Source organism: Engraulis encrasicolus, chromosome 4 (genome assembly GCF_034702125.1).
Source record: "Engraulis encrasicolus isolate BLACKSEA-1 chromosome 4, IST_EnEncr_1.0, whole genome shotgun sequence".
NCBI classification, from domain to species: Eukaryota; Metazoa; Chordata; class Actinopteri; order Clupeiformes; family Engraulidae; genus Engraulis; species Engraulis encrasicolus.
Genome location: NC_085860.1, coordinates 12,145,723 through 12,388,222, shown reverse-complemented (window position 1 = coordinate 12,388,222; position 242,500 = coordinate 12,145,723). Strand labels below are relative to the sequence as shown.

Below are 242,500 nucleotides of genomic sequence, written 5' to 3'. Positions count from 1 at the left end.
TGACATCACTGACAACAGCATTATATTTCAATATCTTGCAAAAGCTCAATTGTAGAGTCTTTTTCTCGTTTGCAATTGTTATGGTGAATGAAAAACAGTCCCTCAAAAGTTGTTGTGGCTAGGCTGACAGCTGGGAAACTTTATCGTTTTCTCCACGGAGGAGGGGCCAGGAGGCGGGGCGAGGAGACAAGCGCAAGTGGAGGAGGCAAGGTCACATATTGGGATGCACTCAGCATCTGTTTCCAAGATGGCTGACAGGTCACATTTTGGTTTCACTTTTCCTTATCTGCAGTCCTGTTCAGCATAATGAAGATGTTTAGAATAAGAGTCACTGACACGGTGAGGGGTATAAAATAAAGGGTCCAAAACAACAACAACATCCCCCAAGAAGGGGATACTCTTCAGATGTTAAGACATAACAATGGAATTGTGTTTAACAGAGAATAAAATAATGTAGAAGTGGAGTTTTCAAAACCTCAAGTGGGGGCATCATCATCCACCCCTCTACAAATTGCTTGCCTGGTTAAGTCTGGAGGCTACCTATGTAATTTCTTGTAGGAAAGGTGTGGTTTACGATTACCCATGGGTGATCATTGGACGTTACAAATGAGTCTATTGACATTAGGGTGACCAGCTCTGTGACAGGAAAAAGGAGGACATATTTTAGGATGGGGGGTTTAGGGGTCCTCCCCCAAGAAAATGTGCGTTTCTTAGATGCAATTTTAATGCATTTTTGTCCGGCTTAATGCTGTGCCTTACGACGGACAAGGCACTGAAAAGACGGACGGTCCGTCCTGAAAACCGACGTCTGGCCACCCTACTTGGCAGATACATAGCCCATAGCCAATTGTGTCAGTTGTATTTACTTCAAACAATTTGCAGCACACTAGGGTGAACTCACGTATATCAGAGCTGATATTCTAGCCTATGACCTAGCCTTCTCTCTGCTAATGATGGAGAGCTGTGCATGCCACCCAGAATAGACCCATAATGATGATCTATTGTCCAATCCAATTTAGTCAGATCACTACGGCTTTCTCTCTGGTCCAATATTGATCCAGGCAGCTAATTGCACTGGGACCAGTGGACCGTTATCTTGCCAGTTAAATCCAAAGGAAATGACAGTTATGTTCATTAGATGGACAGTCTTGCCGCCACACATTTAATACAAATGCTATTTTCATAAATATTACATTCAGTGTTTAAAGGTACCGCACAAGCCAATGGCCAATGGCCTATAGAAGACATAACAAGCACACTTTCCGCCCAGATACAGACAAAACAACTAACAAACAAACAATAACGACAAAACAATGATGACAAATTCATAACAGCTTTCTGTTTATTAAGACATCATGAGTTCGCATTTAGTGACATTATGAATCTACACTTTTTTTTTTAAGACACCGTGTTACTTCTTGCTTCAGTTCCATTCCACATGGAACATGAGCAGTTCACAAAGCTCCCCACACGTCCTCAGGGGGTGGGGGCGAGGGGCGGGGTGTTTCAGAGTCATCCGTGTGAGAGCTGCAGTCCATTCGCTGGTGATATGTCTCAGAAGAAGAACATAAGGTCATTATGGCCACAGCAGAAAACAGGAGGCTCTTATCAGCCCGAGTATCCTGGGGAGAGGGATAGGAGGATAGGAGGGATGGGGGGTGTATCTGTGGCCATATGAGTCCAACAGGCAGGCAGTCCTCGGCATTCCATAGCTCCCACTCCGTCTCCAAAAAGCGCCTCCCAGGAACACATTTCCAGGCAACTGTCTACTTAACTAAACTGCGATACAGTCTCTACAATGTTTGTGTTTGGACTAGCCAAAGACGGTAGCCTGGGAAGCGGGAAAAAAAAAGCTTTAAAAAAAAAGGTGGGAATCTTTTTTGCTTTGTCTTTATCAAAACACAAGCACCATTTTTGGGAACAAGTCCAAACTGACAATGCTTTGGTCTACAGACAACAAATAGTGTCCAAAAAAAAAAAAGATAGCTACATTCCAAAGATGGCACACATCCCAACTGGGGACCTCAAGATAAATGGTGCCCTTGGAATGTTCTGGAAAAACAGTCATGAAGGCTACATGCAGTCCTGACTCAGACAAAAGTCATACATCCCCTCGTCTAGAGGACTGGAAACAAACCACTTTGTCTATACAGAGCCTGAGGTAAAAGCAATCTCCAGAGCTGAGGTCACTCTGCGCGATTGTGTAATGACAATTTACTGTACAGAGTTGAAATCACTTTGGACACAGGGTTGGTTGCCACACACTGCTGCACCCAGCAGGTCTGGTACATGAAGTCGTATCTCCCTACCTTGAAGTTTAATTTAAAAACCTAATACATTTAATGGGCTTTACAGGTCATCGAATGAGTCAATCTTTTTTTTTTTTTTTTTAATAGAAAACAGTGCGTGTTCCAAAGGTCACTGAAAAGGTCAACTGATCTCTCAGTTTTCCCAGTGTTCTGCAGAGTGCACACACCACAGAGAAACCAGGCACTTGAAAATCCTATGAATTCTACCAGAACAACAATTATTGTTCAGACTTTGGCTGCCAACAGTTTCTCTAAGTGGTTTAACATATACCCAATGAGCCTAACCCAATGGCCTAACACATGAAGGCAGGGGCTGCTCTTACTTACATCAAGTATTGTCAAATCAGTGTAGTGTTTGATAATGTATTTTAACCAGAGGAACACTGCGACTATTAGCAAAAAAAAAAAAAAAACCCTCACACAAAACAGTCAGACTTGCTTAGGCCTCCCTTCACACTAGCGCTACAGCCATCCTGTCCAGGAAAGCGGAGACAAGAGAAGGTCTGTTTGGTTTAACAATAAAAACACACCAGGACACATTGGTCTCTCCTGCTACAGGCACGTGGTAAGGCCACTAAATAAGAGAAAGAGAAAAAGGGTATTTCCGCGTATGCGCTATTCTTCCATAAAGCAGTGCGGATGCTAGGTCACAGTGCTGCTGGCTCTGAGAAGGGGGACTACCTCTTGAATGTCATGCCAACAAGACCTGATCTTGGGTGTTGACACCAGCCTAGCAAATACCACTGGAATTTATATTGAAAAAAAAAAACATTACATCTTTGTAACTCTTTTAAGACTCTTTGTAACAACTCTTAATGGTCGTGAGATACATTTGGAAGGCTTTCAATTGAAGACAGAAATACATACGGTACGTCGCTGGTGGCTTAAAATAATTAATACGTAATAAAAAAAGGTGTTGGCTGCAGAGTCAGCCAAGAAAGTGACTTTGTAAGTGCACAGGGCTGGCAAGACCAGCATTAGAGGCCAGCTGTTAAATTCCAAAACAGCTGTCAGTTGTAACAGACGCAGTCTTCTTTTATTCGAGGGAAGGTTAACACAATTTAACGTTGAATTCCCTGATATTTATGCCCCATGTTCAAAGCGATTGGCAGGAAAACAGATGGCTTTCAAAAGCAGGAATGTGGAGAAGGGTGAAATGGGGTGGGGTGGGGTGGGGTGGGATGGGGTGAGATGGGGGGGTGGGGTGGGGTGGAGAAGGGTGAGATGTTGGGGTGGGATAGGGTGAGATGGTGGGGTGGGGTGGGGTGGTGGGATAGGGTGAGATGGTGGGGTGGGGTGGAGAAGGGTGAGATGTTGGGGTGGGATAGGGTGAGATGGTGGGGTGGGGTGGGGTGGAGAAGGGTGGGATGTTGGGCTGGGGTGGAGTGGTGTAGGGTGGGGTGGAGCAGGGCCGGCCCTGGTCGAAAGGAGTATAGCTGAGGCATGGGGGCAGATAGATGCAGAGGGCTTGAGGGGTTGAGGGATCTCGAAGGAGTTAGAGCCTCCGCACATCGGTACAGACAGCACTGCGGAGCACTTTCGCTTCAGTCAATGTTCGATTACCCCCACACACAATTTCACCACAGCAGAGCATGGATAATAATCAAAGGGTAGTTCTGACAAAATAGAACTCGCCCCTAATCGCCAGCCGACATCTTCAGACACCGGCGCCGGTGCATGGGGTTGTATTGAAAACAATGGAATTGAACTTTGGAAGAGTAGTGCTCTGCACTTTGTTGGAGCCGATGTGCGAAGGCCCTTAGGAGCAAGGAGGAGCACAGTACAGACTGGAGCATGTGTAGGACCATGGGCATGGGGGCATGGGGGCATGGCTCAGCGCGTCGGGTGGGGTCTTAGAGAGCGTCGTACATGTGCAGGGTGCGCTCGAGCTGCTGCACCACGCGCTGGTAAAAGAGGATCTGCTGCTGCAGGTAGGCCTGCATCATGTCCTTGAAGTCCACCTCGCGCCGGCTGTGGAAGTGGCTCATCTCCGCCTGCAGGGCGAAGCCCACCGTGCGGCAGCGCTTACGCACGCCGTCCGCCTCGTCCTGGTCCATCTTGCCCTCGTCACTCATCCGCTGGCTCTCCTTCACCTTGGCGAACGCACCTGCAGATGAGGAGAGGGCAGGAGAGGAGAGGGCAGGAGAGGAGAGGGCAGGAGAGGAGAGGAGAGGGCAGGAGAGGAGAGGAGAGGGCAGGAGAGGAGAGGAGAGGAGAGGAGAGGAGAGGAGAGGAGAGGAGAGGAGAGGGCAGGAGAGGAGAGGAGAGGAGAGGAGAGGAGAGGAGAGGAGAGGAGAGAGGTGCCACCTCAGTCAGTATGTTTACTTGCATATCTAACAACTTAGAATAGGAACCTGCAGGAAGCCAATGTTTATAATGATGCACCTGGTCACCTAGAGGCAAAGCGAAGAGGGATACCACCTCAGTCAGTATGTTTTACATGCACATCTAACAACTTAGAAAGTAAAAATGGAATTCCAGTAGGTTCCCGTTTCTAAGTCAGCCAGGATCATTAAAACCACAACTTAGTTACCTTTAAAGCCTTCACTTTGGCAAAGGCAACTGAAGACACAGAGAAAAGGGATAACACTTCAGCAGTCAGTATGTTTCCATTCACATCTATACCGAGCTATTGGCAATAATCAAACTGGAGTTTGCATATGAAACAAGGTAAATCTCATTGATGCAATCCCAATCAGCTGGGGACATGGAGAAGAGGGATACCACTTTAGTCGGAATGTTTACATGCACATCTGTCGACCTGGTAAATTGTAAAAGGACAGCATTTTACATAGTCTTTCCACTCCTTCGAGCACTCAAAGCGCTTTACATTGCATGCCTCACATTCATTGCAAGCCTCATATTCAGTCATTCACTCTCACATTCACAGACCGGTACCACCTTGACAACAGGAGCAATTTCAGGCTAAGTATCTTGCTCAACGACACATCGATGGGGTCAGGCAGAGTGAGGCTGGAACCTGCAACCTCTACCACCTGAGCTACCACTGCTTAATAGAAACGGACTTTCGGCAGGTTCCTGTTGTAAGTCAGGCCCATTTTAACAGTAACTTTTACTTCAGCCGTTAGTATGTTCACACGTGCATATGTATTTATACCAAGCTATTAGCAATAACCAAGCAAAGTGTTGAACTGAAGTTTTTCGAGAAAGTTTGGATACACGACAAGAGAATTACACATTGTATTGATGCAGACACGTCTATGCCGAGCTTAAAACAGGGAATTGCGGGACGTCAGGTTTTTTGCTGAGTCAGGCCTATTTTAACTATACCCTTTGTGGAATACTTTCCTGAATGACAGAAAATAAACATACAATGAGTCATTGGCAATAACCGAACTAAGGGTGTACGACACTGGAATTAACGAAAATCCCACCTGCAGTCATGTATTCATTACATGACCATAGCACCGGACACTACCACACCTCATCTCCCAACATCTCAAGTCTCCAAATGTCACAGCCATTGTTGAAACGTGTGTTCAGCTTTGACCTGCGTCCATTATAATTTCTCCATCTGACTCACTCCCATCTGATTAAGGTCACTCAGTGCAAACAGCTATGCAAACAGCTTTTCATTTCTTGTTGGCATAGTAGGTATGACCTGCCTTACAATAACAGGAGGAACAACGCAGGACAATGAGGAGAAGAGATGGACACAAGAGCAGAAGCAGAAGCACTGCACAACTTCTGCAAACACTGCCTTGTGAAATACTCGTACAAGGCAAACACACACATGCTCACGCTCACGCACACACAATCAATTTTCCAGTGACACTTTTATGGACTTTAAGTACATGTTTTTTTTGATAATGATACAATTAAATGCCAAAACTTGCTAAGGCCTTTGAAGGATATTTACACAACTGTTTCAAGTCCTGCAAAATAAATGTACTTGAGAGAAAATTGCAATAAGCAGCAGGGGCTTATCTTTTATGGGTGACTGGCGCGTAATGTCTGAAGTTGTCGGATATGAAACCTGGGGATAAAACCTAAATCCTGTAATCTGTGTTTTCGCACACTGCATTTCTCTAAGTATCTGTACGCACAGCCACAGGATGGCTGTGCATGACTCTGCAGAAGAGATTGGTAGATGCCGTAAGGTCACAATGCATTCCATCACAATGTTGTGCGCGCTTGTCCACACACTGAGGAAACTGATAAGGCTCAATGCCTTCGCCATTAAACAAGTCCGTACAAGACTCAGATGTGCCTGGAATTATGAAAAACTAGCTGAAAATGCAAAACCTGCACATGAAGTGAGCAACGGGTAGCAGGTACTGTACATGCTAAAGCCTGTTGTACAAGAACAGTAAAGCTGCTTTGGTATTTACACAACATCTGGGAATGCAAGGGATGAAACTGAAGGCTTCATTCAGGAACAATAAGCTAAGCCTATATAGCGGTGACCTACATTTATGCATTGTAAACTTACTGTGCGAACGGTACATCATTTTGGAATGCAGTAACACATATGCTTCCATGAAACCATAAAAGAACACAGAAAGATCATCAGAACCATCTGTGGCAAAACCTCCTAAATGCGGCCTGCAAGCATGCACCATTCTTAGGCATAGCCTTAAAGCAGTCTGTGGTGGGATACAGGCCAGTGAAGGTCCAGCCAAGGAAGGGTACGCTAGCATGTAACACTGACCTATATTCATGCCTTACTTTCCGGAGGAGGAGGCGAGGCAAGCATGTTGCTGGATGCAGTGCACAGATCCACACACAGATACTCAACAATGTCAGCACAACAGGACATATTAAGTGTCTAGTGTTTGTTGTCTCAGCAACTACACCGCATTTCACATTATTACGCAAATGACATTTTTTGCCGTTTTCCTAAATAATCAATAGAAATGACAGTCGTCATAATTTTCAAGTAATCGGCCATTAGAGTACAATTCAAAAGTTTTTTAATGAACCTTCCAATGATAACGGTATTTTTTTAAATAACAAAAAACTTAAAATGCCCAAAATGCTCTGTTCCAAATTATTACGCAAAACAGTTTTGTAGTGTTGTAATACAAATTTCTTTCTTTTTTTTCCCATTTACATCAAAACAGTTGGCATTTGGTACCTTCTAAATTACATTTCGATGTTCAAAACTTGGTCATAAGCTGTAACTGGAATGCTGCGTTTAACATTGAAGTCAATGGCAGGGCATTGCATGGGAGTTATGGAAGCCTAGATATCCTTGATGCTTTGCTCTCAGCTGTTTTTGTTTGTTTGGTCTGGTGACCCACACTTCACTCTTCAATATACCCGTAGATTTCCATGCCACGTGTAGGTGCTTTGGAGGTGATGACATTCTAACTCACCAGACATAGCATCCCATTCATTTTCAATGGGGTTTTATGTCTGGTGCGTTAGAATGTCATCACCTCAAAAGCACCTAAACGTGGCATGGAAATCTACGGGTATATTGAAGAGTGAAGTGTGGGTCACCAGACCAAACAAACAAAAACAGCTGAGAGCAAAGCATCAAGGATATCTGGGCTTCCATAACTCCCATGCAATGCCCTACCATTGACTTCAATGTTAATCGCAGCATTCCAGTTACTAAGACAAAGAGCTTATCACCAAGTATTGAACATTGAAATGTAATTTAGAAGGTACCAAATTCCAACTGTTTTGAGGTAAATGGGAAAAAAAGAAAGAAATTTGGATTACAACACTACAAAACTATTTTGCGTAATAATGTGGAACAGAGCATTTAAAGTTTTTTATTATTTAAAAAAATACCGTTATCATTGGAAGGTTCATTCAAAAACTTTTAAATTGTACTCTAATGGCTGATGACTTGAAAATTATGACGACTGTCATTTGTATTGATTATTTGGGGAAACAGCGAAAAATGTCATTTGCATAATAATGTGGAATGCGGTGTATATTCAGCTGAAAAGACACTTTTTAGACTATTTGTTTTGAGTCACTTTGTTTTGAGCAGCTCATTTCATTCCAACATGATGAGGTTGAAGAGTGCAGAAGAATTTGTTTTGGGAATTCAGAGCAGTCAAAAATGTTCCCTGGATCAGAAGTGGGCCATCTGGGCTGTGTCTACAACATCAACACCACTCAGATAACCCCTACTCACACATGCAAATGGCAAATGAGGTTAAGAAGACATAATACAGGACAGAGGTAAAGAAGAGGTTGAATAGTCTGTATATTAATATTATTTTTGACATAAATATTTGGAGAAAGATGATGTATTTGCATTTACATAAACATATACATATACATATACATGTTCATATAATTTTTGCTTATTTATACACGTTATTGTTTGTATGCCGTGGTATACATACAGGATGTGAAGAATTATTAGGCAAACAAGGTGTTTTTGACAATATCATCCATTTTATGCATATTTTCCCATACCAACCTGTATGAACATGGAATCCTATTGGATTCAAGCATTTCAGGTAATGCACATTTGTATAATATGATATATACAGTGCCATGAGAAAGTTTGGGCACCCTTTGGGAAAATTATTACATCGGTTTATTTCTCGTTCAGTTTTTAAAGTACTTAACATAAACTATTTTATGAGGATTTAAACAAAAATGGGCATGTGCATAAATATGGGCACCACAAAGAAAGTATTCCATTAATATGAAGTAACGCTCACCTTTGCAACAAAAACTGGTTTTAATGACTTTGGAATCCCTTCGGTCACCAAGACAGATGTGATTGGTCTTTAAAATGTTATTTATCATAATAGCAGACTAGGCTTGTCCTAAGTTCTGTCTTGGAGAGTGGCAATATAGTGGGCTCTGAACAACTCTTTGCAGACTTCAAACAAAGATAATTCATTACTATGAATAACGAGAAGAGTACACAAAGTAAACTGGAAGTCTTGGACAATGTTTCTCCACAGCCAGAAATTGAAATCCATTTGAGTGGATAGCGTGAAAAGCCTCAGGAATGGTCTTCGTGAAAGGAAAATGTCGTTTGTTGAAAAATAGTTAAAAAGGCATAGGTAAAGGATGGTAAGAATGGTAACAGGCACACTAAAGAAGACCTCCATAGAACTACAAGACCATATCTGCTGATAGTGCAGACTTGGACATGGGTCTTTTTCTGTATACTTTTCACAAGGCAAAAGACCATTGGATGGGTGATGCATGGAAAGGCTTTCCTGTGTATCCATCAGAAATAAATTGTTAAACTTATGGAGAAAGCTTATCTGGACAAGCTAAAAGCATTTTGGGAAATCATACTGTGGTCAGATGAGACTGAGTTAGAGTTATTTGACCTTAACAATGGGAGGTGGACATGGCAAAAAATGCACACATAAATTCTATGACATCTGGCCTAAAGTATACCCTGCTATAGGTCTGTGTGGCTCGTATACACTGTACAACTTATTACAGTTGAGGGTCTCACTAATTCTTGTCAAATAGCAGATATTTCAAAAGAATGTCCAAGGCACAATATTAAAGCTGAGCAGAGTTTGGACTTTCCAGCAGGACACTGCACTGATCAAAATTCAACAATGAGTTAATGCAAAAGAACAAGTACAATGTCTCGAAATGGTCATACCAATCTTGAGATATCACCATCATTGAAAAAGAATGAATTTATTTGAACCAGGATGTCTAAAGAAGACAGATGAGTAACCTGACTGAAATGGAGGGGTTCTGGATAGAGTAATTGGCAATTAATGGTATACCTTCTTTGGGGTGCCCATATTTATGCACACGTCTATTTTTGTTTAAATCCACATAAAATTATTTATGTAACACCTTTTAAAATTCTTCCACAGCTGAAATGTTTCTCTTTCTCTTACCAGTCAAAAGTTTGGGGTCACCACACTTTCCTCCCACAATAGTTCTTTCTGACAGTTTAGCTTGTTTCTTTTTCATTTCAGTTCCGTTATAAAATCAGTGTATAGAGTTATTGTTCCCTGAAATTAATGCATGCAACAAATAAGCAATTTGATATTGGAAAAAGTAACTCTTGAATGGATATACGATGCATAAAATGGACCAAAATGTCTAACTAACTTTTGAGTAATCAAAGTGTACCTTTACTAATGTAGTGTCTAGTCAGGTGTACTAATCAAAGTGAGACCTTTGGCATTACTAATAGCCAGTTGCGGTTCTACAAATTCATTCCCGGGATGAGATGAGGTCCAGAATTGCCCAATGAGCTCTATGAGCCACATGCATGCAAAGGTTGATGTCTGCTCCTGTCGATCCATACAATGCCGGATGATATACATATCATTTGAAAAAGGAGAATCTACACTTTCCAATGATGTATGGCATTGGCTTGTACACTAAAACAGGTGGCAACTCAACAAATGTCATACACCTACCATTGGAAAAGGCAGACACTGAGCTTTCCAATAGCTCCATGCATTCTCTGATAAACCAAAGAAATGTCTGTAGAAAAATGGACTAAAACACGTATTTCTATGTAATAAATGGGTGAAAACGCTTGGTTAGATTTCACTCTTCTGTCCAGTTTAACCAATTTTATGGGTAAACAAACCTTTTTTCACCTGCGACTGTTCAGCACTTTCCATTATTCCATTTCAAGCTATTTAAAAAGATGTCTGCGACTTGAATTGCAAAAAAAATAACTGGAAATATGACCCCAAACTTTTGAACGGTAGTGTATGTTAAAATGAAGTTGCTACTTTAAAAGCTCAACGAGAAATAAACCGATGTCATGATTTTCCAAAAGGGTGCCCAAACGTTCTCATGGCACTGTAAGTATTAGGCAACTTTGTTTATATCTGGGGGAAAATGGGCCACAAAATAGATCTAACAACCATGATATGGTCAAAAAATTGTTTGCCTAATAATTGTTTGCTGAAATTTAAGTCTACGTGTTCTTTATAAAGTGAGACTGAAACCGCTATGCATTGTTGCAACAGTAAGTAGTTGTCTGGAAAATGGCCACTGGGGTTATATGAGAACACACACCCCTACCAAAGAATAAGCTATTGTAAGGCCCAAGATGCACTGGTGGCGGTGGTGCAAACTGGAATAGCACTAATGGACAACAGTTCTCACACTGACGTCTGCACCAAGCGCAGCACTGACCTGCACAACTCAGTTCAGCCCCTTGCATAGAGGTCCATAGAGGTCATCCCATCAACCTCTTCACACTCTCTTAATACTCTCACTAACCTTGTGACACACTCTCTCCCTCACACACACACACACACACACACACACACACACACACACACACACACACACACACACACACACACACACACACACACACACACACACACACACACACACACACGTCAAGTCAAGTCAATTTCTTGCCCCTTGTGAAAACGTCTCCCATGGCAACAGTCAAACCAAACCAAACTGAATCGTGCAGAAATGCCATGTGATCTGAAAAGCCTCAAGCTCACAGCTAACATTATTCCTAGCATTTACAGCCATGTTGTTCTGATTAACCATGACTGGGCGGAGGTTAAAATTCCAGAGACCATTCGCATAACATGTCATAAAAATGATCCGGCATGTTCCAATTCCCTTCTTCCGGCCTTCACTATCAAAACATACAGTACGTCTTGCTGAGCACGGATGAGTAGTAGACCTTCACTACACTACATATGATGGAGAAAAAATTATTTGAAATGAGCCATTGAACTGTTCTGGGAACATAACATGAGAAGCCTGCCTAAACCATTAAGACTGAGGAAGAAGGAGTAATACTATGGATATTCAAAAGACTTAAACATATCCACAATATGAGTAGACATAAGCAAGTAAGAGTAACATGACAAAGAAAGTCAAAGATTACTGAGATTCGCATATGTTGGGCTTAGGCATTACTAGTATGTAGAATGCCAGCCTACTTAGTAAGCAGGGTTCGTAGTACTATGGCACCACCATTTACATAACCTTTGAACCGGATCGGTTCACTGGGGGCCGCCCCAGATGGCACGAATGACCAATGACCATACAGTTGTCAATGACCATACAGTTGTTGACTTCTGGGATAGCGAAGTAACCATCGGTTGCCTACTGCAAACATGACTAGATATAGAGAGTCATACGGGAACTGTTCACCCTCTGCCGAAAGCCTACCTGGGTATTCACACGTACCACCACATAGTGGGCTTTATAGCATATTTGACTGCAGCAGACAGTGCGCGCTGCCTTTCACATTTCCCTATGAAGGTTTCACGATGAGTCCCACTGTTCCCTTTGGCCGGCTCCCAATTTCCATTCTTGTCTTTTCTAAGTAAAAACATACTGCTGCTGGGTGTTTATTACAGTTTGGATCGAAATCCAGAGCCAGATCACTCACAATCTACAGATGCAATTGGAAGCGGTCCGACTTAATACTTCCATTAACATTATTAATAAATCAATCCCATTACATGCAGACATATTGTTTTGAGCGGCTATCATTCCACATGTGCTTCACATTTTCCTGATATTTCATGGCTTTTGTGCCTTCACTAATGATAGGATAATGAGAGAGGGACAGGAAATTAGTAGGGAGAAAGACTCGGGGGAGGACAGGCAAATGACCCGGGCCGGAATCGAACCCAGGTCGCCGGCGTATTGGCCCAGTGCCCTACTTGTTAGGCCACATTAGGACCTGCTTCACGTTTTTTTCTTCACAGACTTTTGAAGGCCAGTGATGGGACAGGGTTTTAACCAAATTTCAAAAGGAGAGTAAACTCTGGCGGGATTTGATGATTGATAAGCAGAGACTCCATTGCCAAGGGCCAATCATAACGATCTGTACAGACTCCATTGCCAAGGGCCAATCATCACTATCGGCACAGAAGCCGGATGGAGAGGCTGCCTGCCAGAGGTTTTAAAGGCCTGGGATAGTTATAGCCTGCAATCAAGCAGAGGAACAGTCTTGCCAGCACAGAGAGAGAGAGAGAGAGAGAGAGAGAGAGAGAGAGAGAGAGAGAGAGAGAGAGAGAGAGAGAGAGAGAGAGAGAGGGGCAGAGACAGAGAGAGAGGCAGAGACAGAGCGAGAGAGAGAGAGAGAGACAGACAGACAGACAGACAGACAGACAGACAGACAGAGACAGAGACTCTCCTTTCGTGACCCGCTGAGACTGCAGTGAAACTCACAAACTCAGCAGTCTGGTCAGTCTATGCTCTAAATGTTTATTCTGACTCCAAAGATTTAAGTTTAAACAAAGCAAGACAAGGCAGGGAAGGAGGGAGTAACTTATCTCCCCATAGAGGTGACCATCTATCCAGCATTTCACTAGCCCTGTGAAACAGACTATAAATCTCAAGACAGCCCCAGCACTAGGACAACAAGACTGGGAATGTGGAGACATTCAGTTCTATAGCGAGGGAAAACACTTGTGCCCTTCGTCTACAGTTATCTAAGGGCAAATAAGAGGAGCAAACATTTACAGCCAGGCACTGAGCACAGCCAGACGAGAGGTCTTCAAGTTCTCCAAGCTGTTATGTAGTATCTAAGCCACACTCACTGTACTGCCATAGGTCATGCATCATTTGCCAATTTGCGGTAGTCCTTAAGCAACTGCTGGCAAAATATGAAAGCGGAAAGTAGAGGCTGCAACACAAACAATGATTAGATCAATTTGCTCAGCTTTACCATTTAGGCAGTGGCTAAAAGGTTTCAGCTTACATTCTGGAAAATTAATTTAGCATATGGGGATTAGTTACCAAACCAATCAAACCCCTTTTTTTCTATTGCAAAAACAAATTCCCTTAAGCCATTCCTCGACAAGGTACACTTTACAGAGGTGGAAAGTGGTCAGCACTTCCTGATCTACACCACTCACTGACCCACATCAGGTCTGTCCCTGGGGAGAAGGGCTTTAGTGAACCCAGGGCTGTTTCCACTGCAGAGCGAGGCTGATTATGTGCACTAGGCCAGTAGAGTTCAAACGTCACTGCTAATGGGAGAGTCTTCTTCTGGTGCTAGAGGGAGAGTCTTCTTCTGTTGCAGTTCCCATCGACCTGTGCACAGATGGCAAGGTCATTTGGCACCGGCCTGCTGTCATTTGGCACACACAGCCTTTGTTTTTGGTTGCAGGAAAAGCGAAAATACGTAGTCCTTTCGCATTTCCTGATTGCTCGCACACACACAAGTTTTAGTCCATTAGGGCATCCGGTCAGGACCACAAGTCATAAATCTTTTGTCAGATGCTCTGAATCTGAGTCACACAGAAGCTCAGATCACACCCGTATCTCACGCTCAGGCAGTCCAATATAGTGACAAACAGCTGCTTTGGCAACATGCAAGGACTTGTGTGCAAGGATTTACGTGAACTTCTCTGCACTCATCAACATGGCGTGCATGTTATCACTTGCAAATCAATAATCGGATTTCAGTCCTGTCAGGATTTCAGTCTAAACACATCTCAGTCTGATTATTCACTCTGACTAGAAACAGAAGTCATTCAACTTGGGAGCTCAGATTGAAATCAGATCTTAATGATAATAACTTGACATGTAAAATTCAGAAGTCATAATCTCCATAATCCCTAGCCCTTTTAATGCAGGGGTTCCCCTAACACTTTATAGTTAAGATGGCCACCTCCTTGACAACAAACACCTAACTTACCACCTTGACTACATCCCCTGAAAAGATAGGCCTAAATATTTGATGCTGTCATTGTAATTTCAGTAGTTGCTTTACAAATAATTGATAAGCCATTTATTTCTGTGTGGGCTCCATGAATATATTTCATATGAAGCTGCACAACACAGCCTTTCCCATCATGCCCGTTACAGGCCTCTGATACCGGCTAAACTCCCATCCACCTTGACTAGCAACTGAAACACTGAAGTGCATTAATTGAGTTTGTCTATACAGGCAACAACGCACAGATTGTCTGCCTACCAAATTATCTTACGTCGCCTCAAACCAGGAACTGTTACCAAATCCACCACATTGTCTGTTATTACCACACCATATAGTATGATTGAATTACACAGCTGCACTTCCCTAAAACCAAACAGTGCTACCGTACAACTAGACGGCCTAGCCCAGCTGCCAGGCTACGCTAGTTCCACTGACACAGCAAGTGACTTCTCTTTTCCACCACGGCACAGCACAGCACTCTCGCTGATGAGAGGCAGTCTGGGACACAGAGCTCTGCTTGGTTTCCGCAAGCGGAGTGATGCAGGGTTTGTGGTTACGACACCCCTGGCTCTTTAAAGCAGATAGAGCCTGGGCTGCATGGCATGATGGTGTAGCATAGCTGACGTCACTCTATTAAATGCGTTTCTTGGCACGCGCCAGAGGTAAATATGGCCGTAATACAATTAGTGGGCATGCCCTTTTAACAACAACTTTTCCCCGCATTCTCACTAAGATCCCTTCGTCACCACCCACCCACCCACACTCCCTCCTGCAACAGATGGCCTTTCACTTTGATAGAAAGACTGGCCAGACCACCGAGACCTTCCCACAGGCTGAGACCAGAACACAGAGAGAGAGAGAGAGGGAGGGGGGGGGAGAGGGGGAGAGAGGGGGGGTGGTATTGGACAGGCCCTGGATGGCAGACAGGCTTGCAACAGTATTTTTGATTTATTTCCAGACTCTCTCTCTCCGTTGCGTTCTTCCCCTGCCCTTCCTTTATTAGTCCCATATGCAGCCCACACCACACCCAGAAGGCTTTCAAGTGCTCCTCCATGACTTCACTTACACCTACATACAAACGCCGCACAGGAAAGGGAAATCAAACCAAATCAAAGGGATCTCCAAATCAGGCATAATTACTGCTTGTTAAATTGTGAGTACTGTAAGCAGTGTAATGATGAGTGTCTTCGTTACGTGTTGTGTTGACAAATGGTTTGTGGGCAAAGATGAAAATGAGTTCATCTTAAGCCAACATAAACAATAATTTTGTTATGACTATGAATTATTCTCTGGTTCAATATGGTTTCTCTAATATGAAAGGTATGTGAGAGTCTCACATACCGAACCAAGACAGATGAGGCCTAAACGACTTAAACTGACGATCGAAATCACGTCAAACCCCATTTATAAAGTGCTTACGACTACATGAAAGCCAGTACAGTATGTGCCTAGAACGTGTAGTGTCTCGGCATGTACGTAAATTGAAGGCTTGTCAAGAAAGGCATTCATTCCTCACTCTTTCCTTGGAGTGGTCCAACAGCCTGATCTCTGCATGGGAGAGAGAGAGAGAGACGTGTTCTCCTCCCCTTTAGGCCTGACACGGCCAACATGACACGACAGGAGAATGACGAAGTAGAAAATAATCAAGATGACATCTACTGTATGAAGACCATACCAACCAGAGGGAAAAAAGGAGAAGTTGAAGAGAATGGACTCAGATCTTTGGTGCAGAAGGCATAATCACTGCCTATCCAACTCAGTGTCTCCTGGAAAAACTCCAACTACATCATAACAACATTGTATGACTTCACCAAGAGTCTTGCATAACAAATTAAGCCTTGGTCATTGCCAATTTGGTAGCAACACATTTATAATAAAGGCTCTGTGTGCAAGGGTTAATGTCTGTCAAACGTGTCAAAAAAAATGTTTAACAAAAACATACACACACGTAGCAGATGGCTGATAGGAATTTGTTATCAGAATGTAAGAACTCATTTCTCTGCGACACACATGACAGAAACAGGGTGTGGCTGATGTTTAATCGAGATTGCTACATTTCAGACACCCATATTTACCCATGGGAAGTACGAAAGCACCTGTGCCTCACCCAAAAGAGAGAACCTGTTCAACTGCTACCTGATATGGGTCTGGTTAAAACGCTTTCACTCAGGTTGACAATCAGAGCAATCTCAGCTGTTGACTTGGCAAACAAGGCCGGACTTCTGAGACACAGAAAACAAAGTATCAGCTGTGCACTATTTACCTGATCAAATACAAACATGTAACAAATGCATACATGTCTCAATAGATGTGAGTGAATTCCCTAACATGCCATACATGTGCACCTAACAGTTATGCTCAAACTAAGTCCCCATCAAGACCACATGAGGAAATTCGATTAATTCTAGCTGAGGTTTTGGTTGCCATATCAGTATGCATGCAGACTACACAAGTAAAGGGAAGATCAAACACTGAATGGATACAAAGGTCTAGCTAGAGTGTACCTGTAGGTGCTAGACTCTAGCACAAGGACTTTTTTTTTAATTTTTGAGAGCACAGAGAGCACAGATGAAGGCAGAATATTTCTCTCTCTCAAAAAAAACCTCTTTTTTGCAAGACCCTGTGTCTTTTTCAGTGTGCGAACCTAACTTCCTTTTTGAACCCTTCTGTTAGGATCCACGCACCTGTTCATTTTACCTACATCTTGAGCGCAACAATATTCTTACTTCCAGTATGCACACTACACCTACCTGTATATCTACCATCTTAGCCTATGGCAACTAAAGTTCTTACCGCAGCAGGAATGGCACATGTCCTCAGTAACCTTTTCCTGGAAGCCGATACAGCCATTTCAAGCATGATGTCATTGGTGTCTACAGCACGGCCAAACTAAGCATCCAGGACCCCTAACAACATTACTTTAAGAAATGTGGATAACCATCTTATTATCTACTACAAGGGAGACAGCACTAATGCATTATGTACCAGTGCTTGCTCAATTGGCTCAAAGAATGTTTAGAACGGTCCTTTTCCATAAAGACACGCTTGATTTGAAGTAGGTGCCAAGACATGCTTTAGTTGCCGGCTGCAGCGGCTACAGGCCCAGTTTTCTCGTAAAACGGTCTGTCAGCATTACTGATGAACTTCAGGCGGCCTTAAAGATGCTGATTCCACGATTAGGGAGGATGTGCGTGATTCATACAGCACGGCCCTGAGCTTGTTAAGAGGCCTTCACTTCTTTCTTCCATTCATCAGTCCCCCCTGAGTTATCCTCCACTCTACTAAGCAGTTTTGGATAAACATTCCATGTACAGGGCAGAAATACAACCCCGGATGATGAGGGGTTGTGCTGTACAGCAATGGATATAAAAAAGAGTGTCAGAGCGAAACACAACTATCTAGTTGAAAGCGTAACTGGACTAGCAACATCAGTAGTTTTGCATGTTGAGGTCTACTTTGTTTATATGGTGTGTGGACCACACAAAGAGTAGCTGATGTATCTATCAGCTGATGGGGGACCTAATAAAATACCAAAAAAAAGCAACAGCCTGTGAAAACATTCAGGCAAACGGTTAGCTAATGGTTAGAGAGTTGGACTTGGGGGAAGCGGAAGGTTGTCGCTTCAAATCCCACGCAATCCCTGGCCAAAGTGGCATTGGGCAAGGGCAACTTAACCTCACATTGCTCCAGGCAATGCAACAGATACTGTGTACCTACAAAACTGCAAGTCGCGTCAGAGAAATGCGTCAGCTAAGTGTAATGCAATGGTTTTCAACCTATTTCAAGGTCAAAATGCACAGCACACATGTGAACACTGCACACAACGAAATTGCATTCATGCCTCACCCGTGCAAGGGGGCAGTCCCCAATGGCGCCCCAAGGGAGCAGTGCGGCGGGACGGTACCATGCTCAGGGTACCTCAGTCATGGAGGAAGATGGGGGAGAGCACTGGTTGATTACTCTCCCCACCAACCTGCTGGGTCGGGAGTCGAACCGGCAACCTTTGAGCTACAAGTCTGACACCCTAACCGCTTACCCATGACTGCCCCAATGGTATATGTTAACTAAAAATAAAACCCTATTGCCTTTATTCGTTCTATAATCTCCCACGGAACACCAGATGATCTCTCACGGCACACTAGTGTTCCCTGGCAGAGTGGTTGAAAAACAGTGGTGTAATGTAGTACAATGTCATATAATGTAAAAAGTTACCTTTCTGCAGATGGATGATGTCAGGGAAGTTGGAGAGCAGGCCCTGGTAGAGGGAGAGTTTGTCCAGCATGTGAAAGAGGTCATTTTTGGGCTGCTCCGCAAACATCTCCCCAATGTTTTCATAAGTGCGGCCTGTGTGAGAGATGGCATTGTTCAGAGCGTCCGAGCTGTGCGGCGGGTCCAGCATGAACGCCTGGCTGACGTTCTGGAATGCGTTGCCCAGCCTGTGGAATTCCTTGCGGAAGCCGCCGAGGTGCTTGCGCACCAGCTCCGAGGCCACGTGCGTGAGCTGCATGACGCTGTCGTCCATCTTCTTGGCGAAGGCCTTGAAGGTGTCCACACGCTCCTCCACGTCCTGCAGGTCCTGGTGCTCGTTGGGGATCTTCAGCGTCAGCATGAAGTGGGCGCCCACCATCTCGTCCTTCTCCGCCCGCCGCTTGCCCAGCTTCCACTGCTTGTCGTCGGCGCACATCAGGAAGTGCTCGAAGCCCTCGTACTGCGAGAGCACCGGGTGGCTGGTCATGTGGTCCATCCAGAGGATCAGCCGCCGCTTGCGCTTCTCGATGAAGTCCTCCTCGAAGCGGCCCGTGGCCTGCTTCTCGGGCAGGTGGGGCACGGAGATCACGGTGAACTTGTGCAGTAGCCTGTTGTACAGCCAGTCAAAGTGCTTGTAACGTCTGTACACGGGGCGGCTCGTGTGGCTGGGGGTCACCCTGTACGATATGTAGGTCTTGATGCCCTTGAACTTGGTCTGCTTGGTGGGATCCTCGATGGAGCAGTTGAAAGGCTGCGGGCTCTCCCGCCACTCCGGCCCCTTGGCGCTCATGTCTATGGAGTAAGACTCGGCTATCTTGGCCATCATGGGCACGTCGCCCAGCACAAAGGCCTCCACCCCCGAGCGCACGAAGCTGGAGAAGCGGTTGAGGTTCCTGCCCACCATACTGCCTTTCCTGGAGCTGGAGATGCTGTCCTGCCTCTCCATGTGCGGCTTGGAGCGGTAGTGGACGTTGGGGTTGTTGTACGGGCTCTGGTGAGCGTGGCCGTTGGCCCCCATGCCCCCTCGCCCCCCCGGGTGGTCCTCGTCCTCCACCACTGTGGAGCTGTCGTCCCAGTCATCCCAGTCGTCGTCATCGTCGTCATACTGGAAGGACGACATGGTGTTTGACCCCGAGTGGAAAAAGGAAGAGTCATTTCCAGGTGAGCCCGCCGGGCTGATGGAGCAGTCTGTCAGGTTAGAGTTAGAGCGCGGCCTAATGATCTCCACATACGAGGCAGGGAAAATGCCCCTTTGCCCTTTGCTGTTCTCCCCTTGCAACCAGCCGTCTATGGAGGTTTCGTCAAAGATCACCAGCTCCTCATTCTCCTCTATACTGATCTCCTCTTTATTCTCACTTTGGAAAGTGTATAAGGCCTTAGCTTTGAGTGACATAGTGGCTCTATAAGCTGGCAGAATAATAAAAACAATAACAACAATGGAATAGATAGTCTGTGCGAAGGTTGTTACCTTGGATGGGAAACGGCTTTCAACTCATTGCCAAACACAGGGTAAGCAGACTAGTGTCCTTTGGAAATGGTACAACATACACACAAAGGAAAGGGTTATAAAGCTTTTATGCTTTCAATTACGCAGTTGACGTCATCCAAGTTTTCATAAAAAATCTTGCGGAATGAAAGCAGCGGAGAAGACCTAACGACGGCTGTTTATAAACATGTTATGACAGAGCCGTGCTTTAAGCATGTGAATAATGGTCTAAAACAACGTATGAGAGCTATGCTTATGAATGACGCACGTTACATAAATTCTCAATTGTTTTCGTAGCCTACTAGAAAATACTGTGTCACAATTGCAGTGGTGTGCAGATGGCTACAAAGGAATCATTCCGCTAGGCTCCGAGTAGCCTATAACTTTGTAAAGGGATATTTCCAAACATCTCATGACTTTACCAATCAAAACAGTTTGTCCAGGACCACTGCCAATGCATCAAAAATCCAACTTCATCCCCGCATCTCTCTGACAAAGGGCGCACCGGCGGAATAAAAAAAAAGTTATTTCCAAGAAACAATTGAAAAGATGGAGACGACCACTGTAATCCCTTGGAGAGGCGTTATCGTTCCTTGGTGCAAGAAAAGCAATCCACCACAACCCAGCTCGTTAGACATCCCGATTTGAAATAACATCAAAACATTGTCGCAACCTTTAGTCCCAGAACAGAAACAAAGTGGCAGAGGAAGAAGAATAACATTTTGACTGTGCGGAGTAGCCTACGATGAGTAATGACTACATCCTAGTGCATGCTGGGCTTGATCCACATTCCTTCAGGAACTTGCTCCATTTTCAGAACAAAACAGGTTCGCAAGCATCCAGCCCCAGCATATTGCAAAGACAAATACAACGCGCAATACAACGCGCACTCTATTGTCTTCTCTGATGCCAAAGAAAAACCTTAAAAACACACGTTCCCTTCAATCGTTTTAGATTCTCTTGCTATCCTTCTCTGCAACAAAGTAACTCTTTCCATGACGTTAGGCAGAGACAATGAATTTAGGAAAGTTTTTTTCCTTTTATGCATTAAGGTGAATGGAAGGCAGCTCCACACCGCCTCCCCGTGGGAAGGAGTTTGTATGTCTTCATAATAGGGTTCCATAATCTTTCCAATAGCAAAATATTTCTGATATCTACAGTCAGAGCTTACCACGACATTGGAAAAAAACAATATATATAACGTGTGATTCAGTATGCCTAATTAAATAATTTCTGAAAGAATGAAATGATGGCTTTCCTCTATTTCTGTTAAGCATTTCCTCTAATTCCATGCATGCAGGTAAATAGCAAAATGTGCGGCTCATGCTCAAAACAAAAGGCAGTCCATCATTCCTAAAAAGAAAAAAAATACAATACAATTCAATTCAATAAATTGCCCATCCTAAATACCAAAATATAGCTGCAAGCAGCAATGCGGGGCCAAGCAGTAAACTTGCCAAAGTCGCCACGGCAACAGAAGGAACTGCAGCGCCCCCTTTGGCCCAAATCTCGCCAATGTTGGTGTGCATTCCTTGGAGGGGAGTGTGCTCACATGAACCAAGTTTATTCTGAATTTCTTAAAGGGCTGACAAATATAAGCTCACTTCCTGTTACCTGTTGGTGGCGCTAGAGAGTTTGAGCTGGGAATCTGGATTTTTTTGTGGGAGGTCATGGGATTGACTAGTATGTGTGCAAAAAATAGCTAAAAGAATCTGACAAACGGTTGCTGAGATATGACCTCACTTCCTGTTTTGCCACCTTTATGACAATTTTGATTGGCTGTCACCTCCAAACGATAAGAGGTATCAAAAATTCTTTGGATACCCTAATGCCTATCAGTCTGAAGATGATGTGTACCTTTTTGCTGGTCATTCTAACAAAAATTGTGTGACAAGTAGCATTTTATTGAATTTTACAAAATTCAAAATGGCGGAATTTCCCTTCTGCGTTTACATAACGTTATATAGTGCGTTGGATTCGGCGTGGCCCAAGGATTCTAGTGATCATAATATATTTTACATTGTGTACATGGTTTAAAAGCTACAGGCAAAAATGTAGCTAAAATTTTGACCTGTTGGTGGCGCTACAGAGTTTGAGCTGGGGGTCTGATTTTTTTTTCAGTAGGTCATAAGATGAACATCTATGTGTGTAAAAAATCCTAGCCGAAACCGACAAAGGGTTGCTGAGATATGACCTCACTTCCTGTTTTGCCACTTTTACAACAATTTTGATTGGCTGTCACGGCTAAACGATGAAAGATATCTAATATTTCTTGAGAACCCATACAAACCTCAGTACAGAGATACAATATACCGAATTTCGGGCGAAATGGTCAAAAATTGCGGGAAAAATAGCATTTTTATTGAATTTTACAAAATTCAAAATGGCGGGAAAACTATCCAGGCAGAAAATGACGTCATAGGGTGCATTGGATTCGTCTTGGCCCAAGGATTCCAGGGATACCAGGTTTATGAAAATTGATCCAGCGGTTCAAAAGTTACAAGCAGAAATGTACCTGGGACTTTCACCTGCTGGTGGCGCTAGAGTATTGGGGCTGGGGACCTATAACTCGCTGTGGATAATGTTGATGCTGCCTCAAATATGTGTGCCAATTTATAGCATTTTTCTATGTATGGTTCTATGGGCTACCATAGACTTACAGTGAATTTTACAAAATTCAAAATGGCCGAATTTTCCTTCTGCGTTGACATAACTTCATATAGTGCGTTGAATTCGGCTTGGCCCAAGGATTCTAGTGATAATAATATATTTTACATCGTGCATATGGTTTAAAAGCTACAGGCAAAAATGTAGCTAAAATTTTGACCTGCTGGTGGCGCTACAGAGTTTGAGCTGGGGATCTGATTTTTTTTGTGGTAGGTCATGGGATGGACTACTATGTGTGTACAAAATCCCTGCCCAATTCGACAAACGGTTGCTGAGATATGACCTCACTTCCTGTTTCGCCACGTTTACGACAATTTTGATTGGCTCTCACGGCTAAAAGATAAAAGATATCCAATATTCCTGAAGACCCCATGTGTAGCTCAGTCCAGAGATTCTATATACCGAATTTCGGCTGAATTGGTCAAAAATTGGCGAAAAAATAGCATTTTTATTGAATTTCACAAAATTCAAAATGGCGGGAAAACTATCCTGGCGGAAAATGACGTCATAGGGTGCGTTGGATTCGTCTTGGCCCAAGGATTCCAGGGATACCAGGTTTATGAAAATCGGCCCAGCGGTTCAAAAGTTACAAGCAGAAACGCACCTGCGACTTTGACCTGCTGGTGGCGCTAGAGCGTTGGGACTAGGGACCTATAAATCGCTGTGGGTAATGCTGAGACTGTCCCTAATGTGTGTGCCAATTTACAGCATTTTCCTACCTACGCTTCTATGGGCTGCCATAGACTTGCTAAGGGATAGGAATGGTGACTAGAGAATAAATATAGCTGCAAGCAGCAATGCGGGGCCAAGCAGTAAACTTGCCAAAGTCGCCACGGCAACAGAAGGAACTGCAGCGCCCCCTTTGTCCCAAATCTCGCCAATGTTGGTGTGCACGCCTTGGAGGGGAGTGTGGTCATGTGAACCAAGTTTAGTTTGAATCCCTTAGAGGGCCGAGATATGAGCTCACTTCCTGTTACCTGTTGGTGGCGCTAGAGAGTTTGAGCTGGGGATCTGGATTTTTTTTGGGAGGTCATGGGATTGACTAGTATGTGGGCAAAAAATAGCTAAAAGAATTTGACAAACGGTTGCTGAGATGTGGCCTCACTTCCTGTTTTGCCACTTTTACAACAATTTTGATTGGCTGTCACCTCCAAACGATAAGAGGTATCAAAAATTCTTTGGATATCCTAATGCCTATCAGTCTGAAGATGATGTGTACCTTTTTGCAGGTCATTCTGACAAAAATTGTGTGACAAGTAGCATTTTATTAAATTTTACAAAATTCATAATGGCGGAATTTCCCTTCTGCGTTGACATTACGTCATATAGTGCGTTGAATTCGGCTTGGCCCAAGGATTCTAGTGATAATATAATATTTTACATCGTGCATATGATTTAAAAGCTACAGGCAAAAATGTAGCTAAACATTTGACCTGTTGGTGGCACTACAGAGTTTGAGCTGGGAGTCTGAGTTTTTTTTTCAGAAGGTCATAGGATGGACATCTATGTGTGTACAAAATCCTAGCCGAAACCGACAAAGGGTTGCTGAGATATGACCTCACTTCCTGTTTCGCCACTTTTACAACAATTTTGATTGGCTGTCACAGCTAAACGATAAAAGAAATCCAATATTCCTTGAGACCCCGTATAAAGCTCAGTACAGAGATACGATATACCGAATTTCCGGCGAAATGGTAAAAAATTGTGGGAGAAGTAGCATTTTTATTTAATTTCACAAAATACAAAATGGCGGGAAAACTATCCAGGCAGAAAATGACGTCATAGGGCATAGGGCTGGGGACCTATAACTCGCTGTGGGCAATGTTGATGCTGCCTCAAATATGTGTGCCAATTTACAGCATTTTCCTATGTACGGTTCTATGGGCTGCAATAGACTTACAGTGAATTTTACAAAATTCAAAATGGCGGAATTTCCCTTCTGCGTTGACATAACGTCATATAGTGCGTTGGATTCGGCTTGGCCCAAGGATTCTAGTGATAATAATATATTTTACATCGTGCATATGGTTTAAAAGCTACAGGCAAAAATGTAGCTAAAATTTTGACCTGTTGGTGGCGCTACAGAGTATGAGTTGCGGGTCTGAATTTTTGTTCAGTAGGTCATGGGATGGACATCTATGTATGTACAAAATCCCAACCTAATTCGACAAACAGTTGCTGAGATATGACCTCACTTCCTGTTTCGCCACTTTTACGACAATTTTGATTGGCTGTCACGGCTAAACGATAGAAGATATCCAATATTCCTTGAGACCCCATGTGTAGCTCAGTCCAGAGATACTATATACCGAGTTTCGGGTGAATTGGTCAAAAATTGTGGGAGAAGTAGCATTTTTATTGAATTTCACAAAATTCAAAATGGCGGAAAAACTATCCTGGCGGAAAATGACGTCATAGGGTGCGTTGGATTCGTCTTGGCCCAAGGATTCCAGGGATAGTTTGAATCCGTTGAGGAGCTGCCGAGATATGAGCTCACTTCCTGTTACCTGTTGGTGGCGCTAGAGAGCTTGGGGTCTGGATTATTTTGTGGGAGGTCATGGGATGGACTAGAATGTGTGCAAAAAATCCTAACAGAAATTGACTAACGGTTGCTGAGATATGACCTCACTTCCTGTTTTGCCACCTTTATGACAATTTTGATTGGCTGTCACCGGCAAACGACAAGAGGTGTTCAATTCTTTCCACCCCCCCTCCTTCTCCCTCCCTCCCTCCCTTCTTCCCTCTCTGTCCCTCTCCCTCTCCCTCTCCCTCTCCCCCCTCCCTCTCCCTCTCCCTCTGTCTGTCTGTGTATGTCTGAGGGGGGGGGGGGGGGGGGTGCAGGGGCTGGGGCAGTGGGGCTTTGGTTGACACTTTAAAGCAATAGCAGAACTACGCACACACATAAGCTCTCGTGTGTCCCGACCCCCTGCCGAGAATGGTGTCAGTGAACGTGCGCAAGGGGAGCAGAGGGGACAGAGAGATGAGAAAAAATTCCTCCATTCTTTCCACAATTTTGAATGGCTGCTGTGAGCTGATAGTTTTTTCAATCGTTACGAAAATCCATACCTGGGTGCAACATGGTGTGAAGATGACCTGTGTACCAATATTTTGAAAATTGGGAGTACGGTTCAAAAGATACAGGCAAAAATGTAGCTAAAATTTTGACCTGCTGGTGGCGCTACAGAGTTTGAGCTGGGGATTTGATTTTTTTTGTGGTAGGTCATGGGATGGACTACTATGTGTGTACAAAATCCCTGCCCAATTCGACAAACGGTTGCTGAGATATGACCTCACTTCCTGTTTTGCCACTTTTACGACAATTTTGATTGGCTGTCACGGCTAAACGATAGAAGATATCCAATATTCCTTGAGACCCCATGTGTAGCTCAGTCCACAGATACCATATACCGGGTTTCGGGTGAATTGGTCAAAAATTGTGGGAGAAGTAGCATTTTTATTGAATTTCACAAAATTCAAAATGGCGGGAAAACTATCCTGGCGGAAAATGACGTCATAGGGTGCGTTGGATTCGTCTTGGCCCAAGGATTCCAGGGATACCAAGTTCATGAAAATTGGCCCAGCGGTTCAAGAGTTACAAGCAGAAATGTACCTGCAACTTTGACCTGCTGGTGGCGCTAGAGCGTTGGGGCTGGGGACCTATAAATTGCTGTGGGTAATGCTGACCTGGGCTCGAATATGTGTGCCAATTTTCAGCATTTTCCTACGTACGGCTCTATAGGCTGCCATAGACTTACAGTCGGAGAAGAATGGTGACTGAAGAATAAATATAGCTGCAAGCAGCAATGCGGGGCCAAGCAGTAAACTTGCCAGAGTCGCCACGGCAACAGAAGGAACTGCAGCGCCCCCTTTGGTCCAAATCTCGCCAATGTTGGTGTGCATTCCTTGGACGAGAGTGTGATCACGTAAACCAAGTTTAGTTTGAATCCGTTGAAGAGCTGCCGAGATATGAGCTCACTTCCTGTTACCTGTTGGTGGCGCTAGAGAGCTTGGGGTCTGGATTTTTTTGTGAGAGGTCATGGGATGGACTAGAATGTGTGCAAAAAATCCTAACAGAAATTGACTAACGGTTGCTGAGATATGACCTCACTTCCTGTTTTGCCACCTTTATGACAATTTTGATTGACTGTCACCGGCAAACGACAAGAGGTGTTCAAAATTCTTTCCTCTCCCCCCTCCTTCTCCCTCCCTCCTTCCCTTCTTCCCTCTCTGTCCCTCTCCCTCTCCCTCTCCCTCTCCCTCTCCCTCTGTCTGTCTGTGTGTGTGTGAGGGGGAGGGGGGGGGGGTTGCAGGGGCTGGGGCAGTGGGGCTTTGGTTGACACTAGACCCCCTGCCGAGAATGGTGTCAGTGAACGTGCGCAGGGGAGGGGAAGGGGACAGAGAGATGAGAAAAAATCCCTCCATTCTTTCCACAATTTTGAATGGCTGCTGTGAGCTGATAGTTTTTTCAATCGTTACGAAAATCCATACCTGGGTGCAACATAGTGTGAAGATGACCTGTGTACCAATATTTTGAAAATTGGGAGTACGGTTCAAAAGCTACAGGTAAAAATGTAGCTAAAAGTTTGACCTGCTGGTGGCGCTACAGAGTTTGAGCTGGGGATCTGATTTTCTTTGTGGTAGGTCTTGGGGTGGACCACTATGTGTGTACAAAATCCCAGCCTAGTTTGACAAACGGTTGCTGAGATATGACCTCACTTCCTGTTTCACCACTTTTACGACAATTTTGATTGGCTGTCACGGCTAAACGATTAAATGTATCGAATATTCCTGTAGACCCCATATTAAGCTCAGTCCAGAGATACTATATACCGAGTTTTGGGTGAATTGGTCAAAAATTGTGGGAGGAGTAGCATTTTTATTGAATTTCGCAAAATTCAAAATGGCGGGAAAACTATCCAGGCGGAAAATGACGTCATAGGGTATGTTGGATTCGTCTTGGCTCAAGGATTCCAGGGATACCAAGTTTTTGAAAATTGGTCCAGCGGTTCAAAAGTTACAAGCAGAAATGTACCTGCAACTTTGACCTGCTGGTGGCGCTATAGTGTTGGGGCTTGGGACCTATAAATCGCTGTGGGTGATACTGAGTCTGCCCCGAATGTGTGTGCCAATTTACAGCATTTTCCTACCTACGGTTCTATGGGCTGCCATAGACTTGCTAAGGAGAGGAAAGAGGTGACATAATAATAAATATAGCTGCAAGCAGCAATGCGGGGCCAAGCAGTAAACTTGCCAGAGCAGCCACGGCAACAGAAGGAACTGCAGCGCCCCCCTTGGTCCAAATCTCGCCAATGTTGGTGTGCATTCCTTGGACGAGAGTGTGATCACGTAAACCAAGTTTAGTTTGAATCCGTTGAAGAGTTGTCGAGATATGAGCTCACTTCCTGTTACCTGTTGGTGGCGCTAGAGAGCTTGGGGTCTGGATTTTTTTGTGGGAGGTCATGGGATGGACTAGAATGTGTGCAAAAAATCCTAACAGAAATTGACTAACGGTTGCTGAGATATGACCTCACTTCCTGTTTTGCCACCTTTATGACAATTTTGATTGGCTGTCACCGGCAAACAACAAGAGGTGTTCAAAATTCTTTCCTCTCCCCCCTCCCTCTCCCTCCCTCCCTCCCTTCTTCCCTCTCTGTCCCTCTCCCTCTCCCTCTACCTCTCCCTCTCCCCCCTCCCTCTCCCTCTCACTCTCCCTCTGTCTGTCTGTGTGTTTGTGAGGAGGGGGTGGGGGGTGGGGTGCAGGGGCTGGGGCAGTGGGGCTTGACCCCCTGCCGAGAATGGTGTCAGTGAACGTGCGCAAGGGGAGCAGAGGAGACAGAGAGATGAGAAAAAATCCCTCCATTCTTTCCACAATTTTGAATGGCTGCTGTGAGCTGATAGTTTTTTCAATCGTTACGAAAATCCATACCTGGGTGCAACATGGTGTGAGGATGACCTGTGTACCAATATTTTGAAAATTGGGAGTACAGTTCAAAAGCTACAGGCAAAAATGTAGCAAAAATTTTGACCTGCTGGTGGCGCTACAGAGTTTGAGCTGGGGATATGATTTTTGTTGTGGTAGGTCCTGGGATGGACTACTATGTGTGTACAAAAACCCAGCCTAGTTTGACAAACGGTTGCTGAGATATGACCTCACTTCCTGTTTCGCCACTTTTACGACAATTTTGATTGGCTGTCACGGCTAAACGATAAAAGTTATCCAATATTCCTTGAGACCCCATGTGTAGCTCAGTCCCGAGATACTATATACCGAGTTTCGGGTGAATTGGTCGAAAATTGTGGGAGTAGTAGCATTTTTATTGAATTTCATAAAATTCAAAATGGCGGAAAAACTATCCTGGCGGAAAATGACGTCATAGGGTGCGTTGGATTTGTCTTGGCCCAAGGATTCCAGTGATACCAAGTTTATGAAAATTGGCCAAGCGGTTCAAAAGTTACAAGCAGAAATGTACCTGCAACTTTGACCTGCTGGTGGCGCTAGAGTGTTGGGGCTTGGGACCTATAAATCGCTGTGGGTGATGCTGAGTCTGCCCCGAATGTGTGTGCCAATTTACAGCATTTTCCTACCTACGGTTCTATAGGCTGCCATAGACTTACAGTCGGAGAAGAATGGTGACTAGATAATAATAATAACAATGAAGAAAACCTACTAACTCTATAGGGGCCTTCGCCAGCTTCGCTGCTTGGCCCCTAAATATAGCTGCAAGCAGCAATGCGGGGCCAAGCAGTAAAGTTGCCAAAGTCGCCACGGCAACAGAAGGAACTGCAGCGCCCCCTTTGGACAAAATCTTGCCAATGTTGGTGTGCATTCCTTGGAGGGGAGTGTGCTCACATGAACCAAGTTTATTTTGAATCCCTTAAAGGGCAGCCGAGATATAAGCTCACTTCCTGTTACCTGTTGGTGGCGCTAGAGAGTTTGAGCTGGGAATCTGGATTTTTTTGTGGGAGGTCATGGGATTGACTAGTATGTGTGCAAAAAATAGCTAAAAGAATCTGACAAACGGTTGCTGAGATATGACCTCACTTCCTGTTTTACCACTTTTATGACAATTTTGATTGGCTGTCACCTCCAAACGATAAGAGGTATCAAAAATTCTTTGGACACCCTAATGCCTATCAGTCTGAAGATGATGTGTACCTTTTTGCAGGTCATTCTGACAAAAATTGTGTGAGAAGTAGCATTTTATTGAATTTTACAAAATTCAAAATGGCGGAATTTCCCTTCTGCGTTGACATAACGTCATATAGTGCGTTGGATTCGGCTTGGCCCAAGGATTCTAGTGATAATAATATATTTTACATCGTGCATATGGTTTAAAAGCTACAGGCAAAAATGTAGCTTAACTTTTGACCTGTTGGTGGCGCTACAGAGTTTGAGCTGGGGGTCTGAATTTTTTTGTGGTAGGTCATGGGATGGACTACTATGTTTGTACAAAATCCCAGCCTAATTCGACAAACGGTTGCTGAGATATGACCTCACTTCCTGTTTTGCCACTTTTACAACAATTTTGATTGGCTGTCACGGCTAAACGATAAAAGATATCCAATATTCCTTGAGACCCCATGTGTAGCTCAGTCCAGATATACTATATACCGAATTTCGGGTGAAATGGCTAAAAATTGTGGGAGAAGTAGCATTTTTATTTGATTTCACGAAATACAAAATGGCGGGACAACTATCCAGGCAGAAAATGACGTCATAGAGTGCGCTGGATTCGTCTTGGCCCAAGGATTCCAGGGATACCAAGTTTATGAAAATTGGCCCAGCGGTTCAAAAGTTACAATCAGAAATGTACCTGCAACTTTGACCTGCTGGTGGCGCTAGAGTATTGGGGCTGGGGACCTATAACTCGCTGTGGGTAATGTTGATGCTGCCTCAAATATGTGTGCCAATTTACAGCATTTTCCTATGTACGGTTCTATGGGCTGCCATAGACTTACAGTGAATTTCAGAAAATTCAAAATGGCGGAATTTCCCTTCTGCGTTGACATAACGTCATATAGTGCGTTGGATTCGGCTTGGCCCAAGGAGTCTAGTGATAATAATATATTTTACATCGTGCATATGGTTTAAAAGCTACAGGCAAAAATTTAGCTAAAATTTTGACCTGCTGGTGGCGCTACAGAGTTTGAGTTGGGGGTCTGAATTTGTTTTCATTAGGTCAGGGGATGGACATCTATGTGTGTACAAAATCCCAGCCTAATTCGACAAACGGTTGCTGAGATATGACCTCACTTCCTGTTTTGCCACTTTTACAACAATTTTGATTGGCTGTCACGACTAAACGATAACAGATATCAAATATTCCTTGAGACCCCGTATGAAGCTCGGTTCAGGGATACTATATACCGAATTTCGGGCAAAATGGTCAAAAATTGTGGGAGAAGTAGCATTTTTATTGAATTTCACAAAATTCAAAATGGCGGGAAAACTATCCTGGCGGAAAATGACGTCATAGTGTGCGTTGGATTCGTCTTGGCTCAAGGATTCCAGGGATACCAGGTTTTTGAAAATTGGCCCAGCAGTTCAGAAGTTACAAGCAGAAATGTACCTGCAACTTTGACCTGCTGGTGGCGCTAGAGTGTTGGGGCTGGGGACCTATAAATCGCTGTGGGTGATGCTGAGTCTGCCCCGAATGTGTGTGCCAATTTACAGCATTTTCCTACCTACGGTTCTATGGGCTGCCATAGACTTGCTAAGGAGAGGAAAGGTGACATAATAATAAGAAAACCAGCTAACACTATAGGGGCCTTCGCCAGCTTCGCTGCTTGGCCCCTAAATATAGCTGCAAGCAGCAATGCGGGGCCAAGCAGTAAACTTGCCCAAGTCGCCACTGCAACCAAATTGACTGCAGCGCCCCCTTTAGGCCAAATCTCACCAATGTTGGTGTGCAATCTTTGAAGGGGAAGGTGATCATGTGATCCAAGTTTAGTTTGAACAGAGACTGCAGAGACTGCAGGGGCTGGGGCAGTGGGGCTTTGGTTGACACTTTAAAGCAATAGCAGAACTACGCACACACATAAGCTCTCGTCTCTTGTGTGTCCAGGCCCCCTGCTGAGAATGGTGTCAGTGAACGTGCGCAGCCGGTGCCAGAGGGGACAGAGAGATGAGAAAAAATCCCTCCATTCTTTCCACAATTTTGAATGGTTGCTGTGAGCTGATAGTTTTTTCAATCGTTACGAAAATCCATACCTGGGTGCAACATGGTGTGAAGATGACCTGTGTACCAATATTTTGAAAATTGGGAGTAGGGTTCAAAAGATACAGGCAAAAATGTAGCTAAACTTTTGACCTGCTGGTGGCGCTACAGAGTTTGAGCTGGGGATCCGATTTTTGTTGTGGTAGGTCATGGGATGGACTACTATGTGTGTACAAAATCCCAGCCTAATTCGACAAACGGTTGCTGAGATATGACCTCACTTCCTGTTTTGCCACTTTTACGTCAATTTTGATTGGCTGTCACGGCTAAACGATAAAAGATATCCAATATTCATTAAGACCCCATGTGTAACTCAGTCCAGACATACTATATACCAAGTTTCGGGCAAATTGGTCAAAAATTGCGGGACAAGTAGCATTTTTATTGAATTTCGTAAATTTCAAAATGGCGGGAAAACTATCCTGGCGGAAAATGACGTCATAGGGTGCGTTGGATTCGTCTTGGCTCAAGGATTCCAGGGATACCAAGTTTATGAAAATTGGCCCAGCGGTTCAAAAGTTACAAGCAGAAATGTACCTGCAACTTTGACCTGCTGGTGGCGCTAGAGTGTTGGGGCTGGGGTCCTATAAATTGCTGTGGGTAATGCTGAGACTGGCCCGAATGTGTGTGCCGATTTACAGCATTTTCCTACCTACGGTTCTATGGGCTGCCATAGACTTGCTAAGGAGAGGAAAGAGGTGACATAATAATAAATATAGCTGCAAGCAGCAATGCGGGGCCAAGCAGTAAACTTGCCAGAGCCGCCACGGCAACAGAAGGAACTGCAGCGCCCCCTTTGGTCCAAATCTCGCCAATGTTGGTGTGCATTCCTTGGACGAGAGTGTGATCACGTAAACCAAGTTTAGTTTGAATCCGTTGAAGAGCTGCCGAGATATGAGCTCACTTCCTGTTACCTGTTGGTGGCGCTAGAGAGCTTGGGGTCTGGATTTTTTTGTGGGAGGTCATGGGATGGACTAGAATGTGTGCAAAAAATCCTAACAGAAATTGACTAACGGTTGCTGAGATATGACCTCACTTCCTGTTTTGCCACCTTTATGACAATTTTGATTGGCTGTCACCGGCAAACGACAAGAGGTGTTCAAAATTCTTTCCTCTCCCCCCTCCCTTCTTCCCTCTCTGTCCCTCTCCCTCTCCCTCTCCCTCTCCCTCTCCCTCTGTCTGTCTGTGTGTGTGTGAGGAGGGGGTGGGGGGTGGGGTGCAGGGGCTGGGGCAGTGGGGCTTGACCCCCTGCCGAGAATGGTGTCAGTGAACGTGCGCAAGGGGAGCAGAGGAGACAGAGAGATGAGAAAAAATCCCTCCATTCTTTCCACAATTTTGAATGGCTGCTGTGAGCTGATAGTTTTTTCAATCGTTACGAAAATCCATACCTGGGTGCAACATGGTGTGAGGATGACCTGTGTACCAATATTTTGAAAATTGGGAGTACGGTTCAAAAGATACAGGCAAAAATGTAGCAAAAATTTGACCTGCTGGTGGCGCTACAGAGTTTGAGCTGGGGATCTGATTTTTTTTGTGGTAGGTCATGGGATGGACTACTATGTGTGTACAAAATCCCAGCCTAATTCGACAAACGGTTGCTGAGATATGACCTCACTTCCTGTTTCGCCACTTTTACGACAATTTTGATTGGCTGTCACGGCTAAACGATAAAAGATATCCAATATTCCTTGAGACCCCATGTGTAGCTCAGTCCAGATATACTATATACCGAATTTCGGGTGAAATGGCTAAATATTGTGGGAGCAGTAGCATTTTTATATAATTTTACAAAATACAAAATGGCGGGACAAATATCCAGGCAGAAAATGAGGTCATAGAATGCGTTGGATTCGTCTTGGCCCAAGAATTCCAGGGATACCAAGTTTATGAAAATTGGCCCAGCGGTTCAAAAGTTACAATCAGAAATGTACCTGCAACTTTGACCTGCTGGTGGCGCTAGAGTATTGGGGCTGGGGACCTATAACTCGCTGTGGGTAATGTTGATGCTGCCTCAAATATGTGTGCCAATTTACAGCATTTTCCTATGTACGGTTCTATGGGCTGCCATAGACTTACAGTGAATTTCAGAAAATTCAAAATGGCGGAATTTCCCTTCTGCGTTGACATAACGTCATATAGTGCGTTGGATTTGGCTTGGCCCAAGGATTCTAGTGATAATAATATATTTTACATCGTGCATATGGTTTAAAAGCTACAGGCAAAAATGTAGCTAAAATTTTGACCTGCTGGTGGCGCTACAGAGTTTGAGTTGGGGGTCTGAATTTTTTTGTGGTAGGTCAGGGGATGGACATCTATGTGTGTACAAAATCCTAGCCGAAACCGTCAAAGGGTTGCTGAGATATGACCTCACTTCCTGTTTTGCCACTTTTAGAACAATTTCGATTGGCTGTCACGGCTAAACGATAACAGATATCAAATATTCCTTGAGACCCCATATGAAGCTTGGTTCAGGGATACTATATACCGAATTTCGAGCAAAATGGTCAAAAATTGTGGGAGAAGTAGCATTTTTATTGAATTTCACAAAATTCAAAATGGCGGGAAAACTATCCTGGCGGAAAATGACGTCATAGGGTGCGTTGGATTCGTCTTGGCCCAAGGATTCCAGGGATACCAAGTTTTTGAAAATTGGCCCAGCAGTTCAGAAGTTACAAGCAGAAATGTACCTGCAAATTTGACCTGCTGGTGGCGCTAGAGTGTTGGGGCTGGGGACCTATAAATCGCTGTGGGTGATGCTGAGTCTGCCCCGAATGTGTGTGCCAATTTACAGCATTTTCCTACCTACGGTTCTATGGGCTGCCATAGACTTGCTAAGGAGAGGAAAGGTGACATAATAATAAGAAAACCAGCTAACACTATAGGGGCCTTCGCCAGCTTCGCTGCTTGGCCCCTAATAAGAACACCAGCTAAAACAGTAGGGGCCTTCGCCAGCTTCGCTGCTTGGCCCCTAATAAGAACACCAGCTAAAACAGTAGGGGCCTTCGCCAGCTTCGCTGCTTGGCCCCTAATAATAATAGGAAGAAAACCAGCTAACTCTATAGGGGCCTTCGCCAGCTTCGCTGCTTGGCCCCTAATAATGAAGAAAACCTACTAACTCTATAGGGGCCTTCGCCAGCTTCGCTGCTTGGCCCCTAATAAGATTGAGCAGACTGTAAAACCATTCGACCACCAGATGGCGCACAAGGACCATTGTAAACATCCTACAACCATTGTAAACACCCCCTATTATTGCAAAATGGCTCAAATGTTGGCTACTTTCATACTCGTCTTTACACAAAAACGTAGAACACAGAGACGCAGCGCAAATGGATGATAATCTGCAGCATTGCTGTTTTCTAATTTCAGTGTCTGCAGAACAGTGGAGAAGCGCAACCACGTAATAAACTACATTTCCCACAATGCAACAGTCCATGTTGAGTAAGGGAGCCGCAATGACAATTACGTATCAGAGAAAGTGGTCTGTTGCTCAATATATTCACCGGGGCTATCCAAACTAGCAACGGCGGATGCTTTCTGTGAGTTTTAAGAGAAGACCGATCTTGAAATTGAGAAAACTGTTCAGTAGCATGATCTAAGAAAGAAACGTTGCAGTTGGCAGTTAGCATCGTATTGAGTTAACTCCAAAACAGTTAGCATAGAGTCACTTTTGGCGAGTCAAGTCATGTATTGGGCTGCACTTGGCACGCGGGTGTGCGTAAGGGCAGTTTGGCTAGGAACCAAAGAATTGTCTCGTGTAGGTTTTGCATTACCTCTCACGGGTCGTCGTTTGTCCGTCAAGGCGAGTCTTCACAATGACCTCGGCAAGCCATTGAAGCAATGGGAGTTTGAAGTTAGCCCTTTCAGCAAAGTTAACGTGAAGCTTCCATGCGACTTGTCCGTGCGCCCATTGGATCCGCATGCCTTCCCAGAAGCTGATCGCGCATTCATATCTGTGCAGGGTGTAAATGTCAACAGTGACATAAACTTGGATGACTTCAAAGTACAGTATTGTGCGGAAAGTGAAGAGCTACTTATCCACGGCGATGACATGACCAGCAATGTAACCGTGGAGCTGACGGCGCCAATTAAAAGCGGTGAGTGAGCAATTTGATAGTCTTCTTCATCAGTTGATGCTGCTGGTGGCAGGTGCCCCCATTATCTGATTGGTTACATTTGTTTCTCTCTGTGTGGACTAATGTATGAGAGGTGAAATAGCTGGGAAAATGAGAGGGGTGGCATAACTGGGTAAATGAGAGGGGAGGGTAAAAAAGTATGTATGTGAAGGAGAGGAGTGTAGCCTATGTATTAGGGTGTATATGGATAGATGTCCGGATGTCTGAGGATGTGTGTGTGTGTGTGTGTGTGTGTGTGTGTGTGTGTGTGTGTGTGTGTGTGTGTGTGTGTGTGTGTGTGTGTGTTTCCATGTGTGTAAATGGTGTCTACATTGTAAATGACATGTGGACCACAGATCTAACTAATGTCGTACCTGATGGAACTGCCTGCCTGATGTGAAAACAATTATCCCTACGGGACAATGAATAATCTAATCCAATCTAATCTAATTTAATCTGTATCTTCTGAAGACATTTATGTCACAGCCACCGGCGAGGGAAGCGTCAGCATCCAAAGGATGGAAAGTGATGTTTGCAAAGTCCAGACAGAAAAAGGAAACTGCACCTTGGCATCAATAAGGGTGTGTTTCCCACACAAGCACACTTTTATTTTATTATCGTCATTACTTTATTTTATTCTACTGGTCTGTTGAATGATGCAGGTTCTGTATGCAAGGATGGTGTGTTGTGCATAGTTGATGGGTGAGTGGCGAGTGACTAAAAGCAAGGGCATAGCTCTGTGAGAAGCTAAAATGTTTCATTCACTCACTGTTGATGTCATGCTCACTCATTTCACCTCCAGAGTCATTGTGTGGATGTCCAGGCCGCAGGAGGAAATGTCACAGGTCTCGGCACCATCCATGGCAATGTGACCATCTGCGGAAAAGAAGGGAGTGTAAGACCACTGACCTCTCAATACATGTCAATGACCTTCCAACAAACAAAATGCATACTCAAAAGTATCCTACCTGCCCTGGTGAACAATTTTTCATAAGACCTGTCAATTGTCACAGGAGGTGAACCTCAAGAAGATCCAGGGGTCTTACATGATAGTCTCCACAGACCAAGGGCAGCTGAAGGTCAAATCCATCTACGCAGAGTCCTCCCAAGTGTCCTCCTCAGCAGGAGAAATACAGCTAGGCCACATCCATGGTATGTTTGACTGTATAATATATAATTACAATAAACATCGTTAAACATCAACAAATAAATGTTAAACAACAATTGTAACATCTTAATTTCTAGCAGTCATCTTGATTTCTAGTCATCATGGAGTGCCTAGCAAACTTCAGTTTAGAATGTAGCTTTTAAACTTGTATGTTCTGTTTTCTGTCATGCACAGGTGATGCCATCGTAGAGACTGATTCTGGAAATGTGAATGTAGGTGAGTCGCAAAAAAACATTTGACGACTCTTCGCTATCTCTACTATAAAATATAACAGTTAACTTGACTGCACCCATCCATACAGCTGGTCAAAAACAAGGTGCTCGAATTGAGTTGTTTCACTTTGATCACAGTATTTGTGTTGGAGTGTGCATGTGTGCGTGGATGTAAGTGTGTGTGTGTGTATGTGAGAGTATGTGCCTATGTCTGACAGTATTTGTGTATGACTGTGCATGTATGGTGATTGATGTTCTTATAATGTGCTTGTGGTATACAAATTTCCCTTTGGGGACAGTAAAGGCTATGTATCTATTCATCACATTCATGTTTTACAGATACCTCAAATGGTGCTCTGAACATCATGACTGTCAGTGGGAATATTGATGCTTACGTTGGAGAGAAGGGCTCAGCCGATCTTGTAACTGAAACTGGTAAGAGACTAATAATTGTATTAATCAATTAATTAATTGTTATGAAGTGGTCCATTGCTAAATCATGGCATGAATAAAGCATAGCATACGCCACCAATGCAACAAAGTGGGATCAAGTCCGGTCTCCTAAATGTGTGCGACTTCCCCTTTGAACTCCAGTCATTATGCTAGTCTGTCTTCTAAAGGGGCATGGCTGCATAGGATGGCAGATTAGAACCAGAGCCATCTAATAACAGAGTTGCGCAAACCGGGGACCAGGAAGTCGGTTGGTGATGTGATTCGCGTAGATTAAAATGTTTCTTAACAGTAAACTTCTGTTCGTTGGAAACTAACACAGAACCATCACATACCAAACAAAGATTAAGTACAAACAAATTACATTACCTTTACCACGTTTTCTGTGTTCTACGGCCACCTCCTGGAACTAAGTAACTTCTAATAGAACTAAAGTCAATGGGGATTTCCATGTTAACGCTCCGTGAGGCTCCATGAGAGCCGCCATTGCTGTGGAAAGATTGGTCCATAGAGGTCTATGGGAGTGGCGTAACTCTGATATTAGATGGCTCTGATTAGAACCATTGTACGTCATGGATTCTGGAAGAAACTCCTTATGAACTGTGTATTCCTTATGTATCATCTAAGGCAGTGGTTCACAAACCGGGGGGAGACTCGGGACCATTGAGAGCATATAAGAATCACACAAAAAAAACACTTTGATCGGTTGAAGAGTAAAGGGAACTACTTTTTGAATGAAAAGGGTTCCGCTCTGGGTGACATTTCAAGGAGACACATGGCTTCAAGCCTGCCATAGAGATGAACCGGATTTGGCCCTTCTCTTCCAAGTTTAGGGACCCGCTTCCAGGGTTCGCCGTTGCTTCAAAGGCTTCGAGAATTTTGGCCTCTATTCTATTTACTCTCACTCGTCGGGACCCATAAAGGGGTCGCAAAGGCACTGCAGGGGAGTCACGGACAGAAGGGACTACTGTATTTGCATGAAACCTTCAATATACTGTATGCTTTTATTACCTTTCCATACCGGTACATTGTTAGTACCAATATTCACTTCAATGGGTAATAATGTTTTAACCTATTTCTGTGATTTACCGGTACATTAAAATTCAGCGATGTGCATGTCATCTCTGACCTCTACAGGATCTGTGTCAGTGCGGATTCCGGCCTCTATGAAGGCTGGGCTTCACCTGTCCGGTGTTGCGGTGAACATCAGTCCCGATGTCCCACTGCAAGATGCTCAACAAGACACGACTGACAGAGGAACAACTGTTATTGGTGAGTTAGGTGTGGCAATGGATGGCATCGTATGAAAACTGAAAATAAAGTCTCCCCCCAATCTCCTGTTTGTACCGTACATTACGTAAATTAAGAGAAACGAGAGCTTGGTGTGTGGACTTAATTTTCAGTTTTCATGTGACTTTGCTAGAAGTCCAAACGTGAGTCACACGTTTTATGGACAGTGGTACTACCAACAATACTTAAGAGGTCTGTGGAGTCGATGTTGAGTTGAAAATGTTTCTTCTCTCATAGGTAATCTGAATGGGGAGTCGACTGGCGGGCCGCGGCTTCAAACCAGCGTTGGAGAGCAGCGGATTACAGCCAGCGCTGGGAAAGGGACCATCAGCCTGAGAGCACAGAGCTGGTTTGAGACTCTGAAGCTTGGGATGTAAATATATCAAATAAGGAAACATTGGGTGTATTATTATTGTTATTATTATTATTATTGTTGTTGTTATTTATTTAAATGTAACTTCAGGCGTGATCGCGAACTTGTAATGCCACATGTTGTTCTGTCAGAGTTAGAATGCTCTGCCAAAGCCACTGAACGTTTCCCGTTTGCACGCACACCAATTCTTTTGTTATTTTTTTGCTAGTGACTTGTAAAAATGTACCTGGCCAGAATCATAATCTCCTTTTATTTTAAAGGGTGTTATTGTAAGAGTGTGTTGCCAAAATGGTGCTAGAAGCTAGTATCCATTAGTGATGTGCATTTTCACTTCAGTCCGAATCATTTTGTCTTCAGTCCGATTCAACAATTCATTGCAATGCATTACATTTCTACTGAAAGCAAGGCACATTTTTCATCAGTCATGAGGCAATACAAGGCAATATAATTTGAAGTTCATTTGCTCCAGAAATGCCCACAGAAGTATTTGAAACTTGAAATAATGCAGCAAAAAATATGCTGCGTCGATTATGACATTTGCCGAATTGATTATTGAATTGTCCTGCCCTGCATTGCGCTGCATTGCCAAATCGAATATTGTTGACACCACTAGTATCCATGTATGTATGTCACTGGCCAATGGGACCATGTACTGTAGGGTCCTGTGCTGTAAATGCGCCCGGACTTGAACATTTTGCACTCAGTCTTACACCCACACTTGAATATGTGAAGGAAGAATATACACTGCAATATGTCAATGTCGATGCTGATCTTCCTTGTGTACAGTGTAGTCTCTTATGCAAGGCTTGTTTAGTTTTCAATGGCTAATGACCTATAAGGAGGTAGTCTGGCTATTGGCAAACTATCACGAGCGAGATATAGTGTGGGGACTGAGTGGGGATGATGACGACTTGATAAAATTGCTGCAAATAGCCTTTATTTATTACAAAACTATATTACAATGTATCCATGCGGTCTATGTAAGAGCGAACAATACTTGTGTGTATATCATTGTAGGATTCCGATCAGTAAGATTGGCAATTATGCCATATTGAAAATATACACCATCTCTCAAAATATGTCACTTGTTAATGGATATATTCAAATAAATGTTTTTTTAAGTATTTTGTTTGTTTGTAGAGGAATTAAGTCATGGCGATTTAGTATAAAACCATATACAAAGCTGAAAGTGCTGTAATTGTCCATTCAGTGACCACGGGCAATGCAATGATCCATCCTGTAAACATCGATCTGCCTGCACAAAACTCTTTAGAAAAACCTACATCTGTTTAGCCGAATAGAAACAGGAGTCATGTTGGCAGAGGGCGGTTCTCATGTTGGCAGGGGGCGGTTGTTTCGACGACTGTCCTCGTTCTCGGTGTCCTTTTTCTTGGCTCTCTCTTTACTGGACTGCTGCCGTTGCTGCTGCTGCTCCTGTATCTGTGCTTGCAGTTCGGAGCCGTACCAGTAGGGGGCGTCGTCTCTGCTGTGCTCCCAGTGCCTCAGGCTGGGTTGCAGTCGCAATGCCAATCGCCTGTGAGACACAACAGTTCAGAAAATCTTGGGGCCCTTACAGCTAATAATGACATTATTATATTGGTCACCAGAAGTGACTGTCCCAGGCCTGCATAATAATTGCCATTGTCAATAAATTACGATTAAGGCGTAACTTGAAACTTGATTTATTATACTGCCCAGAATTTACTGCTCGATCCTTCAGATAGTACTCCAAACATTTCAGTACCAGTTTTGATCATACACATCATCATTGCCAAATATTACAAACCCCAACTCCATAGAAGTTGGGACACAAGGTAAATTGTGAATAATAACAAAATACTGCCATTTTCAAAACGTCTGATTCTTACATTAGATGGAGAACGGCACAAAGAAAACATATCAGCCATCAAAACTGACCAAAATTATTGTTTTGGGGGATATTCGTGAATATGTAAAAATAACACGTCTCAAAAGAGTTGGGACAGGGACAATATAAGGCAGCAAATGCCAAGGAAGACTAAAAACAAACCAAAATACAACACTTAACAGTTAAATACATTAACCGATGAGATGATTTTATATAAAAAAAAACATCTTGGACATGATTTCACCAGCTTAAATGGAGGGTGTATTCCTTCCTTGTCATATTTTTCAATGTTTTCCTTTCTGTAGTGCTGACAGTATGACAGCTCTTGACCAAAAGCCCGCCATTTTATCACCTGCTGGTCCTTATGATGGAGTTACATTAAACTATTAAAACACAGTAGAGAATGCAATTTGTCCTTACTATGTGGCAGTAATTGAAGATCTCCCTTCAAATACAATGCATGAGTGGCTTTTCATGCTGTTTAAAATCCATTTATATCATTCAGCACTGTATTTAACTCCACAGATGAGTGAGAACAACTTAACTAATGCACTACTGCACCCCATGCCATCATGGAGGCTGACTTTTGAAGTTAGCACTAACACAAGTTGGATGGTCCATTTTCACTGTAGCACAGGATGTGCAAGACTATATTGTTTTCAAAAAGAATTGACTTCTGCAACTTCTGCTGACAGTTTGCCATGTCTTCTGGGTCTATTTCAAGTGAGCTTGGGTGCATAGGAGAATGTTAAACCCCTCTATCATTTGCACACATGTAGCAAATAGAGTGAGACTACAGCGGACATATATTTCATGATGTCATGAACCTATACAATGATTTTAATGACAAAAATATGTCTTATATACACTCAATCATGGTAAACCAAAGGAAATTCAAAAATGTATGTAATAACTATGGTAATTATTCCCTCTGCATCTTTAATTGTGAGTGACTCAGCCTCTCTGTGATGGTCTTATACCTGGACACTCATATTGTCCATCAGTACAATTCATTTTGAAATGTTCTTCTTTGTTGTTTTATCTTATTTGGATGTTTAATACATCTCACTGATCCCCGTCCCAACTTATTTGAGACGTGTTGCGTTTATCAAATTAGAAATGAGTACATATGTCCCCCAAAACAATATTTCTTCTCGGTTTTAACACTTAATATGTTGTCATGTCACTATTCTCCATCTAATGAATGATTTGAATGTTTTGAAAATGATAGCATTTTTATTTTATCCACAGTTTACCAAACGTCCCAACTTCACCGCAGTTGGGGTTTGTACATGAAAGCAGTGAGGGCAAGAATAAGCACAATAGAGTAGAAGTAGAAGTATAGCAGACGTAGTTGCCAGACTGATGCATTTAATGAGAAAAAGGATGTGTGGGTTGCTTGGCAAATCTTACTTTGAGATCCCCCTGCAGTAGAGCATGGTGAGGGAATGGAGGCTCCGGCAGCCCTTGAGCAGCGTGCGAGGGGAGCGGTCGGTCAGGAGGACGCAGCCACTCACATCCAGCTCTCTAAGGTGGGGTGTGAAGAGAGCCAGGTAGTGGATGCCCACATCTGTTATCTGGGTGGACAGACAACTGTTTTAGTAGTACATAAGGGGCCTATACTAAAATACTGGTTCAGGAGTAAACCAGGTTAAGTTAAGAGGTAAATCATCTAATAGAAGAGCCTTGAGTCCAGGCTCCTCTATTAGATGATTTACCTCTTAACTTAACCTGGTTTACTCCTGCCTGAACCAGGTTCTTAGTATATGCCCCTGTTTTAATAATACATCATGACACCAATAGAAAAACTATGTGAAAGAACATAGATTACATTTCATTACTTTCCTCTGGATTCCAGCCTTCTGGTCCTATGTTATGTCTTAAGGCCTGACATCATCAATGAGATGTCAAAACCAGGGCTTCGAACCGGTTCAAGGAACGAAAACCGGAACGAACAGAATTTTACGCAATTTTATGAGGAACAGAAACGGAAACGAAAATGAAATGGTCTCCAACTGTTCCGGAACAGAAACGTTATTCTGAAATCCACCAAACCGGTTAATAACGGTTTATTTCGTTCTCTATATATTTTATAACATTTCACAAAAGCATACCCTGAAGCATACATTGAAGTGTTTGTGCTGTAGAGTTAAACAGGAAATTGGAGATATTTGTCAGCAACAGATAAGCTACACCATATCTACACCATGCAGGTTTAGGAATTATAGTGCGATCTCCATATGGATAAAACTTACAGCCAGGTAAGGAGTTTAGCACGTATCCAGAAATGTTTTTGAAAATAAATTATTCATAGGCTACAGTAAGTCTGTAGGCTATATGTGGGAGGGATAGCCCATCTGAATGTTTTTGGATACCGCCTGTGATTTAGCCTATTATTTTTGGGGATAGCCTAGAGTAGCTACGGTGTAAATCAAGGGCAAATACTAATGGGTACGCCTATTCTAGGTATAAGGTATAGTCCATAAAAATAGATTTGATAGGCCCGCAAAACGCTGCCGGAACGATAAGAACGAATGATATTTTGCGTTCCGAACCGGTTCAGGAACGATATTTTTGTGGCAGAAAAAATTCAAGAAAGAAAACGTTAAACAAAGGCCTACCTGAACCGTTCGGAACGGAACGATTGAAAAATAATTTCATTTTCAAGCCCTGGTCAAAACAATATGTTTTCAAAGAAAATTAAGTAAAAGTATGTTTACTTTGCTTACATCCTACCCAATTAAAATTGAAACAATGACCAATGTTAAAGTAACTTTATCTAAGTCGATGACAATGAGGAGAGGGGAAAAGATGTACGTTTGGCTGTTAATCCCCTGTGACTTTGAGGAGTGCTGTGCCTTCACAACAGGCGTACTGTACCTTGGGGCAGCCTGCCACGATGAGGCGGGCTAAAGGCTTGCAGTAGGAGGACAGTGATTTGATGGACACGTCCGAAAGCGACACGCAGTGAGATATGTCAATATCCTCCAGACGTCTGGCCTGCTTACTGAACTTCTGATGAAAAATGAGAGAGGGCAAGCAAACACTAAAGACAAAACACTGGAGTCAGACTGAGATGGCAACAATAAAATGAAAACTAGAAATGCACTCAGAGAGTGCAGACCTCCGCCAAGGAAGCTGTTTGATAGAACATCTGACTATGTTACACCCTCATTTTTTTCAAGTCTTTCTGAATTGTTTTTGTGGAGTTAGAAACTACTAAGTCAATATTCGCACTATCCTGCAATGGTGAAGAATCATTTTTCTGGATCTGCATCATGATACAGATCACCACCAAAATTAAATCTGTTACTTTGTTAATAATATTAATGACTTTTTGAGTTATTCGGCTGACTGACAGACAGACCAACGCGACTGAAAACAACCTCCTTGGTGGTGGTAAAAAAAAACAATCGTTCCCTAACAAAGAGTAAAAAATGTGATGTGATGTAAACACCTCGAGAGGCTTACCTCAATGCCAACATCTGTTATTCCAAGACATTCAGACATAGTGAGTTTCTGTAGGCAGTTAATTTCCCCCACTGCAGACAGTCCCTATGGGGCAATCAAAATAGACAAGTGTACAGGTGCCATGGTAATGTAATGTGATGTTTTGCCCAATGTCCATCATTAATGGTTTTCATAAATACAACACTGAGATTACTGACTGCATAGAGAAGTGACAAAAGGCCCAGCCGTGGCTCAATCGGCTGGGCATTGCACTGTTACACCGGCAGCCCGGGTCATTTGCCAAGCCTTTCCCATCTCTCTGTCTCTCTCCCACTCACCTCCTGTCACCACTTATACCTTCCTATCCAAATACAGGCAAAAATGCCCCTGAAAATATACTAAATTATTTAAAAGAAAAGAAGTGACAAAAGTTGCTTACTTTGTCTTGGATGTTGCAGCCAGAGATGTCCAGAGAGACTAGACTGCTGGAGTTCAGGAAGTCAAAACTGGAGATGCCCTCACAGTATGAAATATTCAGCCTTTGGAGTGCCTCATATCTATTATAGCGAACCATAATATCAAGTTCAAGTGTACTTTATTGTCAGAAATCTATGTAACAAGGTTAGCACAGAAGTTTGAATTTGCGTTTGACCAGTCTCCAATGTGCAGTTAAACTAAACATACTGTATAGATAAGACATAATAATCACAAACACACACACACACACACACACACTTTTTAGTGCCTCGTATCTACCAGGAGCTATAATACAGATATCATTATCACTGACAAGACACTTAGGGTGGACCTCAAACTAGTTCCTCTCATCTTTTCCAGGTGCTTGTGGCTTCTCCCCTCGGCGTTGCCATAGCTACCACCATGGAGAGTTTCTCCGCTGTCAACCTAGGCAGAGCAACTTTTCAGAGGCCTTTCCCCATTCAACAGCCTGATTCCAAATTACCCTTATTAAGTTGTGCGTTGCGTTAATAAAACTTCAATCATCAATGACGCAGAGCCTTGCATCACAAGGTCACAGGAAAGGACAGTAGGAAGTAGTTTGACATGCACCCTTTGGACCCTGAGTGAATGCTACTGTGAAGAGACTGATGCTGTGTGCACCTCTTGACAATCCTCACAGCCACGATGTCGTTGACACGGCAGTGGCTCACGTTGAGTTCCTGGAGCTTTGCAGCACACGACCCATCAGCCAAGTGGCGCAGCCCAGCATCGCTAACCCTACACCACACAAAGACAAACACAAAGACAAACACACGGCTCAGAGTAAAAACACAACACCAGTATATTAACCTGATAAACCAGACTAAATGTGAGAATAATTTTGGCCGCTGGCGGGTGAGGCTAGTTTACTAGGCAACCAGTAAATTATATTACATAGTTGTTACACCAGTTATTAAGCTGTACCTACTGAGGTAGTTGAAAAGACCTAAAATTGACACAGATTGGATTCAATCAGCTTAGAATTAGCTAAAAGTAAGACAGGTAATGTAGACTACAGAACCTGTAGACCAGGTTCTCTGTGAAGTCACCTGTGTTGGAAGGTTTGCAGTCAGAGGTTTCAAAACTAAACTAAAACAGATAAATAAATGCTACAGTCTGTAGCACGTATTTATTTATTTAGTTAGTTTAGTTTTGACACCTCTGCAAACAAAATCACAAAATCCCATGTCTTGTACTGTTCTAACTGATCTGAATCGGAAATAGGTTTTAGGGAGAGCAGATGCACACAGAACTGTAAATTTAACCTTACCTGGTATTTTCTGAGATGTCAAGGTAAGTGAGATTTTTCAGGGATGCAATGTATTTCATGCTGCCATCAGACATCAACAGGCAGTTAGCAGCATGCAGATGTCTTAAGTCTGGAGACCCTTTACAAATTGCTCTCCAGCCAAAGTCTGTTATATGCTTGTTGCCTGCGGAGATTAAACGTTGTGTGAAATATTGGGTAGGGGACTTGGTACCGTATGTACTTTTCGTCTAACATAAAGATTGAAATAAGATGTGTTGTATTTTTTTTTTTTAATAAAATTTAGTCAAGGCAAACAATAGTTAGTAGCCGATAACTGTCATTGCATGTTACTCTTAAAGATCTAAATTCAAACACATAGTCCTGCATGTAGACTTCAGATTGTAAGACAATGACCTTCTATTCGTAGTTGTTTGAGTGAGGCCCTCTGTGCAAGGGTTTCAAAGGCCGTGTCAGTAAGATGTGAAGCGTCCAGGAGGGAGATCGTCACCAGAGATTTACATTTTGCGGTCAGCTCCTGTCCAGACAGCAGTATCACATGGGTAACACTTTACAATAATGGAGGCATAAATAGCAATATAAAAACCTAGTAAATAATTAACTAATGATGAACAAAACATTTAAAAAAAAAATGAAATGTATGAGAAATGTTATGTTCTTTATATTTATCAAACATTTGTTTTTGTAAATGCATAACAAATACTTGTAGCATCTTGAACATATTATTTGTAGACATTTTATAAAGTATTAATAACACTTAGTAAATAATAATAATAAAAAATATGTATTCTGGCCTTCATAGTTACACACACAGTATGTGCAGTATGTTTCCTCCAACACGCCCATCACATTGTTTACAATGAGCATAGTTTGATAAGTACATCATCATGAATAGTGATAATGGTACCTGTAAGCACTTGTCTGTAAATGTTGGCATGTCGTCTAACACAATGTGCTGCAGTAGGCTACATCCAGCAGCTATGTGTCTGAACCCATTCACTGTTATCTGTAGAAGATAAAACAGACAATGCAATACATTTCTAACCTGCCTGTCGCCAGATCTGTGCAGATCACGTTAAAGTGAATTATGTTCTTGATGGAAAAAGGGCTTGTGTACTGACCTGGGAGCAGCCAGACAGGTCTAGATGAAGGAGCCCGAGGCAGCCTCTCTCTGTGGCCAAGAACTGCAAACCTTTGTCTGTAAACTTCCTACACTGGGCCAAACTCAAGTACTGCAAGTATACACAGCATCTACACAGCCATGTCATGGAAATAGGAGGAGAGTAGTAAACAAAAAGTTAAAGAAAGTATTGCGACATTACAATATAAACAATAGTATTTACTGTATGTAAGCTTTATACTACATGACATTACCTTGCAAGTACTTTTAGAGTGGCATTGGTGACAAGGGTGTATGACAAATTCAGATAGAGTAAGGACTGACAATTCTCAGTTATTGTTCGAACAGCATCATCCTGGATAGGGGAGAATGGTTTTGATAAGTTTGCTTGTGATTATATTTCAGTAGGAATGCAGTTTGATTTCTAATATATCACTGACATTTATGTTGGTACATTCACTCAAATTGAGGTCCTGAAGATTTCTGCATTCACCTGATGGATTAAAACGAAACAAAACAAAACAAAACATGAATGCAAAAAGTCTTTGGTTTTTGTGTGGTCTTATTTTTCAGCTCAAGCTTGAGAGAGGACAATAAACTCACTTATGCATTGGAAGACCGGCCACTCCATAGACAAACAACCACGCAGATTCAACTGGACCACAAAAGTCCGATATTTCTTCAGTATATTTTGCACATCATGGCTTTGAATCCAGTGCTTTTCACCTGATAAATTAATCTGACAACAGATACAATGACATGATGTAACAATATAGAAAATGAATAACACAATAATTATTTGGAGGGGAGGTGTAAAATGAGCACATTTCCAAAAATGGTTAACTATTCCTTTACAAATGTTACTGATAGGACATTATATTGATTTATCCCTCACCTTATTCCAGAGAGTATGCGTGTTACTGATGGCCATCCACGTGTCATTCACCTCTGCACATCTCAGCAAGTCACCTGACTCTAAATACTCAAAGATCTGTGGCACAACAAACACACACAAGGCTTTATTGGAACACATAGAGCCTTATTGGAACCATTCAACAACCCCAATGAACTCAAAGAGACAGTGCATGTTCATCAAAGCAATACATAATGTACTAGAGCAGTGGTTCCCAAACTGGAGGTAGGAACCCATAGAGGGGCATCAAATCCACAGGTTAACAGCTAACAGCTAATAGATGTATTTGCTGTCCTGTGGATTTCTAGCCATTTCTAGAAATGCTAGATTTTCCATGATAGTTTGTCCGCTAATATTGCTAGGAAGCCTGAGACTATGGTGGGTGAGGGGGTCGCGACTCGCAAAAATATTAAGTCCAAAGGGGGCGTCCACCTGAAAAAGTTTGGGAACCAGTGTACTAGAGTTAGGTAATGTAATGCAATGAAGTACTGAGAGTTAGACTTTACCTTTATTGACAACATGCTGGGCAACATTGAAATAATGTCTTTCTGGCAACAGAAATGAAAAATTAGGATTGACTTTTTAGCCGATAAAGATGACATTATCCAAAATCTCAACATCTCCAAATGGGTTACCTCTGAGAAGTCTGGTGGTTCTACTTTTCTTGTCTCCTGCACCACCAATCGCCAGGCCCTAAGCATGCGTCTACGCCGCATCTCCTCATACACGTTAAGGAGCTTTTTTGCTGCATCTTAATAAAATACAATAGTACAGCAGTGTCATTCATTGGCTGTATAAACAGAGCTGTACTTGTTGTACACTGCAATTTCACAGACTTAGTAATACACATGGATGGAATTACTGTTAGTCGTGCGCCTATTCACAATAAAATGCTCAAATGAATATAATGGAAAACAGAATAACACACCAAGTACAGTACAGTAAATGACACATTTTGACAATGGACAAATGCAGAGGGGAAAAAAGCCACTTACCCCGGTCTCTCTGCTTCTTCCATTGTAGCCACTTCAGCCACGCTACAAAACTATGACGCAGGAGTTTCTTGGCATAGTGCTTGTGGACCAGCTCCATCTTGCGTGGCTGTAATTTCTTCCATTTGCTCAACACTACAAACCCTTTCCAGGCCCTGCCCCTCCGACCCCCCAAAGTGCTCTCTAATTAATTGATGAGGAACAGCATGCAATTGCAAGCCACTACTAACAGTCCATGGGCACAACCAGGGCCGGACTAAGATGGCCTGGGGCCCCGGGGGTACAGGTTGCTGCGGGACCCCTGGAAGGCAAATTTTGCGACAAATTTACATAGACAGTGTCATAATTATGAGCTAGGAATTAAGGATAACATGTCTACCAACTGTACTCAACACGACAGATGAAATTTTCAATATTACATCTTGTCACAATTCTGCAATTTTTCACTTTTAGCCAATCAGGGGCCCCGTGGCTGTAGCCATTTCTGGCCTGTGCATTAATCCGGCCCTGGGCACAACAAAAGACTCTGTTATCTCCACCTATGCTATATTGGGCCATTCATTTAATAAGATGGATGTCACGCACCAGATCAAATGTACAAGTAAACAATGACCAGAGCGAAGAGGAGACTAAGCCCTACCACATGGTACACGGCACACAGCGCAGTTACACTGATGGCTGATGACTTAATACGTAGTCTTTTTAGCCCACAATTCTCCAGGGCCACTTGGAGGCTAATCACAGTTTACGTGGCATTAAGTGAAACATGCCAGTTACAGTTTAGTCAGTGTGACAGTAGGATAAGCAGTTGTAATACTACTCAAGGTAAAAAATTGTGTGATATGCAATGACTTTGCTGAATATTGTGAGGATGATTGATTAGACATCTGATGATGGTTTATTGTTGAGTTTATAGTTATCATTTATGTTATTATTAGGTCATCATCCGTGTGATGTCAGACAGAGATCAGCCTCAAACAGTTCTGTTTTTGTCAATGTCATATGTGACATGTTAAAAAAAACGTACCTGAAGCACATCTTCATCAGGTTTTTCTGATAGAAGTGACAGGCCTCTTCAAAAAACGAGAATTTCTACAGAACCAGACACATCAGAGATATATTTACTGTACAACATGTGAACTGGTTTCCCTCTAGGTAAAATATGACTTTGCCATAGCCTACCATAGCAACATACAGTACCCTAATGTCATCATTTGTGGCTCCAAAAATGTTGATCATGTCATGTAGGGGAGAGTGCTGGGGTAGGTCAGGCTTAGAGGCCAGTACTTCCACCTCCTTTTTCTAGGTCACCGAAAGATAGAAGAAATGGGTCAACCTCAGGAATCTCATTGCAAGATATGTAAGCATATTGTAGTGTATAATAGGCCTATATTGTGTATAAATATTGTGTATTAAGTGTATAAAATACTTTTTTAGTCCTGCAAAGTAAACTTTCTGTGATAATTATTTTGCTGTTGTGCATGAACATATATACTGTAGAAAAGGACTTATTCCAGAATGATGGGCTTGGGCTAAGTTGTGCCAAAGTACATAGGGGTAAGTCAGTGCAGACTTGTTAATTGGTCATATCACATGTACAATATAGAGAAATACTGTTTAATTGTAATGGTGCATTTTATTCTGCCATTTTAATGCTATGTGATATTGTCCATTTTAGACCAAAAAGAGGAATAGGCCCTACAGTACACTGTTGTGCGATCAACAAAAAATACCAGGGCTTGGACAAAGCAGTGCCGAAAGCAGAATGAAAAGAAAGAAAGTAATGTCAAAATCATGATGGACACATCTGAGAAGGTGGACCTGGGACCATTTCTGATATGAAATGATGTTTTATTTAAATAACCAATGTCATAACTTACCCCAACACATGTCCCAGCTAACTGCACAACTTAACCCTTACCTCTTTTTTTCCGAAAGCTATTAGGCCTACTGTATTTCAGATAAAAAGTGAATGTTCCTAGTGGTAGATCACACCCTGAAATACACAATGATATCTAGATATCTAGATTTGGGAAGGATTACTAGTATGGCTTCTTTTGTCACTTTAAGTAGCTAATAAAAACCTGCATGTCTTACCCCACTCTCCTCCAGATTTTCTTCAACTGGAGCATCGACTTCTGCCTCCTCAACATCCTCTGCTATGCAAGTGTTCCTGAGTTGAGAGAAGATGAACTGAATAGGTATTATGGTTTTCCTTCTGTGTCTTAATTGGCTCATCCTACATAGCCTACTTCCAGATGTATTTAATGGAATGACATTGAAAACAGTAGACTACTCATGTAATCAGGCATTGACTTTGGTTGGGATGAGTGGGTGTGTAGTCTAGGCATATAGAACTAGGCTGTTTGTTACTGTTACCCACCAGTCTTTGTACCTATCCCTGCTGCTTTGAATTGCCAAAAGCTTCTCCTCAATGAAAGTCAAGGAGTTCTCTGGACATGTGGTACACAGGCCACCTAAGAGAGCCTTTAAAAAGAGAAAGCAAAACAATTCAATCATCTCATCATCATCAACAACATCAATAACAACAACAACAACAACGGTAGCCTGTCGTATATCAAAATATTCCTGTTTGCACGCCCTAACATCACCTTAAATATTTGGGGCAGAGAATGCTTCTCAATGTACTCCCTGAAAGTGTCCTCTGAATTTTCCTCCGAAGCCATAAGTGAAGGGTTTTCTTCAGCTGGAATGACATTTAAAAAGCTTGGTAGGCCTTTTGTTTATTTACTCACATTCATCACCACAAAAATATGGTTGACACCTGTCAAAGCAAAAGCCAATGCGTTACTAAGTAACCAAAATATGCAGGTCAAATGAAAATTATTCAAGGAAATTAATTAGTAATCGTTCTACCAGTGGATCGATGGTGGCATTTTAGAAATACAAATACTACAGACTCTTTTGCTTGTATTGTGTTCTGATAGTATTATTTTTTAAATATTATATCTCATGTAGACGTTTACATATCTGCTGCTGCGTCTACTTTACGTGTGCCATGAAATCCCATGGAAAGGCTTTGGTTGGCCAGGCGCGCGTGATTCGTGAAGTTGACTAGCTACCATAGCAGCATGGGGCAATGATTTTAATTCAGAAGAGGTACATCTTCATGTTAAGAAGATCATTTTCAGGATGGGAGATGGGAGTGTCGTACCCAAATTGGGTAATATGAAAGCGGTATTGGGGATACTTGCAGGGGCAGGTGCCTCATATGGGTTATACAAACTTGTCCGTGGAATAGGAGGTAATGCAGAAAAGAAGAACAGGATGAAAATGGAAAGAAGTGGTGGCCTAGATATCAGAGCTACGGGGGATGCACGCCTGGAACCAGGGAGCTTAATGGCCAAAGTATCCGGATTTAATGTAGTTGGTGTGCCAAAGACTCCTTCTCAGGTCACCGCTGAGGCATCAAGTAAGATTTATTGTTCTCATAAGCTATAACTTAATAATGCTAGCAGCTAGCTATTTTTGCTAGCTTTGTTCAATAGAACGTAAACAAATCTGAAGTTCTCCAACTGTGCTTTGTCTCAAACATGAAAATATAAACCAACGGTACAATGAGTGAGGCGAGTCTTTTTCATCTGGTACGTTGTTGTCTTTCGAGCATTACGTTTATTAGGTTAATGATGGGCATAAGAGTCCAGTTGTCAGAATGTGAACCTGCCAAGCCAACTGACTCTCCTGTTGCCTACAACTGAAGTGTTTTGACTATGAATCAGGACCTTCACAAACATCTGTTCTGTAATGTTGATTCAAATGGTTTTAATGTTTGTTTTTTATTTAATGAACATGCATAACGGAAAAAGTAGTAGCCTACTCTAGTTGGTGAATCCAAGAATGAATTTTTGCAATATGATCATGTACCCGCTGCTGATTCTTTATTGGAAATGTTAATCATTCAACAGAAGACCTCATAACCAAGTCCCCTGATTGCTTGGAGCCGCGGCACATAGGGATGCTTCTGTCGCTTTTGCAGAGCAGCCCGAACTTTTCCGAGAGGTCCCAAGTCCTCATTACACTGGGGAACAGTGCAGCTTTCACAACAAACCAGGTACATGTATATACACTTTACTACAGTCTTTAAGCCCAAATAAGAGGACACACAATACAATATAAAAAATAGACAATAAAAGAACAAGAGAAGAAGGGAGGTGGGAACCAATGATGCATAAGCATGTACAAACATGCTATCATGTCATGACAGGCTTAAAAGGCAGCCATACCAGTGCTTCCACATATATGATTGATATCTGACAGAGCTCCATCTTGGGCTTGTGAGAATCCTTATAATACAGTTTTGAGACAGTAAAGTTGCTAACTAACTTAAAAAAGTAGCATTGATTCGATATTCCTCCAGACACTTGATTTAAACCACCAGCATGCCTGCACTACTCAACTGTTCATTTTCTTCCTGTTGCTGTTTCTATGTGGCCAGGACCTCATCCGTGAATTTGGAGGCCTTCATATTATTGCAGGATTTCTCACAGACACTTCAGCTGATGTTCGACTGCAGACATTAAATGCCATGAACAACCTGAGCATGAATATCAGAAATCAACAACAGCTGAAGGTATGTAATGTTGTGCGCCCGATTGACTTAAAGGACAGCTGTTTTGTACTTTGTTGTTTTGTTTGTCTCATCTTTGTTGTAGCCCCATAATGCACGCCGTACCACCAGTGGCACTGTGTAATAGTCATTGAAAGGTTAATTACCATGGTAACACTCAACAATGACATAACAGAGGGCCTTTTGTAATGCACTATGACTCGGTCATTGCCATTCTGGTAACGGCAAATTTATAACGGCGTGTTTTAACGGGTTAATGAACCCTGCTTTCTTGTTTTGTGTGTGTGCAGGTGTACATTCCTCGTGTTTTGGAGATGATCGAGATGTCTCCTGTCAACTCCGAGTTGCAGCTGGCTGCCCTGAGGTTCCTAACGAACATGTCAGTCACTGATGAACACCAACACCTGATGAGGCACTCTGTCAACCTGTTCCTGTCGCTACTTGTCGTCAGCAACGAGGTCACTCAGGTACAGTGCCAGTTGTTATTAGAGACTGCTAGGTTTCACGTTAGGAAACAGGACTCTGTTTCTCGACAGTGTCGTTGCTAACTACCGGTAGTTAGCATCTTAGTAAGTTGCCTATGGGAAATTCCATTGCAACCAAGTAAGTTGCTAACTACTTAGTTAGCAACGACACTGTTGAGAAACAGGGTCCAGGTGTCTCGTTAACAAACATTCGCGCTGTGAGGAGGGGCAAGATGCTAAGCAGCCAACCATGTGAGCTCATTCTTTGAGTGACAGCAGTTTCCAACAATCAGAGGTGGAAGACTGTTCAGCCAGGGGTGCGCAGTCGGGCTTGTTTACAAACGTGAAACACCCCCATCCCCCTGTTAACTTTTGAAGACCCAGTAGAGCATCTGTATTTTTGTCAACTTATTTGTTTTGTCTGTTAATAGCTCAGCAGCAGTTAATAGCTCAACAACTCATTACAGGACCTTGGATTCACCATTCATAATTAGATGAATCATCTGCATGATATGCTGCTGACACTTCTTTTTGCCTCTGTCTTCATTGCCCACAGGTTCAGGTGCTAAAAGTTCTGGTGAATTTATCGTCAAATCCAGATATGATTGAAGATATTGTTCAAGCACAGGTGAGGTGTGTGTGTGTGTGTGTGTGTGTGTGTGTGTGTGTGTGTGTGTGTGTGTGTGTGTGTGTGTGTGTGTGTGTGTGTGTGTGTGTGTGTGTGTCTAAAAATAGTAACCGTGTCTTTAAGTGTTAAGAACATAATTTGCACAAAAAGGCAAACATACTGTTTCATGTCATTGGGCCTGTTTATATGCACATCAATAAGCAGTTTATAATCAGGTTTTTGGAGTAACCGGTTTATTGAGGTTTTCATATAATAATAGGCTAATAGACCGATTTCTCAAGACATGTATACACCTTAAACAGGTTATTAAAGGTTAGTGTCACACACTTGAGTGGAACACATGCAACCAACATACTGCATGTAAACCGCAATAAACAGTTTACCCCAATAACCTGTTTATTCCAATAACCTGATTATTCTGGTAATGTAAACAGACTCACTGAGACAGACTTTTAGGTATGACATACAGACTTTTTTTGCACCATCTCTACGAAAACTCCTCTATTATTTTAGCCTGACTATGAAGTTTTATGACTGCCTGTAATGATCACAAGGAATTTTATTTCATTATACTGTGCGAAAGAACAACATTTCTAGATTATTTTTTTTATAGTTGTAGTATAGCTGTGTTTTTTTCTGCTACTGTGACGGTGGAGGCTTTGTGACAGCTGTTTGAGTCGTGTACTTAAAAATAGAAACATCTATTAGCGGGGTTCAAAACACACAACAGTTTGTTGTTTGTTTTGATGTTGTCACAGAGTATAGCACCACAGGGTACCAGTCATGCCTATTAGTTTTTTGTGGAAGAGAATGTGTGTGTGTGTGGACAATTGTTTTGATAGTGATAGGAAGAGGTTTTGCTGTTTCTTGTCTTTGTTAATTTGGTTAAAATTGACGTGAAAATATTGTACAAATGTCAAACAATTGTTTTGAGTTCTGTGCCAATTGCCTTCTGTGCAAACTAGTGAATTTAGCACATGCCATATCAGAGGGCTGAAAGGAATGTCCAATGTCCATCATGCCATATCCTGCATATTGCCCTCAACAGTATTAACAATTAAGTAATTGTTTGCATGGAAGGAGGGAATGGGTGAATGAGTTGTCTGGAAGGAGGGAATGGGTGAATGAGTTGTCTGTGTCTGCCCCGCTTCCTCCATCATAATGTGGCGTTGTGCTGCATCTGGCCAGGCCCCAGCCTCTGTGGTGCTGCTGTTATTAACTATTATTAATAGTAATATTTTATTTTTTAATTTTTAATTTGGGGATTAATAAATGATACTCTACTCTACTCTCCTCTTCTCTATGTGTCCAGGCCCCAGCCTCTGTGGTGCTGCTGTGTGACTGCTGCACCAGTGTGCCCATGCTGCTGTTATTAGATATTGTTTTATTATTTGTAATATTGTTTTTATTGTTAATAATATTATTATCATTATGTGTCTGCCTCTGTGGTGTTGCTGTGTGACTGCTGCACCAGTGTGCCGGTGCTCCTGTTCTTAGCTGTTGTGTTATTAGGGGCCAAGCAGCGAAGCTGGCGAAGGCCCCTATAGAGTTAGTAGGTTTTCTTCATTATTATTCTCTAGTCACCATTCCTATCCCTCTGCAAGTCTATGGCAGCCCATAGAACCGTACATAGGAAAATGCTGTAAATTGGCACACATATTTGAGGCAGCATCAACATTACCCACAGCGATTTATAGGTCCCCAGTCCCAACGCTCTAGCGCCACCAGCAGGTCAAAGTTGCAGGTGCATTTCTGCTTGTAACTTTTGAACCGCTGGGCCGATTTTCATAAACTTGGTATCCCTGGAATCCTTGGGCCAAGACGAATCCAAAGCACCCTATGACGTCATTTTCCGCCAGGATAGTTTTCCCGCCATTTTGAATTTTGTAAAATTCAATAAAAATGCTATTTTTTCAACAATGTTTGACCAATTCACCCGAAATTCGGTATATAGTATCTCTGGACTGAGCTACACATGGGGTCTTCAGGAATATTGGATATCTTTTATCGTTTAGCCGTGAGAGCCAATCAAAATTGTCGTAAACGTGGCAAAACAGGAAGTGAGGTCATATCTCAGCAACCGTTTGTCGAATTGGGCAGGGATTTTGTACACACATAGTAGTCTATCCCATGACCTACCACAAAAAAAAATCAGATCCCCAGCTCAAACTCTGTAGCGCCACCAGCAGGTCAAAATTTTAGCTACATTTTTGCCTGTAGCTTTTGAACCGTACTCCCAATTTTCAAAATATTGGTACACAGGTCATCTTCACACTATGCTGCACCCAGGTATGGATTTTCGTAACGATTGAAAAAACTATCAGCTCTCAGCAGCCATTCAAAATTGTGGAAAGAATGGAGGGATTTTTTTTCATCTCTCTGTCCCCTTTGCCAACGGCACCTGCGCACGTTCACTGACACCATTCTCGGCAGGGGGTCTCTGGACACACAAGAGACGAGAGCTTAGGTGTGTGCGTAGTCTGCTATTGCTCTAGTGTCAACCAAAGCCCCACTGCCCCAGCCCCTGCACATACCCCCCCACCCCCACCCCACACACACAGACAGAGGGAGAGGGAGAGCGAGAGGGAGGGGGAGAGGGAGAGAGAGGGAAGGAGGGAGAGAGAGAGAGAGAGAGAGAGAGAGAGACCATTGTTGTTCTCGGTTCCTCTGTCTCACACACACACACACACACACACACACACACACACACACACACACACACACACTTACTTCTATATACACCAATTCCTCAGACCAGTCTCTCAAAAGGCTGGCCAACATTACATTGCAGCCTATAGGATTCTTATGTTTAGGATTTCAAGGACATATCTATTTTCAGTAGGCTCCTGATTCTTTTCCATAATATTGTATGTCATATAAACAATTTTACTAAATAGAATGATCACAGAGGATTATAATTGCTGTCCAAAAAGCAAGCCTCTCAAGTATAGAAATGACTTGCTGATATTTTATAGACTAATTTGAGAGGGAATGGAAATGTGTTACTCAATATAAATCAAGGGCAGCACAGGCCCTGCCATGGCCAACAGGTAGGGCACTCGTCTATCATGCGGCTGACCCGGGTTTGATTCCCAGCCCAGGTCCTTTGCCTACCCTCCCCGTCTCTCTCCCCATTTTCCCCTCCAAGGAATGCACCCCAACATTGGCGAGATTTGGGCCAAAGGGGGTGCTGCAGTTCCTTCTGTTGCCATGGCGACTTTGGCAAGTTTACTGCTTGGCCCCGCATTTGCCAACCCTCCCCGTCTCTATCCCCATTTTTCCTGTCAACCTGTCACACTGTCCTGTCAAATAAAGACAACCCCCCCCCACACAAAAAAAAACAATCAAGGGCAGCACAATTGTATTTTCTTGCATTAGGAAGAAATTCAATATTATATGTGTAATAAAACAGATTACATACACGTTGTAAAAATTAAAGCAGTATTTACAGATTGAATGCAGTTATATGAAACTAGTTTTCCTGCCAATTTTGTCAGATTTTCACAAGACTTGGTACAGATGATCTCTGGACTACTGTGCAAAGACTCCTTAAAGGAATTTACATTTCGTACTGCTTGGCCATGACAGCCAATCAAACGTGTCTGAAAAGCTGCATAACAGGAAGTCAGCTTATATCTCGTCAGCTTATATCTCAGATTCAAACCAGAGGGGGTTCACTCACGGAACTAGCCACTAGTAGCCACAACTGTCTAACTCTAACCCAAAACCAAGTGAAAAATGAATTGGTGTCAATGGAGTTTTCTACTATTACAATGTTTGTCTCATTGTATAATGCTTTGCCCTGAAATATTAATATTCAGATCAAGGCTAGGAATAATAATGCCTCATTTAAGTATCGTCTCGTTTTTTTTGGCAACTAGATTATTATGTACTGGGTCACAGAGCTCAATTCATGAGGCCAAATCCATAAACATTAGCGGAATGCTAGCGAGTACAAGTCGAAATCTTCAGCCCTGCTGGAAAACCAAACACCTAAAAAAATTGTCAATACATACCTATATATAACACCACCCATAATTCTTACCAAGAATATTTTGTTGATGACATTTGTGACTGGAAATTGCAGTAGCAATTATTTTGCATTTAGCCTAACCCTATGGGCTCCCTTTTTCATTCCATACATTTTCGACTCCGTTTCCACTTGCCAGCGTTCGCCACCTAGTGGACACCCAGGAACTGCAAAGCTAACTGGCTACAATCGCAACCAATCAGACTGAAGATTCTCCTCTATTCTAATGTCTCTGTTCAAACTAAACTTGGTTCACATGATCACCTTCCCCTCCAAAGATTGCACACCAACATTGGTGAGATTTGGCCTAAAGGGGGCGCTGCAGTTAATTTTGTTGCAGTGGCAACTTGGGCAAGTTTACTGCTTGGCCCCGCATTGCTGCTTGCAGCTATATTTATTATTATTATTATTATTATTATTATTATTATTATTATTATTATTATTAATAATAATAATGATATTGTTTTTATTGTTAATATTATTATTATGTGTCCAGGCCCCAGCCTCTGTGGTGTTGCTGTGTGACTGCTGCACCAGTGTGCCGGTGCTCCTCTTATTAGCTATTGTTTTATTATTATTATTATTATTAATATTGTTTTTATTGTTAATATTATTATTATTATGTGTCCAGGCCCCAGCCTCTGTGGTGCTGCTGTGTGACTGCTGCACCAGTGTGCCGGTGCTCCTGCGCCTGCTGGCTTTCGTGGGTAACCTGCGGGCCTGGACCCCGTCTGCCCAGGTGGTGGAGGCCCTGCGCTGGAGGCCCGACTCGCTCTTCTGCGTGCTGCTGGACGAGTCCTCCCAGCTCCACCACCGCCTCCCCCTGCTCCTCCACCACCCCGACCCAGAAGTCAAGGCCCAGGTGGCCAGGACTCTCACATAGCCAGCCAGCTATACCCTCCCCCTGGGCCTGCTCATGGATCTGGAATACAGGGACATTCTCTCTCTCTCTCTCTCTCTCTCTCTCTCTCTCTCTCTCTCTCTCTCTCTCTCTCTCTCTCTCTCTCTCTCTCTTGTGTCTGTTGCGCCATCAGGTGTTAACCTCTTGTGCACCTAAAAAAATAACTGTCTCTCTTTCTGTCTTTCTTTCTCTCTTTCTGACTCTCTCACTCTCGCTATCTATCTATCTATCTATCTATCTGTCTGTCTCTCTCTCTCTCTCTCTCTCTCTCTCTCTCTCTCTCTCTCTCTCTCTCTCTCTCTCTCTCTCTCTGTCTGTCTATGCCTCCTCCACAGCCAGACTCTACAGTTGTTGGCTCCTCTCCTGTGCACTGTTATGTTGTCTTCTCAGCATTGTAATGGCAGGTGTTCAGCTCTGCAGTGTCTTCTTCTTCTTCTTCTTCTTCTTCTTCTTCTTCTTCTTCTTCTTCTTCTTCTTCTTCTTCTTCTTCTTCTTCTTCTTCTTCTTCTTCTTCTTCTTCTTCTTCTTCGTCTTCTTCTTCTTCTTCTTCTTCTTCTTCTTCTTCTTCTTCTTCGTGTCCTCTGAGCTCCCTATGAGCTCACAAACGTCGCCCACTGCCAAACCTTTTATAAATATAGAGGTGGATGGATTGGTGAATGTGTCTGTTGCACCATCAGGTTTTAACCTCTCGTGCACCTAAGAAAAGGCCTCACCCTCGTGCAGGTTGGCAGAGGGTTGAAGTTAGTTCTACAGAGAGGTTTTGTGAGACTTAACATTTCTTATTGCCTTTGTGACAGAAAATATGTCCTGCCACAGACAGTTTTGAAAGGGAATGTTTTTAAGGTTTGCATGCATGCCTTAGCATGGAGGAGTGGGTTTCCTACTGACTGGACTCTTCTAATATGTGTGCATCTGTGTTATTTTGTTAATAGTCTGCCAATGCTGCACAGCAACTCAAGCTTGTGAAGAGAAAATGCCAGCAAGTGTGACTGCCTCAGAAAAAACATCTCTGAAGCTTACAAGGGTTATGTTATTGAGGCTATGAGGGATATGAAGTTTTTTTAACTAAAAAAAAGAGAAAGAAAACCACTATTCAATGCCCAAACAAAAAATTTGGATTTCCTTAACTATTTTGCCTAATAAATCCCAACAGTGGCTTAAAACTATTAAGCCATTTTGGTATTTGAAGGAAGACATGCATTCCAGGCAGTCTGCTGTTCAGATCTAGTTTTACATCAAAATCGTCTGTCCAAAGACCCAACTACTCCTGCACAGTTTTGGAAAGAAAAGACACCTCCTAATGAATGGAAAACATGTTTTCTGGATATGTATTGCAATTTGAACCATGTACAGATGGAAGTACATTGTATACCTTTCTAAGCTTCTACTCCTTTTGTTATTATTTTTGGTAACATACAAAGATGGAAGACTCCAAATCTGATCAAGTCAGAGCTGCCATAATATTTATAGTACAATAGCCCAGCGAAATGAGGATTTCATTTACACTTCAACAGTTTTTGTGTAGTTAAAAAAGGCAAAGAAATGTAAACCTTTTTAAATAGAATTATTTATTGTAAGTTATGGTGTTTCACATCTGCACATTTGAATGTTTAGTATTTGTTTTAATCAAATAAACATACAGCTTTTACAATAATACAGAACCTGTCCGAGTCTGTTTTGGATCTTACAATGTTGTAACTATATAGTTAGATACACACAGATAAAATGTAAAGAAAACAATAGCCACGCAGGGCAATTTAATTTTTTTACAATTAAAGGACTATTGTTTTACAGTGTGTAGTAGACATTTGCATCATGTATGTATAGAATTAGTGACACCTGGTGGTGAATCAAAAAAAGGAAGAAATCCTGGAGAAATACAAGGTGTGTCAAGGTGTGCGGTGTTATTTGTGCACTTATCAGACCTGCTCTGATAATTAGGCAAAGAGAGGGCATTTTCCTGGTGGACCAACAGTCCTGTCCTAAAAGAGAAATGATGGTTCAGCAGCAATCGACTCGAATTGTCACGTGGGTCAGGGGTGGATGCAGTCGTTTTTTAATCCTCTTGGATTAAAACAACGGTGTTGTGTTGATGTGCAGCTCAGGCCGTCGAGCAGCGCTACAAAGCTATTTCAGTGAACTGCAGATAGCACCTCTAGGGGTTAAAGTTATGTTAAAGGTCTTTTGGTAGCTCATTTCAACAAAGCACCCCATATCAACAGAATACTGGCCCACAGTTTATACCTTCACAATTTAGAGGGGGGCCATCTTCACAATTTAGAGGGGGTCTACTGTATCTTGTAAACTTAGAGGGGGCCTATCTTCACAATTTAGAGGGGGTCTATCTTCACAATTTAAAGGGGGGCTATCTTCACAATTTAGAGGGGGTCTATCTTCACAATTTAGAGGGGACCCATCTTCACAACTTAGAGGGGGCCTATCTTCACAACTTAGAGGGGGCCTGTCTTCAATAGACAGTGGACTGATGGAATCAGGATATGGTATGAAGAATCTCACCACAGATACTGCAACATTCTTGCCTGGTTACCACCAGACCTAATCACAAGTGAGATGTGACAAGTCAGATCGGAACGATTGTGTAGAACTAAAGGCAGTATGGGAGTTTCCTGGCTAGCAAAATTCTACAGATTACAGGTTACTGAAGGTTCTACTGAAGCCACCACTCCCACTTCCTCTGTGACAACAATGCAGTCTGAAATCCGTAGCGGCAGACAGGACTGAACTGAGGTCAAATGGTCCATGCCAGCCCTACTGATAATAAGTCTCTAAGAAGAGGTGATGACTTGAAGAAAGGGCTGGTTTATATTATTAAAATAAAGCATTTGTTCATTTAACAGGAATTCCATAAATCAGACCATAATCCTAGTCTGTCCTTGCCATCTGTAATGTTCACCTCAATTCCTATTTGGCTATAGTAAGACACTATTTGGTCTGCTCATCTATGATGGAGCAAATGTTGTCATATCATAGTAAATGTTGTCATAGGCCTATTATCATCTATGATGTAGCAAATGTTGTCATTATAAGATACACCCATTCACTAATTTGGAATTTTGCATTCTGGCATGTTTGATCATCTGAATGTGTTTGTTTGCATCATGGAAATGATTGATGTATTCTTAAAATTAAATGATAGTTTCACAAATAGATACCTATAATCAGAAATTGTACGAATGTGTTTAATTCATACAACTTAATATAATTGCTTAGCTGTAGAAGCGCAAATTCATGTACCCAACAACTGCCGGATTGAGTGTTGGATGTTGGGCATGGACCATGGACCATGGACTGTGCTATTGGTCAGTTTGTGTGGCCACTACATCTCCCATAGATCCATGCGCGCTCACTTGAACTCGCGGAGCTTTCAAGGATAACGCGACTGATCCATCACATGGGGATCCATGACTGTGCCGAATAGAGATGTCCACTGAAAATGTGCTTTTACCATCTGATGGCGAGACGCGAAGGCGAAGGTTTGTTGCCGACAGCTCGGATGAAACAGGTAATATGTTTTATTCGTTAGCGAAACAATGTAGCCGTTTTACGCACCAATAGGTTAGCAATGTTGCATTTGCCGTGAGCTAAACTGAACTTATAGGCAAGTCACTGTGGCATTTCATTGTATCACTGTGTACCACCACGTCTTGATTTTGGTCCACGGTTAAGGATTTGAAAGAACGGTCATATTATGTTTAAAGGCATTTGGACTATGAGCTTAAACTAAGCTCATGCACGTTACCTCTGACTTTGGACTTTGGGGTGGTCGCACGTATTTTTTCAATGCAATCGTTATTCCATATTAATAACTCTATTCGTAATTTTCAATGGGCTGCAGAACTCAGAGGAGTGCAGGTGTCTAACCAGTAGGCTACAGAACTGAGGGCGCACCTCGCGCGCAGTGTTCTCGCGCCAACATAGCCTACTACCGTGACATGCAAAGATATCGCCGATGCCAGGAGAAGTGAGAGTAGAGCTGCCTGCAGACTTTGCCGAAATTGAACACGGTTAATAGTTTACTTGTTTTCTTAATTAAACATCACCAACAAATAACAGTAGGTTACAAGCCAGCCTGTGCGTAAGCGTGTGCGTTGCAGTGGTACACTTTGTGCGTATGCCTGCCTGGCACTTGGCCACGACACCTGTTTCGGCATATCACGAACACTGCCTTGAAGCATTTCTAGTTCTATACAGATCACGAGTAAACAGCACACAGTGTGCTTGCACACCCCAGTGTGATGGAGGAACTGAGAATGTGTGGTTGACTTAACTTCAGGCTATTTGTGGCACATACATGTGGGGTTTTAAAGTTTTTTTCCATTATCTGAAATGTAGGCCTATAGAAATTAACTTTTGATGCCATGTATACGTTTAGCAAATAATCTGTTTGTTGACATGCAAGATGTGATGACAGAGTACCAGATATAAACAATGCCACTCTAAAGCAGAAAGAAACAAATGCTCTGGATCTCAAATGGTGCACTTGTGCACTTCAGTGTTCATGTTTCAGTGCACATGGCGTATTTATTAGGCACGGGAACATAGCGCCCGAAGTGCACAAGTGCACCATTAAGACGTAGATATGATGTCATGTCAGAACATGCAGAATGTCACGGGAGTTGTTTGAGTGTAAAGCTGCAGACCTCTGTAACAGGCCTTTCTCCCAGCAGATCCTCCACTGGACCTGCACAACCACAGAGTGAATGCCAGAGCCCTGTGGTGTGATGTTGTGTGTGGTGCCCACCTACAGCACGACAACATCGATGGGTACACCTCGCTCCCCTGCACCTCCCCCCAGACGGGACCTTACCCACCTGCATTCCCATTCGCACAGAGAAGTAAGTAAGGTCCTAACAGGAAAGATGGCTGTTGACAACCTCTTGTTAAATTCAATTTCGAATGCCGGTGTTCTGTTAAAATGAGCTGCTTTGTTACATACCGACATGTCGCCATTCCGACATTGACGTTCAATTGTCTGAATGGTGGTATCGATTTTTCCATCTCCATGCGTCACTCGGAGCAAGCGCAGATTTCAGCACCATGCACATGGACAGCTTCGGACACACCGTTGAAGGTGTAAGCTCGCGTCACTCAGACCAAACGCATATTTCAGCACCACGCACGTGGACAGCTCCGGGCACACCGTTTAGGTGTAGGATCACGCGTGGACAGCTCCCCTGTTGGAATGGCGGTATGATCAAGTGTGGAGGTGTGTTGGAATGGCAAAGTGTCGGAACGGCGGTTGCCCCCCGAAATGAGCTAGCCTGTTGAAACAGCCCTAAACACTGGTCCATAGCCCTAACCACTGGTCCAGGAGCTAGCCTGTTGAAACATAGCCCTAACCACTGGTCCAGGAGTGAAACAAAGCCCTAACCACTGGTCCAATACTACATAGCCCTAACCACTGGTCCATAGCTTTAACTACTGGTCCATATCTCAAACCATTGGTCCATACCATAGCCCTAACCACTGGTCCAGGAGTGAAACATGTCCCTAACCACTGGTCCAGGAGCTAGCCTTTTGAAACATAGCCCTAACCTCTGGTCCATAGCCCTGACCACTGGTCCATAGCCCTGACCACTGGTCCATAGCCCTGACCACTGGTCCAGGTGTAGGGCTAGCTTGTTGAAGCATAGCCCTAACCACTGGTCGAGGAGGGGTTTGTATCTCATACTGAAAAGACACTGGAGGTGATGAACTATTGTGTTAACCATAAGTCTGCATTGAACACAGACTTATGGTTAACACAATGGTTGAAATATACGATATGATAATATTACGAAATATGAAATGCTTCCATCCTCAGGGCTTTTAACCTTTAACCTTTTCAGGTCACAGTTTGCAAGCGTTGAATGACGCATGGACAGAGAGTCGCTGCAAGACTATGTTAAGTGCGGAAAATGAAGTGGAAGCACAGAAACTTGCCAACAATTACAAGGTAATTCCTTCCTCTGTGGTAGTTCGACCAAACTTGGTCCTTTGTTTTTACTTAGAGCAGTGGTGATGCAGCTTATACCTCATCTTTAGAAAAGCAAGTTACCGTAGACATTGTTCGTCTGGTGTTTTTTTTTTTCTATTTCAGTTTGGATTCAGGAAGTGGAAAAGTCATGTGACCGAGCGGCCCTTTGAGGAGAGGTCAGAGGTCGTGAAAGAGCTGTACTCTGACTTGAGGGTCATTAAACCACACACAGGTAAGTGAATGGATATGTTTCCATTTACCTTATTAGGCATTACAAATTTACTTACTTAGTACTTAGTACATAGTACTTATGATAATATTCATAATACTTTTCACAAGGTGGGTGATGGTAGCCATCTAAGAATGTGAAGGTTAACACACTTGTCAAGTGTTTTTAAGTGAGGTTTCTTGTGCACATTCATACTGTCAGATGAAAACCCAATGCGTGACAGGAAGCCATACATGCTGATCAATATCAGCTGTTCTGATATGAGATTAAGTGAATACTTGGTAACACTTTTAAGGGGACACTGCTACAGTGCAGTTCCCTCATTAAGTATTGTGGAATAAGCATGTATTTTTGTGCATCTTCATACCATAATTAATTAATTATAAAATAAAATTATATAATACAATTTACCATAAAATAATTTAATTTGAAGGGTTTTTTTTTGTATACTTGGCAAAAGTGCTGAATTCCCTCAATGGGCTGGACTGGGACCCAAAGCATCCTACTGCTGACGTGGATGAATAAGTTGAATAATAGTACATATTGTTATGTTATATTACACCAGTTATTCCACTGTCCCTAATGAGGTTAATACACTGTAACCATTTACTCTAATTTTAAAGTGTGACAGAATGCTCTAGCAACATGTGTTTGTAGCTGTATGATGTATGATGATACTACTGTATCTGTGTTTGTTTGTTTTTTTCACAGGTTCCCTGATTTCCCTTGGCAATATCTTGTATGTGTTGTTATTTGGCTGGTGGATCGCCCTTGTCTACGCGTTGGTCAGTCTGCTGATGTTCTCGACCCTTATCGGGATCCCTTATGGTCAGCTTCATACTCAATCACACAATGATACAGAAGCATTTTTATCAAAGCATCTTGTCAACATTTGTGATTAATGTGGTTATTTGTGTCCTATTGTCTATTGTAGGCAGGTTGTGTTGGAAATTGTCTGGTTATTTTCTATGGCCGTTTGGGAAGTCCATAACAGAGGTGTGTTCATTTTCTTGTCATGTCTTGGTCATTGCTCCTACTCTTTAAATGTATAAACAGGGCAACTTTTTGAGCAATGTTGCTGGGAAGCATCATGAATGATTGGCTCCTAAGTTTCTGATGGAATAGTTAGAAAAGTTGTCTGCTGCTGATCTAGGTGCTCTTGATAAAACGTTTGTGCTGATAAACAGTTCAAATATCATCTTATAGTGCACATGCCCAGAACAATTGCTCAAAAGGTTGCACTGTGTATCATCACCTTAGCCTGTTAAGACACAGCGTTATACATTTGCTGTTACTGGAATGGGAATGACCAAGTCGTAGTGCATTACTAAAGGCCCTGTGTTATGTCACAGTAGTGTAGTACCATGGTAGTTGACTTTTCAATGACTATTATAGCATTCCACTGGAGGAATGGTGTGCATTATGGGGCTACGTGTCAAAATAGCACCCCTGAATTAATGGTGTATAAAATATCACTGGTATTTTTCACTTAAATTTAAACAATGTGTATTCACCAATGCTTGTTGTTTAGACACTTCTCTTGATGCCTGTGGTTTTGACAGGGTCTGCATGCCTCCATCATAAGACCTATGCGGCATGATCAGAATGCATTCAGTGAGGAGGTGGAGGGCAACAAGAGGGACGCCACCTTCCTGCTGCCCAGGCCTGTGGATGACTCTGCAGAGGAGCCAAGCCCATCCCAGAAACCCTCCCACTGGGTGAGGAGAGAGGAGATGACACAGCACTTCATTATGTGGACACCACTAGAGCTCCCTTACTGTGTCTGACACCTGACGAAGACCTTGCAGGTTGAAACGTTGTGCCAGTTTTTCATTAAATCACAACAAGGGAGCTTTCATGGTGTACACATATTTTTTTTCCTTTTTCTTGTGTGTTCTTTGATATCCTGCCCCCACTGCGATTGCTTTTTGCAATGTGCGTGCACCTTACACGTTTTTTGACTTCATTATGTAGCCCATGGATCTAGGTCTCAGGCACTAGGAATCATCCTTAAGGATACATTAGGAATCGTGCTTTAACCACAAAGTGAACACTTTTCTGTCATTAGTATCTGGCTCTGCAGTAGCCTCTTACTGCAGATGGGGCCGCCCGCCGCCAGGCCTATTCACTATTGGCTGAAAATACTCAACTACAGCACAACAAGAATGCTATGACAGTACTGCGAGCCATAAGTAAACGATTAAGACATAGCCATTACAATTTTGGTGACAGTAAGGTTATAACATAGACTCTGCACTAAGGGGTTTTTAAGTAAGCCTTGTGAACATTGTGCTGTTTCAGCGGCGTGTGAGTACGTACGTGTGGCTCCTAGTGGGCTACCCGGTGCTGGTGCTCTTCCATGGGCTGTGCTGCCTGCTGGCCTGGCTGCTGGTCGTCACCATCCCCGTGGCCAAGATGAACGCCCGCATGCTGAGCTCCATCCTCCTACTGCCACCCCAGGAGGTCCACATAAGCCCCACCAAGGAGGTACAGGAGTAGAGTTACTTTGTTTGTTTTACCTCCGCCAAGGAGGTGATGTTTTCAGTTGTATTGGTTTGTCTGTTTGTTTGACTGTCTGTCAGCTGGGAACTCAAAAATTCACCAGCTGCCAGCCACAACATCACAGAGACTGGCCAAAACTTGTTCAGCTGTCAAATCTCAAATGTCCTTCCTCCTCCTAATGCAATATGCCAGTATACAATATCAAAACATAAGCAGAATTTGCAGGCAGCCTTAAAGTGCAAATGTTCTTGTTTCTGTGCCATTGTTCGAAATCAGTAGTTCACTGTTCTACATGCCTCATTGAACTATTAGGACCACATTGACATTATTTGCCTTAAACAGGCCACCTTCAGTGTATGCATAGGTTTCTCGTTTACAAATATTCCTGTCTGTGTGTGCAGCTAGGGGTCCCTCTGCAACCTCTGATTGTTTGGAAACTGCTGTCACTGAAATAACAGACATGGTTGGCTGCTTAGCATCTTGCCCCTCCTCACAGTGCCAATGTTTGTACATGGGAAACCTATCTATTAGTGATGGCTAATGATGAAGGGACAGCTGTGCTGATTCCATTCCATTAACACTGACTCATTCTTCAGCCACAGCCGGGAGAGGACACAGCACTGCTGTGCTGCAACCATGCCTTCAATATCTACTACTACAAGTACACAGTCGATGGGATCAACGTGTTTGCTGTCAGTATCCTTTCCTTTCGTTTCATGAAAAACCTCTTTTACAAAGGTATGTGCTCTATGTCGTCAGGGAAGAAAAATGTTTGCCCTCCTTGGTGTGTTTGATTTGCCCGCACTCTAAAAGCAAATGTAAGTGTATATCTTCAGTGTGCTCTCCTGCTTTCATGTAAGAATACTATTTTGTTTTGGAGTGAAAGTTGTCAGGTGCTTTAGTCACTTTGTCTCGAAGACTTTCCTTGACCTCAGATATTTCTAGACCTTCTGCCGCTGGTCATCATTGCTCTGGTGATCGGTTACGTTGACAAAGACAACGCGTTCGCCAGCTCAGAGATCAAATTCGCCACAGCCATTGGATCAATCATCCCTTTGTCTTACTACATTGGCATGGGTATCGCTAGGTGAGAAGATTTATTCCATCTTTTTACTCCTTTTTCTAAACCGATTTCATACTTTCAATGAGAGGCAGTTATAGTGTAATCATTCTTGAGTGCATTTAAGGGTTGTCTAATACTTACTTACTGTATATAATTAGTAATACTTAACATATTGTAAGGTGTGTATATATACTGTACATTACAGAATTGAATTATTGATTGATTGAATGACTGACTGACTGACTGATTGATTGATTGATTGATTGATTGATTGATTGATTGATTGATTGATAGTGGTGTCAACAATGATCGATTCGGCGATGCAATCCAATGCGGGGCATGGACGATCCAGAATCGATCCGGCAAGTTCCAGTATCGATCCGGCAATTTTTTTAAGTTTCAATTACTTCCATGGATATTTCGGGAGCAAATGAATGTTAAATTAAATAAAAGCACTTCAAAACATTGCAAGACTGATACAGACTGATACAGAAAACAGCCGATAAATTGTTGCTCAGTATCTGACTACTTGTATTGCCTCATCATGACTGATTAAACATTTGCTTTGCTTTCAGTAGAAATGTAATGCATTGCAATGCATTGTAGAATTGAATCGGATCGCATAGAATCGAATCGAATCGCTACCGCCCGAATCGTGATCGAATCGTATCGTGAGGGCAGTGCCGATCCACACCACTATTGATTGATTGATTGATTGATCGACCGATTGACTTTTTGATAACAATGATGTCTGATCCAACAAACTGTGTGGCTTTGCTTGGGCACAATCCCTGATGCTTGACACAAAAAAACACAAAAAAGGCACACTCTATTTTTTCTTTTTATTCATTCACTGGCATGATGACGTTTCGACCTTGCGGTCTATCTGAGGAAGACCGCAAGGTCGAAGCATCATCATTCACCAAACTGTCCTTTATTTCCATGCCCCTGTAGCATTTCAGCCCAGAGTAACTTTGCGGTGGGTGCGGTGGTGAACGCCACGTTTGGCTCCATCACGGAGATGACCTTCTACATCACCGCCCTGCTCAGGGGTCATCGCCAGGGAAACCAGTGCCTACAGGAGATCGTCAAGTCGGCCCTGACCGGAACCCTGCTGGGCTGCATTCTCTTCATCCCTGTTAGTCTCTATGGATACACTAAGCACACCCATACATACAGTGCACTCACCCACCCATACATACATACACATGGCCATGATTACCCATGCACACACACACACACACACACACACACACATACACACACACAGACACACACACACACACACACACACACACACACACACACACACACACACACACACACACATACACACACAAACACACACACACAACCCTTAGTCTCAACACTAACACACTGTCACTCTAAGCTAGACGTAGCTCTTTTTTATGCATATTTGAATTATTATTATTAAAATGATGCAAGGGTAGAGTCTCCTGTTGGCAATCCACTATGTCAGTACTGTCAGTAACGTGACAGTCTATTGTACTACTGTTTGATTAGTGTACATGTCAGTGGGGAAAAGTTTATCTTTGAAAAGTTATACTTTGAAAAGTTTATCGTCAAATGGCCTGTGTGTGTGCTGTGCAGGGCATCAGCATGATCATCGGGGGCCTGAGGCACCAGGAGCAGATCTTCAGTAGCCGCTCAGCCGGAGTCAGCTCCTCCCTACTATTCATCTCTATTGGGGGTAACTAGGCAACATACACACATGTTATATACAGTATAACCACTTGTATATCTACGTATACCGTGATACACAGTAGTTCAGTCATGGGTAAGTGGTTATAGCATCAGACTTGTAGCCCAAAGGTTGCCAGCTCGACTCCCGACCCGCCAGGTTGGGGGGAGAGTGATAAACCAGTGCTCTCCCCATCCTCCTTCATGACTGAGGTATCCTGAGTATGGTACTGTCCCGCTGCACTGCTCCCTTCAGGCACTGTTTGGGGCTAATCCCCATGCACGGGTGAGGCATAAATGCAATTTCGTTGTGTGCAGTGAGCACTGTGTGCTGCGGAGTGCTGTGTCACAATGACAATTAGAGTTTCACAGGTGGGCTTCTTTTTATTCTAAGGCGTTCGTTTGTAGGTACCTGGAATTGTGTTGGAGGTTTTTAGGGTTTCTCCCATCTCTCAAGGGCAATGAATGAGAATTATCATTGGTAGACATGCTGCATGCTTTGTACAAATTGTATCCACCTACCAACCATTTTTGTCAGTTTATTCCGTTTTTCTTTATGTAATATGAGGCTGTATAGCTTTCCACACACTTGAACTTTGTTTGAAGGGGGTGTTTGACCTGAATGTTGTTTTTTAGGGGTGTTTGACCTGAATGTTGTTTTTTAGGGGTGATTGACCTGAATATTGTTTTTTTAGGGGTGTTTGCACCGACGCTGTTCTCCAAGGCGTATGGCAGTCTTATTTGTGAAGGCTGTACCTCCATGGGGTTCAACACCACCACAAATACTACCGGTCCTTTCAACTGCCACAACTGCCACTATGACCTGGTGAGTACAGGAAAACACAAAACCTCACGCTTTCAATTTTCAACACCCTAAATACACTTTTAAAGTTGTATATCCACACATTGTTGTAATCATTGTTTTATGAACACTGACATCAATGTTACATTTTCTCCGATTTCTCCATCAGAGTCAAAACAACTACACCATGTTCCACAGCCATGTTGAGTAAGTATCATAATCATACGAATAAAATACCATACAGTCTGACTTAATAGACTTCTTATGAAAAGGAGATAACACTGTGTATAAACTACAGTAAGTTTTATAACGCACTCAACTCAACCAATGTAAAAAGCAACTGGGTGCTCATTCCTTTAGACATAAAGTGTAAATTGAGATCTTTCTTCCCTCAAGGCCGTTGGTCTACTGCATCTCTGGCCTCCTACCTGTGGCTTACATCATCGGCCTAATCTTTACCCTCAAGACACACTCACACATCTACGACATCCACATTGGAGATACTAATGGTAAGTCAAAATGACTCCCTGTAGCCTCTTCATTGAGAAGGGCGTGTCGACAGACCTGTTCTCCCTTAGTTGAAAAAGACAAAATACACCATCACAGCATTGCTATGACAATAGCAGGAGTCTTAACCCCTTTGTGCAGAGTGTGTGTGTGTGTGTGTGTGTGTGTGTGTGTGTGTGTGTGTGTGTGTGTGTGTGTGTGTGTGTGTGTGTGTGTGTGTGTGTGTGTGTGTGTGTGTGTGTGTGTGTGTGCGTGAACGGGCCCACCGGCGGTCCCATCACAGAGGATATGTAACTCTGTGTGTGTGTGTCTGTGTCTGTGTGTGTGTGTGTCATGACAGCCTCGGGGCAGCTGGGTGCGGTGGTCCACTGGTCCCGCTGGAGAGCCCTGTCCATCCTCATCATCGCCACGGTGCTCATGTCGGCCTGCGCGGACCTCACCACCGAACACATCCAGCCCATCCTCAGCCGCCCCGGCATCTCACAGGTCAGTTAACGTCCTCAGCCGCCCCGGCATCTCACAGGTCAGTTAACATCCTCAGCCGCCCCGGCATCTCACAGGTCAGTTAACATCCTCAGCCGGCCCGGCTTCTCACAGGTCAGTTACCATCCTCAGCCGCCCCGGCATCTCACAGGTCAGTTAACATCCTCTGCCGCCCCGGAATCTCACAGGTCAGTTAACATCCTCAGCCGGCCCGGCATCTCACAGGTCAGTTAACATCCTCAGCCGCCCCGGCATCTCACAGGTCAGTTAACATCCTCAGCCGCCCCGGCATCTCACAGGTCAGTTAACATCCTCAGCCACCCCGGCATCTCACAGGTCAGTCTACTACACCTTGGTATCTATCAGCCGCCCCGGCATCTCACAGGTCAGTTATAAGATAAGATAAAATAAGATATAAGATAAGATAAGATTTACCTTTATTGCCTCTACAGGAGAGAATTTTTGTGTGGACATGAGAAGGTGTGATTTACAATGGACAAATATACATTAGAGAAAACACACAGGAAACATATACAGTAGCCTACATGCTACACAAAGAAAAAACACGTAAACATAGATGGATACACATAGTCTAGTTTGCCAACAGCCATAGCCCAACAGCAGACAGTCATTGTATAGTGCACACCACCCTCCCTCTTGATCCATATCCTCCCTCTTTATCATCCACATCCAGTCCATCATCTCACAGGTCAGTCCACTACACCTTATTATCTTGTAGAAAAGACACTCTCTCTTGGGTCTGATTCTTGTATTTTATTGTGGTGGGTTAGCATGACAGACAGACATTTTGGTCTAAGCCTTCTTCAGCGTCTTGTCAAGCTTGTTTTAAGCTCCTAAAGTTTAAAAGTCATTCTCCTCTGATGTATTTCAATGCTGCTTTGGGTGTGCCCGGTACAAAGTCATCTGAAAGGGCTCCCCACTATGTTGTAATTAGGACCCATTTCTGGGCCCCCTCAACATGTCGTGGGCAACGTGGTTCTTTGTCCCCCCCGTAGGCTTCTCTTATGCTTATACTGGACTTGGCATAGAAATCTATTGCTGCCCCACCAAGATTTTTTTTTGTCATCAGTGGCCAGTGGGATGGAATGCGCTTGCTGCAGTGTACCGTGTACATCACTGGGATTTTAGACCCATAGGTAACAGTCCGTAATTCATGTTAAAAGTAAAACAGATCCAAGGCACTCAGTATTGATGCCTCAGTTTATTCTTTTGGCTATAAACATGCCGATGTATTTCACTGAAAAGCGGCATGAATTTGCAGTGTACACCCTGAAGCACTCCAAACAGACCTGTTTTTCATATAGTATGTCAAGTTTGTATTAGCCCCCCAAAAAATGGCGTAACCACGTCTTGGAATGTTACAGAAATGTAATGATATATGTTGAGTTTTTCATTTTGCCAGTAAAATGGAACAGGGACTCGCTACACGGACACAACACTGTGTACAATGATGTTACTGAGTGAAGAAGGCCAGAGGTATACTTTCTCTACTGCATGCAATTGTTTCAAACTATTTTCACAATTCTTTCTCTCTCTCTCTCTCTCTCTCTCTCTCTCTCTCTCTCTCTCTCTCTCTCTCTCTCTCTCTCTCTCTCTCTCTCTCTCTCTCTCTCTCTCTCTCTCTCTCTCTCTCTGTGTCTCAACAGTACTTCATCGGAGTCACTGTGCTGGCTATGGTGCCGGAAATTCCAGAGATAGTGAATGGGATCCAGTTTGCGCTTCAGAATAATATTGGCTTGAGGTGAGTTCAATGACACCATTAAATGACACGAGGGGCCTATAGTAAGAAGCTGGTTCAGGAGTTTTTAAGAAAATGAGGACTCCGGGTTCTTCTATCAGATGATTCACCTCTTTACTCCTTAACCAGCTTCGTAGGCCTCGGATCAATTTGATTTGATGTTTGATCAGATATTCTGTTTACTGTATGTACAGTAGTAATGATTTGATTGTTTCTTGTTCTGGTCTAGTTTGGAGGTGGGGAGCTGCATTGCTGTGCAAGTGTGTATGATACAGATCCCCCTGCTCATCCTCTTCAATGCCATCTACGTACGTTTTAAACACATTGGCTATCATTTGACTTGCTAGTTTGCCACCTACGTAAATTTTTAACAAACTGATTATTATTTGCTTGTTTGGAGTTCAGATACTGCAGCAGTTCAGATACATCATGCCACTGTGTCATTCATTTTTATTTACGGCTCTTTGTAGGCTTACCAGTGTATCCCCACAGTAAAATGTGCAGTGTTAATTCAACACTTAACACTTAACTTAAGTCCATTTACAATACTGAAAAATGTACTTTATGTACCGTATAGTCTGTCTATATTTACAGTATAGTCTGTATTTATATATCATCTTAGGATTGGCCCCTCAGTCTGGCTTTGAAGCCATCGATTAGGGCAAATTACCAAGTGACTACTGTAGAAGTGTGTGTTGATGGAAGGACTGCCTGAAATCAGCAGTGGACTCCGAATAGACCTATTTGGCTACTTCTACAGTTCCTGGTTACAACACTTACTGAATAGAGTCTGACTTTCTTGAGTGATTATTATCACTTATTATGAATTGCAATGATCTTTTTTGTTTTCAGGACGTTGGCTTTGTGCTGATCTTCAGTGACCTGCATCTGTGGGCCAGCATCTTCAGTGTGGTTCTGGTCAACTACATCTTCATGGATGGAAAGTCTGATTACTTCCAAGGTGAGGATTATTATGGTACCATCTTGTTCGCCTGTTACGGTTGATTGTGAAATGTGACGCTGAGAACTTACCAGTGTGTGTGTATGTATGCGTGCATGTGTCTGTGTCTGTGTCTGTGTGTACATGTATGTGTGTGTGTTTGTGTGTGTGTGTGTGCCTGTGAGTGTGTGAACGCGTACACGTGCGTGTGTGTGTGTGTTTGTGTGTGTGTGTGTGTGTCTGTGTCTGTGTCTGTGTCTGTGTGTGTGCACGCGGGTTCGTTTGTGCGTGTGTTTGTGTGCGTGTGTGTGTTTGTGTTTGTGTGTGTATGTGTGTGCATGCGTGGTCTCCACAGGCACAGCTCTGGTGGTGGTGTACCTCATCCTCTTGGCCTTGTATTACTTTGCACCTTCTCCTGCTGGCTGCTAAGTTGTCAACACGGTCACTTACACAAACAGCATCATCTAGGGCCTATACTAAGAAGCTGCTTCAGGAGGAAACCAGGTTAAGTTAAGAGGTAAATCATCTAATAGAAGAGCCTGGAGTCCTCATTTTGCCTGCAGTCCTCATGAAAATGAGGACTCCAGGCTCTTCTATTACATATATATGATTTACCTCTTAACTTATCCTGGTTTACTCCTGAACCAGCTTCTTAGTTTAGGCCCCTTGATCCTTACTTGAAAAGTCCAACTGTGTGGTCCCAAGTGTCTCAACATACTGTAATCAACATGACTTGCGAATGACTTTTGTTTGCACTTTAGAAAAAGACTTTTCTAACATTTTTTGTACGTAACTTGAAAATGTTGGTTTTGTTATTTTATGTTGTTTTTTGTTTGATTTGATTTAAACAATATCTTGCAGTTGATTTTAGGTGATTTAGGGGCTGAGAAAGTAAGAAAGTTACGAGAAAAATGGTTTTAACTGACACATTCCTGATTCATCATTAGTTACAGGACTGTAGTATGTAAAAGTGAAATGTGTTTTATTTTATTACATGAATTATTGGTAGTAATAATTACAGTATGTGTGTCTGAACAATGTAGATGTGAAAAGAGAAAATACACATAGAGAATATGTTTGTACATACAGTTGTACCTGAACCCTCTTTTGTTGAACATAAACCAGACGTCCAGCTCTAAACCATTGTGATGTTTTTTTTTTTTTGCACTGCTTCCCAAAATAGGTTCTTCATCATGCTTACCATAGGTCTGCTATCTTGAAGAAAGACACACTTTTTTAACAGCCTTTTATGACAACAGATGGTTTAATTTCACTTCTGCAGAGAGGCGTGTAAATAAATTAAAATGCAGTTGTTCCTTCAGTGGGATTTAGTCAACTATAACATATCTTCACTTTCTAAATCACCTTTGCTGTCTTAACGCTGAATCCATTTTTATGACCTTTTGTGCAAACCGTAAATTGTACGGATTTATTTAATTATTTTTTTGGCGGCGTGAAATCTCAATAGAAATCTCAAATCTCAATAGAGCTGTAAAAGTGTGAAGGCCCCAGACTCTAATCAACACCTCATAGCCCTGGCCCTCAAAAGGCCTAAATACATACAGTACAGAGACCTGTGTGTTTTGTTATTGTCCACAGAAGTTTGCTCTTGTCTGCCCATTGCTCTTGCAACCAGACCCCTGGAGTGAGTAGCAAATCTAAATGTAAAACCATTTTGTTAATACATTTATTCTTTATTTTTGAATGACATGTTGGGTGCAAAGAAGACACAAGAAGCAAATTTTAAACTTACATACAAACAGAATTAGAATACATTACACTAAAGAAATGTCTCAATCTTAAATTGCCTTCCTCTCCCTCTCGCCCAGTCAGGAAGGCATGTCTTGGTGTTTGGTGAAGAGATGGTGAAGTACATTTCTGTGTGCACCACAGGCATTGGCAAGGTGCACCATCCAGGACAAACCCATGGTAAATAGACTGCATTTATATACATATACTGTAGCGCCTTTCACTCCTTCGAGCACTTGAAGCGCTTTACATTGGATGCCTCACATTCACCCATTCCCTTTCAGGAGCAATTGGGGTTAAGTGTCTTGCTCGAGGACACATCGATGGGGTCAGGCAGAGAGGGGATCGAACCTGCAACCCTTTGGTAGTCATACAAACCCATAGACATAAAAATATTATCTGAGAATGTGTAATTTAAAGGTACAATGTGTGAGATTTTTAGTTGCTTATTTCCAGAATTCATGCTGCCCATTCACTAATGTTACCTTTTTCATGAATACTTACCACCACCATAAAATTCTAGTATTCATTATGACTGGAAAAATTACACTTTTCATACATGAAAAGGGGGATCTTCTCCATGGTCCGCCATTTTGAATTTCCAAAAATAGCTGTAGCTGAACTGTACTTGGTCCATACTAGAAAATATTTGTTTATTATTTAGTAAACTTTCATGTAAAGATCAAATTTGCCAATAGGCAGCCCAATTTCAATGAGCAGCATAGTTGCAGTACCTTTTTTGACCATTTACGGCACAGTGTCCCTTTAAAACCCGTAAGGCTGACCTTTCCATACCTGATTCAGATGCATTATATAAATCTGGGGATCGAATGGTGACTGAGGACAATGTACAATTGTACAGCATATGATCGGCTCAAGGATAGGCCTATGGTTGTCGTGGGAATGGTGTGCCATAATGCATTCAGCCTTTCATGACAAGATGCTTTGTTCCCTACTGCATTCTCGCCATTCACCAAAACGACATCATCCTTAGTTGGCCATAAACCATTACAGCCATAGTCTAAGAGCCAAACCGTAAAATGTATATATTATAATTCAGTGAAGGCACTTTCTCATTTTGTCATACAAATAAATTTAAACTTCAATCTCAGACTATACAATTTTGTGCGAAACAGGGATCACAGTCACCCAGTCTAGGAGCCAAACCATAGTATAATTGATATAGTATAATTCAGTGAATGTACTTCCTCATTTTGTCATACAAATAGATGTAAACTTCGATCTCAGAATATAAAATTCTGTGCGAAACTGAGGGTTCACAGCAGCGTAGGTGATGGGATTGGTGACAGAGGTCAAACAGACCAAAGAGATGGTCAGTATTTCCAAATCCAATGCTATCGACATCTAGGGACAAAAAAAAACAAGCTTAGTAAGAATTGTACCACTAATTTGTATAGATAGACAGGTGTAAAATAAACTAATTAAGCTGTACTATGGATTTGTCATCATATGTTATAACCGCTTATTAAGATGGAAAGACATGACTTATAGGTTTATAACACTGGATCTGCAAAGTCTTTTAATGAAACCATGGGTTGAAGCCTGTAACCTACTTACATGTGTGTTGATGGCCCGGCGCATTAGGAAATTCACCAGCACTGCCAAAATGAATGGTGTCCACAAGATGAGGAAGGTGAGGATGATATACCCAGAGCGCTTCGCCAATTTGCCCTCCTTGCTTTTCTTTGCCCTGTCTGGCAGGTTGTCGCGCGGAGGCATCATGCAGACAGCGCCTGCAACATCGTCTTGATTGGCGGGTTCAGCTGGGATAGTTATTGTGGATTTGCCTTCTGATGGTATCTCTGATTCTGCTTTTAAAGAAGCTGGGACAGTGGATTTATTTTCTGGTTGTAGCTCTGAGTCTGGTTTTAAAGTTGCTGGTTCGTCACTTACAGGCGCCGGTTGGAGTTCACCGCTGTCTTGCTTCTCAAGGTCGATCACCACAACTGCGTTGGCCTTTTTGGACTGTCCAGAAATAATATTGTCGTCTACAGCTCTGGAAGCATCCGCATGCTGTTTGTTCTCAGTTAATTCCTGGTCAGCTGCACACACACTTTCTGGGATATCATTATTTCCAGACACTTTGTCATCTACCGCAGCAGCGCGCTCCTGTTGCGCGACCTCTGGCACTGTAATGATTTCCTTTATTGTCGTACTGTCCTTTTTGACGGCTTTAGCTTGGTGACTCTTGTCATTGGGGTTGAACACTGTTCCTTTGTCAAATATTTTCCTGTTGTGGGCCTTGACCAGTAAAAAGATTCGAGTGTAAAATCCAATGATCACCGCCAGACAGGCAGTCCAAAGTGGGACTAGAACGTAAACTCCAAATGCGTCATAACTTGGAAGTTCCTCTACGTCCAATCCCTTGCACCTCGCATACACCAGCGAGTCCTTAGCAATTGCAAACCTTAAACACATAACTGACACAGCAACTGCCACTGTCCAAGTCAGAGGGATCCATACGGTGACTCTTTTACGCCGCTCGGCTGTTTTGAAGGGGTGCGCTATGGCTTGGTAACGCTCGGCGCTGATGCTCGCCAAGGTAAGCAGCTGGACGCAACAGGTGATGGAGAAGGAGACAAACTGTACGTCGCACAGCAATGATCCAATTTTGCCAATCCGATCCCCGTTAAGAAAAACCTCCAAAACAAACGGGCAATCGATTACGCAACGTAAAAAGTCTATCACGGCCAAATTTACCAACAACGCGTTGTTGGACGTTTGCAGAGATTTTTGGTTACGCACGGCCCAGGCCACGAACAGGTTTGCGGCGATTCCAATAAAGAGCGTGAAAAATAACAACGTGCAATTGGTTGCTGTCAGAACTACGTGAACGTAGTCTATGCCAGTCGATGCATTCGCAGAAATGTTAATGTGCATTTCAGCAAAAAGGCAGAAATTCTGACGCCACCACCTGCCTAATATCCATCATCGTATGTCGGTTAACACCTGTTTGCTTGAGCTACTAATAATGGAAGTGCTGCAATTGGACATGTCAACATGTGTTTTTGACAGCATGCTGCACTCTTCAATTAACACCCCACTGAGCTGTTGAGACCACCTGGGACTCTTGAGTGTGTCACGCTCAGGGGGGGTAAAGTGAGACTGAGTCACTAGGGCCCCATGTATATAGGGTGCCCCACACACTATATCTGATTTATGTAGATATAGCCTATGGTTGAGGGGTTCCATTGGAGCTGATTGTACATAGGGCCCACAATTTGCCTCTACGCCCCTGATATCACTCCTCTTCACGCTGGCCCTGCTCTGTATGCACTTGCTGAAATAATAGCAATTATATCTCCAAATGGGGCTGATTTAATTGGCTCCTTTCCCACCCTTTCATTGCTCCAGTTGGACCAAGTTGCATAAAGGCTTTCATATTGCATAAACAACACAAGTCAAGCAAATATGGCTGGGGGCAAGGCCCTGGTTAAGTAAGTACTGTATGTCCATCAAGATGACACTTCATTGTTCGGGTCATGTCATGTGTCTATTTTCTGTGAATGTGCACTGCATTCAAATAATATTGTCTATTTTATGTATTTTAAAGAGAGGTGGAAGAAGTACTGAAGTTGTGTACTTAAGTAAAAGTAGAGGTACCCAGCGAAATATTTACTCAAGTAAAAGTAGGCCTAGTAGTACACCAAAAATGCAGGCTACTTAAGTAAAATTTCTAAGAAGGGCTGCACAATTAATCGAATTTTAATCAAGATCGCGATTTTGACCACCACAATTATAAAACATGAAAATCACGATTTTATGGGAGGAAATCCAGTGTTCCATCTAAGCTGCGCACACCTGCAGACTTGTGCACTGCTCGCACGTTTTCAGCACAAAGACATTTCAGCCAATAGTAATATTGTTGACAACAGGGGGGGTATGTGGGTATGTGGTAATCGTGATTATAATCGAAATCGTGATTTTGATCAAAATAATCGTGATTATGATTTTTTTCCATCATCGTGCAGCCCTATTACTAAGTATTTTGCCCTTCATGTCACCTGGTGGGATAAGGCTTTTGTGGTGGTCATTTCCTCGTCGTCTACAGCTGGCAACCTGGCTTCTGCTGTGTTTCAACTTCCAGCAAATTGAACTTTGTCTCTTTTTTTTCCTTTTCCCCACACAGCACACACACAGCACACACACACACACACACACACACACACACACACACACACACACACACACACACACAAAATACTATAATAATTACAATGTTATTATTTTTTAATCCAGTAGAACATCTGTTTTGCATGTAGTACATTGTGAATCAACATGAACAGGGTTGAAGAGTTAAATCATGAAATCGATGATGATGATGATGATGATGATGATGGTGGTGGTTGTGGTGTTGTTGTTGATGATGATGAAAATGGGGGTGTGGTCAGACAGCGGCCTTGCCTTTCTTTGAAGACGGAGGAGGATCAGGAGAGATCCTGGGCTCTTGATGATGATGAAGAAGATGAAGGCGGAAGTGTGGTAAGATGGGAGCGATCCTGGGGTTGTGATGATGATGATGATGATGATGATGATGATAATGATGGAGATGATGATGATGATGATGAAGGTGGTGGTGTGGTCAGACGGGGCGAGCTTGGGGTTGTGGTGATGATGGTTATCATGATGAAGACAGGACGATCAGGAGGCGTCCTGGGGTTGTCGTGGTGATGATGATGGTTATGATGATGATGATGTTAAGAAGATGGAGGTGGGGTCAGACAGGGGCGATCCTGGGGTCGTGGTTGTGATGATGAGGATGATGATGAAGATGAAGGTCAGACGGGGGCGATCCTGCTTTGCCTTGGCGTGCTGGTGAGGCGGATGCTGCGGTGGAGGATAGGGGCCATGAGCAGGCTGCTGGGAACTCCGGTCCCGTGGGGGATGTAGCGGCCACACGACACCACCTCCAGGGCACACTCACGGAACTGTAAGTACGTACATTTTATTTATGAAGCACATTTAAAAACAGTGGAAAACTGACCAAAGTGCTGTACGTACTGTTTATAAAAAAAATATAAATAGATACATAAGCTTAAATCAAAGTAATAAAGCACATTAGTAGCACACAAAGACAACTGGGCGCGGTGTACACTTGCAACACTGACAGCATCAACCAACACATGGTAAAAGAAGATGAGGCATAAAATCATAAGAAAAAGTGTTAAAGAGCAATTAAGACACATGAAAGGTGTTAAAGGCAGTGTCTTAAGGGAAAGAAGAAGCTTAAAACAAAGAGGCAAGGGCTAAGGTAAATGAGTGTTTTCAGCCCAGATTTAAAAGTAGTGACGGTGGGAGTGAGTCTGATTTCAAAGTAGTGGTAGTGGGAGCCAGTCTGATGTCTGATGTCTGGAGGCAAATTATTCCAAAGCCGTGGGGCAGCCACTGTGGACGTCACACACACAGCATGAGGGGCACTACTGGAGCTAGGCATGCTGATAGCAGGTGTGTGTGTGTGTGTGAAAGAGAGAGAGAGAGAGAGAGAGAGAGAGAGAGAGAGAGAGAGAGAGAGAGACCTGCTTGTTCAACAAAAAGAGCTGTATCCATGGGCCCCACAAGTGTGTGTGTGTGTGTGTGTGTGTGTGTGTGTGTGTGTGTGTGTGTGTGTGTGTGTGTGTGTGTGTGTGTACTTAAGTTTTTCCCCACCAGTCACTGTGGCGGATAGATTTTAAAATCTACCAGTCACTCGCCATTATTACCAGTCAAGTCATATGATAATAATATATATAATATAGTAATAATAATTAGTGTGTGTGTGTATGTGTGTGTGTGTGTGTGAGAGAGAGAGAGAGAGAGAGAGAGAGAGAGAGAGAGAGAGAGAGAGAGAGAGAGAGAGAGAGAGAGAGAATGAGTGATAGAGATACCTTCTGTAGTATGTGCATGCTGCATGAGGGAGACAGAGAAAGCCTGATGCTTGCTGACCTGTTTGTTGGAGAGGAAGTAGATGAGGGGGTTGTAGACGGGGCTGGTCTTGGCGAAGTACATGGGCATGGTGGCGAGCAGTGGGGGGATGTGCAGCTCGGGGTTCACCACCACCACCACGGAGAGGGCGGTGTAGGGCAGCCAACACAGGAAGAAGGTCACGATCATGGACAACACCATGCGGCTGGCACGCTCATTCTCCACCAGGCTGGAGGAACCCCCCTGGAGCTCCACACTACGGTTCAGCTGCACACGCAACAACAACAACAACAACAACAACAACAACAACAACAACAACAACAACAACAACAAGTGTGGTAGTTAGTATGTAACGGAGGCCAACTAGCAGAGTGGGGCGTGGAATGTTAGTAAACCTCCCTTCCGAAGCCTCAAACAGTATTGATAGCAATGAGCACTTTTTACAGTGTAGAATCGTAACAACCAAACAGGCACCTTTTTCATGCTGATGAGGACTTTGGCGTAGCAGTATATGATGATGGTGGTGGGCACCAGGAAGCAGAGTATAGTGTAGAAGATGAGGTAACTGTAGTTACTCCAGGATCGCTCCTCCCAGCCCAGCGAGCAGGAGGTCTGCACCCCCTCGGGGCCGTACGAGCTCCAGCCCAGCAGCGGCATCACGGCCCAGAAGAGGCAGAAGAGCCAGACGCACAGCAGGCCCTGGGAGCTGCGGCGCATGGTCAGCTTGAAGCCAGCCATGGGCTTGCAGACCACCCGGTAGCGCTCGTAGGACAGCAGCGTCAGCGTGCACAGGGACACCAGACCTGTGGAAGAATGGGTAGTGGGAAGGTTAAAGGTGCACTAAAGGTGTAATATTTTTAGTAGTTTATTTCCAGAATTCTTGCTGCCCATTCAGGAATATCACATTCTAATTATTCATTATGTCTGGGAATGCATGAAAAAGGGGGATCTTCTACATCGTCTGCCATTTTGAATTTCCAGAAATAGATATTTTTAGCTGCAAAACCAAATTAAATTTGGCAATAGGCAGCCCAGTTTGAATGAGCAGCATAGTCTCAGTACCTACTCTGGCCACCATCCTACACAATAGACCTTTAGTTTAAGGGCTGTTACCAGGCTAATACACAGTGCTGTGTTGATGCTCTGAACATACGGCCATTTTGTTGGACTTTGTCAATGACAATACATCCTTAAATGTACAGGGCTGAGGTGGCGGCATTGTCAACCTGGTGTGTGGATAACAATCTACTCCTGAATGTCAGCAAAACAAAGGAGTTGATCGTGGATTTCCGGAGGATACAACACCAGCCACACCAGCCAATTTACATCGCTGATACTGCAGTGGAGAGGGTTAAGAGCTATAAATTCCTAGGAGTCAACATCAAGGAGGATCTCAGCTGGTCTCATCACATCAATTGCATCACTAAGACGGCTAGACAGCGACTGTTTTTTCTGAGAAGGCTGCACAGATATGGAATGGAGAGTAGGATACTGGCCAACTTCTATCGCTGTAAAATAGAAAGCATTTTAACTGGTAATTTCACAGCCTGGTATGGTAACACCACTGCCCAAGACAGGAGAGACCTCCAGCGAGTCATCAAATCTGCTCACGGACAATCAAATCAGATCTACCCAACATCCAGGATCTTTATAATCAGCGGTGTCTGAGGAGGGCCAAACGAATTATAGCTGATCCGCACCACCCCAGCTACACACACTTCACCCTTCTACCATCTGCCCGGAGATACAGGTGCTTACGTGCTCACACCAGCCGACTCAGGGACAGCTTCTTCCCTCAATGTATCAGACTGTTGAATTCAAAAACACCAACATAGGAAGGAATCCACTCATCACATCTCCACATTTTTTCCTACTTTTTTTTTTTTTTTGCCTTTTTAACATTCTTTTTAACCTTTTTTGGGACTCCCAGAGCAGGGAAGCTTTTCATTGTATATATATATGTTTCATATATATACACATGACAAATAAAATATCTTGTATCTTGTATCTTAAATCCCAGGATCCTTGACAGGTGAGGGTAGTTTGTTTTAGTAATTAAGGGCTTGACACTACCAAGTGCAAAAACTTCGCTCTAAAAAATAAAGTAAGAAAAAAGAACAGTAAGCCGTATGCTGTGTCTTCTGAATTTTCATCTCTGTTAGTAGTTGAATTGCCTTGTTAAATCTGCAATCTTTCATGAGTTCCAAACTTTTAAGTGCTTTTAAGTGTCCCTAATTGTGGTAAATGGTCTAAGCTAGGAAGAGCATCTACTTTTCACGTGAACTGATTGGGGAAGATATATATACATATAATATTATATATATATATATATATATATAAAGGAGGTAGGCTATGGCTTTGGGGATACAATGGCATTTAACATTAGAATCTTTTTTTTTTTTTAAATGCATAGCAATTGTTATTGCAACACAGACACACATACGTAAGTGAAATGTCACCAACACACCTAAACATTTACATTATAAAAATATTTATAAAATGCTTTCACTATTAGAAGTAATATGAGGATGATATACAGATTATGTTGTCAGCGTAGAGTTCAGATGGTAAACAAATGACATCCAAACAGTTACTGTATTTCATGCCATGATACTCTCATCTGTCCTATTGCAACACTGTATGGAGCCAAGCCCCCAAGGCAACAATCAGACCTATCCTACCATTACAGATATTAAAGATATTGGATCAGTCAATTTCCTATGCAACAGTGTCGCACTGTGGACTGAACATGTCAAATGAAGTCACAGATGCAAAAAATGAACTCACCAAAGTAATTGACGGCAAATCCTTGAAATATGCAAAACTCCTTGCCCAGGAAGAAGTATCCCTTGTAGTTGGTGAGGGTGACGATGGCGGATCCGCAGCAGGCGATCATGAGGTCGGACACCGCCAGGCTCATGATGATCACGTTCATGGCGTTGAGCAGCTGCGGGTTCCTGGCCAGGGTGGCGATCACCAGCGTGTTGTTGAAGACGGACAGGAGGGTGTTGATGAACATGAGGTAGGAGATGATGCTGTAGCCCACCCGGGGGAAGATGGTGGGGCTCGCCATGTCCGGGGTCAGAGGGGCTTGCTGTGGCGTCCACAGGTCCATCATGCCAGTAGCAGCAGTAGCAGCAGGGGTGACGTTGGGGTTGGGGCTGCCGGCTTCCACCATCGTGGAGTTCATTCTTCCAGGCTCGGAGCTGGAGGGGCACTGAGGCATTGAGCTTCCTCACTCGAACCCTGCAGGCCCAATACTGCTCAGCAGGGCTGGATTAAGATGGCCTGGGGCCCCTAGGCTACACATTGCTGTGGGCCCCCACACAAGGCGAATTTTGCAATACATTTACATAGACAATGTCATAATTACAAGTGAGGAATTAAGGATAACATGTCTACCAACTGCACTCATCTCGACAGATGAATGTTTGAATATTGCATCTTCTCACAATTCTGCTTTTCTTCACTTTTGGCTTCTCAGGGGCCCCTTGGCACACAGACTGCAGCCATATCTGGCCTGTGTGTTAATCTGGCCCTGCTGCCAAGTGGCGAGATTAGAGATTGTATTATTATCCATATCTAATACCACAAAGGAAGTGAGAGCAGGGAAAGGCTCAGCTTTATGACTGAGAGGATTGGTCATGGCTCCTCTTATGAGCAATCTGATTTATTGTCTTACAATATGGAGCAAAGCAGCTTAGGCCGATGGATTAGTGGGAATTGATCTCTGCACTCTCCCAGGTATTTAATTACTGTGACATGTCACCCATATGATCATAGCTAGTTATGAACTGAGCCAGTCTGAAAACTATTCATGTTTTGTGAGCCATAAGGTTGTCAGTGTGGAAAAACGTCCATTACACCTCGTTGATAGAGAATGAAAGTTGCTTTAATGTGTGATGAGATGAGGGGTTACATTCTGAGGAACTGTGAAATACAGAGTCAATGTCCTTATTCTGGTTTGATACAATAATTCGTTCCACCAAATGATCCTGGTAAAACAATTCATTTCCTGTACAGTAAAACCTGATGCATCCTGAGAGCTCCCTTCCCAGACACAACAAAAGATGACTTTACACCAGAGGGGTATACTAAGAAGCTGGTTCAGGAGCAAACCAGGTTAAGTTAAGAGGTAAATCACCTAATAGAAGAACCTGGAGTCCTCGTGCTTTTAAGAAAATGAGGACTCCAGGCTCTTCTGTTAGATGGTTTACCTCTTAACCTGGTTTACTTCTGAATCAGCTTCTTAGTATAGGCCCCAGGAGTTATGATGTCTAGTCTAATCTTGTGTATTGCTTTGCTGAGATTTTGGTTAATACAGTACATATGCCACGCATTTGAACAAAGACATTTAGTGCAACACCTGTCACTAGATAAATAGACTATCATTTGCAGTACCAAGTTTTAGGTTTTTCAAGCAACAAAAACTATATACATGAGATATCCATGTGTTTACACATGTGCTTTATGTCTTCCTCCAACAAACTGGAGCCAATATCAAACCTTAAAACAGTCAAAAAACACTCTGCACGTCAACACACCCATACAAGTCAGGTCTCTGCGATCCAAAGTGCACCAATAGAAACCTTAATACCTTAAAACCTAGAAAAGTATTCAGACACAAAGGAAACCTTGACACAGCCACAAGCACTTATTTTTCAGTACACTGATAAACCCTGTGTCTATGCTATAAAATATAGATAGTAAGCCTCGCTTCTCTGTAACACGAAGATGCATAAGCACCACATTTTCATCCGTTCGGTTATTTTGTATTTCACGATCAGTGATCAGTGATGCTTAAGCAAGAGGTCTGAAGTATGTATGCTAAAGAGAACATCATTTTATTGCCACAGCACAGAATATTGTATTGCTAAAGACAGACTGGGAGGAAGTGATATCTGTTGAGACCATATAAGGCATTTACAGAGAAGAAGGAACAGCATCTTGTGCACAACCGCATCACAAGATCCATTGTTCATCACTGTCTGCACACAGGCTGCATCATCACCTTCAGCAGGATTTTAAGAAGCCAGACCAGGTGTGACGGGGCTTTACAGGATTTCAAGTGTTCACCCAGTTCCCAAATCTACGCTTCACTGAGAGCAAATGTACAGTATAACTCTGCAAGACACGGTGACAGACAGACACTGAGCTTGTCCTGTGTGTTGGATGCCTTTTCATGCCTAAAATTGTAACTTGTTACATCAGTGACCTACAAGTTGTGTGAAGAAGTGAGTGGTATTGCTTTCAACACCCTACATACTGTACAGTGCATGCTGCTAAAAGCCAGTCCCTTTACCGGTTGTTTGTGAAGGCCTGAGTGGAATTCGAAATTCCAGTCAAATTTGCAGAACACAGAATCTTCAAGAGACAACAGTCTAAATAAAATAAAAAGTCAAAATAAATAGCTACGGTAGTTTTTAAAAAGCTGGCCAGTCTTGGCTTTTGTCTGAATGTCATTTAAAACGCATTGTTGCTCCCTTTAGCAGTAACACCGTCTTGACACGCTGCTTTTCAAAGTGGGACCTACAGTACTTCCAAATGTCAAATGAGCAGTGGTGTGTCACCGCAGCCTGAGATCAGACTGTATAATAAGCAGTGTTGAAGTGGAATCCATGCTTGATCTTGAGGAGGTGTACCATCACAAATACGTGATTAGAATTTTGCCAAAATGTTGAGTTCTCATTATAATGTCACAAGGACTTTGCGGGATTTTTTAACACAGAGTTCTATGGGAGCTGTAGAGTGTTCAAGTGAAATTCTAGAAGAACTGGGAAAAAGTCCTTACTCCTCAAAGGGTTAAGCTGGGTGAGGTGTGGCCGTCCTGACTGCAGTACTCTGCTCTGGCCACAGGGGGGACTCGTGCTGCAGGGGAGTGCGGCGGGGAAAGAAGGTGTGCTGGAGGTCGTAGTTCAGGAGACAGCTGACGGAGGGCATGTAGATGTCAGCGAAGCGCATGAGGCGACGGGAGAAGTAGGTGGGGTTGTGGTAGGTGCGGAATAGGCTTCCGAACTGAGCGTTGAATATGTCCTTTGTCCTTGATCTGTCAGGGAGTAGAAGAGAATAGTACGTAAGTGCCAGTCACTATGATTTATTTATTTATTGATTGATTGACGTGCAAGAGAACATCAAGAATGAATAATTAACTCCTTAATAACCTCCAAGTCAAATAAGTCAACAAAAATCAAAACAAAAAAAGAAAGAAAGAAATAGTGGAAACTAAATAAACATGTATACCGTAATGTTTTCATCAGTGAAGTGAAATCTAAGTGAGACTGTGTTAGACACTGAGAGTTAGAGTCTGGTTTGGGATACCTTATGTCCTGTCTCTCTTCGACCCACTGTTGAACTACAGCCTGAGATGCCGGGTCTCTGTACACCTGTTGGAATATCACAAGATAACAGTAGCGAAAATCAAAACAACAGAGTAGTAGGGTAAGAAAGCCAATAGATAAATATGTGGCACTTTACTAGAAATACATCATGATCAGCTTTCACTTTAAAATTAAATGTTATTTCGGGATTGGGTTTAATAACAAAGAGATCCTTGCAGTCTTGGCACATAACCGAAATATGGTAATTTCTATCTGAACCTTGAAGAGGTGGTGTCGTGTCAGTATCTACTGCTGGCTACCAGTGAGTGTCACTCCCATATTTCATATAAGCCCACTTTCTACAATAATAATTTAAAAAAAAAATCGCTCACCAATTTTGACTTAATTTTCTCTCAAAAATTTCAGCTTTTTAGGGTTTTGCCTCAAAAAGTTTGACTTTAATTTCAAAATGTTTTTTTATTCTCAGAAGTTTCCAAAATAAAATATAAAACTCTGGCTCTATTGCTCTGCCGTAAACATGCAAGATTGATATACAAAACAAGAGCATTTCTAGTTGTAATCCTGTCACTATAAACTGGACAGTGAAAGTACATTAGGCTAAAGTTGTAATAGTACAGTAAAAAATTAAATAGTTTATTTTCAGTTACAATGTAGCTACTACATCATTAAGTGTGACAAAGTACAATGTAACAACATGTAACACCTTACACTTCACTATACCTTTTTGCAGATTCTCTTGAATTGTATATCATGGTGAAAGACCTTGATAGTCAATAAATACTGGATGATGCGGATGATTATGATTGTGTATTATGCAACATTTGTTGTCCACTATTGTCCAGTATTGTAGGGTGTGTATGTAGTATAGTGTAAGTACACAGTGTTTCACTATGCTACATGAAGACAAACGGTAAATGGGTCATTGAAACAAATAAATGTAAAACCCTAACCCAGCTTTTTACCCCAATACAAACATGGCACTGAGCACTGTGGGGCAGCACGGAGAGATACTGCAGACACCAGTGACAGCAGGGCCCAGTGTGCGTGGCTGCAGCCAGTAGGTGGGAGGAGCCGGATGGCCTGCCACTGCTAACTGACCTGCATTCGCTCCACCAGCCCGTCAGCGCCTGCAGCCATGTCATGGTGTGGACGTACTCAAAAGCCACCACAACTTTACCTCAATACTGTACTAGCTTGGCCTTAGCCATCCATGAGCTTCCACTCAATGGTCATGTCCCCACCCACACATTATAGTGTAAAGTACAAGGGTATACATAGTAAGAACAGAGAGGGTGTAAACGTAGAACCTAGAAAGTTCCCAAAAATGTTTCCATCCCTGCAGCGACCAGACTTTTTAACAACAGCTGCTGATTGGTTTTATTGGTTTCATGTGTTTTTATATGTTGTGGTGACTCTTTGTGTGTTTTTATGATGGACTGTTTATTTGTTCTTATTGCTTATTGTTAGCTCTTATTTATTATATGTTTGTGTATGTGTCTGGAATGTGCTGTGTGGATGACCAGGTGGCATTCAATTTCCCCTTTGGGGATTAATGAAGTCTCTCATCATCATCATTTCGTAAGACCAGCCTGCCTACCCCGATACAAACGTGCCACAGCAGTCTGCAGCACATTAAACAGATGATGACAGCATGGCCAAGTGTGTGTGGCTGCAGACAGTAGGTGGGAGGAGCTGGACCTGCTAATGGTTACTGACCTGCATTCTCTCCACCAGCCCTGTGAGCACTTGCACCAAAGTCATGGTGTGGACGTACTCCAAAGCCAACTCAACTTTACCTCAATACTAACTTGGCCTAATGCAATGCAATGCAATGCAATGCAATGCAATGCAATGCTAACTGACCTGCATTCTCTCCACCAGCCCCGTGAGTGCCTGTAGCCAGGTCATGGTGTGGACGTACTCCTCGGTGTTCATGATCTTGATCTCCTTCCACAGCTCTGGGATGATGGCTCCTGTCCTCCAGCCGTGCTTCAGGGTCAGGTCCTGCATGGGGAGGGATGGGGGAGAAGGCACTAATGAGTGAGTGAGTGAGTGGTGACAGCAATAATTGCTTCGGTAATGCATTGCAATGCAGGCATGGGCAATTCAATAGTCGATTCGGCAAATGCCATAATCGATGCAACAGATTTTTCAAGCTTCAGTTACTTCTGTTGGAATTTCCAGAGCAAATGTTTTTTTAAGCACTGAAAACTGCAGGAGTGATACACACAAAAAAGGGCAATAAAATCTGACTGCTTGTATTGCCTCATGAGTGATGAAAAATGTGCCTTGCGTTCAGTAGAAATGTAATGCATCACAATGCATCATAGAATCGGACTGAATCGATCCGAATTGAATCGTTACCTCCCGAAGCATAATCGAATCGAATTGTAAGGGCAGTGCCAATGCACTGCTAAAAATAAAGTCTGAGTGCTGCAGGAACAAATTGCCTCCTAAATCTTTCTGTGAAGCACCTACGTAGGTAGAAGGTGCCTTTGGCTCCTGTTGTAGAATGGGTGGTTATCTTGACACATCAAGCTTTGCACGTCACTACTTAATCCCACTTCCACAGTAACCAAAAAATGTAGAAAGCCATCATTCCCTCCAACCACAGATCAGACAAGGGGTCCTGAATGTGCGAAGCTGCTTTATAGTGGCAGCAGTGAAGACTCTCCCGTTAGTGCTATCTGACATCATTCGAATCCTTCCTCTGATTGTACAGTAGGTGTGATAATCAGTACCTGGGACCCAAGACTGAAGTTACAACTCTACTCTATTCCCGTTTTGACAAGAAATAGAAGTTTCCGCCGGCCTACCCCATCCTGTCAGTGGGGTTAATCTGTGTAATCTCTTGGCTGTTCCCAAACAAGGTCAGCCTGTTCCAAAACAATCTACTTTCACTGTCATTTGGAATATGTGGCACAGCATTGTGGCTTCCACATCCAGGTTGCCCAACACCATCACCATTGTTTTACTTTCTCATGGGCCAGGTGGACCCAGTTGAGTTCATCCAAATTTGATTTCATTCCAAATATTTTGCACATTATGTTTTTACTGGGCATAGAACATGTTTATTACACAGCCGAGGCAATATTTTGTCATGGGGGGTTTGATGCACCCTAGTGAGGGTGGGACAGCATGTGTTGTCTTACCGCCAGGTCACTGTAGATGTGGTCTCCAAAGTACAGCACCTTATTGCCGCCCCAGCCTGTGAGTCTCAGGAACTCATATAAGTTGCCCTGGAAAAGCAGAGCACTACATGAGATCATACATACTTAAATTCCATATCATGCTTGGTATGCATAGCAGCGTTGTCTCATCTTCATCTAATGTAATTTGTGCAATGCAAATAACGCTAACTATTAATAATTCGGTAACTTGAATAGAGTAAGAACATTGCATATCATTTTTGTGCAAAAAAGATTAATCACTTTAATTCGTTTCACATATGGGGCCTTTTTGTGCCTTTATTATGACAGGAAAGTGAAGATGTGACAGGAAAACAACGGGGTGAGAGACAGAAAGAGAGAGAGGGTATGGGCTAGGGCTGGAGAGAGAGAGAGATAGGGTAGGGCTGGAGAGAGAGAGAGATAGGGTAGGGCTGGAGAGAGAGAGAGATGGGGTAGGGCTGGAGAAAGAGAGAGATAGGGTAGGGCTGGGAAATATGCCACAGCACCCCCAAGGCGAATCATTTTAATAGACGCACCTGCTTGTAAATCTGTCCTTTCTCCAGGCGATGAATCCTGTCCCACAGCAGCACGCCTTTATCAGTAACACGTCTGAAGGGCCTTTAAACACAAAACAAACAACACACATTACATTACACTTAGCTGACACTTTTTTTCCAAAGCAACTTTTCAGATACAGGGCATTGGTTACAGTCCCTGGAACAGTGTGGGGTTAGGTGCCTTGCTCAAGAGCACTTCAGCCATGGATGGAGGAGTAGGGAGGATGGGTAAGGGTGGGATTTGAACCTGCAACCCTCTGATCTCAAGACCACCTCCCTAACCACTATGCCGTACACACATGCTTTTTTGTCAGAGTTTTACTCATTTGTTGAGAAACATCATGTTTCGTAGCTGTGCCACAGTATTTGGGCTGAGAACAACCCAAGCACTATAAACTTTATAAAGGACATACTGTAGGTAAGTTAACCCATTGACGCCTAAGGCACCTACAAAAAAGGGTGCTGAATGCCTGAGCCCTTTTTAAGAAAAGCTGCCCTCAGCCTATAAAAACCTCAATATCTCAGCTTCTGAAGCACATAAAAATATGCACTAAGTTGCATTTAAATGCTAAGACCTTCATCTTTCATTAGAATGTTTTCATTCATCTCAAACAAACAGAGATTTTTAATAACGTTGTCTCAAATCTCATGAGCCTGAATGTTGCTTAATGCAGCTTCAGCGCCAAGGCCAATGTTGAGCAACGCAACATCAGGCATCAATGGGTTAAAGTGAGGGCACATCATGCTTACTTTCTCCTGTCGTTGAAAAAGCCAGGCTTGTCCGCCTGCACGATCACCACATCAAACAGATCTCGCCAGTCCTTCCCCACAATGTAGTTCATCCCTCGATCACTATAAATTAATAAAACACAGTTAAAGGTACATCATGATGGATACTTTCTGACTTCTCATGCAAGTATAGATTTTTTTCCCTCAATCAACACAGCTCGTTTTAAGAGGTATTTACATTAACTTACACAAAGTCAAATGGGCTGTTTGTGATCAGGAACATTTTCTTCCCGTTTTCTGAGAGTTTTGTCAAAACAGCTTTGCTCTGCTCCCCATAGCTGATATACCTCTCTGAAATCAGAGGTCATACAAGTGGATGTGAAGGTCACATGAAAGGTCCAGGAAAACACATCATGTAGCGATAAAAGACAAAGAAAGAATATGTTCCTTGAAGAAGCAGAAAGAAATGAGGTCTCATAAGTCTTTTACAGCAGTTACATGTGCAACATAAAGAAATACTAAAAAGAGTTATAGTTTAGATGAAGACTCAGTTTGTAATCTTACCAATATCTGCTTCAACTGCCCGATACATTATACCCTTACAATGGACATCTCCGATCGCCTCCTAAGAAAACAAGTAGAATACACTATGTAGTTGGGTCTCTTCTTAACGGCACAACAAAGTACAATACACTATGTAGTGGGGTCTCTTCTTCACGGCACAACAAAGTACAATACACTATGTAGTTTGTGCTCTTCTTTACAGCAAAGTTGCACAAGCATGGCCGAAGACTGGAGGAGGAGAGCACAATTCAGCCATTTCTGGAGACATGCTTATTTTACACCTCACCAGGTTAATAACTGAGTTTGGCTTTTCTCCTGGTATTCCAGCCGTTCTCTTAGTCTGATATTACTCCAACAGTAGTTCCTAGAAAACATGTATCCTTGAAGCCGTTAGCTGGCCCCGCCTGGTTCAATGATAAATGCCTGGAGGTTCAAACTGTGTTGCCAGACTCGTTGAATGGGTGGAACAGGAGAAAGGTAAAACTAATTCAACTGTAGAGGAGCTGGGATATGAGCTTATTTCTTTAAAAAAGTATAATGTTGCTTTAACCCATTTAAACCTGATGCTGTGTATTCGCTGCATTGACCTAGGCACCTGGAGTGACATATATGCTGAATGCAAGCTCTTGAGATTTGAGGGGATTTTTTTTATTTAAAATGTGTGCACGTTAGAGCTGAATGAACACATTCTAATGCAAGATAAGGGTCCTAGCTTTTAAATGCAACTATATCATGTTTTTATGTGCTTCAGAGGCTGAGATATTTGGGGTTTTATAGGCTGAGGGCACATTTTCCCAACCAGGGCTTGGGTATTCAGCGGATGTTTTTCGCAGGTGCCTTAGGCTTTAATGGGTTAATAATGGATAACAAGCAGGCCTACAGGAGGGCAGTCTGATGGGGCTAGACCAGCCTGCTGTTCGATGGAGCTAGACCAGCCTGCCTACATTCAATTACAGCTGTTCAAAGCCCGGCCAGGAAGAAGCGAAAACATGAATCAACAACCGCTTTGATCTCGCAATAACCTCATTTATGATGCTAAGAACCAGAACAATGTTCTTTATCACCTGAATAAAGTCTTCTGACATTAATTAATCTGGACATGCCATAAACAATGTAACATTTAACCCATTGATGCCTAAGGCACCTGCAAAAAAGGGTGCTGAATGCCTGAGCCCTTTTTAAGAAAAGCTGCCCTCAGCCTATAAAAACTTAAATATCTCAGCTTCTGAAGCACATAAAAATATGCACTAAGTTGCATTTAATCGCTAAGATCCTTATCTTTCATTAGAATGTGTTCATTCATCACAAACAAATACAAATTTTAATACAGTTGTCTCAAATCTCATGAGCCTGAATGTTGCGTAATGCAGCTCCAGGCGCCAGGGCCAATGTTGCGCAACACAAACATCAGGCATCAATGGGTTAACAGGTAGTGTGGGCTCCTTTCGAAAACCCATTACCGTACGAATGACTACATTACCTTGACATCTTTGTATAAATGGACTGGCTCATAGTCGATGTTGTGCTTCATGAAGTAGTCATTGACACAGCAGAGAAGATTCATCTCGGGCAGGGAGAAGATGTCCATGAACTGCTTCATGGTGTGGCCATGGGAGCTCTGAGGGGACAATAACACAACCAGTAAGACAATAACAACACAACCAGTAAGACAACCAGAGTGCAAGCTCAGGGTTTACCGTTTCAACAGCTGAGATCAGCAGATTTGCAACCAGTTTTGACTACACATTCTCAAATAATGTTCACATTCTGTGATTAACATGAAGCCAGTCTGTAATGAACTGTAGCCATTCTGTAATAAAAGGAATATGAACATCCTCAAGCAGCCTATACAGGTTACATACTACTGCAACTGCTCCCCAGTGCAGAACTGCCTAAAACATATGTATGTATATCACACTTAGCTGACACTAGTGACCTAGTTCTTTACGTGTAGCATACTGGTTTAGGTCTCTGGAGCTATATGGGGTTAGGTGCCAGGCTCAGGGGCACTTCAAACATGAAAGATATGAAATTCCAACCTGTAACCTCTCCATCTCAACGCCAACTCCAGACCATAGAAGTCTTGAGACTGCCCCGTGAGCTTACCTTGCCATAGAAGTCACTCATGATTTCAGCTTCCACATGTGCTTACCTTGCCATAGAAGGCGCTAATCATTTAGACTGCCATGTGTGCTTACCTTGCCATAGAAGTCACTCATGATCTCCAGGGGGACATGGGAGCCTTCGTACATGGCTATCACTTCCTTATCAGGGACTGGGTGAAGACCCCTATAGGAACGAAATACGCAGAGCTTAACTGGTGAAGTTTCTCTTGAATAATGTAGATAATGTTAGCCACTACATATTGGATAAATATGAATATGACTTAAATGCATTATTTGGACATGATGATAGTGAGTTTATTCATGTAATAATTTGTCAATATACCTGTACACTGTTCCCAGCTGGATGTAGTGAAAGGCATCTATCTTCATTAGCAAAGCCTAGACAATAAACAAAAACAACAGGATTGAAAAGACGGGAAACTGCTATTCTACTAGCCACAATTTTTTTTATTTTTTATCATGACGCTGTTCATCTAACCTCAGAAAATGAGGTGCTTAAAGCAAGAAGATGAGTGCATGGGTTTCTACATGGAAATAAAACAATCAAATAGAACTGAGTACCGTAACTGAGCTTTTTCTGGAACTTAAATACAAACTATTGATACACAAGGGGCAAAGTGCAGAATATATGCTATTTTGATATATCATATCATAGAATAAGCTACCTGCCAAATTGGCTAGTTACACTGAAACTGTTACCAGCCTCAGCCAAGTTTTACCAGCATTTGGCCGGTTGGCCGGTGCTAGTGTCAAGCTGAACTGGATACATGTCTTATAAGGTTAATGTTAATACAAAATGTATTCTAATACACTGTTACCAGATATTGTATGAAATATTACTTCAATAATGTGAGATTAAAGATGAATTCCTGCCCAATACCAAGAAAGCCAATTGTTCAGTCTAAGTACAGTATGTTGATATCCAGCAGTGAAGTTGGACAGCACTGCCCCAGATTGCATTCTTCCTGTGAAGGGTGCAGTGCACTGCGCTGGACTGGATCTGTCTAAGCATCTTGGTGGATTCTCTTGGAGAAGCCTGCCCTTTCTTGGGCAATATCAGACTGACATGTTTCTGAAAAACATCTCAAGTTCATGTTGAGTTTTTTAAGTTCATGGATAAAATTCCAACCTGCCATACTGGTGCCCTAGATGCTCAGATGCAATGGAGGTTTGTCACGTTATAAAAACAGAGAAACATTTTTTATCTGCATAAATATAACTACAGATTGAGGACCATGACCCAGTTCATTGTATTCTTTTAGATCCACTTTTCACAAAAGAATATTTTAGGAGAGGTTCAGACACACTGACATCAACAATATATTTCATGCCTTGGATGCCTTCAGGCTTCAGAGTCCATTCCCTTTTATTTCATGCAAGTGTGACGTAGAAGTAGATAGAGTAGTAGTAAAACACTATACTGTGTGACTCTCACCTTTTGCACGTCATAGTGAAGTCCTCTGATCACAAAATTAGGAATGTACTCGTATTCTCGTAACCCCTCAGGATACTGGAATGGCAGAGATTAAAGTGCACAACAAGAATCAAAACACAAATCACAACACACATATCCTTCTATTAATGCATCATGAGATGATAGATGAGAATTTAAAAGTGCATCCTTTGTCTTCTGCATTCCACCACATCTGATAAGATTAGATTCTTTATTGTCCCATAGGGATATTTGTTTTCACATCAGACTGTTCAGTCCCATCAGGTTAGATCTTGTAGTACACATCTCATTTGCTATACATATATGTGTAGACACCATTTCACACAGACACATAAACATCCTAAGACATCCACATACAATACATATACACACATCTATTCATACACTATACACTCCTCTCTTCATACCTATATATTCCTCTCCTCCACATACAACCAATACATATTTGTGTTTATTCTACCCTCCCCTCATTTACCCAGCTATGCCACCAGTTATGTATCCCCTCTCATTCCCCAGCTATGTCATTGTCACCACACATCTGTTGGAGGGAAAACACCTTCATCTAAAACCCAGATGAACAGTTCACTTACTCTGTGTTCTTCTATGAGGATGTCCCGTGCGATGTTGAAAATTAGAGTGTGAAGATGACTTGAGTAGAATGCCAAGGTGTAGTCATAGTCAAACCCATATATCTCAATCTCTTGTAGACTGGTTTCATTGTTGGCAAATATTGTGTTGGGATTCACTGAATTCCTCAATATATCAGGGATGAGTGCTGAAAAACAAGGACAAAGTCATGCATTACAGTTGGACCATGCTGTTCAACCAGGCCATTTCCTGACAACCCCAGCAATCTACTGTTAAACATTCCATTCTTAGATACATTAATTTACCTTCTGGTTAATCAGAAAAGGAGAAAGGTTTGGAGACTGCTGGGCTGGAGCTGACGTTTAGCAAACGTTTAGTAGGCTACAATACTGCATCAAAACAAAAACATGAAGGTGGGCCTAGCATAGACATGCACCGTTCAAACATCTATGACATGCATGACAAGACATTTTAACCTTGCAGTAACAGAAGCCATCAGTTAACATAAAGGGCAAAATGCCAAGCTACTTTGTGTTCACACAGCAAGCCAATCTACTTGTTTTTCCTTTCAAAAATGCATGAATGTAAGAGTAGTGTAGTGGTTGGCGCCGTGGACAAAAGCTCACCACCTGAAATCCCATAGCCTACCTTCTGTTTGCGATTTTGTTTTGTTGTATTCTGACCACAGCCAGTCCGTCCTATCCTCGCCGCAAGTGGTTGAGAAGCACATGTATGGTGTGGCCCGAGGTCCCCAAACTTGCCGGGCAGTTCGTGCCAGATCAGTTGTCTTCAAACACCCAGCCTTATTTGAGAATCGGACACTGCCGAGTGACCATATTCCAGAGTCTGTGTGTATGGTACTGCACCATGTCAATAGCCTTTGAAAACCATCCTTGTTTTTGTGTCTAAAAATACTCATAAGGGGTAGCGATAGGGGCGGCATGATTCGCCTGTGATCTGCGCTGCGTGTGTGACTATAACTGACCAGAAACACAGCACATGGGTCCACTTCGGTCCTCACTTTTCAAGTTGTCATTGGGATGAGCTGCGCGATCGGCCGAAACAGAAAAAGGAGAAAGGACACATACCCAGAACATGGGCAATAACCCCAAATGAATATGATTGGTTTGTACGACTATCAGTGTTATGATTGGCTGAAATACCGGAAGAGGTGAATGGCACGCGAGTCGCGCGAGTTTCGACCAGAGCGCCAGCCCTGCGATCCTCATGGAAAACAGTGGTAGGTCCTAAATTATCCCCACGGTGTTTTCATCTGTTTTTATTGTTTTGTAATATTGTGGTGTGTGTACAACAATAAACACATACACGCGCATATAGAGGGACATGCTTTATCCCTGTGTATACGTTTAATTGTTAAATACAAATCTGCTATTATTAGCTAACTAGCTAGTGTTCATGTCAACAGACCATAGCATTCAAATGGGACATAAATCACATTTTCAGCCCCGTCATTGCAAATAGTAAACCGTATAATGGGATTTATAAGATGGTGTCGTATTCCAAGCGCAACCCTTGTGTCTTAGATACATGTTTTGACCACCTTGTTGTACAGAACTGGTACTGGCTACTACTAGCCAGCATGTCATGCCAATATGAATATTTAATTCTCAACTAGATCTAGAGCTCCGATTGATTTTACAGCTTTAAACCATGTTGTCATCGTTTTCTAAAGTTGAATGGGAAAGGGGCAATATAATGTAATGAGACAATGTAATAAGCCTGCCACCCTAAAGCCTAAAACCTAACCTATAACTAAATGATATACACACTAGTAGTGAACAATTTGTAAACTGACCAATTACTACAGTACAATTCAACATGTATACTGTGCAGTATCACAACTACACATACAATTTTCCACAGTCACACACCAGCTCTGGAAGCTCCCGTACTCATTGTGTGTCAGTGCATTGCGGTCTGTGTTCTACAACAGTCTTGTATTGTTACATTTTATTTATTGTTGTATTGTGTATATATGTAGTGTGTTGAATTGTGTACTACATGATATTACATGTGTGACCATGTGTATTTTTTTAGTAGGCCTATTGTGTTTACCCTGTTGTGTGCAGTGCTTGGTTTCACGTTCTGTTTTGATTTTTGTTTTGCGTGTGAATTTCCATTTGATAACCAACTACCCTCAGCTGTTTCCTGGGGGGGGACACAGTGACCAGCTGATTGGACTGATTGGAAACAATGATCTGACTTGGCTGCGATTTTTCAGTGGTTTGCGGTGCACTCACTTCTGCTGTGAAATGCTTGTTTGCTGTGTCTTGTAATTGGGGTGCTGTGTTTACAAATTACTTGCCGGTGCCAAGGATCGGATAATGCCAAAGCGATTCCATTGCAAACTCTAAGACACATGTTGGTAGGCTCAATGTGCTACTTATGGGGGTAGTTGTGGCTACTTTCTTTAATAGGGATCCAGAGAGAAGACCAGATGTGACCAGCCAGAGGAGAGAGAGCACGGCAGAGAGGTCACAGCAGAGCAGGAGGAACAGAACAGAGGGAACGCCATCGAATTGTGGTTTCCACACAGTGTACGCAACACTCTCAATCCTCCATCTGGGTCGTGATTAAGCCACACCCAGGCAACGCAAGTACACTTTTGAAAATAGTTAGCGTACTAAACATTCTGCTGGCTGTGAAGGCTCTTCCCACTGCTGAGACCCTTTCTCTGTCTTTCCCACATCGGAGGCATCGGCCAGTGCCAGTGAAGTAAGGAGGAGGAACCGACTGCTGGAAGGGACGGTAACCTGGGTATGTTGTGCTAAGCTCACTGCTTCTGCTGCTGACTCGCTTGCTGCTTCTACTGATGCTTCCCTCGCTGGCTGCTGCTGGGTGTTCGTTTGCTCCTCTAGTTGCTTGCACTCTATTTGCACAAACTGGGGTTTTAATTTGGGACTTGATTGGACTGCCATTTTAGCATTGGACATTTAGGTGCATCTAACATTGAAGGTTCCCGCTTCAATAATGAATTATTACAAGTTAAATTGTAACTTGTAATAGTATATTATTGAAGAGGGAACTTTGTTTGTCAGCTCGCTACTCTTCACCACACCTGCAACTTTGTCTGGTCACGGACAAACGCAAAGAAAAGGAAGAAACCAAGGTGACATGTGTTGTGTGCGATGTAGCAGTGAGCAAGACTAATTCCTTGTAAACAGTAGTGTTCTTTACCCATACTAAAAGCTGTTTTCATTCAGATTTTGATTCCACTTACATTTTAACCATTCTCTCCCCCTACCTCTGCACGGCTACTTTCTCTGCAGCTGGAGCAGAAGCAGCAACAGAAGTAGCAGAAGGTGTGTGTCTGGCTGTGGCAGTCCACCCATCAGGTCCTGAAGGAGACCAGGGAGTAAGCCAGAGGCTCCAGTATGCACAAACACAAACCTGTTACAATTTACTGGGTTTTTTGTGAAGCACACAGCACAGTATGTGTTGTACAATGATTTTTGTCCTGTAGTCATCCGGCCAAATTTGGTTTCTTCACAGGTCTACATGGGAAGCCTAAATCCCACCAGGCTCAACGGAGGAGGAGGAGGAGGAGGAGGAGTAGGCAGGTTTAAAAAAAGGTTTGGGTCTTGGTATACTTCCTTACACTTAGTTTTGAACCATTCATCCTCTATTAGTCAATTAAAGATACAAACCCCAACTCCAAAGAAGTTGGGACACAAGGTAAATTGTGAATAATAACAAAATACTGACATTTTCAAAACGTCTGATTCTTACATTAGATGGAGAAAGGCACCAAGAAAACATATCAACCATCAAAACGACCAAAATGATTGTTTTGGGGGATATTCATGATTATGTAAAAATAACATGTCTCAAAATGTTTGTAATGTCCTATGTCATTCACTCATTTACTTCCCTCAGCTTGTACGATAGACGTCTAAAATCCTTCTGTCGACTGCTCTCTATTACCACGGCGCATCGACTTAGATGACCCCATCCCTTCAGCCAACTTCACCAGTTGCTCCCCATCTCATCAAGGAGGTAGACTCTCCTGTCATTTCATACATCACAATACATAGACCATCCATCATTCTTAAAATACAATATTTAGGTGCCTGTATCAAAGAGAAATATGGGATAGTCTGAGTTTCTTGTGTGTTCATTTGTCGGTTAGTTTGCGGTGCATGTGTGTTTCTGTCCACCAGAGAGTCTCATCTATAATATTATTGTCTTACATTGAACAGTTATACTGTAGAACACATTTCACATCACACATACACATATTTCGCAGATTTCCAGGTGTAATTTTCAGATGAAGTGTGCCTACATAACCAAGACCATAGAAATGCATGCTGCCAACCACAGTAAGTGTAATGTTGACTTGGCTGTGTGGTTGTTTTGTCTATAGCCATTTTATCATTGCCACTGCCTTCCAGAAGGGACCAACCAACATGAACCAACAAGAATTACTCCAGGACTCAGGGATCAACACCTGGGTTTCAATTGGTTTGAGAGAGATGAAAAGGAATTGGAAGTGGGTAGGGTCAAAACAGTGGTACAGTCTACATAGAACACAGGTATATGCAGTATACCCACCTGAAAATGTATACACACCTAAAATTGATGAATTCAATATTTAGAATTAGTATATATATATATACACGTATATACAGTATACCCACCACAAAAAAACTGCTCAAATATACAGTATATCCACCACAAAAAAGTTAACTAAGTAAAGTAACTCACACCACTCGATCAAAATATTACAATATGCCATATTTTGTGAGGTCTTGTGAGCTGTAGTTTTAGGAATTCTGGAATGCTTCAGAATGCTTTTACTCTCATACCTCAATAGGTGCAGCTCTTCCATAGTTACAGTCCATTTAGCTTGGAAATTTGATGATGAATGTACAAGTAATTATTATACAGCCCTATACAAAGTTGCAAGAACATCCATTCACTTAAAATGCGCTTTCTCAACATTTGGATGTGATTATTTCTCGATAACTGCCTGTTGCACTATTAATGCCCAATGCTGATGGCAATGAGGTTTGTCACTTTAGATTCACTGTAACATCTCTCCGCAAGTAGAACATTGTTACTTTTCCAATCCGCTGTGACATTACAATGACACCTACGATGCCCTCAAATGTTTCCATTCCAACGCATACCCCTTCCGTATCTTTTTAAATTTGATCATTTGACCAGGCAGCAATATTTGATGTCACAAACATTGTAATAATACATCTTTCGGGCATCAAAGACAAGTCTCAACTTCAGTTTATTTTATGGTAAACTGTGACATGGCTTGGTGGTAACCAACCGAATGTCTACTTTGCCTTATCACAAGATTTCGGTTGGACCTTTATTTTGACACGATTGGTCTAAATTCCAGCATGATGCTTCTGGCTTATTTTTATTAATTTCTTTTAAAGAGGCACAATGTAGGATCGCATAGTTTGCCGGGTGCCCATGGCACACCTGTCCCAAAATCTACACAGTCATGAAAAAATGATGTTTAACTAAGCTTGCTGTGATGTTTTCATCACAGAATGCCAGCAGTTGGTAGAACAAATGTGGATATGTATCTGTAAGCGTTTTTTATTTCGTATGAGAAGTGTTTCCCACTACACTCGACCGGGTCTCTCTGTCAAGTTACATTCGGGGTTCTCTATCAGCGGACTGTAAAAGTGGTCGCGAGAGTCATCATTCACTTACTATTGAGTCTATGAGCACCGGCTGACTCGGGACAGTTATTAATTAACCTTTTAATCCTACATAGTGCCGCTTTAAGTTATCTTGTAGTTGTGAGTGTGTATGTGCCAGGGTAAGTGCCTAATGCAACATGTTTCTCATTTTTCAGTTAGAGCAATAGAGCGGTTTTGTCCTATTCGCAATGAATGACAGTATCATCCCCAGATACAACAGATAAGTAGTAATTGCTATATTTCTACATCTAAACATACCAACTGTTTATATTCTAATAATGAATAATATTCTTTAGGTAAACTTTGCCATTGGGTATGACAATGAGCATCAAGCGCAATTTTTTATTTCACCTGACAGTGCTGTAGTACTTAAGTTGCACTTTATAGGATTGTGGTCAGAGTAGTTAGTAGAGTTGTAAATAAATAAATAAATAATAAATTGCCTAAAATTGATGACCATTGTAGTATCTTCAAAACTTTCAGTAAAGACAGATTATGTCTGCAAACAGGCAAATATGTAAATATGGTTATGAAATGTTTGCACTAGTCAGTCAGATTCATTGATGAACAGCAACATTCCTATGCATGAAAGGTAAATTACAGTATTTTATGATGTAAATGTGACAGATAATCTGACTGAGAAGCACGTTGTCGAATAGACGCAACCTCCACATCCTACATTTTTGCTAATTGTTGCCTAAATTTTGTGCATATATCATCCCAACTGTGCTGCTCAGTGATGAACTACTACTCTTTTTTGCTTGTTGCCCCTACCCCATTTCTTTTTCAGATGAAGACTTGAGGAAAATCGCCTTGTTTTCAGGACAAATTCCATTTTTTGCTTGAGGCTGGCTTGCTTGTTGACACTGGTATTGCTGCTTTTATATTGGGAAGCATCTACTTGTCTACTTGGCCCTTGAAGTGAAACTTGCCAATGTTCAGATTCTGAAGGGATATTGTTTTTGTTGCGAGACAAGTGGTCAGTGTTATGATAGGTTGGGAAACGATTAGTTGGTCTTTCAATCTGGGGGTTATACGGTAGGTTTGAATCCCACCTGACCTCTACCTACACCTTAATCCATGACTGAAGTGGGATAGGTGGACAGTGGGATATTAAATGATACACTATATAATTTCTGTGTAAGTATAAAGCATACTACACCTAATATAGTAATAATTACACGACTATACATTCATTTACATTTTTGGTGCTGTTTTCACGCAACTCTTATGGTGTAAGTAACACAGCCATCCGTTGGGTGGAAGATCCAGGTGCAAATCCTGGCAAGAGTGTCATACAATGCAGCACAAAAATGTATATATTTATTTATATAGTTTTTGAAAATAAAATACAGTTGAAAACTTGAGTAGAAGGACGTATAAGCTGTCATATTAGTCTGTATGTAAACAGAAAATAAATTCTCTCTTTTCCTCTCTTTTCTCTCTTTCCCCCTTTTCCCCCTCTCTTCCCCTTCTTTCCCCCACAGAGGCAGTCCATTATGCCCCATCTTTGTCTGCTAAAGCTGGTCCCAGGCCTACTGTCTTTTTAGCCCAGTTCTGTTAGGATATGATGGAACGTCTGTATCAGTCCGAGGCGTAATCGCCAGCACTCATGGTGTTAACCCATACGAAAATTGACCATGGTTTTACTGTAGTGGTTTTCTCATGACATGTCATGGTTTTTCTAAGTACTCTGAACCAGCCATGGTTTTTTGGGGTAACCATGGAAACCGTGGCCCTGACTAACCATGGATCATGATTATTCATGGTTTTCATGTTTTTTTGTTGGTTTCTATTTTTTTTAGCATTATTTGTGACTATGGGGGGGAAAATATAGTTAATTGTGTTTCATGGTTATCCAAAAAACATGAAAACTTGTTCGCAGCCTTGGTGGTTAGGGAGATGGACTAAAGATCATAGGGAGTTGCCGGTTCGAACCACACCCTCACCTCTCCCTACACCTCCATCCGTGGCTGAAGTGCCTTTGAACAAGGACTTTCACCAGTATGTGCGCTCACTGCGCTGGATAAAGAAAGCAGCAGCTAAGTGTAATTTAAGGAATAATTATAAACCGTGGTAAAGCCATGGTTAGTTTTCAGAGTTAAACCATGGTTAATTTTATAGTTAAACCATAGTTGAACCACAGTAAAAAAAAAACAAAAAAAAAACATGCTGGACCATGCTCAAAATAGTATGAAAACCATGTTCGATTTCTTCAATATTGTTCACTAAGATAATCCCAAACACTAAGACATGCATGTACCTAACAGGAGAAGAGGCACCAGGAGAGGAGGTAGTCCTTGTGTCCTTGTGTCCTTGTGAAGGAGAGGAGACTATCTCAATAAATTGATTATTTTCACTTCTATCCCGGAACTTTTATTACTTTTTCTACACTGATTACATATGAAACTTGACTTCTAAGTGTATGCAGATGTTGCCGTGATATTGATCACACATTTTGATCACACTTTTCTGGGTTAAATTGGTCCCCAATTTCATATAGGCCTTCTTTGTACTGCAGTGTTTCCCAATGGGGGTTCTACAGCCTCCCAGAGGGCATTCAGGCCAAATGAGCCCCAGATAGGAAACGGATCAGGGCCAAATGAGCCCCAGATAGGAAACGGATCAAGGCCAAATGAGCCCCAAATGAGCCCCAGATAGGAAACGGATCAAGGCCAAATGAGCCCCAGATAGGAAACGGATCAGGGCCAGATGAGCCCCAAATGTATAATATGGATCAGGCACAGATCCGGGCCAAATGTTTTTCCATGTGTTGTAGTAGGTTATCTAGCTGATCTAGGCCAGTTGTGGCCCTCATCCATTCTTCATCCATAATCCAAATCCGGCCCAGTGCTGGGTAGTTGTAAACAAGTCACTGGGCCAGATCTGTTTTGCCGATCCTGCCCAAACACTAGCCAACATCTGGCCCGGATCCTGCCCAAACACATTTTGCTGTCTGAAGTGTGCACAAGTCGGTCTCTCAGTGACCGCATCCTCCTAAATGACATGTGTGGTAGTTCAGCACCAGGGAATATGACTTCATAAGCCCCTGAGCCAGACAACAGATAAAATGCAATTAAAGGCACTATAGGAATGGAAATAGGACTGTAGAAACTTGGACTTCTGGGCCATTGCCATTTTGACCCTGGGCATGGGCCCGATAGGCTGTTGGTCTGATCAATCCTTGTTTAGCACACGTCACAAGGGCCGGATCACGCGATTAAAACCATGCTATTGGCCGATTGAGCTAGTCTTTAGGGTTCAAGGAACTCTTCTTGTCCGAAGAATATAAAAAGCTTTTATTCAAACATGGCTATTTTAAGTTAAAAACATGATCAGGGACCCATGCATAGTGGCGCAGAGCCTTCTTCAGGGTTTATTTTTGTGTGTTTTCCTATTTGTAGGTCATATTTCACACATATTTTTTGTGTAATTTTACATGCCTTCAATCTCTCAAAACAAGCATAGGCCTATTTAGACTGAAGTAAACTGTGAGTTGACTCTGGCAGAAGAGACCTAAAATGTACCTAAAATACCCCTTTGGCATCCAACAGGCAGGCTACAGAAGTAAAATTACTTTAGGCCCACTGAAGCCTGCAGACTGCTTTTGCTACTGATTATATTCACTCCCCAGATAACTCAAAACCTACTTGGAAATGTTTATTTTGAGTTGTGCAGTTAGGCATAATAGATGTGTGCCACTCTGAAATCAATGACTAATCAGTATTTTGATGTGAAATATGACACATTTTGGCAAGTTTTTCTCACTTATTTGTTTTGCTATGCCCACTAACCTTCTCTCACAATCGAGTTAAACATCCCTATTCTAGTGAAATTAATTGGTGGGTGTGTGCTGTGCTAATATGAACCTATTTCCAAGCAGAGATTCTTGGAAAAAATGTTGGCAGCAAACAACCATTACTTAGTACTTACAAGTCAATACATTATATGAAATCCCACTTAAATATCCACATATGTACTTCAATTCACAAGTCGATGTGTGCTGTGCTGAATTAAAAAAAATTCAGACATTTAAAGGGATGGTTGGGAAATGCATCATTTTGAATGCATCAGTGAAGGGCTATGCCTTTTGATACATATAAGTAAATACATCATTGAAAACTAACTTAAACATGAGCATTTTTACTAGAATTGACAAGTTTAGGTATGCTGTGCTGAATTAGAACAGTTTTCAGACATTTCATTCAATGTAGTCACTGAAGGGCAGCCGAGAAGTTTGGAAATACATCATTTTTGCATGACTTCTTGCACTTATAAGTTAATAAATCATTCAAAATCCATTTAAACATCCACATTTGTACATAAATTGATACATTTATGTGTACTGGGCTAAAATAAAACAATTCCCAGTCATTGGAATCAGTGTGACCACTGTGGAGCAGCAGAGATGATTGGAAATACATAATTTTGGCAGCAAACTACTATGACTTTTTAGACTTGTAAGTACACAAATCACTAAAAATCCACTCATACATCCACATAAGTACTTGAATTGACAGATTCATGTGTGCTGTGCTTAAATCAAACCATTTTCAGGCATTTGACTTACATTAGCCACTGTGGGGCAACAGAATTGCTTGCAAAACGTCATTTTTTCCTGCTACAGTTATGACTTTTAATGGTTAACAGTCGATAAATTGTGCAAAAAATATCAAAACATCAATATTTTGAGTTATATTGATGCAGAAATGTGCAATCTAAAAAAATTGTATATATTGTATCAATTTTCTATGCTTTTTCAATGCTGAGTCCAAAGACATCCTAAAAAACTACCAGTGAAAGAGCTGCCGAGCCATTTTGGGCTTGGAATGCAAAATGCCATTTTTTTCATGGAATGTCAACATATGGCACATATTTTGATAGAGTCTATAGTGACAAACTTGTCTGTAAAATATTAGGCCTCTACGTGCTTGTATGTTGCTGGGAGGCGTGGCCAAAGTTCAGAAACGTGGAATTTCAAGGGGGCGCTATAGAGTCTGTGAACATAGAAGTTGTAATTTTTCTTCACTTTGCTGTTCTGTGTGATACATAGATCTAACATACCAAATTTCAGGCGTCTACCTCATTAGGTGTTCCCAGTAGGAGGGGCCAAAGATGTGAAAAAATGCGAAAAAATTGAATTTCTAGGGGGCGCTACTGAGTCTGCAAATGTGTTGGCTGCATTTTGACTGTACTCATATGTTCAATGTGACTTAAATAAGTAACATATCCAATCTGAAGTCTGTATGTACTTCTGTATTCCAAGGGGGTGTGGCCAAAGTTGTAAAAAATGGAGAAAATGCATGAAATTGTAGGGGGCGCTATGGAGCCTGTGACTATGAAAGCTGTAATTTGACTTAACATTCTTATTATGTGAGATACAAAGATGTCACATGCCACATTTGGTATTGCCAGGTTGTTGTGTGTTGCCAGTAGGTGGCGCTAAAAGATGGAAAAAATGAATTTCTAGGGGGCGCTATTGAGTTAAACAATGAGTAATCAACAATTAGACTCCTATCCCATGTTTTGTGTGACACATTGATGTCGCATACCAAATCTTGTCATCCTATGATGAAAGAAAGTTAGAGATGCTAACCCTAACCCTAAGGCTCACAAATCCCATAGGCTGGATAGCCTATGGAAGGGGTGGGGAACCTATTTCATTCAAAGGGCCACTTCAAATTGCTTCAAGGGCTGTAAAAGTCCTGCAAGGGCCGTACTATGAATACAAACTAGGATTTCCCCCTGAACTTCAGGCGTATATGGAAGGCACCTTTACACAGACCACACCTTCTCTTGGTCCCCATAGTTAAATTGTATTTCAAATGGAATTTCTAAGATTCCTTTACAAAATATGTCAGATTTCATGTGAAGCTGCTCAACATCAAAATTATGCCGGGGGGCTGAATAAAACAAGAGACATAGGCTCCCCACCCCTGGCTGTGGTAGGCCTATTAGTTCACCCAGTTATTGAAAGCAAAAATGGGCACGTGGAATAGATTTTGCCGTCGGAGACAACATAAATTGCCCCGAAAAGTATGAAATCTCTGGCTGCTTGATTGATGCCAGGGACTGGAGGTAAAACTAAATGCATAACTAGGTGAGTTCTACAGAGCCTACAGTACATAAATTGCAAGTAGATTACACTTCTTAAAAAAGGTGCAGTGTAATATTTGTAGCAGTTTATTTCCAGAATTCATGGTGCCCTTTAACAAATGTTACCTTTTCCACCAATATATACCACCACCATCAAATTCAAGTGTTCATTATGACTTGGGAAAACTGCACTGTTCACACACGAAAAGAAGGATCTTCTCCATGTCCGCCATTTTGAATTTCCATAAATACATTGTAGTTACCATCCACCCTTTTTTGATTTTCTCATATTATATATGTATAGGTCCTATCCAAGCATTATTCATGAATGTGCATATCTTTTTCTTCTCAGTGTTTTCAGTACATTTAATGATGTTTTGTTTGCTCCCATACACTTATGCTTAATTTGACCATCCTGGAGTTTGGCCTTACGAAGCTCATTAACCTTGACCAAGGTGCACACTGTCAGAGCACAACATAAAGACACATATATTAGGCTAAGTGTTAAAGTTGTGCGCGTCAACACAAACTTGTTTCATTAGTTCCAAAAACGTGATATAAAAATATCAAAATGCAAAACAAATATATGATTTCAAATGATAACTTGTGTGTAAACCTTATATTATTCACAATAAGGAAAATACAAAAATGTGGGCCACTGTGACCCTTCCATCATGATGAAAATTACACAAATTAAGTGCTTAATTAACATAAAATCATGTACAATTTTCTGATGTATTGGGACAAATAATGGGAAATACTCAAGGTAGAATAGATTAGATTAACTTTAATAATACAGAAGGAAATAATGGTGTCCAGCAGCAAACACAAATACACAAATTCTATTGCAAGAGGAAAAAGCAGTCATCCACATTACTGTACAGTACACAAGTCAAGTCAAGTCAAGTCAAGTTTATTGTCAATTTCTTTACATGCACTGGTCATACAAAGAATTTGAAATTGCGTTTCTTGCTCTCCCATGCAGACATAGACTAATCTAGGTAAGGACATAGACAGTATAGACATAGACAGTACTCATACATGGACATAGACAGTATGGACGTAGACATTGCTCATACAGACATTTAAAGTGCAAGACTGGACAACAGAAGACTTGTAGAGAACATACATTAAGAGGAGGTATTTTGTTGTTCTTTTTTCTAAAAGTCCTTTATAGCGTTCTGACATAGTAATAGTAGCATTTGAAGAAATAAATAATTAAAAAAAAAGGTTTTTATTAAATACACCAGCAGCAGTATGTGTGTGTGTGTGTGTTTGTATGTGTTTTGTGTGCGTGTGTGCGTGCGTGCGTGTGTGTGTGTGTGTGTGTGTGTGTGTGTGTGTGTGTGTGTGTGTGTGTTTAGTGCAGGTAGAAAGTGCGGTGTGCGTCTGTGTACCTGTGTATGTGTGTGTGTGTGCGCACGCACGCACGCACGCACGCACGCACGCACGCACGCACGCACGCACGCACGCACACTGGAATGGACACAGATGTTTGCAACACCGGACTCACAGAAGTGCTTTCTATATTCCCACAACACTATGTCAAGTCTATCATTACAAAATAGATACCACATTCTAATACCAAACAAAAGACTGCTAGTGGGAGGGTGGCAGATGAATGACATGTCCAGGGTCCAGCCAAGGCTGTCAGCAGCTGGATAGGCTTTGGGCCAGGCCATTCATGGTGCAGCTCTTTCTTGCTGTCGGATTGCTCCTCTAATTACACCTGAAAAAAAACAACAAAAAAAACATATGTAACATGGCATGAATAATTCTGACGATATACACATGAACAGTACAACAGCAGCAGAGTGGCAGTAATCAACGTCATCCTGCATATTTTGCCACTCGGGGCTCAAACCCGCAACTTGCCAGTCAACGCTCAGTGCTACCAATACTATATGAGACTTTGAGAGTGAGGTTTACTAACATAATATCTGTCGTGACTTAATTCTACATTAACTCTTTGAAAGCTCTTTCCGTTGATGTTGTTGCAAGCCGTTTCAGCTGCGAGCTGCTTGTGCCTTGCTCAAGGACACTTCAGCCACGGATGGAGGTGTAGGATGAGGTCAGGGGGGATTCGAACCGGCAACCCCTAGATTGAAAGACCAACTCTCTAACCACTCGGCCAAAGATGGGGCATAATGGACTGCCTCGGTGGGGGAAAGAAGGGGAAGAGAGGGGTAAAAGGGGAAAAGAGAGGAAAAGAGAGAATTTATTTTCTGTTTACATACAGACTAATATGACAGCTTATACGTCCTTCTACTCAAGTTTTCAACTGTATTTTCTTTTCAAAAACTATATAAATAAATATATACATTTTTGTGCTGCATTGTATGACACTCTTGCCAGGATTTGCACCTGGATCTTCCACCCAACGGATGGCTGTGTTACTTACACCATAAGAGTTGCGTGAAAACAGCACCAAAAATGTAAATTAATGTATAGTCGTGTAATTATTATTATATTAGGTGTAGTATGCTTTATACTTACACAGAAATTATATAGTGCATCATTTAATATCCCACTGTCCACCTATCCCACTTCAGTCATGGATTAAGGTGTAGGTAGAGGTCAGGTGGGATTCAAACCTACCGTATAACCCCCAGATTGAAAGACCAACTCCCTAACCACAATGCCACAGTTGAACCGTGGAGGATAATACAAAGCTCACATTCAGGGTTCCCATTCCTAAGTTGATGATAAATTCTTTGACTTTTCCATGACTTCCCTGACCTAAAATCTGAACTGTCATGACTGGTTGTATATGGAAATGTACAATATAACAACTGAGCTGACATCAAGGACATGTCACGGTCATTGGAAAGGCTATGTTATATGAAATATGATCGGAAAACAAACAGGTTATTAACAGCCCCCTAAAATAAACAGCATAACAGTTTTGTTAAAAGTGAACTCAAACAGAAATTACATTTGCAATACAAAATGTTAATCTTCTTAGGGTGCCTAGGCCAAGTGGGAAGTGTTTCTTTTCAAGGCAGCCAATATAACTGAACGCTGGTAGAAAACCCTGACACAAGCTTCTATAGCCCCGATTGTATGTGGATGAAGCTGTGGGCTCACCTGAAGTGTAAGGTCACATGATTCACCAGAGGCTGGCTGCTGAGGTGGAGGGACGTCCACATCCCTCACAAGCCCTGGCCACCCAAACACACACACACCCACACACACACACACAAAATAAAGGCTTTAATAATGAAACGTTACCACAATTACAACTGCAAGACAAATATGAAAACCCAACGTGCACAGTATATTATGATGCTACAGGTTTCTATCTGTGAAGAGTCCAGGTCATGATTGCAATTTAGCTTCTTTGACTGAACAATTTAACAATTTGCATAAATAGACAGCCATAGTAGTGTGTGTATGGAACCATCGCACAGGGAACCCAATGTCTTGACAGGCCCTGTGGGCAGGAACCATTCTCTCTTTGTGTGGCGTCACGGACTGCGGTACACTGCTCAGTACTGTAGCCAACACCTGAACACCATCTAAAACACATGGGTATTGAACCTGAACTCTTCTGAACATAAGGACATTTTAAAACATACGTTTGTGAGACTATTATATGAGCCATGAGTCAGTCATGACTGAGAATGATGAAAATTAGGTAAACTTACTTTTGGTAGAAGCTGCTGATCATGACAGGTCTGATTTCCATCTGAAAGACGTGTTCCTAATCATAAGGCCTGGTTTTGTAGTACCTCAAGCACGATCTACAAGACACAGTCAAGATTTACGATGACAGTTTAATATAAAAAGTAAGGACATACAATAAGAGACAGTGAAAGACAGTCATACTAGAACCCTTTGTGTGACAAAAAAAACTTGACTATATTTCTTTAAAATAATGCCTGCATTTTTCTTTTAAATAAATAAATGAAACAAAAGATGAGATGGAAAACTTCCCATTGTGCCATAGTATGCTAAAAAAAACCACACAAGTTGCCTTGATGTTGAGAGTGGCATGGGAGTTGTAGCTGTCCATTACTTGACACATTGCCAGTAGTGTACCGTTCAACTGGGGATGTTTCAGCCTTTTGACATTTCACAACGTTATCAAAGGGGGGTAGCTAGAGGGTTATCAAGCCTGAGCTTGTGTCCCATACCCAATGAAGCGTCCAAAAAGATGAACCTAGCCCCACAATTGTGACAAATGGGCTCTACTGACTGAACTCACTGAGTGCGTTACAATATGCGACCTTGCTCCCTCCACTTGTGCTTGTGGCCTCGCCTCGACTCCTGGCCCCTCCTCTGTGGAGAAAACAATAAAGTTTCCCAGCAGTCAGCCTAGCCACAACAACTTTTGAGGGACTGTTTTTCATTCACCATCCCAATTGCAAATGAGAAAAAGACTTTACAATTGAGCTTTTGCAAGATATTGAAATACAATGCTGTTGTCAGTGATGTCATCGTGACATATTACTTCCTGGTACGAGGAAACAAGTGGAGGAAGCAAGGTCGCATATTGTAACGCACTCACTGTGTGAATGGGAGGAGGCCCTCATGGTGCAGGTGGGGGAAGGTGCTGCAGATCACAGCGATCTCCAGTGGTGGTGCAGTTTCTTTATGCGTGTCACCGGCTCTTGGAGGTCCATCTCTGTGTTCAGGTAGTAACTCTGGGGGAGAGGAGAGGAGGACCGTTATAGGAGCCGACTCAGAAAATATAAACCGCGCCACCAGTTAGTATTAGCACCACATGTTACACACGTTAGCATGAATTCTGGAAATTAACAGCTAAAAATCTTACACAGTGTACCTTTAAGGAAAAGGACACCCAACCAAAAATCAAGCATGGTGTTCGATCTATAATATTATGTCACCCCATTGTTGTATCAGGCGTTGGAGGCTTTGACCGCATCACAGGTATCATCATTTATCGGCAAAAGTGTAACCATGTGCAAGAACACTAGGTTTGAGGTGAGGATCATGTGTACTCCAGCAAGACAAAAACCCAAAGCACACATCCACAAGCAAAGTGGATTGGTTGTAAAATGAAAGAACACACTTCTAAACTGGCAGGCAATGATTCCGGGTATAAATCTTGTTGAAAACAACCCTATACCTCTTCAAGATCATGAACATATTGCAAAGAAAGAGTGGCTAAAACCTTTGGAGGCTGCCATTGCTGTCTAATTGTGTGCAATCAACCTGTAAAGGAGGGGTGGCAATAGTTTCTTGAAATCACAAAATCCATTTGGAAAAAAAACTTTGCTATTCAAAATATCTTTGGATGTTCAATTAAAAGATCCTGGTGGTAAAAGTTATGTATATATCTTCTGGTGCATCTTCATCAGTTTATCCAAGCTTCTGAAGGATGACTTGTCTTCAGTTGCCCCTGCCCTTATTCTGCTGCAAACCTATCCTACTCAGACTTGGGTATGATGCAGATGGGTCTATGACATTTTTATTTGCTTACCGGTATGTAAGGTTGTACAACCATAGCTAATGCTCATAAACGAATAAGTAATTGGCAATTAATGTACAGGTAATGCATGCACTTCTTAGACAATCCAGTAAAAACAAAAATCATTTAATTCATAAAGGTGGCAATAGCTGTAGTTGCATTACCCTTATGTCTGCTACTACTACAAATTTGTCATTGACCTAGATATACAAAGGGGTTGTGATCGTCAGAAAATCTGAGATTCTCTTGAGTAAGGCTTCTCACCCCACTTGCTCAATGTGCCTGAAATAATAATTGTAAGTTTGTTCTGGATAAGCTAAGGGTGGTTAACTCTGGGTCTAATCAAAGTCTCTCTCTCTTAATGCATTTCAGTCTAAAGCACCTGCAAAAAAACATCCACTGAATGCCTAAGCCCCACACCTGCTGCAGTAAGAGGCTACGACCTAAAGATCTCAGCTATTTAAAAGCTAGGGCCCTCATCTTGCATTAGAATGTGTGCATTGTCAGCTCTAACATATCCACATTTTTAATAAAAAAAAAGCTCAAATCTCAAGAGCCTGAATAATTTGTATATGTCGCTCAAGGCACCAAAGCTCAAACAACGTATACGCAGCATCATCCTAAAATGGGTTAAATATGGTCTCTGGTCTAACAGTGTGTGTCATTTGCCATTGGTGTTAAGTCTTTGTTATGCTTCCCTAACATTCAAGACAGAAGTGACAAAATGTGTGCCTTCATTTCTCAGACACGGAAATAAATACTTCAGAGCAGGCCCTGCAATGGCCAAACGGTAGGGCACTTGTCACTTGCACTTGTCACTTACCATGCGGATGACCCGGGCTTCGATTCCCGGCCAGGGTCCTTTGCCGCCCCTTCCCAGTCTCTCTCCCCACTCGCTTCCCGTCATCACCTTCACTGTCCGGTCATAAATAAAGTAAAAAAACAAAACAAAAAAGACAAATAAATAAATAAAGTCCACCAGTAATTGAAACTTCAAAAAGAAGTTCAGTGACATACAATTAAAATCTTTTGCCTAAAATGACCTGGATGAATGACAATCTTCAATGAAAATCCAGTAATGAGATGCAGATTATGAAAGTCCATTGGGAAACTCCAACTCCAATTGTCATTGTGACACAGCACTGCACACAACAAAATTGCATTTATGTCTCACCCGTGCAAGGGGGTAGCCCTCAATGGCGCCCCTCAAAAATACTGAATCAAACAAAGATATCGCAAACCACGCCCACTCAATGCAAAAGCGTGTGCTCAAGTTGGGTCTCCTAAGGGGGCGTTGTCCCCTACTTCTTCTTCTCTTTTTGAGGTGTTTGCGCAAGACGTGCGCTACCGCCATCTACAGCGCTAAGGGGACTTCATTGATTCTCAACCTCAGGACTCCGAAGGTCTCCTAACCGAAGGTCTCCTAAAGGGGCGTTCACCCGACATAAAGTGGATACCGGAAAGGAAACAAAATGACGCTTCTTGGTTACATCCACTTTCTTTGACGGTACCAAAGATTCTCTGTTCTAAACGTCTCTGACGGTACCATTATCAGGGTACCTCAGTCATGGAGGAGGATGGGGGAGAGCACTGGTTGGTTACTCCCCTCACCAACATGGTGGGTCGGGAGTCGAACCAGCAACCTTTGGGCTACAAGTCTGCTACCCTAACCGCTTACCCATGACTGCCCATAGTATGATTATGGTCAAATGTACACGACTAGTCAGAGAAGCTAATTAAGTAGCCTACCTTTGCTGTGAAGAGTGTAAAGCTTGATAGCAGTGACTTTGTTGACAGTGGAGATGGGCTCTGCACCAAGCCATACAGTACCCAGGGGGGTCACTCCTGTCACAGTGTACCCAGAGAGGAGGCAGTGGGACACCTGTCAACGTAAGCACGTTCTGGAACCAGGTCATTGTGTACCACGACAACAACTGTCTGTGGTAAGCACATGGGAAAATAAGAGCATGGTGATGGTAAATGCACAAGCCAATACAGAAGAAATTGAGACTATGGCCATAACAGTGATGATTATGGCCATCTAAGTTCTTTTAACAGAATGTAATGTTTTAAACATGACAAAGCCATACACCTTTTTAAGGTGCGTTTTAGGTTAACTTTGTGAATATAGTATTTATGTGTAATGCTATTCTACTGTAGTCCTAAATGTTACCTTGCCGTCTTCATTGGCAGTGGTTGAGGACCGATGTTCTTCTGTTCCTCACCAGGGGAGGGGGGAGGGCGCAAGGTGCGTAAGGTGATGCAGACTATCAAATAAAATAATATGAAAATGCGCCTCATGAATTCGTATACCTGGGCTACATTTCCCAATAGCATTTGCCAATAGCCACCTAAACTCAAATACATGCCTGGTCTCTTTCGTGACTCAGACAAATACAATTCTGTGCTATTATTTGGTAGTCTATATTACGCTATGCAATTGTATATGTAATTTATCTTCATTTCACACGTTTGGTTATACTAGGCAGGCATAGAGTTCAGTAATTAGATAACATTTAGACAGGTTAGTGTCGTGTAGCTACAAATTTTAGCAATGCAGATTCTCACGAGATTTTTTGTACATGAAGCTATCAAAGTTCACAAGCCATTGTTTAGAAGAACCCTAGGAAAAATAAGCCGCTATACGTCAATGCTCATGATCGTACACCTTAAATATAAATAATAATATGATAAACGTACGATAAATACATTGCAATTCGGATGACAGCACATTTACGTCGTACTCACCCGCCATGTTGTCTTTAAATGTACACCATATCCGGGCGAATAGCCAATAAGCATCGGCGTACGTGTCTTAACCAATGATATACATTTGGGGTTATTGCCCATAGTTTGGGACTGCATCTTAACTCGAAAGAGTGCCCCGACACGTCAGTTCCTGGATTTCCATCAGCCAATCAGGCGACAAGCAATTTGATGCATATGGAGGGCCTGGCCAATAAGATTAGCCATTTTTATGTCACATGACCAGCTGTTGTGTTCATTACTTTCACAGAAAAAATAGAACCTGCTGTCAAGCACTTTAGGCCCACTCACAGGATATTGCAGCTGTGCACTTCATTTGGTTCCACTAGTTCTTTTTTCTCATTCACACAATGACTTTTCACTTTTCAGTATCTGCTTCACAACCTTATAACAGGGAGAGGAGCGAGAATAACATTTGTTCTGTACAGCAAGTACTGACTTATTTTTGGAGATTCGACAGGGTTTTATTAATCTTAAGTTTTGGTGTCATGATGGCTGACCTCAATAGTGTCTGGGACTAGGCCTACCTGTAAAATATGAGAGGCTTTAAAATAATATATTGTATTTCACAGGCTTCTTATAACTTTACATCAAACCAAAAATAATTCCACTGCTTTGTCAATAACAATACTTTCTTGAATCTTGGTCCTGTGTAAGATAACTTATCCACACAGGTCCAACCCAATTTAGCTGTAAACAACTGTGCAGTTGTAAGAAATTGAGCTGTAAGCTACATGTTTGAAGTACAAGGGCCTACAATTGAACACTATGGAAAACCTCTGGATCATGCCTCAGAGAGCTCCAGCATGGTAAGTGTTCTGTTTTATTTTTCTTTAAACCATGGCCTTAAATATCAGGTATGGATCTAGTTGTAGTCCTCTTGCCTGGGAGCCTATCAACATTCTACCCCCAATTTTCTCAAACACATTGCGTTGCCTAAGACGTCAAGATTCCTTATTCCACATCTAATTTCACAAACTAAGTTTTCCAAGTTGTAAGTGAAGTGAAATGAAAGTCACCTGGGAAACTCCCATTGTAATTGAATTTGTGACACAGTACCACAGCACAGAGTGCTCACTGCACACAATAAAATTGCATTTATGCCTCACCCATGCAAGGGGGCTGCTCCAACCGGCGCCCCAAGGGAGTGGTGCAGCAGGATGGTGCCATGCTCAGGGTACCTCAGTTATGAAGGAGGATGGGGGGTACTGGGTCGGGAGTTAAACCGGCAACCTTTGAGATATAAGTCTTAAAACCAAACCCCTCTAGCTATGCATGGCCAATTAAAAATGGATGTGATTTGAATGGGTACTGTCTGACAAAAATAACACAATGAATGCCTGGTTAGATAAGCACAAGAAATATATTTAACACATTTGTTTCCAAGAAGTAGGTCATGATAAACACACATTACATATTGTATGTACATTATATTACACAATATAGGTACTGTACATATCTATACATGTAAAATCACAAGGCATGGTCATCATTGCTTTTCAGCGCTGCTGTCCTCCTCAGCTTTCAGTCCTAACAGTTCGGTCCGCAGTTCTCCAGGTCTGGGTGGAATCTCAGGAATAGTCTTAGAGGGAAACACAAACAAAAACAAAACAAAACAAAAAATGTTTGATGTGTTGACAGTAACACACAACCATTGTTGGAGGAAAAAGCCAACGCACACCAGAAGTTTCGAGGTGCAGGTAGTGGGTACTTGTTCACTTCAGAGGGAAGATACCGCACACTCTTGTCCATCCAAAGCTGAATTTTAAAGACCAAAGTTCCGGCCAGTGTGTTCGGCAAGTGTGGCCTTTCTCAAGTTTTGGCCGAAACGTTGTTTGTTCAATAAAATTCAGCATTGGATGGACAAGAGTGTGCGGTATCTTCCCTCTGAAGATACACAACCATTGTCACGATACTGAACAAAAAAAGGAATTTGACAAGATCACTTACCAGGTCCGGTCTGTAATACTGATGAACAACTTGTGCTCCAGCGAACATGGAGAGAATACTGGCTCCCAACATCTTCAGGTATCTCGGCCATGACACCCCAGCCGGCATGATCCTCTGTCTGGTTTAGCTGATAGAGCCTACAAAAGGGCAGTAGAAACAGGTGGAATCATTATGAATATCTGTCATGGACAAGGGCAAGTTGGGCAACAAACAACACACTATACAGACAGTATAAGAGTGATCATGCACAGACAGGGCAGGGTACTAGTAATCAGTGAAGGGCAAAACTGATTGAATTGATTACAATCCAGTGCCACATTTTCCAAATGACTTGGTTTTACCTGTCCAGTTCAGCCAGGTGATTGGCTGGTTTAATGATCACCTGGTTGAATTGGACAGGTAAAACAAGGTCATTTTTTTAGGAGTATGTGAATCGGCACCGGTGGCAGATGGACACTCCCAACTGAGATCGCTCCCGGACGGGTGGTCCCAGGTGTTTCTATCACTCCCGGACCCACCCGATTATATTTCACGTATTATCATACACTGCCACATACAAGCAATTTAGGGTTAGGGTTAGGGTTAGGGTTAGGTTTAGGGTTAAGGTTAGGGTTAGAAACAAAAAACTAACATCAAAAAGATAACTAGCTCCGTTATATGGCGGTGGGACCGATAGTCTGGCTAGTGGGAGCGAGCCGACAGGGGAGCGTCCTGCGTGGTTGGGAGCGACAATCAGGGAGTATGTGGCACTACGTTGTAACGAATGAATCCATTTTGCCCATCACTGCTAGTAACACTTATCCTGGCTAAGATAAATCTGCAGCAAAATTCCAAAGAGAAATGCACTGTTATCTAATTATTTAGGAATAGTATATTAGTATAAAATCATGATAACCCTTGAACGACTGACACGATTGTGAATGTCAGTGATGGCCAGAGGACATGGGTTCGCCCCAAGAGCTGAGGAAAACTAAGGAAACGGTGGTCGATCAACTACACTGACCAGATCATTGGTATTGTGGTACACTGATTTAATTGAGAATAGGCCTACTGTAAATCTGAGCATGCTGCTGAGAAAGATGAACAACACATTAAACTCACCGAACAGTAAACACACACAAGTTCTGCTGTCATAACCGGGGGGAAACCACGTGATTGACGCCTTCTTCTGCAGTGGTGACTTCGTTTTTTATTTGACCAATGTGGCGCATTACTGCCACCACGTGTGCTGATGGAAGAATAGAGCTTTTCTTTGAGAAAAAAATCCCTTCACTGAACCTTTATCAAACTTATCTCATTGTAAAAAATGTATAGGTTGCGTCTGATGTTGTGTGATTGGGAAAACATTGTAACAACACTGTAACAACACATAATAAAATACAAGAATAACACAGCAATAAATGTTATGGAAAAGATGTGGACAGTGTCCATCCCTTTCCTGTGGGGGGCAGCAGTGTTCCACAAAGATACTGGCAAATAACAAAGAAGTGTTTCTCTAGAATTAGCTGGCAGTCTTTGAATAGAAATCTACCGATGAACACACAATTATAGCGTTTATAACCTCTTCAGGTAAGTGGTGGAATAGTATTTGTCTGCTAAAGGTTAAGAAACACGCCTACAGTGTTACAAATAACTGATTGTATGTAATTTTAGCCAGTTAGCTTCCGTGTGACTGTATGCAAAGACCGGTCCTTCTAGCCATTTAACTCTGGACAACCAATGAAGAGGGTCACACGTAGCATTACTGTTGGACAATAACATTTGTTTGCCCGACTTTTATATCCTTGACAAGCAACTGGAATCTTAACTAAAGTTCTAAATTCTGACATGCGGTATATAAATAAATTATATTAGCAGACAACAAAGAAAACCGGCTGCATACAGGCGAGATCAGATAACATCTTTAGTAACCCCAACATGAATATTAATCTATTTAAGTAAAACCACCATTAAGATGGAAGAAACGAATGCGTCAATGACTCACCCCACGGATTACCTTCAATACTGGTGAGTTGTCTTGTAAATTGTTGCTGATAGATAGTAGCTATTGGTGGATGATGTTATTTACCCTGCCTGTTGTCCAGTCTGCCTTTTCCATCATTTGCTTCATCATCATCTTCTTCTTCTTCTGTCTGTGTTTTCCACTGTGCATTTGACAGGTATCAAACTAGCCAGCCATATTTCCATGCACCTGAAGCCACTCAGTATCATCACATGAGCAATGGCTACCACAGCATGGACAACTATGGAGAGGAGAGGGACATGGCAGAGCTCACCGTCCATCGGGAACCTGCAGAACACAGTTTCCCTGCACCTGCAGAATACAGTTTTCCTGCACCTGCCCCACCTGTCCCACAACAGCAGAACACAGAGACAGGTACTTGCATCTTCTGTGGCTACCAATATCATAGTCAAGGCCGGATTAAGGTGGCCCAGGGCCCCTAATAGGCTACAGTTTGCTGACAGATGGGGGGACACTTAGCCAGGCTGTGCCCTCCTAGTGACGCAACACTTTCAGCGTTGCAACTAGTCAGGTCAAGAGCAATGCAAGTACTTTCTGAGTCCCCACAAATACGGGAACTCCTCCCACTTTGTCGATAAGCAAACAACCATAAGCAAACCAAGGGAGGCAGGTCAACCATGCCGTTTGGGAAACGTTGATTGTTATGCTCTTGGCCAGATCAAGTCTCGAAGAGATTTGAACGTCGATTATAATCAGGCTAGGGGTCCCTAGGCTGCAGCCATATCTAGCCTGTGCATTAATTCGGCCCTGTATGCAGTCAAAGACAACGGTTACATTTCAGCATTTCAGTGGGCAGTCATGGGTAAGTGGTTAGGGCATCAGACTTGTAGCCCAAAGGTTGCTGGTTTGACTTCCGACCCGCCAGACTGGTTGGGGGAGTAATCAACCAGTGCTCTCCCCAATCCTCCTCCATGACTGAGGTACCCTGATCATGGTACCGTCCCGCCGCACTGCTCTCTTTCAGGCACCATTGGGGGCTGCCCCCTTGCACGGGTGAGGCATAAATGCAATTTCATTGCGTGCAGTGTGCACTTGTGTGCTGTGGGGTGCTATTTCACAATGACAATGGGGTTGGAGTTTCCCAGCTGGGCTATCACTTTCAAAATGGCAATGTCTTGTCTCCAGCAGTTCCTGCAGTCCAGCCACAGCAGTCCCCTGCTAAGAAGAGAGGTAGACCGGCCAAAAACAAAACAGAGGACCCTAATGCGCCAGTGGACAGCGAGACCGCAGCAAAGAAGGCCAAGAGGACACTTGATCGATTCAATGGCATGTCTGTTGAAGAAGTGATGTCAAGGACCTTACCTGATGTCATCACCCATAACCTAGATATATTAATAGTAAGTTATTAATTGTGGATGTACTCAAATAATCAACCTTCACAGCCTCATGAATGTTCAGGGCTCTAGCCAACCGGCCAAATGATGGTAAAATTTCAGTTTTGCCAGTGGAAAAGGCCAACTTACTAGCCACCTTGACCCATTAGTGAGTGTGTGTTAGGCTATTAAGATCAGCAGCTACTAGCCATTTTGGCTGGTGATGAAGTAATACGTTAATGCTCATGTTACATTGAAACTTTGACGTTTTTTGCCAATTACTGGATGTTGATCGCTGAATAGTTCTGAAGAACAATGACAATGACAATACAATCTTTTTTCAGATTGGAATCAATCCAGGACTTATGTCTGCCTACAAAGGTCATCATTACCCAAATCCAGGAAACCACTTCTGTATGTTATTGACTAAATATTTCAAAATTATCCAGATGTATTGAATGAACTAAGTGTGTAAGTAGTTTCCCCACGTTCTGACGTGTGTGTCTTTGATGTCGTGTGGCATTAGGGAAGTGTCTGTTCCTCTCTGGCCTCACGGATGAACAGCTGAACTACACGCATGACGAAGAGCTGCCAGAGAAGTACGGCATCGGCTTCACCAACATGGTGGAGAGGACCACGCCGGGAAGCAAGGATCTCTCAAGGTACGTATGTCGCAGTGTTTATGAATGAAGCGAAGGACAGCACACTTCAGATTTTTCCGTCTTTATTCACCCACGTATGTTTCGGGCAGAGCCCTTCTTGCAATCCACATTACACGCTGAAGAAGGGCCCTGCCCGAAACGTTCGTAGGCAAATAAAGAATGATTCAGCATGCAGTTAAGAATTGTGTTAATAATTAGGCAATAGTGTGAACGCGTCTCCTCCACTTTACATGTCTCAGTGTTTCCCTCAGACCAAGTAGCATTGTGTGGTGCTGCGAGCCTGCGGATAAAAAAACATTGGGCCAGTGCAAGTGTTGTGTATACATCCATTGACATGTACAGTACTGTACATGTGGGTCTTGATCGATATGTGGTGCCCGATTTTGACTCTGCTGTGCTGCACTGCCAGTCTATGTCTGCGAAAGCCTTATGTCTACATGTTATTCTAATCAGTAATAAGTCATTTATGACACATTGCACTCAACCACACTATACTGCTTCAGAACTTTTTAATCTGACCTTGTGTTATGGTCTGCTGCTAACTGATGAACCATTCTTTAATGTGAGCCTTAATTTGTCCTAAATGTACTGCATAACAAAGTGCCATGTTCGCCGTTCGAATGCTTTTCACTGAGTCGTGCTGTATGTCAATCTTTGACAGTAAAGAGATTCGGGAGGGTGGCAGACAGCTGGTAGAGAAGTTGAAGCAATACAGGCCGAGGATTGCAGCCTTCAATGGGAAAGGTACAGTAGGATAATGCTACTGTTTATAAATGCTTTAGGTATTGGATTTCCTTTGTTGTTCTGTGAGGCAAGACTGTCTTTGTTTCAAATGAGCATGTCTTGCTTTCTTTTTGTTTACAGGCATTTATGAAATCTTTTGCAAAGAAATCTTTGGAATTACGGCAAAGAATCTTGAGTTTGGCCTTCAGCCATATAAAGTTCCAGATACAGACACGGTAAGGATGGCATGCTTCGGACGCTTTTATGTTCCACTAGCACACAAAAACAGATATACGAAATCCTTCATGCCCTCAGCTGTAGCCCTCCTCAACAAAAGATGAACAATGACCAGCTATCAAGCCTCAGCATACATGTATTGTCTTGTTTTGTCCTGTTTTGCCAAATCTTGTCTAATGTCTGTGAGAATGACAGGAGCCACGCCAAAGACAATTTTCTGTTTCATGTGTAACAGACATGACGTTTTTTTTTAATCTAATCCAATCCAATCTAATCTAACCAGAGCTGTCAAAAGGAAACAGAAGTATACCCATGGTGTAAATATATAACACCAGTACATGCTCTTACATATTTGTTACACTACTTATTCCACTGATTCTACTCAGTCAGCCTGCTGAGATAAGACTGTGTTGTTACTTAGGAAAAAAGGATGATGTGGGAGGACAGAGCTGCAGACACACTCACTCTTTTCTCCCTGTAGGTGTGCTATTTGACGCCACTCACTCTTTTCTCCCTGTAGGTGTGCTATTTGACGCCACTCACTCTTTTCCCCCTGTAAGTGTGCTATTTGATGCCACTCACTCTTTTCTCCCTGTAGGTGTGCTATTTGACGCCACTCACTCTTTTCTCCCTGTAGGTGTGCTATTTGACGCCACTCACTCTTTTCTCCCTGTAAGTGTGCTATTTGACCCCACTCACTCTTTTCTCCCTTCAGGTGTGCTATTTAATGCCATCATCAAGCCCACGCTGTGCCCAGTTTCCCCGTGCCCAGGACAAGGTGCATTTCTACATCAAACTCAAGGAGTTACGGGATGAGATCAAGGGCGTTGTCCCAAAGTTAGAAGTCGAGGAAACTAAGTACTCGTTCGACCTAGCATTGGCCAAAGGTAGGAAGATTTTATTTTGAGTCTTTTAAAGTTTTTAAAGCGTATTATGTATTAAGTTTATATTATACATCCTACATGTAAATTGTTTTCCTCTTGTTGAAAATATAGAGGATGCCAAAAGAATGGCGATCAAAGAGGAAAAGCAAGACCCAGGGTACGAAAACGCATGTGGCTCCTGGACGGGAGCAAACCAAGAGACCAGCCAGTACTTCGCACAAAATATGGGTAAGCAGCCGAAAAAAATACAAGGGAGCAGTGTGGTGGGACGGTAACATGCTCAGGGTGCCTCAGTCATGGAATAGGATGGGGGAGCGCACTGGTTAATTACTCCCCCCACCCACCGGGCAGGTCGGGAGTCAAACCGGCAACCTTTGGGCTGCAAGTCTGACGCCCTAACCCAGGGATGTCAAACTCAGGCCCGGGGGCCAAATTTGGCCCGCGGAGCCATTTTATTTGGCCCGCGAGATCATTTCAAATGTGTATTACAGGTGGCCCTCATACACCACAACTGTGTAGTTTATAAAGAGTTGAACATGAAAATGCTTATATCACAGGAATATGAGTGTGCCCAGGCCATTGCAGCTCATACTCAAATTCAACAGAATATGTGCAGGCATATTTTAACTATTTGGTTAAACATGAGCAATTTTAGTCCATTTTTGTTATATATATATATATATATATATATATATATATATATATATATATATATATATATATATATATATATATATATATATATATATATTGAGTTTGGCCCCCGACTTTGCTCCAGATTTTAATTTTGGCCCTCGGGCAATTTGAGTTTGACACCCCTGCCCTAACCGCTTACCCATGACTGCCTATGGGAACTCCGGTTCGAATCTGTCCTGGGTCATTTCCTAACCCTGTCCCATCTTCCTCTCTTCCACCTGCTCTCTGTCTATTCTTAACCCTCCCGTCTAATCAAGGCTCTAAAAAGAAAAACCCAGCAGCAAAATATATTTTAAGTTGTTTGTTGAAACGCACCATAAACAAATAGAGAGCATGTTCCTCACACAGTATAATGGCAATTTCATGTGCATAGTAATAAATACAGAAAACAACTTTTTTTTCTCTTTGTAACAGATGCACTTTATCAGTACGACCAACACGGGAACCACTTGCAGCCCGGCTCATCCGCAGCATACACACATTTCAACGGAGCTCACATAAGCTAGTGAAGAACTGTTCATTAGCACAGTGGTTCTTAACTGGAAGAGTCTTGGGACCCACAGTTTTCCATGGTCATCACATTGTGACCCAATATTTTATCGCACTGTCAGAATCCTCAAATAATAATCTAAAAATCCCATGCATTTGATAACATGGCTCTGCATTGTATGCTGATATGCCTCGTGTCTATCAACTAGTTTGACATGAGTATTAAGCATGTTTCACCGTCACTTTGGCATCACATTCCTTCATTCAGTACCGCATCTTGTTTCAATTGATTGACTGACAGGAAAAAGGTGAATTAATACATTTTTATCGCACAGCTCCGTGACCCACCAGTTTTGGGTCCCGACCCACCAGTTAAGAAACACTGCAGCATTATCTGTAAATGAATGTGTGAATCAGCCTGAAACAAGTCTGTTACAGCCCCATAGACTGCTTTCAAGTTTCCCGTCATCTTCGTAATGCATGTCTTGGTAGCTTTGGAGGTGTGGGAAGAAATGCCAGCAAAGTCCATACATTGCTCCACTTGGTTTAACTTTTTTAAAATGTGATTTTGTAACTATAATGGATGCCATTTATTTTGTGAGACTTTTTGTATTTATTTACGGAATGGAGGTGTTTTATTTGTTCTGAAGTCCTTGATGTAAAGTGGAACATTACTTGTATTTTTACTTGAATATGTTGATACCTTTCTGATAATGAAATCTATCAATGAAAAGTGGGACCATAACAGTTCAATTTTTGTGTTTGTCAGCCTTTATACTGTGACATAATATCCAAACTCCTTTGGATAGCAACCATGATGAAAACATGTCTGAATTGTCGGTTTTATTTTTATTTGTCTTAATCACAAATTGCAGTCATCCTGGTTGACTGTTGTAACATGTTTACAAAGGATGGGTGAGTTCTGAACACGCAACCACCTATCCTCTAGAAATATACTGCTATTGTTACTATATTTTAAGTAGTAATGGGACCATCACCCCTGGGCTTTGCCACGTGTTTGACTTGTTCTGTCTTCTTTATTCTTCTCTTTTTTTTGATACCTCAAAACCAGTTGAGTGCAATTTCTTTCCGAGGATGCCAATTCCTTTCACTTATCAAAATAAATTGTTCACTCTGCCAGTAAAAAGTCTTTAAGTAATAAATTGAATAAAATAAAAGTAATAAAATGGCATTGTTATTATTATTATTATTATTATTATTATTATTATCATAGGCCTATGATGGCTAAAATCTTGCTGCAAGACATGTGGGTTTTTAAGATGTGGTATTTAGGAGAGGGTGGTTACAAATGATTTTGAATTATAAATTAATATAACTGATAAATGAAGTTATTGGAGTAAACATTTAAAAAAAAATATTAATTAATCACATTATACACAATGTGAATTGTTCACAATTATTCCTTTGGCACTTTGCTAGACTGGCTGGTGGAAATAGATAATCAATGCTCACCAAAACATAGCTAGTAACAAAATAGCAAAATAGTTGTAACAATCAGAGAACCTCTAACAGGGAGAAGGCTCAGTCTCATTGGTTCCCATTGTAGCCAGTTAGCTTTGCATGCATAATGCAGTAACGAGCGTGGGCCAGTCCTTCATGTGGGAAAATGTATGGAATGGAAAGGGGAACCCATGCTAAATACATTGCTACTGCGATTTCCAGTCACAAATATCATCAACAAAACATTCCTGGTAAGCACTATGACTGTTGTTTAACAATAGGCTGTATTGACAAATCGCACAGGTGTGTAGTTTTACAGCAGGTTAGAAGATTTCAACCTGTACTCGCTAGCATCGCGCTAATGTTTATGGGTTTGGCCCCATAAAAATTGAGCTTTGTGACCCAGTATATAATAATCTAGTGGCGCAAAATAATCGAAACGCTACTCAAATGGGGTCTTATTATTTCTAGCTTCGAACTTAATATTAATATTTCAGGACAAAAAAATATAAAAAATCACAAAAATGATAATGGTAAAAAACTCCATTGACACCCATTCATTTTGCACTGTCCCGTGGTTAGGGTTAGCCAATTGTGGCTAACAGGAAGTTCCGTGAGTGAACAGCCCCTGTAACAATGTAACAACCAAGTGTTATTCTTATAGTAGATCAGCCAATAGGGAACAAGCCACGCGTTCAAACGTGTGCGTGGATCAGACCAAAGTAGAGTTGGGGGTGCATGCTCAGTGATCATAATAAAAATGGAAAGGGCAAAATATTGTTTTGAACTGCATATAAAAGTAAAATATGATATGAATAACATTTAAAATCACGCAATCGTTGATTTCTTTAACATTGGATACATTAGAATGAAATAGCACCGGCTTTGTTTCTACCCTGTAGGCCTAATCACGCTTGGTACAGCTTCGTGTCAAAGTTGAACTGTTCCTTGCAGTCTCTTTGTTGATTGTTGTATGATTAGCCCTTACATGGCCTTAGTTGTTTAATATATATTTTTAAATCCTATCTTCATATTTGCATGTACATAAACGAGTAGAATCAACCATTGAAACGGTATGTATCATTTCAATAATTACTGTTTCCTGAACAAATGTGTGTTTAAAAAGCTACACGACAAGAGCATCTTGGCTAGTTGGAAAGCTATCGAGCAAGCCAGCTAGCTGGCACCTTACGGAAGCTCATTCATTCTGCTGCGGCTCAAAAAATAGATTGGCCGCAATGGGAGGAATATATCGATAATCGTACAGTCATTAGTCATACAAATAATTCAGCATTAAAATTAGTTTATGTGCACAATATTTGGTACCATTCCCCACTCCATTACGTCGTTTATGCTAATGTAGCTAACACTAGTACCAAATCATGACGTCGGCTGTGTTGACTGGTATTTAAATGCCTTTTACATTCGATGATCTATCCTTATCGATTATTTACAGATAAAACACGAGTTTTCTTAATATCCATCATACCTAGAATGATCAGGCGTCTATGATTTTTGTTTTGTTTGTTTTAACATAGCACCGGGGTAATGACCCATGCAATACTAATTTCCCTCTTAATAATGCAATAATAAATGGATATTATGAACTAATTTGACATCCCCCTTAAAAGATGGAAGAGAGGCCTTATGGATCTGTGCCTGTCCCCTCGGAATATCTCCAAAATTGGTGAGTTTAAATCCCCCTTTGTCAACAGGACTGGCAAGTTCCCTCCCTTTGGCAAAAATTGGAAAGGGTGTGTAGTAGGCTATGTGCAAATTAACTAACATCTAATTCAAGATCTAACCATAACGTTTTGGGAAAACAGATAGAACATCTTATAAATAGGAGCCGTGCAATGTGGTTTCAATGTTGGGTTGGGGATGATTATTATTTAGGTGAATTGTGGAGATTACAACTATACTTGCACTATTGGATGCCGGTGGTGACTTGCATGTTTGACTTATACCTCCTTTTCTATTTTATATGATACGAAAATGTCTGGTGTGCTGTGTGGATTGGGATGAAATGTGAAGTCTATTTAACACATTGCCTGAATTATGAGTACTCATATTTTTACATTTTCAATCTTATGTGTTGACTACACTTGTGATTTATAAATGTACTACAGCTCTAATAGATATTGGTTATGTTGTTAAAAAGAATAGACGTTTTTATTATTATTATTATTTATTTACATATTTTATCATCTCTCTTTTTAATTTTGAGTTTTTGTCGACAACAAGCACTGTATTCAGAGCATTTAAAAGAATGCCTGTTCAAAAACTTGCAGAGGTTCCACAAATTTGATCCAACCAACCATGAATAAGCTGGTCACAATCAACTGCCATTACAATAGAGGACATATTCATAGCCAACATCACTAGCAGATAGTAAGTGCACAGGAAATATACAGAACAACCAGTGCAGAGTCGGGTTAGTGTTTTTTCTGAAGTACTCTACTTTTAAAAAGCATCAACAAAAAACACTAACCCTACATCTGCACTTGTTCTTCTGTATATTTCCTGTGCACTTTGTATCTGCTAGTGATGTTGGCTATGATTATGTCCTCGATTCGAAGTGGCTTTGCTTATTCAATGCAATGTAACACTTAGGACAGCTAGACCAACCACAATGTAAAGTCTTCTCTGCCTCTGTGAAGGCACAGTCTTAACTTTCTGAAACCCAAATTTCCACCTCCAATGTGGATGACGTGATTGGCTTAAATAGTTTACACCGAAGAAAAGATGAGAGAAAGACCATCGTAGAAATAAATCCCATCCAACTCGAAAACCACCACGTGAAGATGACCTAATAAATCCAGTGTGGTTAAAATCAAACGGGTAATTGGAGTGCTTCTGGATCTTCACCTTTTTTCCGTGGTGCTCATCGGTGTAGGGGCTCCAGGTAGAGAGAATCTGAGGCACTCAAGATTACAATTATTTACTTTTTATTTGGCTACAATGTCTAATGGTATTGTAAAATCTGAGGCACTCAAGTAAAAAAAAAAAAAGTTTATATTTGGCTACAATGGCATTGGGCATTGTAGCCAAATAAAAAGGAAAACATTGCAACCGTTTGTGCCTCAGATTTTCTCTACCGGGATTAAGTCCAGTGTGGTTGTTGATGGTGGTGGTTTGCCTTGTGTGTGTGGTGTTGTGTGTAAACAGGGTTACAGCTGCACAGCAGCATCTGCAGACGTTACAGGCCCAGTACCCTCACCTGGCTAACGGGGCTCACGGGGGTCACTACATGGAGGGAGGCATGGAGAACGGCGGCATGATGGAGATGCCCGGCGCTGGGGTTCACCCTCAGGCCCTCGCACCGCAGGCTCCACAACAAGGTGACATTGCATTTATGAAACCGTGAAAGTGAAAGCCCAAATGGGAAACTCCGACTCCCATTGTCATTGTGACACAGGACTCCACTGCACACTGCACACAATGAAATTGCATTTATACCTCACCCTTGCAAGGGGGCAGCCCCCAATGGCGCCCCATGGGAGCAATGCGGCGGAACGGTACCGTGCTCAGGGTACCTCAGTCATGGAGGAGGATGGGGAAGAGCACTGGTTAATTACTCCCCCCACCAACCTGGCGGGTCGGGAGTCAAACCAGCAAACTTTGGGATACAAGTCTGACGCCCTAACCGCTTACCCATTTATGGTTTATTTAGGGATTCTAAGGGTATATACTGTATACTCTTATCCAGTCTCTCTGGCTTAACAAGGTGACATTGTATTTATGATACAAACTAAGGCCATACCGTGGCTCTAAGGGTAGGGCACTGGACTGCTACGCCGGCGACCCGGGTTCGATTCCGACTTGGGTCCTTGAACCTTCCCCGTCTCTCTCTCCCCCCATTCGTTTCCTGTCACTCTCTCACTGTCTTATCATTAATAAAAGACCAAAAAAAAAATTAAAACACATGATTGCAGATTGACTGAACTCTTTTCATGCAGGGCCTTCATTAAACACGTTGTTATTACCAATTCTGGGGTGTTGCATTCAAAACCATAGTTGCAATGCTAACTTATTGTTTGCCATGCAATTTCCCATTAGCAACTGCCCAATTTGCTAACTGGTTAACAATTATGCTTTCGAGAAACACAACCCTCCTGCTAATGTCCTGGTAGTGTTGTTATGAGCACTATGAGTTTTTTCGGTAACACTTTACTTGACGCCGGTGTCATGCATGTCATTACAGTATCGTAACAGTGTCATGGCACAGTTATGCACGTGTCATAAACATTATGTCCATGTCATAAACATTTTATGACTGTTGGCCTTAAGTGACATACGGTTATGGCAAAGACAATAACATTAATCAAGTAGGTAGCAGGCTTCACTCAGGTTTCTTGATACCTTTTAAGGGTGCTGTCCCAAATGAATACTTAGAATCAAAGAAAAGGGGGGCGCACCTTGCATCAATTTCTTTGATTCTAAAGACAATAACATGAACATAATGTTTGACTTTGTCTATGACTGTGCCATGATGACACTGTAATGACATGCTTATGACACCGGCGTCAAGTAAAGTGTTAACGAAAAAACTCAAAGTGCTCATAACAACACTGTCAGGACATTAGCAGGGTGTGTTTCTCGAAAGCATAGTAAAGTGTTACCGTTTTTTCTGCAAATAGTGAGTTGGATGGCCAGTAATCCCCTCTACAAAAGGCTGCATACCATTGAACATTTACATTTGTCTTGTAGAATGACTTATTATTATTACATTGCACTTAGCTAACGCTTTTATCAAAGCGACTTACAGTTATTTAGAGGCTATTGTTTACAGTCCCTGTAGCAGTGTGGGGTTAGGTGCCTTGCTCAAGGGCACTTCAGCCATGGATGGAGGTGAAAGAAGACATCAGGTGGGATTCGAACATGTAACCCTCTGATCCAAAGACCACCTCCTTAACCACTAGGCCATGGCTGCCCCACACTTGTTATAATATAACGTTCTAAAAACTCCTGGAAGTAAAATATTTTGTAATAGCTGTTTCTGTTTCTCCCTGAAGCACCTGCCAAGAAGCGAGGGCGAGCAGCACCTAAAGAGCCCAAACCGAAGCCAGAACCGAAGCCCAAACCCCCACCTAAGGCCAAGGCTGAACCCAAAGCCAAACCAGGGCCAAAGCCCAAAAAGGCCAAGCTGGACAAGGGCGCCCCAGAGGGAGGAGAGGGGCAGGAGAAGATCGACGAGACCTTCAAGAAAGTGAGGAGGAAGGTGGATCGCTTCAAAGGCATGACGGAGGAGGAGGTCATGAAAAGGACACTACCAGACATCCTCAAACCCAATCTGGATTACGTCATAGTGAGTAGCACACCATATACATCCCCAAACCCAATCTGGATTATGTTATAGTGAGTCTCACACCATATACATCCTCAAGCCCAATCTGGATTACGTCATAGTGAGTAGCACACCATATACATCCCCAAACCCAATCTGGATTATGTTATAGTGAGTCTCACACCATATACATCATCAAGACCAATCTGGATTATGTTATAGTGAGTCGCACACCATCTGATGATTTGATGCACCCGATTGCTGTGTTGTAGAGCATATTTAAATGTCGGTTTTGTTTGATAATGTGCCATATAAATAAGGTTGCTTGATTGCTTGATTGATTCATTCATTCATATTTCATTGGGGCAAAAGTTATTGTCTGAATTGTGTTGCATAGTAATCCGTTACATGAAGTTGCAAATGGAAACATGTGGTTGCTGTGGTTTTGCAGGCACAGTTACATGTGGTCATATTATTTAGATGTACATGAGTTTATATTTGCACCCAAGTTCTACATTGGTTTAATCATACATGTTTATTCTTACCTACACAAGTCTACAATCTGTATCAGATAAAATGATCTGTAGACTAAGGGTGTGTGTGTGTGTATGTGTGTGTGTGTTTTCTCCTGCTCTGCATTTCATGTCACTTCCTGAAGATTGGCATCAATCCTGGACTGGTGGCAGCTTTCATAGGCAGGTGGTTCCCTGGGCCTGGAAACCACTTCTGTAAGTTGTGCCTTTCTATCCCAGAACAGGAAGAGTAATATTCCTTTCACAAAGTGTTAAGACACCACCCCTGTTATAAATTAGCTGTTACCAGAATACCAGAACAAGTTGTAAAGTATTACTAAAGGCCCTGTGCACACTGTGTCACAGTGTGGTGTAGTACTATGGTAGTTGTGTTTTTTTTCAGTGACTATTACAATGTTCCAGTGGCAGGACGGTGTCTGGTAAGGGGCTACGAAAGTGATTATTTGTGTTTTTCTCTCTCTCTCTCTCATCAGGGAAGTGTCTGTTCCTGTCTGGTTTCACGGACGAGCTGCTGAACCACATGGCAGACACCAGCTTGCCTGAAAAATACGGCATCGGCTTCACCAACATGGTCGCCAGGGCAACGCCAGGAAGCAAAGACCTCTCCACGTGAGTTCGCAGCTCATAGGTCATCGGTCAGGAAAGCAGAGAATGCGTGCACATCAGTGGCACAGTAACTGGAGTAAATTATAAATGTCCATAGCACTGTTCATGCAGTTTTTCTTAAAAAGGGCTCAGGCATTCAGCACCCCTTTTTTGCAGGTGCCTTAGGCATCAATGAGTTAAGAGTGTTGTGGACATTTATCATTTACTTAACATAGGTCATAGGTTGCATTTGAAGGTCATAAATATAGTATGTGCTTGTGTTTTTGAAAATAAGAGCTAACATACTGTTCTCTCGCACCTTATTTTTCAGAAAAGAACTCAGGGAAGGAGGCAAAATTTTGGTTGAAAAACTCAAGCAATATAGCCCTCTTATAGCGGTATTCAATGGAAAATGTAAGTGCAATCCATCCGTGAATAAAAGTCAAAACTCTATGTATGTATGTACTGTTAATAGGCATGGATGTCGAATGACAAGTATTGGTACTGTTACCAAAAAGAGAGAAGGGGATGCTTCACTGGGTCATGTATCCAAGTATGTGAAAAAGGGTGCTCATCAAAAAATGATACATAATGGTACTGTGTTTCTCATTTTATGGTGCAAGTGCATGTTTTTACGTTTTGCGTTAATTACACAACTTCCCGGTGTTCATTTCTTTAAAGGCATCTTTGAGATGTTCTGCAGGGAGATCTTTGGAAAGAAACCAAAGAAACTGGAATTTGGCCTTCAGCCTCAACGGATTCCTGACTGTACAACGGTAAAATATTTTGGTTCACAATAACAAAATCAACAGTGGACGTTGTTTATATGGTATGTTAAGTGCAAAGTGCTCCTCATTGTAACTGTAAATAATAGAAGCTAAAAATGTCTATTATTGGAAATTCAAAATGGCGGACATGGAGAAGATTCACCTTTTCATGTAAGAAAAGTGTCATTTTCTCAGTCATAATGAATACTTAGAATTTGATGGCGGTGGTAAGTACTGTTGAAAAATGAAAAAGGTATTTTTGAATGAGCAGCATTAATTCTGGAGAATTCTGGAAATAAATAAACTAGTGACTTCCTCTACCTCTAACTCCGTATCCTCTCTGCCTTGACACTGCAGGCTCTGTATCTGATGCCCTCCTCTAGTGCCCGCTGTGCGCAGTTCCCGCGTGCGCAGGACAAAGTGCACTTCTACATCAAGCTGAGGGAGCTGCGGGACGAGCTGAAGGGACAGGCCAAACCTAAAGAGGTGGAGGAGCTCAGCTACAGCTTCGACCTGGGATTGGCCAAAGGTGAGAGAGAGGGACGCTCGTTGGCCTACAAGTTGGTGCAGTGTTAGAGCCTCCGCACATTGGTGTTAGGGCCTCCGCACATCGGTTCCTACAGCCCTGCGGAGCACTTTCGCTTCTGACACATTTCCGACCCCCACACACAATTTCACCACAGCAGAGCACGGATAATCAATGGGTGGCTCCGACAAACTAGAACCTTCAGCCGACTTCCGCGGACATGGAAGCCGGTGTGCAGGGTTGTATTTAAAACAATGGAATGGAACTTTGTCGGAGCCGGTGTGCGGAGGCCCTTACGGTCCTTTCACTTCATGCAGATGGGATCGCCAGCAATCCACTTAACCATGTCCTGAAAAAGCTGGATCACATCATGGTAACACTGCCATGACATTACAGAGAAGACACATTAACATATCATCATTACCAATTGGTAACAATAAGGTTATTAAATAGGCTGAATAGAAAAGGTTAATGCATACAACAAAAAAACAACTTTTTATTGCCTACACAACTAACGACATTGATTAAATGTGAATATTCAGAGACAATATTGAGGGCTTTGTTCTGATGGTGGTCTGGTCTGCTTGTGTTTCCACAGAGGATGCTAAGAGGATGGCAGTGAAGGAGGAGCAGTATGATCCCGGGTACGAGGCGGCCTACGGGGGCGCGTACGCTGAGCCAGGCTCCGAAGCAGCGGGACCAGCGGGACAGAGCAATGGCCACTGCACCTTCTCAGCTAACGCAGAGACGGCAGGTAAGAATGGATTCGGATAGGCATCAGTAAGATTACTTGCAGTAAGTCACATTTCTGTTCATGAAATAAGAGTTAAACAGAGAGTAATGTTGCTTGGTGTGGTGGATAGCATTTCCCCACTGTTTACATTACATTACACTTAGCTGTCGCTTTTATCCAAAGCGACTTATAGTTATTATCAGTACAGGGTATTGTTTACAGTCCCTGGAGCAGTGTGGGGTTAGTTGCCTTGCTCAAGGGCACCTCAGCCATGGAGTGAGATAGAGAGAGTGGAAGGGTGGGATTCGAACCTGCAACCCTCTGATCTAAAGCCCATCTCCTTAACCATTAGACCAAGGCTGCCACTGTGTACAGCTCACCCCCTGTGTGTTCCCCTTTCCAGACACTGCAGAGAAGGCCCCTGCGGCTGGTGCTGCTGAAGGACTCCTCCCTGACGGCCAGTGGATGACCCAGACCTTCGACGATCAGATCCCCGACATCACAGCCTCCTCATGATCAGATCCCCGACATCACAGCCTCCTCATGATCCCACACGGGTCTCGGAGCAGAGCAGAGCGACTCATACACAACCAGACTGAACTGGAGCATCGGCTTGCAAATCATTTAGGGGAAACGCCTCGCCCTGCTCTCCTCTCGATAATGAAGTGCTGCTCCATTCTGCCCAGCTCTGAGTATCACGTTGGTCTGAGTTCAATCATGCTGGGGTCGTTCATGGACCCTGGATCAGTTTTTATTTGACTTTATTTGATAGATCTGTTGAACAATACTGGACCCTCTGCAGGAGTCTCCACACTGTAAAACATTGCGGCCAGTTAAACGTAAAAAAGTTAGTTGCCCTGCTCCCTCAAGTTTGTAAGTTAACTCAACTTACGAACTTAAGGCAGCAGGGCAACCTGCCTTTTTTGTTTAACTGATTTGCAATGTTTTACTGTACATGATCAGCAGGATTACACAATTCGATCCAGGAGCAAGACTAAGAGGAGCTATATGAACGCTGTCTCCTCACATGTTCCTTACTTTTTAAAGTATCTGTACCTCAGTAAACACCAGCTGAAGAGTCTTGGGTGGACTAGAAAAGGACAAACACCCCTTTACATACACATCAGACATTCACACAGGAGTGGATGAATTTCTACCTTGGATTTGAAGTAGCCCGTTTTAGAAAGTAGGGTTTTTTTCAGTTTTGGGGGGTTTAAAACAAAGTCTTTGGGTAATGATCATGCTTTTAATCAGTGAAAGGAAAGCAATATTTTAAAAGGATAAGATAATGGTTTCCCCGTTTTTAAAAGTATTGAAATACTTTATTTTGATTTGGCATGGTATGTTTCTGTTCACCTGATTACGGTGTCAAGATTTCTCCTGGTTTGTCTATGGCTGGTTCAGCACTGCTATGGTTTTTATGTTTTAACATCAGGGAATATAATAGTACTTGATTGTGTTTGCGCTCTTTGGAAAATGTCCACTATTTAAATGACAGTTTTGCATTTAATGTTTTATTTTCTGGTTGCAGCAAAGGTTGAGCATAATTTGTATGCTTACAAACTTTGTGACATGTTACAAGGACTAAATACAAAAGAAAAAAATGTATTTTCACTTATTAGTATGCAACTAGATCGCTGTAACTGTAGGAAAAGTGTAGGTTAATTTTGTGACTTTTTTTGGCTATGGCTTTGGTTAAAGTGTAATCAGAGCCCAACTCTAGTCTAAGGCTGTAGGAGGTTTGGAAGAATTACAATTGCCTTTTTCATGCTGAAGTAATCGACCAGTTCTCAGAAATGTGGATTTGAAAGAACAGAAGCGGTATAGTTTTCCTTTCAAATATTGAACTGCTGTGACATTGAACTACAGTGGTCATAAGCAGTGAAGCCAATCCTACTGCAGTGGTTCGAAATATTCGTTAACCTAAACCCACACAAGAGGTGTGCAAAAGCCAACTCAAAAATTTAACAATGCTCTTATTGTCATCTTGTTTTTTAAGGGGGAGAAAAAGTACTGTAAGATGAGCTGAACTGTATTGTGAACCGTGATCATGTCTGTATAACATCTTCAGAGGGGTATACTAAGAAGCCAGGACTCCAGGCTCTTCTATTAGATGATTTACCTCTTAACTTAACCTGGTTTAGTCCTGAACCAGCTTCTTAGTATAAGCATGTTGGCTAGTTCTTGGTCTATGAACATTGGATACTTCACTCATGCTGCTGTGGAACATGCAGTGTGAACGTAACATCACTTCACTGCCTCTAGAGTGCAGTGTTTCACTGGTAATCATTCCTGCGTTACAAACGACGGCTATAGTGGACTGGTTTAGACTGCAAGCATTCGGTGGTTCTCCCGACACTTGGTGCTATTTTTTTTTTATTATTATTTTAATTTTTTTCCCCTCATTTGAGTTTTTACTTGTTATTAAAATGCAGATTTCCATTTGCATACCAGTGTTATTATTGCAGTTGCTAATCTTGTGTCTGACTGAACTTTTCTTGTTATTGGATTCATTACAAATTTGTCTCTAATGTAACTAAGCAACAAAAGGCAGTTTTATATACGGTTATACAGTACTGTCCTATACTTATTGTCTGTTCTGACTTGAACACTAAATTAGCACACACATAAGGGATGTAAGCAATGTAAGTGACTACAAGTGACCACTGCAGTCAGTATTGATTGTCACTCTTCAGCTAGGCCTCAGTGCTGGGGAGGTCCAAGACCCCTGGTCTAATCAGTTCCCCTGCACAAACACATACAATGGTGTGGGAAGAGTGAAAGGTACAGTGAACTCACACTTGAACCTAGGTCATGTAAGCGGTACAATGAGGCGCTATTCTGAACAACATCAACAACTACAACAACAACAGAAAAAGTGAAGAGCTGTGCTTTATGAAAGTGACCATCCTGATCTCTCCACAACCATATTCCTCTAGCCTGGCTATCGCCAGACTATATCGCAAGTGAGTTAGTCTGGGAACCATCAAGTTTGTACATTTATTCATTTTCGTATGGGCGAGGTCGGTCTAAACCAGGGATGTCAAACTCTGGCCCGGGGGACAAATCTGGCCTGCGGAGTCATTTTATTTGGCCCACGAGATCATTTCAAATCTGTATTAGGGTTGGCCCACATACACCATTAATGTATAGCATAATAAGACAAACATTTGGTGACAGGAATATGAATGGGCCCAGGCCAGTGAAACAGCTCACACTCATATGCAATGGAATATGTGCAGGCACACTTAATCTATGATGGGAATCTGTTTGAGAAATTTAAATATGAGTAATAAGTGGGTGTAAGTACAATTTTAGTCCGTTTTTTTCCCCCCCCCCCAAGAATATGGAGTTTGGCCCGCGACTGTTCCAGATTTTGAATTTCGCCCAAGGTCAATTTGAGTTTGACACCCCTGGTCTAAACTATTTAAAATACTATCTCAAGCTTGGTGGAAAGCTTATTTTTTATCAGGTGTCGACATGGTGGATCTCTAAACAAACTAGAAGCTTCCGTTTCTCTAATGATGATAGGTATTGCCTTCCATCCCAGTTCTATGGTTGGCAATGGCTTCTGAATCTCGTCTGAAGAATCCAGCGTGGCTTTCCATGCTGTCCTTCCGATAGGGGAGAGCACACAAGGCAACAGGGGAATTCCCAAGTTGATATTCCCCTGATCTACCCAAAAAGTATGGAATGACAATGACTTGCAACAGTGCTTTCAGCTGTGTGTGTTTTATTTCAGGATTACATTACATTACACGTCATTGACACTTTTATTCAAAGCTACTTACAGTTATTTACAGGGTATGTTGGTTACAGTCTCTAAAGCAATGTAGGCATAGGTGCCTTTCTCAAGACCACTTCAGCCATGGATGGGAGGACTGATAAGGGTGGGGGGGCTTTTTGCCTTTATTTTGAGATAGGACAGTGAAGATTATGACAGGAAGCGAGTGGGGAGAGAGACGGGGATAGGTTGGCAAAGGCCGCAGGCCGGAATCAAACCCGGGTCAGCCGCATAGCAGACGAGTGCCCTACCATTAGAGCCACGGTAGGGCCACAACATTCTGATCTTAATAAATCCACCAGTTTAGGGCACAAGTTTAGGCCATGGCTGCCATTGGATTACAATACGAATGGTAACCTTGAAGTTAGGCTTTAAGAAAATGGATAGTAGGTAGCTGCAGGCAGTGTAGGTGTGGTGGGCGGTGTAGGATACGATGAGGATATTTCCCGCTTAGAAAGGTTTTCAAAGGTAAACAGTTGCTCATCAGCTGAGCTCTTCTGGTGGCCTTCATTTGTGCTGAGAATATAGAGGTGGAAAAACAATTCATAATCCATCTGTTAAACTCATATACACTATATAACCACCAGGGCCACTGCCAAGGTTTATGGAGGCCCTTAGATCAGGAGCCCCCCTCATAATTAAATAATAATAATAATATGTTTTCTGGTCAATCTCAATTTAGTAGGCCACAATTTTGGGGGCAAAGTTTACTTTGCTTATGCCCAGCGGTGACCCTGGTAACCACGCACAATGGTATTATATTTGGATGGTATAAGGACGTTTGCATACGTACCTGTTTGACAGAGTTCGTTTGCAGAGCTCCCACGCTAGACTGCACAGCCACTGCAGATCTGAACACATCTCTGGAGCCCACTCGATCATTCTGAGAAAGCAAGAAGTCAAGGTTAAAACATACAGTATTTACATGTTTACCCTTCATGTAGCTTCATGTAGTTTACCCTTCAAGGCCGTAACCAGACATTTCCAAATATCGAGGTCAAATGCTGCGTGCTGTACTGCATACTGTACATTTAGAATGCTTCAAACACTTCAGTCAAACTCCTCAGTTTGTTTTCATTAGTTACTGCCTTGAGAAAACATGGGGGTGGTGTATAGGACATTCATAATGATATGAATTTATCATTGTTGATCATACATCAATTTTCATCATAGATAAATTTTACATTACTGAAAAAAAATACTGAGGACATGACCTCTGTGTCCTCAAATGTAGTTACGGCCATGGCAGTGTATACTGTGTATTCAGGTTAAGCCAGTGGTTCTCAACATTTTTTGAACAAACGCCCCCTTGGCCTCATCACAATCCTGCCAACGCCCCCTTGACCTCATCATAAGCCCTACACCCACCCACCCACCCCCCCTTAGTATTATAAAATTAAATGGACTTATGCCCCTCAATGGCAAGAAGGAGTCAAGGTTAAAAAAATACACACATGTTTACCTTTCATGTATATGTACAGTGTATTCAGGTTGAGCAATGCCGCAATGGGCAGGGAATGTTGCACAACAGTGCTGGATCTGGTAGGGGTCAAGACCAGCAAACCCTGATGCAAATATGCCTTTCACAACATAGTGAGATAAGAACATTGTACAAAGAAGATGAATGGAGAGGAAGTCAAATAAGTTACTAAGTAAATAAACAACAGCAGCTATTAGAGCCGAGTCATCTCTCTCAATCTTCTTTCCAAAAGTTTCCTGTTAGCCTGGGATATCCCGTGCTGCTTTGCACAATCTTTCGATCTGACAGACAGCATGGAGTCTACCCTCAGCAAAGGTACCAGATCATGGTCCCTGTCTCTCTCCAATCAGAGAGCAGGTAGGCGTGGAAAGGCGATGACTGCAGTTTGTTTGGATACAACTGACACGATTGGCTATGGCTACACCAAATGATATACCACTGATTCTTGAGAAAGCGGCTAAAACATGTCTCTGCAATAAACTGCCAATTCTGTTGAAAATAAACTAAATTTTCATGAACAAAATGAATCCAGGTAAAGACACAGGGGTCTGTTACATAAATGTACAGTCGTTTGAAATATTTAAGTGTAATTTTATTACTTTTCATGGCTATAAACCTGCCCACACCCTGTAAAAACAGCTGTCCCAAGGACAAACATCATCATTTCAATTGACTTAAAATGTAAAACTCACTGATATTATTGAATAATATCACCATGATGTGAAAGTCCATATTGAAGTGGTTCTGCAGATATGCACATAGTGCGTGTAAAACAATATTTACTACTATTTTCTGATTGCTCAAAGTGTGTCCAGCATATTAGTCACCACCGTCAGATTTTTTAAAAAAGACAATAAAATCAGGTATGCACAAGGTCATTGTCATTACTTAGGACCCCTTTTCAAACCTATAGATCTACTGAGTACTTCACCATCACTGAAGCTCCTGTAAGTTTACTAATTTCTCCTCAATTTGATAACTTGTTTGGACACTGGTACTGTCCCAACCATAAACTGTCAACACCGTCGGGGGTTTTAATAGTATTATTGTTACATTAATGTTAATTATATATACTTTTCCAGAAGCGTCATGAAGCTCCTAAGAAACAGCGAAAATGAAGTGCCTAATGTGAGCAAAAAATGCACAATATGTAAGAGTGTTTTTTTTGTCTCACACCGTCAGATGTTTCCACCGTCAGATTTTGTTCCGCTCATCATCTTGTTCCATATTTTACTAAATGGTGCTGGTTAATGAAACATTACCAGACATGTTAGTAATAATTGTGACCCAAACTTATACTCCAGCCTCCACTGAGGTGCATTTGGAGGGTTTTTTGTCACAAAACCTGACGGTGGTGACATCTGATGTAGTTCACAAAAAAGCATGTGTTTTACATGTTTTTGACAAGTTTTAAGAATATGCTTCCAATAAGTATCTACGATTATGTTGAATTGTAAAAGTAATTCACTTAAATACAGTAAACTTATTTTTTTACTTCTAATTCTGTCTGACGCTGGTGACAAAACCAAGAAAGAGCCCATTTTATGAAAAATGTAAAACATGGGGAGCTTGGCCAATACATTCACTGCACAGCCAAGACGTTCATCTATGATAATACACCTCTATATTTTGGATTTTAACAACTTAAAACCTGTTTATGCCACATTTTCAATAATCTAGGCCTACTTCCTAGAGTATCTAACAAATGAAGAAAAAACACATGCACAAGCATACTGTGCACACACAAAAATAAAGTGTTTATGCTAGATGTCATTGATTTGAGAGGGCTATTTATTTTGCTAAATGTAGGTAATAATTAGGGCACTTTCACCACCTTCAGATTACTGTCACCACCGTCAGTTCTTAAGTCACCATCGTAAGAAGGAGTTTTGGACATTTTAAATGAATGTGCTTACAAAATTTTCCTTTGTAGTTGTTGAATTATCAAAGTAATAGCAAATTTAAGCCTACACGAATATTTGTGAAATTACAAAAAATTGTTTGATCTATTTAGCCATTAAGTAAGCATTGTCTGACAGCACATATTTTTAAATTAGAACACATGAAGCAGTATTAAAATAGAATGAAAGTGAATTTTCAACATTAAAAGGCGTATGTGTGAACCAAAAAACACACACAATCACTTAAAAACTCCAGATACATATGCAACCAAATCAATACACTTTTTATTGCTTTTAATTTTGTCTGACGGTGTTGACAAAAAACAAGGTATGATCGGAGAAAAACATGATTTCTGAAAAAAATGGAAAATGGGGAGATTGGCCTTGTGCATTTCTGAAAAGCCAAGACCTTTGTCTACGAGAATATACCATATTATTTTGTAATTCACTTCGTTTTTTTCTTTCAAGATTACAACCTGTTTTAGCCACTTTCTCAAGAATCAGTGATACATTCGTAACGCCCAATAAACAGCCATCGTCAATCATAAAGAACCCCTATGGGATTCACAGTAGGCAGGTCTCCATACCTTATCTCACTTGTGATTAGGTCTGGTGATAACCATGCAAGTTTCCCTTCATAACAAAACTAAACCTACTCAGCTGCACTAACATTGTTATGCACCCATCTGCTCAACGGAAAATAAATAATACAAATAGTACAATTAGTCAAAGTAATGCAGTCACTTTAACCCCTTAAGACACTACCCATGTTATAATGTTGCTGTTACCAGAATGGCCAAGTTGTAATATATTACTAAAGGCTCTGTGCACTGTCAGTGCCGTAGTACTTTGGTTAGTTGATAGGCGACTATTACTACGCCGCAGTAACGGGACGGTGTCTGGTAAGAGGCTACAATGTTTAAATGAATCACTGTTTTTTTTAAGTATATCATTAGGGTTTTGTTGTTCGGATCAGTATGTGTTGAGGGTGTAGCGGGCATACCTGTAAACAAAGGCCACCACCCACTGTACTGGCAGGATGGTCAGCATCAGGGTTTGGATCAACAGTTTCACAAGAGAAAGCTGTCCCGCTGCCCCAAACGACCCGTCCCTCTCTTCACACCACTTGGAAATCACTAGGGAGAACACACAAAACAGCGCACCCTTAGAAACAATGCATTATTAAAGGTGCACTGTGTAATATTTTAATATTCTTTCCAGAATTCATGGTGCCTACATTTGCAAATGTTACGTTTTTCATGAATACCTACTACCACCATCAAATTCGACGTATTCATTATGACTGGGAAAAATTGACATTTCATACATGAAAAGGAGGATCTTGTCTGCCATTTTGAATTTCCAGAATAAACATTTTAGTTGCAAATCTTAGTCTACTGGTCATACTAGGAAATATTAGTTTATTTATTTAGTAAGAGTTCAATGAGCAGCATAGTTGCAATACTTCAATCTTTTTGACCAAGACAGAGATGCCCAAAGTACAAGTAGAAGTAAATTCATGGTGTAAGTACAACACCAGTAGGCCTACATGATAGTACATAGTTGTTACAGTTATTCCACTGAACCTACTGAGCAGGGCTTGACATTAACTATTTCATTTGCAGGCCACTGTGGCTAGTGGTTTTCCTGAGTCACTAGCCCTCCAGCTATTCTACTAGCCAGAAATTGGATTTTTGTAAAAAATATATATATATCATTACGCTGTACATCTAACCTCAGAAGATGAGGAGCTTAAAGCAAGAAGATGAGTGCATGGGTTTCTACATGGAAATAAAACAAACAAATAGAAACTGAGTAACTGAGCTTTATCTTGAACTTAAGTGTAAACAATTGATACACGAGGGGCAAAGCGCAGATACACTATTTGATATGTCCTACCATAGAATGAGCTTGGTTCTACCTGCCAAATTGGCTAATGACACTGAAATTGTTACCAGCCACAGGCAAGTTTTACCAGCATTTGGCCGGTTGGCAGGTGCCAGTGTCAAGCCCTGCTACTGAGGCTAGACTGTTGTTACTGGGAAAAAAAACCTTCTTTACTACTTTTACTTTTGACACCTCTGCCACCAAGTCAGTCACGTCAGCACAAGACGAGTAAAAAAAAACAGACACGTTTTCTACCTCTTTCAACGGGAGCAGGAAGGGTTGTGGTCGTTTCTTCCCTCCAGTGTTGCCTGTGTTGACATGCAGCCGACCTCTTATGTAGGCTATTACACCTCACATCGTTCTTCTCATTGCCATGACGCTGCTCCTCTCTGTCTCTGCACATGGGCATCCGTGTTCCATCAGGAGAACTCAGCTCAGGCAACAGGTCCAGTTTCAAAAGGTCTGAGGGACATCACGTCTTTTACTGATGAAAGACACACTACTAATAACATTGTAATGCAAGCCACACATGCACAGTTCTTACATTTGGATATAGGTAAAGGGTTTAGAAAGTGGGAAATACTTATTTTTTTGGACGTAAGATATAGTATATAGGTAAAGGATTTAAAAAGTGGGTAACTCTTTATTTGGATATAAGACATAGGATATAGGTACAGGATTTAGAACGTGGATAAACACTTCATTTGCTGTGGTCTACATGTGGGTGAGTCCATGAGACTGACCAGCGTAAGAATGATGTGACACATTATTGATGTTTATAAGACTGCAGTCATGATGACATTAGGCTTTTGGCATGTCATGACACCAAGTGTACCGCATATAATAAATCCAGAGACTTGCACGAGTCCCGTACAGGACATCATTTATATAAGAGGTACCACACTCACCGTTCTCGTACAGGAATCTCAGCGCGTCCCTGTATCCATCCCGACAGACTTGGGCAAGAACCTGGAATACACCGTCACTAGTTTTTAAAACACATCACAAGGGACACCACACACTTAACTCCTGTGTGATCCACTGCACTAGTGAACCTTTAAAATAAAGTGTTACTGGATCTTCTCTATGTACACCATTTTGAATTACTAGTCAAAGACATTTTTGGCTGAAAAACTTACTGTACTTTGGTCTTGTCAGACTAGTAAATACTGTATTAGTTTATTACTTAGTACATATTCATGTAAAGATCAAATTTGTGCATGACAGCATACATTTTGAATTTCAAAATGACCAAACATTACGATTTCACACTCTACACCTTACCTGTGGCTCTGGAGGCAGGAAGGCGCTGGTCACTCGATAGATATTGTTTAAGTTCAGTCGTATGCTGACGTTGCTGTGGTGTATTTCATGGTAGTAAAAAGGATTCTCGCGCGGACTGATGTCACTCTCTCCCGCGAACGGGGCGACAGTGATGGTGTTGTTGAGCGAGGAGAAGGGCAGGTTGTCACTGATGGCACCATCTACATACCTCTGAAGAGATACGAAGGGGAAACATTTATTTAGATCATTAGACACCATGGTTTTAACCCCTTAAGACACAGCATTATAAACCTATGTTACCTTTCAATGTCTATTACAGCTTGCCACAGGAGGTACGGCGTGCATTAAGGCTTTCTCACTCATGTACCACTATTATGAAAACTCCTTAATACACAACGAGACCACGGCAATCAGATCAGGTTTACAATTGACTATTGCGAAAGGAGAGAGATTGAGAGGCCTGGAAAACATGTTCCTCGCTTGCCGTCTTTGGTCTCTCTGTCTCTCCTTTTATTTCCAGTACGGCTGTTTTTAATGAGGAGCACAAAAAAGAGAGGGAGGTCACAAAGGTCGGTGGAGAGAAGGACTCGTCTATGCTTCTTATCTGAGGCAACCTTGAACATGTATCCTCCTAGTACAGATGTCACATAATTCACTGGCAAGAGCTCAGTGAAGGGACCAGAGTTACCAGAAACACAGAGAGAAAACTACGTTTTTGCTAGCGATTATAATTATTTTTACAACTACTCTACCACTACTACAGAACAATGCTTATATACGTATACTTAGCCCAATTAAGTCTCTTCTGAGAGCAGCGTAAATCTGTGGCTGGAGTAAATTATCAGTTAGATGTAAATAACATCTCAGAAACTACAGTCCAGTGTCCCCTTGTGCACATGTACCTGCAGACGACTCGTTCACTCAGACTCAACTACATCATAACAACATTGCTATGACATTACAGAGACTCTTACGAAAACAAGACTTGGTCATTACAATGTTGGTGACAGTAAGGTTATATAACATTGTTTCTTTGCAAAGGGATTCATATAAACGCAAATTTGGCAACTTTGAATGAACTGTGAAACTCTGCTAACTCTCAGTATTTCACCATGCCTCCCCATTTAAAGCAGCCTTGCAAAACACAGTACAGGGGAGCATGTGAAGGAGATTAGCGTCCCGTTGCACAGGGCAGCAGCCACTGCCACTGCTACTGCTATTCCCACCTGCTGTGTTTGTTATGTTTCTACACTCCAGCCTGTTATGTCACACTTTACTGGCTTGTTATGAAACTCACCATTATCAGTCAAACCGTAAAAAAAACCCAATCAGGGTGTCCAACTCACAATGTCCCGATAGGTGGGAGGCATCCAGCCACAGTAGAGGGGGAAGAAACTACTACAGATGAGGGCCTGCAAGGACAACAGAAAGTAGAGTAGAGAGAGTAATAGAGAGAAGAGTAGAGTAGAGTAGAGTAGAGTAAAAAGTATTAATCCCAAAGGAAATGAAGGCGTCTAGTAGCATAGACTACATACATACATGGATATTCTTTCACATATATTAATCTTTCACATAGTAAGAGTCACTCAGTGCAGTATTTTTTAAGTTTTAATTGTAGAATATGTATGGCAGGTGAATTATGTTGAGATGCTGTCCTTTATGGTCCTTTATGAAATAGTTATAAGCTCACACTTGGCAGGTACAGTACTTGTGCTAAAATGTAGGATTAGGGATATTAAAAGTGATTCACCGTCTACAGTAATTTAGGTGTAATTTACAGTTAGGTACAATCAATTAGGTTTGTTACAGTCCCTGACCTATCCAAAGTGAGGTCCTTAGCTCATGGGCACTCCATGTAGCCATGGATGAGAGTGTAGAAAAGATTTTCCAGGTTCCTTTCCAACGTCTATGGGTGCAGTATAGATTTTCTAGGTTCCTTTGTACTGTCTATGGCTGTAGGGAGACCATACTGTACTCATTCTTCCAACCAGTAGGGGATTTGAACTTGAAACTATCCAACTCTATGTGTTAACCCCTACTGCTAATGTGTGTTAACCCCTACTGCTAATGTAACCTAGCCTGATTATCATCTACGTTCAAATCTCTTCGAGACTTGGTCTGACCAAGAGCATAACAATTAACATTTCCCAAATGGCATGGTTGACCCGCCTCCCTTAATTTGATTATGGTTGCTTACTTCCCGACAAAGTGAAAGGAGTTCCCGTATTTTCGGGCACTCGGAATGTACTTGCATTGCTCTTGACCTGACTAGTTGCAACGCTAAAGGTGTTGCGTCACTAGAAGGGCACGGCCTGGCTAAATGTAACCGCCTAACCATTAGGCCATGGCTTCCACTAGATCCACCATTAGCTCTCGTCATGGGTAAGCAGTCAGGGCATCAGATTGTAGCCCAAATGTTGCCATTTTGACTCCTGACACGCCAGGTCGCTGGGGGGAGTAATTAACCAGTGCTCTCCCCTATCCTCCTCCATGACTGAGGTACTCTGAGCATAGTACCGTCCCACCGCACTGCTCCCTTTCAGGCGCCATTGGGGGCTGCCCCCTTACACTGGTGAGGCATAAATGCAATTTCGTTGTGTGCAGTGTGCAGTGGTCACTTGTGCTGTGGAGTGCTGTGTCACAATTACAATGGGAGTTGGGTTTTCAATTCACTTTCATTACCTGGATGAGCTCCTCCTTGGAGGCGAAGCGGGATACTAGAACGTTCTGTCCATCCGAGGCGCGCGTCAGGGATATGTGCAGCCGGCCGCTCGCCAGCAGATGGGCGTCGTCTGGCAGCTCGACCTCCAGAAAGTCCCGGACGACCTTGAGCAGGTTGAAGGTGGGATGCAGGGCGCTGATGCTCCTCCGGCGAGCCTCCTTTGTCATCATCAGCATCATGCCACACGTCTTGGCTTTAACCCGTTAAGAGACACAGACACATAAACTTGCTGTTACCAGAATGGCAATGACCAAGTCATAGTGTATTACTAAAGGCCCTGTGTTATGTCATAGTAGTGTAGTACTATGGTAGTTAACTTTTCAAGGACTATTACAGTGTGCCACAGGAGGCGTTCATTATGGGGCTACAGATTGGAAGTTGTTTTTCTTAACAACAAAGTCACTGTTCTAAAATAATTGTATTTGTAAGCAAAATTGTCAGCCATGTGCAATTTTTATTTCACTATGCAATTGTTCTATGTGCAATTGTCATTCAATGTGCTTATCACAATAGGCTTACAAAATGCATCATGGTTTCATCACATCTTTTTTATATTTGCTAGGTAGACATAGACCATCCATCCATTCCAGAGTTTGATGGATTTCATTGACATCAGAACAGTTTATACCACGAGCCCTGCTTTGACAGAGCAGTGAAGTAACCACACACAGGTAGTCACAATTATTTCTACCGGTAAATTTCATATTAGTTTTATTGTGCATACCCATTGTTTCTATGTTTATTTACGAGTGGACTTCATGGTAATCTCTACAACTCATAGTAGCTACTAAGAAGGGCCACTAAGGCTTTCTATTCTATTCTATTTTATTCCGTTCTATTCTATATTCTATTCTATTCTATTCTATTCTATTTATTATTCTAGATAGGCCTACTTCCGAGTGCACAAACAAAATGCTGTGACGTGGACGTTAAATTAATTCTTAGTCCTGTCAACCAACAATAGTCAATCTCAGTGGATAGTCTACATTTCACAGATGAAACGTTTATTATTGTGCATCAAAGGCTACTCACCCAATGATACTTTACACACAACCAAAGCTCCAAACAGGGCACCCGAAGAGGACCCGCCAATCTTGGACGCATCATCCAGTAGGTAACTGGCTCTTTCCAGTAAACAACTTCCAACTCCGATGTAATAGATTCCCATATAACCACAGCCTGCAAAGGATATATTCCAACCGGTTTTCGACTCATACCTGGCCATTCTATCTCTAGCCGCCAACCAGAAGGAAACTTCTCCAGAGCACAAGCCTTGGAGTAGCGTTATGTTGGTTACCACAGAATAGACTTTGAGATCACGTTGGGTGAGTCGAGACACTTGTTTTTCTGCCCAGAGTTGTTGCATTTACGCTGCTTAGCCCAATGACCCTGGACCCCTGTTGGCTGGCTATCATGGCATACGTTGCACAACTGTTTAAATTGAAAGTGTCTTGCTTAGGGCGTCACGTGGTCAAGCACCTGGATCAGTCAGATTGCATTGCAGATTGCGCATGCAATAGCGATTACGCAGATGTATTACGCAGATGTATGCCGAGAAATATGTAGCATAGATACAATTAAACAGCGCCCATCTAGGCTATGCATTCTGCTAACATCCAACTGTTCTGACTCAAATGAATGACCCATTTGACATTTAATTTAAAAAGACCAGCAGACCCAGCTCTTGCTGCAGCTATCTCTCCTCTTGGCATTGCTTTAACCTCGTCAACTTTACACAACAAGTCAACTGTATTCCTATTATACGTCTAATTAGATAAAGTTAATTTCATCAATTTAATCTCGTTTTCCGCGCACAGGACTAGAATGGACATTCATTCTAACAACTACATCCACGTTCCAAATTTACGCGAGAAAACGGCGGTCCCTGCAGTTGGTTGCCTATGCCTATGGAATGCGATTTGGCATACAGGGCCGGTTCTGGCTTATTTGGTGCCCTAGGCGAGTTTGATTTCTGGCGCCCCCCCCCCACCTTTGAAAGAAAAAAAAATCTTTCTTATACCTCACAGAACACAAGACTAATATCCTTAGTAAGCTTAACTAAATAGCATCAAGAACAATAACCGTTTTTCATCAAATGGATTTGTGGTTCTTTTTGACAGGCGACCAACACATCAGATTGAGTCGCATGAAAGTAGCTTCACTGTGTGGTGTGTTGGATGTGATGGTGGTGGTGCCCCCAACCCCAGATGAGAGGGAGGTTATCAATGTGTTTGAATTGTAACGTGAAATTGAAATGCCAGGAGAGTGATACAGTACATTTGCATGTAAAATGCATGTGTAGACAATAAGCCTACCAAGGAGGTCTGCATTGATCTACACTATCTACAGCATCACAAAGCATGGCAGCATAACAATTTTAATAAGCTACACATTTGTGCTGTCTTCCAAACCAATTTCATTTCTGGACTGGAAATAGTGGTGCATTTGTGAGTAGGAGAATGAGAAGGGGGCTATCTATGTGTTTGGAGGGACAGGGTGAGAGAAAGGGAGAAGAGCTGTCACGCTATTGAATTTCATAATACAAAATATAGTAAATAGCCTCACTTGTCTGCTGTGCATGGTTCTGTTACATGATTAATGTAGGCTATGTCATTCTGGTCTGGAAATTAATGTTTTTTTAAGCTTACAACAAGCAGGTAATTCATGTGGATGGAAGGAGATATGGCAGCTAAAATTGTTTTAAACATTGCACCAGTCTTACTTTACATTGCTTGTCAACCTAAGCAAGTATTATGATATCAGGTGGGTGTTAGTGAGTAGTGAGTAGGCTACTAACAGCTACTTTACTGGATTTCATTGCTTGGCATACTTGGCTAATGTTAGCATGCTAACTAGCGATTTCTCTGATAAAAAACAAAGCTCTTTTTCTCTCTAATTCCAAATAGTAACCTCATAACTATTAGGCTTTCCATAATCACAAACGGTTGCTGATTAAATCACATAGTTCCAAAACACCCTCTGAAACTCCTGCATCATGCAATGAGTGGTTTAATGAGAACATAATAATCTCCATCCAGCAGAGCAGCACTACTGTTTGCGCTTGCCCCCTCTGTCTCTCGAGTGAGTCTCCAAATTCAAAATAGACCGCACGCTGTCACTCGTCCCGCCCCCTTTCTCAGAACTGTCTGTTTATTGGTTCACAGACTTCCCAGAGACAGTTGGAAGAGATATTACTATTGGCTGAGGGGCGCCTTGCCGTGAGGAGCGCTTTCGCCACTCTTTGTTGATTGCGACTTCATAAAAAAACTTCATATCGCAAAATTACGCATAGGAGAGCGCCATTTCGGCGCCCCTTCTTCACATGGCGCTCTAGGCGACCGCCTTGCCGGCCTATGCTAAAAACCGGCACTGTTGGCATATATTCCTTCACGTTACATTGTAGCCTAACATAGTAACACTCTCCACTGCAATATAAGATAATTGGCCAGTAAAAATACAACTTGGAGAAGGTCCGTAGGACTGCCTTTTCTTCTCTGCGCTGCTCTGTCTGGTCGGAACGCCTCTTGGCTGTCTCTATGACAACCTCTGAGCGACCTTTCAATTTACAATGAGCGTCGCGCCAGTAGGAGCAGTTCATGTATCTGGAGGGGAAATAGCCTGCCGTTTTCGGCACATGCAAAGGTAAGCACTGTTGCACGTTACTTTTTCCACTCAAAAAAGTTGTGATTTGGAGTGTTGTCCTGTAACATCTGAACCTTGCTGCAGGATAGAGTCACAGGCCACAGAAGGATGTTGGTGATGAAACTTGTTGGTGACTGATGATAGTGGAGATGACAGAAAAGCCTTATTGTGCCCAGTGTAGGCCTAAAAGCGCATTGGCTTTTCATGTATAATTAGCATGCATTTTGATTAAACAACAACTAGGCCTAGCCCAGGGGTCTCAACCCTTTTGGCACAGAGCTACCCAAAGGATGAGAATTTGTAGCTTACCAACTCATCCCAAACAATATTCTATTTAAACATGAGGATCTCCAGAGAGGCTGTGCCCTTAGTCACACATTGTTGACTCCTGGACAAGGCTATGTAGGCCTATGCAAGAAGTGTTGCTATAGCCTAGACAATCTCAGTAATGTCATAGCAATGTTGTTATGATGTAGTTGAGTATTTTCAGCAAATTGTGAATAGGCCCGCTGGCAACCCCATCTGCAGATGGAGCCTACGTTAGGAGCGTTTTCTGTGTCTTTTAAAGATAATTTTGTCTCAGAAAATAAAATGTCATAGCGTCATCTAACGTGACGCAATACAGATGGTAGCGCTTTCTCCTTTTTATGTGCTCACACCAGGAAGTGGTCATCATGTATTTGGTGGGCCCCCTCCACCGTGCTGAGATGTCTGAAGTGATCCCCATATCCAGGGGACTGACCCTCAGGACCAGGAGCTCACAGCCCTCTCTGTCTAGAGGCAAGGATCGCAAGGCTGGCAGCCTGAGAGCTGGTTCTGGTGAGAGGCAATTGTTGCAGTAACTACAATATCCAAGATAATACCAATACTCTGAAGGCATTTTCTTCGTTTCAATGTTGTCATAGTTACTGCACTTTGCCTTTGTAGTGCAGTATAAACATACAGGTATCTAACATGGCAGGCAAAGACCATTGCAGTTATCTGAGAGCGTGTAATGATACACATTCTAACTTGTAATTACTCATGTATCCATAGCCAGTTCAGTCCAGTCTACTGCAGATGAAAACCTGACACTGGAAGATATCGAGAGACTACTGGCTCAGAAGGTGGAGGACAAGAAAGATGACTTGAAGGCAGCATTTCAAGCCCTCGACCAGGAGGGCAATGGCACCGTCACCAAAATGGAATTCAGACGTGTCATCAAGAACTTTCTTGTGCCCCTCACTCAGTCTCAGTTTGATGTGCTGCTAACCAAGGTGTGGACAGTTTCTATTTGGACTCAAATGATCCATATTACTCTAGATGACTCACGCTTATATCAAGGGAAGTTAGTCACTCTTATATACAATATAAGACGCCTTAATTTTCCCCTTGGTGTCAATAAAGTGAACTCTACTCTACTGTTGTTTTTCCTTGATGCAGGTCCCAATGAGAGGCAATGGCAGCGTGGCCTATATGGAGTTCCTCAGAAAATACTGCACATTTCCATCAAATAAACTAAGGTACAACATTAATCTTGACCTTTATGTTCTGTATATGTATATGTTTAATATTATTTCAACATATTTTATTTTATTTTTCTTTAGTGTGCCTAATTCTCATGGGCATCTGCAAAACCAGGCTTTTGTCGACCTACAGCACAACCTGAAAGAAAAGGTCCATACACACTCTGTTCACACATGATAAAAATAACATGCAGACTTTTATTGCAGTTATCCTATCCTGCATTATATTTGTGAATATACATAAGACTGGTTGTATAGTGCTCTGTCTGACTTTGCAATGTACCGTATGTTATGTCTGTTGTCATAGATTGGAAGCAACTTAAAGAACATTTCACGAGCCTTCCGTCTATTTGACTACAACCTGGACGGTCAGCTGCAACAGCAGGAGTTCCGGAGAGTTCTGCAGGCCTACTGCTTTCCTCTCAGTGACCGTGATTTCCGAAGGTAATTCTTCCTGGCAGTGGACAACAAACTCTCGGCTGTGATGTGTGCTGTAATTATAGATAATATTTGGAGAAAAACCCTTCACGAAAGATTTATGAATAATATGAAGAGTTCAGATACAAAAAACCCTCCAAGTAACATTTCTGAAATCTGTTTAAATTATTTTTTAACTAACATTATGCATACAAAAATGCCATTTAAGTTGTACTATCAAGTACAACAATTCCAGCCAAATCAGCAAAATGTGGACTTTTTTTTGTTAAATTAGAAATACAGTCCATTTCTTGACATATTCTCAAGGTTTTGCATCCAAACTCATGACCACAGATAAATACTGTGTGTTGTCAGCCTCTGCTGTAAACCCAGTTATTGTCATTTAGTCTCCATGGACACCTAAACAAACACTGTATTGAGCTATTGTTTATGATGTCGTCTTTTGAACTTGTCCTCACACGCCCTCACTATCGCCACCCGCAGCAGTGATTTACAAGCTCAACTGTAAAGTAACCTGACTAAATAGAAGAGGCCTTGACCACAGTCTTGACCACATTCTTGCACGGAGATATTGTTTCTGTCATGTATTTTCTTTGTCTTTATATTTGTTGCATTTGCTTTGGCTTTTACTCACAACGTTTGGCTTTTACACACAATTTATAATAGTCCCTAGAACAGGGATGGGCAACTTTCTTGATAAAGAGGGCCAACACTTTTAATCGCCACCATCAGAGGGCCACATGACCACGCACTTCAACTACGAGAAAAGCTACAAAATGATAAATACATTTTTTTGTACATTTTATACCCGAATCTTTATTAAACCATGGCATTTTAACATGATGTCCCTGATAAACAGCAAACAAGAAAAAATGTTACATTTTAAAGACAGAGCAAAATACGGCAATGCTGGCACATTATTAAATTGGGTTTAGTGAGTGAGTCTAGGGGCCACACTGAGTGAGGAGGCGGGCCACATGTGGCCCCCGGGCCTCCAGTTGCCCATCCCTGCTCTAGATGTACAGAGTTGATTGAATTTTCTCTGATGATTCTCAATATTGTTTTTCTCCCCAGGCTTTGGACCCACTACAGTGCAAGCAATACTGACACAGTATTTTACAAAGATTTTCTGAAGAGACTTGGTGTTGACTGTGAAAATTCTCACAAGATTCCACCAAACAGTATTGATCAAGGTATGATATTGTTATGGATTGATAATGCATTAAAGTGCTGGTAAAAGCTCAGTCATTTGACAGCATAGAGTGCATGGCCATTCATGTCATCACACATATTGCCATGCATTTTTACAGTCTTGAACTGGAACATGTGTAATCTGATGAAGACGAGAAAAACAAACAGAAGAGTAAAAAGTGCTTGGGGTGATGCTGGCAAAAATGAAGACAACTTTGATGAACTCCTCACAACATTTTTGAGAAAAGTAAGATATTATAATACCACAAGAAAGGCCTTTCTCATTTGTGTCAGTGTTGAGCTAATATCACTATGTGTTTGTGCCACAGATGCGTGTGAACTACAGTTCTGTCCAGAAAGCTCTCCGTGCGTTTGACAGTGCGGGAAGTGGCGTCATTTTCCCCGAAGACCTAAAGTCAGTGCTCAGTAGTTTTATATTTCCAATGAACGAGAGATTATTCCATGGACTGATAAGTAGGTATAGCAACATTAACATACTCAAGAAAAACACAAAACATTGGCTGCATTGATTGTGGGCCATGCTTGTGACTGACAACCACATTATGCCATATTTGACAGGTTTGGAGTACAAACGAGAGAACCTATACCTTGGAAAGAATTTCTGGCCTTGTTTGAAGATGGAGAACAATGTCCATCTGGCAGGTACAGTAAGAGTGAGTTTATGGGGCATGATGACATAATTGTCTCAGGTCACTCTCGAGTCTTCAGCACTAGCTACCTACCGTTTGGCTTGTTGAAATGCCCTTCTTCACTGTATATTTACCGAATACAGCCATTATGCACTTCAGTACTGCACTTTGAATAGGCCTATTTATTGAGCCTTTCTTTTGTTATGGCTGTGTTTTGTTTTTGTGTTGTTTGTTTTTGTTATTTGTTATGTGTTGTGTGTTGTATGTTGCAGCAGCTTTGTAATTGTCCAAGACAAATTTCCTGCGGGACAAATAAATCTAATCTTGAATCTTGAATTTTGAATATTTGTCTTATCCTCTCAGCATGCCAAGTGCTCCAATACCCGGCCTATCGACGGTTGACAGAATTCTGCCGAAACTACATCACGTCCAAGAGATTTACACCGTACTACAACAGGCCTTTCAAATCTTCGATGAGGTGATAGCATTAGTCTACGATTGATCAACATTATACAAGTACCGGTATACTAACTTTCAGATGAACTGTACCCTGTTTAGCTGACAGTAACACTATATGTTTTAATTTTGATGTGACGATTCGGCCATCTGGCCTTCTAAGGCGAGGTGGCCGAAACGTCACTTCAAAATTAAAACATGGAGCAGTGTGTGTTACTGTCAGCTTAACAGGGTACTGTTCATCTGAAAGTTAGTATACTTGTATAATGTTGATCATTTCTCTTTGCATCCTCTTTATTTTCTTTAACATTTGTATGCACAAGAAGCCAGCACCTCAAGAAAGACTTAATTGGTTTGTGAGATACCTCTTTTTTCTAGCTAACAGTAACTACTTTTTCCACAGAACAAAACTGGACTCCCTTTGACCAAGCTGTGGACGGTGGCTGAAGGTCTCAGTTTTCCCTTGACAGACAAGCAGTTCACAAGACTTGTTGATCTTCTAGATCCTGATTGCACTGGCTTTGTCCAGCACAACCATTTCATAAAGTGCTTTCGAAGTCATCCCAAGTCAGCACCAATGGTAATCCATTAATGTTAATAGTAGTCATAGATACTATGGATCACTTAGTGGTGATCCAAGGAGCCCATGTGAGGAAGCCAAACAATTAAATAAGACTGCAATGTAAGATTTGATAACAAACTAAAAGTGCTCTGAATAATTTCTACATATTCAGCCTACAATCACAGTATTTTATTTATTTTTTTGTCAGGAAATAACTGGACAAAGATGTCAGAGCGCGACTGCCGAAATGGATCAGGCCCCAATGTCGTCCGTTACTATGGCTACGTGGGCCACAGTGAGGAGTGCAAAAATGACCTCATAAACGACTGAATCATGAACTATTTGGGTTATTTAAGAGGTGTTTATTCCTTATTGCTGACTGCTTTACCTCCTCATAGGTGGAGACCATCTTGAAGGACAGGCTATCTGAACAGCTGGAAGACGTTGTTGATGCTCTTCAAAAGCTTGACTCTACCCAAAATGGAAGTGTCAGTCTGGGGGACCTGAAAAGGGTTATCCATCTATATGGTTTAGCTGTATCTGACAATCACTTTGAAAAGTAAGTTTCCACTTGTTTCCACACGGTAAAAAAGTAAGAAAAAGGTTTCTCTGACTAAGCCACTCCAAATTGAAATGTCTTTATTGTCTAGGACAAGTCCTACATGGACAAATTGAAAGCAAAGCCCACAAGTTGTGGCATGAGGCCTTCTCATGTATTTGTAGTTGCCTCTAGTGTAGGCTACTGTTTTTAGAGTCCATGTCTGAAAGAGTTTCCCTTGTTCTCATCTTTCTGCAGACTTTGCACGCCATTTACAGACTGTGATAGGGTGAAGTACAAACCGTTCCTGAAGGGTCTAGGCATCCAGAACATCGCTGAGGAGGACAGCATCAGCACTGACTCTGTCAGCTTGTACCAAAAGTAAGAAAAAATAATTTCATATACTTCTCTCAAAGGAAATGTGCTGATCTAATCACCAATAGACCAAAAACAGGCTAGCCTAAAATTTGCTGACTGCTTGCAGGTCTGGAAGTGCTTTTCAGGCACACCTGGCGAAACAGAAGAAAGCGATTCTGTTGGACGTGGTCATGAAGAGGTTTAGAGATGACCTGGACAGTCGTGGAATGAGCATACAAGACTGTCTCAAGAAGTCCTGGAGCAGCCCACCATCAATCCTTACTCTAGCGGGTTTCAGTAAGGTGAGTGTTAGTAACCCTCTGCTACTGTAAGGATGGATTGTTCGTAACATGGCATCATGCATCATGGCATCATCTTGAATAGTGTTCTGTGCACCACGACGTAGCATGTTAACTTGTGTTCTACAACGCTCAGTGACAGGTTAGGGTTAGGGGTGGTTTTGGTCTGGGCACAATTTCCCCATTCTCCTTGCTTGTTTCACTGTTGTTGACAAAGATCAAGTGGCAGAAACATTCATTTATTGACAGGTTAGGGCTAGGGATGATTTTGGTCAGGGCGCAGCTTAGCATTTCCGTGTTAAGCAACAGAAATTCGGAAAACTATTCATGTGAGTCTGGTCACATGACAAAACATTGTAGCGCACAAGTTAACCTGCTAAGTCGGTGCACCAACACGCTGAATGCACTGGCGTGAAATAACACGCTTTTCCATGATGCCACTCTGACTTTTCAATACACTTTGTTTGAGAGCCCATCCTGTATTATAATCCATCTGTGATGCTGACAGATCCTTGATGACTCCATGATCATTCTGGATGAACTACATTTTGACACTCTGACCGAAGCTCTTGGATTTCGCAATGGACAGATATCATGGTCCGACTTTGTGTCTCAATTTGAAAGTAAGCATGTTCTGTGCATTATGTCATCATCATTATGTCTTCCACACACATTGTGATAAACTTGCTTGAATATAAATTCTGAGGCGGTGCAAATAATACACATACTGTATGGAGAACTATACCTAATTACTGTATAAAATGAAGCTAGGGCCGCATCATTCTCCAATACTGAAGATACTGAAGATGAAAAGCATACAACTTTGGCCTGTGCATGTTTGTAGTATCTAACATAGGATGACCTGTGTTTGTGTTTTAAGGGGTCCTCGAGTCCTTTTATCTGCATGTCCAGCACTTTGGTCAGCTATCTCTGTTGTATTAAAAGTGCTTCATAAATAAACTTTGACTTGACTTGACTGATTTGTCTGTACAGAGAACGCTGCCAAGGAGAGAAGCTGCGATCCAGAACAAATCAAAGAGAATTTGAAAGCAAGGCCCTCTTTCCTCAACTCAGCTGAAGAATGCCTGAAACACCTGAAGGAGAGGATTACAGAAATCCACGGGGTAGCGACAGGATTTATGACTTCTATTACTCTACTCATTCCTCTATTCCTTTTGGAATTTTGCCTTATTGTTGATATGTGGCTGACTGTGATTTTAGTTATTTCCAAACTTACTGTATGCCCATGTATGTAATCACACATGTGTGGTTTGGAGACAGAAAGTGATGTCTCTAAATCCATATCTCTGCTGCCAGGATGCTCGCACGGCTTTCGGTGTGATGGATAGGGACCGTGATGGCCTGGTCAACTGGAGGGATTTCAGGCGGCTGTTCGACAGTCTGCAGTTTGCCATGAGGGAGAAGGAGTACCAGCGGCTTCTCAACCTCATGGGCCTCGGAAGTCATGCCACACTCAACTGTTTAGAGTTCCTGGACTCACTGCATCGGGCCAATCAGGAGGACCAGGATCAAGAACAGGCCAAGAAGTGAGTATTTTACGTACACGTGTAGTCAGTCATCATTATGGCTGGTGAAAATGAAGTTCACAACAGTATAATTATAATAGAATCATGTTTCATCAGTTAATTTACATTAACCTGTGAAGACACAGCATTATATATTTGCTAGAATGACCAAGTCGTAATGTATTACTAAAGGCCCTAAAGGCCCTATCATAGTGGTGCAGTACTATGGTAGTTTTGTTTTTTTCCATTGACTTTTTTCACACAATTAACCCCTGAAAAAAAAAGAAGTTACAGACACTTGAAGAGCACTGCATTTGTTTTTCTTTGTATCAAGGAGAAAGCATTAGCATTAGCATCACCAGAAAGCATTATTATTATTTTTTTTTTAACTCCAACTCCCATTGTCATTGTGACACAGCACACCACAGCACACAAGTGAACACTGCACACTGCACACAACGAAATTGCATTTATGCCTCACCCGTGCAAGGGGGCAGCCCTCAGTGGCGCCCCATGGGGAGCAGTGCGGTGGGACGGTACCATGCTCAGGGTACCTCAGTCATGGAGGAGGATGGGGGAGAGCACTGGTTGATTACTCCCCCCACCAACCTGGCGAGACGGGAGTCGAACCGGCAACCTCTGGGATGCAAGTCTGACGCCCTAACCGCTCACCCATGACTGCCCAAATAGCGAGTTAATGCGTGTCGCACAAGACCCCACTCAACATTAGTTGAAGGCTCACGCGCGACTTAAATACAGCATTAGTATATTGTTTAAAGTAACAGTTAAGCGGCTCTGCTATTGGATATGGCCTAACGGCAGGGCACAGGGTTACTACGCCGGTGACCCGGGTTCGATTCCTGCCCAGTTCATTTGACAGTCCCATCTCTCTCTCCTCACTCAATTTCTGTCTCTCCTCCACTGTCCTGTCAAAATTTTAAAAAAGGCAAAAAGGACATAGTTAAGCATATGACCGTACCCTGATGTAGTGTATATGGGGTTAAAGACTGTGTGGGACTTCCTTCCAGGTCCTGCCACTCACTTGGTCCAGCCTGTGAACAGATTCATGAGCAACTGGCGATGGATTTAGGCCGTCATTGGCCGTCCATATCAAAGGTTTGTGTATTTCCAAGACAGAGGTGTCAAAAGTAAAAGTAGAAGTAAATTCACTGTGTTCATACAACACTACTACATGTTATTACATAGTTCTTACAGTAGTTATTCCATTGTACCCAGTGAGGTAGATAAGACGGTGTCATTACTGGGAAAAAAAACCCTCAATTTCGATACAGCCAACGCAGAATCAGCTGATCGTAAGACGGTAGTTTTGAAGGAGTCACTTGTTTTGGAAGGAAACAATAGCAAATTTGTTAACTTTTACTTTTACTGTTGACACTTCTGTTCAAAGGCTTCTTGGTTTCTGAATTGTTACTATAACCTGTGCATATATACAGTATACAGTAGACCTGCATAATGATACAGTTGAACCACAACTAAGCAGACACATTTCTTGTGGTTTGTTTTTGATAGGACCTCTGCCAGTTCTCTGAAGATGATGGGAGCATCGTCCAGAAAAAAAGCTTGAGACAACATTTCTACAAATTTCCTTTCCCAGTCACAAACAAAGACTTTGAAAAGTTGTGGACAAGGTGGTATTCCCAAAGATTCCCGCCCATAGACACTTGTTTCACAGTTCTGCAATAGATGTTTCACATTCATATTATGTTATTTAAGTGTGGCGGAAATGTGCGACCTCTGAACTGTCTGTGCTTCTTTTCTCAGATATGATAAAGAAGGAAAGGGCTTCCTGACAGCATCAGAGTTGTTTGACGTGCTGAATATAAAACCCAAGGGACCGGACCCCGTGTCAGAGTCTCCCGTTACGCAGGGGGAACCTGAGCTTGGGCCGGAGCAGCAGGTTGCCAGAGAGATGTCATCCCCTCCACACGGCTGCAGTAGTGCTGTCTCACAAGCCCTCAGGTCAGCCTCACGCACATATAGACAGTACATACGCAAAATTGTAGTTCACCTGTTAGAAAACACAGCGTTATAAATTTGCTGTTACCAGAATGGCAATGACCTACAAAGTTGTAGTGCATTACTAAAGACCATGTGCACTGTCATAGTAGTGTAGTACTATGGTACTTCACTTTTCATTCACTATTACTGCGTGCCACTGGTGGTATGGGTGGTATCAGAAACTGAATGTCAAACACAGTCAAGCTTCTGCATCATTTATGTCCAATCATATGGGAACAGCAACACCTCACATCTATGATGTATGAAGAGCGGACACCTGACAGAGAATACACAGTGACAACTGTCACTCTGAAGACAAGCGTGACGTCAAAGATTCTCTATTCTAATAAGATAGCGCACTGGTGACGTGAACAATGGGATGGTATGTGTCACCAACTAAGTACTTCTGGTCTAAAAAGGCGTGGCCAAACTGTCAATCATCGAACACCAGCGCAGAATCAACCAATTTAGATCGTCTCTGGTGACGTCATGTTTTAAAAAGGCAGTGAATGCATTCCTGTCAGGCTTCAAAACAGCATTACAATGTAGTATAGCCAATGACAAAGTGCAGAATTTCCATTTCCATTTACTAACCGGTCTTAACGGTGAGCCTGTTTTTTACATTATCACAATAATCAAAACGGGTTATTGGAATAAACTGTTTATTGTTTATTACATGCATTTAAGAAACTGGATAATAAGACTGTCGGTTACATGTGTTCCACTCAAGTGTCGTGTGTGACACTAAACTGGAATTCAAAGCTTGTGATTGGCTATTTATTATTCTAGAATGTCCATAACCTGTTCATTATGGTGTTTACATATCTTGAGAAATCAGTCTATTAGCCAAAAACCTACCTGAGCGAATCAGATTTCTCATGAACTGATTGCTGTTTATTCAGTTTATATAAGCACTTGAATAAAGTGGTTACTCCAATAACATGATAATAAGCAGTTTATTGATGTGCATATAAACGTGTTCAGTGATCTATGACCAGGTCTACATCTCAGTCTCCGCCTGCTGTTGAAGATCTCAGTCCAGACAGGGCCCTGCAGAGAGTCAGAGAGATCGTCACCGTCTCCACTGACACTCTTCACAAGGTAAGATAGACGGACACTGCCTGCCAATACATGCCTTGATTCCCACCAGCAATCTCATTAAGAAACGATGCAGACCAATTACATAATTGGGTAACACTTTACAATAAGGAATGCATTGTAAAGACTTAGTAAATAATTAAGTAATGATGAACAAAACATTAACAAATGTTTTTATAAAGAACACAATTGTATTAATGCTTTATAAAATATCTATAAATGTTATGTTCAAGATTTTATTCCTTTACAATGTGTAAATGTTTGATAAACATAAAGTATAAACAGAACATTTCCCACTCATTCACAAACATTTGTTAATGTTTTGTTCATCATTTGTTAATTATTAACTGGTCTTGATAATGCTTTTTTTGCATCCCTTATTATAAAGTGTTACCCATCATTGTCCGTATCTAACAGTGTAAGTGTGTGTCACAGGCCTTCTCAGCATTTGACAAGGAGGACAGGGGTCTGCTCTCATCGCCGGAGTTTCGACGAGTCTTGGACCACTTCTGCTTAAAGTTGACAGACCGTCAGTTCAGTCATTTGCTGATTAAGCTTAACAGCCAACTGCAGGAAGAGGGAATGGTGAACTGGAAGCAGTTCCTTGACACCTTTCAATTCAAGACAGAGGTGATTTACATTTGGCAAAAATTAGTCGATACTCGAATTTTAGTATATTTGACAAAGAGATAGAATAGAAGCTGTAGAGATTTTGCTCTTTCATGAATTAACTGTGTTCATCACCAGTCAAAATGGCTATTAGATATTAACCTTACTAGCCAAACACATACTCACTAATGGGTCAAAGTGGCTGGTAAGTTGGTCTTTTCTACCAGCCAACCACTTGCATTTGGCCCGGTTGGCTGGTGTTAATTTAGAGCCCTGTTTGTGTGTATACTAATATTTATTATTGCCTTCACTCTGCAGACAGCTGAGGAGTGGCTGGAAAAAATCGAGAAGGTCCATTTCCCCAGTCAAGCCCAACCCCTTCCACTCAACGCCATCATGGGACGGATTAAAGATGTTGTGTCTACTCGTCTTTATGTGATCACCAAAGAAATGGTGGCCCGTGATTATGCACAAATAAATGTGATCTCCAAGGAGAGCTTCAGGAACATCTGTAAACGACATTTCATGAGGCTCACCAGCGAGCAGGTACGTACAGTATGCTGAAGGCATGTATGAGTAACAATGGTCAAAAGAAGAGTATTGCAAGTTTGCGTCGTGGCCTCTTAGTGCAGATGGGGTCACTGGCGGGCCGATTCACTATTTGCTGAAAATACTCAACTACATAATAACAACATTGCTATGATGTTACAGAGGGCCCTAAGTAACAGCTTAAGAGATAGCCATTATCATTTTGGTGACAGTAAGGTTATAACATAGGTTCTGCGCTAAGGGATTAACTGCAATTTTAATTTTTCTGAACCTAATGTAGTTTGACAACTTGTGGAACATTCTACCAGTCAACGGTGGTGGTAACCTGGAGATACGAGAGTTCCTGAAGCGGTTCAGTGGAGATGTGAAGGTGTTTGATGACCAGGTGATTCAACACAGACAGGGCCCCACATCATCGCCGCCACCGCCGCCACTGCCGCCACTGTTATCATCTGTGTCGCCGCGGCCACTGTTATCATCTGTCTCAGAAACAAACATCCTCAGACGTCCAAAAACATCCTCCTGCTCAGTCAGGACTGCTGAGGTGAGTGAATCGAACTGACTGAATGTGTGATACACGCGTCATAAAACCCATGTCTGTAGTTCTGGCAGGTGAATAAATGGTTGAAGGTGACAATCAGTCACTATCAGTCATGGGTAAGCGGTTAGGGCGTCAGGCTTGTAGCTCAAAGGTTGCCGGTTCGGCTCCTGACCCGCCAGGGTGGTGGGGGTAGTAATTAACTAGCGCCAGTGCTCTTTTGGGCGCCCTGATTGGGGGCTGACCCCTTGCATGGGTGAGGCATAAATGCAATTTTGTTGTGTGCAGTGTGCACTTTTGTGCTGTGCCACAATGACAATGGGAGTTGGAGTTTCTTTTGACTTTTCTTTCTGAAGGCAGGGGAGGGGGAGTCCAGTGACCAGACGAGGCGACCCTACTCAGCTGGGGCGAGGTCAGCGGCGTCCTCCCTGAATCCTGATCCTGTGGTGAGCATGAGGGTGACGTCCTCCATCCACAGCTGCTGGAAGGTGATCTTGCAGCGGTGCAGGCAGAGGGACACCTACAGGCTCGGGGAGATAGACGCTGGAGACTTCCAAGGTGTGGTGGAGCACGGCACGCCACACTCATTACATTACACTGTGTCCAAAGCGACTTACATTGTACATGTAATTTAAGTGCAGGGTATCGGTTACCCCCTTGCCGCTAACTCACGTATAATACTCAATAGCATGCATATACGGTATACTATATCTCAACACACACACACACACACACACACACACACACACACACACACACACACACACACACACACACACACACACACACACACACACACACACAACTCAATAGCATATATATATATACATAGTACACTGAATCTCAACACCTCCACCCCCACCCCCACATCATTTTTCCATGGACTGTGCTGAGCTACCAAAACTAACATCAAACAATGTTGCGTGGCAATAAAGATTTGATTTTACCTTACTTGTTTTCACACTGGATACTGGATATACAGCTTTTGTGATTAAACTACAGAAAAAAAACACTCTATCACTGTTCTGCATCAGATGACACTGAATGATTGTGAATGGTGTTTCCTTGTGCCAAGGTATCCTGAAGGAAGTTCATATTCAGATGACTCCACTGGAATTTGAGCAGCTAATGGCAAAATACGGCGTAAATACTGACGAACGGATCCGCTACTCTGACTTCCTACGCCACTTTGTGCTGTCACATAAACCCGCCGTCCCCAGACTGCTCAGGAGGAATATACTTCACCTTACAAAGATGCCGGTAAGTTCAGTTAAGTTCCTACATGAGATTTACGTTTTTTGTTATTGACCCATTTTCATTGCTTGCAGAATTTTACAATGACGCTTTTGCCCACCTCTGTAGCTGAACAGGTGTGTAGGATACTATCCCAGTGGGGTAGTCATTCAAGTGTAAAGAAATCCCGCACACTGTCCATTTCACCAATAAACTTTAATAAAGTTGGAAGACCAAAATGTTGTATTAAAGTTTGTTGGTGGAATGGACAGTGTGCGGGATTTCTTTACACTTCAGAGTTTTACACATGAACATCCCATATCAGCCCCACCCTCACCCCCAAGTTTCTGTCGTAAAGTTATCAGTTGTACATGGTTGTGCATTACATTTATCTGTTTGGTTGCATTATATTTTACACACAAAAAAATTACAACACACTTCATCAGGAGAGTAACTTCATGAAGCAGTAGTTCAAGTGTGTGTTTGGTACCCATTGCGTACTCTCAATGGTTCTACCGTAGTTCCAAGTCAGGTGCTCTTACCTGGTGGGGCCCCAGCCTTCCACATTTTCACCAGCAGGGGGCATTAGACAATTTGTCCAACTCGTCCGACCACAGTTCTCCAATTTTTTGTCTGTGTCTGTCTGATTTATATACACATTGTGTCATTTCTGTAGATTTTTAATTTATAACATAATCTTGGTCCTTTTTTTTCATGCCAGAGTGCTGAACCTCCAAGCACCCAATGTGTGGAGGCCATGCTGAGAATACATGGCACTATACACCAGTTTTGGAGATCCTTGAAGCAGTCTTTTCTGGCCTTTGACAAGGCCCGCAGTAGGAAGATTTCTGTTCAAAACTTCAGACGGGTAATATGATCTTACCTTAATATCCAATCGTAGATATTATCAGTACTTAAATATTGTATTCTTGGGTAGCTACTAGATACATTTCATTTTATTCATTGTTTTTCACAGGTTCTAAGACTTTACCATATAAACCTGTCAGAAGAGGAGTTCTTCCATATCACGTCTTACTTCGACAAGGACATGTCTGGGAAAATATACTACAATGAATTCCTTGGCACGTTTTTGGGATGAGCAAGAGTAGGCCTAACTATTTATATTGGAGGAAAATTAAAATAATCAATTATGTCTACCATTTTTTAATCAAGTTTTGTTGTTTGGCCATTATGATGCTTGTGATACAGTAAAAATTGAGCTCTTCAAAAATATTAATAAAAGATTTTGTTGCCTGATTTTGTTGTTGCCTGATTGTCATCGTTGTGTGTGTGTCTTAGTACTACTTTGTGTTGTCCTGTCCTGGGTAGGGCCACTGATGACTTTGGCCAGGCCCGGGATACTAATCTAAAATGCCCCTCCACTCAATAGGAGCCTACATGTGAAAGCAGTGAGCAACCCGATTCTGGGCCCCCTCTGTCCATGGGCACCTGTCCACTTGCCTGTTGCTAGGAGAAACAAATCACCATAGAGGAGGCTTATTTTTCCCTAAATTGTTTCCTTCAGAATTCCCATATTGTTATCATTTTCATTTATGTCATGCAGATGTGGACAAAATGAATTGGGGAAAAGTCCTCATTGCTTGGTGTCTGCAACAGGTGATTTCAGCAACATGACTGGAAGGGTGCTTCATTCTTCATTAATTCTTTATTCAGCCGGTTCAGTTTATTAAGTTGGTTAGATCAAATGTGATCAGGTAGTTTTTTTCTTTCTGACATCAGTATGTTAGTCCAGGGCACACTGCAGGTCCGAAATGTTCTGCAACTTGAACAACCAAACAGATATCCAATCAGACGCGTGATGGGCGTGTCTGCCGACTGTCATGGCGCCCTCCACAGGTGAAACTTGACTTACCGCTACGTGTCAACCAAATTTCCAACTTTACCATTTATTTGGTGTAAAGGGACATTTATATCGGCATTCATCACGATGGGGACTGTCCACGCACGGGTAAGGCAACTGAAATAGAGATTAGGAATGACCACTACGTGACCTCTGCTCTGCTTAATGCACGCGCACGGAGGGTAGGTAGCTTAGCTAACCAAGTAAGTCCCACCTCGACCGTGGTCAACCTAATCTGTTATTACGTGCAAAATGAAGGAACGGAATGGGTAGACTCCTTTCAGGTGAAGGATAAATGAAAATCACGTGTAACCCACACAAACACTTCATACATGTAGCAAGGCATGCGAGTGTTGTCTGCGGCAGTTTCCAAAGCTGTTGCACTGCAGTGCCAATGGTGAAGTCGCCTACGCCCTGGTGGAGTTTCTAACTTGGTTGTGGCTCAGGTTTAAGATCTGTCAGAAGGAACTACGCAGAATACTAGTGTGTGACTATCAGAAGGATTGTTTGATATTAGCTGCTATTTTATTCACCATTTCATTGTCAACCAGTGGCGGTGGAGAAAGTATATTCACCTGCTATACAAGAATGGCTCATCCTTCAAGAAGCAAATTAAGACTCTAGAGTAGTCTTACGAGACAGTATCCCTTCAGCGATCCCTCTTAACTAACCCTATTCACCTGTGCTGCACTAGCGCTCTACTACATAAGTAATTTATACCTGTCCTGTGCATTCTGTCCTGCTGCTCTCCTGTTGTGGTTTGGGTAAAAAGCTAAGTGTGCACTTAAGCCCGTTACAGATACTACACATTTACGCAGATTCAGGGTGTTTGGTATTCATTAGGGCAGTGGTTCTCAAACTTTTTCCACCATTCCCCCCCTCAAAGGGTGTGGATGCGTCCGAGCCCCCCCGCCTATGAATTACTATCCAAATTCATGACAACCAATAATATCCGCGCCGCCCCCATGGGGGCTAACGCCCCACTTTGAGAAACTCTGCATTAGGGGATGTTACTCAGCCTACAATGTTGATGAGTGTAAGCTACTACACTATGCAATCACTGTGTGGTTTGGGATTCTAACAGTAAGTGAAGTCCCAAATCAACAGACTGGCCTGCTCTGCACTTGCAATGGTTGGGGTGAAGGATTACCCCACTCCCCAATCGGGGTCATCCCTATGTTCCCCGGGTCCTATGTTCCCAGCACCGGGGAATTTAGAACCCTTGGTTCTATGTTCCCCGCTGCTTCCAAGTAGACTGCTGCCGCGTGGTTGACAAGACACCCTGTTTTTACGTAACGTAGTTAAAACCCTACAAAATTGATATTTTTCCTCTTGAAAACAAATGGAAATGAAAGAAGATGTGGTACATCATGTTTCAGAGATGAGAAGAAACATTTTTGTCCAGATTTATGGAAAGGTTTATATGTCAAATGTCCTGTGGTGTGACTGTAACATTAATACAACCTGGAATATATACAGCTATAAAATAAACCAACAACATTTTGAATCATTTATAAAGCATTTGGCATGATTCCAGAAATATGAACCTTATATTAAAAAATATGAATGTGAAAGCAACTCAATACAGTGATATTAACTACAAGTTCAATTTCGTAACACAAATTGCGTCCTGCGGGGTGACATATAAGTCAGGTTTGTGGACGGGCAGCTGCAAGGCCAACTACAAGGGTCTTAAAGACAGGCTCCTACAGTTATACCTCAGTTATTGGAGAGTGGTGTGGAAGTTTAAGGTATCTATTAACCTCTTAATTAGGGATGCAAACAATTAATCGATTAATCGACTTTAATCAATCAATGCGTTAATCGATTAAAAAACATTAATCGCAATTAATCGACAATTCAACTGACAAGAGACCCAGGTGAAATGGGTAGGCTATGTGAAGAGTGTGTGTGAGGAGGGGTGTGAATAGTGGGAATATTTAAATCACCTTTGGCCATGTATGTATGTATGTATGAGGCCGCACTAGGTATGCACTTTATGCATCTCCATGATGGCACCTTATTTCTTTTTTTTTTTTTTTTTTTTTTTTGGTGTCATTTGTTGTGTGTTATGCAGCAGCTATATACGTATATTGGGTTCAAGTATGCAGTATGCCCAAGACAAATTTCCCTCGGGACAATTAAAAGAATCTTGATCTTGAGTTCTACTGTAATCACTGACAGGCGTTGGACCCAATGCCAATGAAAGGTCCCGAACTTGGCGTCCAAGCAGATGACATCGACTTCCCCGAGGCTGAGACCGAGTCCACACAAGAGGTTCTCGAAAACAAAGACGTAGGTGTTCCATCATATTATTTCACCGCTCATGTCTCCCATCTTTCCTCCACCGACACATCTAAACAAGATCAGGGAGAGAAATTCTGAGGCACTCAAGATTATTAATTTTTTTGGCTACATTGCAAAAGTAAAAAATAAAAAATTGTAACCTTTAGTGTCTCAGAATTCCTCTACCTGGACATAGTTTGGAGCCCCTACACCAGGGGTGGGCAATTATTTTGGCCCGAGGGCCGCATTGTGTTTAGAATATTGACCGAAGGGACGGATGCCACAGACTACTTGCCCGTGTCAATACTAAAACATAGCGTACAGTGACGTTATTTGGAGGGAATGATATTCCTGCACATAGTAATTAAATGTATTTAGATGAAGCCTATGTCTTTGGTTAATCTTAAATTCACAAGACTCTTGTTTTGGGTAGGATTTTAAGAATGTTGAGTAACGTTTGAATTTGGATTTAAAAGTTGTCTTTTTGTAAAGGCTCTGGGGACCACATGAAATGGATCAGAGGGCCGCATGTGGCCCCCAGGCCTGAGTTTGCCCACGTCTGCCCTACACTGATGAGCACTAAGGAAAAAAAAGTGAAGACCCAGAAGCACTCTGATTTCCTGTTTGTGTCTGACATTTAAAGAAGACTTTGTTTTTCAGGTGGTTGTCCAAAGAATACACATAGACGGTCTGGGTCGCACTAAAGAAGATGTTCTGACCTATGAAATTGCAGATGTCTTCAAGGCCAAAAACTTGATTGATGTGAGTATAAAGTTTTGAAAATGTATTCGACTTAACACACAAAAAGTTGTATTTGTTTATTGTATTTATAAGTGTGGTGATGCTGCAGGTCATGAAGAAGTCCCATATGGCCAGACAGAGACTTCTGCGGATGGGAATATTCCGGAAAGTGGAGGTCGTCATTGATACATCTCACGGTAAGTTTGTCTTCTGAAGACTCTCTGAAACAGGCCTGTGTTAAGCCAATGTGATGTCCCATGGGTATTAATACCTCACAGGCAAAGGTGTAAGTTTGGCTTGGAAAGTGGTGGGCACATTACAATGGAAAATTGTCCGGGTATGCTATTTTTGCATTATATTTGTGGAAAAAGTGCTGGGGACAAGCTACTGTTTATGGATATGTCCCCACCATCCACACCTAAAACTGCGCCCATGCTCACAGGTGCCCCATTTACGAAAAATATAATTCAAGCTTGTCAGAGAAATATGTTATTTAACCATTTGAAGACTTAAATTAATGCCGTCTTGTCTCCATAGGTCCGGATGCACTACCGAATGGTCTGGATGTGACATTTGAAGTGAAGGAGCTGAGGCGGATGACTGGGAGCTACAACACTATGATTGGGAACAATGAAGGAAGTATGGTAAGGAAACACACAATTGGCTCATCTAATGCTAATCGCCTACTACTGCATAGTCACAAGTAATTGTACTAACTGAGGTGTTACCGCGCAGTCTGCCCCTTGGGGTCTCAAACCCGCCACCTCCTAGTCCATGCATCGGTTCGGGCAGGGCTGTAGTGGAGGGTAAACGCCGTTTACGCACCTCTGGAATTTAGGAATTAGCGTTTACCCACCTCTAAATAGTGTTAACCCACCTCTAAATAGCGTTTACGCAGCTCTTAATGGCAATTACGCACGTCAAAGTTCCCTGCGCCTCGTGATCTGCCGTTGGAATAATCCAAAATAAATCTGGTGTCATTTAAAAAATATTGTTGAACATAGGCCTATTTAACGCTTTAGTAGGAATCATTTTCCTCTGCTCTGTGTTCGGGTATGTGACCTTCCAATCAGTGCCTTTCGGCTGCGGCGGCGACACCAATCAGGATCCAGGGAATAATATGTAAACGCATAGGCCTACACGTTGTGTAGTTGCCTGCCTGCATAGTTAATCATAGTTAATCATCATGGATAGGGTGACCAGACGTCCTCTTTTTCCCTACTTTTGAGACCTAAAAAAAATGTGCGGGGGAATTTCAGAAATGTTGGACTGCCTGAAATATAGACCTAATTCATCTGCATTATAATGTTCATTCCGTTCCATTTGACTCCACTGCAGGTTTCTCTCTACCGTTCGCAAATTAGTCACGCCCTTCTCATCAAATCTAGCCACTTCGCACCGTGTGTCCGAAAGAAGTAGGGGACAAGCCAGTGCGCCCCATGTTTACAAGCGAAAGCGCATCTGTCCGCCGGTTCTACGGACGGCAATGCCGATAGAAACGCAAATGCACGTTCGCGCGGTGGAGTTGAAAAACAAAAAAATCCCGCGTGTGAAGCCAGGTATGAAAGTAACCTAACACAGGAGTAAGCCTAGTAACACCACCAAATCCATCATTTAGGGAGGTACACGTTTTGTTACACCTTGTCACAAGATTCTTTCATGATCTGACATTTCCAAGTTATTTGCAAAAGCAAGTTCTCAGAGCTAGAAGGACTCATTCCTGAGTTAAGAAATTAAGCTTCTTCATCATCAGCTTCTTCTTCTGTCTATTGCCTTTGCAGTTATTGATAACGCTGTATGGGTTAGCTTATTAATGGTAGGTAAAACTCCAGTTCCTCTCTTAATGGCTGCAGTGCCTATTGCTAATCTCTGAGCATGCCACTACAAGTAGCCTAGCTAAGTAGGCCTAATGGATGACAGTGGAGGGGTAAATTGTGAGCTGTCTTATAAACATATAAGCCTAAAATGTAGTCTAATAGCACTTCCTTATCAATTCAGTTGAAAACCACAAATGTTGTGTTTTTTATAATTAGTTTTCAATGTTATATAGCCTAATGCCATTCATCTTTGTGGGGAATGGCTGAGATGGGCCTACATGATGGTGAATCTATTTTTAAAAACCTAATGCAGAAATTGGAATACGCCTATGAAATTGAGCTGCATTGTTATGCTGTTGATCTACTCCAATAGGCTATAGGTGTTAGGCCTACTATCTAGGATTGTAACAAAGGCACACTCTGCATCATATGATCACACAAATTATGTGATAGGCCTAATAGGCCTAGCTGAAGAGATTTTAAATGTCATTTATAGTAGACAAATGAATGTGCATGCCAAAAAGTTCTAGTGGCTTTTAAACAAATTACCATTTTGGATGCATTGATACCGATACTTTATAGGCCTACTATCGTGCCTGGCCTCATACCCATTACCTGTAGATACACAGATACACCGATGAACCCCCCCAAAAAAAAACGTGTCGCGTTGCATTGCGTTACGTTGCGTCGCGTCACCGTCTGTCTGATCAAGAAAATCATAGTTTACCCACCTCTAAATTGACCACTACAGCCCTGGGTTCGGGTATGAGAGGCAGAAACAAGATATGGCTGAGCTAATGGATCAGTGCAATAGCTGAGCGCTACCGATACTGTATGAGGCTTCGGGAGGGAGGTTTATTAATATTCCACCACGCCACACTCTGCTAATTGGCCTCCGTTACAATACACTTCCAGTGTTCTTTTGAAGATGACCTTATTGTCTACTATTTCATTAAGCATTGGATCAATACCAGTGTGTAATGTGATATATTTTTTTGTAAATAAATCACACCTCCTTTTCCCCTCATCTCAGGTGCTTGGTCTTAAACTACCAAATGTTTTTGGGCGCGCAGAAAGGCTCACCTTCCAATACTCCTATGGCACGAAAGAGACGTCTTACGGCCTATCCTTCTTCAAACCGCAGCCTGGACACTTTGAGAGGAAGTAAGTAGTGATGCTGATGGACCCAAGTGAATACCAGTGGTGGACAGCACCAGTTCAACTTTCAAAGACAGTCAAATGAGCCTGCCAGCCCAATTTATTACAATGCCTTGAAAAGATAAAAGTAACCTTTGAGGTGAGCCTCCTTCCTTACTAAAGTTAAAAAGCCTGTATTAAAGAGTTTAATAAAGGCTTTTTAACTTTAGGAAGGAGTGCCTTAAAAGCTGCTTTTATCTTTTTTTTGATGATTTACTACGTAGACTTGAACATATGACCCAGTGAAGCATGCCCTTCTCTCTTTTTGGTTATTGCAATAACATTTGAACATATCCATTCTGTTTTGCATTTTAGTGTGGCTATCAACGCATATAAGGTCATCGGCCAGTTCCCGTGGAGCTCTCTGAGGGAGACTGATAGAGGCGTTTCAGCAGAAGTCAGCGTGAGTACTGGACATCTCCAGCCTGGTTTTACCAGACCACATTAATTACTTGGTAATTTGATTTTGGTCTGGATCCTCAGCTCCCTGGAGCACTTGGGTGGGAGGAGGAAGCTCAGCTCTGGTTTGAAATGAGTGGACCTGCTCTGACCAATTGCTGAGCTGACACTCATGACTTATGTTGTTATGCGCCCAAGCGCGTTCGCTTATTGGACGGCCGTCTGGTGGACTACAAAACCCTCCCCAGAGAATCGTAATCAGACCATTCGTGAATTACGAATTAATTCAAAATTAATGGTCAGGCTAGTAGATCTCTGCACCATTATTTTTTTTGTTAAAATGTGCCTTTAAAATTTAATGACAAATTTAATTGCCATTCTTAAAACGGCTTATTTCACTTCAACAGTTCGATTTCAAATACCTGGTTGCATTCTGTGTTGTCTCTCTTCTCCAAAGCAATGCTCAATAGAACTCTGTTGAGAAACAAAAATGTTAAATGATCCAAGTACATAACAAAAAAATATCTTGTAACCTTGTAATTTACCAGTAATAAATCTCTCTCTGTCTCTGTCTCTATCTCTCTCTCTCTGTTTACCAATGTTATCACTACCTCCCCAGTTTCCTATCTCGTGGACGAACCACACCCTGAAGTGGGAAGGAGTATGGAGGGAACTGGGTTGCCTGGCGCGCACAGCCTCCTTTGCCGTCCGAGAGGAGAGCGGCCACTCGCTAAAATCCTCTCTAGCGGTATGCCATGATCAGTTGTAATCAGGGCTCTAAATTAACTTTTTCCACCACCAGCCAATTTGGCTAGTGGACATTTTTTCTTACCAGCCAAACAGAAGTTCAACTAGCCATTTTTTTTAATCTCGCCAAAATAAACTATGCATTAGGCTAGTTATTTGTTTAAATTATGGTCATTTTGTTCAACTATTTCTACAACACAGATACACTATAGGCCTGCATAGGCTACTATATGCCTACATAATAAGCATATTATATTATACTATATATTTTTTCATTATTTTTTAACTTCTGCTTTATTTTTTACTTCCATTACTTAGGCCTGATCAATTTGATTCGTTTTTGTTCAATTCCTCTGGAAACAGCTGAAACACATCACACAAGCCACTCCAAGCACACAGCCAAACACTTCAAAACCTCACATAGGCCTACGCACACCCCAAGGAAGGAGAAGATGAAGGGAAACGGAGAGGAGAGAGGAGGAGCGCAACAAAATGACAAGAAGCCTAGTTTAACTAAAAGTAAATAATATCTCGGGAATCTTCGCTTCCTTTGTTACTTCCACAGCTTCGTCGTTGGCTGCTTTTTTTTCTTTCCGATGGCGTGGGCTTTCCAACTTAGTTGCGCCAGGACTCGGAACATTTCAGAAGACAACTGAACTGACAGCTACGGTCACACTACTCTGACAGTCAGCTCTCCTCCTCTGCCCTTGTCGCTATTTCGTTCCACAACCACTCATTTTTAACGTCACTATTATTACGGTTACAATTACTACTAGCATTCACCAACACACAGAACCTTGCTCTAACCCCCGCCACATTCTCATCACTCGCACAAAACATAGCCTACAGAACAGAAGTAGCGCTATGCATAATCTGCGTTAGTCCTGTCATTGAAACGGTCAGGGCCTCGCTGCTTCAAAAATGCAGCCTGTTACAACAAGGTTCATATAGTAATAATAGCAGTAGTGACGTTAAAAAAGGTTGTAGCGAAAGCGACGAGAGCTTAGGAGGAGAGCTGCCTGTCAGAATAGTGTGAGCGTAGCTGACAGAAGGCTGGTCGTCTGAAATGTTTTCAATCCTGGCGCGCGCAACAGCATGGAGTTGCCGCTCGCTGCACTGGAAAGCCCACGGTGGGAGGCTACGTCGTGACGCTAGTGTCCATGGGTAATGTAGGAAATCTCGCTGTCTAACGTTCTTCATAGCAGCGGTTTACCGTTCATAATTTACTGTACTCGGGCGCTAATAGCCAAATTGGTGGGTAGGTATTTTTTTTCTACTAGCCAAAATAAATTTTCACCCGTGTTTGGCGTGTTGGCGTGTGTTAATTTAGAGCCCTGGTTGTAATGCCATCCAGCGATGTACTGCATGTTTGACTGCAGTTATTCTACATATTAACATGTATTGTATGTCCCGCATTCATTTAAATGAGTTAGTCCAGGGATGCGAAAAGAATTTGAGTGCAACACAAAATTGCATCATTCTACTATTTGTACAATATTTCACTGTGAGCACGATGTAGCAAAGTGTGTTTGGTTGCAGTTGTTTCAGTTAATTCTGTTGATTTCTTCCCATCAGCATGCCATGGTCATCGATACACGGAACTCTCACATCCTGCCGAAGGAGGGTGCCTTACTCAAAATCAACCAGGTTGGTTATTGATAACATCACACTACTTGACACTCAGCTGGTTGGTTGTTAATAACATCACACTACTTCACACTCAGCTGGTTGGTTATTGATAACGTTTCACTACTCAGCTGGCACTTTTATACAAAGTGATTTATTAGTTATCAGTTATAACAGGATATTGCTCAGTTGGTGAGGTGAGCTGGTGCCTTATCCAAAGGCATTTCTGCCACGGATGGAGCAGTACCTGAACCTGCAAGAACAACTCCTTAACTATTAAGCCATAACTGTCTCGTATCACTGGAAAAGATTTGGTTAACCTCACAACCTACTCTTTTGACTTCAGTGGCCTATACTACAAAGCTGGTTCAGGAGTACAAGAAAATGAGGACTCCAGGCTCTTCTATTAGATGATTTACCTCTTAACTTGACCTGGATTACTCCTGAAGTAGATTTGTAGTGTAGGCCACACATCTACAGCCCAGTCTAATCAGCTGAGACTGAACTTTGTGTGTTGTTTTCCAGGAGCTGGCCGGCTACACAGGAGGAGATGTCAGTTTCCTCAAGGAGGATTTTGAAATTCAGCTGAACAGACGACTTCCCTGGGACATGGTGAGTGGAGAAGAAAATATATGGTGTATGGTAGTCTATTATTGGAAATATATTGGAAATACAGTATATGGTGGATGGTAGTCTGTTATAGGCCTGGTAGGGCAAGAGATCCATTTATTAAAAAAAAACGGAAAAAAACATTTTATTTTTACTTTCAATTAATGAAATCAAATGTTTAAAAGTTGAATTCTTGTCATTTTTTTCACCGAGTGAAGTCTTATTGTTAAATGGAATGCAAAACAAAATGGTAATTTCCCTCATTTCAATAGCATCGCCTAAGCTCAACACACTGAGTCATGTACAGTAGTGTTTCATGACTATACCTTACTGCACAGAGTTAATAAGCATCTAATCCTGATCTTATCAGAATGCCCAGACTGTGGTTCCATGTGTATAAAGGGATATATGAATGACATTGATGCCATTGTGTCTTGATTCACTGTAGATCTTGTCCGGGTCCTTTTGGGGTGGAATGCTGCTTCCTATTGGAGATAAACCCACCAGCATTGCAGACAGGTCAGTTCTCTAACCGCCTCTAACCCTGCTGGACAGTTGTATTATTGTTTATGTTGGGAAAGTTTTCTATTGGTACTGTCTTATCTCTGACATCTCGTTAACTCCTTAAACTCATTAAGCTTCTGAATGTAATTATTAAGTGTTTTGATCATTTTAATTGTGTGTCTTGACAGATTTTATCTTGGAGGGCCAACGAGTGTGAGGGGTTTCAGTATGTACAGCATCGGACCACAGAGTGAGGGTACGTACAGCAGGAAGCCAGGTGATTAATGATTACCTGAATATTCTCTGTGAACCTTTCATACCGCAAGTTTTATTTTAACAAAAAAACAAATCAACCAACTAATAAAGGATGTTTCTATTTTAAAACAATTTAATACCTTAACTCAAAGGCAAGTCCTTTGGATTGCTTTTGTAGGTCAGATATGTTTCTATTGTTGAAAATTCAAATTGAGCTGTTTTTGGGTGTGTAGGTGACTATCTGGGAGGAGAAGCGTTCTGGGCGGGAGGCGTCCACCTGTACACCCCCCTTCCCTTCCGGCCGGGCAGAGGAGGCTTTGGAGACCTGTTCCGCACGCACTTCTTCCTCAACGCAGGGAATTTATGCAACCTCAACTACGGTAAGTGTGACCAAGCTTTACCCGCGCAGTCCATTAGGCCGGCCGCACACCTGCTCCGACAGCGCTGCGACGCACTTTTGCTTCTGACAGAATTCGGACCCTCAAACCCAATTTCCCACGAACATAGCATTGATGGTCAATGGGCGGCGCCGACAAAATAGAACTTGTCTCTAATTGCTATCCGACATCGGCGAATGTCCGCGGACATCGGCGCCAGTATGCTTGGTTCTATTGAAAACAATGGAATCTTAGCTGAGCAGTGCTCATTACTTTGTCGGAGCCGGTGTGCGGAAGCCCTTACTCGCGGCATGAACTCGCAACTCACAGCAACCCTCTGGCATAGTCCAAATCTGCTTGTACATTATGCATACAAGTCCTGGGCTTGAAAAGTGGGTATGGCACTCAAACTTAGGAGGGCTTCTTCTACAAAACCGTTAGAGGTAAGATGCTAAAACTGGGTATTCTTTAGGTTGGCATCAAAAGGTAAGACATGTGCAATATCAGGCAAATCAAAGAGGGTCACCTGGTGAGATTCTTGGAAATCGTGTGAAATGACATGGAATGACCCTATTACATCCGTGTGAGGCTCTGGGAGGAAGGCTTTCTGTTTCCAGCTTAGGAATTTTTCCTTATTATCCGTTTCTATACTTTTGGAGATGACCAGTTCAGTAATATTGATTATTCAGTAATATTGTCAAAGCGCAATCTAGTGTTAATGTCAGACTCTCTTCTCCTCGGTGGTGGTGGCTCAGGTGGTAGAGGAGCCTATTCGGCAACTAGAAGGTTGCAGGTTCGAGCCCCACTCTGCCTGACCCCATTGATGTGTCCTTGAGCAAGATACTTAACCCCAGATTGCTCCTGGTGGCACGGTGGTACCCTGTGTGGCAGCAACTGCCACCGGTGTGTGTGAATGCTGAACAATGTAAAGCGCTTTGAGTGCTCGAAGGAGTGGCAAGGTCCTATATAAATGCAGTCCATTTACCATTTACCATTTCTCATTGTCCAGGTGAGGGTCCAAAGGCGCACCTGAAGAAGCTGGCTGAGTGTATGCGCTGGTCGTATGGAGCCGGCCTCGTCCTGCGTCTTGGGAACATCGCCCGACTCGAGCTCAACTATTGCATTCCCATGGGTGTACAGAGCGGGGACAGGTAAAGCGTTAAGCTTTTTACAAAATAAAGAAAACGGGACAGCACTCCAAGTTGGGTACTTTCAATGGTTGTGCATGTGTCACAAAGATTTGACTTAAATAAATGTAATGCGTATGTGAATTGGTTTGAAACCGTTTTGTATGATTTAAAAACAAAACATGTTGACAAAAGTAGTACTAACAAATCTTGTGTTCTCCACAGGATATGTGACGGTGTGCAGTTCGGAGCGGGCATTCGATTTCTTTGAGGAAGGACCACCTACCCCTACCAGTGGTCGTCTAGTCTTGCTCACAGATAATAGAATGCCAATTAAAAAAACAATTATGTCTTTGGCGGTTGGATGTTTCTGAAAGGATTTCATCGCAAATGAATATTACATCGCTGATCAAGCCTGGTATAATGACCTTTGTAAAAAGAGGAAAGAAAAAGACCCAGGTGGGGCTGCAAGAAGTTCTGTTCAGTCTTTGAATATTACTGCTGTTCTGAGTGTGTGAACCTCTATACAGAAGAAATATCAGCCATCTGTTTGCTTTTTGTTCATCATATTTATTTGTAATACGAATGTGTACACCAATAAATAATCACCCCCTTTATATGTCCTGTATCCCATTTCATACGTCCTTGGTGTTTTTCATGAAAAGAAAGCATTTAATAGAAGCTTCAGCATCAAACCATCTTTGAACAGCAAATAGGAGTCTGCAACGTGCTCGGAGATCACACCGCACAGGCCAGGTTCACTGTTATACTCAATGTTATGTAGTTCTACCCCTCCAGCTTTTTTTTATTAGTACTTGTTTACTTATTTATTTATTATTATTATTTAATTATTATTATTATATTATTATTATTATTGCTGAATGATGGTAGATCACGTGTGCGGCTCAATGTGACCAATGATGAAAGTTTAGGGCGGAAGTGTGTGGACCACAACAACACTGTAGCAGAGAGGGTTACTGTAGCCTTCGGTTAGCGGTCTGCTGCAGCTGTGAATGCCCGCATCATGGATGGGCAATAATTCTTCATACGGTTCATTGGTCAAAATAGGCTACGGTTGAAGTTGAACTAGTTCTCTCTAGTCCAACATGGAGATACCGATTGTAAATTTTGAAGGGTACACCCTTGAAGAATCAAATATTTCGAGTGAAGATCTGCAGAAACTATGTAGCAGTCTGAAGAGCGCTTTCACCGAGGTTGGATTTGTCTATTTGGAGAACACTGGAATCACACAGCTAGAGGTAGAGTATCGTTGTTTCTAGTCATTCAAGAACATGCAGTTGATGTTGAGCTAGGACGATCGCAGTATTTAATTAGCCGGATTTCGGGGTGCGTTACTGTTCGGCGTTGTCTAGCTGGTAGCTCTAGGCCGGTGTCGTGCGTTATCACAGTTTTGCATGCTGTTATGTTCAGGGTGACATCATCTGATAGCACTTTGGGGGCGTCGCGTCCGAGATGTTTCTTAAATCTACGTGCCAGTCCTCCAGCCCCGGATGCTTGTAAAGCGAAAGTGGCCCACGCATAGAGGTAGAAAATGGGCCCACGCAGCCCGTTTGTGGTAAGACCTGTCCATGGTACTGACCAGTGTTGCCTCTTGAAAGTCGCTTTTGTTATATAGCGTCTGCCAAATGCAATGTAATGTAATGCAATGCGTCAATGACCATTTTTGCAGTATCACAATATTATTGGAATAAACTGATTATTGTTGTTTACATGCATTTTAGAATTTGGGCTTATTATTGTGATTGAATGCCCCTTTTAATCTATATTAAATAGAAATTCCATGTAGGGTTACTCAATTATTTCAATAGCTTTCATATTAACTGACCTTGGGTCCCCAAAACTTGCCTGAATTATGCAACAATTCTGTAAATGAACTACTAACTTACACCCTGGTGCTTTAAACCTCTCCCCATTTAGCCCCCTCCTTCCCTGCCTGCACCAAAGGATGGAAAACAAGCTGATGACTTGGAATGGGTTAAAATTGAAATAAAACTCTTGAGAATATCTAGGAACCTAAAGTGCATTAATCCTGTAGTTGTGAATTGGTGGATCAGTGAACAGCTGATCCAAGACAAATGCCTATTCTGACTGACCTCTCCATGGGTCCAAGTCGAAGTTCCTCCCAAAACTTTGCTGTTGCTTGTGGCCTCGTTATGCAAGGCTTGCCGTCATTGATTTGAAGTTTTATTCAATATCTCATAAAAAATACAATTCAAATGTCATTTTGTTTGCTATTATCAGGAGGTTGAATGGGGAAAATCCCCCAAACGTTGCTCTGTCTGGGTTGACAGCGGGTAAACCATGGCGACACCAAGGCAAGAAGCAACAAGACAGGCTACTACTATACTAGTTTGACTAGAGGTGTCAAAAGTAAAAGTAAATTCATGGTGTAAGTACAACACTATCAGATGTTATTAGCTGTTACACCATTTACTCCATTGTGCCAAATGAAGTTGATTGACTGTGTTGTTACTGAAAAACTCTAGAAACCTAACAGAAACCCACCACAAACTTGATTCAACCAGCACAGTCTGCTGATCATAAGACAAGTACACAGGTCTACTTCCTGTACTTCCCTTTCCTTCAGGATCAATAAATGTTACTCTACTCTACTCTACTTGGTACTCAGAAAAGTTACTTGTATGTTGGAAGGAAACAGTGTTTCTTTTTTCACTTTTACATTTACTTTTGACACCTCTGTTGACTTCCGGACAATGTGTTGACCATGCTGGTAAACTGCTGTGCAAGCCTTGTGACTGATACTGCATGTAAAGACTTAACTAGTAGAGTAAGATGATTCAAACTACGCCCACTCAATGCAAAGGCGTGTGGTCAAGATTGGTCTCCTAAGAAGGCGTTGTCCCCTTCTTCTTCTTCTCTTTCTGTGGCATTTGGTGATGGCTTGCATAAGATGTACACTACCGCCATCTACAGTGCCAAGGGAATTCCATTTATTCTCAACCTAAAGCCTCCAAAGGTCTCCTAACAGCAGGTCTCCTAAAGGGGCGTTCACATGACATCACATGGACCCAGGAAATGCACAGGCTTGAATCATCTTACTCTACTCTACTCTCTTTGCTGCATACATGCATCTTTCCAGGTGGAGGAAGTGATGAAAATCTCGAAAGAATTCTTTGACCTTCCAGAGGAAAGGAAAGTTCCCTTCAGTAGGGGCACCTACAGCGACCCAAACCATGGCTATGTCTCCTTAGAAAGAGAAAGGTATGATGACAAATACTCATATACCTCACTACAACTCTAAAGCAGAGAATTGAATACCACAGTATGGTTGGTGAGTTAACATGTCTGTGTTGGTGTTCTGCCTCTCCCATCAATTGCTGTGCAGTTTAAATCCAAGCAGACCTGGTGATCTCAAGGAGGCGTTCAACACCCGTCTACTGCAACCTGACATAGTATGTTGTTTTACTTTTACATTCACATTATAGTAAAATGTGTTAACAATACCACTGCCTTACACAGTGGGCCTATACTGTACCACAAAGCTGGTTCAGGAGTAAACCAGGTTAAGTTAAGAGGTAAATCATCTAACAGAAGAGCCTCATGAGGACTCCAGGCTCTTCTATTAGATGATTTACATCTTAACTTAACCTGTTTTACTCCTGTACCAGCTTTGTAGTATAGGCCTATTGACTCTACAATAGTTTGATTCAGTCTCATTGGATATACATTTTCTTTTCTTTTCTTCTTCCTCCTTTTTCTCCCATGATCAGAAATGGCCTGAGGATGTTTTGGGCTTCAGGGAGAGACAGGTGACCTTCTTCCTGCGCTGTAAGGAGCTGTCCCTTAGGGTCCTCAAATTGATGGCTCGCAGCTTAGAGCTGGACCCTGATGTGTTTGTCCGTGAGCATAAAGACATCGGAAGTAAGTAAACCACTCCATTTTTTAAAAAAAATGTATATGTTTTTGGGAGCATTTTTGGCCTTGATGACAATAGAACAGTGAAGAGTTGGACAGGAAATGAGTGGGAGAGAGACTGGGGAGGATCAGGAAATTACCTCTGGCCGGAGTGGAACCCGGGTCCCCGGCGTGACAGTTCAGTGCCCTATCCGTTTGAGCCATGGCAGGGTCAACCCACTCCCTTCATGATGTTCTCCTGGTTACCTGACCTCAGTAGGACAAGTGTCTAGAAAATAAAGGTGTCCTACTCGCTCCTCTTCTTCACTGTCTGGTGTGACACTTTTGACTCTAAAGAAGAAATGCCTCGAAACATTGTAATGCTCTATACATTAAATCTCAAATGTACCACCCACATCTGAGATGCTTTTACAGGTGCCTACTGTATGGATTATGTAACTTCTCTGCAAGCCAGCCTATCATACCTTTCTTTACAGTCCTCCTCCACATAACATTAAATTACACTTAGCTAACTCTTTCATTCAAAGCATGATGGATAATGGAAAGGTGGAAAGCAGTTATGTTCTCTGTACACTTGGTTCTCTATAAGTTTCTCTATGTTGTAATGGCTAGGCTGTGAGTCTGTTGGTCAAATCCTACCCACACCTCTCCCTATACCTCCACCCGTAGCTGAGGTGCCCTTGAGCATGACACCCAACCCCACAATGCTCCAGGAACTTAAACCAACACCCTGTAAACAATTTTGGGTAAAAGCACCACCCCAATGCAACATAATGTAAGTCAGTTTTGAATAGTATATGTGTTTGTGTGTTGTGTTGCAGCTGATAGGAATAGCACGACGCTCCGCACCCTGTTCTACCCTCCAGTGCAGAGCGAGCAGGCTAAAGAGGGGCAGCTGCGCTGTGGAGAACACTCTGACTACGGCAGCATCACCTTCATCTTCCAGAGCCCCGAGGGGGGACTGGAGGTAGTTAAAGTCAAAAGTGTTTATTTGCCAATATGAAAAGTTCAGAAAACACAGCACTCTGGATGCTGTTCTTTTTTTCTGCTTATTTTTTGGAGTGAACAACGTGTTCCTCTACATAACAGTAAGTTACACTTAGCTAACTCTTTCATCTAAAGCAGTCTGGAGCGAAAAATGTGTTTCACCCAGTGGGGAGACCAGTATCCAGTGGTGCGGTGTTTAATGAACTTTTCATATTGATTACGTTTTCGTGCCTTACACCTGCACCTGGACAACTGAAGGCTTGTGCACAAGCACTTCCATGTACTTTGTGTTTATTTGCCATTTTGTGTAAATTACTAGTTCAGGCAGAGTCAATAAATAAATAGTAAAACAATATGACAGACATTGACATTTTTCACATATGGTCCCCTTTGAATGAACCAAGGAGAATTTTAAGTGCAGCAGTTGCAATATAATACTCTAAAACTGTTAATTTTTATGTGCTATTCTAGGTTTTGTCGCGGTCGGGAGCGTATATTTCAGCTCCCTATATCCCTGGCACAGCGCTACTAAACATTGCTGACCTCATGCAGCGCTGGACAAGTGATGTCTTTATCTCCGCAGTAAGTGCAGGGTCTCTGGGTGTTCTTAATCAAAGGAGAATTCCTGCCTAGTTCAACATGCAGCTATATTCCTCCCACTACCCTTGACTTGTTAGTATCTGATAATGTGACATTTTTTACTCAGTCTTTTGTGAGATCCTAACGGGGACTGTTTGCATTTAAAAAAAATGTCTTGTTATACTTCAAATATCATCCCAACTGCATGTTGATAATAGCTGGATTTCTCCTTTAATGTTTATGGCTTACAGTTGTAGTTACATTGTTATGCATTTTATTGTCATTGTAGCTTAGTAGGTTTGGGTTAAATATATACAGTGCCCTCCATTATTATTGGCACCCCTGGTTGAGATGTGTTTTTTAGCTTCCAATTATTATTATTTTTCTCTAAATAATATGGGACCTTAATGGAAAAAAAGAGAAAAATCCAACCTTCAATACAAGTGCATTTATTCAGTGGGGAAAAAATCCCACATAAAGAAATAATTATTTGACATCAAATAATGTGTGTCACAATTATTAGCACCCCTGTTGTTAATATTTTGTACAACCCCAGTTTGCCAACAAAACAGCACCTAATCTTCTCCTATAATGTTTCACAAGATGGGAAAAGACAGAAAGAGGGATCTTCAGCCATTCCTCTTTGCAGAATCTCTCTAAATCATCCAGAGACCTGGGTCCTCTCCTCTGTACTCTCCTCTTCAGCTCACCCCACAGGTTCTCAATGGGGTTGAGGTCTGGGGACTGAGATGGCCATGGGAGGAGCTTGATTTTGTGTCTGGTTAACCATTTCTGTGTAGATTTGGCCGTATGTTTAGGGTCATTGTCTTGCTGAAAGACCCAGTGACGACCCATCTTCAGCTTTTTGGCAGAGGGCAACAGATTTTGATTTAAAATGTCCTGGTATTTCAAAGCATTCATGATGCCATGCACCCTAACAAGCTTCCCAGGGCCTTTGGAAGCGAAACAGCCCCACAGCATCACTGACCCACCCCCATACTTCACAGTGGGTATGAGGTGCTTTTCAGCATGCGCATCTTTCGTGGCACGCCAGACCCACTTAGAGTGTTTGTTGCCAAAAAGCTCAATCTTGGTCTCATCTGACCAAAGCACACGGTCCCAGTTGAAGCCCCAATACCGCTGGGCGAACTCCAGACGTTTACGTTTATGATTGTGGGTGAGGAAAGGTTTTCTCCGTGCATGCCTCCCAAACAGCTTGTTGGCGTGTAGACAGCGCCTGATGGTTGATTTGGAGACTTTGTGACCCCAGGATGCTACCATTTGTTGTAATTCTGTAACAGTGAGCTTTGGAGATATTTTGATTTCTCTTACCATCCTCCTCACTGTGCGTGGTGGCAAAATAAACTTGGGTCCTCGTCCAGGCTTGTTTACCACTGTTCCAGTTGTTTTGAACTTCTTAATTATTCCTCTCACAGTAGATATGGGCAGCTGCAGTTGAGTGGCAATCTTCTTGTAGCCTCTGCCTGACCTGTGAAGGTCGACGCACATCTGCCTCACTTGTATGCTGCGTTCCTTTGTCTTTCCCATGTTTAAGAGTGGATAAGAGAAATGGCCTCGGTGTCACGTCATATTTATACCCCAGGGAAACAGGAAGTGATGAATTACTAATTAAATGTTCCTACATACTCTGGTAAACTTTGTTAACTACTGTAGAAATGACAGAAATGCTTCAATTATATTTATTTCCTGGGAATTGTTAAGGGTGCCAATAATTGTGGAACAGGTGATTTAATGAAAAATAATTATTTTTTAGTCGGGGATTTTTTTTATTTTCCTACAATTCATTTGAGTTGAAGGCTACATTTTCCTAAAATTTTCAGTGTGACAGTATTCTTCTGCAATAAACACTGAATTTATTTTAAGGCTTTTAACACATCTCAACCAGGGGTGCCAATAATTATGGAGGGCACTGTATAGTCTTTGCCATGCATGGGGCAATACATGCCTTCTTTCAATGTCATTATTATTGCATTCATTGTGTTTATTATAGTGATTGAATATTACATAATTATTATGTTCAATTAGATATGGCAACACTGATCATGATTGACCACAATTGTGTCACGGTGATAAACCATGATCTTTACTTGCCCAATTTCACTTCTCTTCATTTGAGGAAAGGAAAGATGTGTACCCTCATTTTTACTACTGTAGGTTCATCGCGTTCTGCTGCCCCCTCCTGGCAATGCAAACGCACGGCAGTCCCTGGCCTTCTTTGTGCATCCGGATGATGAGGCGTTGATCACCTGCTGTGATGGCTCCAACAAGTACCCTCCTGTCAACTCTGTGGACTACCTCATGGAAAGGTTCAAGGAGAGTTACGGCCGTAAGTAACTAACTCTGCAAGTTACTAACAGCCACATGTGAGGTAAAGATGATTAAAATTAGAAATTGCAATTAAGCATCATTTACTTTACCTTATAATTCTGTGAACATGTAAATTGCAAAACCCAGCCAATTTAATTGCTTAACACCTGCCCATGTGTGCGCTCCACAGGTCAAGAACCAGATACAAGCAGAAAAAGGAAAAGAGAGAATAAGAGAATCAGACAGAAGAAGAAGAGGAGGAAGAAGAAGACTGCACGGTGACTTCAGCAAAATGATTTGAGAAAAAGACAGCAATTCAATATTTCTCTTGGCTGCACTATACAGATTCAGAAGTCCTGGCCCCTTACAGACGTCTAAGAGTCACCAGTAGACTACAGAAACTAAAAGACCCCGCACACACATGCCCACACGCACTCATGCACGCACACAAACATGCATTCCTGCCTTCACACACACACACACACACACACACACACACACACACACACACACACACACACACACACACACACACACACACACACGCGGACGCTCACTCACTCCCACACACCTACTGTAGGTTACAGATGTCAGTCATGGGTAAGCGGTAGGGCGTCAGACTTGTTGCCGGTTCGACTCTCGACCCGTCAGGTTGGTGGAGGGAATGATTAACCAGTGCTCTCCCCCATCCTCCTCCATGACTGACGTACCCTGAGCATGGGACTGTCCCGCCGCACTGCTCCCTTGGGGCGCCATTGGGGGCTACCCCCTTGCACGGGTGAGGCATAATCACAATTTTGTTGTGTGCAGTGTGCACTTGTGTGCTGTGAAGTGCTGTGTCACAATGAGAGTTGGAGTTTCCCAGTTGGCCTTTCACATCCACTTTTTTTCACTTCAGATGAGTTAACCAGCTGAGTTTGAGCTTTTTTTTTCCAGTAACAAAATCTAGCTAGCCTGACTTGTAGTACGTCATCTGGCTGCCTCTTGCCGAACTACGCACAAGGGTGGTCCGGATTCCTCACGTAACCATCTGAGGTTTGTGAAAGCCAGAATAATTTCTGAACGAATGACACATACACCATAACTGTGTAGCGTATAAAGATTTTAACATGAAAATGCGTATATCACAGGAATATGAGTGGGCCCAGACCAGTGTTAATTTTGACAGGAATTTTTAATTTAGTTTTAGTTTTAGTCTCTTGACGAAAATTTAATTTTAGTTTTAGTCACAATTTAGTCATCTAAATCATTTTTGTTTTAGTCTAGTTTTTTAGTCACCTAAAATTCATACAATTTCAGTCGACGAAATCTAAAATAGTCAACTAAAACATTCATTTCCTCTTGTCTACACTTCTCTATAAAATTGTCAAACTGAAATACCATTTGGGGAAATCAATGATTAAAATGACATATTGTAGACTAATAATAAAATATTGTCAAAAACTGCCAGAGCCTCTTATAAGCCAGTGCGTCCAATGTGTAAAAAAATCATGGCCGAGACACTCATAAATCTCTGTCGATATTTTAGAACGACTTCGGGGGAAAACGGGACTGCACGTTATGAAAAAAATACTTGTGGGTATACAGTAGACTACCAGTAGGCCTAATCAAGAACGTCACGGGGTACAGTAGGCCTAGCCTATGCAAGCGTTACAAAGGCACGCACGGCACCTGTTGGAAGACGTCTCTCTCTCTCTCTCTCTCTCTCTCTCTCTCTCTCTCTCTCTCTCTCTCTCTCTCTCTCTCTCGTGCGCGTATTGCAAGCTGTTGCATATTATTTGCTTGATGAAGTTATGATGGCACACACGCTCTCGTTGACATGGTTGTGCTCATGTTTGCATGCATTCGCAAGATGTTATTGCAATAACTGCAAATAACTGTCCCCCAATAACGCATGTGAAAGCGTGGAAAGTTCACTTCCTATTACAGTGTCCTTGACTGAAACAAGTTGCAAAACTCCACACTTCCGAATCCTTTGCGATCGGCACTTAAGTGATTCTTATCAGAAGGCTTGTGCCTACGCATAGAGCCTTAAATAACAAACATTAGCGAACATTGAAAAAAGACAACGACCGTCGGGTAGCAGGTTATGAAGGGAGTGGAGAAGTTCTGCAAAAATGCATCGTAGAGAAAGATGTTTGCTATGTGCGACAGCACCACCACTATTTCATGACTGCATAAACTTCTTCGTCACGGATAAATGGGCAACAATATTTTTTCCAGCCAGGATTGCACTGAAAAGTAGGCTACTGCTGCACCGACGCTGCCTGTCACTGCCTGCTGCGTGTGTGTGTGGGGAGGGGAGGAGGGAGGAGACGCGGAGCAGATGAGGGTCGCGACTTGCGAAATAGCAGGCAATTATTTTCCAATGTTTCAGTGACATAAACAAAAATGCTTCCTATTGGTTTTCATCTCCAGTGGTATTGTAGTCACATTTTTATTTTTTTGACGAAAATATAAATCAATATCGTTATATTTTTCGTACAAACGCATGCTGTTTTTTTCGTCATCGTTTTATTGTCGTCAGGGGAAAAACAATCGTCAACGATAATTATGACGAAAAATTTTCGTCACGAAATTAACACTGGCCCAGACCATTGAAACAGAATATGTGCTGGCACATTTGAACTACATGGGAATCTGTTTAAACATGAATTTAAACGTAAAAAAATAAAGAAATATTGGGTTTGGCCCGCAACTTCACTCCTGATTTAGATTTTGGCCCTTGGTCTATTTGAGTTTGACACCACTGGTCTAGGGCCTCCAAATGCCTTGAAACGGCCCTGAGGATGATGCTGCGGCTTTGCACTAGCCTGATTATCTTGACTTTCAAATCTCTTCAAGACTTGGTCTGACCAAGAGCATAACGGCAAAAAAAAATCCAAAACGGCATGGTTGACCCGCCTCCCTTGGTTTGCTACTGGTTGTTTGATATGGAGCGGGATCCTCAAACTGCCAAAGTACTTTGAGCCGCATGATTGTATTATTTGTGTTTTTTAGTTATTTATTTATTTTTAAAATCTTCGTCAAATACCACCTAAGCGTTGATAAATTGCACTGACTTAAGTAATGTTGAATAAATCATCATAAACCAGCTGGTTATTTGTGTTTTTCTTTTTCCACTGATGAGGCCAGTGTGTTTTCAGTTTGTTCTGTCCTACCGCATCATCTTGTTTTCCACAGTTTCTATGTTTCTTTGCCAATAAGCTAGAGAGGGGTGTGCAAGTGTGACGGAGCTCATCTTGCACCTGTTCACCCCCCTTGGGGAACTAATGTGCGATCTCGTCAACTACAACGGTCCGGCAATGAGAGACACAGTACGATACAGCTGGGCCAAGAGACTAGTCTCTCGGCCCAACGGCACGAGACTGTATGAGGCTATCGGAGGGAGGTTTACCAACGTTCCATGCCAACTCTGTGCTAGTTAGCCTCCGTTACACTCTCCCCCTTAAACCTCACTCCCATCCGGGTCACGGCACCACTGTGACGGAGGTCATCTTGCACCTGTTCACCCCCCTCGGGGATCGAACGTGCGACCTCGTCAACTACAACGGTTCGGCAATGGGAGAGACAGTACGATACCGCTGGGCCAAGAGACTAGTCTCTCGGCCCAACGGCACGAGACTGTATGAGGCTATCGGAGGGAGGTTTACCAACGTTCCACGCCAACTCTGTGCTAGTTAGCCTCCGTTACACAAGTGGGGAAAATAGACCTGGGATGGTAACCCCAGACTTTTAACGCATTGTACTTCCATAGGTTTTACTTTAAGCATCTAAACGACTCCAGCTGGTGTGGTTAGTGTATCAGATTTAAGAGGGAAACAGTACACATCCAACCACACACCCACATATTATAGTTATTTATGAGCAAAGTGTGATGCATTTTGACCACCACAAATGTAAACAGAGCTCCAAGGCGCTTCCAGAGGAGGTTTTTTGTTAGTTTGTTTGGGTCAAGACAGAGTTTTTGGCTATAGACTAGGCTACTGTGGATCTTGGACACATGAAATACTTGATTGAAGTGTTGCTTACTTTGAATCTTCTTAATAAAGTTTACTTTTAAGATTTAAAAAGTTTTAATATTGTTGTGGCTTTCAACACCACACTTCACTTTTATTTTACTTTGAACAGTCTCACATTGAACAGGGATATGAATATTTTCACAAGATATGAACATTACCAGAGGAGGGTTATGCATGTTTCGCCATTGACCATAATAACACAGGCAGACAAACTGATGGCCTGCGCCTTTAAAGGGACAGTTTGGTCAATTTCAATATGCTGTTGTATTGCTCACACTACCCTTGACTTGACGGTACCTGGTGATGCCACATTTTTCGGCTCAGCCCTTTCTGAGATATGAGCAATTCTAATGGGGGCAGCGTTTGTTTACATTTTTAAAAAATGAAACATAGGCCAACTCCAAATATTTTCCCAAAAGGTACTGCTGTTTGCTAGTTGTCTGCTGATGTTTTATAACCTTTTGGATGTTTTTGGGAATAAATAAAAATGTTTTTTTGAAATGTAAACAAAGAGCTGCCCCCATTACAATGACCAGGATCTCGGAAACGGCTGAAGAAGAAGAAAAAAAAATCTCAGGCACTGACAAGTCCAGGGTAGTGTGAGCATTACAACTGCATGTTGAAATTGACCAAACTGTCCCTTTAAGAAAAAAGAAATGCCTGCCGACCACATTCCAAGTCGGAAATTTTGTTTGGCTGGAACATTGATCGGCAATAGCTGGATAAACAACCGACACAAATCAAGTGGTGACCTAAACGGGCACAGATAATTAATATTCATGTAGTCTAACGCGTTATTCTGAAGAAGCGAATGTCAAAGTAGAATTACGCATGCCTGCGAAGTTGAAACTGAAAGTATTGGCTGCGTGAAGCTGAAGGAACAGTATAGCACGCGCGCTAACCCCGATAATCATGAAGATACCTATAGTAAACTTTGAGGGGTACACCCTTGAAGAATCAAACATTTCGGGCGAAGATCTCCAGACACTATGTAGCAGTCTGAAGACAGCTTTCACCGAGGTCGGATTTGTTTATTTGAAGAACACTGGAATTACCCAAGAAGAGGTAAAAGTGGATACTGAAATTGTGCCTCGAAGTTGCCAAAATGTCATCATCGTGCTGGAGGCCTATGTGTTTGTTTATTGGTGCAGGATGTGATTTTAGCCTACTGTGGTTCGTTGACTCCGAAGGATGATAAACTACCCGGAGTGTGGTGCGCTGTGGCTTGCATGCCCACGGGGACCCGGGTTCGAGTCCGGCCAGGGTCATTTCCCTATCCTTCCCCGTCTCTCTGTCCCAATCGCTTCCTGTCTCCATCTCACTGTGTCCTAAATAAAGGCATATTAGGTCATACAAAACATAAAATCTGCCTGGAGTGTGCCCATCGATTGGCAAAACCCTCCATATCCCACTCCAAACATAGGCCTACCCTATTATCTGCCTAGAAAACCTGTCAATGATAAGACTTGGGTTGTTTGTGACAGATGTGTGTATATTTTTTCCAGGTGAGCGAGGTGATGAAAATCTCAAAAGAGTTCTTTGACCTTCCAGGAGAGAGCAAACTTCCTTTCAGCAGGGGGACCTACAGTGATCCCAACCATGGATGGGTCTCCCTGGAGAGAGAGAGGTATAAAATAAAAACTCAGGACTCGGGTATATGGAAGTCAGTTAGTACTACTTAAAGGTGCACTAGTAATAATATTACACAGTGCACCTTTCATATTTTTATAACTGATGTTTTGCTTCTCCATCAATTGCTGTGCAGTTTAAATCCAAGCAGACCTGGTGATCTCAAGGAGGCGTTCAACACCCGCCTACTGCAACCTGACATAGTATGATCCACTTTTACAATTCTAAAGACATAAAACATCTGAGTGTAATTACTTTAGTAAATTTACTTTAAAAAAAAACCCAAATGTTTTCTGTGATCAGAAGTGGCCTGAGGATGTTGTGGGCTTCAGGGAGAGACAGGTGTCCTTCTTCACGCGCTGTAAGGAGCTGTCCCTCAGGGTCCTCAAGCTGATGGCTCGCAGCTTAGAGCTGGACCCTGATGTGTTTGTCCGTGAACACCAACACATTGGCAGTAAGTAATCCACTTCTTTATAATGTCCAGCCATACAGAGCTCTCTGAGTGTCCAGACATAGAAGGGAGAAGAAAAATCACCATTAACAACACTTCAATATAATAGAGTAGAGTTGAGTAGAGTATAATTTATTAATCCTGAGGGAAATTAAGGTGACCACCAGTAGCATACATACATAATTACAGAAAAACACACACCATTGCACATACTGTATATTAACCATACAGCACACGCTTTTAGCCGAGTTCAGATATCCTGTCATACTGCATATTCATCTCAAGTCCCTATTTAGGGAGACATTGGTCAGTGTGACTTTGTGGGATATGCAGTTTTTCATAAGGTACAGATTCTTAGATATGTTATTATTGATCTTCTGAAATTATATTATTCATTTCTTTTTAGGCGGTATTGAGCCCCTGTGTTAACCGTAGTCCAAAGGGCGTCAGAGTGCTGTAAGCTCGTAAAGCTGTGCTACATTGACCTGTTTGGACAGATAAAAGCGCTGTCTTCCATAGAGGGGTCAAATGAGTTGATACATCATTATCAGCCAGCAAACAAGTTACACTGACACGGCTCAGTGCTGACAAACAAGCATATGTAGCCAATGCCTTATTATTATTATTATTATTATTAGTAGTAGTAGTAGTAGTAGTAGTAGTAGTAGCAGTAGTAGTAGTATTATTATTATTATCATCATATGTATGTATGCCTTGAGTTTCACAAGCATCAATTTCAGATGTTTGGTGGTTATAGGCAACCTGCCATAGTGATGTTTGCACAAAGCCACTCTATCATTCCTGCCAAAGACAAGGACCGTCAACAAGAGCAGTGGATGAACCTTTTGCGCTGCTGCGAACTGTGTGCCAAACATACAACAAATATTTTTGTATGATATGATGTATAGCTTGTTATAACAAGCATATTCCTTGTTGATGGGCAATCGTGGTTGAGTGGTTAAGGAGGTTGACTTAAAATCAGAAGGTTGTAAGTTTGAATCCCACCCTTACCTATCCCTAGCACACCTCCATCCATGGCTGAAGTGCCCTTGAGCAAGGCACCTAACCTCACATTGCTCCAGGGACTGTAACAAATACCCTGTATCTAAATAACTGTAAGTTGCTTTGGATGAAAAAAAACAAATGTGAAACACTGGTGAACTTGGTTGCCTTAACTTTGGCGAGAAGAATGTTATTTCCTGAGATTGATTGATGATTGTATTGATACCCTGGAGGGTATTCCAAAAACCTACCACTGTAGTGCAACAGGTTAAGTTAACATTGAGGTAGTGGTAAGTCATACTCATCAAATAGAAGAGTCCGGAGTCCTCATTTTCTAATCTAAATAACACCTGTGGGCTATCTATTAGCAGGCTTACCACTTCCTGTAGGTTACCTTCTACAGGTTTACCACTTAACCATGTTCTTGGAATACCCCCCAGCCTGACTAACTTGTCCTTTTGTGTTGTCTTTCAGCTGATAAGAATGGCACGACGCTCCGCACCCTATTCTACCCTCCAGTGCAGAGCGAGCAGGCTAAAGAGGGGCAGCTGCGCTGTGGAGAACACTCTGACTACGGCAGCATCACACTGGTCTTCCAGAGCCCCGAGGGGGGACTGGAGGTGAGTCTAACGAAGCGAAAACCACTCGCTGTCTTTTTTTGCCATAATTTGTTTTTGAGATAGGACAGTGCAGGCAGGCAGGAAGTGATTGGGGGGAGAGAGAGACAGGGAGGGATCGGCAAATGACCAGGGCCAGAATCGAACCCGGGTCGGCTGCGTAGCAGTCTAGTGCCCAGCCGTTTGAGCCACAGCTGGGCCAATGACCAGCAGTCTGTTTGGACAGTCAGCACATTCTAACCCTACGTGTTGAAACTGCATCTAGGACATTTCTCAGTAGCCTCTGTTGTGATTGTACATACTGCATAGTAAGTAATCTAGTAAGTAGTGAGTTGTAGGTGTAAGTAAGAAAGTGGAAGTGAATAGTGTAATGGTGTGTGCATATAGTCCATTTCAGCTCCCTATAAAGGCAAGGCAAGTTTATTTATATAGCGCATTTCATACACAGGTGCAACTCAATGTGCTTCACAAAGTTAACAAATGTAAAGTGATTAGTGTAACGGTGTGTGCTTTACAGTTGCAGTTTGTAATGAAAAACCAAATCCAGTCGCTATGGTGCTCTGAGATCTATAAATCTTTTTTTATGTGTTATTCTAGTTGTTGTCGCGGTCAGGAGAGTACATTTCAGCTCCCTATATCCCTGGCACAGCGCTGCTAAACATCGCTGATCTCATGCAGCGCTGGACAAGTGATGTCTTCATCTCCGCAGTAAGTGCAGCCTGCCCACCTATCAAGGCATAACTCTCTTGTATATACATTGTTAGTATTTTTGACATTGTACAGTATATTGTTTATATTGTTATTGGTTTACATTGTGTTATTTTTATTTACTCACTGACAAAAGTATTCTATGTCATGCTGCTGCCACACTTGGGATCAATACATGGTAAATCCATACATTTGTCTGTCTGTCATTCTGTCTGTCTATTTGTCTGTCTGTCTGTCTTGAGGTTGCATGTCATTGTAATTACTGTATGATGCTTGTTGCTGGATTTCACAGCTGGATTTTATATCTTTCATTTGAGAAAAGTGACCAATTTTATTGTTTTTTTTTATTTGTTTCTTTTTGCTAGGTTCATCGCGTTCTCCTGCCTGCATTGGGAAATTCAGGCACACGTCAGTCCCTGGCCTTCTTTGTGCATCCTGACGATGAGGCGTTGATCACCTGCTGTGATGGCTCCAACAAGTACCCTCCTGTCAACTCTGTGGACTACCTCATGGACAGGTTCAAGGAGAGTTACGGCCGTAAGTAACTAACTTGGTGGACTATTTCATGGAGAGGTTCAAGGAAAGTTACGGCCGTGAGTAACATATGGCACCATAACTTATAAAGCTCCTCCTGGAACACCAGGGCCAGTCTCAATAGCTTTTAAACATGCAATCAAGCTGTATTTCTCTGAAACATTCGTAGTCCAGTAAGAGGGAACTTGCACACCACTGATGCCAATGGAAAATTCAAGAATTTTAATGCGTGAGGAAAAGAAAAGAGGAAGTGCTACCCAGTGCTGTGCAAAAAGTTTTCGGTCCTTCAGACCATCATCAGTGCCAGGGCCCGACACCCACTTGGAATATACTTAAACATTCCTAGCAATGCAAGGCCAGCAAAATACTGTATCAACAGAGCATCCTTCATACTGTGAAAACATTACTATAGAATCATTTTCTTATATGTATGCTTATTATGCTTTTTAACCAACCAGGACCAACAACGTTTTTTTACTTTTTCTCAAGTTCTGTACTAACTGTACCTGTTGCCAACAAAATCGGCATTCATACTGAACACCTGACTAATCTATTTTAAATTTAAAAATGTTCTAGCAGGTCTACCAGAAGATATTTATGATGCGATCAAATACATTGCCACAGTAATCGATTTTGTAACTTTCTTTGTACACTTTTACAATAAATGAAACAATACAATGTAAACTTAAAATGTTTGTTACAGTGCATATCCGTACTATGTATGATCTTTCTTTAATTTCTTAAAAAGCCATGAGACCACAAACTGATTGTGGTAACTGTAATTATTAAAACTCTCGCCGGACCATTCACCAGCTAATTCAAATACAAGTATAAAAGATGTTACTATGCAATATTTTCTTCGTAATAAGCAGCAGAAAATTCCAACCATTTCACAGGTCCTCTATTCTCAACCCTGTCTTTCAAGTGTTCTGGCTGCTATTTTCCAGTTTGTACGAATACTGCTATTTTATAGTCTGTTTCCCACTCAACTCTAATGACGGTTGGGTACTGAATCAATACGGAAATATGACAAGCGGTTTATTCCTACTGTGGGGGGTTTAAACATTGTGACATTTGCAACTGAATCACACTACGTTTTGTTCAATAAGATGATTTTTATGCACCTTTTGTATACATGTTTAATATGTTTATTTTGAACTGAATGAATAAGGTTCCTTATATGATTGTTCAATAAAACCACATAGGCTATTGTGGATTTTTGATGCGTTTTGAGTCATTACTATGTAAAACTACAGAAGCCTTAACTTTAGTTTAACAAGTAATACTGTAGTATACTACCGTAAGTAGTATAAGTACAAGTAGTACAGTATATCGTCAAATAAATACTTTGTATTATCTTTACCCAGACTATCTGGAGAGCTCAGATTTGATTGGCTGTTTCCCAATACATTGGTGTCAACTTCAAGACATAGGCTAAGGACATTGCAAAACAAAAAGCCATTTATTGGTGAGAATTTTTTTCGTAGATTTGCAAGAACAAAAATAAAACCCTAACTTTCCATAACCCAGTGATGATTGATGTAGAGAGAAGTATGATGACATTAAAACAATCGTGATCTTACAATTCTCTTCAAGCGCAGTTCAGTGTCCCCTGTTGTAAAAACAGTTTTAGACTTCCTGTAACTTCTGCTGTTTGGCCAGCAGATGGCAGTACTTGTCAGTTTTGACAAGGGCAGCAAGCAAACAACATTTTTTTTTCTCTATCATGACTCTCTGGGCTATCAAAATGTGTTTTTACTACTTATCTGACTACTGTTTGAACATGTTGCCCATTTTAACATTATGTACTGTAAAGAATCCTTGGGTATAATACAAATTATTATTCTTATATCTATTATTATTATTATTATTATTATTATTATTATTATTTGCATCCATGCATCCAATGAGGTTGTGGTGAAATGTGGTGTAACAGGTGTTAAATAGCCTGCTGCATCACTTAATAAACAGTATTGTACAAATGCTAAGTATTGTATTTACTGTCTGTCCTATCTCTCCACTACAATATAGAGCATATTGATGTAAAGTGCATCCCATCCATGTGTGTTCTTCTGTAAGAGGTAATTCCCAGATGTTTGTCCCCTTGGCCACAGTGCCAGGCCAGTTGGCATGACTACATCTGATTATTCCAAAGAGTTCTATCAGTGCCCTAACTAGATGTTCCAGGCCCATCTGAAAACCAGCGTGGGGTGGGGAGGTTACTTCGCTGATTGGATGAGTGGAATCAGTAATAATCTTCTTAGAAGGCACCAAACTCCCTCCTGTCCAATCAGCTTCCTCCTACCCTTATGAAGTCCCACCCTCCCTCAACTCGATCATTTGCCCCCTCCCTCCCTCCTCTCCTTTCATCTCCTTCTCTCCCCCCCCCTCCCTCACTCGTTTTTTACCCCCTCCCATCTTGATGCCTGCCAAAGCCCCAAGTGGGAGGATAAGGGAGGGTGTGTAATCCAAGTGGATTACGCTGTAAATTGGGTGACAGTGGATTTGACTGGGCTTCAGTACGAATGAGCCTCATTGGTTTTGTATACAGCAGCACTGTGGCCGCTGTGTCTGGACGGTAAAGAGCTATGGCTGCGCACCTCAGCGCTAGTGTTGCCAGATGGGGCAGTTTCCCACCCAATTGGGCTGCTTAGGATGACCGTCTGCGAGTAAATAGGGCACTTAGGCGGGTTTTTCTGTAGATTCATGGGCATAGAAATTGTGCGAGATTAAGTGCTTCCAGTCGGGTATTTAGCATTTTTCTTTGCTTTTTCTGGGAAAATCCACAGTCTCATCTGGCAACCCTGCGTCATTGCAGCTTTATTGACACGTGGGGCTAGGCACCTGCTGCTGCTTGGCCAGGTCTCATCCTGCAGGTGAGAGGAGCAGAGAGACACAGCACAGGAGCTGCTCTGCCAACCACCAACACCAACACCACCACAACGCCTTGCCAAGTTCTCAAAACAAGGAATATGATTTGGTTTACAGTTGTGGATCTTTTGGAATTTGGAATGTGGAATTTTTTTGCATTTGTGGATTGATTTTTTGTTGTTGTTGTTGACATTGAAGATCTTCATGGAACTTCAGCAGCCGTTCTGAGGAGTTTGGATGTGTATTGGAAGATGAGACTCGGGATGAGGGAGACTATCCGGGGGAGATATATGACCTTTTAGGTTCTCTGGGTCATAGGCCCAGAGAGCAACATGGCTCGCTTGTGTCCCAAGATAACAGTCATTGAAGTTTGATGATGATGATGATGATTCTTCTCGTCATGAAAAGACTTCTCCTGATGGAATCTGCTCTTTCCTGAATCTGTTGTGGTGACGTTCATGCTGTCAAGTTCATATGTACTATAATATTGTTGGCTTCAACCAGCCCTAGGTGTTCCACTCTGGGTGAGCCATGGGTGGAGTGCACCACCACCACCGCAGGGCTGAAGGATGGCTCTCCATCTGGGTGGTCTCCGGATGGCTCTGCCTCCTAGTCAATGCACAGATGAAGATACCTCCAGAAACGTAAGTAGTGCAATGTAGTAGGTACCCCACCAACCATCCAAGGCAGGGGTTTTCTGGGTTTTTTTACGGGCTTTTTATGCCGTTATTAGATAGGATAGTCTGAGATGGTGACAGGAAGCGAGTGGGAGAGAGAGAGAGACGGGGGAGGATCAGACAATGACATGGTGAGGAATCAAACCCGGGTCGCCGGTGTTGCAGCCCAGTGCCGTACCATTAGAGCCACGGCAGGGCCAAGGCAGGGGTTTCAGCTGGTTCTGGCCCACGGACCACCAGTCAGAGTGAGCTGCTAGTCCACGGCCCACTTTGTTTGCGTGTGTACAGTATATTAGTAGTATATACTGTAGTTAAACTACATCACAAGTCACGGTCCACCAGTTGGCCGCAGACCACTGCTTGAAAACCCCTGATCCAAGTAGTAAATTGACAATTAAATGATAATATGCAGACTGCTACATGGTGATATGGCAGTGTATTCATGTCAAGTCAAGTCATCTTTTATTGCCAGTTTCTTCATATGCACAGGTCATACAAGGAAATGGAAATTACGTTTCTCTCTCTATACCATGAAAGGACATAGACATACACAGGACTGACATTTACAGGCTGACATCAAAGTGCAAGACAGGACAAGCAACAGTGATGGACCAATAACAGTAAAGTGATGACATAATAATAATAACTGCGCATTTAACATTGGTGTGTGACAGTAATGGACCAGTGATAAACCAGTAACAATAAAGTGATAGAGTAATAAATAACAATTTAAACATCTAACATTGAACATTTAACATATAGGGGGAAAAGAATAGAAGACATGATAAAAGTAATAAGATAATGACAATAATGCAGTGTGTCAAAACTGAAAAGCAACAGATAATTTCACCGTATAGTACTGTAGCAGTAACACCATATAGCACCATATGGTGGGCTGTGGCCCCCTGACACCATTCTGCTGTCACAAAGCTAACCAGGCCTGTAAAGGGATTTCACTCATTGTTGAGTCTGCGTTCGCTGTCACTGGGTCAGGCTATAGCATAGTCCTGTAGCATAGGTGTTCACTGTTTCAAAGAAAAACACTGTAGCCTTTCACTGCAGCATGGAGATGTGTTTTGAATTTGGCAGAACAATGTAAAATTCTGCAATGTCATTTTCATGATGTCAAACGTTTTTTAAACACAACAGAAGGCAGTTTATTAGGCATTAGATTTGTGTTCAAATTGGTAGTGTACCGTCCCGTTTACTGTCATAGAGTTTGTGTTTTATTGTTAAGTCCAGCGCTACTCCATATGGACAGCTATTACAGACACATTGGATTTCACATACTGTTGGATGGAGGGGGTTGCACACAGGAGCTGAAGGCACTTCAGTAAAACAGTATTGCCGGTTTTCTTTATTTTCTTGGCATTTAAAATACATTTTTACTGGATTGCATTCAGCTCCTGTGTATGACTCCTTTCCCCCCCCCTGAATAACTCTTGTGGCACCGAGCGCCACTTTCTGACAAAGGCAAAGACAAAGGTGCAAACGCCAGCTCTACCTTCACATACTGTAGGGCCCCCCTAGGACCACACCTAGTGCAGCAGTCCCTATGCAGAGCAGAGAGAGGGCAGACTGCTGTAGGGATGTTGGGACTGCTGGGTGGGCCAGCAGTGGGGTTGTGTTATTTAAGGAGTCAGGTTTGGGATCAGAGGGCTATAGGATTGAACCCCAGCCTAGCCAGTGGGTACTCATATAGAAGAGAGCTCTACGGTTCAATGTACTAAAATGGTTCACATTTACATTCAAGATTCAAGATTCAAGATTCAAGATTAGTTTATTACGTCTTATTATAGGTTTGAAGCCTATAAAGAGTAAAAATTGTTGTGTTTTTCTTGTGTCCTCAAAAAGATTTAAAAAATAAAAATAAAAAAGAGAGGGGGGGGGGGGGGGGTGCAAAGAAAGTGCCTTGTTGTCTTCAGCATGAATTCAGTAATCTAACTGCTTGGTGGAAGAAACTACTTTGGAGTCTGGTGGTGTGAGACTTCAGGCTTCTGTACCGTTTCCCAGATGGTAATATAGTAAACAGTTCATGGTTGGGGTGACTAGGATCAGCCAAGATCTTTTTTGCCTTCCTGATGCTCCTTCCCTCGAACAGCTCCAGTATGGAGGGTAAGTCACAGCCGCATATGTACTGAGCTGTACGCACAACCCTCTGAAGAGCTCTCCTGTTGCCTTGAAAGCAGTTCCCATACCATGCAATAATGGTCCCCGTCAGAATGCTCTAAATCAACATTTAGATTTGAATTTAACAGGACCTGTTGGTCCTATTGTATACTCTTGAGTATGGAATCAACACTGAACACTTCACTGGGTAGCACGCATGTCACCTACAGTAACCACGGATGTTGGTTTTATTAACACCTAGTAAACTTCACTATAGCAAGCATGTCACCTACCCACTGATGTTGGTTTTAAAGCCTGGTAAACTTCACTATAGCAAGCGTACTGTATCACCTACCCACGGATTTTGGTTTTAACCCCTGGTAAACTTCTCTGTACTGGGTAGCAAGCATGTCACCTACCCACGGTAATAACACCTGGTTATTGTGATGTGGCCTGCACTGCAGTCAGTTCCCTCACCATTGGAACCTTTTATGAGAGTGAATGTCGGTGTCACCAAAAAAATGTTATCAAGGGAGGATTTGGACAGGATTGCCTCGTAATCCATGCACAGGCCAAACATTATTCGAGCGTTTATTGACAGGCAGCACACAGCTGTTAAGTCGGACCATTTGAAGTAACATGACCTCTCCAAAAAGCATTTACCCAATTTTGTTGTGATGAATTCATTGATTTTAATTTAGGTTTGTGTGATTAGATTCATCAAAGAGACATGGTGCATAAAATGGCATTTGAAAGAGTGACACATGCATAGATGTTTGGCTAAACGTTTTTTGGATCAAAAATACTATGTCACATGTGTTTCACGCACTACATAACAGCACACAGTCTGCTGCAACAAGCAGCTCTATACCCCAGCAATTGGTATGTAGCCTACTTTGTACAGTATGTGGCACTGAGACAAACACACACTTTTACTAGACATTTGGACATGTCTTAGGGCCTAGCGTTTATGATGGGGCCCTTTGGGGATGCCAACGGTGATGATGCACAGGGAAACATTTAGAGCGATGTTTCTGGACAATGATTCGATAAGATGATGTTTGGACCATTTATCACCATAACACTTATATCAAGAGAACTTGGATCAGCAGCAAACAAACCTTTTTAAAATAATTACATCAGAAAATTAGGAGCCATCATGTTATTGCTTGGCAACATTGTTAAAAGAAACCCCTTGTATCATTATTTTATAAGTCTAATAATCACTATATTCTGTATGGGTTTGAAGGCCCGAAATTGTCTTCTGTGGTGAGAAACAAAATATTCAAGATTTGAACATTAATTTATATTATCAGTCATGTTTATATTTGAGATGCAATCCCTGGATATGCCTACTTTGTAGTGCCATTTGTGCTGTTTTTTAAATTTCTAGGAATCAGAGCACACTGTTTTGGTCAGTTAAGGATATCCCTACATCGCCGCAGTCTAAAAGATAGATGTCTCTATTTGTGTCTTCATGAGGGTTTCGGTAATCCCAAGGGAGATCCTTAGAGTGTCATAATCTAATCTTGCACCCTGCCAAGATGCCTGCTCAGCTCCCCTGGGCAGACGCTAGGTGCCCAAGCTAGATGCCCAGGCCAGCAGGCAGACGCTTTAGATTCCCAGGCCAGCATCCAGTGGTTGCCTCAGGCCAGACGGGCACATGGCCACCCGCGGGGGTAAAGGAGATGACTGCACTGAGCCAAATTAAGCTGTGCTCACTGTGCCGACTGTTTACTACTTGCCATTAACTGCACACTTTTCTTTATTAGGGGAACACATTTCCTTTTGGGGACAATAAAGGCTATCTATCTATCTATCTATCTATCTATCTATCTATCTATCTATCTATCTATCTATCTATCTATCTATCTATCTATCTATCTATTGTGATAGCATTGGACCATTGTGAGTCAGTGATTTACACCCCTAGTTGAGACTTAATCGCCCTGTTTTACACCATGCAAATGTAGTGTAGATATACAAAGCAGTACCCTTCAGATACACACAGAAGGATGCTTTGTGAAATAACCATGTGAGTTGTGATATAAAGACCTCCTAAATAAATGTTTTTATTGCCGTTGTCAGGTAACAGGGATTCTTGAGAGATGGGACAAAACGCGTTTTGAAAACCTGATTTTGAAAATGCAGAATATGTTGTTGATGGTTATATATTCATGTAGATAAAGATGTGTAGTTTTCAGGCATGTAAAAATACAGGCTCCAGGTAAAAAGGCATTTTTAACAAATTAACATGTTTACCTTCACACCTAGATTTTTGTCAACTCCGTCAGACACAAGAAAAGTGCATAATTAAATTATTATAAAAGTCCAGCAAGAATCTTTAGCTCTGATTTGAATTGTAATGATACTTAGTTACCTTGATGTACGATAATGTGTAATGTATATATTTAAATTTTAATTTAAGACTGTTATTAACACACAGAGTTCGAAAAATTGGCATTTTCAGACTTTATCTTTTATTTTGCAACCATGAGGAAAACACCTAAAGTGGTTAAAATACATGGTGGTATAGATCTAATGACCCTTTATTGCCTAAACAAAAAAAATGATTAAAGAATTCGCATTTTCCCCAAAATATTACAAAAACACCATGGAGTTGAAAGAAAAACTGACGGAGTTGACAAACTGGTCTGCTTTTTGGAGCCTATTTAGTGCAAAATGTTTTTTCACAGTTTATTTTGTAGTTTTGTTATATTCTTAAGCTTCTCTTTTTAAAAAGTTTATTTGTTTTGAATTAAACTTTAGTTTTAACTTTTTTGTCCATATATCGAAAAATGATGTAGTTATATGCATTATATGCACATTAATATACATATAATATCCTAAAATAACTTTTCCTCCTGTTTCTACATTTGAAAAGAATATCATATTAGCATATTAAGCAGTTTTTGGTGAATTTGTCAACTCCATAAGATTTTGCATGTCAACTCCATAAGAAAATCTTATGTATTTGACTCTTACGGAGTTCACAAATAAACCTTTCATAATAGCTTTTCATAATAACACATGATTTTCTAACAAAAATCATGTGGTACATCAGCAGTCGCTTAAGGACTTGCCAATAAAGTTATTCTAAGCTTTTATTATATATATATATATTATATATATTTTATTAAATGTGACCTTAACAGAACAGTGTCTCCATGGCATGTATACCAAACAGGAAGTAGTACCAGGCTGCTTAGAGTGTGAACTGACCACAATAATGGTAGATTTTTTTGTGTTTTAAAAAAATCTTACGGTGTTGACTAAAAGTCCGGACACATGTTCAATAGTTTAAAAAGTATATAAAAAGGTTTATAAAACATTGTACATACATGTAGTTTGATTAATTATCCAAAATACTTGATGACAGAAGCTATGATGTTTGTTATATTTCATTTTAACCAATTATTATGGTATTGTCAAATTCTAAATCTTGCTTTCGGACATGGGGTTTTGAAGGTACTGATGACACACTGCAACGTGTAAAATAAAAAAAATAAAACTATATAAATATGAAATCATATTTTAGTGTACAAAACTTCTTCTTCTATCATTCCAGCTAATTTTGTTGCAATTTTAATTACATTTTAAGCACACAGAGTTTTATCTCCCCGACATGTTTTGTCCCATCTCTCAAGACTCCCTGGTAAATGTTAAAACACGCATAACATTACATAACAGTAACCATGCTTTCCAAAACTGTACAGTGTACATTATGCTGTGTTAATTCAACATACTGGATACGAATGCTCATGAATCAGTGATGAACATGTGTGTTAGCTCCGTATTACTTGAAATCAGCTGCCAGATGGCAAATTAAGGGGATTATTTTGGCCGGTTTTGACCAGTGACATAATTGTGTGAATAATGAACAATATTTGAAAATGTGTATTCTCTCTTTTTTTTCCATTTTTTTGTAGGGTTCAAGGGTGGGCCAATATCTTTGCTGATCAGATTACCGCCCTCGCTGCCAAATACTCTGGCGGTCCTCTTTTGCAAAAGGTAAGCTGCCCCAGATCAAAACCCAAATAACTTAAGCCTATGTTATCAGCACATCTATCAAACCAGATCTCCAATCACTGGCTGCATCAGTCGGATAGAACACAAAAACATATCTGGGAGACTGAGACAAATGCTGTGCCGTGCGATTGTTGAGTTTTTTTTATAGAGGCAATACATGAAATGACTTTAGAGAGGGATTTTAGAAATATTGGACAGAGGGGTCCAACGCATAACAGAGACCCACATGTTTGAAGCCTTTTGCAAGATCCACCATTGTTACTATAGCAAATATGGGGGGAAAGTTTGTCCATTTGTGTTATTTGTTACGAATAATGGGATTAGGATGTGTCTGGGTACAAAATGAAGTACATGCTGCCCTAAATGTTGCACAGATTTGCTAAAGAGGTTTCAGGACAGGTGCTTTAATACTGCCTAAAATGGGACAGTACAGTAACCTCCAGCAGTTGACTATTTCATCATACCTATACTGGTAGAGAGATGGAGTGATGGAGTCTCTGTTTGTGTCAGTGTTTGTTTTTTACGTTTCTTTACATATGTTTGCCATTGTATGTATTGATTGTTCATCAAGATGTCAATATTCTGGATTTGACAAGAAGACACCTGATGTGAAAATTAGCATTCAAACCAAATTATGCTGAATGGAAATTATAAATACCATGTTGCAATGTTTTGTAATCATATCAACAAAAAATTTGTTCTGATCTGGAATGCACATCCACATTTACCTCCTGATGTCTTGTTTTTCCCAAATGAAAGTCCTGTCTTCTAGGGTGATTTTAAGGGAACGGCTTGCGTTTAAAGGCATTACGTTCAGCCTTTGATGTGACCTTTTCCTAATCACTGACAAAACGGTTTTGTGGATTAGGCTGTTAAAATAGAATCATTAGTTGTTTTTGTTTACCATCCAATGAATTTCGGAGTATCTGATGGAAACCTGCGTTCATGACACTGGTTCAATGCAAACATGCAACTGTGTTTGATCTCTTCTGCTCTTTGGAGGACCAACTTCCAAAACTGCTGTATCTCTGCTGTGTTTGCATTGTTTTTTTTTACTCATTTACAAACATTTTTAACGTTTCGTTGATAATTTGTTCATTATTTGCGAAGTGTTTTTAAAGCATTTTGGACTGTTATTCTTAAATGTTACTTAGTGTTGGTGTCAATGCACTTGCGTAGGAGTGTTGTTCCAACAATCACTCCTACACTGTCACTGCGGTTCCTTGGATTAATTGGGATTAGCGTCTCAATTAATCCATTAACTAATCAAATGTACACTGTGCCAAAATCATTGTAGCGTTGTTTTCGGTTAAAGTGCCCCCTGGCAGTGTTTTCTGAAAGCTGTTAGGCCTTCATCATCAAAACCAGACAAGACTTTTACTTTGTGGAGTATGTTTTTTATGCATATTTTATGGGGACATTAATAACTAATGAGTCATTAATATGAACTCCTTTTCTCCCCACAGAAACTTAAAGACGTGGAGGCAATTGTGAAAATTGAAGATATTGATGGGAGAGAGCTCGTCAAGGACTTTGCAGATGAGATTGAAAGAATGTTGGGGAGTAAAATGAAATCTGTCAAGGTAAAGAAAAAAAAATCCCAAGCTTTCTCCCTCACCTAGTGAAAAAAAAAGACTTGTGTGTTGCTCTAGCACTGGAGGTCAGGCACAAAGGAATGTTAAATCCATCCTCCAATCACAACACAAGGTTGTGTTTATTTCTTTTTTGAATTGTAATGTTAGTCACTGTCGGAGGTTTGTTGTTCAGATTGGACATGCCATGAAGAGGTTGTTTGAATGACAACGGTTTGGTCCCATGTTAGCCGTCAGCTTTTTGAACTGGACATGTGCCAGACTAAAAGTTATACAGTAGGCTCGTCTGGCTTGCCAGGCTAGGTAGCCTATCCTGTATCGTATGACATATAGAGGAAGGCACTTAGTTATCACCAACAGTCATGGGAAAGTGGGGCACTGGGACAGTCATGGAATAGCAGCTAAGCACACATGCGCTCTGGTTCAGTTCTTGACAAAATGCCAAAGTGTAGTGCTATGGACAGTAAATGTTGAAAGTATAGTTGTCGACACACCATATGTATATTTTTGAATAGCAATGTTACCTTATTGCCTTTAACTGTTGTTTTGAAGGATCTAATATGTCTTAATTTGTCTGAATTCTGTGGCCTGTTTATCGTGATAATAAAGCTGATAAGAGGTTTGTCTGGCCAATCCCACAACTGATTTGTGATTCTCGGAGGTGGGATTAATCTTTTATGTGTTTATCAAATGGCTCTGTATGCCCCTGCAAGACTACAACCAAACAGAGCTGGCTTCCTTATACATACCTGTACCGTATGCCTTGCCTTAACCACACTGGAGTTAATCAGCTTGCCTTCATTGCTCACCTTTAAAAAGGCTAAGATAGCTTGCTTGGTCACACCTGACTTGGTTACAGGAAGAATGGGTGGACCCAGCCTGATGCTAAACTACTAGAATAAAATAAATTGACATGAATTCTACGCAGCAACTGACAAATTAGATGTATTTTACACATTTACTGAAGTAAATATTGCAATGCTTCTCTATAGTACATGAATCTCAATGCATCGTGATATAATTGCATTGTGGCATGTGTACTGTGATCACCCTTTGCCCATACCCACCCCTACTGTGTACAGTACTTCAATTAATTGGAAATGTTGTGAGGAATTCTGAAACCTCATTTTCTTTGTGAAAGTACTCAACATGTTTTTTTCTTCTTTGTTTGTAAAATGTTATGTCTGTCCACAGAGGTTGGCAGATACTGCTGAAGACGCTGACTACTACCATGATTTCAACGCAACGCTTGAGGTCTGCGTTATGTACAGTACTTTGGCGTCTCTGTAATGTAATGCATTACCTCAGATGTTGTCTGATAGTATAATGCAATGCATTGGGTCCAATCTGTAATTCTTCTTCACTCTTTTCCTAGTTTGTAATTGAAGAATTTTATTGCAAAACAATGTATCCATCATTTTTTACTTTTGCATTTCATTATAGGAAATGACTGTTTGGAAGTCCCATCATCTTCTATGGGCCTTTCCCATTTCTAATTTCTACCCCTACCCCTAGGCCTTCCCTTGCCCCTTGTGCTTTCAAACGAAGCCGCAAGGTGTAGGGCTTGAAACGCAACCCCTACGAATTGAGACACCCCTTCAATTAATGCGGAATGACAGTCACAGCTGTCACTAATTCCATGCATTAAGTTGATGTTAATAGCGATTTTTTTCACGTGTGTTTCATGGAGAAAATGGCCATTACACATGAGGACAATGTTAAACTTAGTACAATGGAATAATCATTACCACTTTAAAACCGTCAATTGCGGTGAAAATACTTACACTTGTGTGCTGTTGTGGATGCCGTGGCTTGCAGCCAATTTTTAAATGCATTCGCAATGCATTCAGGGAAATCTGTCGTAGCTCTCCATCTGGAGTGTGGTGTCGGAAAATCTTAGTTCGGAGGGGTGCAAAGCCCTTCGCCGTACCCCTACCCCTCTGTCTTAACGTGAATTCTTGCCATTCAAATATTTTGAAATTGAACATACTTTTTAAACCTATATGCAATGCAATGGAATGCCAAATACAAAAATGTTTATTTCCCAAAATGTTCCAAAATTACTAGCCTATACGTCATTTTGAAAGGAAGTTCTTCAATTCCTCTTGACTCTTTTCCCAGTTTGATTACTACAACTCCATGCTGATCAACTCCGCTGATGACGAGGGAAACTTTATTGAACTGGGTGGCGAGTTTCCACTGGAGGAAAATGAACACTTCAACAAAATGCTTGTCAACACAATACAGAGTGACATCCAAGTGCCCACAAATGTCTACAATAAAGGTGAGAAAACATCCATTTAGGCTTCCAAGCATGTTCTCTGTTCAGTTGCTATTCAGGTTTGAAGTAGTTTAGAATTAAATGTGTCTTATTAGAATTGAGAATCGAGATTGAATGAGCTAAAGCGTGTCCACAATTTGTAAAATGTGTCCATGTCATTTGGAATGCAAAGAATAAATCATGATTGTTAAATACTGTCATGTCAGTTAAATACTGTAATGTTGTTTTATAAATCATGGCCACACATTAGTAAATTGTGCTCACAAGATACAAAATGTGGGCACGGCTTATTAGCAATGAGCACACTGTTTCAGTAACCCGAGTCCACGATTATGTTTACACAAATGCACGCTTTAACAATTTGAGGGCTCTCTGCATTGTGAGCTCTCGTTTTATTGACACCCTCAATTATTGTTTTCATCCTCAACCCTTAAGGTGCTCCTCATATTGATATGAAGTGTGTTTTACTGTTTTTTTCCTCCTTTTCCCCCAACAGATCCTGACATCCTGAATGGTGTGTACATGTCCGAGGCCCTTAATGATGTATTCGTTAGCAATTTCCAGAAAGATCCCACTCTAACGTGGCAGTACTTTGGAAGTTCGACAGGATTTTTCAGAGTCTATCCAGGTATGCACATCTGAACATAGCTGAGGGACTAATGTGACGGAACTAATAACAGTAGAAGTAGGATTATGGGCAACATGTGTCACGTACGGTAAACGCCATTGTTTTTGTATATGGTGTGACATACTTTCTACAGTTTAACTTTGTCCATCCTGAGGATTTTGGGGACATTTTAATAATATATTAATATGATTTCTAGCATGATAAATGATAACTGTTTTATTTTTTGAAATAGTTGGTGCAATAGATGTTATATAGATTATATAGATGTTATATATCTTAGATGTTATATACATTTATTTTCTCCCCCTGTAGGCATCAAATGGACGCCTGACGCTAATGGTGTGGTGAACTTCGACTGCAGGAACAGGAATTGGTGAGACTATGGTTACATCTTTATCTTATCCACACACACCCCTACCCCTACCCCCCGACACACACACACACACACACACACACACACACACACACACACACACCATAACCGTGTGTGTGTTCCGTCTCTGCAAGAAATTATGTGAACATTTAAGCCAGTTGCAGAATCATCTGCTCGAGTCCCAAGTGCAGCTGTAGGCGCACGCACGCACGCACGCACGCACGCACGCACACACACACACACACACACACACACCCCAAGGATTTCCCTTTATTCTGCCTTCTTTTATTTGCATGTTGATGTGATTGGAGATGTCTCTCCTTTCCCATTCTCTTTTTCATTAAAGGCTTGAGACACAGGGATACATAGGCCTACATATAGTCCTTATTGAGCCCATGTCTGGTGTACATTACTATTGTGTGATTCTGCGTCCCCACAAACTGTGCAAAGGCAGCACAGGCTGATGTCATTACCTCGGGGTACTGGAGATGCTCTATGTCTCGGGGGGCAATCGCTATTCCGACATAGCGCTATTCCGACATAGCGCTATTCCGACACTTTTTAGGGTTAGGGTTAGGGTTAGGGTTAAGGTTAGGGATGTCGGAATAGCGGCATGTAGGAATAGCGGCATGTAGGAATAGCGGCGGATGGTGGAAAACGTGTCGGTATTCCGACAATAGACATTAACGGCGGAATAGCGACATGTCGGAATAGCGACATGTCGGAATAGCGCCACGTAACCCTATGTCTCTTAGCAAGTGGTCACAGCACACAGCATGTTTGCGTCTGACTTGGAATATTGTGGGAGATTACTGGCATGGCTGACACCACTTAGTTATAGAGCTGTAGCAACAAACGGCACAGGAGACCTGAGCTCGCTGGAAGACTTTAATCTCATCTTCAGGTTGTTAGCCGTTAAAGAGCCAGGTCAGTAGGACTCACATGGGCACCATATGTAGCTGTTGGCAATCTCTAGCAGTGAAACTCTAGAAGCTAACCGAAGAGCCTGGACTGTCAGTAACTAATGAACTGTTATGATAAAAGCAACGTCATATTCTATGTGTTTTTTTCTATATCGGAAATCTGAGACTTGAAATAGTGCTAAGCTGCAAATGGCAACTGACACTGGCAACATCCTTAACCATCTTGACAACATCCCAAATGAAAACCATTGAACTATTTGGAAAGACTATTGTATGTTGTATGTCTTCCTATTGGGCCTAGAACCTGTAAAAAAGTTACATTGAACTGATTTAATTATTAGTTTCATTTACATTTACAAAGTAGAGTGGAGTAGAGTAACATTTATTTATGTCGAAGGAAATTAAGGAAGAGCGAAGGTCATGTATTGTTTGTTATTATTCATTGATGTTTAGCTTGGCAAGTGAGACTACAAAGCTCTGCAAGTTTAGTCTGGCTAAGCTGCCACAATTTCAAAGTTCTCAGAGAGAAGGCTTAACTGGTTTGAAATGCTTCTGTATGCTGGTCGAAACTACTGTCAATCAGATCACTGACTAGAAACAACCTACGCTCCCAGAGTAGCTAAGGTCGCCGAAGAAGTTTCGCCATGAATTCGCTTTATTCGCTCTGGACGTGACATTGACATGTTTGATTTAGCTAATCACATAACGGCTCTGGCTTGTCAGCCTGGGACATTCAGAGATATGAACATTCCAATTGGTTTTCGCCTAACCGTGTCATAGCTCATACCATAATATTAGCTTGACTTTAATCGCTGAAATTCGCTCAGGTCGCTTGACTCCTGGCACAACCGTAACTCGGGCCATTTGTGAAGTCTTTACGAAAAAAACTGAAAGAATCAACTTTAAGCCTCGTGGTGCCATTACGAATAGCCTCGTTTCTCGTTGTTAGGTGACGAAACTGACAATTGGGGTAGTTTGGTTCTGGGGGGAAGAATAATGTGGATGGACGTCAACAATCAAGCGTGAGTGAAGGCTAACTGGAAACGACGGTAATCAAACATTTCAAACAAGTGATTTACGGTTAAGTTTAGGGTTAAGGTTAGGGTTGGGGTTAAGGTGAGGGTTAGGGTTAAGGTTAGGGTTAGGGTTAGGGTTAGGTTTAGGCACAATGTTGGAGGAAGGGAGACATGGCATGAAGCTGACACAAGGACAGCGCTCCCCTCCCGGAATGCACGCTGTTCGGGTGGTCTCTCTCTCTCACTCGCTCTCTCTCGCCCTCTCTCTCACCCACTTGCGACGACAGCGCGCGTTGCCCAACTACGACAAATTAGGCTATATCGTAGCGGCACCACGAAGCATATAGTTGATTTTTCCAGAGACTGGGCTCCCTGGCAAGGTCGCTTTGGTCACTTAAGTCGCCGACCCTCCATATAGAAATAATGATTTCCGTTGCTCAAGTAGCGTAGGTCGCGTTTGGTATAGCCTACACATAGCTTGACAGAGCTACTAGTGGGCTAATCAGAGACCTAGTGTGTCCTCACCATAAACCTGCTCCATAGGTATTGTCACTTTATACAAGATGTAACAAGAAAAGATGTAAAGAAAAAACGATAATAAGCAGTAATAGACGCAAAATGTGTGCCATCAAACTTGGTCTGGGAGCATCGAACAGTGTTGCGGACCTATATTTTCCTTTCAGTGATCTTTTGTTCGGTCCAGCACCTGTGCCACTGATGTGTGCGCATTCTCTGACTTTTTAGGTACATCCAGGCTGCCACGTCCCCAAAGGACATCATTATCGTGGTGGACATCAGCGGCAGCATGAAAGGTCTGAAGCTGACCATCGCCAAACACACCATCAACACCATCCTGGACACGCTGGGAGAAAACGACTTTGTCAACGTCATCGCCGTAAGTTTTCAGTGTTGAGAGATTGGAAGAAAAACCAACCCAAATGTCTTTTTTTACCCCCAGACGTATATCCTAAGCAGCCCAATGGAGCGGGGCGCTGCTTAGGATGCCCGTCTGTGGGTAAAAAAGGCATTTGGGTGGGTTTTTCTGCAGATATATGACCATAGAAATCAGTAGAATTTAGTTCAAATTGGGCGAGATTTAGTGCCTCCAAGCAGGTTTTTAGCATTTTTTGTGCTGGAAATCCTCAGTCTCGTCTGACAACCCTGCTGCTCCCACAGCGGAGAGGGAAAAGAATGACGGTGTACTGTACAGTGAGCAAAGTGTGAAGGACTTTTAAAAAACGTTTAATTCATGGGAGATAGTTCACATTTCAACTAATTAAAAATAATGTGTTTCAACCTCATTGTCAGGGCTTAAATGCAAACCACTCCCCACTTCCCTTTATATGAGTATATAAAGTGAGCAATAAACTGCATACGCCAACGCATTCTGACAAAACATAACTGCGTTGTGTTTAGCTTATTGTGACACAAATACATCAAATAATGCATGCATAGCATACGTGGACAACACTTGCTATACCATGCTATAGATATGAGCGTGGAAAAAAAAATGCTTTGTGTGGTAGAGCTGCACATTTTCATTGAAAACTGCTATTCAAACACTTAATCTTGGCAATTTGATACAAAAAAGCAGACTCCTTCAGGAAGTACATTGTTTTTGTTGTTTAAATCAGCACTGTGGCTCCTGTATGTTTACTGTCAAATATGACTCATGATGACAAATGCTTCTCTCCTACAGTACACAGACTACGTCCGCTACGTGGAGCCCTGTTTTAAAGGCACGCTGGTACAGGCTGACTTGGACAATCGCGAGGTAAGCTCATTAGATGATCCACTTTGTTTAAGCCTGGGTTCCCTACCCGCAGGACCAAACGCCACAGCGGGGGTGTGCGCTGCGTAAAATGGACCCACGCCTGAGTAGACGCTGACCCATTCCCCCCTCACCTCACCTGGCAGGCCCTTCCCCCCTCACCTGACCTGGCAGGCCCTATGGGCACAGCATGATGGGTCACCCCAAAAGATGCCAACGGTGTCGATTCCATGGCATGTATCCCCTGTTGTGAGGCTTTTACATAATAGCACACAGTCCAAAGTGAAGAATGCAATAATGCAAAGGTGTAACTTTACTTTCTGTTTACAGTTTATTAGTACAGCGTAATAACAAAGTTTGCATCATTATGTGCAATACTATACAGTAGAGCTGTAATCAGCCTGAGGGTGGCTATTAAACATAGTGGAGGTTGAGCTGCAGGGACTGTAACAGGCGAGGCGCCATAAGCTTTACCATTATGTTGGTGAAATATGGTGCTTAGTTTAGCGTCCAAAATCCACTGAAGTAGGAACTCCGATCAATAATCCAATCAATCAATATTATATAGCACATTATCAAACTAAACTGTCATTCAATGTGCTAGAGAGTAGAGAAAGAGAAAAGAGAAGAAAAAAACTTAATTGATGAAATAATGATGAGCTTAACCAAGCAGCCAGTATGGACTACACATGCAGGTTGAGGTCAGGTGAGATGACCCTGCGTATACTGTATGTACGTTGAAAGTTGAAGTCCCACAATGCATCTGTGTTGACAACGTGTGTGTGTGTGTCTGTGGTGGACGTGCCGGAGTCAGACTATCATTAGCATTGTGTAGGTTAGTGGGCCAGTGCTCCCGGGAGCGGCCTTGTGAATGAGGGCTTAGGTCGCGTCTCCTCTCCCTCCTCTCCCTCCTCTCCCTCCTCGCTGGGCTGCTACTCCTGATGGGTTTATCCACAGCCAGAGCTGGTAATGATATCCTGACGCTAAGCTACCGCCAGCAGCTGCTTGCAGCAGATCCTCTGATGAGTCCTCCTGAAGACCTCGGGGGGAGGATGGCTGAAGTGGTCATAAGGCATACAGGGCATTTGTCCTTCCCTCACTGCAGTGGTCAGTGTTGCCAGCCAGATTTGGGATGGCCGTCTGCGGGTAAAAACGGGGAAAAATTGGCCATTTAGCGGTTTTGTCTGCCGTTTTATGCCCATTGAAACCAATGTAATTTGTTGCAATTGGGCGGAATTTAGCTAATTTTGCTGGTGTTTGAGAACCTTTTGGGCGGGATTTGACCAGACACATCTGGCACAACTGGCAGTGGTATTAGTCCTCATTCCACTACTATACAGCTGACTTCTCAGAGTCAAATTTAAATATTGATTTTGGCTGTTGTGGTCAAAGTACCTTATTTAGATGACTAAAACTGTTGTCACAGGCCTTGTTGTCGCTCTCAATGCCTGGTGGACCGATCTTAACTGAAAATGCCCTGTCGGCTTTTTCATCCCCGGCCAGCCCTCTAGCCTCGGAGGACCACAACGAGCACTGAGTTCATTCCCCTCAAAGCGCCCGCCGGTTGAAACTAAAGGGAACAATGAACGCCATGCCCATTGTTGGCCATATGTTTTTTGTGGCTTTTTCGAATGTTTAAACGTTTCAAGACGTATACAGTAAGTCGATGCATAACGAGACAGGAGTTCATGATGCTTTCTCTGACCCCTATCTCCAACAGCAGGGTGACGGGGCAGGGGGCGTGGGTGTGGGTATGGATGTTTTGAACAGGAGGAAAATGAAATGAAGATGTACACTTGTAAAAATAAATTGGCTCATTTTCATAATTAATCAATTTACAGTACCGGTACATAGATAAACATATCATCAAGAACCACAAAATTTAAAATGGTTGAGCTGGTTCAAAAACACGTAATGCAAGTAATGCATTGTATAAAACAGCTTTATTGTCAGTTTCTTTATATGCACAGGCCATACAAGGAAAATGGCATTGTGTTTCTCTCCATTCCATGCAAAGACAGAACACGTATACAAAGGACTGACATTAACAAGACAGACATTAAAGTGCAAGACAGGACCAATAACGTTGTAACAGGTAGCCAGTAATAAAAAAAAGTAATGAGGTGATAAATAACAGTTGAAACATTTAACATTTGAAACATTTAAAGTATAGTAAAAGATCTAGGTGAAGACATAAAGATAAGAACATGACTAATGTAAAGGTCACAGTTCAGTAGGCCTACAGCACAGCCCTAGCCTGACTATCATCATCTTTCAAATCTCTTCGACACTTGGTCTGACCAAGAGCATAACAATTAACGTTTCTCAAACGGCACGGTTGACCCGCCTCCATAGGTCTGCCACTGGTTGACTGGTGTCCGACAAAGTGGGTGGAGTTCCCGATTTTTCGTGAGATCAGAAACAATATTTACATTGCTCTTAGCCTGACTAGAAGCAACACTGAAGTTGTTGCATCACTAGGAGAGCGTGGCCTGGCTAGCACAGCCCAGGACTGTCCCGTTAGTAGCAGCAATCGGAAACAAGCAGCATGGGTGTGTTGTATGTTGCAGGGCCCAAGGCAGTTCTTGTGAGGTAGTGCATGTAAGCTGCATTTAAATTTAAAAGTCTCCAGTTTATACTGTAGTGTAGTACTGATGGTACAACCATATGCGTGCATTACCCTGCTCCATATTTGCCAACGAGTAGGCCCATGTGTTTTTAAATTTATTTTTTTATAACGGCTTTTCATATTTGTCTCAAATCTCAGAGTCAAATCTCTGCCATTTCCTATCTATTTTGGATTTTGACTTCACCCAGCACAGATGAACACCTGAGTAACATTGTGCTGGGCGCTGTAAGCCCCTTTGTCCCTTCTGAGAATGAAAGTGCATTTTGTTGGAACAGGTGATGGCGAAATCCTGATGCTAATGCCGCAGACCTGCCCTCTGGGTCATTCCATGCCAAATCAACAAGAGCCCGCGCACTTAGGTCTCAAATAATTCTGAAAATATTACTGAGTGTACCCATGGTACTTAAGAGAAACAGTGTTACTTTATTTGAATGTAAGATGTATACTCTCCATGTTACAGCCAATTTCACTGGGGGTGGGGGGTGCCCATTTTGTTCACACTCTTTTTTTTGTCAAAGTTCACAAGCTCGTAGCTCAAGAACTAAACCATGTAGGAAGCTCAAATTTGGCATGCTGGTACATAGATAGGAATAGTTTGCTGCAAAACTGTCAGTTTTGGTGTGTATGATCCTGCATCGTCATAGCATTCCCTCAAAGATGATACAAATTGTACTGGAGTTTTTGGCTGTGCTCTGTTTAGGCCTTCAGAAGACATATTTGTGCCCAACATAGCCTCATGATTTTTTTCCCCCTTGTAGATACAAAGTAGAAACACTCCCATAAAAATCTATAAATAGAAAGGAAACCCCATCAGTGTTTGACCAGAAGACCTCACAAGTCTGACAAATCATTTTGGGTGTCAATTTCAGAGCACCAGAACACCTTGTGGGATTGTCCACAGATTTTTATTTTATATTTTTCTTCATTCTCCATGAAGTCTTCTTTTTAAAAATGCCAATGAGACTGTAATTTCCACCCTGAACATGGGCAAAATGCAAAAAGAGAGCAACATGATTTCGATAACATTTAATGTAAAGACTAAATAATCAAATGCAAATTTTGCCCAGACATGATCACCCGAGAGTCCCTGTGCAGGGGTGCAGGTATCCCTTTCAATTTCAATGATTTCAGGAGCGTTCAATGTGGGAGCAGGATCGCACACCAAAAGAGACAGTAGGTCAGGCACAAGAAGTCATGTTGTTACTCTTTTTGACCAGCAGATGGCAGCGAAGAAAGAAAATGCATAGAAAACATATTGCCCTCAATGTGCAATGTTGCCCATGTTCAGGTTGGAAATTACCAAAAGAAAACATCACATAAGACAAGTCTCATTTGCATTTTTAAAAAAGAAGAATTCATGGAGAATGACGAAAAAAATAAAATAAAAATCTGTTGACAATCCCACAAGGGGTTCTGGAGCTCTGAAAATGACACCCAAAATGATTTGTCAGATTTGTGAGGTCTTCTGGTCAAACACTGATGGGGTTTCCTTTCTATTTATAGCTTTTTGTGAGAGTGTTCCTACTTGTCTCTACAAGGGAAAAAAATCAAGAGGCTATGTTGGGCACAAATATGTCTTCTGAAGGCCTAAACAGAGCGCAGCCAAAAACTCCAGTACAATTTGTATCAACTTTGAGGGAATGCCATGACAATGCAGGATCATAGAGACCCAAACTGACAGTTTTGCAACAAACTATTCCTATCTATGTACCAGCATGCCAAATTTGAGCTTCCTACATGGTTTAGTTCTTGAGCTATGGGCTTGTGAACTTTGACAAAAAATGAATTTGAACAAAATGGGCACCCCCCTCCCCCAGTAAAATTGTCTGTAACACGGAGAGTATACATCTTACATTCAAATACATTTATGGTGTTTCTCTTAAGTACCATGGGTACACTTGGTAATATTCTCAGAATTTGTTGAGACCTAAGTGTGCGGGCTCCTGTTGATTTGACGTGGAATGAGCCCTCTGCCTTTGCTTTGCCTAGTGTCTGTCTGACTACTGATTAAATAACATGAAAACTAAAAATAAAGTCTGCAACACCAAGCTACCGTTTCTCTTAATTTAATATTGTGGCGTTTCAGTGCAGCAGCTTGATGTTGCAGACTTAGTATTTTCAGTTTTCAGTTTTCCAGTTGACCCGGATGGGAGTGAGGTTTAGGGGGGTGAGAATGTAAGGGCCTCCCAAAGTCTTACACAGTATTGGTAGTGCTGAGCTATCAGACTGGTCCTTTACCTCAGCTGTATTGTGCTACGCCTCCCATGCCCAAACTGGAGTGTTGACTAGGAGGTGTCGGGTTCGAGCCCAAAATGACGGACTGTGCAGGAACCCCTCAGTTACATGTGCATGTTTTCTTTGTTATACTGATGAATTACTGCTCACATCGGACCCATTGAGAATACATAGAAATAATATACTCTCAATGATCGGACCACATGACAGGCGGATGGCCCGAAGGTCTCATGTCTCGTCCCATGTCTCATATCTCATATCTCATATATCATGTCTCGTCTCATGTCTGCTGTTCTGGTCTCATGTCTCATGTGTGTCTCATTGTGTGTCTCATGTCTCTTGTGTGTCTCATGTCTCATGTGTGTCTGCTGGTCTGGACTCATGTCTCATATGTGTCTCATGTCTCATGTCTCATGTCTGCTGGTCTGGACCCATGTCTCATATGTGTCTCATTGTGTGTCTCATGTCTCATGTGTGTCTCATGTCTCATGTGTGTCTGCTGGTCTGGTCTCATGTCTCATGTGTGTCTCATGTCTCATGTCTCATGTCTCATGTGTGTCTGCTGTTCTGGTCTCATGTCTCATGTGTGTCTGCTGTTCTGGTCCCATGCCTCATGTGTGTCTTGTGTCTGCTGTTCTGGTCCCATGCCTCATGTGTGTCTCATGTCTCATTTCTCTTGTGTGTCTCATGTCTCATGTGTGTCTGCTGTCCTGGTCTCATGCCTCACGTTTGTCTCATGTCTCATGTGTGTCTCATGTCTCCTGTGTGTCTCATGTGTGTCTGCTGGTCTGGTCTCATGTCTCATGTGTGTCTGCTGTTCTGGTCTCATGCCTCATGTCTCGTGTGTCTCATGTCTCGTCTCATGTGTGTCTCATGTCTCATTTGTGTCTCATGTCTCATGTGTGTCTCATGTTCTGGTCTCTCTGCAGCATTTCAAGTTGCTGGTCAACGAGCTGCATGTGAAGGGCGAGGGGAAGGTGCACAAAGCTATGAAGGAGGCCTTCAAAATCCTGAGTGATGTAAGCAGCATTCTCTCTCTCTCGCTCACACTCTCTCTCACACACACACACACACACACTCTCACCCAGTCACTCAGTCACTCACACACACACCTTCTCTGATCATTATGATGACCCCTCCTGTCTCCTGTCTCACACAGACGCGCACACACACACACACACACACACACACACACACACACACACACACACACACACACACACACACACACACACACACACACACACACACACACACACACACACACACACACACACAGACTATTACATTATCGTGATGTCCCCTCCTGTCTCCCTTGTAGGCCTCCACTAAGAGCCAGGGCAGCCTGTGTAACCAGGCCATCATGCTGATCACCGACGGGGCCATGGAGGATTTCCAAGAGGTCTTCCAGGAGTACAACTGGCCCGAGAAGAAGGTAACACTGACTCCATGACATGAAATACTGGGGATTCCTCAAAGTGAAGTGTCTTACCGCGCGAATAGACCAGGCGCGATGCGATTCAAGCGACAGAGTGCAGCAGCAAGCGATACGAGCGATTGAGGAGACTGGAGTATGTCCGTACAGGCAGAAGACAAAGCATTCAAGCATTCCCATTGGCTGTGGTCACTTACCTCTATACAGTCATTGGCTGTCGCGGCTTGTCGCCGAACCGCGTCTTAGAAAGTTGAAAAGATTTCAACTTCAAACTGTTGCGCTCGGCGTGCAAATCGCTCTAGTCTCCAGAATCGCTTTTGTCGCGCGACTCAATACAAAGTCAATTACTTCCGTCGCTCGCCTCGTTCAGATCGCCGCTGTTGTATTTCTGCGGTTAGCCTTGCTAGGACGAGTAACGCCCATTTTTCGCAGATTTCACCAGAGTATCCAATAACTAGTTCTAAGTGTAATTAATAATTGCATACACTGGGCACAAATAGGACACTTCATTTTGAGAAATACCCGTTGGCATTTTCACCTCTGTCAAAGCACACACAGCATGAGATATTGGCATTTTCACCTCTATCAAAGCACACACAGCATGAGATATTGGCATTTTCACCTCTATCAAAACACACACGGCATGAAATATTGGCATGTTCTGCTGTACACATAGCCTGGCGACGCCATCCTATGTACTCCACCCAAAGATTTTGGCTCCGCACATAGTCTGGCAAAAGCCTCAAGCTCGGTTCTCTCAGTGTTTAGCCAATCAGCAAACAGTTGAGAGTGGTGACGCAGAACTCACCCGCAAAGTTCGTTACTGATTGGTTAATGTAACGCTATTCACACTTTTGTTTTGTTATTTGTATGCTTTTGCGACGCTATATCGTAACAGTCATGCTAATAAAGCAAAATATGGGTTTTCATTTTAATTTGGATCTCCAATGAATGTAAATGGCAGAGTGCAATCAGACCATCTCCCACCATCCACGGAGACGGATTCCTCTTGGCTTTTGGCAGACTGATTGACGGAGTCAACAGTCGGCTTTTCGCCCAGGCTACTGTAGACAGTGTGTGGGATATGAATCACAGTGTGTGGGATATGAATACACCAGGAAGCCCGCATCTCATCACATCAGTGTCAGTCTAGTGCAGTGTCTCTTCGTGTCAACTCCTTTTGAATACAGTATGTTTTATGGCGCATACAGTGCATCCACTAACGCATATGACAGATGGATGGAGGCCCCAGCATCTCACACCTCCACCCGCCTGTGGGGTCACAGTGTTGGGATCCAACCGCTCCACCTTATGCCATGGAAGTCAGGGGTTACGCAGTCAATATAGAGAAAAGTAAGGTCAAGTACCGTATTATGTAAAAAAAAAAAATATTACCATCTGTTATCCACATGTCTTTTGGATCAGACGAGGCAAGCTTATGTATAGCGTATTTCATATTCAGATACATATTAATGTGCCTGTTCCTACCTATATGCAATGAGAGTGAGGATTTTTTCCCCCTTGTAAAATAATATGGATTCGTGATTTGAAATATTTTAAACCTTCTAAGTAGCACATGCACCACTGAATGGGACCAACAAATGCACTGTGCTGTTGTTATTGTGAGAATGCAGATTGCTTTAAGCTCATACTGTATGTGAAGATTGTCATGTCATGCACCACTGTATGAAAGCGCTGCCCTGAGAGCTTATGGAAAGTTTAAGCCATACATTTATCCTTGACAAATGCACGAAAATATTAACGTTCAGACCAGAAACTTGCTACTAAAACCGTCAGTTGAGACACACATACACACGGCTTATAACAAACATATTTTAGTACCCCTCTACAATCAGTGCTACATTACAGAGATTTGAAATGTTTTCCCAATGTTCTGTTTATCATCTGCCACTATCACTATTATATTACAATACAGATACTTTTAACAAACAAACAAAGAAACAAACAAATAAATACATCTTTATTACTTTGAATATTGCAACATGTCATTACTTTTTAAATATAGCATTTCCAGGAGTCAATCTGAGACGCTCTGCTCTGCCTGTGTGTTTCAGGTCAGGGTCTTCACTTATCTGATTGGACGCGATATGACGTTTGCTAGCAACGTAAAATGGATTGCCTGCAATAATAAAGGTAAGAGATGAATATTGCTCACACACACACACACACACACACACACACACACACACACACACACACACACACACACACACACACACACACACACACACACACACACACACACACACACACACACACACACACACACACACACACACACACACACACACACACTGTATATTGGATATTGCTTAGCACCATGAACATGCAACAACAAATGGATGTGGTCTATTTTCTACAACTGACTTTAATGTTAATCCATGCTCTCTGGGATTTGGTTTGTCGTCTCTGAATATTACAGGCCATTGACTGTTTGTCATTTCTGAATATTGCAGGGTACTATACACACATTAACACGCTGGCTGACGTGCAGGAGAATGTGATGGAGTACTTGCACGTGCTCAGTCGGCCCATGGTGATAGACCACGATCATGACATCATTTGGACCGAGGCTTACATGGACACTGTGGTAAGCAGACCAGGCGCACACATGCTGTCCTGTCTTCATCTTTATTTTACCCTCAATTTCAATATATCTCATTGCCTTGGTGATCTCAAGCCTGTAATTGTGTCCAGTTTCATTTATGCATGTGTGTGTGTGTGTGTTTGTGTGTGTGTGTGTGTGTGTGTGTGTGTGTGTGTGTGTGTGTGTGTGTGTGTGTGTGTGTGTGTGTGTGTGTGTGTGTGTGTGTGTGTGTGTGTGTGTGTGTGTGTGTGTTTGTGTGTTTGTCACGAGGTTTGTCACCATATGTGTTTTGACTTGTGTTCATTTCTCATGTTGGCAGCTCCCTAACACAAAGGAGGTAAAGATTATCTATCGCCAAGCCCCCATAATGTGCTTAGTTCCCCTGGCGTTATTTCAACCCGGCCCTAGAGTAGGTTATCTGAGGCAGGGTAGCTGCTCTACCGTAGGTTATCTGAGGCACTATATAGCTGCCTAGCCTAGCAGGATCAACTCCTGTCTGCTATGTTGCAGTGTAGTCTTGTGGTGTTGTTTTTTGCAGCTGGGTAGCTCCATCTAGTGGACTGTTTGTGTAACAGCTCTAGAAATCCATAGATGCTTACAGTAAAGATCATAGATAGATTGCCTTTATTGTCCCCAACAGGGAATTTGTTTTCACCACCATCATAACTTGAAGACATAAAGTATACAACTCAATACACAATACAAGTACACAAGAACATACACGCCAAGAACACGCCATACATGCAAACTTACACACAAATGAAGAGTTCAGATGCAAAACCCCCTAACTCCATTTCTGAAGACCTGCACTTCTTTATTTTTAGAGAGCCCTGTTGTTGTAAATAAATTAAAAATATGCAATTCTGATAGATTGTATTAAATTAAAATGAATTAAGATTATTTTTTGAAAAGGCACTTAGGGGGTTTTGCATCTGAACTCTTCAAATACTGTCAGACACCAGAAGCACATACTCTCACATACACACACACTTACACCCACTCATACATGCACACTCCAACACAAATACTCCAACACAAATACTGTCAGACAACATAAGCACATACTCACACAATAAGCCATACAACCACACCAACACATACTGCATACACTATACATGTGGTTGTAGATCATCACAGATCATAGATACCAGTCTCTAGATAGATACCAGTCTCACACATTAGACAGACGCTTTAGTTGACACCATGTTAACAGGCAGCTTTACTCATCATCATTTGTGAAACTTATGAATGTGCTTCTCTTAGTTGTTCAACACGATGGCTCACAGTTTGCTGCTGATGACGTCGGTGGCCATGCCGGTCTTCAGTAAGAAGAAGGAGACGGTGGGTATACGATATGACATGATACGACACGATGCAATGTGATACGATACCCTATGATATCATACCACACGATACAGTAGTACTTTATAACCCACATAACAAGTAGAAGGAGATGTTGTGTATACGATACGAAACCATACAATACCATACAATACCATATGATACCATATGATACGATAGTAGAAGAAGGAAACGGTGTGTATATGATACGATACGATACGATACGATGCGATATGATACGATTTTAGAAGAAAGAGACGGCGTGTATATGATACGATACGATATACTAGTACTTTGTTGTCAGTTTTCAACTGAAATTCATTTTGCATCCCTGAGCAAGACACATTTAAGACAGGACATACACCAAACATCGCAAGACAATTGCATATGTGCCATGCATGTGAAGCATAACTAAGCACCAGACTTGGAATGAGAAACGAAGCCAAATGGAATTAGGGCTAGGCTTTCTTTCAAACCACATTTTAAACTGCTCCCTGACTACTTAGTAGGCTACAACATCATACTTGCTGAGCATTATTTTTTATATGCATTGTTATATTTAATTGTCTCCTCTGCCTATCAGCTATCCCACGGGATTCTATTGGGTGTGGTGGGGACGGATATTCCTCTTGTGGAAGTCATGAAGTTAGCTCCACGATATAAGGTCAGATCTCTCTCTCTCTCTCTCTCTCTCTCTCTCTCTCACTCACTCACTCACTCACTCACTCACTCACTCACTCACTCACTCACTCACACACACTCACTCACTCACACACTCACTCACTCACTCACTCACTCACTCACTCACTCACTCACACACACACACACACACACACACACACACACACACACACACAGAGACCCCTTGTGCACCATTCACAATAAAAAAGTTTTGAGGTTGTTTTCTTCAATCTGTGTGCCTGTGTAAAATGACACCTGCTCATTCATTGCTGCTGTATGCAATATTACATACTGTATTAAATTCAGCATATGCCTGTGTTAACCTATTAAATACATTATTAAATTCAGCATATGCTCGTGTTAACCTATTAAAGTATAATGTAATGTAATGTAATATTAAATTCAGTGTGTGCTTGTGTTATCCTCTAGCTTGGACCACATGGTTACGCATTCCTCATCACCAATAATGGCTACATCCTGGCACACCCAGACCTGCGGCCCTTGGTGAGCACCCACTGTACATGTATGCTGCTATTATTTTATGTATTACTGGTGGGTATTCAGTTCATACAACATGTATATCTGCAGGCGTACATATATCATACTTATTATTATAATTTTCTTACATTTACCCAAAGAAAGTTGGTGTGACCACAATTTTGTATCAAATAGTTACATGTGGAATGGTCGGTGTGCATGATTCGTTTAGTATGCCCCTCTGATCGTCTTCTCTCCTCCGTACCTCACCTCTCTTGTGTGTCTGTGTCTAAGTGTTCTCTCTCCTGTGTACTTCTCCTGTGTCTGATTGTTCTCTCTCCTGTGTACTTCTCCTGTGTCTAATCGTTCTCTCTCCTGTGTTCACCTGAGTCTAATCGTTCTCTGTCCTCTGTACCTCACCTCTCTTGTGTGTCTGTGTCTAATTGTTGTCTCTCCTGTGCAGTATAAAGATGAGAAGAAGCGCCTGAAGCCTAAGCCCAACTACAACAGTGTGGACCTGGCAGAGGCAGAATGGGAGGACACAGAAGAGATAGTAAGACACGCATGCACGCACACACACACACACACACACACACACACACACACACACACACACACACACACACACACACACACACACACACACACACACACACACACACACACACACACACACACACACACACAGACTTTCATCCTACTTGTTCTTGACAATAGTTTGTGTGTGTGTGTGTGTGTGTGTGTGTCTGTGTGTGTGTTTGTGTGTCTGTGTGTGTGTTTGTGTGTGCGTGTGTGTGTGTTCCCTGAACAGCTGAGAACGTCCATGGTGAAAGGTGAAACTGGCACTCTGACATTAGATGTGCGAGCATCGGTTGACAATGCAGTAAGTGGATGCAACTCTAAATCTTCTGCTTAGGCAGCTCCTTTAAAATCAATTCTTTTACAATTGTCAAGTACTGACACTCATCCAAATTGTGTTGGTCTCATTGCAGAAGCGGCCGTTATATCTGAAAAATGACTATTACTACACTACCATTGATGACACTCCATTCAGGTACAAAGCAATAGACAACAACATTTTCACTGTCAGTGTTTCATGACAATTTCATTTTGTGTGTATTGACACGACTCACGACACGTTATTAATATCATCAATATATCAGTGATTTTCCTATTTGGACTGAATTTTGATGAAATAAGTTTAAGTTCCCTTTGATATGACTGGTAATAATGACTGCAACTCCATTGCACTCCAAAATGTTGACATTAACAAGGATAGGGCAACGGGAGTTAGTCTTTCAATCTGGGTGTTGTAGGTTCGAATCCCACCTGACCTCTCCCTACACCTGCATCCATGACTGAAGTGCCCTTGAGCAAGGCACCTAACCCCACATTGCTCCAGGGACTGTAACCAAGACCCTGAGAAATAGTAAATGTATGTCTCTCTGGATAAAAGTGTCAGCTAAATGTAATGTAATTCAATGTAATGGATAGACCACAAATAGCAACATGATGTAGAGTTGCTTCTTATCCATTGGCACTCATTATTACAGGAGTGATTGCTTTTTCATTTGACAAATTTCATACAAATTTCCAGACCAAATGGGAAAGTTGCTTGTGTACATGACAATATCCCTCACTATCGTATACACTCACAGATTTCTGTGAAATGAACACAAAATTTAGTATACAAAATGTATGGCAGTTTCACAGATTTTGCCAAAATTCCACAATGGGGTCACAGAAGACTTTCCGTGATTTTTTTTCCTCCCAAAATTATTCTTTAGCTAATGGTTACACTTGTTTTGATCTGGACACAGCTTAAATTGCTATAGTATTTTTTCATTCAGTAAGACATTATGCGTTCCTACAGGCTGTATTCATTTGACAGAATTCTGTGAGATGAGATTGTAAGAACTCATTGTAATAAGAAGTGTATTTCTGAAATATTTCTGTACATCTCTTTTTCTTGTCAGCTTTGGAATGGTGCTGACTCGTGGCCATGGCCAGTACATGTTCTTTGGAAACGTGTCTGTGGAGGAAGGTAATGACTTCTGTATTTACAGGCGCTCTTGAACCCTCAGTACCATTAACAGTTTGTCTTAGTGAGTTTTTCTGTGACATGTTTTATAATTGCTATTGGATAAGTGCCATGTCTGTGTGTGGGAAAGCTAACTGAGGGACTCTTCTTTAGGGCTGCATGACCTCGCACAGCCAGACCTGTCCATCGCTGAAGAATGGTAAGATATCCACCTTGTAAACTCACGATTATACACAAGGGCGTTGCCATTACTATTTGTGTCCACCTATCGCTTGGAAAAGTACTGCTTTTTAACTGTGCGTGTGCGTGTGTTTGTGTGTGTGTGTGTGTGTGTTTTATGATTGTTTTGTTGGCACCTGTATGAAGAAATAGAGTAGAGTAATAGTATAGTAAACTTTACTAATCCGCAAGTGAGTAGAACTTTATCAATCCCCAAGTGAGTAGAACTTTATCTATCCCCAAGTGAGCTTCTCTATGCTTTTGACCCTCTGCAGGACCTACTGCGAGACTGACATCGACCCCGACCATCGCAAGCTCACCCAGATGCAGGCCGTCTTGAAATACCTCACGGGGAAGGACCCTGACCTGGAGTGTAAGATTGCTCTATACTTTTTCTGAAATATTTTCACATCTGTTTAGTTGTAATCTTTTACAATACGAATGTTACGTGTTTAGTGTTCATTCAGGCCCTCCCTACAGTATGTGTGTGTGTGTGTGTGTGTGTGTGTGTGTGTGTGCGTGTGCGTGTGCGTGTGCGTGTGCGTGTGCGTGTGCGTGTGCGTGTGCGTGCGTGCGTGCGTGTGTGTGTGTGTGCGCGCTCTTGCCTGTGTCTACGTACCTACACGAGTGCATTTGTCTGTCTGCCTGCATGCACAGAGTACTGTACAATGTGTCATTGCAAATACACATAGATACAATCACCAATACGTCACATGAATAACCCTTCATGAAGCCTGCAGAGATCCAGATGTTCTGTATATATTCATGTACAGCTCCCGTGTGTGTCTGCTATAACAAGTGAAAGCTAATAAGTTAATGTACTGTGCAGCTCCCATGTGTGTGTGCCATAACAGGTGACTGACAGTTAATAGTATATTCATCCTCTCAGGTCCCATGTCTGTGTGCCATAGCAGGTGTCAGTTAATAGTATATTCATCCTCTCAGCTCCCATTTGTGTGTGCCATAACAGGTGAAAGCGAATACTGTAGTACAGTGTATTCATGCCCAGCTCCCATGCATGTCTGTTATAACAGGTGATGAGATGTTGCTGCAGCAGCTGCTGTTTGACGCCGTGGTGACCGCACCAATGGAGGCCTACTGGACCGCTATGATGATGGATGCTGGCGGGTAGGAAATAGAATAGAATTTTACCTCTAAACAAAGACCTCTGGAGTAGAATAGAATTGTACCTCTAAACAAAGACCTCTGGAGTAGAATAGAATTGTACCTCTAAACAAAGACCTCTGGAGTAGAATAGAATTTCAGCTCTAGAAAAAGGCCTCTGGAACAGAATAGAATTTCAGCTCTAGAAAAAGACCTCTGGAACAGAATAGACATTTACGTCTAGAAAAATAACTTGAGAATAGAAGAGAATAGAATGCCTTTTATTGCTTATAGTGTACATTGTACATGTGAATAATGACATTCACAATGACATGAAAAGCACTCACTTCTGGGCAGACATTAAAGAGATATACTATGGGACAACACAGTGGCCTATTTAAAAATTAGGATTACTTACATTACAGAATAGAAGAATACGTTAATGGTATCATCAATACCCATTTCGGGTGGAAGAGAGATATGATGCATATACTTCCAGCTACTAAAACGTTTACATTATAGATCAAGTCCTTAAAATTTAAAAACATGAATAATGGTTTTCAAAAGAAATTGTAATGTTGTAATTGTAAACCCCACTACCTCACTGACCTCCTTCACCCCTATGACCCCTCATGATCCCTGCGGTCCTCCTCTATGGGCCAGCTGGCCATCCTTTGTACCAGGCTCAAGGCCACCAGTGACAGACCCTTCCATGTAGCTGCTCCTCTCCTTTGAAACAAACTGCCCGACCACATCCAGAACGCCCCTTCACTGGCCTTGTTTAAACAACATCGTAAACACATCTTTTCTTGGAGGCTTATGGCTGCTAGTTCCAAAAGCGCGCACACACACACACACACACACACACACACACACACACACACACACACACACACACACACACACACACACACACACACACACACACACACACACACACACACACACACACACACACACACACACATTACACAGATACCATGTTAAGAGTCCTTGGATGTTTTGAAAGACGCTATATTAAGTGAAAGAATTATTATTATTATTATTATTATTATTATTATTATTATTATTATTATTATTATTGTTGTTATATGATGTACTGTATTTTGAACGTCCTAACTTGTATTGTATAAATGTACGGTAACTGTGGTATCGCCTCATTTGTCTTTGCAGAGTGGAAGCGGGAATTGAGACGGCCTTCCTAGGAACCCGTTCTGGCCTGCTGCGAGTAGCCCGATACGCAGGGGTCGAGCAGCGCGTCGCAAAGTGAGTCAGACTTGACCTACAGCACATAGAGTCATATTACAGCATTTGGAATGTTCTACATTGTATTTGCTTTTGAAGTTAATTACTGATTTGACTTAACTCAGACAATACTTACATGGGTCATTAGTGGGTGAATAAGTACTCTCTTGACTGCTTCTCTCATCAGAGTCCCACAGAGTCTTAAAAATTGGCTACGTTTACATGATGGTTTTGATTCCGAATGATTAATTCCGAATTAAATAGTTCAGAATAAAAGTTATTTTCCGTCGAGTTTACATGAAGCACTTTCATTTCATTTCGAATAAACGTCTGGGGATCAGAAAGCATTTCGATTGGACAGAGATGCACATGCTGGGTCATGCAAATTTCACCTGAGGGAGTGGTCGCCAAGTCCCAGGAGATTCCTACTAGTGGGATGGCTGTTATTCAAATAAATAAGAATAAATAAGAAATCACTTTAGAGCTGGCCTTTACACCTTCAACTCAACTACTTTATTTGTAATTTAGTACCCAGTTAAAAACAGCTTTTAGGAACAAGTCCGCTTCCCAAGTCTTAGTTTCCTTCCACATCATACTGTATCAAAGCATCAATTACACTCGCTCTCATCTGCACAATTTCTTCCCACAGGAAATTCCTGACCCCGATAGACAAGAAGAACTTGTTCACGGTGGATCACTTCCCCGACTGGTACCGCATCGCAGCGGAGAGCACGCCAGGACGCTTCCTCTTCTACATGCCCCAGGAAGAGGACAACAAAGGTACTGCAGGCCAGTGCAATGTCATAGCCTCCAGCCCAGGCATCCTGCCCAAGAGTTGATATTTTATAGTATTTCTTTTCTTAAAAAAAAAAAAAGAAAGGACAGTATGAGAATGTGACTGTATATCAGTTGAGGAGAGATGGAGGAAGGATCAAGAAATGACCTCAGGTCCGGTTCAAAGCCTAGTCTGGTTCAAACCCTGCTCCCTGTATATATGGGACACTAGCCAAAGAGGCTACGGCACCCCAAGAGTTTCATATTTTATGGCATTTGTTTTCCTGGAGTGCATTCACAATCACACATTGATATTTTGTAATAATATGTACTGGAGATGGCATTTAAAAAACGTCCAATGATGTGAAAGTAAGTAATGCTCTTTCCCAGTCGGCCCCCTTCTGGAAACGGCAGGCCTACGGGACATGCTGGTACTGTCCCATACCTGTGCACTTACTGTGAGTGCTTCTCTGCTCTGTGTCACAGGAGAAAGGATCATCATTGCTATTACTGCGGCGACGGTCACATCTGGGAAAAGGACTGCCATAGCTGCCGGTGAGTACTTCTTCTGATGTTTTACGGGACTTTTATACAGTAAAGGTGTTATTGCTGCTTTATGTACATCCACATCAATATTTGAAGAGTTTTGTGGCAAAACCACCATTTATCACTTTTTCATTTCATGATTGGATACTGTGTGATTGTTCAATCGTCTATGTAATATTTTGAGAACATACTTTTTAATCCTATATAAAATGCTCTTTGCAATACAATTCCATGGAACGCCCAATACAAAAATGTCAATTTCATTTTGCAACGCAGCTCTTCATTTGTATTTAAATGTTTAGAGTTGGTATCGGTTGACCTCTAGTGGACCTGAGTTGACCTCTTCGTACGGTCTGCATTGAGACGTGTCCAGGAGTGTGCATGTGTTGCCTGCCGCTAGTGCTGCCAAAATAGGGGCCTTCTCAGGTTGGCAGCCTCTCCTCTCCTCTGCTCTGCTCTCCATGTGAACGGTACAAACATGTTTGTAGCAGTCTCCTGGGTGTGTGCAATGGCTATCATGGACAATTTACCTTAGGCATTGTTGAAATAGTCACCGCTTTGCTGGTAGTTTATTAGGTGAACAATGTAAAGAAGACCAGTGTGGTGAGTGTGGTTATCCCCCCTTTACGTGGATTACTTTTGCTGCACATCACCACCACCTGGACGGTAGTTGTGCACAGGGACTCTGCTTTGAGCATGCTAAAGTGTTTTGTTTTGTTTTGTGCTATGCACATGTTTTTTTACACAAACTACAGTAGAAGACGTGTCAGAGTTGAAAGGCTTTTGAATCCTGAAGACCCTTCTCCAGTCAGATGTTGTGGGTCATGGGTGAAATATGTGCCTTGATGCATGGGATCCTTAATGGCCTTAGTTTATTGCGCCTTCCCATCAAATGTCATGACTATGAAAATCTTCTGTATGTCGTTCCATACAATCAGTTGGCCTTGTGGATTCGTGTCATACCTGAGTACCTGAGTACCTGAGTACCGGCTCAAAAGACTTGAATAAATAATTTGTTTATTGTTTGTTCCCAAAACCATAATATCCAATCCAAAAACCATAACATTCCAAAAAATATGGTGTTTAAGTTACCGAGAAGCACAAACAAACATTGACTCAAACGGCGACAAATAAGCATCAACAAATACACACAGTATATACCACTGAATATTTCCAAACAGAGTTCTTAGCCTTTGTGCTTACAGTATGTGCTCACTTAATCTCTGGAAACTAAACGAGTCCCTATCCTACTGTAACTCAGGTAGTCACTTACAATGGTCTACATTTCTCAGCATTTACGGAATAGGAAGACTGATCAAAACAATCTATCTGGAATGATCCATAGAAAAATATCCGGATAGTAACTGAGACAGTGCATGAACATACTCTGATATTTAAACAGATACAGAGAAATACAGTGTATACTTTTACAAGACATTGGAATGTTCATGTGAAATTGACAACATTAACCATTCTATTCCATTTAAGCAATATAAGTGATTTGTCCAATACATTTTCCCCAGCATACTCAATAAGACATTAGCCATGTGATGACATCAGCCATGTGCCGGACTTTTACCAGGAGGAAGTTTTGACGCATGAATTGCTATATAAATTAGAATTGCATTGAAGTTTGATGCAAGGGCCTGAACACCTTGAAAGTCTTTTTTGGAACAGTAGATGCAGCTTTTCAAAGTTTCATAGTTTTCCTTGAAGAGGAAGAGCTCTGCACTGCTGCTTTAGGTTATCATATCACCATTTATTTTCGTGTCGTGCTAAATTAGAAACATATGTTCTCTTCAGTCTTATAATGATAATTATACTTATTGCCCAATGAAAGGAGCTTGACCTTATTGTTTCTTGACAGCACTTAAAAGTTTGTTATTGCACAGTCCCGAATATGGCTCCTTTTACCACACAGCATGGGATCCATTTAATTTCAATCAGGTCATTAAAATGATGCACACACACACACACACACACACACACACACACACACACACACACACACACACACACACACACACACACACACACACACACACACACACACACACACACACACACACACACACACACACACACACAAAACACATTAGCACAGCAGGTGTCTAAAAGCCCGGCCATCTACTGTCTAAAAGATGACATGACAGGACAACTCCATTTCTCAAAAAAAAAAAAAAACATCTCAATGTCTCCCAAAGTAACCGCAAAAGAATCAAGAGAAATGGTTGATGTCATTAATAACATACAGTACGTCAGATATACACCACGGTTTGATGTTCTCCAGAGTTAGGACTGCGTTATTAATACTGGTAATGTAAATAACATTGATCAGACTAATGTTGGTCGGAAACACACAGAAACACACACACACACACACACACACACACACACACACACACACACACACACACACACACACACACACACACACACACACACACACACACACACACACACACACCAACTCAATTAATAATGTGGAATTTCGTCACACGCACACCTCCCTTGCCCCGGAGAAAAGGTCAGACACACACATCTTTTCATGTTGACATTGTAACTAAAGTCACACCCTTGTTACCATGACAGCATGTTTGTTACACGCACACCTCTCTTGTTACTCTGAAATAATGTGTTATACACACACCTCTGTCGTTACCATAAAAACACACACCTCCCTCATACGCACGCTTCCCGTGTTACCGTGACAACCCTAGTTATACACAGACCTCCCTTGACAGCACCACCTCAGCAGGGGGCGCCACCTTGGTCTTGGCCACGTCAGGCAGCAGCTCGCTCTTCTCCTCCGCCTCCATGCCCTTCTCCTCCCCACCACAGGTGCTAGCGCCCCCTAGTGTCAGCTTGCGCTTCTTGCCCTTGGCCTTCCTCTTCCTCTCCTTCTTCTGGTACTTGGCGGCCAGAGAGGCGTACACGCAGCCGTAAGTGGCCGCCACCACCATCATGACGCACACCACGCCGCACACCACCCCGGCCACCGCCACCGTGGCCGCCGCCCGCCTCACGCTCACCGCCCGGTACCGCTGCCGTACGCAGTCGCTGGAGCCCTCCGCACCCCCGGGCAAGTCTTGGCCCACGTCCGCTGGGCCTTTGGGGCAGGGTAGGAAGCCTCCGCGGGGCAGGCAGTGGCTGAACATCTCGGCGGGCACGGTGCGGATGTCACGGCCCCACAGCTCTCGGGGCGTGCTGCACTCCAGGGAGTCCACCTGGCCACCTGAGAGACAGGATAGAGACATGTCTTCAGTTAATCCATCCACTTAAAATGTGTTAGTTTTACATTAGATTGAGATTTCTGATTTACAGTACATTTAAAAAAAAAACCTATAGTAGGCCAGTAGATGTCTCTTTTTATGTGTTTGAGCATCCGCATTTATTATTGTAAACAAAACTGTAAACTAATTCTAGACCCATCTGCACTACAGTGCCACCACTTTCACTGGCATGCTGTATTCAACACACACACACACACACACACACACACACACACACACACACACGCACACACACACGCACACGCACACGCACACTCACACTCACACTCACACACACACACAAACACACAAACACACACACGCACACGCACACGCACACTCACACACACACACACACACACACACACACGCACACACACACGCACACATAGACACACATACACACACACACGCGTGCGCGCGCGCACACACACACACATGCACGCAAACACACGCACACAGTGTCTCTACTAGAAGACTAATAAGAATGTGTAATATTAAATTGGACTGAAGTCGTACGTTTATAAAACATTGTCTGTACCGGCGGCATGTATCACTACACTACTTACCGCGGTAGAGCATCCACTCCAGCCAGTGTTTGAGCTCCACCAGGCTGCAATTGCACTCCCAGGGGTTCCCCCCCAGCTGCAGGCTCTGCAGGCCCTCCAGCGGCTGGAACTCGGTCCTGGGCACGCCCCGCAGGCCGTTAGCCGCCAGGGAGAGCCATGCCAGCTCCGGCAACCCCGACAGCAGGCCGCGCGGCAGCACCGCCAGCCTGTTAAGGGACAGATCCAGACGCCGCAGCCGGCTCAGACCCCGGAAGAGGTCCCTGCTGATGCGTTTTAGGCCGACGTCGCTGAGGATCAAGTCAGTCAGCTTGTCCAGGTCACGGAAGAGGCCTGCGGATAGGGGTGTAAATCACAGCCTCCATGACGATATGATTCGATATCGATTTCTCAAAGAAGGAATTCGATTATTTTATATACTCAAGAATACCCTATGATACGATATGATTTGATTTGATTCATTTTTTCTACAATTTCTTTTACACTTCTATCATGTTATGGAGCTAGGGCGTTGGGCAGGGGCCAACGATTTGATTATTTTCGATACTTGAGAATGCCCAACGGTACGATACTATTCAATTCAATCATCGGTCGTAGTGGGATCGATGCATTGATACAGTACCTGCGGGCAGCTCCACAAGGGGGTTGTTGGAGAGGTCGAGTCTCTCCAGTTGGGTGAGGTTGGATAGAGCCCCGGCGTGGGGCATCGTGATGTTGTTGCTGGAGAGGTCGAGGGTCCTCAGGGTAGTGCTGGGCCATATGGAAAAAAACTTACGTCACGATATGGATTGCTTTATATCACGATACCAATACATATTACGATATACCACAATGACATGTGTTTTCAGTTACTCTCTTTACTTTGTCTTTATTGTGTCGTGTCGCAAAATCACGCTTCTTCAAAATGAATCTTTTTATTCTTTTTTTACAATTACATGAACTGAAATTATATTAAATTGTACATTAGCTGAAATAATGGATAAAATACGTTTATCATGATAGAAATGATAGAGGAGAAAGGGCATGATCAGAATAACGATATACTGTATATCGTCATATTGCCCAGCCCTACCTCAGGGTGTTAGCGCTGGAGAACGCCCCAGGCTCCAGGACGCTCAGGTTGTTTCTGGAGAGCTGGAGAGTGTAGAGGCCCTGGGGCAGGTGGTCCACGACGGTTGCTAAGGAGGTTATGCCCTGGTCGCTACAGACCGCCTCAGTGGTGCCAGTGCAGGCACACCCAGCGGGGCAGCTTCTAACCATCGACACCACACCCAGCAGGCAAAGGAGATGCGCCCATATTGCTATAGTTAGAAACAGAGAAATGCATTTAAACATTCACGAAATTCATGAATTATGCTAAAGCATGCAAAAGCTATAATTTAATGTTATTTGAAGTATACTGTAAATATACTAGTATCATTAATCTGCAAAACTTTGCTTTTTGTCATAATAATACCCTCTGTGACAGAAGTGTAGCGGTTAGCAACTGGGCTACATGAAAGATATAGACACAAGACTGTAACAGTCGAAACGTCACCCTATCCTAAACAAAGAAAAAGTTTTTTGAGTGAGCAGACTCCTCTCTCTAAAATTATAGTCAGCCTTTGTCCATGTACTGCACCTTTTCCTGGGATAATGTGCACAATCTTCACCTTCCACTCTTGTTAGTAAGGGAACATGCAGTATCTTCAGACTTACCCAGTCCATGCATCCTGCTCCCGATCACCTCAGTGTGGCGCCACATACCCATCATGCATCAGCACATTATGGCCCGGCACCCAACTGGACATCTCACTCGGGTCAGCATAGAGAGGCTGAAAACTGGTGCTGTTCAAGAGAACATGGGGTTGAACAAGAGAGATATTTTAGAAATGGGTAATAATGGCTACAAAGACTGATTTTTATGTTAGTCATTGTTCTTATCCTTTCTTTTTCATTTACTTTATTATCCTTGCTTATGCATCATGTGAATGAAAAGTAAGAAACTGACGGCCATACAGATCTGGCAAAACTTCTTGGTGACGATTTCCCCAATTCACGCAATGTTGTTAAGCAACAAACATCAAATATGTAATTTTTCATATGATGCACCAATTGAACACATGCATTACAAAATATTTGTTAAATCAGATAGATTTTTTGTCTTGATCTTTGTGGTGTAAATGGTTTCTTGCATTCAGATCCATACACCTGCATTTAATCACTGACTAAAAATGTACCCTGGCCTCATAAAATATATTATTGCTGAGACTATTGCTGCTTTGTTATGGTCCGTTGATCTCTGAATTTCATAGAAAGTAACTTCTAACATTATGATCAGTTTTTTGGAAATGTATAATTGTTAACATTTATTCCACGCCCATAGAAGAAATGTTTGGAATACCTTTTTACTTAATCTAACAAATGCATCTGAGGTTACATGCATTATCCCCTTTGTGCAGAGCCTATGTTATAACCTTACTGACACCAAAATTGTAATGGCTATGTCTTAATCTGTTACTTAAGGCTCTCTGTAATGTCATAGCATGTTGTCATGAATGTAGTTGAGTATTTTCAGCAAATGGCGAATAGGCCCACTGGTGACCCAATCTGCACGAAGAGGCTACGGAATTTTAGTCAATTTTGGTGTAACATACATATACATGTATGTAATGGCCTGTATTTGTAATGACCTCTTTCTTGAGGTACTCTTTGTACTCCTGCTACCGTCCCTGACAGGGTGCTGGGGCATGTCAGCTGCCGCCACGGCTCTGTACAGCTCACCCAGAATGCACCCCTTTCGGCATGCAGGCACGTGTGCAATGTAGAACATTGGGACTGAATGAAGGAGCACAAGACAGATGGAGAGAGTGAAAGAAAGAAAGAGAGAGAGAGAGAGAGAGAGAGAGAGAGAGAGAGAGAGAGAGAGAGAGAGAGAGAGAGAGAGAGAGAGAGAGAGAAAATAAGAAAGCGAGGATGCCAGAGAAAGAAACAGATACGAGATGGCCATGGCCCCTTGTATGCTCGTATTGTTTGAGAAAGCCATTAAGAGTTGACCCTCAGGCCCGTGCTTTGTCATCGGTGGCACGCAGGACTGCAGTGCGTCCTACCACCAATGGAGACTTTGTTCCCAGCATGCACTTAGTTAAGTCAAGTGAAGCGAAAGCCCTACTGGGAAGTTCCAACTCTCATTGTCATTGTGACACAGCACCCTGCAGCACACAAGTACACACTGCACACAACGAAATTGCATTTACGCCTCACCCGTGCAAGGGGGCAGCCCAAAAGTGATCAATGCAGCCGAACGGTACCATGCCCAGGGTACCTCAGTCATGGAGGAAGATGGGGGATAGCACTGGTTAATAGAAGCCCTCTTCTCTGTCTGTCACGAGTGGCGCTCCACCCCCCCTCCCCTTCAAGGTCCGCTGCTAAGGTTTTGGAGGCATAACTGGCAGCATAACTCATAATGAAATAATTGTAAAAATTATTTACTAACCAATAACAAATTTTGGGGGCAAAGTGGTTGGTGCCCCAAGCACTGGTTTGTGCCCCAAGCACTGTGTGTACTCTGCTTATGTCTAGCAGTGGCCCTGGCACCCCGTCTCCCCTCCTCTCCATATAATCTGGGGGCACAGGAGCATTGATATAGCCTGAGG

At 42.2% G+C, this 242,500-nt stretch overlaps 17 protein-coding genes, 2 long non-coding RNA genes and 1 other non-coding gene across 27 annotated transcripts in view; 11 read left to right on the top strand and 9 right to left on the bottom strand.

Annotated features, from left to right (window-relative positions):
- Positions 1–3,644: 3,644 nt before the first annotated feature.
- Positions 3,645–21,734, bottom strand: snx33 (sorting nexin 33). Its single transcript, XM_063196708.1, has 2 exons — positions 19,114–21,734; positions 3,645–4,416 (listed from the first exon to the last, which is right to left on the bottom strand). Exons 1-2 carry the CDS (start codon positions 20,540–20,542, stop codon positions 4,163–4,165), a joined length of 1,683 nt encoding a protein of 560 aa, XP_063052778.1. The 5' UTR covers positions 20,543–21,734; the 3' UTR covers positions 3,645–4,162.
- A 14,002-nt stretch (positions 21,735–35,736) lies between these two features.
- Positions 35,737–41,249, top strand: fam185a (family with sequence similarity 185 member A). The gene is made up of 8 exons (XM_063196709.1): positions 35,737–36,614; positions 37,104–37,213; positions 37,435–37,527; positions 37,646–37,784; positions 37,975–38,016; positions 38,352–38,447; positions 39,600–39,734; positions 39,990–41,249. The coding sequence occupies exons 1-8, from the start codon at positions 36,203–36,205 to the stop codon at positions 40,127–40,129; spliced, it is 1,167 nt and encodes a 388-aa protein (XP_063052779.1). The 5' UTR covers positions 35,737–36,202; the 3' UTR covers positions 40,130–41,249.
- LOC134447307 (uncharacterized) lies at positions 36,382–37,685 on the bottom strand. Its single transcript, XR_010034587.1, has 3 exons — positions 37,601–37,685; positions 37,402–37,508; positions 36,382–36,470 (listed from the first exon to the last, which is right to left on the bottom strand). It is a non-coding gene; the product is annotated as an uncharacterized LOC134447307 (long non-coding RNA).
- fbxl13 (F-box and leucine-rich repeat protein 13) lies at positions 41,041–53,007 on the bottom strand. Of its 3 annotated transcripts, none has more exons than XM_063196705.1 (22): positions 52,845–53,007; positions 52,616–52,719; positions 52,330–52,405; positions 51,433–51,534; positions 51,260–51,324; positions 50,236–50,393; positions 49,876–49,991; positions 49,747–49,788; positions 49,223–49,318; positions 48,931–49,066; positions 48,768–48,820; positions 48,582–48,682; positions 48,329–48,458; positions 48,115–48,213; positions 47,604–47,724; positions 47,211–47,373; positions 46,562–46,678; positions 45,882–45,999; positions 45,464–45,547; positions 44,873–45,007; positions 43,406–43,569; positions 41,041–41,659 (listed from the first exon to the last, which is right to left on the bottom strand). In XM_063196705.1, the coding sequence occupies exons 1-22, from the start codon at positions 52,917–52,919 to the stop codon at positions 41,458–41,460; spliced, it is 2,457 nt and encodes an 818-aa protein (XP_063052775.1). In that variant the 5' UTR covers positions 52,920–53,007; the 3' UTR covers positions 41,041–41,457. The 3 variants fall into 3 exon arrangements, with proteins under 3 accessions (XP_063052775.1, XP_063052776.1, XP_063052777.1); XM_063196706.1 differs by having other exon boundaries at positions 50,236–50,387; XM_063196707.1 differs by lacking the exons at positions 41,041–41,659; positions 43,406–43,569 and having other exon boundaries at positions 44,905–45,038.
- A 309-nt stretch (positions 53,008–53,316) lies between these two features.
- armc10 (armadillo repeat containing 10) lies at positions 53,317–61,904 on the top strand. Its single transcript, XM_063196021.1, has 6 exons — positions 53,317–53,665; positions 54,159–54,304; positions 54,689–54,823; positions 55,111–55,287; positions 55,841–55,912; positions 60,574–61,904. Exons 1-6 carry the CDS (start codon positions 53,386–53,388, stop codon positions 60,823–60,825), a joined length of 1,062 nt encoding a protein of 353 aa, XP_063052091.1. The 5' UTR covers positions 53,317–53,385; the 3' UTR covers positions 60,826–61,904.
- A 2,360-nt stretch (positions 61,905–64,264) lies between these two features.
- On the top strand, positions 64,265–77,289 carry cax2 (cation/H+ exchanger protein 2). The gene is made up of 20 exons (XM_063196020.1): positions 64,265–64,366; positions 65,532–65,699; positions 66,693–66,799; positions 66,944–67,052; positions 67,761–67,877; positions 67,984–68,045; positions 68,612–68,767; positions 69,351–69,536; positions 70,148–70,247; positions 70,497–70,638; positions 71,569–71,752; positions 72,226–72,325; positions 73,011–73,141; positions 73,287–73,324; positions 73,514–73,626; positions 73,965–74,110; positions 75,775–75,869; positions 76,096–76,174; positions 76,719–76,827; positions 77,162–77,289. The coding sequence occupies exons 1-20, from the start codon at positions 64,285–64,287 to the stop codon at positions 77,233–77,235; spliced, it is 2,298 nt and encodes a 765-aa protein (XP_063052090.1). The 5' UTR covers positions 64,265–64,284; the 3' UTR covers positions 77,236–77,289.
- A 1,223-nt stretch (positions 77,290–78,512) lies between these two features.
- On the bottom strand, positions 78,513–81,456 carry LOC134447085 (uncharacterized). Its single transcript, XM_063196370.1, has 2 exons — positions 80,134–81,456; positions 78,513–79,920 (listed from the first exon to the last, which is right to left on the bottom strand). Exons 1-2 carry the CDS (start codon positions 81,454–81,456, stop codon positions 79,765–79,767), a joined length of 1,479 nt encoding a protein of 492 aa, XP_063052440.1. The 3' UTR covers positions 78,513–79,764.
- Positions 81,457–83,345: 1,889 nt separating this feature from the next.
- LOC134447084 (parapinopsin-like) lies at positions 83,346–87,703 on the bottom strand. Its single transcript, XM_063196368.1, has 4 exons — positions 87,265–87,703; positions 84,952–85,280; positions 84,499–84,744; positions 83,346–83,504 (listed from the first exon to the last, which is right to left on the bottom strand). Exons 1-4 carry the CDS (start codon positions 87,701–87,703, stop codon positions 83,355–83,357), a joined length of 1,164 nt encoding a protein of 387 aa, XP_063052438.1. The 3' UTR covers positions 83,346–83,354.
- Positions 87,704–88,347: 644 nt separating this feature from the next.
- Positions 88,348–101,055, bottom strand: nt5dc3 (5'-nucleotidase domain containing 3). Its single transcript, XM_063196703.1, has 14 exons — positions 100,651–101,055; positions 100,005–100,189; positions 99,397–99,471; positions 98,284–98,339; positions 98,034–98,124; positions 97,316–97,453; positions 95,836–95,896; positions 95,520–95,622; positions 95,293–95,394; positions 94,522–94,603; positions 93,968–94,054; positions 92,679–92,819; positions 90,796–90,860; positions 88,348–90,523 (listed from the first exon to the last, which is right to left on the bottom strand). The coding sequence occupies exons 1-14, from the start codon at positions 100,943–100,945 to the stop codon at positions 90,280–90,282; spliced, it is 1,725 nt and encodes a 574-aa protein (XP_063052773.1). The 5' UTR covers positions 100,946–101,055; the 3' UTR covers positions 88,348–90,279.
- Positions 101,056–103,936: 2,881 nt separating this feature from the next.
- Positions 103,937–106,530, top strand: LOC134446708 (uncharacterized). The gene is made up of 3 exons (XR_010034458.1): positions 103,937–104,019; positions 104,387–104,555; positions 106,480–106,530. It is a non-coding gene; the product is annotated as an uncharacterized LOC134446708 (long non-coding RNA).
- An 8,643-nt stretch (positions 106,531–115,173) lies between these two features.
- On the bottom strand, positions 115,174–115,303 carry LOC134448170 (small Cajal body-specific RNA 14). The gene has a single exon (XR_010034665.1). It is a non-coding gene; the product is annotated as a small Cajal body-specific RNA 14 (non-coding RNA).
- Positions 115,304–121,318: 6,015 nt separating this feature from the next.
- LOC134446707 (ubiquinol-cytochrome-c reductase complex assembly factor 6) lies at positions 121,319–123,146 on the bottom strand. Of its 2 annotated transcripts, none has more exons than XM_063196018.1 (3): positions 122,846–122,961; positions 121,936–122,072; positions 121,319–121,567 (listed from the first exon to the last, which is right to left on the bottom strand). In XM_063196018.1, the coding sequence occupies exons 2-3, from the start codon at positions 122,041–122,043 to the stop codon at positions 121,475–121,477; spliced, it is 201 nt and encodes a 66-aa protein (XP_063052088.1). In that variant the 5' UTR covers positions 122,044–122,072; positions 122,846–122,961; the 3' UTR covers positions 121,319–121,474. The 2 variants fall into 2 exon arrangements, with proteins under 2 accessions (XP_063052088.1, XP_063052087.1); XM_063196017.1 differs by lacking the exon at positions 122,846–122,961 and adding an exon at positions 123,037–123,146 and having other exon boundaries at positions 121,321–121,567.
- Positions 123,147–123,424: 278 nt separating this feature from the next.
- On the top strand, positions 123,425–130,104 carry tdg.2 (thymine DNA glycosylase, tandem duplicate 2). 2 transcript variants are annotated; one of them, XM_063196016.1, is made up of 11 exons: positions 123,425–123,504; positions 123,874–123,942; positions 124,095–124,312; positions 125,087–125,295; positions 125,616–125,685; positions 125,798–125,933; positions 126,595–126,677; positions 126,798–126,892; positions 127,609–127,780; positions 127,889–128,005; positions 128,888–130,104. In XM_063196016.1, the coding sequence occupies exons 2-11, from the start codon at positions 123,890–123,892 to the stop codon at positions 128,977–128,979; spliced, it is 1,245 nt and encodes a 414-aa protein (XP_063052086.1). In that variant the 5' UTR covers positions 123,425–123,504; positions 123,874–123,889; the 3' UTR covers positions 128,980–130,104. The 2 variants fall into 2 exon arrangements, with proteins under 2 accessions (XP_063052086.1, XP_063052085.1); XM_063196015.1 differs by lacking the exon at positions 123,425–123,504 and having other exon boundaries at positions 123,863–123,942; positions 125,084–125,295.
- A 1,278-nt stretch (positions 130,105–131,382) lies between these two features.
- On the top strand, positions 131,383–141,304 carry tdg.1 (thymine DNA glycosylase, tandem duplicate 1). Of its 2 annotated transcripts, XM_063196701.1 has the most exons (11): positions 131,383–131,496; positions 132,055–132,110; positions 133,592–133,764; positions 135,439–135,731; positions 136,369–136,438; positions 136,717–136,852; positions 137,160–137,242; positions 137,510–137,604; positions 137,953–138,124; positions 138,720–138,875; positions 139,258–141,304. In XM_063196701.1, exons 2-11 carry the CDS (start codon positions 132,055–132,057, stop codon positions 139,368–139,370), a joined length of 1,347 nt encoding a protein of 448 aa, XP_063052771.1. In that variant the 5' UTR covers positions 131,383–131,496; the 3' UTR covers positions 139,371–141,304. The 2 variants fall into 2 exon arrangements, with proteins under 2 accessions (XP_063052771.1, XP_063052772.1); XM_063196702.1 differs by lacking the exon at positions 132,055–132,110.
- Positions 141,305–142,584: 1,280 nt separating this feature from the next.
- LOC134446704 (patatin-like phospholipase domain-containing protein 2) lies at positions 142,585–153,664 on the bottom strand. Of its 2 annotated transcripts, none has more exons than XM_063196014.1 (9): positions 152,945–153,663; positions 151,873–152,105; positions 150,537–150,602; positions 149,191–149,400; positions 148,815–148,875; positions 148,162–148,368; positions 147,023–147,155; positions 143,432–143,521; positions 142,585–143,154 (listed from the first exon to the last, which is right to left on the bottom strand). In XM_063196014.1, the coding sequence occupies exons 1-9, from the start codon at positions 153,276–153,278 to the stop codon at positions 143,010–143,012; spliced, it is 1,479 nt and encodes a 492-aa protein (XP_063052084.1). In that variant the 5' UTR covers positions 153,279–153,663; the 3' UTR covers positions 142,585–143,009. The 2 variants fall into 2 exon arrangements, 1 of the variants encoding a protein (XP_063052084.1); XR_010034457.1 differs by lacking the exon at positions 142,585–143,154 and adding an exon at positions 144,101–144,218 and having other exon boundaries at positions 143,434–143,521; positions 152,945–153,664.
- A 1,827-nt stretch (positions 153,665–155,491) lies between these two features.
- efcab6 (EF-hand calcium binding domain 6) lies at positions 155,492–170,380 on the top strand. Its single transcript, XM_063196367.1, has 30 exons — positions 155,492–155,554; positions 156,217–156,373; positions 156,590–156,810; positions 156,977–157,056; positions 157,141–157,210; positions 157,367–157,503; positions 158,572–158,690; positions 158,808–158,935; positions 159,018–159,166; positions 159,268–159,351; positions 159,702–159,816; positions 160,198–160,374; positions 160,565–160,651; positions 160,755–160,915; positions 161,153–161,275; positions 161,379–161,553; positions 162,059–162,173; positions 162,544–162,674; positions 162,868–163,097; positions 164,105–164,192; positions 164,607–164,725; positions 164,850–165,056; positions 166,094–166,196; positions 166,629–166,823; positions 167,121–167,348; positions 167,632–167,895; positions 168,246–168,447; positions 168,965–169,149; positions 169,844–169,990; positions 170,099–170,380. Exons 2-30 carry the CDS (start codon positions 156,229–156,231, stop codon positions 170,219–170,221), a joined length of 4,308 nt encoding a protein of 1,435 aa, XP_063052437.1. The 5' UTR covers positions 155,492–155,554; positions 156,217–156,228; the 3' UTR covers positions 170,222–170,380.
- Positions 170,381–170,931: 551 nt separating this feature from the next.
- Positions 170,932–183,285, top strand: samm50 (SAMM50 sorting and assembly machinery component). Of its 2 annotated transcripts, none has more exons than XM_063196012.1 (15): positions 170,932–171,091; positions 173,168–173,278; positions 173,930–174,031; positions 174,120–174,207; positions 174,548–174,654; positions 176,861–176,991; positions 177,340–177,427; positions 178,043–178,171; positions 179,746–179,817; positions 180,322–180,408; positions 180,854–180,924; positions 181,098–181,186; positions 181,398–181,544; positions 182,551–182,692; positions 182,894–183,285. In XM_063196012.1, exons 1-15 carry the CDS (start codon positions 171,071–171,073, stop codon positions 182,937–182,939), a joined length of 1,431 nt encoding a protein of 476 aa, XP_063052082.1. In that variant the 5' UTR covers positions 170,932–171,070; the 3' UTR covers positions 182,940–183,285. The 2 variants fall into 2 exon arrangements, with proteins under 2 accessions (XP_063052082.1, XP_063052083.1); XM_063196013.1 differs by having other exon boundaries at positions 170,933–171,091; positions 181,098–181,165.
- A 343-nt stretch (positions 183,286–183,628) lies between these two features.
- On the top strand, positions 183,629–191,608 carry LOC134446702 (uncharacterized). Its single transcript, XM_063196011.1, has 8 exons — positions 183,629–183,927; positions 185,790–185,911; positions 186,036–186,102; positions 186,421–186,571; positions 187,387–187,532; positions 188,024–188,134; positions 190,307–190,478; positions 190,650–191,608. The coding sequence occupies exons 1-8, from the start codon at positions 183,775–183,777 to the stop codon at positions 190,739–190,741; spliced, it is 1,014 nt and encodes a 337-aa protein (XP_063052081.1). The 5' UTR covers positions 183,629–183,774; the 3' UTR covers positions 190,742–191,608.
- A 3,544-nt stretch (positions 191,609–195,152) lies between these two features.
- On the top strand, positions 195,153–200,640 carry LOC134446701 (uncharacterized). Its single transcript, XM_063196010.1, has 7 exons — positions 195,153–195,546; positions 195,987–196,108; positions 196,247–196,313; positions 196,414–196,564; positions 198,038–198,183; positions 198,778–198,888; positions 199,254–200,640. Exons 1-7 carry the CDS (start codon positions 195,394–195,396, stop codon positions 199,431–199,433), a joined length of 930 nt encoding a protein of 309 aa, XP_063052080.1. The 5' UTR covers positions 195,153–195,393; the 3' UTR covers positions 199,434–200,640.
- Positions 200,641–202,408: 1,768 nt separating this feature from the next.
- cacna2d4b (calcium channel, voltage-dependent, alpha 2/delta subunit 4b) overlaps positions 202,409–242,500 on the top strand; it is a 52,433-nt gene continuing 12,341 nt past the window's right edge. Inside the window, exons 1-26 of the mRNA XM_063196009.1 lie at positions 202,409–202,937; positions 209,009–209,090; positions 210,575–210,691; positions 211,895–211,954; positions 212,822–212,984; positions 213,478–213,609; positions 213,922–213,982; positions 216,666–216,816; positions 217,621–217,695; positions 223,486–223,575; positions 223,878–223,991; positions 226,067–226,145; positions 226,469–226,602; positions 227,863–227,940; positions 228,524–228,604; positions 229,051–229,125; positions 229,562–229,651; positions 229,910–229,981; positions 230,091–230,152; positions 231,075–231,142; positions 231,293–231,338; positions 231,634–231,731; positions 232,393–232,486; positions 233,636–233,728; positions 234,357–234,487; positions 234,968–235,036. Of these exons, the coding sequence (XP_063052079.1) occupies positions 202,825–202,937; positions 209,009–209,090; positions 210,575–210,691; positions 211,895–211,954; positions 212,822–212,984; positions 213,478–213,609; positions 213,922–213,982; positions 216,666–216,816; positions 217,621–217,695; positions 223,486–223,575; positions 223,878–223,991; positions 226,067–226,145; positions 226,469–226,602; positions 227,863–227,940; positions 228,524–228,604; positions 229,051–229,125; positions 229,562–229,651; positions 229,910–229,981; positions 230,091–230,152; positions 231,075–231,142; positions 231,293–231,338; positions 231,634–231,731; positions 232,393–232,486; positions 233,636–233,728; positions 234,357–234,487; positions 234,968–235,036 (2,428 nt within the window). The 5' untranslated portion in view covers positions 202,409–202,824. The remainder of the gene's footprint in view (positions 202,938–209,008; positions 209,091–210,574; positions 210,692–211,894; positions 211,955–212,821; positions 212,985–213,477; positions 213,610–213,921; positions 213,983–216,665; positions 216,817–217,620; positions 217,696–223,485; positions 223,576–223,877; positions 223,992–226,066; positions 226,146–226,468; positions 226,603–227,862; positions 227,941–228,523; positions 228,605–229,050; positions 229,126–229,561; positions 229,652–229,909; positions 229,982–230,090; positions 230,153–231,074; positions 231,143–231,292; positions 231,339–231,633; positions 231,732–232,392; positions 232,487–233,635; positions 233,729–234,356; positions 234,488–234,967; positions 235,037–242,500) is intronic.

Coding starts and splice junctions, on each gene's coding strand:
- snx33 (XM_063196708.1), bottom strand. CDS start 20,542: ATGTCACTCAAAGCTAAGGCCTTATACACTTTCCAAAGTGAGAATAAA. Junction 4,417..19,113: donor CATCATCCATCTGCAGAAAG/GTAACTTTTTAC, acceptor CCTCATCTGCAG/GTGCGTTCGCCAAGGTGAAG.
- fam185a (XM_063196709.1), top strand. CDS start 36,203: ATGTATTGGGCTGCACTTGGCACGCGGGTGTGCGTAAGGGCAGTTTGG. Junction 37,214..37,434: donor GCACCTTGGCATCAATAAGG/GTGTGTTTCCCA, acceptor TTTCACCTCCAG/AGTCATTGTGTGGATGTCCA. Junction 37,528..37,645: donor TCTGCGGAAAAGAAGGGAGT/GTAAGACCACTG, acceptor CAATTGTCACAG/GAGGTGAACCTCAAGAAGAT.
- fbxl13 (XM_063196705.1), bottom strand. CDS start 52,919: ATGGCTTCGGAGGAAAATTCAGAGGACACTTTCAGGGAGTACATTGAG. Junction 46,000..46,561: donor GCTGTGAGGATTGTCAAGAG/GTGCACACAGCA, acceptor TCGCTATAATAG/ATATGAGGCACTCCAAAGGC. Junction 41,660..43,405: donor TACTGCAGGGGGATCTCAAA/GTAAGATTTGCC, acceptor TGTGTCTCACAG/GCGATTGGCATTGCGACTGC.
- armc10 (XM_063196021.1), top strand. CDS start 53,386: ATGGGAGATGGGAGTGTCGTACCCAAATTGGGTAATATGAAAGCGGTA. Junction 55,288..55,840: donor TCAGCAACGAGGTCACTCAG/GTACAGTGCCAG, acceptor CATTGCCCACAG/GTTCAGGTGCTAAAAGTTCT. Junction 55,913..60,573: donor AAGATATTGTTCAAGCACAG/GTGAGGTGTGTG, acceptor TTATGTGTCCAG/GCCCCAGCCTCTGTGGTGCT.
- cax2 (XM_063196020.1), top strand. CDS start 64,285: ATGTCCACTGAAAATGTGCTTTTACCATCTGATGGCGAGACGCGAAGG. Junction 72,326..73,010: donor ACTATTCATCTCTATTGGGG/GTAACTAGGCAA, acceptor TTGTTTTTTTAG/GGGTGTTTGCACCGACGCTG. Junction 74,111..75,774: donor GCCGCCCCGGCATCTCACAG/GTCAGTTAACGT, acceptor GTGTCTCAACAG/TACTTCATCGGAGTCACTGT.
- LOC134447085 (XM_063196370.1), bottom strand. CDS start 81,456: ATGCACATTAACATTTCTGCGAATGCATCGACTGGCATAGACTACGTT. Junction 79,921..80,133: donor GCCGGGCCATCAACACACAT/GTAAGTAGGTTA, acceptor TTTTGTCCCTAG/ATGTCGATAGCATTGGATTT.
- LOC134447084 (XM_063196368.1), bottom strand. CDS start 87,703: ATGCCTCAGTGCCCCTCCAGCTCCGAGCCTGGAAGAATGAACTCCACG. Junction 85,281..87,264: donor ATTTGCCGTCAATTACTTTG/GTGAGTTCATTT, acceptor ATTCTTCCACAG/GTCTGGTGTCCCTGTGCACG. Junction 84,745..84,951: donor TCCTCATCAGCATGAAAAAG/GTGCCTGTTTGG, acceptor TTGCGTGTGCAG/CTGAACCGTAGTGTGGAGCT.
- nt5dc3 (XM_063196703.1), bottom strand. CDS start 100,945: ATGCCGCCCCTATCGCTACCCCTTATGAGTATTTTTAGACACAAAAAC. Junction 98,340..99,396: donor TTCACTATGACGTGCAAAAG/GTGAGAGTCACA, acceptor TTTATTGTCTAG/GCTTTGCTAATGAAGATAGA. Junction 95,897..97,315: donor ATTTATACAAAGATGTCAAG/GTAATGTAGTCA, acceptor TTGTTTTCTTAG/GAGGCGATCGGAGATGTCCA.
- LOC134446707 (XM_063196017.1), bottom strand. CDS start 122,043: ATGCCGGCTGGGGTGTCATGGCCGAGATACCTGAAGATGTTGGGAGCC. Junction 121,568..121,935: donor AGTATTACAGACCGGACCTG/GTAAGTGATCTT, acceptor TTTCCCTCTAAG/ACTATTCCTGAGATTCCACC.
- tdg.2 (XM_063196015.1), top strand. CDS start 123,890: ATGGAAGAAACGAATGCGTCAATGACTCACCCCACGGATTACCTTCAA. Junction 125,296..125,615: donor ATAACCTAGATATATTAATA/GTAAGTTATTAA, acceptor ATCTTTTTTCAG/ATTGGAATCAATCCAGGACT. Junction 126,678..126,797: donor TGCAGCCTTCAATGGGAAAG/GTACAGTAGGAT, acceptor TTTTGTTTACAG/GCATTTATGAAATCTTTTGC.
- tdg.1 (XM_063196701.1), top strand. CDS start 132,055: ATGGAAGAGAGGCCTTATGGATCTGTGCCTGTCCCCTCGGAATATCTC. Junction 135,732..136,368: donor CCAATCTGGATTACGTCATA/GTGAGTAGCACA, acceptor CACTTCCTGAAG/ATTGGCATCAATCCTGGACT. Junction 136,853..137,159: donor GGAAGCAAAGACCTCTCCAC/GTGAGTTCGCAG, acceptor CTTATTTTTCAG/AAAAGAACTCAGGGAAGGAG.
- LOC134446704 (XM_063196014.1), bottom strand. CDS start 153,278: ATGCAACAACTCTGGGCAGAAAAACAAGTGTCTCGACTCACCCAACGT. Junction 148,369..148,814: donor GAGATTCCTGTACGAGAACG/GTGAGTGTGGTA, acceptor GATGTCCCTCAG/ACCTTTTGAAACTGGACCTG. Junction 143,155..143,431: donor AAACGAACTCTGTCAAACAG/GTACGTATGCAA, acceptor CTATATTCTCAG/CACAAATGAAGGCCACCAGA.
- efcab6 (XM_063196367.1), top strand. CDS start 156,229: ATGTATTTGGTGGGCCCCCTCCACCGTGCTGAGATGTCTGAAGTGATC. Junction 156,811..156,976: donor TTGATGTGCTGCTAACCAAG/GTGTGGACAGTT, acceptor TCCTTGATGCAG/GTCCCAATGAGAGGCAATGG. Junction 157,504..158,571: donor AGTGACCGTGATTTCCGAAG/GTAATTCTTCCT, acceptor TTTTCTCCCCAG/GCTTTGGACCCACTACAGTG.
- samm50 (XM_063196012.1), top strand. CDS start 171,071: ATGGGGACTGTCCACGCACGG. Junction 171,092..173,167: donor TGGGGACTGTCCACGCACGG/GTAAGGCAACTG, acceptor AATCACTGACAG/GCGTTGGACCCAATGCCAAT. Junction 174,208..174,547: donor CGTCATTGATACATCTCACG/GTAAGTTTGTCT, acceptor TTGTCTCCATAG/GTCCGGATGCACTACCGAAT.
- LOC134446702 (XM_063196011.1), top strand. CDS start 183,775: ATGGAGATACCGATTGTAAATTTTGAAGGGTACACCCTTGAAGAATCA. Junction 183,928..185,789: donor CTGGAATCACACAGCTAGAG/GTAGAGTATCGT, acceptor GCATCTTTCCAG/GTGGAGGAAGTGATGAAAAT. Junction 186,572..187,386: donor TGAGCATAAAGACATCGGAA/GTAAGTAAACCA, acceptor GTTGTGTTGCAG/CTGATAGGAATAGCACGACG.
- LOC134446701 (XM_063196010.1), top strand. CDS start 195,394: ATGAAGATACCTATAGTAAACTTTGAGGGGTACACCCTTGAAGAATCA. Junction 196,314..196,413: donor GCCTACTGCAACCTGACATA/GTATGATCCACT, acceptor TTCTGTGATCAG/AAGTGGCCTGAGGATGTTGT. Junction 198,184..198,777: donor GCCCCGAGGGGGGACTGGAG/GTGAGTCTAACG, acceptor GTGTTATTCTAG/TTGTTGTCGCGGTCAGGAGA.